The 217,165-nt window shown below is 38.7% G+C and overlaps 1 protein-coding gene across 5 annotated transcripts; it reads right to left on the bottom strand.

The window, feature by feature from the left end:
- Positions 1-2,136: 2,136 nt before the first annotated feature.
- On the bottom strand, positions 2,137-169,172 carry LOC145997448 (protein FAM13A). Of its 5 annotated transcripts, none has more exons than XM_083134507.1 (17): positions 169,053-169,172; positions 73,563-73,925; positions 67,658-67,768; positions 62,386-62,557; positions 55,576-55,785; positions 49,996-50,296; positions 18,987-19,145; positions 17,860-18,010; positions 16,384-16,632; positions 15,529-15,714; positions 14,171-14,323; positions 12,896-13,074; positions 10,616-10,755; positions 9,628-9,752; positions 7,292-7,507; positions 6,679-6,926; positions 2,137-5,578 (listed from the first exon to the last, which is right to left on the bottom strand). In XM_083134507.1, exons 3-17 carry the CDS (start codon positions 67,712-67,714, stop codon positions 5,344-5,346), a joined length of 2,781 nt encoding a protein of 926 aa, XP_082990633.1. In that variant the 5' UTR covers positions 67,715-67,768; positions 73,563-73,925; positions 169,053-169,172; the 3' UTR covers positions 2,137-5,343. The 5 variants fall into 5 exon arrangements, with proteins under 5 accessions (XP_082990633.1, XP_082990637.1, XP_082990635.1 ...); XM_083134511.1 differs by having other exon boundaries at positions 18,987-19,142; XM_083134509.1 differs by lacking the exon at positions 169,053-169,172 and adding an exon at positions 140,699-140,830.
- Between the last annotated feature and the right edge of the window lie 47,993 nt (positions 169,173-217,165).

The raw sequence follows: 217,165 nt of genomic DNA, 5'->3' as shown, positions 1-217,165 counted from the left end.
TGATTTTCCTCTGTGTCAATTTGAGTCTTGATGTAGTTCTCTTAAGGTGAGAGAATATGTGCTCTATTGAAATGTAGTGTTAAAAAACATAAAAGTAGAACCACCAGACAATGCATAATGAACAGTTAACATTGTTTGCTAATAAAGAAACTTTATATAAGACGTAAGCGAGTTACTAAAGATATATCCGCGAAACTTACTGGGAAATGTTCTATTAATTTCGGTGGCATCTGGCACCACCGAGTTCCCAAGTGGATTGAGGCAGAGGCCACCGAAATTAATAGAATATTTACAAGTAAGTTTCGCGGATATATCTTTAGTAATTCTCTTATGTCTTATATTATCAACCACGTTGTTGATTCCCCTCAACATGAAAGAAACATTGTTACCGAAATTCAATAAAGTGAAATTAGCATACTTGCCCAAGCTTATGGTCATATGAAGCAATAAACATTGAATAGATGTCTAAATGAACAGTCATTTTCTATTAACCTTGCAACAGACTTGCCCCCACCCCCAAAACACACACAAACACTCAACGGCTAAATTCAATTCAGCATTCAATTTGGGTTCAAATTGGATATTCAGAATGCAAATCTCGGATATTTCATTATGCACACTCTCATGTGCGGCACACACACACACACTTACCTGCTCAATTGCTGCCCAGCCGGTTTCCATGGTGGAGTGGTTAGCACAGCCTGTTGCGAATCCTAGCCTCAGCATAGGTGTCCTTTGCAAGTGTCCCTTCATCACTTTCATCATCATCACCGATGTAGGTATTTGAGTAATCTTGTTTGCATTCGTCAAATTGATTTAAAGGCTTTGGTTGCATAATAATTCGTTGGTTGGTTGGTTGATTTGGTGTTCCGAGTCCACTTTATGCGCAGTAAGGCTAATCGGGACTTGACCTACAGTTTAAAGAGGGATCCGAACCACTTATACCTCCACCAGGTATCGAACCCAGGACCCCTTGATTACAAGGAGACAACGCTACCATTGCACCATCGGGAGGCCTCCTATACTTTGTGGTTAGCCAAAGTGGCAGAAAAGCAAAATAAAATAAACCATTTGAATTGATGCTGAAAGTGAACTCTTTTATTTCAAGATATACTCGCCCTGGGTTAATTTTCAGATACCAGGGCATAAGCGCATACCTCCATAGCAGGGCATAAGCGCATACCTTCAAAAGTAGTTTCACTACTTTTTGATCCATCTGTATACATAAAATAATAATCCTTCTATGTAAACATAATTTGTATATTGTTTAGGAAAACAAAAATTCTTTGTCCTTCAACATATACCGATTTGTCACAGACCACAAAATTAGATCAGCTTGGACTGTAAAAGATTAGTTAATTTATCTTAACACTACTACTTTTTTTGGGAATCTAATGCTTTGGGAAGTGGGTTCATCCACTATGGCTTTTAATGATCAGAGAAATATTCTTAATTCCATCTTGGAAATATCCTTTTCTCATTCATGGATGTGATGTGTCAAGTATGTAGGAAATATGTAAGATACAGGAGGTGTTCAAATAAGAACGTGCTTTTACGTAGAACAACTTTATCATCATTGCAATGAAAGCACATTAACATATGTTTTCTAATGTAGTTCCAGTCAACAGTAATTCTCTTTTGCAAACATTCCAGAAGCTTATGAATATCACTTTTGAGAAAGACTCCTGGTTTTCTATGTATTCATTCATCTGTGCACAGGTGTAATGAGTTAGTAAAGAGTCATTACACACACACACATTCTTGGCAGTCAAGCATGAATTTTTTTCATTAAAGCTAAACTGAACACTTTCCTGAAACAAATATTCATCTCTGAATCTTGCTTTATGGTGGAAATATTTCCGAAGGAACATAATTTATATTTTACTATTATAACCAAGACAGTAGCCTTCCTTCCAATTTCCTGTCCTGATTCCAAAATCATGGAAAATGTCATGTCCCAATTATAATATAAGGGAAAATTTCCTGTCATGATTGATAAATAGGGGAAAATGCAACAACATACATCGCTCGAACAACTGTTACCACCCACCGTTCCTCATGTACTATGGTAAAAAAAAAAAACTTTCAGAATTCTTTTTAAAATGAACAGGTGAAAAAAGAAATGAAAATCAATAATTATTCTTGTAAGTTTAATTTATTATTGTGCCAAAATGAAATTTTTTTGTCCCATCCTTGTACAATATGCAAATCAGTTCTGAACAAATTCTGGATATGCATGTTTCAAGAAATAAACAATGTTCTTATACATAAAATGGCATATGGGAAAAACAACATAACCTTACTTTTTACCTCTTTAAGAATCTATACATCAACATAACTCATTCAAAATAATTGCTCAATTCACGTCCTTTCTTATGATACAGGAAAACTACAACAGATTTAACAGTACCAAACAGTTAGTCACATTTAAAACAGTCTTTCAGTACCAATCTAGTACTGTGTGTTTGGTTTACATTATTCAATACCAAAAAACACTTGGTATAATAACCCCCAGCGCAACAAAACGAAAGTTTATTTTATCATAAAAATATCTCTGCGACAACTATCCTTTCCCATGCATCCATCTTTGTACTTGAAAGATAAATTTTTCGCTAAGTGCCATCACCATACTTCAAACAACCGTTTACATCTACTGATCAGGTACTAGCATTCTCTTATTACAATAAAAGGAACTGTCCCAAACCATTTATTAATTGTCCTCGCTGCACCGAAAACATGCACTCAATGCCTCGGAACGCAACAGGAAGCATACAAGTGTAAGTATTGCAATTTATGTTGAGAAGCAGCAGAAAAAAGTTGCCTAACGCAATACAGTTAACATACTCTTGAATCTATAACTTTTATGAAAAAGGACGTGTCGCAACGCTTACAGAACTAGGCTTGGCAGATTACAAAATGCCAAAAAAATCGCCACCGTAAAAGAGAATATCAAACATTTCGCTCTGCATTTTCACACAAGTGCAGCTTACATACGTTATTTCATGATCAGACTCATACATTTTTCTTTCATATTTTGCTAAACACTTCAACTATAATCCACAGTCTTTTGAAATATATTGAATAGTGAAAAATAGTACCATCTTCAACCACTATCTTTAAAATTGATGCCCAAAGAAAAGTTGCGAGAATTAATGTATTGTGCTTTTCTAACCTGCTTATACAGTGTCTCAAAAAGATCTGCTCCCAATTCTTCTCGAGGCATCTATAATCATTAGAGGCATGCGGGATTTCTAAACTTCGGTATCGGGGAACATGAAAAATTTCACGCCCGAATCCAAAAATCAAGAATAGGTTTCCAGTCGATCCCAAAAAATAGGGGAAAAAATTCCTGTCCCAACCTCAAAATTGGGAAAAGTTTCATGTCTGGATCTGAAAATTGGGGAAAATTTCCTGTACCAATCCCAAAATTAGGAAGAAAATTCCACTCCCGATCTAAAATTCGGGAGAATTTTCTGTCCTGATCCCAAAACTGGGAAAATTTTCTGTTTCACGTCCCAAATCAGGAAAAATTTCCTAATGTTCGAAATTGATTAAGAACCAGGAAATAAAATTCTCACCGTGAGCAAAGTACAAATGGTAGAAAATTTCAATAAACACCCAAAAAAAAAATCACATAATACTGCTGAATACAAGAATACCCTGAATATCAGAATAGCTTCTTGCTCATCCTGCACGCCTCTAATAACCATGATAAACAACATCCAATATCTGATCATTACAGTACGAAATAAACAACTGTGGAATTAAAAACTAAGACTACTTTAACCAGTAATAACATATCATTCTCATACTTATTTAACTTCCCTACATATCACAGATTTTATCTATCAGCAGAAACCTGAGGACAGAATAAACTATATATAATACGTATAGTATCGTTTAAAGAAATTCTCATCCGTTCATTGATAAAGTAAAAACAAATCCTCTTTTTATAGTAAAGACTAGGATAACATGCTAAGTTTTCTGATGAAAAATTTCTCTTAGAACTAAAATTGCTATTTATATCCTAAAGAAAAAATACTCTCTTATTATAATGACCAGAACAATTGTAATACATGTAATATATATATATATACTTCACTTATGTATACATTTTTCTCATTTCTTGCAACATGGACACTCATGTTAATGTTAGCATCCTGACAACAACTACACATAAATGTTTGTTAGTAAATAACTATATATACGTGAGTGGAGTAGTAGTTCTCTAATGATTTTCATAAAAAGCTATTGTGTGTTCATCAAATGATGTTCGTGAATGCTCTGTTTCTTGTTAAAATGTACTTTTTTACTTTGCATTACATATGCATGTATATTCTTCAAATAAAGTCTCAAGCACGTTACATTTCTCGACCCCTGATCTGGGGTACTTTATTTGATAAACTGCGAAACGTTTATTTGGTCAAAGTTTTGGAAATTAGTTGGCTTTTGAATCCATAGAAGGCATTAATTTTTATTCCTGCCTGATATAACAGTAGAGAAAACTGTGCGGAACAGTAAAAAAGACTATAAAAATCTAAATTTTCTCAAAACTTTAATACATTTATAGACCAAATAGCGAGAACTCCCATGATCTGGTGAAAATATAATCTGTTAAAAAAAAAAATTAAATAAAAACATACTTTGGCTTCAGTTAACTTTTGGTGAAAACATTGTACTGCAACTCAGTCTCGTGTGATTACAGAAAAAAATTCAATACCATCCACTCTGTCACGATAAACTGCAATCAGCAATTACACCAATTAACACGTTGGCTACAGACCGCTAGCTTTTTTTTTCATTACTGATTACAGAGTATCGAAATCAGCGAAACACTCTAATAAAAAAACAAACTTTGAAATCTCAAGCTTTCTCGTACCAACTGCCATAACATCATTCAACCACTAACATGTACCACGTTTCTCTATTATTTGCATAAATCTTATCACAAAATGCTTTATGCTCATACATAAAAATAAGCTGAGCATCGCTTAAGGAAAATATGAAACTTATGCAACATCCATGCCCATTTTTACCTCTACATTATCTGTAAACTCGATTCAGCATTCAATCCTAACAAAACAATTCACTTAGATGTAATACATATCTTCAAATCTCTGCCACACACGTTCGGCATACTTAACATCGTGTGTATGTACAGTGGAGCAACCCTTAGCGTTATACAAGCTGCATGCTTTCAAGCGTTGAGAACCTTGACAGGAACTCCTAACAGAAAACTCAGAAGAGAGGGAGTTCCAACTACGGCCAGAACTCATCTCTGATGGGGGAGTTTGCCTAAGCAAACCATATGATTGGAATCAGAAGAAAATATATTTCCCCAGTTCACACACCACCACAATTTCCAATTGTTCCGTGTTTGGCAAGGAGGGCTTCGAGTAACCGAAGTTTGGCCTTTGCTTGCTTGTATTGGATGTAGATGCCTTCCACTTGGACCCTGTCTTCTTTTTGGGCCTTCTTTCCCGTGGCCCTCTGGAATTCTTCCTCGAACTCTCTTAGCGATCGGCGAAGATGTTTCTTCTCTTCTCTAGTCTCCCTCTGCTGTTTAAGTAATTCAGGCCTGAAAGACAAAGAACCACGTAAATATCTTCGGAACACACCGATTAATGATGGGTTCATCTCAATCTCAAAAGCTATGACATAAAATTCTAGATTTGTGGTTTAGAAAAAGTACAAGTCTCAATTCATTATTCATGAATGGAAGTAATCTTTGATTCATGAGTGAGGCAAAGAAATTATCATTGATTCATGAGTCAGGCAAAGTAGTGATCATGGATTTATGATTCAGACAAGGAAGTAATCATTGACTTAGGAGTCAGGCAAGGAAGTAATCCTTGATTCATGAGTCAGGCAAGGAAGTAATTATTGATTCAATGGTTTTGACTGATTGATTTGATATTTTACTTCACCTTCGCACCACATTTGGCTAATTGCGAAGATGGGGATGAGTGATGATATGATGAAATTGATGAATGGACACTCACAAACACACATGCCCAGGCTGAGATTCGAACCCAGGATCCTGGCATAGTAGCACAATGTGCTAACCACTCTGCCACGGAGGCTGGCCATTGATTCAATGGGTTAGCAAGGAAGTAATCATTCATTCAATGTCTAAGCAAGGAAGTAATCATTGATACATTGCACAGGCAAGAAGTAATCATTGATTCGTGAGTCAGGCAAGGAAGTAATCACTGATTCATGATTCAAGCAATCAAGTAATCATGGATTTGTTAGGCAAGAAAGTAATACTGGATTCATTAGTCAGGCAAAGAAATACTCATTGATTCATGAGTCAGGCAAGGTACAATTCATTAACTTTTGATACTGGAAAGGAAGGAATCTTTCTTTTCAGATTTGGGCATTGAAACCTTGGAATATAAAATTGTGCTTGACAATACGGACTTAGAATACAAATTCACGATTGAGTAATTTGTTTCACTTGAGGGCATTTTATAAAGCAACCGAATGTTCTACTAACAACATTAATCCAAATAATATTTATCAACAAAAGTCAGAACTACATTCTGTAAAATTTAACTGAAAAGTTTGTATGAAAGATTCCTAGTTCTCCATGTAAAACCAAATGGGAAATGAATTTTCCTCTTGAAGAAGGGTTATTCAAAGGTAAATATAGAGCCTGGAAGAATTTGAACTCACATTGGCAAGGCATGAAGATTTTCTCCAATTTCAGCACCTTTCCTCTGTCGTTTTAAGTCCAGAAGATCCACATCACCGGATGAAGTTTTCAACAATGGCACCAGGTCAACTGATTCTTGTTCTGTCTCTGATGCTCCCGTGCTGTCCTCTGTTGCTGTTGCTTGATGCTGGGGGGAAGCCTGTGTAAAGTCCATTGCCTCGTGCTCGTGAATTGTTGCCAATTCTGTGACACTGTCCTTCAATTTGGACTGTAAGAGAAAAGTGTTGAAATGAGTGGTGAGGAAAAGTTTTCATTAATGGCTAAATACAGCTACAGCCAACAATAAATTATGGCTTCAATAGTGATTGAATCTAGGTTCATTAGAATTCCCCAATAGTTTTCAAAATTAATTAAGCTTCCCTTCAGCACAAATCGCTGCCATATCTAGAAAATCAAACCTGCATCAGCTTTATAAATTGTAATCATTTTTTTTGTGTTTGGAGTTATTTTTAAAAAAATAGATATAGGCATCTATACTTTAGTATTATGAATCATCATGATCAAATATGAAGAAACATACATCACCAATGTGTTGTTTATTGACGTATGAGAGCGAAAAAAGTCAAAACTCACCGAACCACTTCGTACCACCAAGCGCTTCAGAGCACGGTAGCGATCATACAATGGCCTCACAAGATCACGATCCTCTCTAGATGTTGGCCGTCCATGGATGCTCTCCAGCAAAAGCAGACACTTTTGAACAGAAACCTTTTCATCGAGCAACTGTTCCCGGGACAAATCTTCCAGATTTTCTGGCCGATCTGCTACAATACGCTTTTCATTCAACCTCTGCAAAGAAGAAAACCAGTTATAATACACTGTAACCTGCACAATGAAACTAATAAAGCAAATTACATTTAGAGAATAATTTCCAATTCTTGCAATAAATGCATGTACCTCACAAAGTCTCACATGTCACAGACGTGTATGAAACATTGATTACTATACTACTAATATTAAATTCCATCCTGCGAGTATTATTGAACCTCAATTGCTTTAAAATTATTTTCAATTAGAAAATCAGGAATTTCTAGCAATAAAGTGTAACCTTGAAATTTATTCAACTTTGAATACATCTGTGCATTAGTATGACAAAAATGCTTTCATTTCATCTACTTTTATTTGAAAACTAGCTACGTACTGTAGTATCTAGATTATCTCTGTAATCGTATACATAGTAGAAATAATGTTCATTTACATTTTCTGACAAAAATTAAATATTTCATTAGTCATTCCGATAATAACAAAATTACATATGAAAATATAACATTGTTATATGTAATATAAACATGACAATGTACTGAACTCTCCAACAGAACAATGACTTTATGTTCTCGCCTACAAGTACAATTCCTGGTAGGGGTACATTGATCAGAGGTCGCGTTCACAGTTTAAATGGTAGGGTCAGTCTTATTTAGCCTATCTGAGCATATAAGTGGACTTAAACCTTGACTGTGCATTTCGTAACAATGTTTGATAGTCTCAAATATATCCAAATAGAATTATGTTAGCATGGTGGGAAAAAAGGATTTCTACCAATATCCCTAACCTACAATGCATTTAGGTGATTCATTACTAGAGCCCTGAAGTTTGGCAAAATGCCTCTTTTTATCTACTGCATATATTGATAAAATTTTCCGGATATACGTTTTTTATGTTGTTTCGAATGTTTTAGAAGCCTTTTCATTTTGCCCATTTTGCCTATTTGGGACCGCACTGCCTATTTTTAATTATAATGCCTTTTTTTTGCCTTTTTCAATGAAATTTGACCATTTTTTTTTTAAAAAAAAAATGTGTATATAAATTATTTTTCTCCCAAAAGACGTTGTTGGCATTTATTTTTCTTCCGTTTATTATGTGAATAATTTTCGCCTTATGTAAGTAATATTGAACTCATGCATGTTTCAACATTGCTGGAGGAGAAAAGTGTGAGAAAAATGTATTTCATGCTCAGTTAGGATATTGCCTTTTGGTTAACATTTGCTTGTGCATGATTGACTGCTGAAGTGGACAGGTTGATTTCAAACACAAAGAAGATATTTCTAAAATCTCCCTCTTGAACCCGAAAATTTAATAAAGTTGCATCTGAGCTTAGTTTACCTCCGCAACCAGTCTTGATCAGATGTGGAACCTGGATATCTGCAGCTATATATTATGCTAACAACCTTGAAAAAATTAGTGAGGTGATAGATGCTCTTCCAGAAAATGAAGCGGCTTCAATTCGTGAAGTGAAAAAACTCCTGTGCTATTCAAGTTTATTTTTGCACATTATGGTGCATTGCCAGAGACAATTACAATTATAGCATCCATGAAAATCTACGAGGAATCTATGCAGCAGATGATGGAAGTGCCAGGAGAAAAGGGGTCAGCTGTTGCGGAAAAGTGCAAACGGGTAGTGAGTGCAAATGAGGACTTGAAAGAATTGAAAACAATTTGTGATATTCTAAAAGGTGGAAATGCTGTTACCGAAATGAGTCCAGCTACATTAGCTTGTTTTATGTATGCTCCAATAACTTCTGTCGAAGTAGAAAGATCATTTTCTATTATGAGAAACATTCTCTCTGACAGACGACTATCAATGAATGTTGAGAACTTAAAACACACCTTGTAGTTAGTTATGTGCAATCAAGACGGAAAAATTGAAATGCTCTTCCCAATGTAGATCTTAACATTTTGCCAGAAATTATAGATAAAAGTAAGCGACTTTCAAATGTGTCTTTTTCGGTTTATTTTGCCTTTTTTTCATTTTTAGTGCCTATTTTCCACATTATAAATGCCTTTTTGCCTGCCTATTTTAATGAAAATAAATGCCTGAACTTCCGGGCTCTATTCATTACTATTAGGAAAACAATTAAATTAACATTAAATACAATTCGATCAACAGCAGCATGGAGTAGAAATTAACATACCTGTTCAATATCTGTCAGTGTGTCTTCCAGGCTCACGCTAGTCTTACTGCTGTGCGTTGCAGGTGTCGGCACAATGCGGTCTTGTTGAACAGCGGCACATGGACCCTGAGGATCCTCCTTGATTTCTGAAATGTAAAGAAATACTTTGTTATGAATACAAAACTCACAACTGTGTGTCTTCTAAGAACCAAATGTATTTTTGTTATTTGATGTTGCTTTCCTGTGACCAATATTAAAAAGTTACTATCCAAATTATAAATTATTTCCTAAAAAACCTACTGCCGTTTTGTTTCAACTTCACTTATTTTATATAGTGTTTATATCACTTCAGACATAATGTACGATAAGATAGCTGATGCTATAACATATGAGAACTTACATTAACCATGGTTTGAACCTATCTGTCAGCTTAGGTACAGCTTAGGAAACAAGTGCTGAATATTTAATGCCATTTGATGATTTAAGGTGTTACATAATAGTACAATAGTTGATAACCCTTGCTACAACTGTTGTTTCGGGGAAGGTCACTTTATTCCCGTGAGTTTTGCTGAACTGCTCGCACTTGTTAGGAAACTATTAAATCTAGTTACCTTGTAGGCACATACACCTTTAAGGGGCAAGGTAATGGCATAGGTCGACTCGCTGGTGTGGAGCAGGCAGCAGGAAAACATTATGAAGCCTTTTCCACCAACATATTTTACTACTTAAGGTTGGCAACTCATTACATACAGGTAAATATACAAATTCTTTAATGGTTTGGAATTCATAGAGATCGTCATTCAGCACTTGACGGGTTTCGATACAGAGAGGTTATGGGCCACTTGGAAAAGTGACATTTTAGTGACTTACAATCTTGATTGGAAGCACTAGCATTCCAGAATGTAGGCAATATGTACCCAACTGACCACACAACTGCACAAAAAAATCATATGCAAAACACAATATACATGTGACCAACAGAAATAGAAAAACAAAAAAATAAGCTTACGTTTCAACTCCTTCCTCAGTTTGCTTAATTCGCTTGTCATCTTCTTGATTTCTCTGCATCCCATTTTGTCTGAATGCGAGGGTCGGTAGCCAAACTGTTTCTCGAAGTCCTCTTCATAGTGCTTTATCTTTCTCTTCAAGCTATTCACACAGAAAAACAATAGGTAAATCAATAGGAAGACAATAGGTAAATCATGCGTACATTATACACTCCAATCAATACCGTAACATATCTAGTAGTAGAATAAAAGGGGAAAACCACACAAAATCTGTTACTGTTGCCTACATGTTCTCAATAGTTTTGGGGCTATGAAAGTCTATTGAACTACTAATAATATCTGGTCATTAGCAAACCACACGAATATTCAAGTGAACGCTCTAGAAGTGATTCTAAGGATTTGTAATATTTCAAATTTTCGACATCAGCCGTTTTTTAAAAGATGAAAATTCGAAAAAAGCTGCCTGGTATAGGTCGGAGGTCTAGCCGAACCTTAACTCGTGAGCACAGCATGGGCCCCTTTCAGGCCCGTAGCCAGGAATTCTTTGTAGGGGGGCAAATTTTTAATATATTGTGTCGCATTGGCATATATAGCAGGGTACACACAGGTACTTGGACCTCCTTCAAAATAGATAAGTAACAGAAAAGGGATGATATCTTGAAACTGCAACAAACTAAAAAAAAATTCGAGCAACATCAAATAGTAATATTTCGATAATGACCTTTCCAGATTGCCAAACAATATAAAGTTTAACATAAATACGCTAATAGGGACTGTATCTACTTGATATTTGCAGGTCGATAATGTTAATAGACGATTAATATGCACCAACAGCTTTGGGCCTCTCTGCAGAACTGATTAAGGGAGCCCTTTATAAATCATGCTTCATAATGATTCCCTCTAGTTTCCAGTATGCAAGATTTTTACGCACAAAGGAATCTAACGAGAATCCAACTTAATAATAATGGTTACATATTATCTACACTTTGATGAATTGTGTAAAAATTTGTAATACATTTTTTTGTACTTGCGAAAACATTAAAACATGGGTCCCTTAGTCCACCACGGACTCTATTTCCTTCAAAGGGGAGACTCTTGCATCAATACAGACAATGTTTGCCTACTGGTTACGTTGACCATCTTGCAAAATATTGTGTGAATTGTATTATATTATAGTTGAAATACATGTTTTGACAGCTGACAAACAAATAGGAATCCCTTGATTGATCAATGACTTCTTGGATTACAGTGTCATCATTAATATTTCATATTAAGTTTCATAGAGAGAAATTGATTTATTAGGGCACAAATAATTTTACGGGGCGCCATGGCATTCTCCAACATTTTTTTTCTTCATATAGATTGTTTGCTTCCAGGGCAGACTCCCGCCGCCGCATAGCTATGGCGATGAACTTGGACCATAAGAATAGCAGATATTGCGAGCAAAGTGAGGAAGAAAATTTTACAAAGTATTTTTATCTGCATAAATTTTTTAATCGAGGGGAGGGCAATTGCCCCTCTGTGCCCCTTGCAAGTGCAATTGGCCATCTGGAAGACAAATGCAAGGAACACGTAAAAACTAATTCCATCATAAGTATCCAATTCTCCTGTTATTCTTAGATTCGGCTAGCCTTGTTTTCTTACTTCAATGTTTGCTTCCCCTAGAATGTATTTCCATCCAAGATCGGGGGGAAGCTGGAGGCGGCAATGTTTATGAGTGTCTCTTCATCAATTTCACGTCATCATTCATTGTTGAGATTAGCTTAGAAGTGGCGGAAAAGCAATGCTAAGTGACAAAAATCAAATATCCACTTCCTCTCTCTACCACATGGATCCCTATTACCAAACGGTAGGCTTGGGAAACAAAAATTTAAGCTGTTCCAAGTTCATAGCAACACATCCAAGAAAACATCCAAACACATTAGGCACCTGTAATACAAGACTACTCAAAATGCCACTACTGTTCTAGGTACTGAAAAGGAATTTCCCCCCTCCCCCCTCCCCAAATCCTCATACAACATTATACGGAATTCCATACACTCTAATAAATCACAAAATCAATTTAGTGTCTTTGTTATGTTGCTAGTGTAACACATGATATAATTATAAAGATTAGTGAGAATTCCAGGCAGGAATGTGTTCTGTATTTTCACAGGGGAGGCAAAGCAGGCTCTCAGGGAAGGCAGTTGCACCCCCTGCCCCCTCGCAAAGACCCATTTTATACATTCTCTCATATATGAAGATTGCGGTTATTAGCTTACATCACCATGTTTCATACATACCTATTTATCTGCTTGGTAATGTGCTTAATCCTCGACGTGTTAACGGGTTCCGTGCCGATCCTTTTCAAATGTTGAACATCGTGCTCCAAAGGTGGGCTCGGGGGAACGTTAGGATCCAAGTAAGTCCTTCTGGTGAGAATCATGGAGTTCCTTGGAGACAACATCACATGGCCTTCCTCCTGCAAGTACACGAAATAAAAGAACTAAGTTTCCAGTACTTAGTAGTCTGAGTTGTTGAAATGCACTATCAAATAATCTTGTGGAGCAAAATAAAAATCAAAAGATTCAAGTTTAACACCTCGCTTGCTGATCACTAGTAAACAAAAGTTTTTAACTGTTCTCGGAACTTAATGCTTGTGCATAGTAACGATAAAGATGTACAAGTAGTGACTAAATGTTAATACATGTACATTTCAACGTAACAATCTCACAGTTTTTGAACATTTATTATTTATCTCACGGTTTTTGAACATTTATTATTTGTATTTGAAAGCTTCTAGCTTCTGTCTAGTACTTAATTGTATAATTGTTTTCCATTATTTATTATAAATGATGTTACATTTCATTCTCCTTATAAAAGTGAGAAAAGGACGTGATGTGTGAGAGTACTAAAAAGGTTTAGCAACTACATGTACAGATACACGGGAGAACACACATTTCCTTCATCAAGACATTTATTCGTAGTTTGATTAAGTTAATAAATCAAATTAATCATGTCTGCTGAAGAGAGCATGTGTTCTCCCAAAATGCTACATCAAGTATTGTGTAACTACAAGAGGAATAATTCTACGATGCCAGCAATACAAAAATACTAGAAAAACTGTTGTAAAATAATAAATTTCCTTGTGTTTGTTCCATTTCTTCACTTAAAATACTATTTTTCTTTCTATTTGCATATTCAATTCATTTTTGCCCTTGTATCTCCCAGCAACATGCCTACAGGAAGAATATCACCCTCTTCTCATTTGCGAACTAGTAGCTCTACTGATTTCCCAATACTGCCTGCCTTAAGTAAGGGTCCAACGATTCACACACCATTATACGAAAATCTCATTCCGAAAAATTCTTACCAAAGATCTCTCTTCTCACTCCTTCCCGGTCGAAATGGGGTTTGGCAGAAGTCGTCCAAAATTTTTATTTTTCTTCCGAGGCTCATGCTGCCGGGCAAACAAAGGTGGTCCAAAAGTAATCTGGTTGAAAAACAAAATATTCGAATATGATCTGCGAAAGATACACCAGCAAAACTTTCACTGCTACGGTCGAGAGTGTACTTACGTGCACGCGATGTGTGTATCCCCAGTTGCCTTGGCTCGTGAGAGGCTCGTTGCAGTCGACTTGCTGATGGAGAGTCGTCAGATCTAGAGGAGGCATGAAGAATTTCCTCGGTGTCGAGGGGCTCGGGGATGGAGACCTGTCCTCTCTTTCGACCTACAATACGAATAATTACTGAATAAATGAAATTGGTACTGCATAACCAAAGTTGCATAAAAGTACTATAACATGTTACTTCATAAAAGTTTGTAGGGGGACCGGGGCAGCGTGATCGCCGTAAGCTTTGACCCACTGTATGGTGATGAATACATTTAAACTTAACACAGTTGATACCACAACATTTGTTTTTATATTGATATATGTTTGAAGTTTATTTCATTGTGTATTTAAGAAGTAATTTGGCCAAAAGTAAGGTAATGCAAAATGTCCCAGGTTCGGGGAAAAGTGATCCCTTTTCATAATGTTATTATCAAACACGATAATAATTATAGAATTAATTAATTTTATTAATAAAAAGTAAATGTATTAAAAGTAAGTAACTTACAAACACATTGAAGAAAACAAGTGTCATTCAGAGAATAAAATATAAAACAGGTTCATATGAAAAAAATAAAAACAAAGAAAAATCTGTTTTAACAAAATACAAGTTGGTAATTTAAAAGTGTACTTAGCCTAATTTTCAAGGCAAAAGTCACAAGTATTAAGCACTTTCATCTTCCTCCACAGCAGCACATTTTTCGTGTGTCCATTGTTTGCATCCATTGCACTTTATCCATCCTTTCCTTTTCAGGGATTGCTTTGCCCCACACCACTGTTGAATATCAGCGGCCATTCTCAGTGTCAAAGAACCCTCCGAGAACAAAAGTATTCATATATGTATAGCATTCATCTTTTGCTCTCTCACAACAAGCTTCATCCAGCAGACTCGGTCAATAACGCAATTAACAATACACAATATTGTAAACTCCTTACCTTAGTTCATACATGCCAAAAAACATTTTTTTTTTATCACCACTTGTTGTTCACAGCCCACGTTCCACTCATGGCTACAACACACTCACGATGGCCGCTTGCGGTTGACATGTCTCCCGCTTGGAAGCAGCACCGTAAAGTGCATTTTTCCCGAGGGATTACCTTGCCCCAGGGGATCGCTATGCCCCAGTCTCCCCTACATTGCTACATTCCAAAAGGCTGGCCAAAATCAGAAACATTGTTTTATTTTTGTGGAAACCGACACATTTGTATTCAAGTTACAGCGCGTTTAAATAAAACTTTCCTGAAATGCATGAAAACAACACAAAAATCCTGTTACGAAATTTGATTTCAAAGGTGGAATATGCACACACTATGATAATGCCTACCTGTGGATGTAGCTGGAGAAACGAATGTGATTTCGGGTCCACTTCTTGACTGGAGTCATCGTCTGATGTTGAGCTCCCGAAACTGCTGCTGTGAACCAACACTGAAGGATTCTCTGAATGATGATGGTGATGATGATGATGCTGGTGGTGACTTCGGCTGCTTGCCTGATCACTGTCTTCATTCTCCTTTATCGAAAGAAGAGGAATTGTAAGATTTAATCTTGTATGAAATGAAATAATATAAACTATGGTGATCAAAACACATAAGTAGACTTATTAGCGACTTTTCCAAATAATACAGCATATAATTAGTATCAATGAAGTTTTTCTTCAATGACTGAAATTCTTTAATATACTTGACATTTTGTTGTACTTTACTCACAATGAAATGAAATGTCAGCAACAAAAGGTAGAACCGACAAAATTATATCACAATGACAGACAGCATTTTTTTAAAGTAGCCAGTGGAATTAATTCTTGTTACATTACTACATTATCTGGTGTATAGAATTAAAATGAATGAATTAAAAATGTTGCCCCCTTCAGAATATCCCTTTATGTAACATTACAGACACAGCAGATTTGAGGGTCCAGCCCTTGCAGCAAATGCCCATGGATTAGACGGCTCTGTTCCATCCGAAAGCAAGCTAAAATAACTTCCTGGCAGAAGGGAATGCACGAGGAACACCAGGCACCAATAGCTGGCTTCATTGTGTAAAGTTTATTACATAACACACAAAGCAAAATAAAATAATATTGTGTGTGTGATGCACATTTCCTTCGCGGTTTTACAACACAATACACATGAAGACAAAAGCACCTGATACACAGGTGTTTACAAAAACCAATGCTAACCTTTGACGATCCACTTTCATCCTGGTCTTCATTGCGATTTGAATGGTGGGTCCTCCGTCTACGACCCTGCGACCTTCTGCCCCTTGTGGCCCCTGGGTGGGGGAAACTAGCGAACCTCTCTGAGCTCCTTCTCCTCTCGTGTTCGTCATCTACGTCTGTTAAAAAGCTCAATTCTTCTGAAGACGATCCCAGCGAACTTGGAGGTCGGCTAGGAGGATTGTGTTCGTGTAAGGGCCTGTTGTTGCAACGCTAAAAAGGAATACAAATTTGTTAGAAACTTTGCATCAAAAATTACTGGCATGTATTTGCGAACTATGATACACAAAATCATTACATGAGAACCAGACAAATGTAACTGCAAAAATGCAGTTTTCAGTTTTGTTTAAATAAACTCATCAAAAAAGATATATTTGGAATCAGATTGACATATCTCCACTTCTAATCCGTAGCAGTAAGATGGAGTCGCGTATCTCCAATTAGCTGACTCTTTTTAAGAGTCAGGCATATTCCTACGAATACATTATTTCCTCTCCTGTAAATCGTAACGAGTCACCCGCCAATTCCCCCACCCCTTCCTCCGTCCGTTATTATTCAATCCTGTACACAAAAAGGAGTTCAGGATGTATCCCGAAATATTTTAGTCACCAAAGACGACATTTTAAATTTGCCGAAAAATATTGTATCTGTTAAAGATAGAGTTCAGGAGTTTGCCGTAAGCAAGGGTCCAAGTTTTGTTCAGAACAGTTGTAAAATGGAAAGTGAAGTGACTATTTCACCCTGTGTCCTGTCAATTGTAAAAGTTAAAGATTTATTTGTGAATCAGTCAACAGCAAAAGTCGAGAAAGTTCCAAATGTCACTTTAAAAGCAGAAAGTAAACCAAATTCTCAGGTTTCCGAACCTGTTGTATCTTTCACGGATCATATTTTTTACGACTATACCTTTGCCTAGAATTTTATTATTCATTGCGTTTTAAAATTTTAAGTTATAATCCATTTTTAGGTTCGTTACGAAATATGATAAATTGGGAGCAACATCCCTCTGGTTCTCACATGATGAATTAATCTATCTGAGGATAAGTGAACTTGAAACAATCTTCAACTTTGGTCTGTACCTGGGGATAACTCTAGCCATCAGAGCATGGTGTAGTTAACATTATCTCCGAGCATGGTGTAGTTAACATTATCCCAAATATGACTAACATCAAGAATGTGTGAAGCCATACTTTGAACCACTTATGTGACTTTATAATATGGTGGAATACACAGGGAGGTTTAGTGTTTAAACAATACAGAATTCTAATGCATGAAAAAGCCTCTTAGCGTATGTCATCTGCATATATAACAAATTCTCCTTTGCCAAAAGGATGTGTCAAAACTGAAAATATCTAGGATTCAATGTAAATAGACGTCTCAGAGGAAAAGCACTTATCTACAAGATACGCTTTTATTACTTCAACACACACAGCAATTACTTACAATGCCATGGCCCAATGCTGGATCATGAATCTCCTGAAGAAAAGTGCTGTTCTTAGCCTTTGTAGTCATATCCTCGTGGCTGCTAACACGCCTCATGTTGTCTTTTGAGCTCACCATGCCTTCTTCCAAAGGGCGTTCTTCAGAATTTGACCTACAAGAGAAAGATAGTAATGCATATTGGGTATGTATGATTTTTAATAGCAGACATGTAGTTTGTATAATATAACCGACGAATAAACTAGGCTATGGGCTAGCATGGATTGTTACGTACAATGTAAATAATATATATTTTGCACAATTACTTCATTTCCATTATGTTGAAACTAAGAAATACCCGTTACAATTTTCTACTAAAGAAACATTTTTGTAAACTTAATTTTTGACAGCACAAAATTTGTTGAGTTAGTTAACACAAAATATGTCTCAACAAATTTGACTTTCCATACACTATTTAGGTACTTCAACTTCATGCAAAGTGGAAAATACATAAGCACAGACTGCAGCTAAAAATATACCATCTTAAAATTTGCTTCCATTTTTACACATAAAATGATTGCTGAAGCAAAGCAGTGTTTACAAATAATGTGGACTCTCTGACTCCAACATGGATAATTTGAATTACTCGGTAATTCAAACTTTTTGTCCCCCCTTGGAGTTCAAATTAAAAAAGAGTCCACTCTATGTGAAAAATACAAATTAAAAACATGGACAATAATCGTATAATGTAGTCCTGATTCTATGTTCTCGGATTTTACACTTTCCCATATACTGGGTGTCCCAGAAGTCTTTCCCTGATTACAAACTTTATTCATATCCGCTATATGCAATGTAGAGATGTGAAAGTGATGCCAAAATGTTGGAAAATTAACCAAGTTTATTTGTTGCCGGTTTCAGTAATGTGGCTGTAGTGTAGCAGTGTCAGTGCCAAGGAATCCGGAATTAATGCTCTTGACATCGGGTGGCATCTTTCCATACAATGTTTCTTGGACTTGACAGGATTTGGAAATGAAGATAAATTCCATTTTTTTAAATACCAACTTATTGATGGCAGATATTCTAGACGAAAGAATTCTGTACATTTGAAAGTTCCTCTGCACTGTTATTGGTGACACTGCCTGCAGACTTACCTTATGACCTTTCTCTCCTGGGACTGTGAGGTACTCTCGTGGCGTTCTTTCCTCTTTCGTTGTATCACTTCTGCTGTTGCTGGGGGCAGAGCATCGGATTGAATCTCCCCAAATAGGTGCTCGGCCACTGCTGCCTGAATGGTATGGTCAGCCACCCTACTGATAAAATTAAAACACAAGATTAATGACAAATGAACCATTTATTGATAATGAACAGCTGTTAAAATGGGCAATTATGGATCAGCATTCAAACTCTAGCCCCAGGTAACCAAAGGTTGTTGGTTGGCCAAATGAAAGAACATACTGTAATTTTGGACATGGTTCCAACGTTAGTCCAACATGTTTTTTTTACGTTGGGCCAACATGGTTTTTATGTTGGCCCAACATACTGAAAATTCAAGTATAGATAAGTTTGTGTTCTGATATACAAATATATAATTTACTGTGCGGCCAAATATAAACTATAGTACAAATTATTTGTGTAAAATAAAAAAAAAATGCACAGCACTTTCTCATTCATATGGTAAGGGATAGCAGAGAATTTAATTGCTTAAAACAAAACAAGATGTAGAATAATTGTAGGTTGCAAATAGGGATGGACAATTTGCCTACTTACTTTCTTGTAATTCTAAATTATAAATGTGACCACAAGTTCATGTAGACCAGACACCTTCTCACACTTACAAGACAGGTCTTGTATACACCGTGAACTATTCTGACAATTTCTTACTTCATCACGTGTCAATCGTGTGTCGTCATATGATGGCAGATATAAAATATAATCTACTAACAGACAATCCAACAAGATTCTAACGTTATCTTCTCAACATTTAAAAACAACATGCCTTCATTATGTGATACATCACAGTAAGTCAGCATGATTGCAGATATCAGGATGACTATTTGACATCTTGTAAACTTGCGAAAGAAATAAACTGAGTCAGATTCGTTCGGGTTATTAATAAACCATGTCTACCTCACAAATCTAGATCAGCAATCAATTTTTAAAAAAATTATCTTCCATTAAACATCTGTCATTTTGACAGTAGATTATCGATCATGCTGAAAATGTAAAACGCAAAATGGATGCATTATGCAGGACTATTCTCAAGATACATTCTAAGGAAGAACAGACACTAAATTGTGGGCCAACACCTCAAAATCTACAATGGCTAAGTTGATTCAAACGTTCCCTCCCACTGAAGTGTAACTCGCACTATATTTCTCATACATTTCAGCTTCATGACACCAACACCTAATAGCATTATGTAGCAAAATAAATCTAACCCCTTCTCCTTCCTTAATAGACCGGACTCCAAATAAACCACTATTCCAAGCTCAGTAACTTTGTTTCAATTGGCAAGAATTTGTAACAACGTAACTGGTGTCTTCCAACTGGAAAATTACTAAAAACGTTGTATACCCTCTTTGCTAACAACACACTACGATAACTGAACATATCAAACCCTTATATTTGTATTGTTAATCTGGAGGCCCTTATCTAACAATTATACTTGTTCAACCACTCGAAGATACCAAATGATGTTGTTCTTGCACTTAAAAATATCGCTTATCTTTCCTTTATCTTAAATGTTGGACATCTAAATTCTTCACCTTTCTACCCTTTTTACACACATATGTGCATTAAGAGTAAACCTACATAAAATTTACCTATACTAATATTTTATCATCCGATAAGAACCTTGCATGATTCTTTAATCTGCATTTAGACATCTGCTTTACAAAAACACCTGCATAATCACAAAATATAAGAATATGGATGAATTTTGCTCTAAATTACATACTATTTGTGGAATTAGCAGATCGCCATCCTTAACACACACAAACACACGTTGCTTTTCTCTGGCAGAAAAGGATCGATCGGGCACACTTCGTAAGTCGATTTACTATCGGCACAAGTGATAATCGTACAAAGCTAAATAATAAAAAGCATTAATAATATCATGGTATTCATCTATGCTCATAGGTTTGTACATATTTAGTAATATTTCGTTAACGTAAACTATCGTTAGCAATTATTCTCAGGCAGGACCGTAGTCAGCATTTTATTTCGGGCGGTGGCTTATCCCTGATCAGCAGCCGTCATCTAAAGACGAAAAAAGGGTAGGTAAAAACCCTGAGGATGAATTTCTCAGTGTATTACAACTAACTGTACAAGATGGAAAAAATTGCCTGCGCACGTACACCCAACAGCAAAAGAAACAGACGAATTGTCCATCGCCATTTCCATTTGGTCTGCATTACACAGTGTGATGATAATGAATTGAAATAATGACTTCAATATGCAGAGGGCAATGCCCGCTTCGACCTAACGTAGTTTCATTCCTTAAAACAACACACTGTACGTTCGCAAAGGACTGCATGTTCATTGATCACCACCACCACATTTTGTAAATAAGCTACTACTATGTGGGGTTCAGTTTTGCCTGTTTCATTTTATACATGAATAAGTCTTACTGCGCCACTGTTTTAAACCCACTTATACTCAAAATTGCAAGGCACTTTTGGTAAATCCATGTGCAGTTCAAAGTGGAAATTGTCCCAGTCGTGGAATCGAATCCGGCCTAACTCTATTATTAGGCGGTTAACTAAAATGTTAAATCACAATTCATGATTTCAAAGAATATGTTGCGTTCCGTCAAGAATTCTAGTTGTATATACAGGTATATTGCAACATAATGTGCAACGGTGCTCTTGGAGCGGTTACTTTTCCTGCCTAGACAAGGGGTTGATTACTACTAGTTGATAGTCAACTTGAATCTGGAATGATTTGATGTCTTCTTTCTCTGCCACCACTAGAATTTGTTAAACTCAGCTTCACATAAGGTGAACATTTATTTACATTCTGCCAAAATGCTCATGCGTATGAGCAAAAAAGAACAGCGAGTTCTATTAAGCGCCACACACATTTTTCTTGTTGCTAAAAAAGTACTTTAACTGCAGAGCCTGACAGCAGATAACTATGCGATGCCGCTGCTAGCGCCAAGGTCATTTCGGTTCATATCCACTAAAAGCTCCGTGTAGAATTACGATACAACCGCCTGGCTAGCGAAAAAGCGAATACGCAAGTTCAGAAAGCCTTGGTTTAATGAAAACTTTAGTTTCTTTAAACATTGCGACATAGTTCACAATTATATCTTCTTCGTGTAACAAGAAATTACCTGAATTGCTTCGCCCTTGAACGTGGTTTCCTAAATTAATTATCTTCAGCAGGACAGAACATCTGGAAAGGTCGATACGAGTTGCAGACAACTATCTTCTGTACACAAACGCGCCACGTGGGCAATTCGTCGCATTCCACAAGCATGTGGTAGGCGATGGTATGCATCGTAATCAACGAAGATTCCGAACGCTCTTCAATTCTAAACAAAACTACTTTTTTCTCTCCAGAATTTACAACAGCGTGTTCATTCAAAGCGCAATGACACAATATCTTGCTCAACCCTAGACTTCGTACCAGTTTGCCGGAATGAGGCGCCTCAATGACCTCGACTCACTGTCTTGCCGCCGATGGTTCGAGTCCCGGCCTAGTCATGTTACTTTGTAGTGTCCGTTCATAAATTTAATCTTATCATCACATCGTCGCGATTGCTTACAAGTCACAAACACACTAGTGTGCATACAGTTTACAACTTAAGAGATTGCCTTGTGGCCATGTTCGCGTTACTCTTGTAACCATCAGAAATAGCTTCTTTCACTTATAAAAGAAGAGAAGTGGGAGTGTCATTATGTGTATACTATACTACACGGGATGCCCACAGGATTTATTCCGCGGACGGATACAGTAGGCATATTTCCCGAAATAATGCCCCCCCCCCCTTCAATAAACATTCCTTCAGTTTGAAGTTACGTTTCTGCATTGCCCTTATAATATTAAACATAAATTACAATGACAAATGAAATTATAGCTCTGAGTGAAATATATACTTTTAGGTTGACATCCGTGAAACATGTCACATCTGATTCACACTTGGTTCACAAGTGTGCTGTTCAGAGGCGGCAACTTCATACAAATTTGGGACGGGGGGGGGCAAGACCGGCATAAACAATACTTTATATATGCAAATATACACAAAATGTGTCCTTCTACGTAAATTTGGAAAGGGGGGGGGCAGAAAGTGCTTTGCAAACTCATTTTAAGACAATGGCAGGGTAATAGCGATAGAACCAACTCATTTTAAGACAATGGCAGGGTAATAGCGATAGAACCAAAAGTTTAAAAACCTGTACTCCGAACCACTGGGATTCGAACCCGGAACCCCTTTATTGGCAGGGTGGCAAAAGATGCCGAGAGAATTTAAGTGGTCGACTTCCGATCTCAATTACAAAGTTCCCGGGTTCTATCCTCGCCCCGTGTAAGGGTGTTCTTTGCGAGTTTTTCTTCATCAATAGAATCACTCATCGCAAGCGCATGGTAAGTAGAGACCTCGAAGTACTTTCGCTTTACTAGTGCAAAGATTCTAATACAAATTTACTTACCGAGTCCAGCGACAGACCATTATTATTGTGTATTGATGTTGTGGGTAATGTGTAAGTCAAGTTCACAAATCACAAACTTGCACCAAGACTGCAAAACACTTAATCTCACGGCGCCGGCTTGCGTCAACGCACTGTATGTATACACACTTTCTCTGCTCGGTATAAACACTGTTGACCTTTAACGTCTGCCGTTTCCTGCACAACTGAGCTCCTCAGCGGACAGACGCGTACTATGACGAAAGCGGATCCATGCGAGCGATCACGTAAGCTCTAGCTGGCGGGAGGTGTGATATCGATCATGGAGTTAATTCTTATCATCCGAGAGGGCGGAGCTTAGCGTGGCCACAATCCAATAACGTCTTGGCTTACTCACCGCCAACCTTCGGCTCCTTTAGCAAAGTCTCATGGCAGAGACTGTAAACAGCGATGCATGCGGCCGGTGTGTATGTCTCCTTATAGCGTTGCAAAGGGTTCCAATGTAAAGAACGCGTGCATATACTCGAAACGAGAGAGAGTTCTTCATGTTTTACGACTGTTTAATAAAGAACGAAAGAAACAATGTTCGAATCTCTGTCAGGTAATGATGCATCATTCTTTGCCGCGGCAAGAGTGAGGATGGTGGGGTTAGCACTACGCTTCGTCCACCTTTACCTCCAGAGATTCCCACTGATCCGAGCCGATCTATGCATAGGCACTGTCGAAAAAATTTCCACATGTACAGTCACGGACACTTCTGGGTTGTTATAACACCATTTACTGTCAATGGAATTATTACAACCCAGAAATTAGACGCCTGCCATATTTTACAACGTTTACTTTGTTATTTTTGGTTGTTAATACGTTCCAATAATAAATGGCTAATACTGTATTTTGAATATTCTGTTAATTAAAAAATTCAAATTAAGCAAATAATACATGATTTTTTTAATTTTGAATTGCTTTATTTTACTTCGCTTTTTGTGCCACTTTTGGCTAATTTGCGAAGATGGGAATGAGGGATGATATGATGAAATTGATGAATGGACACTCAGAAACATCCATGCCCAGGCCAGGATTCGAACCCGGGACCCCTACCGTCGTAGCGCGATGTGCTAACCACTCCGCCACAGGGGCCGGCAAAATAATATATTTTTTGGATTGATTGGATGTTTTAAGTCCACTTTATGCACAGTAAGGCTAATCGGGACTGGACCTAAAGTGGGATTCGAACCACTATGTGCCTCCACCGGGAATCGAACCCGGGACCCATTGATTACAAGGCGACGACGCTACCACTGCACCATCGGGGAGGCCGCAAAATAATAGATGAAACTGGTGAAAGAGCTACGTGGCGTCGACCACCAGAGGGTACCACTGTTATTCAAGGTAAAAAATGTAATTTAAAATATGATGAAATTAAAGAAAATTAGCACTTTCAGCTTGGTTTACTAGGTACTCATTTCTAGTTTCAGCATGTAAATAGTAAATTCAAAATTTCACATCTACATTTTAAGAACGACGCTTGCAACAAATTTGATATTTGCCTTTTGCGTGAAAGATTGCTATCATGATTAGGTAAGTATTCATGATGCATACTTTTGGAGAAAAAGTAGTTCAAGAAAGTGCTTTCCTTCTTGCATAGTATTTTTTTAAACATTATATTGAAAATGTGTGCTTCAGTTTTCTATCTAGTGGACGTTTTACCACTCAAATTCACAGTAACACTGCCACTCTGCTCAAATCTAGAGAGAAAATTTCGTAGTGACACTTTTTCTTTAATCGTCTTTCGTCAATATTACCATTGATGGAAAGCGGCAGACTCATATCCTGTCTTCATTCAATTTCCGGGCTCTTTGATAAAAATAGGCCATCGAGTACATTAAATCGATTTTGGAGATTTAAAAATCGTTACCTTCTAAAATGAAGTGAAGTATCGGTTTATAGAAAGAGATGTTCGAGTTCATAACAAGTCTCGATGATGGTGAAATCACTGGCAACGCAAAAGGAAGGGATGGCTGGGTGGGTTACGCCCTCAGAAAGGCGCGTGTCCATCAGCGACCCCCCTTTTTAAAAATGACTATCAATATATAACGGCATCATTATGATCATAGGTTATGCAGTATTAACAGTCCAACTTCTGATGTTATCAAGAATTAGGGCGTTGAAACTAGAATCTCTGGTTTCGAATTGAAGTGGTCAGTCTTAAATTTCAAATCCGAGTGGTTTCCTTTTTTAATCGCAGGTTCAGTTCATTCTGATTATCTTCTTTATATATTAAACACAGTAGAATGTCAGAAATCAGAAAGAGTGATGGTACAGAAACATTCTCAGTGATGTGAAAAATGCATTTGTACAGAGTGTCCCAAAATAATGTTCATATTCTTTGAACGTTAACAGAGAAACTATTAAAGACGACTTGACTGGACTTATTGAATTTCAAGCTGCAATGTCGACGCTGAGTGTGTGTGAGCGCGTGTAGGCATTACTGTACACAAAATGAAAGAGGTGAACAATTTATCTCTCGACGCCACAAAGCGACGGACACAGGATGACAACACATTTTTGAGACTGCCTGTGCTTCCCTTCCCGTGAAAACAATATCTGCTGTTTGTCAATCTGTTGAGAGTGGCAGACGATGTATTGTAGCCAATGGATGTCATTTTGAACATCGTTAACTTTAACGCATCGTTAACTTTAACGCATGTGACACCAAAAAAAAGTTGATACATGCCGTTATTAGTGCTTCTGTTGTTAACGTTAAAAGATTGTAAATGCTATTTTGGAACACACCGTATATCAGACATGGAAGAACAACGCACAAGATGTGATTAGAGCACAAATTATACAATCCTTACTTGTCTGTAGAATATTTCATGACTGCTCAACACTAATCGTGCAGTGATCCCTCAATCAGAATGAACAAAACGTAATCTACAAGGTAAAAAACTGTAAGATAAATTCAAACTCAAGCAATCCAAATCTGGCGAAGCCGAGTTCGTTACTGTAAACACGTGTAGCTTGGCTACTTTCTTAAATAAGAGTACGTGTAGGAGTATGCACTCCAAGCCAGAAATTCTAAGAAAGTAAGAAGATTGGAATTTAAGCCGCCCCGGTGCTGATGATCGCGCGAGACATACCTCAACGCTTTCTTGCATCATGCTCTTTTGTACTACAATTCTATCTCACAAACACACAGGCTCTAGCCGATGCCAGGGCTAAATTTAACCTCTGCAAACACAGAAGCATCGTTGTTTAAGTGAAAACTACAAAATGGTTGTCTGAATCAGTGTTACCAAGGCATGATTGAGCAATACCCTGCAACTGGCCAAGTTTCCACAAGCATTTTTCTCTTATCCACTAATATTGAAGCAAACGTGTGATGACGTAAGGTCGAATAGGCCTAAATTAATATTACCAGATAAATTTATCTGATACCTTTGGGTATTCGAATACATAAAATACATTGTATAATGCACACTGCACGCAGCATTATCGTTTCAATTCACACGTTTCACTTGCAGCTGATATTTTTTAAGTATTTACAACTAATACTTTATTAATTTCTGACTTGGAGACAAGACAGAAATTCCGATTTTCACTTAAATATGTATGGATTTTCACACATGAAGTATTATTCGTTGAGGCATTTAAAGTGCACATAAAACCTTGTTTTTTTTAAACTGTTTTAACTCGAAGTTACCACCCATAATATTGGCAGTCTTTTGTCTCACGTTCTTACAACGTTGGGGAGTGGGATAATAACTGGCAACAATGGCCTGTACGAGAGTAAACTTACTCTTGATCCCTCCATGTTTACCAGGCTGGCGATGGGACAGCTAATGCGAAAAACCACGCGAGTTAAAAGTCAGCAATACTCGCCGGTATAAACGAATCGGTAGGCCATATTTATTTGAACAACGTCATCTGCGATTTGCTTTCTTTATTCTTTCGAATGGATTGACAAGAGCATAGACAAGGAGCGTTCTTTCTCAGGGCAATTTACAAGGTCACGTCAGGTTGAAAGCAGAAACACGAGTTCATGCTTAGTGCTCACAGAACAATATTGATGGATCGCTTATCGCTAAGTGTATATTAAGAAGTTATGAATACTTCTGTAATGATAACTTTTGCTTGCTGTGGGTGATTACATTTAAGTATAATTTCTTGCTTATCATTTAATAAACCATCAATCTTCGTTTTGTGAAATACATGATGTGCAGTGGCACGTCATGATTTTTGGAAGGGATAAGCCAACTTATCAAGCTTGTAGCTTGTTGATGTATGTGAGCATCCGAAGACATGACGAAGTGTCTAGTCACGCGAGTTAGGGTCCGTTCACACTGAGATCTGTGGACAGTTGACGCGTTACGCTAACATTCACTATTCTCCAAGCACTGCAAGAACGAAGTAAATGTAAACAAAACCAGTGACTTATGAAATTTATTTTGCTGCACAGCCCACGATTTTAATATAGGGGCTACGCTGAATGGTATGGCATTATATCGACCCTTCCGCGCAAGCTTCATGCATGCATAGCTGCCACTGTGGAATAACCGATAGGATTTCTCAAGGTATATAGCTCCTCACGATTCTCGATCTCGGCCATAACTGGAGTCGATGTGGTGAGCACTACGCTCCGGCACTACTACTACTAGTCACCCTCGAAAATCCTGCGTACGCCACTGAACCATAAATAAGGTATTTGCATCAGAGTTTGAAAATCTGGAGAAGCATCGATAAAATATTTGATCATATTCTATTTACTATTTCACCTTTCAATATCACTGTCGTGATTAACCTCCAGAGGCAAAAGGCGACAAAAAAACTACACTGATCAAGGTTGCCGCTAGGATCTGAATATACTGTACTCTTTCCATGGTCCGACCTCAACCATTAGGCCAATGATTACAGGAAACACGCAAATAATCCATGAACAACCAGTTCACTGGAAAAATATAGTACTAATTGATTCTTCCTGCAGCAATTCTTTATTTTTCATGCTTACCTGAATTTCAAGGTCAGTGATTTTGTATTTTTATCTTTCTCTCGTAATGAGTAGCTCAAGTGGAATGTAGTGAAAAACTTAAATCAGACTTGCTTTGCATTGGAGATGTTGAAAACACACGTGAATTTCATTTTTACAACTTTGCTGGGTTTTTTATGGTCCCTGACGTGATGGCGTCACAACAGGAAAGTTACTTTACCACATATTGCACAATATTTGGAAACAAATGCAGTGCAGTTTTATTGATCAGTAATTTAGTTTATTTTTCCAGGAATAAACTGCGGGCGTTCTTCATTTGTTTGTGGTGACGTCTGCTGATGAGGGTAAACTGTTCGAATTCCCGATGTTAATTCTTCGCAACACGCATTTGAATATTGGTAAACCTTGATGTAAACTCCGAAAAGAAAAACAGTTCCACCACAAATAAATCTAGGATACGAATGTTGTTTTTGTTAAACAAAAACTTTACGTTTAGAACAGTGAAAGGGTTTCAGAACACTGAAATTTCCGGAACGAATGTACCGCATTCTTAACGGTCTTACACATGAGCAGTATGCTGTATGATTTACAACCGGTGTCAATTAACTTATTAATGTATAAATGTATTTTGTATTTACACATGACTGCTCTGCCTGGCAACGTTGAGGATAACGAACGGAATGATTGTTTTTGTTTCATTTTGTTTCGCTTTTCGTGAAGATGGGGATGAGTGATGATATGATGAAATGATAATGAAACATTCACCCATACCCAGGACGGGATTCGAATACGGGATCACTGGCGTCGTAGCGCGTTGGTTGAAATGCCAATGACTTGGGCAAGCTTCGACCTGTTGCAAACTGTTACACTGTCATATATAGGTAACAATCTACAAAATAGCTACAAACTACAAATTCGTCTCTAAATAGAAACTATAACCACTCACCAATAATCAATAACTAGAACCTTTCCTTGTCAACGTTCATTCACTACTGTAATTCCACTAACCTACACAAGCTATTTCATACTACGCCACCGAAACGTTTCCTAATCCTAATCCATTGGTGAAGAGTGACGTGACGTCATAGCAGGGGAGCATTCCTCAGGCTTTCCCACGAACAAGTTTGGGCATGATAACGATGACAAAGCAGAAGCAGGAAGGGGGAAGGGCAGATCGGTGGAAGAACTCGCTAAGTTTTATACGCGAATGCGACCTTGCGTCATTCACGAACAGCGTGATGCAATTTTTGTTAGCAGACCGATTCTGTGAATAACGGGGCCCCGTCGATATCAGAAAACACAGTCAAGGTGTTGGTGTTGGCGCGCCCGAGGGGGAAGCTTCCAGAACAAGGTCAAATGACTTCACGAGGAAAAGCGAGGAAATGCAAGTCCGAACAACACCCTTTGCTCTTGAACTCAAATCTCCCTGTGTTGAGACCCTGAAACGCTAGTACTTCCGCAAACCAAGGTCGCAATCTAGTCTAGGATTTATGTGTACTTCCTCCTAATGCATAATTTTAGTTGGCGGAGCATTGCCCGATTGTTAATTTGTTTATTCAGTAACCGATCAAAGTGTTTCATAAAATTTAACCATAGTAGCAAGTCGTAGGAAATCAAAATTAGCACAAATTTATTTGTGACGACATGAAATATGAAACATTTCCCCCCCCCCTAATCGCTGCAGTTCCGCTTTACAGTTTATTATGATTTCCTAGAAACAATGAAAGAGGACTGGAAATGCATAAATTGCGCGAAAAAATAAAATTTGCACATTTCTCAAACGGAATATTTGTCATCCGGAGTTCATGGAAATAGGGAAAACAAAATTATTTCTGTCATTTAAAGCTAATGGAAGGAATTGGGTGTAGCATAACGACTCAGCTGGGTTAGTATGAGAAGAAATGAAAAAAAAAAAACAGTAAAGCATGGCCAAGCAACTGGAAAATTTTAAAATCTGTAAAATACAATCCTAAAATTATAAAATATGGGTCACTAAAACAGCATTTAGGGGGTCGTTAAAACAATTTCTAATCACAAACCTTGTAATTTTTTTTTACAATCTCATATCTTGGAATGAAAACGGCTGTCTTGCATATTTCAACGTGCGTTTTCACAACTATGATTGTATTTCATTATATTTACTAAAAACATCAAATATAAATTGGCAATTGTTAAAACTTGCTTCAAACGTTTAAAATACGCATTATTAGGTTTTATACACATTAGTTAAATGTTCCTATCATCTAAAAATACTCACGCTTTATAACTAATGTTCACGTAACAAATATATTTTTTAAAAGTTCATTTCAAACCTGTAACCCTGTTAGAGCATAAATAATAATTTGTCACCTTTTTTTATTTGCACGATTTTAAATATAGAATATTTTTTGTTTCAAAATGCGGATTCTGGTTACATCATAGACGAGATATTTTCGAATCGATCTTAAAAATAAGTTGGAAAAATGCAAAAAGAGTTCTCTGCCCTTAAAAAGAAAATTGCATGTTTGGAAGATTGACACAAGGGTTTGCCAACCAGTAAGAACGTAGGAGAGAAAGAATGTGTTTAGTAGATGGGGCAAACTGGCGAACGACGAATCATGGACTAAAATACTGCCAGATGCCTGTCTGTGGGTGTAAAGGCCCACGGATTGAATCGGTTCCAAAATATTCGTCAACGAGTGCACCGCTTGCTGGAATATGCACATTCACTACCGACGTATGGCGGCGCCACCGTAGCGATTTATGAGATGCTCAACGGGGGTCGTGGAATTTCGATATCTTCAGGAATGTTCTGGCAACATTGATGGGAAAAGCAAGTGATGGATTTGGTTTATGGTGAGAAGGTTGCCAATTTCTCTAGCCGTCAGAAGTCGCTGTGGGAAGCGTTTTTCATTCATACTTTCGCATATTGCACATAAGTCGTGCCATGTATTTGTCAGAAAATATATGTGGTTCTGCCACTCCACCTCAACTGGCATTTTCTTAAAAACAACTTTCGAAAAGATGCAAGTTATTTTTAAGAAAACACATTTTAGCTCAGCACTTTGTCCTATAAGGTGCAAGGAAAATAGTTCTTTCTCTTTCTCTCAATTAAACATTCTACATTATATTTTAAATCTTTATCAAAGTGGCAAATTTAGTCCTATTTTGTGTGTTATGATAATTCGTACATATTGCAGTCGTACTGCCTTTACAGCCAGTTATATTTTAATATCATTCTGGTTTAAGGTAAAATTTTACAGGTGGACCCGTCAGAATATTTAACGAACAAGACTACATGATGTCATGAAAATAGAGCGTCATATCAGAGTATCATAATTTCAACAGTTTGAGGTTAAATCTAGGTCGAACTTTGAATGACCCTGTATGTATTGAAATTGACAAAATACAACTATTATTATTATTTCATGGACTTAGTCTGGCACTAATTATGGTGCTACCGTTGAATTCTGGAACCTCCAAAACACAGGGACTGATCCCATAACTGAGAAGAAAGATACCCCAGAACTATTACTTTGTGCAAATTTGTGAACGCATCCAACCTACGTTAATAATAATAATAATAATAAGCTCAAAGTACTTCTCGGACTTCTTCAACAACTGAAACGTATCAGTGTTTGAAGTGGGGACATCCACAGCTAGCAAACATCCATCCCCAACCTAACGATTTCCACTTGAAGGGCTCTCTGCATGTATTACACATTGTCTATGCGTAGACGCGCATGACTGCCTATGCCACATCACTAGCACCGAGGCGGCATCCTCTGATTGTACTTGCATCAGAAGGTTCATTGACACCCACTGCGGAAGTCTTCTAAGGGCACAACTTTCAGACACGAGGATGTAAACAAACGCCATCAAACATATTGAAAGCGACATTCGACGCATTTCTTTGTTCCCCGAGGCTAGGAATGTAACACCTACCAATTGACGTCAGCGATGACGAGACAGAGTCCTGTTAGGATGTGTTCAGCAGTTCAAACATTATTGTGACGCAGCGAGTTCAATCTACCTTTGACGTCACAGTTCTGTTCGCACCTTTCCCTTCTTCATTCACAACACTCTTTTTACGTTAATAAACCTTTAACTTCTGGCGCACCTGGGAGTTCCCATGTTTCGTAAAAACAAGATAAGAAGCGTCCTACGGTTAAAAAAGGGAGTCAAAAGTTCCAAGTACGCACGAAAATACCCTTAGTGTAAAGTAAAAGGATGTAAAAGATTAGATAAAAGTGCACTAAATTTGTAACCAAAGTCCGCAAGTCTATAGGCTACACGCGTTGTAAGAACTGATTCACCAACTCCGTGCTTGAATAAAACTCTCACCTACCTGCCTACAAGATACTCTATACCAGTTGTTATTAACCTTTCACTTACCAGAGCATAGGCGGAAAAATGGTTAACTTGCTGCCCCCCCCCCCTTTCAAAAAACAGATTTGCAAGTTAAGAGTATATTTGTTCCTCTTGGAACGTGAGGAACAAATCAGTAATCAAATCAGGGATTTCGAAAATATAAGTTATTTAGCAAATAATGTTGGACGCTCTCATTATGGGAAGGAAACATTTTCGATTCTGCTCCCCCACCCCCTCCAAGTTAGGCCCCAAGTTCGATTCTGCCGCCCCTCCCCCCGGAAAGCTAGTCCCCAAGTTACGTTCATGTACCACATACTTCTTTTTAAATATACTTTATTATTGCGGTATCCCACAACTCAAGTTTTAAATAAATTCACCAAATATGTATTTAAGTGCCTCATCAGGGATCTTTTATCGCAACTATACAATACAAATAATTACACTGCATATAGTTATATCCGGGACTTTGGTCTTTCACGTTGTTCGTAAAAATGTCACGCTACACTTTCGCGTCTAATTATCTTGGAAATCATGCAAAATTCAAACTTTCTTTATACTTTGCACAAGTTATGAAAGAAAAACTGCATGTTTTGACTACATAACTACTAGTTTAAAATTCTTATGTAATTCTTGAATATTCCAAAGCAAATTTACTGGGAAATTCATGTAGGCCTATATAATTGGCGAATAACATTTACACACCAATATTGATCAATATTTTGAACAAATTTTAATTATTGCAATTTTCAAGCATTGGTATTGGTGGGAATCGGTAAGAGTATTGGTATTGGTTCAAAGTGTGGTATCAGCTCAGCCCTAATATATATATATATATATGGACACAAGCCCGTCATATATATACGTATGTATTACTGCAATAGTACATTCATGATAAAACATCGAACACGTACACATTGCGTTTGCTTTGTTTATTGTTTCGTGTTTGCGTCAAAGGTTCATGACTCATGCACACCGACTGTATGTGGCTTGTTGATAATCTGGAAATGTAGATTTTATGTTTCAGGGGGTTTGCATTATAACAAGCAATCTCTACCAGACCCTGCTTAATTTTTAAATCACTTTATTTAACAACCAAGATAATTTTCCTCGAACAACTGCAACATGTAGAAAACCTCACAGCATACATTCGAGTCTTCGTCGATCACCGGGGGTCCGTGGCCCACAAATATCTAATTTAAATATTGTAAAGTGGTAATTAATTTTACTTCCTTAGCAGGATTAAACATCTTGTATAATAAGTAGTAATATGCTGAGAAATTTATCTTCAGGGCTTTTCGCCTTTATGGTTTTATGTGAAATACTGGGCTTCGAGCGTATAACGCTCGTTTTGCCTGTTCTAGCGTAATTCACTCGAGCGTTCACTACGCTATCTAGCGACGTCCGTACGAACTATTTGGCGCTCGAGCGAAATCATCTCCCTGTAGCACTAATGTACGCATGCTACCGAGACCGAGAATTCGAAGAGAGAACGACACAATCTCTATAAAATCAAGATGACACGGAAACTTTCATTTAGTGTCAGAGACGCTCGATCTTATTCCAGACTTTGGCATGCCACTACACGACTTCCTTCTCATGTCTCATCAATATGTCAGTCATTTCCGAATGCTAACTTTAATTTCAACCGAATTGTATTAAAACTAATGATGTATCATAGGGCTAGGATTTTGATGATCTTAAAATTGCCAAAAAATGACCTTTAAAAGATGCATTTATGACCTAATACATGCAAGAAAATGCCCTATAAACTTAGAAAAATAACCTTAAAGTTCTGAAAGATTTGTAGAACAAATTTATAAACTCCCAAGAGAAATTCAAAATACAAATTAACGTTACAGTATCTATCACATGTTCATTGCGTATGATAGCACAAGTAAGAAAGTTCACTTTTTGTCGTCTTTTACACTTTAAGTAATGAGTTGCAGTACACAACGAAAATCATATTCAAATTTTCAAAAGTGAATGATTGTCGGTTGTCTGACAAGAGAATTGAATTGTTACACAACAGCTCGTATCAACAATACTGCACAGAATTTCTTTGTCTCTTCAAACACAGTCCTTCAGAACAGCGCTGAAGGCAATGAGACGAGAGTCGGGAACCTCTCTCCTTCAAAGGGTTACATTTGGGTGTAAAATGCCCCTTCTTTCACCAAAATGTAGAAAAATGCATAAGATGACTTTTAAAATCACGAAAAATGACAAACGGGTAAAATACCTTTACTCCAAAAAGGGAAACAAAATGCAAACAAATATCCTAACAAAGGCATCCCAATTTATTCACTTACGTGTAAAACACGTTCCTATCTACTTATGCAACGTTCTGCCTTACCAAAAAAAAAAAATATATATGCATTTGCGTGAAACGAAAGTTTGGTTGCCCAACACTATGTTTAATTTGCGTAGCATTTTCAAGCGACGCAAAATAACAGAAAAAAGGTACCTTACCACGAAATATGTCGTCAATCTGCCAATGGCTTGGCGAATGGGGGACATGAATGCATTAGAACAAGACTACAGATAGGCTGAGAAAGGAGGGGGGTTGAGAATAGCTGCCGTTTGTCAGTGCAATCATCCATATCCCGAACACAGGGCAGAGCCGACCTCCATGGCGTAGTGGTTAGCATCGTGCGATACGACAACAACAGGGGGCACCGGGTTCGAATATCGACCTGGGTGTTCCTTCTGAGTGTTCCTTCATTAATTTCATCACTGTCATCATTCATGTCTCATCTTAGCGATTAGCCTACGGTGGCAGAAAAGCCAAGTAAAATGAACCCAAATCACCAAAAATAATTGGAGCAGAAATGGAAAATTTACTGTATGTCGTCATATCCTTATGCTAATCGGAATCCTCATGTACTTCGCTACTCTATGATAACATCTATACAAGGCATGCCACTCTTCGCTGTCTACCAATGAACTGCCAGGACAGCTCAAGCTTGTTTTTCTCTTTGGATAAGATTCACCTCAAAAGAATCCCCAGTTGCTTACGTCACTCCACGTCGCTAAAAGTTTTTGTCATCCTTCTTTGTGCTCAACAGGTATTTAGCAAGCGTTTGGCCACACTTCAGTATTCATCTACCAGGTTGCATGACATCTACAAAAGCGCGTGTTACGTCATCACCTAGACTGGACATCAGTGTTGCCAACAGTTCTACTATGTTCAGAGTTGCGAAGAACACCTATATTATAGAATCGAGTCAGTCAATGAATCCATTCGATCTAATCCGAACAAGCGATCCGTTCGAGTGAGTGGAAATCGTTCGATGGAATAAACTGATAATCACTACACCATCGAGCCCGGCATTCATTTTTGTAATCGTTGAAGGATCGTATCATACAACCGTGATTTGGGGTTGAGAATATTACAGTGGTTCGAATCCCACTTTAAAACTGTACGTGCAGCAAGGACAACCAATATACTTTTCTCAGGAAGGGGGGGGGGGCAGAAATAAATATTTTCCGAAAAAAATAAGCTTCAGGTGATTGAGTTGGTGTTGTAAGTTCACTTTATGCACAGTAAGGCTAATCGGGACTGGACCTACAGTTTAAAGTTGGATCAGAACCACTATGCCTCCACCGTATATCGAACCCGGGACCCCTTGATTACGTACACGGCCACGACGCTACCATTGCGCCATCGAGGAGGCCCAGTTTGAAGTTGTATTCGTGCAACGATTTGTACCAGTTTTACAGGTAATTATCGCTCCTTTATAAAGCAAAATACTGTGACTGAAGCAAATATATGCGAAATATATAATTACACCAATTTATTTTGCAGGAGGGTGACGGCCCACCCTGCCCCTTTTGGAAGCAGTTCAAATCCTCTGTGCATAAAAACTTTATTTTTTTCCATCACATAAATTTATCCTGATAAAGGGAGGCACTTCGGTCCACGGTCTATCAAAGATGCTATTGAGACAACACCTCTCGCTACTTGACGTGTAACTTGCCACGTGGCAAATAACTTGCATCACGTGTCTTGCATGACAAAATTTATAATAAAGTGTCACAAACTCCCTACGAAAGAAGGATGGTTACATTGGCCAACATTTGAATTTCATAGTGTAAATGTTACAAAACTTACGAAACACCCTATAAATTTGTAAGTTGCGGTAGCTTTACCCCCTACTGTGAGATGGACTAACCTCTCTGCAGATGCTACTGATTGGCTACGATTCAAGACGCACGGTGCAGGCAACTCGGAACTCAATTCTCGGTTAAATGCAATTGATCTCGTCTTTTTACAGATCCTTTCACGCACGAGCAATTGTATGTGGGTTTAAAGGCTCTCTCTGTGCTTGGGAAGCGTTTGCCTCAACATTTATTACGTATTACCGACAGTGAATTGGAACATCTGTTCACTTTCCTTGCCCTTTGGCACTGGCAACACTGATGGACCGGGCCTAGCTCACTTATTTTAAGTGCACGTGAGCGCACCAAAAGCCAAGTTGGCTGCAGTTTAAGAAATTTCCTGCGACACTTCAGTGATGCCAGATCATGGCGCGGACAAATGGATGCCACAAGCAAAGGTTACTTCAAGAAAGTTGCACGTAATCTGATTCTGCTTTCTTCTTCCTTCTTTTCGTCCTCAATGTCACAGAAGAACTAATTTAGTTCCAGCTTCAATTTCTAAACAGTCCTTCATGAACAGTTGCTTTACATTTACTTCGTAAGTAGATTTAGAAACTAGAAAAATGTGAGAAATTTACAATAATTGTTAACGTTGATTAACACAGTTTGCTTTAGTTGCGTAAACATCTTGATGAAAGATTCCAAAGCTGAAGATAAAATCTGGTTTGAACATAGGTTGATTGGGACCGTACCCAAATCCTGGAACACTTCATTACTATCCTATCTGGTAGTCTGTTAGTTTTCTGTAATCTTCAAGTATTTTCTTTAACTAGTAATTTAACTGAGTTTTTGAATTTTATCTCACCTAACCTACAAAAATGTACAAGAATACAGTAATAACTGATGGAAAATGCAACTATAAGTTTCAATGGACTAGAAGGCTAAGTCTGTACTTGAAATATAATGTATTGCTAGGAAAAGGCCTGTTAAAATTTGAATTGAAAGATAAAGTAAGATAAAAAATACCGTGTATATTGTATTCCAGTGGCATCACGAGAAATCTCCTCGGTTTCTCTATTGTTTGTATCATTCTTTCTCCGATTGTCTACATTTTCCATGTTCTTTCTGGTTCTTTACTTTTCTCTCCTTCCTTCCTTTTCTCTATTTTCCTCCTTTCTTACCTTGTTTCCCTCCCTTCTGTCATTCTTTATCTACTTATTCCTCTGTTCCTCTATACCCTTTTGAACTGATCGCTTCCTTTTTCTGTTTGTTTCAACCTTCCATTTCCCTTTGTTTCTCAATCTTTATCAAATTTCATCAATTTATGCTTTCCTTCTCTTCCCCCCTTCGGTCATTGTGTATGCTAAGTCTATTCATCGCGGCTTAGAGCCACCCCACGTATCGTGTGGCTACGCCCCTGTTGCCTTATCTTAGATTTAGCTACCAACATGAAACTATTAAAGACCAAAGTGGCAATTTTTCATGCATTCCACCACAAAGCGAGGCGTAGATTTGCTGAAAGTTCAGTACGAATTCCTTCGTACCAACACAAAATCTCCCACTAAGAAATTGCGTACCGAAGAATGGCAGGATGTACGGAATTTAATTGGCAACACTTACGTAGTTGGTTGGCAACCTCGTAGTCCAGCGATCAGGAGATCCCTAGCTCGTTGCTTGGTTCCAATTTGAGTCTCTCAACCGGGTCAAACACCTTCTACGCGGGAAAAACCGACAGAATGAAGTAGCAGCATTTGAAATGGTGAAATTGTGAGCATATAACTTCCAAATTCGATCACGGAACGAACTAATGGGTTCGCTTTCCAACAGAAAAATGGCCCCTTGCTTATATTAACATTACAATAATATTATGATCTAAAAATTACCAAAATATGCCAAATTGTGCTTTTGAGCTAATATTTTCATAAACGTTCCCTAAAACATAGCCGTGAATACATCTTTATAGAAAATTCAACAACCTGAGTGAACACGGAAGAAGGAACGAAATCAATTTCCAAAATTGCTACGTGTATCAAGAAAGTTCATTAAGCTTTGAAAAGGCGAATATATGCTGAATATGACAAAAATGTTAAAAATATGCTCAATCACATACGAATAGTCACATATGCACACATATGGCCTAAAAAGCCCCTTGATTTTATCAGTTCTTTCATAACATAAATTCTTATTTGAGGAATGTATACCAAATCATGAAAAACGTATAATATTTTACATGGTAATTACTGTAAAATAAAACTATATTACAATCATTTTATCACGATTAAGGAAAATAGTTGGCTTGTAAAACATTACACGTAACAGTTATATCTCGGACTATATGTTTCGCTCCATTTTTATCTTGTCTGTATTACACAACTATTTTAAACCACAATAACGACTCGTGGATTTCTACTAATTATACTGAAATTTGGTGTTACATATTATCAATTTTGGTGATATGTTTTATGCTAGGTACATATGTTGTAGTGGTATTGTGTATATAAAAAAAGTAAAGTGCTCCCCTGTGCTATGCACCACGCCATGAAGGCGTATAGGGGGTGTGGGGTCAGGGCCCTACTGTTCTTGATCACGGCCGAAGGTGGGGGTGATGTGATCAGCACCACGCACCTGGCCGCCTTTACCTCCCGGAGTTTCCTCCAGGTACCCACTTTATACGACGCTCGGTGGGCGCTGGAGCCGCTTCAACAGGTGGAAAAATTCACGGTTCTCCTCCGCCGGGGATCGAACCCGGGTCTCTCGCATGGTAGTCAGTTCTTCCTTCTTTTATTGTAGTTATGTTTGATGAACTTAATTAATTTAATTGTTGTAAATTTACAATTGTTACACGATGATTTTTACTGGTAAAAACACTAACAAATTTCAAATACGCACATATACATTCAAAATAAAATAGTAAGAATGTAGTGTACCCTTAAAAAATATGTAACTTCGATCGTTAAAAACAAGAATTTTAAAGGGTCTTTTTATGGGTAATTTATTGTGTGAAAAAAAATGTTCGCAAACATAGTTGCACTTTGCAACACTAGTAATTCAATTTATGGTGTTAGACCAAGGAGCTTCAACGGGTACTGGTTCAACCTTGTTTAAATCTTGATTTTTATCACACAAATATTTATACAAGCATGGAACCTTGTACAGTGGGATCCATGAGTATTACTGTGCAAATTGTCCATGACTGTTTTAATTAATTTTTCTCTTACATCCTATGTGTTATTAAGCGATAGAGTTTTATGTATGCTGGTGCAGAAGTTGTGAACAGCTTGTTTTGAGTTTTCTTTTTAATTCTTGAAGCTCTTATTAGGTCAAATAAAGTGCACGAACATGGTGATGGACAATTTGCACAGTAATACCCGTGGATCCTACTCAACCTGTGTTCTACAATCTTTGGCTTACTGTAATTGAATACCTCGGTGAAAACATCACATTGATGTTAGAGGCAAACATGGTGATTTATTAATCTTACCTTATCTAAACTGTCAGAACATATTTCAGATAAATTGAAAGCTTCCGCTCTCCACAGCGCAGAACACTGCACAGCAAATCGACCAGTCAATAAACACCTCGTTTAGGAATTAATATTCAAGGTCACCAAATCAACGCGGATCGATATAGTGACACGCTTCGAAAGTTCCTACGTGAACTGAGCGTTCACTGAACGATAACAGCGGAAAGGGGATGCGTGCAGTTTCCGAACGTTCATAATCAACTATCGCGTGCAGTTTCCGAACGTTCATAATCAACTATCAAAACCACCTTCACTTCTCTCTCTGTACACCCACTGACAAAAGCAATAGTAGGCGAATTGTCCATCCCAATCATTCAGCCAGTTTTCCACAATTCGATGGTAATGCATTGAAATAAAACGACAACAAGTAAAGGAGAACATGTTTTTCGAATCAACAGAATTCCATTCTATAAAACAATACATGACGTAATAAAAAAAGAATAAAACTAGTGATGTGCCTACTATTATCCTTGCTGTTGGCTGTACGTTTAAATCAACTTTCCCTCCACACACACTAGTTATACATATATATACTAAATTCCATGGAGCAACGGCCCTCCAAAGAACAGAGTCTGCCAGAGCGATTGTGTTTTTTCATTGGGTGACGCGCGGTCAGCTCATCGAGTCCTTTCACCGCTGTTTTCTGGCTTTCGAGACCGGAGGCCGATACGTCTTTTCAGGTAGCTCCCCCAATTGTGACGTTGGGTCAACGCCAAAATTTTGGGGGCTTTAATCGGGAATTGAACCAGGGACCGTTCGCATCAAAGGCGAGAGCACTAACCATTTGGCTACGCACGAGCCCATATACATAAATACCATTCATCTTAAGGGGGACAATTTCCCCTGGGTCTTTATCTCTTCGCCAGCTGCCGAGCACTATTGCCAGCTTCGCTCTTTTGGAGCCTGATCTGGCTCTTTCGTGCACTCGTTTGGCTGTGAACTGTGGCACCCGCCCCCTGCCCCACTATGATGTCATCACTGGCTCCGGCCCACATAGACCAACTTTTGCTATGATTATATATTTTGCACGTGAAGTGATATTGTCAACTTTAGCTCTATTTAAGGTGATATTTAGCACTTTTATGCACACAAGGTTTGGCAGCACTGCCAGGATGGCCGTAAGAGGCAAGGAGTAATTCATTACGCTGATGGGACCATTATTCTATTCGTTCTCTCGGGAATATCAAACATCCAATGACGTACAATAGTACATGGACGGAAAAGGGACACGTTGAACTATGCTTAGACGTAGGAAAAGTCGAAACTCCCATTTGATTAGCAGTAACTTGAAGTTGATTTTCCATAAGGAATACATAGGATTCTGTAAATAATTATTGTTCATATTTTTCAAACATCGTGTCTAGCTTAATAATTACCTTAAAAAATATACTATCTTGTATATTGAAAGGGTTTCTTAGTAGTAGTGCCAATTCCGACGATATTGAAATAAATGCACAACTGGTGCGTAATTGTCACTCTTTCCCTTAATTTGCACAATTAGCCAAACTTGTCAGAAAAGCGAAGTAAAACAAAACAAAGTTTTATTTCATTTTATGATCAAGTCAGCTAAAGAGTAGAAATTGTCTTATCCGATATTCTCATGAATCTCGGAAACTACATCTATCTAGATTGGGGACGGTAACAGAGATGTATAATAACAGCATATTTTTTAACACTAACTTATCAAACTGGTATGGCAACATGCTTTGGTACAGCTGTCAATGATTACATTACTTTCATTAAACATTCCCGTTAAAATATCGTCTAACATAAACTATTAACTGGAGTACACAATCTATAGGAACGATCACCAAATAGCAAAAGTATTATGAACGCATGTAACGAACTAGACCAGTGACTTACCACAGATCAAGAAACTCGGGATCCCTCATTGCAACAACTTGACACTAGTTTGTCCAGTGGCCTTTTATGCCATTCCACCAGCTAATCTTCCCGCGCTGTGTACACCAGACCACTGTGTAAATGAAGAGCAAACCATTTCGTACCACGTTCCCTCTTTTTAATCGATTTACATCCACTGACCTTGTCCTTTAGAAATACATAATCATCTTCCTTCATTTCACACTCGACTTACAAGAAGGACGCCACTTCACTCGGGAAAACAAACCCACTGTATGATGTGTGGGAATGTCAACAAGTTCTCTTTGTCACTCAATCAAGCCTCTGCACGCATCTGTGTTTGACGAGCGTGGCAAAGTGCAAATACCTCATTCCGCTGCAAAATATTTTGCGAACCTATTGCGTAGTTTGCACATTTTTCGAAGTATCACGATCATGCTAAAGAATCAACTCGGAACAGTTTGCTGCCTGCGACAACTAATCGGAATTATACTTCAAGGTCATTTGCCCTACGTGTAGGACGATTATCCTAGCCACACTCAAGCAAAAGTCCATGAGAAAGGATAGTTAAGCGAGATGAATGGTACTATTTCTGCCCTTCGTAAAATGTAACTATAAGAACAAAAAACACATGGTGTACAGACAGCCACACACGTAGATACGAAACTATTGATGATGATCTCTAAACAACAGCGAAAGCAAATCACAAGAAGATTCAAGCGAATGCTCTAGAATGAATTCTAAGCATATGAAAATTTTCAGATTTTGGAATATCATAACGGTTTTTCAAACGGAGAGACAAAGTCGAAAACATCTGCCCTGGCGTCGACCAAAGGTCCAGACAAGCATTAAATAACATGCTAAACTTCAGAAAGGCTTACAGATTTAAAACAGAGACCAAAATTACAACACAAGAAAGAAAGAAAAAGGTAGGCATCATGCAACACTAGCCATTCGAATGCACAAAGTTCACATAGGGGAAACTAAACGGGAGAAAGTAAAGTTGTACACTGCTGTTCACATAAGTGACACACTTCATTGGATTGAACAGTTGAAGAATGTGCCACTTTATCTGAACAGGAGTGTACAATAAAAAATAAATCAAGTATATAACTGTTGTGAAAAATGAAATCAACATAACGCACACAAAAAAACAGCAGAACTCAATTCCATCCGTGACCACTTATGTTTGACTATTTCCTTTACAATTCAAGGGAGTTAGGTCTAAATGTCAGCTAAGAAAGCAAAGAAAATGACAGTCACCTGAAGACAAACGAAGTCTTATTCTGCGAAACGTAATGCAAGAGATTCCCATCAACACAAAGACGATACGGTCCATGCATGACGACGTCACTTCACTTCGAACCCTCCGCACAGTGGCACTGCGATCAACTGAGGATGTATTCAATTTAACAGCCGAAAGTATAATCACCCACAAGTTGAAGGCGGGAATTCAGATCAAGGGCTCTGTTTATTATGACTGTTTGTATTTCAGGAGGTCCGAATTGGCAAGTGTTACGAAAGACGCCAACCTTGCCCTCAAAGAGGTCCAAAGTGAGAACTGCAGCGAACGAATACAATGCAGTCCCAAATTTACGCTCCATTGCTCACTTGTTCCATTTACGCCAAGGTCACCTTCGCAGATTTAGATGCCAGAATTTGTACCTTTACTTAAAAGACCATTGATGGGCTGTAATAAATATGTTGAATGTACAACAAATTCAGCCATTGCGGCCAAAAAGGAAAGAATAATTTCGACATTGAGATGACAACTGTGATAATTTTAGTGTGTGTGCTGGAATAGGGCCATGAAATAAATTAATTTCCAGCTCTTCAACTGTTTTGAGTTAAGATACCAGACGAGGGACTGGTGAGTATTTTATGTACTACAATGGATTTACTCAGATTTTGTAATCAAAACTACATCCGATAAAGTTCGACAGTTGTAGAACTCATAAGCTACTGTAAAACCGAAATGGAGAATAGCATGTGAAAATTTTAAAATACAATTGAAAGGACATGATAGATATCAACTCGAGAAAGCGATAACTGGAAACAAGATACAATACGGAATTATAAGGTAGAAATGTGGAAATTTTCAAATACAATTGAAAGGACATGACAGATATCAACTGGAGAAAGCGATAATTGGAAAACAAGATACAATACGGAATTATAAGGTAGAAAAAAATAGATATATATAAAAGTACAAGTGTGAAGGTTCAGACATGTGATGGTAATTTACTGATTGATTTGCTTTGTTTTACTTCGCTTTTCTGCAACTTTTGGCTAATCGCAAAGATGAGTGATGATATGATCGTCGCTCACAAACAACGCTCATGCTAATCCAAGATTCAAACCCAGGACGCCTGGAGTCGTAGCGCGCTGTGGTGACTACTCCGCCACGGTTGTCCGCAGTATGGAGTAAAAAAAATACTATCAAGAAATTAAGGTATGATCTTCATTGATTGATTTGCTTTATTTTACTTCGCTTTTTGTGCCACTTTTGGCTAATTTGCGAATATGGGGATGAGTGATGACATGATGAAATTGATGAATGGACACTCACAAACATCCATGCCCAGACCAGGATTCGAACCCGGGACCCCTGGCGTCGTAGCGCGATGTGCTAACAACTCCGTTACGGAGGCCGGCAGGTTTGATCTTGAGAATCCCTAGGCAATGAAGATTTGGAGTTTACTATACTCTGAATGAATTCATGGCTCACCAAGAGCTATAGTACCAGAAAAAAAAGACAATCGACATGGGTAGAAAGAAAGTAGAAGTACAATCGGCCGCAAAAATAACAGTCGGCATACTGTCCACAGTTATATTCATTTTTTCTTCTTTCTGTGTGTTTCTATGAATTATAATTGTGTTGGGAGAGAGATTGTACTATATTCTTGCTCTTTGTTTCAATGCCGTTGGCCGAAAAAGCAACACAGAGAATGATATGGAAACAGAGGGAGTTGTTTGAGACCGAAAACTTGTGATATTGTTTATTTGCTAGTATAATTAATCCAAATGCTTACTACACAAACGACACGGCTCACTTTCCCCTAATATACGGTCATGATTAATGGATAAACTGTCTTTATTAACTGTTAAACCCTTTAATCCATCCATGCCAGCACGAAAATAGGGATTCCAATACGAATTCCGCATTCAAATGATACCGGTTGATCCTCAGTTCGAATTTGCCAAGCACCATAATCTCAGATCCATCCAACACATCACACCAAAAGGAACAATGTTTATAGAAGCATGATGAGCGAGTCAACGTGGCGCCAAAATCGCAGAAGGCAGGCCTGGCAAATGGCGCGTGGCGTGCATCCAAACCAGTCAACCGTTCGTGCTATTTATGGGTGGTCGTTACCAGACAAGTGGTCGACCAGAGTCACCGAAAATCACTTGCAAATCGCAGCGCTGGCTGCGCTATTAATAAATTTAGCGTGTCCACTTCGACCGTGGCTGGAATAAGCAGTCTAAATTTAGTTCGCTTCAATCGAGTGCTCTGTCATACTCCGCCCACTTCAAGCATCCGGGATACCATAAGCAGGGGAAAAAGGATATTTTTATCTCCAGAGTTCGGTGCGAATGTACTAGCAATGTCAGGGACTGTTAGTACTTAATTCTGCACACAATTTGGCAGTGTAGTATTTGAAAGAGAAGGAATTCCCCCTCTGATTGGAGGGGGCGACTACATACTGTGTATAATACTCCAAGAGTAGTTACTGGCCCTTGGAAAATTTTCACATACCATACAGTATTTTGGTCTTCTTAAGGGTTATAATGTCAAATTCGCGCCCTTTAAGCAGGAATGGTCTGGCACATACGCATATACCGATCTTTTCGGGGTAGGGGTTAACATAATACAGTATGAATCCCGAGGCTTTGGTGAAAAACATTGCTGGGCAAGCTACTGAGAGTCGCCATTTCACAGCATGAATAAACTCATAAAATTAGACGGAAGCTTTAGTGATTTACAATGATCGAATATGCCCTGGAGAATCATAGCTGTCAAAAGACACAATCCAGATTCTTCCTTATCAAGCTGGACCAGGTCCAAGTAGGTGGAGCTATAATGTTATAGAACACGCCGACCCTCTCTGACCCGTCGGTGGTGGTAACACAAGGTCCAAGGAAGAAAAAGAAATTATCATCATCAGTTCAGACTGGATTCAGTTCGACCTTCAGCTATCAGCAGCAACCCACATTCCAGATCACAAGGTCGACTCAAAAATCAGTGAAGATTGCCAGCATGTATCTTCCTGGGTGAAATTCCGAATAACGACCCGGCTTTCTAGTGGAATCATGCGTGATTCACGTTCATGACACTTAAAACGCCCATACATTTCCTTTCTTGAGGGGTGACGATGTGCATGCACTATCTTCCTTCAAGATATTACAACCTAGTTCACTGGCGTGGGTATGGTTCAGCACGTGCCTCTCCATCTAGTCATACATGTTTAATTTGATTTTCAGTGCTAGTCGAGTATTCATGGAAATGATAGATTGTTTCTGGAAATTCGATCATTGTGAATCGATTCTTGCCATCTGCGACAGTGCCTTGTACTGGGAAAAATTACTTTCAGAATGGCAGCAAATGAAAAAAAATATATATTAAAACTAAGCTTCTGGCATAACTAGGCCTAACAGTTATAACTAAAATTATTATACATCAGCCATCTGTAACGGGACTTCTCGATGCTAGCTTTATGCCTGCACATATATAAATCCTAGCCAGAGTATGAGAACTAATTCAACAAGAGAGTACTCGAAATGCCCTGCAGTAAACAACGACAATAGCAACTGAAAAAAAGAAGAGGAAGAATTTCAAGCTCTATTGCAATCAACGTGTACACTGATGTACGAATTATGTTTAAATCTGGAGATCATGTATCTTCCTGGGTGAAATTCCGAATAACGACCCGGCTTTCTAGTGGAATCATGCGTGATTCACGTTCATGACACTTAAAACGCCCATACATTTCCTTTCTTGAGGGGTGACGATGTGCATGCACTATCTTCCTTCAAGATATTACACGTAATTCTTTCATAAGTAGAGATATTATCAAGACACTCGACGATAGACCTAGACGAAATCTTATTGCCTCATATTTATTCTTTTCTAATAGTATGGCGGGTTTAACAGAACAACAAAAACATTTTACTTGTATTTTACTGGTTTAGAGCTTAGCAGTCAGAGATCATTAAATAAAACACAAATCCTGAGCTATTGTGTTACTAAATCCAGCGTATAGGTACTTAAATAGGAAGAATTTGAGATTTTCCTGAAAGCCTGCTCAAACACATCACAATAAGCACACATTGTTCGACGGGTGAGCGAGTGCGTTTCTAGAGTACAGAAGCAGACTTCGTTGCAGACGTTATGTCTGCAAATCTGAAAATTAGTCATTGCGGCAATTCTTCACATCTGTTATCACACATGGAACGCATCACCTGATATATATTCAGTACAACTGGTGCATCCAGAGGAACAGAAGTGTTGGAACATAACAGAGTGCCAAATGAATGACTAGTTCTTGTCGAGGGGGACGGGAAACTTGACGTTGTCGTCGGTTGTAAGAAATGAAAGCAGCAGCTGGCTTCCGTTCAATTGGTCACTCGAAAGGAGAGCTCAAATGTGTATTGGCTGACTTTACTGACACAATTGAGTTGAGGTACGTCAGAGAAGAAATGTTGGAAACAGGAGAAACGCTAAGTCGCCAGTGTCACTGCTACCCAACACTCAATCCAATTTTGATGCTCTGGATGCACCCGAAAATACGGCGGTTGATAAACCTCAACATTTTCTATCATTGTTAGTGTACTGCCGTTCTAGAAGCATCCTATAGTTCAACATAGTGCAAGTGCTGAGAAGTTAACTCAAACTCACGATTGGAACAGTTTACTATCAACTACATCCAGCCCCACTAAATGAGAGCTCTGGATGCAACCTATTATAATTCAGCAGAAATGGCACTACAACTTTTTATAAAAGCAAATTCAACATGATAAATCAACCGAAAGGGCCAATAGACTGCGTTAAATTTAAATTGTATCTTTATATCTAATTAGTTTCTCAGATATCTAAGTCACGGTGTGTTTTGCCACCTACGGCAGCGGTTCAAATTATTCTAGCCGACCTCCGTGGCGTAGTGGTTATCACTGCGTGCTATGGCATCGCGTCAGAATCCGCCCTGGGCATGGGTGTCCCTTGTGAGTGACCCTTCACTTAATTCATCACTCATCTTTGCGATTAGCGAAAAGTGACAGAAAAGCGAAGTAAAAGAAATCAAATCTAGCGAAAAGTGACAGAAAAGCGAAGTAAAAGAAACCAAATCAATCAAATTGTTCTATATTTTACGACTGACATGGGTCAACACGATTTATTTCCCAGCATATTCAGATGCTGTTCCGCTTTCTCGTTCAAGGAATCCTATTACTGAATCGGAAAAGAATCAAACAATTTTACCCTCCATCTTCGTGTAACTATTAACTGAGTATCTTTTGCAAACCTATAATTAACGCTTCACTGTGTTTAGTCGTCTGGTGGTTCCTTCGTAAACAAGTCCAGTTAAGTGATATTCTTGGTTAATTCTTTGTTTGGCTTCGCCATAATTTGAAGCCCATGCCAACAATCGTTTATTAACTTCCTTAGAACGTCACAGACCTCGTGGCATTGGACAAGGGCAAATCTGTAAACAAAAGAATGGCAGAAGACTAGATCCTGGTAGCGAGCCAAAATGTTGTATTTACTCTGAGGGGGAAAAGAACGGGAATGCAAGCTTCCCCAATCGAATGCCTAATCAACCAGTTGTTTGGCTTCGCCATCCAGCGTCGGGAAGCCATACTGGTAGCCGCGCGAGCTTAATCTTTTAACATGTTCCAAATCCTTAATACTGCTTATCTTCAACTTCTTGTTTATGTAATGTATGACTAGCATGAGGCATCTAGACTAGACTAAAATGAATAGCTGGGTGTTCTATTGCCTTGGGTTTTCTTCAGTTGTAGTGCAACCTAAGCTTTCGGGAAGCCGCATGGAGCATTTTCGAATGTACTTTTATCAACATGTTGCCTCGCATTTCTCTCAAATATCCTGCGAGTACAATATCCCAATGATAACAACATATAACGGAGAAAGTTTGATTTTTCCTTACTTTTAAGCCTCTACAGATATAACCATTCGAATAAAACTTAGTGTTTTTCCTGTGTTCGCCCAATTTTCTAAAGTAAACTATCTCACAATCAGTAGTTCCAAAAACTCTCACCAGATAGCATACAAAATAGTTGAAATGGCGAACAGTAGGCTCGGAGGCCATTTTGTAGCTTCTGATTGAACAATTGTGAAATGATGTGTTTTTCTGCTCTATTACTAGATATCTGTGACAGGAAAATTACACAGTGGGATGCATACAAGTATTGCTCACAAATTGTCCATTACTATATGCATTAAGTTATTTCTTGCATCCTACGTGTTTTTAAGGAATGGATGTTTGTCAGCAGCTTGTGTAAACCACAATAAACACACTGATGGACAATTTGTTTGACAATACTTATGCATCTCTACCATGTACAGTGATATCCATCAATATTTCCAAACGAGCCATTCTGCACGTGGACCTGCGTAAAGATCACAGACCTTGACGTCACTTGACTCGTACTCAATTGAGAAGTTCTGGAATATGAAACAAAATAAAAACAGTGGAACTTACCGTGGCTGGATATCTGCATCGATGTTTTCAAAGATGGCGTTGTAGTCGGCTATAAGTCTCGCCACAAGTTGATTGGTCAGAGTCTGCTGGTGGAGACCTCTGTAGCCGGAGTTGACTCGACACAGATTAGGGCCGAAAATGATGCCTAGAGAGTTGGGGCCCATGCGATTGTGGGGCTCGTGCTTTGCGACGCGATGTAGAAAACCGGCTAGATAACGGACCAGTTGGCGATTTGGTTCAGGCATTTGTGACGTCAGACGGCGCATCGTCGCCACGTACTCCCTTGGCTCATCTGCGAACTCTGAAAAGAAGGAAGGCGAAACGCTCATTAGAATTGCCCTACATACATTTCAAGCGTTTACTTGCCAAATTGAAACGCAGTACAAGACTTTATACTAGTGGGGGCTCGTCCGGGATATTTACCTAAGACGATCATATGATCATTCAGAGAAGATCCTGGTTTCTGGAGAATATTAACAGTTTTATGCAATTAATTTCACAAGATTTGAGTTAACTAAAACTGAATTATCATTGGAAGAAAATAACTGGAAAAACAGGAACTATAGAAGAGAGATTTTGTGCAAGAGAGGCTCCAACCTGCGTGTCACGAAAACTATGACAGATCTACGTATAAACCTTTAATATAGTTAATTGTAAAGGTACGATTCTTTTAAACTGCACTTTACTGGAGTCTCGAGCGGAACCAGATGAGACGCTTCGTCTAGTGAGGTTTCATATCCTAATTCTGATCTCGATAACGTCTCGAAAATCTAGTCTAGTCTCATTCTAGCCCCCATTTTTGAACAACAGTATCCTTTCGGTTTTGTCTCTACTGAAGATTTCATATTCCAGTGCCGTACGATTAGCCCGAGGTCTGGACCATCTCGCTATGCCAGGTGGTCCTAAACTACAGAGAAAGTGCGAAGTCTATATGTTTCGTACACGTCGTATGTAAGTGGTTACAGACCCACATTGCTCGTTCTTGGTGTCAAGAAAGCCACGTTGCCATTAAAACAGCAGACAGGACGCAATCTCCAGAATCATAATCATCTTAATGAAATTCACGAATTTTTTCACAATTTCTAAATGATTTTTCTTCTATATTTTAGTCCCCAAATTTCAGGCTTCTCAGCCTAGCTAGCCTAGAATATATACTCTCTCTCTCATTGGTTTGAGTTGATGTTTTAAGTCCACTTTATGCACAGTAAGGCTAATCGGGACTGGACCTACAGTTTAAAGTGGGATCCGAACCACTTGTGCCTCCACCAGGTATCGAACCCGGGACCCCTTGATTACAAGGCAATGACGCTACCACTGCGCCATGGGGGAGGCCTACTACTCTCTCTCTCATCTAGACCTATATATATAGCGTGGCTGAGTGTCTAGCATAGCGCGCCACGACCCCGAGGGTCCTGCGATCGAATCCTGGCCTCGGCACGAGTGTTCTTTGTGAGTGTCCTTTCATAAATTTCATCTTTACTCATCCTCATCTCGGCGACTAACTAAAGTGGCAGAAAAGCGAATTAAACGAATTAATACCATGAAAATCACTTTATTCAACATAAAACTTTAAAAACAACTAAAAAGACAGATTCGATTACCTAGATTACATCTGGTCACATAATAAAACAGCACAAAATACAATGCAACCATCAAAATTCACATTAATCTAGTTTCAACTGCACAATGATAAGGTATTAGCTTTCAAGATGTCACAGGTCCAGAGTCTGTTGCATGGGAAACATATGAGACATGAGAATGTAGAGATTTCTTATCGTCACGAAGCGCTGACATTGTTGTTACCGAACAAAAGATACATTTGTATGACACAAGTGTTTTCTTACGAATGTACACAATTGGACAATAAAAAGAATGCTTATCTTCACCGGCTGGCGGGGCAACGTGTCAAAGACCTTTCTGTTTGTTCTCTTGCTCTCAAATTGTTCTGGTTCGAGATTAAAAGTTATGGATACAAAGAATCGTCCGTAATTTGCACTATAAATTGATGGCTGTTTTAGTGCAAGAAAGGACTGTTTAGTTTCAGACGGAGCTGAAGTAAATAACAAGTTCGAGTAATAAAGAATAAAAAGATGTCGCAGACAAATTCTGGATCAACAGAAGACCATACAGAAGGGTAGAAACGTGTTGAAATTCACGGCTTCATGGTTTTGATAAAAGAAATGGCTGTTCCATGGGTTTCTCTAATTAAAACTCTGTTTTATGGGTTTAAATAAAATAAAAAGTTTATTCTGTATAGCTATCTCAATAATAGAGAGTTTGCTACGAGGTTAAATGAAATAAAACAATTTCGGTTCATGGGTTTAAATAAATAAATAAAAAGTTCCAAGACTTCAAGCAAAACGGAAAGTTTAGTTCTAGAAGTTTCAAAAAACCTTGTTTTTATAAATTCATATGAACCAAGTAAAAAGTGTATTCTGGTGGCATCAATAGAACTAAAATTCTGTTCAAACAAAAGATTACGTTTGCCTATGGTTGAAACAAAAGAAAACATTTGTTCAACAGAAAAGGGTTGCAACAGAAGTTGGTGAATGGTGAAATCAGAAGTTTATTCACAATTTTCAATCTGATACCGTGTAAAGGTAAATTCTCGAGAAATGTTGGTTGTGAGTGGATACATACATCACTTCGTGTGGGTACATGTGTGTTCATGTTGGTGCACATAATATCAAATAGTTTCACATATCGAAAGACAGGTCAAATTACAATTCTTGAAATTCCGCAACATATTGCAAAATGCGCAAAGCCCATTGCAAATTACTGTGCCAAAACCAATCTACTAATGTGGATGGACGTATTCCTTCATTTCATCCACGAGCCAATTGATTACGAATAAGATTGTTACGGAAAAGAAGTAATAAATCAACTCAGCCTATCACCAAGAACAAGCCACATTTTCAGTGCCGCCTCCTTCAGTTATCCAGATTACAAATATTAAATAACATTATATAAAATGTTTAAGAATGAAACATGTCTACGGACGTCTCTTCAAGTTGGAACTCCTCCAACTCAATCTCCAAAGAAAGAAAACATGTCTTCAGCCGCTGCCAAGATGTTGTTTACAGCATCAAAGCTTCGGCTCGTGGTGTGATGAGCCAGGCGTGCTTTGGTTGTATTGACCAATCAGCTTGCTCGTGAACAACAAGAGCCTTCTTTTGAAAAACTACATCAGCATGAGCTGGGATCACAACATTACTCATTATCACTCTAGTGTCCCTAAACTAAGACTATAATACAATACATTCAAGTCTCTGAACTGAATACTTTCCAAATTCATTGAAATAGAGACTAAACTCTTGAATTCTTCCGTTGAAGAATTATGGAAATACGGCTAAAATACAGGAATAGCGCATGAAGAAGCAAAATGCGCTTAAAATGCATTCTAAAAGTACAGTGGTGGTTCGCATAACGAATGCAACCCGATCAAGAACGGAGTTCGTTATGCGAACAGTTCGTTATGCGAATAGTTCCTTATGCGGGACGGTTTCCCCTATAGGAATAATTTTAATCCGTTCCTGAAACCGGTCCAAAATCGCGAAACATCGTTAAAAAGGAAGGGAATATAAATGTTAGAAATACTAGGAATTTACTAATTTATAAGTTACAGAAAATACAGTACGTACAATAGGGCAGTCTACCGTTAAGTGTGTGACATTTCACACATAAAATGTAAGGGTCTAGCATTGAGACTGGATTAAAACATTCATAATGAACTAATTTCATACAATTATGAAGTTTGTAGTGTTTAGTAACAAATGAAAAAAAAACGAGTTTGATGACATATCCTGAATGTACGAAAAGCATTAACGTAAATGTGTTATGTGTGTGACGCTTTAAAAATGTAACAAAGTTTGGCTTTGTTTCTTTGAAGCATGCAGGATACGGAGGAGACATGGACGGAAGGGGACCACAAAATTACATATTAGGCACATATATTTCATTTCAGTCACAGTAATTTATATTAATTATTGGAAGGGTATTGGAAGGAACATGATAACTTCGAACTCGAGGAGTGTTTATTGAGAGAGCAACACTATGGGGGCAAAATATGCCTCGTTTGCGCCCCCTTGGAAAAAATTACCTTGCTTGTCCCTCCCTGGAAAAATCCTGCGAACGTCCATGGATACAGATGCTAATAATTTTTGTTGGTGATATTTCAAAATTATGTGCATTCACAAACTTTTAAACCTTAATGCAATTAAAAATAATAATTTTCAGATTAATTGATTTTGTTATTTATATGGAGTAGGGTCACTTTTCTTGGAATGTCCTCCTGATAAAAATACATACACAACAGCATATGTACACATAATTCTCGTGTCCATTGTTATTTCGGCTTTCGACAATTTCGTCAGTCTTCCTTCCAGTGCATTTATAACAATCGTTTTGTTTCATGAACGGTAGTCAGGTCGCTGCTTGTGTATAAAGTACAGTACACTGTGTGTTTGCTCGTTTAAGTTAATGAAGCATGCCTGTTGAGGGGTTAATCATGTGTGACGATATTCACATGTGGTTCGTAATGCAGGAAAAGGGTTCGTTATGTGGAACATTTTCCAGCAGAAATAACGCTTTCTTGTTCCTGAATGGAAACTAGACAACTATTTCATATCGCCTAACGTTTCGAAAAAAAGTTACTTTTCACACACTATTGTGAGACATCTGATGGAAACGTTTTCAAACTATATCAAGAGTGCGTAGAACAGAACACTATCATGAAAGTGAGTGCTTGTGATAAAACTGCGGCGATAAAGTGAGATAGACACGTGTTTATGATAACACGTGGTGTTTCTACGCATTCCTTAGGACTACAATCGTTGAAGATATCAAAAAGTATTTATCTGACTTGAAATATCTGTGGCACGTTTGAGGGACTCGTTTACATTTGCGGAAGAACTGGCTGTGTAGGGATTAGCGCTACGCACGAGCGTATACAATGTTGTTGTTGTTAAGTCCACTTTATGCACAGAAAGGCTAATCAGAACTGGACCTACAGTTTAAAGTGCGATCCGAACCACTATGTGCCTCCACCGGGTATCGCGAACCCGGGACCCCTTGATTACAAGGCGACGACGTTACCACTGCGCCATCGGGGAGGCCCTATCATGTTAATGTGATAATTTCAGCCCACAATCATCTATTTAATTTTCATATCACTGTGTATTGGTAAGATGGAATAAAGTACATTTTCAATTTCACGATCCATATTTGTGGGTCCACTACCAGAGGCAAATTACGGTTATACGTGTACTACTGGGCTTCGAGCGTATACCGCTAGTTTTGCCTGTTCGAGCGTTATTTGCTCGAGCGAAAAGCTCACAATTCGGTGCGCTATCTAGCGTCGTACGTGCGAACAATTTGGCGCTCGAGCGAAATCTTCTCCCAAGAACATTCTTACAACGCTACAGTACCCTTGCTCGTTCACACGTGCAAACAAGAGCGCGCTTTCACAAATAAGGCGCGTTGCCCAAGCTTGGCCTACTGCGATGATTCGAAGACATCCTTCCTTGACTGACATACATACATAACTAGCTTAAACCAAAAATAGATATGGCAAGTACTTACTCTCGTGTGCCGCTAGCAGTTCCATTGCTAGGTGATCTGGAATAGCAGGTTCCGGCAGTTCCCGTAGGAAGAGCTTGAGCAGTGCAGCAGCCGCTGCGACGTCACCACTTCCCTCCAGGTCTGCGTCACCTACCCTGTCGAAAGAAGCTCGTAGGCGCTCAACCACCTTCTGGTTCCCGCTGAGTCGGAACAACCCTTCGCTCTGCAGACCTGCAAAGAACAACGTTCACATGTTGAAAGAAACGGCCTACGGGTTCAACTGATATAAACCCTGAAATAAAGCAGCGAACTTATAACAACCTATCCCGCTGAAACGGAACAACCCAAAATAGCCTACCTGTTCAACTGATACAAACCCTGAAAAAACCAGCGAATTTGTAGCAAGCATTCCTGCGGTTTTTGGGTACGATACAGTGGGAAGTATAGATATTACTAGGTAAATTGCCATTTATAATTCCAATTACTCGTTTCTTCCACACGTTTTTTTAAGAAATGGAGTTGTACCGTTGCTGGTGCAGGGAGTGTCAACTGGTTCGTTGGCGTTTCGTATCAATTATTAAACCTTGCGTTGGGTAAAGTGGGTTGCACAAGTATTGCTCGACAAATTGTCCATGACAATTGTTATTAATTTTTCTCTTTCATCTTTCATGTGTTTAAGGACTGGCTTTTTATGTATGCCGATGCACGTGATGTCTGCTAATCATCTAGTTATAATTTTGGCAGAACAATGCTGTGGTTCATTCAGCATGAAAGAACGTATGTGCGGGTGGATCTACATAGCATGTTAAGTCTGAGCTATTTCCGCCAGGGAGTGTGACGTCATTTGTCTGTTCAAGAAAGTTTTAAAGTGCCTCTAGGAGATGTCAGAGCAAGGCTTTTTCACATGATGGTATTTATTCGTATTTTAATAATCTTAGTACTAAAATCTTCGCAAACACTTGCAAAATAGCATGAGAGTGTTAAGAGTTTCAGCAGTGTTGTCAGTTGAACGGCTGTCACACTGATGTTTAGATTTGAGTTGAATCGCCGCGAGCAACATTTCTCAATATTTTCAGTGTTGCTGTAATAAATCATTTATTACAAGTCTCAATCTTTCTTGCTCATTATCAAGGGCCTATATGAACTAATGGGACAGACTATAGTGTTTACTGAAAATATGTTTTAAGTAAAACTGATGTGACGATCCAAACAGATCAAAGTGTAGATGGGTGAACTTTAGTTCCTCAGATATCCGCCAGAGTTCCGTGAAAACTGGCGATCGTCAGTTGTCAACAAAAACAAGGAAATGCAAAAACAAACATTGTCAACTTACAATCCTTATAACCTCAATTTATCCAACAGTTCAGAAGTGAATTGGGATCAAGTGGAGATAAACACAAACAGTACACAAAGACTACGTGATGTTTCAAGAGAGGAAAAAAGTAACGAGTGGAGTGTTGATCAAGATTTCAGCTTCGACTGGATTGGCCAACCAGGGACGACGATCAAGCACGTCCTTGAAGTGGACACTTTAGTTCTTTTCCGATTGTGTAAACTGGATATTATGGAGTGCGCAATAAATGGGAAATCACGATGTTTGCGTTCTGGTGATGTGATGATCGGAGCGCGCACACAGAGTGAGAGTTGAATCAGTCAATTGACAGATAACGATCCATTCAATGCTTCAATGAAATACGTTCGTTTGCGTCAGTAGTTTTCAACATCCTGATTTTGGCCCATTCAACCAGCTCATATTATCAAGAGATTGCATTGGTAATGAATTCCCCATGAAATGTTCAATCAGCCATGACATACGTTCTTTGATTCCAGCTTTATTCTCTGATAATTGAACAAACATGGCGGAGCACATATAGTATACAAACAGAATAGCTAATTTCATGAAAGAGTGCTGGTTCGAAATCACTCGATTTTAACCGAAAGTGGAAGGAAGATACGAGAAAATTATTGACACTAATGGAGGAAATGGAGTTTACGTCCAATTTTTAGCTTTTGATGTATAAAAAATACAAAGTGTGTATCAAAACTAATCTAACTCCCTTCTGGGCATTGCACCTGGGAAGAAAAACAAAAGCGCTAACCAATAGGCTATATAAGGAGTCCAGAGCAGTGTAGCATTTTCTTAAACAGGTCAACTATACGAAGACTGAATGTCAAGAGTAAGCCAGTAATATTTTTAGAGACTAATATTTTCGAAATGGATAGCGAAATGCAAAGTCTAGCACCGTTCCTGCATAAAGACGCAAGTAATGAATCGAAAGGTGATATTATAATAACTATTGCGAGCCTTAAGTTGGTGGTAGGTCAAACATATGAAATCGGAGAAGGGGTTCGTGTGACAGCTCTTGGAGATCTACTTATGATAAATAACTTTTCTAGGAAACGCTTTTTTATTTTGTGTTTTTGAATGGACGCTATCGTTGCTTTCACCCCAGTTATACCCTACTATAGATCACTCCACACCAGCTTCACCCTACTATAGCTCCCTTCACACCAGCATCACACTACTATAGTTCCATGCACATCAGCATCACCCTACCATAGTTTCCTCCACACAAGCCATACCCTACTCCATCCACACATGGCATACCCTACTGTAGTTTAAAATAGGGAAGGCACAAGACAAGACAGAGATAGACTTGTAATTTACTGACCGAGACTCTGCGTCTCGAATGGCTATAAAAATAACTAATGTTACGACTTCGGATATGTCATTCGGATATATCTCTGATTGTTTATAGGTAAGACAAATATCTTGCTTATAGAAATTCAAAGCCAATCCATTCGTGTCAATGGTGAAATTGTTCTGTGCATTCAGGATAAAACTGTGCTTTCGAGGGTTCGTAGCGTTGACACGAGGCGTCGAACATAAAAACTTTATTAAGAAAAAGTTGTGTGCGCTAATGATGTCTGTACTCATGAAAGTTTATACGGTGACGCGATGCTGGTTATAATATATACTTCTAAACTCGGAACTATTTATTTTGTTACTTTAAGTCGCTTCTCTGTCACGAACACACATGGACAGGATACATCGCAAGCACAAAAGATTATTCTGACAGTCTACACGCCAGAGCCTTGTCAGCCTGCAACAGTGCAGTCCAGGTCTACCAGTCTCGTGTCGGATAACACACATTCCCTCCTTAGTTTTTAATTTCTGAATTTTAATATTATCCATTTCTGAAATATTAGCCTGTTACTAAGTTACATTATAATCACGAATACGTGCTGTCGGTTAGTTAGTCTAGTCTACAACTGCGTGCAAACACGTGGAGGTGTTAATATCCCACCATTCACTGCGGTCTCGAGTAGGTGTAAGCTAATACAGCATGGAGTTGCTAAATCATTTAGAAGCCCATTGTAGAAATTAGCATCCTCCCAATGTTGTTAGCTTCCTCCAAAATGTAGCAGAGGTACACACGAAAAAGCAACTCTATAACTTCGTTTCTTAACCTTGCAGCCATTACTACAATGCAAATCTCTTTGTGTGTGTTTGAATTCAATGAAGATGGATCCAGTTCGTCCAACAGTCGTATGCTCGGGTACGCGGAATGCAGCGGCTGTTCGAGTTTGCGCTGTTGGTCACAAGACTGTTGGTTCGCAAGACTGATGGTCAAAAGTTGATATGTTTGAAGATTTACGGTAAGGTATAATCTAGTTTTGTAGTTATGTCTTTGGAATACATGAAAATGGATTCCATATTTGTTGGAAAGATCGGTACTGAGAACGTTATATTTCCCTTTGGAGGAAGGGTCAATGTTTGAAATAGACAACGCTGCATGATGAACGCTGTCGCATCATCAACCAATGCCGCATCATGTTATAGGAACTGACACTGAAAAATACACGACAACTCTGTCATTAATGCAGATAGCGAAAATTGGAAAGTTGGAAATATATGTTGTTGCTTTTTTTTTTGTTTATTTATAATGTAATGTGCTTGAATTTTCAACGTTCATGAAGTGAAAACATTATTTCTTGTGAAACAATGGAAATTCACTACAGTGTCAAAATTCAATAAAAAGTAAACAAAAGGGAATTATCATACAAAATTGGATAACAGCTCTGATAGGTGGGGTAATAGCCTCCTCGATGGCGGAGTGGTAGCGTCGTCGCCTTGTAATCAAGGTGTCCCGGGTTCGATATCCGGTGGAGGCACATGGTGGTTCAGATCCCACTTTAAACTGTAGGTCCAGTCCGGATTAGCCTTACTGTGCATAAAGTGAACTTAACAGTTGTTAACTCTGTAATTGCATATAATAAATGAAAACACTAATTTAGAAATTTTCATGAGCCTCCCATAATTCTTGGGTTTTAACTATCAACATATTCTCAATTATTTATTACTTGTAATAATGTTTAAATTGTGATTACATGGGGGTGTAAAAAGAACTCGCCAGAAGTTAATCGACCCGGTAGCTGATTTTTGCAGGCTAAAGAGGCTCTGGTGCCTGCATCCTGCATCTGGTGCATAATCCTCTGTGGGGTCGTGTTGTCCTGTTGATTTTAATAGGTAGGGAGATTTTGTCCTCGAAAAACGTTTAGTGTTAGTTCCTGTTAAGTAAGTAAACAGACATAATTATTTTATTTTCTCTTAGGACACTGATCTCAATTTCATTTTAGTTAAAGGGTTTATCACAGTAATGTTTGACGGGTAAAAATAGCCTGTGTGCTGATTTGTCCATACTATAAAAATCAATCAAGCATAAACGATCGGGATCCCCGGTCCCTAATCCCGAAATTATTCAATCTATTAGGGATTGCATTCCCTATACAACGCCCCGGGGTTGACAATATCAAGCGTTGGTAAAAGATCCACGCGTGATTTGACACATGACCTACGCTGCTAAACCACAGAGGTCGCAAGGTCGATCAGAATTCTTCAGATGATACAGAGAAACTATGTAAGGCTTCATAGAGGGCAGCACAAGGCAGGAAATGACCAAGGTCGCTAGCTGATCACCACATGCAGAGCTAACCGGCGGTAACATGTATAAAAATTAACACAGTGAGGATGGGAGAGTACAAGAGATATGGAAATTCGCAAGCAAGCCTCAGCCTTGGTGTTATCTATTGACAAGGCCGACATGTCGAGATGAGATTTGAAAAGAATAAAGTGAAGAGCAGTTTAAACATGATGTTTGGTCCGGTGGTCACGGACAAGAAGCAAATTCCTCTCTCGAATACCGAGTAGCCTCTTTCCTCCAAATAAGAATATGTTCACAGCAGATCAATAACAAGATAATCTACGTCAAAATTGTATAATACTTTAATAATAATCATGTGCTGGCGAAACACAGATACTTTTAAAAATCGAGAAGCAGAAAAATGTTTGCACCAAATAAGTCGAGTTAAAGCACATATATACAGAAAACAAATAATACATTGATAAAAACAAAACATAATGAGAGAAATAAAATCGCAGAGGACACCGTGGATTGGTCACACTGAAAGATGAACGAATAACAAAATGCTAAACGAATAATAGAACGTGAACCATTTACCAAAACCAGAGTTTGGGAAAGGTCAAAAAAGAAATAGGAAGCTGATCTGGTTTGGTTTGTTCTACTTCGCGTTTCTGCCACTTTTGACTAATAGCGAAAATTATGATGAGTGATCGTATATGATGAAGGGACAATCACAAAGAACACCCACACTCGGCCTGGAGAGCTGTGCTAACCACTCCGCCAGGGAGTGATAGAAAGAAAAGATGGGTAGATAGAGATAGGAACAGGAGATGAATTCAGAAAGAAGATAAAGAAAGAGAACGTGTGAAATAAACGGATAAGGTGAAATGTTGAAAAAAAACGAAAAATAGATGAACTGAAAGACAGAGACTAAATTAATGGAGTGGAGAGAAAAAAGGTATAGAGAGAAAGAACTGATGAAGGGAAGATAAGAGATGTAACGAAAAAAGAAAAAGTGCAAGAGAGAGGTAGATTAAATAAGAAAAGATGGAAAATAAAGATCGAGAGAAACAAAGGTAAATAGGCGAAGTGAAAGACAAAGTAAAATAAAGGAAGCAGTGGTGGAAGAGATAGAGCGAGAGAGAAAGAAATAGAGAGTGCGAAATGAGGGGAAAAAGTGAAAAAAATAAGTGGAAAAGGAAATTAAAGATAAGATTACCACCTAAGACAAGACAGAGAAAGGAACATGTCATCTCTAACAGAGCGGAATCAAGATAATCACATATCAGAGATAAAAATATTTTTTAAAAAAACAAAAGAGAGAGAGACAGAGATAAAATGAAAGAACAAGATGAAAAAAAAAGGATCATGGTCATGGAGAAAGAGAAAGTTAAAAGGAGATAGGGGAAGAAACAAAGGGGCAGGGAGAAAGGGAGCGAGACAAAAATGAAAGTAAGATGGGAAAACAAATTAAAAGGACGAGAAAGATGAAGAAAGAGAAAGTGAAATAAAGAGATGGTGGGAAATCAACGGAACAAGGAGAAAAGAGAAAGAAACAAAGTGAAAAGAATATGGTTCAAGAAATACAAAGGGACAGGGAAAAAAGAAGGCAAAACAAAGTGAAAAAGATGGGAAGAAACAAAGTGACAGGGAAAAGGTAGAGAAAGAGGCGAAGTGAAATAAAGAAATGGAAAAAAACAAATGGGCAAGGAGAAAGAATATGAGAAACAAAGTGAAAGAAAGATATGGGGAAATAAAGAGAAAGGTAGAGAATGAGAAGTGAGAAAAAGAGAGGTGGTGGTTCAGAAAGACAGATGCAGAGAAAAACAAAGCTGTCACTTTTAAAGGTGTGAAATCACAATAATCTGTAAGAGAAAATACATAGAAAATCAAGAACAGTACTCACCATGGGCCTCGATGAAAACACAGAGCCGCCGCACAACGCTTGGAACCACATCGTCCTGGCTTCGAACCCCGAGCTCCTCCAAACGGGCACCAAAAGTCTTCCCCCTGCGGCTTAAGGTTCCGGCCAGCATCCGCTTCACCTTCATGAGGGCGCTCTCCTCTGTCCCGGCGGGCTGCAAAGAACAACAGGGGAGAAGGTTCGTCAGCGCAGATAGCAGCAGAGTACGACGCACACCATTCACAACACGGGCAGGTCCCGGTAAACAGACCGTTTGGTCATTTTTAGGAGCCAAGGCCTGGCGTAAACACACACACACACACACGCACGTGAGATCAGGGGATAATAATGTCACGCGGCTACCTTATTGGTGGAGATTAAGACGCGTTGCTGGGTGTTGGGATTCTTCTCGACTATAACTGGGACGTGTACGTAACAAGAATGCAAATTTGGCAGAGGGGTTGAAGTGAATTAAGAGATAAAAACAGAGGTAAGACACCTAGAGAGAACGAGTTACATAGAAAGACAAGTAGGGAAGAATACACACACAAACACAGAGAGAGAGAGAGAGAGAGAGAGAGAGAGAGAGAGAGAGAGAGAGAGGGGGGGAGATTGAAAGAAAGGGATGAGATGGAGTAAGGACGTATTAAGACACTCAAATAGGTGAACAGAAATATCGAGTGAAAGAAATGTACAGGAAGGGTGAGGGACGAAACAAGACACGAGAGAAATGATGGAGAAAAATGAGAGGGAAGTGAGATAGGCAGTTTGGAGAGGGTGGACAGACACTGTGAGAACGAGAAAGAGGGAAGGATAGAGTGAGAATGAGAAAGATTAAATGGAGCAAGAAAAGATGAAGACGAAGAAACATTAAAAATCTAGTAAAAGAAAAGCACAGGAAGGGAGGGAACGAAGTAAGAAGCAGAGAAATGGAGAGAAAAGACAGGCAAGTGAGATAGTGTTTGGAGAGGGCAGAGAGAAAGGAGCGGTTAATGGGAAAAGAACAATGAAGGGGGGAGATGGAAACAGAAAGACGAGATGGAGTAAAAGATATATTGAAAACAATTGGAAGAAAGGTCAAGTGAATAAATATGTACAGGAAGTGTCGGACAAAACAAGAGAGACAGGCAAGTGAGATAGGTAGTTTGGAAAGGGCAGAGAGAGAAAGATTGAAAGAGAAAGAACGAGGAAGGGGAGGAGATGGCGAGAGAGAAAGACAGGGGAGATGGAGTAAGAAAATATGAACCCAAAAAGTACAGAAAGAAAGGTACAGGAAGGGAAGGGGGCGAATCAAAAGAGAAATGGTTCGAAAGACAGAGAGAAGGGAAGAGAAGACAGGAAAGTGAGATTGGTAGTTTGGGGATAGAGAGACCATACGAAGATAAGCAGACTGGAATTGGTAGAGATGTGAGGTAAGTAAGCATTGGAAGGGAGAGCGAAAAATAGTAGAAATCTATGCGAAGAGGATTGGAAAACAGAAAAAAAAACAGCTAGTGGTAGATAAAATGGTAGTGAGACAAATGCACACACACACACACACAAGAGAGTATGTTGTGTGTCTTAGGGAGAGAACAGTGAAATAGATATAGGTACGTGGGGTAGGAGAGGTGGGGAGGGACATATTCCAGTAAAAAAAAAGTGGTAGAGGAGGTAAATATAACATTAGTAGCAGGCACAGAGATATAAGATGAGAAAGGGAAGGGCCAGAAGAAACACACACAGAGAACAAGTGCGAGCAAGATAGATGGACAGGTGCGTAAGAAAGAACAGTGAGACAGAGTTCAAAACATTAAAAAGTGCAGTCAACCAGACAGACACAGAAAGTAGCGACAGAAACAGACAGGCAGCTACAGATATAGATGATATGCATACAGATAAGGGAAAAACACAACTGGGAAAAGCAACTAAAACAAACATTTGTTCTGTTGTTCTCAAACAAGTTCAGAAAATCGGTTCCATAGTACACTAAGCATAAATTTATATTTATATTTTGAGAATGCACTTTCAAGCTATAAATTTCAAATCTATAAAATAAAACACCTAGATCAAAGTAGAGATCCATTAAAAAAAATATTGATGTGAAGCAATTGTGCACGAGGTGAAACATTTCTTCCGTTTCAATTTACACCGGTGCATACCGTATCTCACACGCCATAAAACTAACTTCATAATGCCTAAAATATGGTGTGACTACCACTTAATGTATTTATATGATTAAAGCAGGCCTGGACTGGGACACAGGGCAGAATCGCGGGGCCTCCTCTGTCCTCTGGCGCCGAAAACACTAAAAACATGTTAATTTTAGAAATTTCAAATTACGGCTCTCAAAATAACAAGCTTGTATTTCTCGTTCATAGATGGCAGTAGGAGGCCAACAATTTTTATTGTTTACAAAAACCATGTAAAGATACAAACTGTTTATATTTGTAATACAATTTTATACACGGTAATTTAGTCCTAAAGAATCTTAACAAATATACAAAAGTTGGTCCATTTGATACTAATAATTTGAAGTTTAATTCCAACTTTTTCAACTCCAACGATTCATAACCACAGCTTCAAGGCTAAGAAATCCAGTGAGGCAATTAGTGGGATAATAGCAATTCAATAAACAGTGGAAGAAGGTAACAATAATTATATATCTGAAGTCTCTTTCAAAGGGACTGCTAAGTGCCTGGGCATGCGTGGTTAATAACAAAAAGGAATTCTTAAATAGAATGTTACTCAAGGTGTCCTACTACTGAAATTCGAAGATAAACCCTGGGTTACGGGTTAAAACTGTGCACCTTTTATATCTCTCACTAAAGCGCCTAGTAAAACTCATATGTATGTTTAGATTTTCTTTTACGTTTGAACTGATTAGGTTCTTGACCAATCGACTGTTTTACATTTAGGATCAAGTTCACACTAACGAAATTTGCTGTTTTAGGTTATGTAAATATGAGGAGGCAGAACAGGTGTGATTTTACATAGGCAGAACAGGACACAGGAAAGATGCACAAACGAAAGAAAAAGTATGTGTATGTAAGTACATAGTTCAATCCACGAATAAAGGCATTTAGCAAGAGTAACAGTACAATCCATACAATATTTATGAGCAGAAGAAAAAAATGTTTCGGAAAATGTAAAAACTACAATCAACAATGGTCTCTAAACAAGAGAAGGAAGACTAAATTCAACATAATCCTGAACAAACCAGAAAAATAAACGCCAAAATGAAATTTGAAACTTGGAGATCAAATTGAAGAATAAAGCCAGCAAAACAAATGAAAAGAAGGAATACAAATATTGAATGTTAACCAGCAAATTAAAAACAATTGTAGGCTATAGAATAATAAAATGTAACCAGCAAAACAAAAAATAGGGAGAGAAATATGAGTGAAATGAGAAGAGAAGAAGAAATACAATACCTAAACTCCGTAAAAAAGGAAACTACTACACTTAAAACGTACACTAACCAGCAAACAAATGAAAAACAGAGCAAACTGGGAATCACAAGAAACAAATTAAATAAATCAATATAAACAAACAACATTAACAGGAGCCTTATAAGAGAAAGACTTTAAGCAAGCCAAACAAACATAAGAACATCAATATTGCATAGATTTGAAGACTTCAAATGTTCTTACACATCACGTACAAGCATCAAATAATTGCATTTCCAGCAAAAAGTTCATGAATTTATTTTGTAGATCAAGCCGTTATATTATAGAACCAGCAATTTAAAATTTTCACAATACTTGTAAACTAAAAATTTTACAACAATCCAGAAGAAAATTGAAAAACAGAGACGAATAGAAGAATTCAAGAAAATTACGAAAAACTTAAGACTGGTATACAACAAGTGTGTCAATCAGGCTCTAGAGCCTGAGCACTTCGCCGGCTCGGTGGTCAATTTTCAATCTCGCCACCCAAGTTCCTGGATTCGAGTTCCGGCCAGGGCATGGGTGTTCTTTGTGAGTGTCCGTTCACCAATTTCATCATATCATCACTCATCCTCATCGTCAGGAGTAGCCAAAAGTGGCAGAGAAGCGACGCTAAATCTATATTGTATATATAAAAATGTATGTATGTGTGTGTGTGTGTATGTTTGTTCCGGCATAACTCTCGAACGCCTGGAGCAATTTCAACCAAACTTGGTACACGTATCACTTGAAATCTGGAAAGAAATACTGTGGGGGTAAGACACCTCTGGCACCTCTAGGGGTGGGGTGGGAAGGAGTGACGTAAAAATAGTCTAGAACCACCAATATTAAATTCCGCACAAACAGACATCAGTGACTCTATGCAATCCGCACAACCATAGAGTTTATCGGGTTGTCTAACATTCAGGCTGTGTTGCGAATGGAATCCATAGTTCTCCTGACACTCCCAATGCGGTTTAACTTCAAGTTCTCACCCATCGGCATGGGGGGTGAGAAGGGGTGAAAAATAAAATGCCACAAATGACCTAGATTAGTGTCGAATCCATAGTTTTGAAGTTGCTAAGCTAATTTGGTGACATTCACGATCACATTTAACATTTGTTACATTGTACACTATAGTTAGAATTCATTATTTTCCTGTCTAATACAAGATTGGGATAAATAAATACCCGGGCAACGTCGGGTAATCAGCGAGTAAGAAATAAAAATACTGGCTTAACTGGTTATTTTTTCACCTATTATCCACCAAGCTGGGGGGAAATCAAATCAATTGATCGATTTCTTATTGATTTATTTTACTTCGCTTTTCTGCCACTTTTGACTACTAGCGACGATGGGAATAAGTTATGATATGATGAAATTGATAGGAAGATTTCACACAGAAGCGACAAGCGTCGATTGGGAACGCGCCAATAGGCAGCAACGTTCCACACCGTAGTGGCGGCGTGACAGGCCGCACAAGCCTGCGTTCGACTGGTGAAATCCTCAAGCGACACGTGTCGCCTGTCGCTTCGGTGTGAATTCTCCCATAAGGTGACACTTGCAAATAACACCCATGCCCAGTCCTCGACGCAAACCCGGGGCCCCTGGCATCGTAGCACGTTGTGCTAACCACTCCACCACGGAGATCGGCCAGGACAATTGGAAAAGAACGAACAGGACATTGGCATCGAAGTAACATAAACAAGAAGAGTGTAGGGGAGATGGCCAATAAATTCAAGTGCAAAAAAAACAAACAAAAAAAAAAACGGGAAAGATACAACAAACAGTGAGCAAGTGTAACAAACTCACAACACGAAAAAGACTCCAAGCAACAAAAGAACACAGAAGACAGTGAAAAAGACACACACCTTGCGGTCTCGATCCTGCTCCACAGTGAATGTCCCACATAGTATGGGCCTTCTCATCTTTCGTGGCTCCTGCTCTTCCTCTGTCCGGGAGCAAGGGCCCTTGGACCCACACTGCAATGGGGACAACAATACTACATTTCTACACAAACAATGGTCTAAGGTGGACGAACAAAAATGTATAGGAAAATCGTGCTTCAACAATGAAAATAGTATTTTGCGAAATGTATCCATAATGTTATGTGAAATCCACATGTTCGACGAGGAATCGAACTCGCCTTTCTGGCATACCGTGCCAGAGACCCGGGTTCGAGTCCTGGTCGAGCCTGAATTTTTTCCTCAAGTTTCGACACAGTACATATCCTGTTTGTGTCAAATCCTAAGGTAACATACTCCCATAATGTCTGTAATGTTTCTTCGAACCAGGGGAATAACAAATGTACACAGTGTCTAATGGTTGAAAAGCCAAAAACGTATATTCAATTTCATCGAACAAAAAAGGTTTACTTCGCATAAGCATACTCGTTATTGTATTACAACTGCGAACAGTTCTTGTGACATATTCACTAGCAATTATACGTACACATTTTCACTGGGTAACAGTTCGTTATATCGGAGACACTTTTCTTCAAATTTACAGGAGAAACTACTTACGGAAATCAGTTTCTGTAGCATTGTCGGAGTTCTTCGAGGTATTTTCATTCATCTTTCATTCTATTTCAGCCGGAAATCAATTCCAGTTGCTTCAATTCAAGCGAAAACGGAACCACGCCATTTTTTAACTATGTTTGCCTAACCTAACTCTTCTGTGAATGTTCCGTGGGGCTATCCGGTAATGGCTTTTGGGGCTATTCGTGGATGGTTATACGATCCCAAATGGTTTTTGGGGGCTATGCGTGAATGGTTGGTGGGGCTCGCACCATGACGTGCGTTCCGTTAACACTTCGAGAAATGGCTTATTTTAGTGTAAAAAATGTTTCTAATCGTGTGAAAAGCTTAATGGCACCTTCAAATATGTTCTGCAATACACAATTGGTAAGTACGAACCGTACGAAACACAAAATATCCGATTTTAAAGTGTCTCCGATATAACGAACTAATACCTTTCACTGTTCTCGTAAATTAACACAAAAATGTTTATCGTGTAAAAGTTGCTGGTCTTCTTGGTTTACATTGAATTAACATTAAACAAGTACTTTGCAAATTTAACTGTAAACTTGCTAAGTCCATCGATGGGGTCCGGACACCCTGCCCCCCCTCTAAACACATCCTTGTTCGGAGCCTAATGATATAAACTCAGCAAAAACTAAATATCACATAGCATAACGGCATTCAACCCTTTGATTGTCATGATATTACCAGCAGTTCCTTATCCGGGATTCGAACACAAAACTCTTCTATTGGCAGCATGTATGATAATCACTATATCACGGAGATCACCACATAAAACTCACGGAGTTGGGTTTTAAGTCCACTTTAGGCACAGATAGGCTAATCGGGAATGGACTTAGTTTAAAGTGGGATCTGAACCACTGTGTAATGCGACTCCACCGGGTATCGAACCCGGGACCCCTTGATTACAATGCGACTACGTTACCACTACGCCATCGGGGAGGCAGGCCCCTACCTTTAGCTGTTTATGATTGTAAAACGAATAACAATTTAGCTATCAGGACTCTCAAACAACAGCGAAATTATATGAATTAAAACATTCTTGCATCAATACATCCTCTAGAATTGGTAATTTGTTGTATCCAGCACTGGCAACACTGCTTTTCGCACAGATAGTGTGAACTAGACTTAAAAACTAAACCCAGCTGTTTCAAACTTGTAAGTCTTGAGTAATCTAATATAAAACCAGCTAGAACCTGTACGGGTTATCAGAAAAGAACAATGGATCCGCACTGCTTGTATACTTAACAAGAAATTTTTAAAACATGCATCCGGTTTCAAGGTGAAGCATACAAGGAATTATCACTTGTGTGCGAAAAGCTACTTCATTTTCTTCGTGCCAGGACTTCTAAAGTCTACATATTCAATTACTTCTTAATCCTAGCTGCATTACATAAGTAAGTTGAACAGGCACAAGAATGTCGTTCCTCACAAGGGCAGTTCAGAGGTAAGTGTATGCACGAGGTATGCTCAATAAGTTGCGGACTGTGGTTGAGCATTATCTGGCTGAAGAAACACCTGTTCCGAATCGCTGCGGATTTTTGCGAGCAAAACTACCATTTAGCATCAACTGCTGTTTAGGTGACATAACCGCCACGACGGCTAATTTGTAAGATAATTTAAGATGAAAATTTGAGACATTGCAACCTTGAATTTATTTTTGGAAAAAAATTAGAGAAAGATTGAAATTGTATGTTTCTTATTTTGCGTTGCTTACGACGATGAGAATGGTTGATGATTATATTAAACCGATGAAGGAACACAAGAAGCACCCAGGCCAGTCAAAAACGTCCCCGATGGCGTTGTGGTAGCGTCGAGAGCTTGTAATCAAGAGGTCCCGCGTTCGATACGCAGTGGAAGCACATAATGGTTGGGATCCTACTTTAAACTGTAGGTCCAGTCCCGATTAGCCTTTCTGTGCCTAAAGTGGACTTATAAACAAAATCAATCAAACCAAGCCAGTCAACAGTACTTATGCAATTCGGTGTTTTACGCAGCACGTTTGCACCAGGAAAAACAATTTAACTGAATAATCGTTTCGATGTCGCTGTTTCCTATTGGTACTACGATATTGATTGGATGATGACTCATAAACAACACCCATGCTCAAGCCGGGATTCGAACGCGGGCTAACGAAAAATTAGAGAAATTAACACCAGAATTCGAGGGGAAAGAATCAAAAAGTTTTCAACTTCAGACACCTGAGATGTATCATACCCAGTGACACGAAGAGCAAGCACAGACGGGAAAGTAAGCCTTTAAGAGTGTGCTTGGTGAAACCTGTGAACAAAGAACTAAGTAACACCTGAACGCTACGAAGAAGTGAGGAAAATCCACTATACTCTGTTTCAGGAATCTGTGTAGCAAGAGAACGAAAACAAGTCCTCTGCGCAGGTCGATTCCTGAGGGCTTGGCCAATAAACGAGTGAGAGGGAACGGGATTTCACAAAAGGAGCAACGCGACTGCAGCTACCAGTCGTTTTCAGCAGCGCGCACTGCTTAGCTGTCCCTCGCTTTCTCCCCTTCTATACTTCCATGGACTACCTTGCTCCACAGTCTCCTGGAACAACGTATGGAAGCTTCAGAAATTTGGACATAGAGCGTGACAAGGTGAAAAATGAAACTCCTAGAAAAACATGGTGAAGAATAAGAATACTGGATTTGATCTCGAAGAGAAAGCGAAAGCATCTGGGACAGTGACTAGGAGAGAACTGTCTGCAAGAAGATGCGCAGAACACAATGGTTAATGGGGGGAAATGGTACAGATAGATCATATTAAATTAAGAGCTATACACAGACATGAAGCGTAAGCTCAGGATCAGAAAGCTTAAAGGTTACAGTGAAGTAAGTGCCTATTTGACAAGAGAATAATGAATATTTAATTCAATAATTAATATGTATATAAAATTAATATGAGAACAGTCTAGATATGGATTCATTAAAACACCTTTAACTTTCTACAATTTAACATTCATTTTTGACTGACAAGCCATGGAACAATACAAGATTATTTTTCATTTTCACATTGGGAATAAACTGTAGGAATACCCGTCAATATATTCTTGCCTCAACAACATAATTGCTTCTGCATATCAAAATTATATACTCCTACGTCACTAATGTTAATTTGTCACATTTAGCAAAAGCTATGGCCAGGAAAATAATATGGAAATGTCATCTAGGAATCTTTTAACGGCTTTTGATTACCACTACACTACCGAGAAGGTTTTTTTGTTAAAATACTGTCGCCAATCAAATAGAAGAAAAGAATAACTGTAACACCTGTGTTCCAACAGTTGAGACATCAATGTCAACAATGTACCAACGCTAAAAATAAATCAACTTTTGGAACATGTCTTAATAAAGGACAATGATCAGACTTGCTTTCGCAGAAGAGCTAAGTCCAATATCAGTTGACAGTGTATCCTACACAAAACTCGGGTTAAACCTAGGAATAGGTACAAAGATAAGGTTATCACAAAGTTTACAGGACAAGGTATCATAATATTGTTCCCAAGGGAAAAAAGTACATTATCAGAGTACAAATTATTAGTTATCTACATCCTTTGACAAACCAAGCCTGATGTACCTCTCCTATAAATAGATAACAAGCCAAGCTGATAATGAAAGCAAAGAGATGAACCAACACGTTAGATGGCAGTACAGAAGCACAGATGGATTACTAAATTATTATTTTTTATTTCCCCTGCTCTTCATCTCTGAATCTCAACCAGAAAGTGGCTTGTAAGGAATATCAGAAAAAGTATACGCAGTACTTTTAATACCAACAAAATACCTATAAAATCAGAGAGAAATCTGAAAAACTGCCACGGATAGATTTGAAGTCGAGACAAACAACAAGAAGTATGAGAGTTGAGATCGAAAAAAAGGTTTCAGAACAAGCGATTCCAAATTACCAGGAAAAAGATTTAAGAAGAAGTAGGTAGGTATTGGGAAAAGTCACAGGGAACAACTTCAAGGTAAGTGTATTGGGTAGTACCAAGGCAGAGTTCTGAAGTTACAAATATTGGGAAGAGACAAAATAGATATTTGAAGACATAAAATGTATCGGCAAATACCAAGAAAAAGACCATAGGACAAGCAGTCTTGGGAATTACCGGGGGAAAACTTTGAAGACAAGCTGTTGGAAAACATGAAAGAGAACTGATTTAGTAAATTGAGAAGTGCCTGGAAAGATCTGTGAAGACAAGTCGAGTATTACAGCGTGCCAGAGAAGATTGTTAACAACAAATACGTTACAGGAAACGTTGAGGTTCTTGGAACTCAATTTAGATCTATCTGAGAAGAAACTACGAAGTACTGAAAAGTAAGTGTAACTATAGTGAAGCATGGGAATTGCCACAAGCCTCAAGTAACCTGGGAAGTAACTCTACAAATAGACATTATTAAAAAAAAAAAAAAGTTATGAAGAAAAAATTGCGAAACAGGCCAAAGATTCCGAAATTATTGAAGAGATATATGCTCAAATATACTATTATACTTTTAATACTGTACAGAAATTAAAATTCTTGATAAAATGGTTTACTAGAAAAAAGTAAACGGTTCGCAATTATGTATGTGTAATTATGGCCAAATTTCGTCACTTCTTAAGAAAACTCCTCATTTAGGTAGCGCCTCCCCGATAGCTTAATGGCTAACGCTGTTGACTTGTAATCTAGGAGCTCAGGGTTCGATTCCTGGTAGAACCAAGTAGCACAACAGTTCGGTTTAGACTTTAAAATGCAGTGCCAGCACCGATTCGCCTACTTGCCCATAAAGTAGACTTGTAAGTAATTTTGCCAAAACTTTTGTTGTTGTTTTGAAATTAGGTTTTCTAGTTTTCTAACACTGGCTTTTGAGAGACTCTTAACTACAAGTAAACTCTGCTTCATCGCAATTTTGCAATTAGTAGTACATGTGTTTTGCAATGCAAACACCAGTGTCTTTAGTATAAAATATAATACACTGCTGGCAACACTTAACAAGACATGAATATATGCTCATATGTCAGAAAAAAATTAATTCCAAACACGAACTTAGCTTCGGCTGTACTGTAAATTTAATGTTAAAAACCAAACTGCAATACACATGGAAAATTTTCAATAATAACACACACAAGAACAGTGTTACCAAGCGGTAGATATTCCTGTGATCAACAACGATAATCTACAAAGGGCACACATGAACATTAACCTTAGCAACAAGCATGCAGTGTTGCCAGGACATGAATACTTACAATGAAGTCCCCAGTAACACACCACAGGTCGCCGGTGTTGCGTGGCTCCAGTAAGAACGTGTACAATGATGACAATGACGTTGATGTAGATATTATGGATAATGTATCAACAACACAGAGAACACAGACTGGGTTAATGAGAAACGTACTGTTTCTGTATCTAGGTATAGAGAACACTAGTGTACAGTATCTGCCTAGTACAAGGGATTCATGTCTCTGTCTCGGCACATATTGACACGGTCTATGGCTGCTTTAGGAAATGAGTGGATACCAGTCGTAATGTTAGCATGGGGTGGTTGAATCCACCCTTAGTCTAGTCCTGTCTAGTCGCTCTCGAAACGCTGCTTGTGGTAGGACAGAAACCTGAAACAAAAGAAAAACGAAAGTATTAAAACCATGTTTTCAATCCAATTCGCCATATTAGTGCAGTACTACACAAGGTAAACAAGCAATCAAGATTTAACTCGTGCGATTCTTTTTAAAAAATCAGTTATTTACATCACTTTTGAAGTATGTAATTTATAGAATAATGTACATGACTAATTTAAATACACTATAGTTGCTGATCAAGGCAGTTTATTAAAATTTAAAAGTACTTTACACATGAAGTTTCTACCTTATATCAGTGTCTTCCTTGGTCACAACTTTAGTGCTTTTTTTAATATGGAAACAACGCTTAATTGTGTAACCATAAGTAATTTGTAGACACCAAATTCACTTTTGGTGAAAGTACATTAATCTCATAATTAGGGCCCGGGACTTTATGACCTACAGAACTGTAAAATATGTATGTAATTATGTCATATAAATTGGAAAATATGTCATGAAAAATTACAAATATGTCAGAAAAATGCAGAAATATTTCCAGTAAAGCCAAAAATATGCACAACAGTACTCTCGAATTTCTCCCATACCCGATAGAGTAGAGTAGGGGCTGTAATGTACCTAATGTTATTTTTATACTGATTTTTGTGAAAAGCGAAAAAGGCAAAGCAATGAGAACGAAACTTCTTTACTTCCCGTGCAACAACGAGAGAGAACATTTTTCCTCAATAATGTTTGCATGGCTATCAATTGTCGGCGGGATAAAAAAAGTGGGGTATTATTGTTCTGTACTAAGAAAAGACGGCACCTTTCTTCCTCCGTAATTTCCATATCCTGCCATCGACAATATGAACTATCCGTTGTGCTAAAGCTACGAAGAAAAACAATATGAAATAACCGATTATGTGCGAGAGAATTACGAAATTATACAGAAATATGTCTTATTACAACAAAATTGAAGAAATGTGTCAAAATATGCTTTGTCAAGTTTGTCTATTTCGGCTGATTTTCATCAGATATGTAAAGATCTCACCCCAATATTAGATCCGAAGCCAAATTAAAAATATGTTATATTTAGTCCCGGGCCCTACTCATAATCATACAATGGTGTTGATTAGGCTCTTAGGAAAAGGAAAAGCATGGGAACAAAACATGCTGATGAGGTGAAGCTCATACGAGAGGAAAATGTGTAAACTGCAAGCACACTAAATTTCTGTTGCTTCAAAACTGATTAATTTTCATACGTAGAAAATAGCACATGTTTTGTGTAGGACAATAACAAAATACTAATCATATGAAACTGTAGTGTCACTATCATTAAGCTGTACATAAATATGGCAGCTGATAATATGTTGCAAATCATCATTGAAAAATCGACAACATTCAGATACAAAGACTAAAGTTACAATTATGTAATACATGCAAGATATTTTTATTTTTACTGGAAGAAAAGTTGCTGAAATTATGCAGGAAGTATTTTGACACAAAAGATCTTGATATGCAGCATAGCATTCTATCTAACAGACTATAAAAAGGAAAGGTTGACAAGAAAACACCTTCCATGTAAAAACATATACCATGCCGAAAAATATACAAGCAATTTTATGCGGTTTTTTAACAACCACAAACTGTGATTTAAATTTAGAAATCAGATTTAAGTATGATACCATCAAAAATGATTTCTTTAAATAAAAATCATGATCTTTATCCATCCTGGTACTACAAATTATTAACAAGAATGGATCAACTGATTAATGTTCAGAACTATTTTTTTTAGTTTTTTAGTCTGAAAAAGATCCTGATATTAGGATTGAAACGTTACGTGTCAAGTTTTTATTATTATAATAAACACTGCCTTTGTCAGTAGATTTAGTGTATTTTCTAAACAAGGCTTAATCGTGTTACTAATAATAATAAATACGGTCATGGTGTAGGTCGCGAGCTAGTCATATAGTATTACCCCCATAAAATGAACATAAAAACCCACTCTAGAAGAAAAAATGAACAGTATTTTATGGGGAAATCGAACAGGATGCACGAAATCTTCGAAATGTTCAAATTCGCTAAAATTCCGAGAACTTGGCAACAAAAGCCGTCTCTCTGATATTTCCTTTTGCCTGCATACTGTGATTTATCAACAATAACTCTTTGTCTAGGAAAAGATGTGGTTAGCTGTTGCAAGGAACTCACTTCTGCTGGTTGTTTAAACATTCTTCCGCTTCTTCAAACATCTCGATTCTAACTTCGTGGAAAGGTTGTTTACGTCACAGGGATGAGAAGGAATGGAGATTTTACAAGAGGAGTGGGCTGAACTACGTCCGGGTTGGAGGGAAGTAGTCTCAACTATAGCTACTTTGTATGTTCTCTTATATTGAGCATGTATATACTTCTAGGTTGATCGCGACGGTGTGGAAGACAGATGAACTGATGAGCCTCAGGCATATTTTTGGTCTAACCTTAATATTATCTTATTTTTTTGTTATGTAATGTCGCTATATCATCTCTAGTGTGTTATTCATGCCAATGAGGATGAAGATGATGAAATAAATCTGCCATGGAGGGAGTCTACCCCACTTACATCCAAGGGGATTGAAAACTGAGCTTAGTCTTCAGGGATGACGTGCCCAGAAGGAAAGCGGTGATGGACGATTACCAACAAGTTCATTGGACGATCGTAGAATCCGGGTTTCTCTGCCCGACCATAGAATCCGGGGTTTCTCTGCCCAACTATAGAATCCGGGGTTTCTCTGCCCCACCACAGAATCCGGTTTTCTCTGCCCGACCACAGAATCCGGGTTTCTCTGCCCGACCACAGAATCCGGGTTTCTCTGCCCGACCACAGGATCCGGGTTTCTCTGGCCGAACACAGGATCCGGGTTTCTCTGACAGACCACAGAATCCGGGTTTCTCTGACCGACCACAGAATCCGGGTTTCTCTGCCCGACCACAGAATCCGGGTTTCTCTGACCGACCACAGAATCCGGGTTCTCTGACCGACCACAGAATCCGGGATTCTGTGCCCCACCATAGAATCCGGGTTTCTCTGGCCGACCACAGAATCCAGGTTTCTCTGCCCGACCACAGAATCCGGGTTTCTCTGCCCGACCACAGAATCCGGGTTTCTCTGCCCGACCATAGAATCCGGGTTTCTCTGCCCGACCATCGGGCACTCTTTTCATTGATTAACATTTAAAATCTATATCCTTATTTTCTTAAAAGCTGAGAATGATTATAGGCATTCAGCACAAATAAGGGCATACACAAAAAGGCAGAATACTGTGTAACATAATTATCCGGGAGTAGCTTTGCATTAGCTTCTCTAGTTCTCGAGATACGACTGTGAACGCTCTGACAGAATAGTGCGCGCATGCTGGACATCACTTACACTTACAACAGTGTTTGTGGGTCAAGCACCTATTCACCACAAGTGCTTTGACCCCCAAATGAACCACATGGGAACTCTTTCAATGATGACGTAACACGACGGCTACAAGACATTAGCCACGCACACACACACGCGTGTTTCAACACATCTGAAGGCATATGTTTACACGTCAGAGACCTTCAAAATTACACTTCTAACGTACACGCCCGAAAAAAAATACTTTCGCATGCTTAGACTAAACCGTTTCATGTACATTGTACAGTGGGATCCATAAGTATTACCGTGCAAATTGTCCATGACTATTTTCATTAATTTTTCTCTTACATCCAGTGTGTTTTTAAGCGATGGATTTTTTATGTATGCTGTGAAGAATTTGTCAACAGCTTGTTTTGAGTTTTCTTTTAATTCTTGAAGCTGTTATTGGGTAAAATAAAGTGCACGAACATGGTGATGGACAATTTGCAAGGTAATACTACTCATGGATCCCACTTTACAGTCAACGGCAAAGATAATGGTAGGCAAATTGTGCACCACTATTTTCATTATCTTTTCTTTTTCTACATACGTGTTTTAAGGAATGAAATTATGTTGGTTCGAAGCAGGCATTGTTCTCTGCTTATTGAAGTCATTATTTCAATTCATTGACATCATATTGTGTAATTCAGACCGAATGGAAATGGTTGTGGACAATTCGCCTGTTTCTTTCGCCGTTACATATTCTACGATAGGATGTGACACTTGCGTCTGAAAGGTTAATGCGAAAGTTACCAGCGCCGCCAAGCGGACGGTTTGATGTGAGATTGATTGTTCGAATTGGCATTTTACTTCGCCTTTTTACCACTTTTGGTTAAGCGCGATGAAGAATAACCTAATTCATCATGCTCCAAAATGTCTTTCAGAAATTCCTCATGCCCTATTCCTGATAGAACAGGTTTGGTAAAGGATTTTTGGAAAATACGTAGAGTGAAATAAGATAGTGTCGAATAAAAGAATTATGAAGATAGCCCGTAAAACGGACAAACAATAAATCTGTCCGGATAATGGCACATTCGGAAATCCAGGCATTTCGGATAATCCGAATATCAGATTTCCGGAAATTCGGATATCAGAATATCCCATACCCGGATAGAAAATTATCCAATACTCGGATAAAAAATTATCCGGATTTGGGCATCCCTATTCTAGACATGGCACCTAGGGATCCCTCACCCACCCGGTGTCTTTCCCACTGGTGAAGAGTTGCAACATTTTTGGGGGAAAAATATTGCAAAACCGACCTGCGAACGGCTTTCCGAGTGCCTAGTCTTAAGCAACCTCTTGGCTCTGGCAGATCCTAACAAAAACAAGCAGGTTCTTTATTTTCTGTCTGGGGCAGAGTCTTGTGTTGCTGAAGGCCTGAATTCCACTCCCAAACTTTTTTTTTCTTCCACCTTACGCCATCCGTGTCCACGTGTCTGCTTCTTGTGTACCAACATTTGAGGACAAGGACGTATAACAGGCCATCAAGGTCACTGAATCCAGTCTCGAAACTTCCGGAGAGATTATTTCCCCAATCTGGGGAAATTTGTTACATTACTTTCTATGCAAGCAACAACAGGGTCTACGGGATGGCTTAGAGGTTGCGCCGCCGCCTTGTAATCAAAGGGTCTAGGCTTCAGTACCGAATGGAGCCACAATGCGGTTCGGATGTCACTTTATTCTCGATTAGCCTATCTGTACGGCTGCATCTGTACTTATAGCAACACACATAGCACCTTGTAAGGAAGCGATTACTTCAGGATCTAGGTGTACTACTTTTATTGACGGTGACTGTACAATAGAAAAAATCAAGAACGAAAATATTTGACGGAATTAATGAAGATGTGAAAATAAAATAATGAAATAACGAAAGGAAGCAAAAATAAAGAAAACAGCTCCAAGAATTGGGAAGCATAAAAATTAAATATAAACAAGAAAAATAAAAGAAATGGGTATAGGTGTAGTATGTCTCCACATTGGAAGAAGAAGAAGAAAGACAATAAGTGTAGTATGTCTCCACACTTGAATAGGTAGGAAGTTCTTCATTTTTGTGTTTTCTTTATTTAACTTTCAAGTAGGTTAGGTTAGGTTAGGAGTGTTCAGTGAACACTGCAAATCAGAAAACTGACTCAATCAGGACTTTTAGAAGAATGATGAAAATGTTTGCAAAGAACATGACTAAGAGGAGACTTCAAAGAAAATCAAACTTATTTTAATCCATATATACATCACTACATACCGAAACTCAAAAGTATCAATAGATAAAGCGAAAACAAAGTTTATTATCGTGTTGAGAGAAGAAGATATCTTTTAAAAATATATTTCAGTCATTCTTGCTACAACAATAACAACTAGAGTTTGACGTCAATGATCACTTAGCACCCACTTTGATTAAACCATGCACTAGGACTTTTAGAGAAAAAGACTTAACATTTCCTCCAATCTAAATCCATGTCCATTATGAACCTAACATATTTATTCAAGTGCCCTACTTATCTTTAACAAGTCTGCATAGTTTAAAGCAAGATCGTTTCAATGATACAAGATTGTTAACACTTCGAACAATAGTTATTAATCAATAGCATTTTTCATTATCGTAGTACTTTTATCTTTACCACACAGGTCAATAATACATAGTTTTTGCACTCTGTATCTTGCATTGTCAGTAAAAAGAAATATCAATGCAGGAAAAATAGGTTCTTGAACAAAAAATATTAGGAGAAGCAAGATATTTGGCAGAAACGTTGTAAAGGGTCTACCAATTTGAACGTCAGAACTTTGAAAGAGTGTTATGGCAACACTGACTGGAATGACGAGATGGAACTGTGGCATCTGTGTGCAGTAGTCTGTGGCAAGTTATCATGGAGAGATACACAATGCAACAACGCATACAAATTATTCGAATTTATTATCAAAATTCGTGATCAGTTCGACAAACATTTGGTGCTTTGAGAGGAATTTCATCATCTTTTCCGATGAAGCACATTTTTTCTTCATGGCTACGTTAACAAACAGAACTGTAGGATTTGGGCAGATGAAAATCCGCAAGTGATTCTGGACGTACCTCTTCATCCTAAGAAAGTGACTGTGTGGTGTGGGTTTTTGGGCCAATGGTGTGATCGGGCCTTATTTTTTTGAGGACCAACATGGAAATCACGTGACTGTCAATGGTGATCGATACAGGAATATGGTGATGCAGTTCTTGTGGCCTAAACTGGCAAATCTTGACATCAACAATGTGTTTTTCCAACAGGACGGTGCAACTTGCCACACAATGGAATAATTGCAGAAAAAGTTCCCCGTACGAGTTCTGTCCAGAAAGGGTGATGTGAACTGGCCACCAAGATCATGTGACCTAGCCCCCCCCCCCCTGGATTATTTTCTATGGGGTTATGTCAAATCTAAGGTCTATGAGACTAACCACGAACATCGAACGAACCATTGAGGCTATACCGCTCAATATGTGTGCAGACGTGCTGGAAAATTGGACATTCAGAATCCATTCCACCCACCGAAGCAGAGGAGAACATTTGAACGACATATTGTTGAAAATATAATGCCATTGTATGCTCTTCAATATATATATATATATATATATATATATATATATATATATATATATATAATTATATTATCACTTGTGGCTTTCAATCTATCTAATTTTAAATATCTGACGTTCAAATTGGTACACCCCATAGGCTACTTGCCTCCCTCATGAACAGTAATCGAAGCTATGCTACAACTGCCATGTTGGAAAATGGCGGCCATGTTTCTTTGTCCACATTACTTATGAGAATACATGATGTCATTGTAACGTCGTTGTCTTGTAAAAAAAGTGGTCTTGGGTTCGATACCAGGTGGACGTACATGGTGGTTCGGATCCCACTTTAAACCATAGGTCAGTTGAGATTAGACTATCTGTACATAAAGTGGACTTAAACATTGGGAATACATGCTATTAGAAAACAAACTCTGATGGATTCGAACCAAATGTATGTATTTGGTTATTTTGAGCATCTTTTCTTCTTCTCTTGGCTAATCGCAACGATGAGGATGAACGTGGATGACACATGGTCACAGAACACGAAACAGAAGTTTATACTGGTTGTGAGCCTAGGCGCCAGAACCTCGTTGGCCCGCAAGAATGCAGTTTCCAGGTGGAAGACAGGTGCTTCTGAGTTCTTCAGGTCACCCTTTTACACTCACTGATCCGTTGGCTATACCTAGAGGCATGCATATTTCGTTTTTGACGAAAACACTAAATTTGAAATAACATGCTGAAATGTTCATTTTTTATGATTCTGGAAGGTGTGAGGTGTATTTTCCTACCCTGTTTTGTCACGATATAATACGAAATGAACTGCAAGCGAAATATACTCTTAAACACGAAATTTACCGTTTATATACCGACGCGACACTTTCTGAAGTCTGAAGTATCCTATGTGTTATGCAATTCACGGAAAATTGACTAATTCTGCTGTAAATATTTGAATTTGATTGATTGATTGATTGATTTAGTTTATTTTACTTCGCGTTTATAAGGTTATTTTGTGTAATAAGTGCAGTTTTTAAATCAAATTTAGGATTATATTCACAGTTTTAAAACCAAAATGTCATTTTATATAGCACTTTTGATGTGATTATTCACCGCTTTAACACCGAAATTTTATTTTATTTACCGCTTTTGATCCCGAAATCAACAAGAGAACTTCCCAAAGAAAAGGCAGTCAACCACTGATGAAATTCTGTTTCACGCAGACTTTCTACTGTATAGAGTATTTAGGCCTATGCCCTTTAAATAATCCATAATAAACGAGGTTTTACTGTATATTGAAGTGGAAACATTCTGATTAATTGGATTTTTCTGTGTCCGAAATGGAACATGGCACTGAAGATCAGAACTTAACAAATTAATTTAATGATATTGTCCAGGGAAACTAAAAGATTCCATTAGATCCAGTTGTTGTCAACTAATTTAAACTAAATTTTATGTTTGTCAACAAGCCTAGAGGTAATCGAACTAATACTCTCTCTGATTATGCCATAATTTATTAATATTAAATTTCAAGGGTACATATTAAATAACGTATAACGTCAAAAAAATTAGTAAACTATTTGCGAGAAAAATTGTTGGGATCGGGGAATCAACTTTTAAAAAAACGAATTTACTGGCCACGGGCTCACGAACGTTGCGAACCACTGCTCTACTGAATATCTAAGTGGCTTAAAAGATAATAAATACATAGCACAAGGTGAACTGATATTAATAATAAAGAAGTAAAAACAGATAAAAGCATTGCAAAATGTAGGATGCACGAGATCAAAAACGATTCAAGTCCAAGTGTGCCAACATGTCAAAGGTGAAGTGCTTCGCCTTTGAACATTGATCTCCTTGTACTTTCCTTGATCTACATAAACAATGGAAATTATCTCCGACTACAATGTTGTACCAACACCGGGAAGTACAGCGGGGATTCACATGTTGCTAAGTCTTCGAATCAAAGATCAATTGAAATTGTACTAAATTGATTTTTTTCCTTTAACACTCTAGCCAGCCGCTTGACCTTTATCGCTTCAATATTACTAGATAAGATGTGTGCGTTAACATGCTCATTAAGAAAAGTACATATTGTTATCTGCCCGTCTGTCTTCCTGTGAATCCCCAAGCAGATACTAGTTACGGAGAACTCCACTCCATAGCTAATATTTACCTCACCTACAGCATGCAAGATATGTACCGGTTTCTCCCATTTCTTTGATATGAGGTAGGTAGGTAGGTAGGTACCAGACCATGGATTGCATCTCTGTTAATTCTGGCCGTCACGACATTTGGAGACAAGTTCTTTATCGACAATGAATTCTCAAAATATTGTGAATTTTAGATAAGTAAAAACAATGAACAACCCCTTGGTAACGTTTACTATAAAGTAGTTACATAACTGTAACGGAAATACATTTCAGCGGCGTGCCCAAGGGGGGTTGGTGAGGGTCGTTCAAGCAGGGTGGTTAAAGATCCAGGAAGTTTAAATAAATTCAATTCCGGTCCAGGAGAGAGAATCGGAAAGCGTGAATGGATTCTGGACCGTAAATAACCTTTTTGTCTGTAAAGTCAATTCGGTCCATGAACCCTTTATCCGGATCAATTGAAATGGGGTCCGGGAACAGTTTCAATTTAAATCCAGTCCAACAATACGCAACTTGGACCGAATTTAAATTGTGCGAGAAAAATTGTTCCGATCCTGTAGCGGACCCTACATTACGAAGATCAAGGCAGAATAAATATGGCAAAATAAGGACTGACCAGTAAAAAGGTGCACGTAAACCCCCTCCCCCGCCTTTCGAAGATCCTAGGCACGGTATTGAAAGAGTTGCTGTTAGTTTTTGATGAAAGCAACACTGATGTAAACAATTCATATCGTACATTAACATTCTTTGGACTCGCATACTGCGCCTTGAAGAGTATGCAACCCGGATAGCGTCCGATTGCATACGGAATCTTCCTCTGACCCAGCCGTATGCATTTCCGTTTTAAGTGCAAAAGAAATCCGCGATATGTAACAAGAAGTGCAATAAAAATAGTTGTAAACCCATCCACGAACTGTCTGCAATTTTTTTTACAAAGGTATTTGAGCACAAACAACATCCTGCCGAGTGGAAAAGTCACCTGGTCGGATAGCGAAATCGTTCAAGGTCACCCCTGCAGTGTTGCCAGTGTGTGTCGGTGAAATTATCTGTTTTCCATATTAGGTGTTGCCAACTGCGTATAGGTTAATAGCATCGTCTTGTAACCAAGGCGTCACAAGCTCGTGTCCCAGTTGGAACGTGTTTCGCAGCTCGGATCAAGTTTCGAACTTTTCTTACTTTTCGTCGCGCTCCTGCCTCTGCAAGTTAATCGGGACGATGATAACTAGCGATTATTCCCTTACGGATTTAGGTAAAATTCCCCGTGCATACAGCACCGTGCACCGTGAAGGTAGATTTAGGGGATGTGGGGGTAGAGCCCCACACATTCTCGATCTCGGCCATTTTGGAGGTGATGTGATCAGCACCACGCTCCGGCCGGCTTTATCCTCCAGGGTTGCCCCTAGGTACCCATTGATTTGAGACTGAGTTACCCACAGAGCTTCTAAATGTGCGAAAAATTCCGACCTTAGATGACCTCCACCCCGGGAATCGAACCCGAGTCTCCCGCGTGGCAATCAGACGCCTTACCGACTAGACTAGGTACTAAAAAAAAACTTACATATACGAGGCACATAGCCACCAAAATGATGATCGATTTGATTTATTTTACTTCGCTTTTCTGCCACCTTTGCCTAATCGCAAAGATGAGGATGAGTGATGATTAGATAAAATTGATGGAGACAAAAAGAACGGCGGGATTCGAACCCGAGACCGCTGGCGTCGTATCGCGCTTCGCTAACCACTCCGCCACGGCGATAGGTATCTGAATTGGCAGCAAATTTTGTAGGAAACTTTTTTTGCTGTGGGAAAAAGTATTCGAATCGCATGTTGTGATAAGAGATTTTGTAACCGTTTTAAGTTCACTTTTTGAACAGGTAGGCTAATCGGGACTGGACATACAGTTTAAAGTGTAATGAGGTTGACAATTGGGTGTACTAAGTTTAAATCAGGTTGACAATTGGGTGTACTACGTGGAAGTGAGGTTGACAATTGGGTGCACTACGTGTGAGGTTGACAATTGGGTGTACTACGTGGAAGTGAGGTTGACAATTGGGTGTACTATGTGGAAGTGAGGATGACAATTGGGTGTACTACTTGGAAGTGAAGTTGACAATTGGGTGTACTTCGTGGAAGTGAGGTTGACAATTGGGTGTACTACGTGGAAGTGAGGTTGACAATTGGGTGTACTACGTGTGAGGTTGACAATTGGGTGTACTACGTGGAAGTGAGGTTGACAATTGGGTGTACTTCGTGGAAGTGAGGTTGACAATTGGGTGTACTACGTGGAAGTGAAGTTGACAATTGGGTGTACTTCGTGGAAGTGAGGTTGACAATTGGGTGTACTACGTGGAAGTGAGGTTGACAATTGGGTGTACTACGTGGAAGTGAGGTTGACAATTGGGTGTACTTCGTGGAAGTGAGGTTGACAATTGGGTGTACTACGTGGAAGTGAGGTTGACAATTGGGTGTACTACGTGGAAGTGAGGTTGACAAATGGGTGTACTACGTGGAAGTGAGGTTGACAATTGGGTGTACTACGTGGAAGTGAGGTTGACAATTGGGAGTACTACGTGGAATTGAGGTTGTACAATTGGGTGTACTTCGTGGAAGTGAAGCTGACAATTAGATGTACTACGTGAAAGTGAAGTTGACATTTGGGTGTACTACGTGGAAGTGAGGTTGACAAATGAGTGTACTACGTGGAAGTGAGGTTGACAATTGGGTGTACTATGTGGAAGGGACCCCTTACACCACAGTACAAAACAAAAGCCCAATGGAGGATTATACAAGCCATAGGCCCAGACGCCAGTGCTTCGTTAGTCTGCAAAACGCAGTGTATACTGCGTGGAAAAGAGATTGACATTTTGGTGCCTTAGCAAAGATTCACACCTTCACGAGATTCTAGCATCATCATCTCCACAATTCTGTTGCATAGCACCAAAGACATATTCGCCACAAGAGAAAACCCAAACGTCCTCTTGATTTCGTTCAACGCCTGCCCTCACAGTTCCGAGAACGTCTCCTTTCGGATCCGTCGCCTAGCAACAGCAGAGACAGTAACCTCAAACTCACTTTTGCCATAATTAACGACCCGAGAGCACAGCCTTAATTAGCAATCAACTTATGTAACGAACTCGTTCACTGGGCAAAGCCGAGGAGAGGAACAGCATGCAGTTGCGTAGATCTTGAGTTTCCCACTACATGTATCCATGGAAGGAAAAATACAGAGTGACCACAAATTATTTCCCTGATTTCAAATTTTATTACACAATATAAACGTTAGGTGGAGACTTTTTTTTAATGGTTACGTTAGGCACAGACATGTTGAGCTTTCTAGATGCTTACCTGGGGCGGCGCCAGGAGGGGAGAGGTGCACCGCACCCCTTTTCAAAAGATATGTTCGACCGAAAACTCTTTCAATGTCATATTATGCCATGACGTCACATTGAGCGTTGAATGTTAGGTATTGAACTACGACCGCTGTTACTATGTACAGTCACGGACATTTTTGTAATAATACCATTGACTCTCAATGGAATCGTTACAACTCAGAAGTGTCCGTGACTATACAACAGGCAAGCACTGATCCTGCTCTGAAAGAGAAGCAGCATTTACTTCCTTGTACTGGCGACAATCTCTACGTGGAGGTTCATAGTGGTTCAGATCCCACTTTAAGCTGTAGGTCCACTCCCGATTAGCCTTACTGTGCATAAAGTGGACTTAAAACACCAAATCAATCAATCAATCTATAAAGATCAGTGGCAGTTTCGTCAACATTGTTGTTGACAATTGTTTTTTCAAGAGGTCTCGCTCGGAGTTCTTCAATAATTGGTTGGTTGGTTGAGTTTAAGTCCACTTTATGCACAGTAAAGCTAATCGGGACTGGACCTACATTTTAAAGTGGGATCTGAACCACTATGCAGCGTACCTATACCGGATATCGAACCGGGACCCCCTGATTACAAGGCGAGGATGATATAGATCCACCAACACATTCGAAACCCTGTCTTGTAAGCAGTGGAGCTAGTGTCGCTAGGTTAAGGTATGGGGAAGCCTCTAGTTCGCATATTTTCCGATGTTTCAGAAAGCTTGGTGCTACTGTACTTCTACGTCATCGGGAAGTCCCAATTCTTGGTATAACCCTTCAACATAATCTGCTTACTGGTGTAAGTTAATAATACCAACAGTGGCGGCGAAAAGGGGGGGCGCCCCCCACAATATTTACCACGTTTGCTCCCGCACTATGCTAAACCTTATCTACCAAAGGAAAGTAAACTGTCTTTGCCCCCGCCCGGTTTTGGAACCCAATCGCCGCCACTGAATACGGTAATGATGTTTACATTGTGTGATTATACAGGACACCTCCTTCACACATTTGAAAAACTTTGGTTACAGGTCCCACGTATATTGCACGCCCCAGGTTCCGGACCCACAAAAGGTCGGCGCCGAGTGTGGTGCACCCGCAATAATATTTACACGAATCAAATAACTAATCCATTGTTTTCATTTCATCTTCTAAACGATACACGTCTTGGTATGATACACTCGCCTTCATGAACTCCCTACTGCTGATACAAACCTTATCCTTTCTAAACAGATCCCTCCCCCCCCCCCCTCTTGTTTACCTCAGACATGATTTCACTTCCCCTCCCCCTCTCCTTGTTGCAGTCTTATTCTCCGATTTCTAAGTATCTATATTAATCTTTCCTGCCCGATCTTATCTCTCTTTCCCTTTGTTACCATGCTGGTTGTTGTATCTCCTCGTCTTCTGCCTATACTTTCTTCCTATACCCTTCTTTAACTCTCTGAATTTACGGCTATTGTCTGTATCTTTCCCTCTCTGAAGTGGTGTGTCCTCTCCCAGTCTTTTTGTCCATCACTTTTTGTCTGTCTCTTCTACTGCCTTTCACTCCGTCTACGTGTGCCTTTCTCTTCTTCTCTTCCATTTCTCTCTACCCTCTATCGCTCTCTTCGTGTCCAGATCTTCCTCTGTCTCTGTCCCTGTGCCATATATACATACGAGGCGTATTCGTAAAGTAAGTACCGTTGGCAAATATTGCCGCTGTAGCGCTGCAGTCGCGACCGTGTGAATTCTCGCTGACATCCTTCATCCGTTAGTAAGCCACAGGGAGTCGTGGGAGCAGGTCATGCTTATTCTTCATAGGTTTATGAAGGTTTCAAATGTTCAAGAAAATCAATCGGCCCGCCGACTGTGAAGTCCGGTCGACATCCACCGTCAACTGTGAGAGGTATTTTTTTCTATGTATAAAGAAGGTCGTGAGACAGTTCACGATGACCCAAGGAGCGGTTGGCCATCTGTTGTGACCGAGGATTTGGTGCGTGCGGTCGACGCGTAAATTCGTCAAAACAGACGCTTCACAATATCGTCGCTTTCCATGGAATTTCCACAAATTTCAAGAAAACAGTCCTCTACGAAATTGTGACAGATCGCCTGGAATCGAAAATTGCGGTCAGCGTTTCGACGAGGATGATGACGTCGAAGCAGGAGTGCATGGATGGCTTTCATCACAGGCGGGAACATTCTATGACGATGGGATACAAAAACCAGTGCCACGCTATGACAAATGCTTGAAAATGGTGGAAACTACGTAGGAAAGTAGTTTAAGCTCTGTAGAATGCAATTCATATAAAAAAAGGTACAAAACTACTTTACTTTATTTCTTACACCCTTTCGGTACTTACTTTCCGAATACGCCTCGTTCGTGTGTGTGTGTATATATATACGAGGGTCATCCAGAAAAAAAGGTGGTTAGGTGGAGTGTGCTACGGTCGAATGTTCCTTCTTCCGTAAACCACTTTGCCACGGCCGATGAATTCAAAGACACCGTTACTACATGGTTGAATACATTTGCGGTAAGGCGAATACGTGAAAAAGTAGAGTACGGTATGTAGTTTTTCTAGCATATTTATTTTGCACACGCGATTTGTCATTTGCGTGTTACACCAAAACGTTCATTTTTTTTTTCTGGATGATCCTCGTATATACGAGAGTATTTATGTCTGTGTGTGTGGGTATAAATATATCCCTCTCTCAAGCTGACTCTTTCTTATAGTTTCTCTCTTCCTTCGTGTCTGTGTCCAAAAGCGCCCGTCGGGAAGGGGGGAGGCTTACCCCTCTGAGGTTTCAGGTAAGGAGATTTATTTATATAGTGGTAAATCGTAGAGTGAAAATATGGAGAAGGGGTGCCATGAAGGACAGCAGAATAAGTGGTACCTGTGCATCGTTAAAATGTACAAACCGACAAGACACTACATCAACAAGTCTGACCTTGGCAACAATGCGAAGGCACTTTCAATTCAATTTTAGTTTTACGATTTAGATTAAAAAATAATAATAAAAGATATTTTTTGTTTACCTCGCATTTCTGCAACTTTTGGCTATTCGCGAAGATGACTATGGGTGATGTGATGAAGAGAAACTCACAAATAACACCCATGCCCGGGCATGGATTCGAACCAGAGACCCCTGGCGTCGTAGGGCGCTGTGCTATCCACTGAGCCACTAGTTTTTATGTTTACGATGTAATGCTGCTCCTGTGTTGCCACCTTCATAGAGTGCCATCACAAAGGGGCAAAACCGTACACAGCGAAAGCAGATGTGTAGTATTTGATGTTGTTGGAAGCTTCTGACGAAGCAATGCGGGAAGTTTTAAAAGTATGGCAACACGGGGGCGCTCCGGCACAAGCCAAGAGGAAGCGAGAGAAAACAATTCGTGCCGGAGTTCTTCTTTCTCATCTCGGCAGGGGTGCCCACAGGGGGGGGGGGGGGGGTTATGGCGTAGGTTGCGCCACCGAGATTTGGGGGGGGGGGGATTTTTCCCTTCACATAATATAAAATTCAACATTTATATCTTTTCCAAAAAATATATATAAAAAATTTACACCTTAAATGCACCATATTTAATCCATTAGATGAAGAAATGAAAGTGTTTAGGGCATTATCGAATGGGGGGGGGGGGTTATCGAACTCGTACATATTAGGCCTTAATTGACACGTGGGTCCTGAGGGGGATTCTGAATTAAACTTTGGGGGGGACAGTATCCAACTCTAGGTTTTAGATTATGGCGAGTATTTTAGTTAGAGGGGGATTGAGCATTAAATTGAAAGGGTATCCAATTCTTGTGTATTACTATCGTCTTAGACTTTTGCGGAAATTCTGGTGTGAAGACTGAGATTTAATTTTTTGAAGGAGGCAATATCTACTCTTCAATATTAACAGGAAGTCTAAAATTGGCATGAAACTTTTGGTGGTATAGGATTGAGTATGAAATTTAAAGGGGGAGATTTCTCTTGATAAATTATTAAATCTTAAATTGTCAAGGAATTTCTGTAGTGGAGAGAGAGTTCGAACATTACATTTTGGAGACTGTATTTAGCGATAAGGCATCCACACGTTTTCGACCCCGAATGTGCCAAAGGAAAAGCTGGAAAAGGAAAATACTAAATATCTCGGGATCTTAAGAAAGTATTGACACCCTATTAAATTAATATCCTTCAAAGGCTGCAAACAAATGGATGTAAAAATTTTCTTGCTCGCTTCGCTCGCTATAATTTGTTGCTACGATGTGTGTTTGGCGCTTTAATGAGATGGATATGAAGTTTTTATACTAAAGCTGCCTTAGAAGACAGCGATATTCTCGATTTATTGATTTGTTATTTTAAGTTCACTTTATGCACTCTAAGGTGAATCGGGACTGAACCTACAGTTTAAAGTGGGATCCACGTGATATTCTCGATTATGACGAACGATTTTAGGGGTGGTCTTGAGTGATGGCACCCATGTTTAGGGAGGAGGGGCAAATCAATTATAATGTTCAGTAAAGCTAAGGAAAAAGTTACTTTCGGTAGACAAGCTGTCGTAATTAAATATTTTGTGGGGATTACGGTGTGGTTTAAGGGCGCGAATGATATGAATTGGGGGGGGGACGCATGACATGATTTTTAGGGCGATGCGCCAATGGCCTTGGGGGGGGATGGGCACCCCTGCATCTCGGTTTAACTGTACAGCTTGTTACTCTTCAAGCAAAACACTTTCGGTGAAGTTTCAAGAAACTTCGCCTGCACTGCAAGCGGTGTTATTTGGCACTTACACAACACTGCCACTATCACACTTCTCCCATTCACACTGATAAGACGTTATCTGGAGTCGCCATGTCTCTGGCGAGCGATATGTTGTTCAAACAGTGGCTAAACAGGATTGCCAACTACAACGGAAATATACCAGATAAAGTTTGGTGTCATATATTTTGTGCAGGTTATCGCACAGCAACAAAACAATGCATTCCCACTCTTAACAGAACCTTGCGCTATTTGAATCGTCCCCAACTGTGAATCCTTGATAGGGTAAAGGTTGGTATTATCGTGATATAGGCAATATCGTGATAGTTTTGTATTGCCGTATCCTGGTCAACACGTGTGTTTCCGCCTGGCGCCATTTTGCTCACATACTGGCAGGACCTTTACGAAACACGTACAAACGACAGGCAGTTTCTTGATACGTCAATACAAAACTATCACGATATTACCTATATCACGATAATATCAACCTTTACTCTATATACAGGGTGTCCCTGTAAACATCGACAATTTTACGTGTGCAAGAGGACGATCAAGATATACTTAAATCGCTGTATGTTATGTTGACGTAATCCCACAGGAAATGTTTTATTTATTTATTTTACTTCGCTTTTCTGCCACTTTGGCTACTAGTGAAGATGAGGATGACTGGCAAGATGGATGAAGGGATAGTCACAAACATATATGGACGACACAACACGCGCCCCACGGAGGATTATACTGGCTGAAAGTCCAGTCGCCACAGCCTCGCCAGTCTCCAAAATGAAGTCCAGGGTAAACTCAGTGGAAGGAACGTTGGCACTTGGGTGTCATCGGAAAGGTTCACCCTTAAATCTTTCTTTGAAACGCTGTATAAAAAAAAATTACAAATGTCAATTTAACGTAACTGTTCAACATACTTTTAGAAAAACACTTAATATGTCGCAGTACACCGTTAGTAAAGCGTTACTTTTGGGTTAGTGGCGTTAGTTTCTGCTGTTGTTGTTGAGTTTGTGTTTCAAGTGCACTTTACGCACAGTAAGGGTAATCGAGACTGGACCTACAGTTTAAAGTGGGATCCCTTCATTACAGGGCGACGTTACCACCACGACATTGGGGAGGCCCGCGCGTTACTGTGCGTTACTTTTGCAGTACTAGTACTGCACTAGTACAGTACTAGTAACGCCTTACCAAAATACTATTAAATTCAGAACTGGAGGCTTTGTTTGCCAGAACAAAACATTCTGTGTTGTGTTGTTTTAAACTTGTGCATATAAAGTTACACCGGGAAAACATGCGCTACAGAAAACAACTGTGATGCTTGTATACACAACAAAATACAGTAAACCCTCGTTAATCCGGACTAATGGGGGGGAATAAGTTGACCGGTTTAACGAAAGTCCGGATTAACTTAAATAACCTATAAGAACAGTAGAAAGTGCATTATAGCAACAAAACATGTTTATTATGGTGTATTTAAAGGGCATAGGCCTACATACACTGTACAGTACAGTAAACTGTAAAGCAATACGAAAATGCAGTGCTTCTAGCCACATTTAAACCTTGCATTCTGCTTTTTCCTTTTGGCCTTTTGCCTGTCCGGATTAAGTCCGGCTTATCGGGTCCGGATTAACGAGTTGTTACTGTAATAGCAACATGATACTTGTGGAGGCAGAGTAACGAAAATTGTAACCTGTTACTTTTTCAGTAACTTACCCAAATGGTGAAAAATGAAAATACTGCAGAACCAATGGCGAAACTGTGAAGCTTGGAAATATTTTCTAATCAGGGAACGGATATATGTAGTAAAAATGTGCTGAATATGTAAATACATTTACTTATTGTCACCAATTATATGGAGTGAAAAATGGACTTAAAATCGTAAAAATTTACCTTTTCAATAATATAACACACTACACAAGCTACATAAAATACAGTACGCTTACATTGACATTAACTGTACAACAACACAATTTTCTGTTTACAAAACAATGAATAACATAATTTTGTTGCAAGTGTTCGAACGTGATTTTCCTTCTGTTTATATTGACAAACTGTGTTCAATATCGCAAGAAGTAATGGGATTGTACTTCAAATTTCTGTTATTCCCAAGAAATTCACCTAACTTTTTCGGTCACACGGAGACATGTAGTTATTGCGCGAATATGAGTCATATGTTGAGAAATGTAGTGAAATATGGAAATAATATGTAAAAATAACTAAAATATAAGCCAAAAACTAATATATGTAAAAATATGGAAAATAAAAATGAAGTTTTTCGCGTCTACATGCCACGATATGCTAAGATAACAAAATATGACTGATTTCAGCTTCATATATAAATATGTATTTACATATAAATCCATTCCCTGATAATAATAATGTGCAAGGGAATGAATTTCCTATTCGCACATGAACAGTGAATAGCATCCACCTCGCCCACGGAATAGGAGAATAGAAATAGATGAACCTGAAAGCGAACTGCGTTGTACATTTAGGCCTTTTCTTGGACATTTTTAGCAGCAAGAGAAAAGGGGGGAGAGAATTGTAAGGAACAATTAACATCTTGTTTTGAGGTCCAAGGAAGATAAATATGATAAATCCCTGCGAAATACAGAGCAGAGATCCCAACGGTATCGCCAAGCACCTGTGTGCACTTTCTTGTTGCTCCGGACGAGTCCAAGAATTCGAAAGGGGGAGGGAGTGGGCGTGGCTAGATAAACAAAGCGGCCTGCTTCTTTTCCAATGTTATCGGCGACCTTGGCCGACCTTGCATAAGCCTTAATGGGATTCTTGAAGAAAAAACAACCCTATTGTTGTCAAGCGGCGCAGTACGTTATGACATCCAAGCGTTCTGCATTCTTCTTATCGTTCCGAGTGCAGGAAATGCGTTTTACAACTGCTGGAAAGGCGGGTTGGAACAAGCCTGGAGATCTGGAACGGTCCCAAGGGAGCGACACGTAGCAAGTGGCCCGCGCGTAAACGCAGATTTGTGCGTGGACGACGCACGTGCCTCGTGCGAATATCCCAGCCAAAAGTGTGCAAGGGCAAAATCAGTGAAAAAGATTGAGCAAGCACAAAGCAACTATCAAACAACTTACCTCTCGATTTTTAAGGATGCAGAGTTCCGTTGTAGCACTGTACTTTCCTAAGCTCCGTGAACAAACTCCCGATTCGGAATGCCACTTCTCTGTACACAGCAGCGCACGCGTGAGCCCCCCGTTACCCCTTCCCCCCGCTCTCCCAGTCGACAAGAATCTAGATCAATACTCGGACACATTTATACACACACCAACAATGGCTTGATTCCTATTTCCCTCGATTCTCCGTAACTTCCAATTCCAATCAAAGATATGTGAAAGCTTATTGACTTTTCCAATGGAATAAGCTAATTCAGGCAGCTTATCGATACCTTTTCACGCGGGGCCCCGCTAAAGCCACAACACGTAGGGGGCAGGGTGCAAGGAGGGTGCATCTGGATAAGTATGTCGCAATCAAATGCTTTTGCGTTTCAATTTTCTCGGGTCGCAAAGCAAGGGCCTGGAAAGGGTATGCTATATTTAAATCCTTATTATTTTTATGTGCTGGGGCAGTAATTCATGTTATAGGGTATGTTCGACATTTGTTGTATGGGGGGAGAGGGGTTAAATAATAAATTACCTATAACTATTTCTTGTACACCACCAATATCAAGGGCTCCCGCAGCGAGGGGCCAGGGGGGGGGGGGCAAAGATTTCTGGCAGGAGTTAATGAAATTCAAATGGTGAAATTGTAGCGATATTTTGAAACAAAAAGTATGTTTTCTATGAGTTACAGGAAGTACGTTACAGCGTCAGCAACTATTATTATTATTATTTGAAGTAAGGTTACATTTAAGCTTATAGTCCATTTTACACTAAACGTCAAAAATAGCTTTTTGTCCTAGATGAATTAATATGTTAAATATACAGTTATGCAAATCTTCTATACATATAAAAATGGATGTGTGTGGGTGTGTGTATTTGTTTGTTCCGGCAGAACTCCCGAACGCCTGGAGCGATTTCAACCAAACTTGTTACGCGTATCACTTGCAACCTGGAAAGAAATACTGTAGGGGTAAGACACCACTAGGGGTGGGGTGGGAAGGGGAGACATGTAAAAATAATAGAGAAACACCGATATTAAATTCCGCACAAACAGACATCCGTGACTCGATGCAATCCGCACAACGAAAGCGTTTCTCTGGTTGTCTAATATTCAGGCTGTGTTGCGAATGGAATCCATAGTTTTCATGACACTCCCAATGAGGTTCAACTATCGGCATGGGGGGGGGGGTGAGAGGGGGTGAAAAATAAAATGCCAAAAATGACTCAGATTAGTGTCGAATCCATAGTTTTCGGAGTCGCTAAGCTAATTGGTGACATTCACGATCACATTTAAAATTAGTTACATTTACGCTATAGTTAGAATCCATTACTTTCCTGTCTAATACAAGATTGGTATAAATAAATACCCATCAACGCCTGGTACTCAGCTAGTTCTATATAAATACACAGAATATGGAAATTTCAAATGTATGTAATTTTTTAAAACATTAGTGGTAGTGGTAGTGGTGGTGGTGTTGGTGGTAATAATAATAATAATAACCACAATAATAATAATAATAGAAGTTTCTATAACTGCACCCCCGAAAAAAAATCCTGCCAGCGCCATTGACCAATATATCTCTAGCATTGGAAAGTACGACAAATTATAAAGGTAGTGTAACTAAGCACTAAGGCTATTTGCACCCGCCAATATATTCGGAACCCAATTGGATTATGTTATTTTACGTGGCTTTTCTGCCTCTTTTGTCTGATCGCGACGATGGTGATATGATGAGATGAACGAACACATAAGACATATGGACGACACAGATCTAGGCGGCAGAGCCTCGTTAGTCTCCAAATAAAGTCCAGTTAATTCTATTCTAACAGAACCAAAAATATATTTTTTAAATGGTTGGATCGGAAAATGTGAATGCACAATACATGAACCAGGTTATATTTGGTGTACCATTTAAATTAAAGAATAAACAATTTCACATTTTCAAAATACTAAAAATTAAGAGTTTTATATACGAGGTCACACAACATACACTATGACTAAAATTCGTCCCTAACTTTTAAGGCTTTTTCTTCAAAGAAGTGTGTAAAAGTTAATAAAAAAATAGAATAACTATGCATTCAGTGCGCTACTTGTATAAAATGTAAAATAATAAAAACACTCATGGTGGATAGAGCCCCAAGGACATGACGATGATGATAATAATAGAGGAGAAGGTCTAAATATGGGCGAAGGTTTAAATATGGGTTTTGGAGTTATCAGCGCTCCCGGGTGCTGCAGCCTGGCAGAGGCTATGGGAACTGGTTATCTGTCAAGGACAAAGGTTGTGGCGCCAATTCGCAAGAGAAATTGGTGGTTAGTTTCGGCCATGGACGCCGTAATAGAATTGCGACTTCCTAAAACTTATTGCAGGTATGTTTTAACTCAGCGTTTTCTGAATTCTCATCTGCTTTGTATAGGTTATGATATTAGCGGTACATAAAACAAATGTGGGCTTTTATAATGCCATGATTTGTTTGTGAAATATGTACCACAGAGAGCGAAAATAAATTGAAGAAGAAAACTAGCGTGATGGTCTAAATATGGGCTATGACATGAGGTCTAATGTTGAGATCACATTTTGCATGTTTGGATGTTTTTCTTAATTTCGTTTTTTCCCATTCCGCGTGATTTTCAAAACAACAGATTATTCATAAATATGAATTTTATCGATAAATGACTGTTTTCTTTAAATTTTAATTGCTTTTTGTGATATTGCCAGTAGTAGCCCATATTTAGACCACAATTTTGAAATACATCATTTTACCATTTCTTGAAAATTGCTTTTCTTTTTAAAGAAAATAGAGACCTTCTATACTTTAGCATGCTATTACATTTAAGTAAATATTTAATAGATATGCATTTTAAAGGCAGGTGCTTGATCAATTAATTTTTTCCTCCGAAAATGACAACATATAAAGGGGGCCCATATTTAGACCTTTTCCTCTACGTTTGAAACAAATTGGGTTATTTTTATTATCTTAAAACAGTTATTTTATAATAATCATTATTATTGTCATTATTTCTACTATTATTAATGGCTTGACCCACCTACAAAAAATTCTGGAGAAGTCAAAGCTTATGCACTTTTTAAAGTAACGTTAATTGTGTGTGTTTGCCCCCACCCTATAATGCAAGGGATAAGTGGAGTACATACAGCCGTCCCTATTACGCCAAAGAATTCAACCGCAAAGAAAGCTTGATTTTATTACACAGCGCTGAAACTCGGCCAGACAAACACATTGATCACGCAAAAACTGCTGAACTAAAAAGGAAAAAGACGAGACTGGGAACAGACACTGTGTATACGAGGCTCCAAGCAACGAAAAATCAATAGCCTGTGCATTGCGAAGAAATACAGTCACTATCCATACGGACAAAAGGAAAAATTTGCAATAATATGTAGCTGCAGGGTATGGATGAATGACTGAATTAAAATTGTGGGTGCGTCAACACTTGGGTTATTTGCACCCGTCACATTGTACGGGGCCCAGCCCCTTACCGTACCTAAAATCAATACTTGCTAATTTCACTCGTTGTGTGCAAGGAAATGTCCACCACGTAGTTCGAGTTTTTTTTGTTTTTAAGTCCACTTTATACACAGCAAGGGTAATCGGGACTGGATCTACAATTTAAAGTGGGATCCAAACCACTTGTACATCCACCGGGACAACTTGATTACAAGGCGACGACGTTACCAGAGGGGGTGGGGGGTTAGAAGGGGGGTTCAACCCCCCACGAAACTTCTGACATGTTGGATTAATGGAAGTTGAGAAACCAAAATCTGTCTTTTTTTTTTCCGAAGCATTACAAAAATACAAAGAGACGATGTTGAAACGATCGAGCTCGAATTTTCATACATTTAGAATTCTGAAATTTGAGTGAAACAGGATATATTCTCGGACTCGCAGCCCACCCTCCACCCCTCCATTTTCACTTCTGATGTCCTCTTTCCAGTGTTGTTCCTGCGTCATAAGGAATATAGACTGAAAATTCCCCTTACGATTGTCCCAAAATTCCCTTTCCAACTTTTAAATTCCCTGTCCGATAAAGTAAAAAATCCCCCTTGACAGGAGTTCAAACCTAGGATCTCCAGTTTCGTAGCACATTACGTTCGTGATTGAGGTTACAATCCATGCACCACACTTTTCAAAATTCCAAAAAAATTAAGTTTTAAGGTCAAACAACAAAAACTTTATGAGTAAAATTTCCATCTAACTTTTAAAGCTTTTTCTTGAAGGTATCTAAAATTTAATGACAAAGTATAATAATTGTGCATTTCAGTACACACTGTATGAAACGTAATAAAAAAAAAAGCTTTGTGTTGGATATTCACTCATCTGCTGGATTGAGTAAGCCCCCAAGGGGTATAAAATTGTTTTATTATAAAATTTTAATTATGATTGTATAATTATTGTTATTATTACTATTATTCACATTTCTGGCGACGCCCATGGGTACAATTATGAATGAACACGGAAAACTTTTCCTAATCACAAATGTCTGTGTTTGTATCTCCCGTCCGCCTGCTTGAATACCGTACAGACTTACAAGAACTGGTCACAATCATGGCTGCTCGAAGCCACAATACAACAGTTTGTGACGTAGGTGAAACACACCTATATTTGAACTACAATCTAATAATTACCCCGGAAAAGTAGAAAGTATTATTCGCAATATGGCGTGAATCATCCAAGCTGTTTAGAAGCCTAATTCCACGAGTGGAACTCCCCTGCCGTTATCTTGATCACCGGAAATCCAGAAGTTCCCTTTCCGGTCCAAGAATAGTACTTCCGGTTAGGGTTTTTAATGAAACGGGTATTTACAGCAATACTATACTATGTAGCGATGCACAGGGTGTCCATATAATGGAGCGGTACTGGTCCATATTATACAGGAGCGAATTAAATTGAAATACATTATTGTCAAGATCATGTGTAACCGAGTGTAAGTCATAAGAATTTTGCATTCCATTAGTTCACTGGTTAGTGACTCTTAAAGCAAATGACCAATTAGGATAATTTACATCTTACTGCTTGGTACATCCTTTTTGGTACTCTGTTGCCATACACAAGATGTAGTAGACATTGAGGCGAAAAGTGAGGGATCGATCACGACTCGAACCCGGTTTCCTGCAATTCCATGCCATTGTAACAACTGAGATACCGAGCCAGGCTGAATAAATATAATTCTTGGGAAAAACTATCACATGCGGGAAATCGCTCTAACTCGTTCATTCTCTACTTTTTAACATTCGTACTTACCTATTCTGCATTGCTAAACATTGTTTAACAAGGGATTTCGCTTTCTCTTTTAACGAAATTAGTATCTATTGTCGACATATCGAGTAAGTATTGTTCGTTCTTTTCTCGCTTCCTGAACACGCAAAATGGCGGGCAAATCTTGACTAGAGTTGTGTTTCCAACGGCAAAGCAGTGTTTCAACCTTCTTAATAGAAAAATTCCCGCATAGCCCCAAAAACCATTCACGATAGCCCCACGCACCATCACGGTAAGATTAAGTTAGGTTAGGTTGCTTTAGGTTGGGCAATATAGTGAAAAAACTGTGCGTTTGGAAACACTTGCCGGGGATTACGACATTACGTCATCAGATGCTCGCAACATCCGGTTCAAGTACAAGGATGGAAATGCAAGCAACAGCTTTCGTGCACCGGACGGGCATTATTATAGAAAAACACATGAATTAGCGGCCAAATACATTGAAAAATGCGAGAAAACACTTCTACGACCTTCCGAAATTACACAGAAACTCAATTCCGTAAGTACTTTCTCCTGTAAATTTGAAGAAATCCATTTTCCGGTTATGACATTTTTACCAATTTTTGTTATATTCGATTGAGACAAAATCTCTGCTTTGAACCAGCATCATGAGGACACCTGGGGAGCTACTTGAAAGCAGGAGTAGACCACGCGAGGCCCACAGAAAAGCCACTTTGCCCTCAAAGAGCTGTTGCGCCACAGAGTGTTAATTTTAGATGATCGAGTTGCGCATGCGCGGTACAAAAATCACACTATCATCTTGCCGCGCGGCAATCTGATCGGAGCTTTCCGAGCAGATTGAGCCGATCATTTCACCGTGCGGCAATCTGATTGGAGCTTATTGAACTGACCACACGATCATTTTAACGTGCGGCAATCTGCTGTATACTCTCTGCGTGTCAATGTGCTGCGTGTAATGCAAGAATTAAAGCTCAATATGAGTTACCAACGGAAGTATGGAACGAAACCAGTCCCGATTAGCATATCTGTGAATAAAGTGAACTTGACGTAAACTTTGAAGTGCATTTAATCCACAATTATGCCAAATGTTCATAACCCCCCTCCCCACCCCCAATACATCTGATTGACTCAGATTTCATAGCTCACATGTGAGAATAACGTGACTAACCTGTCGAGAGCCTCTTTGAGTGTCCTTGTCGATGCATACCACAACACACCTAAAAAGCATTCCTTCATTAGGCTTAACCAGTCTTTCAACTTCACTCGCAGTGTTGCCATACAGAGAGAAGAGACAAAAAAGCTTTGCGAACTCCACTTCATGTTAAGATAGGCTAATTGGTTCTGGTTTAAAGTGGATTCTAATTCATGTGCAATGATGCAATGCATCCTCCACTGGGGATGGAACCCCCGGACCCCTTGAGTACACGGCGAAAGTTAGGAAGAGGGAGAGAAAGAAAATCCCAACCTGTTTCAGTACCGAACGAATCCCACTCTATTTCAGCATCGAATCATACCCTGTTTCAGTATCAAATCCCACCCTGTTTTAGTATCGAACGAATCCCACGCTGTTTCAGTATCGAACGAATTCCACCCTATTTCAGTATCGAATCCCACCTTGTTTCAGTATCGAACGAATCCCACCATATTTCAGTATCGAATCCTACCCTGTTTTAGTATCGAACGAATCCCACGCTGTTTCAGTATCGAATCCCACGCTGTTTCAGTATCGAACGAATTCCACCCTGTTTCAGTACCGAATCCCACCTTGTTTCAGTATCGAACGAATCCCACTCTATTTCAGCATCGAATTATACCCTGTTTCAGTATCAAATCCCACCCTGTTTTAGTATCGAACGAATCCCACCTTGTTTCAGTATCGAACGAATCCCACCATATTTCAGTATCGAATCCTACCCTGTTTCAGTATCAAATCCCACCTTGTTTTAGTATCGAACGAATCCCACGCTGTTTCAGTATCGAATCCCACGCTGTTTCAGTATCGAATCCCACCCTGTTTCAGTATCGAACGAATTCCACCCTGTTTCAGTACCGAATCCCACCTTGTTTCAGTATCGAACGAATCCCACTCTATTTCAGTATCGAATCCTACCCTGTATCAGTATCAAATCCCACCTTGTTTTAGTATCGAACGAATCCCACGCTGTTTCAGTATCGAATGCCACGCTGTTTCAGTATCGAATCCCAACCTGTTTCAGTATCGAATCCCAACCTGTTTCAGTATCGAACGAATTCCACCCTGTTTCAGTATCGAACGAATCTCACCCTATTTCAGTATCGAATCCTACCCTGTTTCAGTAACAAATCCCACCTTGTTTTAGTATCGAACGAATCCCACGCTGTTTCAGTATCGAATCCCACCTTATTTCAGTATCGAATTCCACCCTGTTTCAGTACCGAATCCCACCTTGTTTCAGTATCGAACGAATCCCACTCTATTTCAGTATCGAATCCTACCCTGTATCAGTATCAAATCCCACCTTGTTTTAGTATCGAACGAATCCCACGCTGTTTCAGTATCGAATGCCACGCTGTTTCAGTATCGAATCCCAACCTGTTTCAGTATCGAATCCCAACCTGTTTCAGTATCGAACGAATCCCAACCTGTTTCAGTATCGAACGAATCCCACCCTGTTTCAGTACCGAATCCCACCTTGTTTCAGTATCGAACGAATCACACCCTACTTCAGTATCGAATTCTACCCTGTTTCAGTATCGAATCCTACCCTGTTTCAGTATCAAATTCCACCCTGTTTCAGTATCGAATCCCACGCGGTTTCAGTATCGAACCCCACGCGGTTTCAGTATCGAATCCCACGCGGTTTCAGTATCGAATCCCACGCGGTTTCAGTATCGAATCCCACCCCGTTTCAGTATCGAATTCCACCCTGTTCCAGTATCAAATTCCACCCTCTTTCAGTATCTAACGAATTCCACGCTGTTTCAGTATCGAATCCCACCCCGTTTCAGTATCCAATTCCACTCCGTTTCAGTATCGAATCCCACCCTGTTTCAGTATCGAACGAATCCCACGCTGTTTCAGTATCGAATTCCACTGTTTCCGCCTTGAATATTCAGATTCTACGCCTAAAGCAGGGCTTTAAAAAAAGCCAACACGCATGAGAACTTTGAGAGATTCCCTCATGAATGAATGCAACTGCAGGGTGCAGACTGCAGCTGCAAAAGCCCGTACTGCACTTCAAAGAGAGAGAGAGAGAGAGATCCTAGCGTTCCCTGCAGCCGACACCTGACTGCCCTGGGCTGGAAATAACATTTCCACCACAGGGCATCCCGCGTGTAGCATCGCATGCTCGCCGTTTGAGCACGAAACGCCGCCTCAGTGATGGTGTAATTCGTTTTCCTACAATTTCCCTCCCAGAAGGAAGAAATTTCCCTTTAGTTCAGAAACATTCCCTCACTTTGCCCGCATATACTGACAATGAACAAATTACAATGCAAATATAATATAGAAAAGCTGAATGAGAATATGCTAGAAACCAGTGTATTAGTAGTCAATTTTAACCATAACTTGTAGCAAGAGAAACGTTAAAAAAATGTAGTTACTTTAAATGTGAATTTCCAAGTTTGTTCCCTTTTCTGCCGAGTAACGAAATTCATCCATTCTTGCACTAACTTTTATGTTAGAAATATAAAATGTTAATCTCCTTACAATTATTATGAATTAATGTTTGCGAAACGTAAGTTGTTCAAGTATAAGAGGTTGATTGTGAATTTTCTGACATCTATACTTTCGTTAACATTAAGATGATTATTAAAAGTGAATGAAAATTAATATTAAATGTACAAGGTCGCTCATAAGTCGGTTGGTCACCCTATGCATGATCATCAGTGTATTGATTGATTGGTTCATTTTACTTCGACTTTTATCCACTCTTGAATATTCGCGAAGATGAAGATGTGATATCGATAAAGGAACATTCCCAAACAACGCCCATACCAGGCCGGGATTCGAACTTGGGACCATCAGTATAATGTACAACGAATTACAGTTTATCTAGAATAAAGTTGATAGTGGATGAAAAGAATTAGCTAATTGGTGGGCAGGGAATTTATAAAAAGTGTTTCTACAGGGTGTGCACCAAAATAACATCCAAAATTCTTGACATTCTCATGATTTTCTTGACTATTTTTTCCCTTTTTTCTTAATTTATTTACTCGCCCCTCAGGTATAGTTCGAAATTAAGAAAATAAGATATTCTTATTCAATGATAACCCCCTACCATAAGGCCGTTAAGATGAAAACTGAAGCTGTACTTTAACAAGAGATTTAGACTTGCTTTCATTGTTAGTGCTTTCGGACATCATCCTGCATGAGGAATGGCCACATTACTTCACTTAAATTATTTTTACAAAACTTCACGCATGTAAGAAAGTAATTCTTAAGAAACAAGGTAAACAAATATTAACCACAGCTCAATACAATTTTAGAAATCCAAATATTCAATTTTATCAAATTCCAGTACAGGAATATAACAATGTACATACATTCCAGGAGCGTATATTCTAGGCTAGCTATGCTATCTGCGAAGCCTCAAGTCTAGAGAATAAAATACAGGAGAAAAATCGATCAGAAATTGTAAATAATATTTTTCATATCAGAGAGATATGATGATGCCGATTCTGGAGTTGGCAACGTGATTTCTTAAGAGTTGGTAACCTGATATCTTATGAGTTGGCAACCTGATATCTTATGAGTTGGCAACCTGATTTCTTATGGGTTGGCAACCTGATTTCCTATGAGTTGGCAACCTGAATTCCTATGGGTTGGCAACCTGATTTCCTATGAGTTGGCAACCTGATTTCCTATGAGTTGGCAACCTGATATCTTATGACTTGGGAACCTGATTTCTTATGAGTTGGCAACCTGATTTCTTATGAGTTGGCAACCTGATTTCTTATGGGTTGGCAACCTGATTTCCTATGAGTTGGCAACCTGATATCTTATGACTTGGGAACCTGATTTCTTATGAGTTGGCAACCTGATTTCTTATGGGTTGGCAACCTGATTTCCTATGAGTTGGCAACCTGATATCTTATGACTTGGGAACCTGATTTCTTATGACTTGGGAACCTGATTTCTTATGAGTTGGCAACCTGATATCTTATGACTTGGCAACCTGATATCTTATGACTTGGGAACCTGAATTCTTATGAGTTGGCAACCTGATATCTTATGACTTGGCAACCTGATATCTTATAACTTGGGAACCTGATTTCTTATGAGTTGGCAACCTGAATTCTTATGAGTTGGTAAATTTATTTCTATTCATAGGACCACGTGACATAGTGAGTTAGCCCAGATGTTGGCCTCAGTATACGCCACTGATACATTCGTTACTCATTACAGTTTTAAAGTATTGATAAGTGAACGTTACAGTTACTTTTTGGTAAAGTAATTGTAACTCAGTTACAAAATACTTGCAAGGCACTACACCTACATTTCGCCAATTCGAGAGAAAATTCTCTTTTTCCCTCCATTTCACAAAAAAATCCCTCCACCGTGGGAAATTTCCCTCCCAATTACCATCTCCGCCGCCTGCCAAGAGTGAAAGGGAGGGAAACCTACTTTCCGGGGGGTCAACGACCGGCAGAGCTTGCGAGTGGGTAACTAGCGCCTCCACAAGGCTGTGTCTTCATTCCCTCCCCACGCAGCTTCGGAAATCACCTCACGCCTCGTGCGTGCAACGCAGCGCCATCCATTGACAGATTTTTCCAATCGACTCGGGAGGTCGATGCAGGGAACGCGAGAGGAGGGGAGGGGGACTTTTTATGCGACTTTGTTCGCTGCGATAAGGAAGGACGGCTCGGTTCTCTAAAAATAGAATCACGGATTCCAGCCTTGGAATCTTTGTTCCATACTCGGGAGAGATGCTGCATTCGAAGTTCTGGTTCCTGGAAACGAACTCCTACATTCGAGAACTGAACCCCTTAACCTGGTTACGATATTCAGGTCCTACAACAGGGTGTCTACCAAAATAAATTACTTTTCATCACCTATTTTTTCGTTTTTCTTAACCTTTATTTACACGACCCCTACTTAGGTAAAGTAGAAAATTAGCATGTAAGAAAATAAATATTTATTAAATGAAAACCCCTGTATTTAACAAAAGAATCAGACTTGTTTTAACTATTAATGCATCCTGCACTGTATTCGGCAGACTAGCGAGGCTATGCCGTCTGGACTCTCAGCCAGTATAATCTTATGTGAAGATCGCATAAACAATCCTGGGTAGGACTATGCTTTCTCTATCGGCAACTTCAGTAACGCGACCAAAGATTTCACCATAGTAAATAAATAAGTTCACGTTTCACCCTGAGATGGCCCATGATTCATCTATCTGCAATGGGTGAGGAAATTCTTAAAAATTGGCTTTTTAAAAAAACACTTTCGGCGTTTCGTTTGCAAACAAAAACAGTTTCTAGGTTTCGATTTTTGAAGACAAGTCATGAGTTTTGGCAGGAGTGTATATTCTAGGCTAGCTAGGCCTATCTGCGAAGCCTGAAGTCTAGATAATAAAATACAGGAGAAAAATCGATCAGAAATTGTAAATATTATTATTCATATCAGTGAGATGATAATGATGATTCTGGAGTTGGCAACCTGATTTCTTATGAGTTGGCAACCTGATTTCCTATGAGTTGGCAACCTGTTTTCTTATGAGTTGGCAACCTGTTTTCTTATGAGTTGGCAACCTGTTTTCTTATGAGTTGGCAACCTGATTTCCTATGAGTTGGCAACCTGATTTCCTATGAGTTGGCAACCTGATTTACTATGAGTTGGCAACCTGATTTCCTATGAGTTGGCAACCTGATTTCTTAGGAGTTGGTAAATTTATTTCTATTCATAGCCTAGGACCAGTGACATAGTGAGATAGGCCAGATATTTTGACTCAGTATACTCTACTAAGTTTTGGTTTCTGAAACCAGTTCTCAGGCTTTGCTTTTCAAAAACTGAACTTAGGTTTCAGTGTTAGCAAATGGTTTCCCATTTTCATTTTTCATAAAAACTGTCGAGAGGCGTTCAAGCTATTTCAACAACACTGTTCAACGATTATCTTTTTTAATCCCTTGGAAAAAGCAATCTAATCAATTCAATAACAAATCGACTTCATCTCGAATAAATTCGCTATATTGTCAATCTCGCTTCCTTTTCCGCCATTACACGAGATAACGTGGCATGTTCCATACCTACTATCTTTATAGAAATATATGAGTGCTTTACAACATAAAAATTAGAACTATCTTCAAACAAGGCAAATTCTTTAATCAATAAACAGGAAGTACTTAAACCGGAGTTGGCACACTGCGATCACAATACTCAGCACTTAACAGGGTTAACGTCACTGATTGCTTTGTTTGAACAGTCGAATACTGTTTTTTTTAGGTTAACAAGCAAAAGTTGCGTCACCCCATTGTTCGATATCTCGATTGGCAGAATAACAGAGGAGGTGAAGAAATCGATAAGTCAACCATGTCTCACTCAAGACCTGTTTACTCACCCCAAGGACTACTTTTCTAGACATGAGGCGCTAGGAGTGTAAAAACTTCCTTCACTTGTTATCAAAGCGCAGTATGGTGCCTAGGGATCCAATATTGGGAATAGCATTGTCTTATCAATTGATTCTCATCGCCACGATCTAACTAGGAAAGTTAGAAGTGCGACAAATGATAACAGATGCAAAATTCTTGACTTTTTCTTGGCGCCTCTTTTTTCCTTGACTTCTTTTTCATTTTCGTAAAATTTATTTAATTGCCCCCCTACATAGGTATAGTTGGAAATTAAGAAAAATCTTTATTCGATAAAAAAAAATCCCTACCACAAAGCCGGTTAAGATGAACACTGAAGCTGTACGTACTTTAACAAGATATTTAGACTTGCTTTAATTATTAATGCATGTAAAAATTAATGCTTCAGACATTATCCTGGATGGGTAATGAGCACATTACTTTATTTAATATATTTACAAAACTTCACGCATACAATAATGTAATCCTTAAGAAATAAAGTGAATAAATCTTAACCACATCTGAGTACAATCTTAGATTTCCAAATATTCAATTTCAGCAAACCCCAGTACAGGTATATAACAATGTAAATTAAATTCACAATAGTGTTTATGAGCACAAGCATAATTTCTTGACATTCTTGACTACTTGTTGATTTCTTGACTGGTAGACACCATGGATAACCAAAATATAAATGAGAATGGCAACACTGAGTCCATAAGGATACATGTGTGATTGGAAAGCCCGATAATATTGTTAGTAATTAATTTCGAACCCGTCCTTGCAATTAACAACATTGAAACTTTCTGCAGAGTATCATGAATTGCAAACACAATACTTACTAGGGACATGTACGTGGTTGGCAACACTGATACTAGGAAGAACGTGTGGCTATAGTTGGCAACCATGAAGCTAGCAGGGAAGCAACACTGAGCCAGTAGGGAGAAACGCGAATAGAAGGGCTAGAGCGCAGAAAAGGTTACTATTACTGTTTTTGTTAGCGGCCGGCGTCGAGAGGGGTAAATTCCAACTTGCAGATGATCCAATAATTTGCTTCAGTTGTTCTAAACCAGTGTTTCTCAACCACCAGGCCGGCCATTAAATCGAGACGAGAGTGGTTCTCCTGACGTTTACGACTTGCAGCCAGAGCTGGCAACCACCTGGAAAGATGGCCTCTCTTTCGGGATTCACCAGCGATAAGAGGAAATCCTTTCGAAGCCGCTGAGAGGGGTGTCACCGTGCCGGAAGGGTGAAACTACTTGCAGCCCGAGCTGGCAACCACACATGGGAATATGGCCTTTCGTTCAGTTTCCACTACGATAACACGAAATCCTTTCGCGACAGTGGCGGTGAGCAATCAAACGTTCTAACCAGGGGGGGGGTTGCTGCCTGCATCCAAATTTGGAAGTTGACGGTCGGATTATCGAATTAATTAAATTATATTAGCCAGAGGAAACTAAAAGATTCCCTAGGATTCAGTCGTTGTCAACTAATTTAAATCAAATTTTAAATTTTGTCAACAAGTCTAGACATAATCGAACACATGCTCTCTATTATTATGTCATAATGTACTTATTAATATTAAACTTCAATTTTGGCAACACTCAGACTTGGTATCAGCATGTTCTTATGGTTGGCAACACTGAAACTTGGTAGGAAAATTTACCTGGGGTTGGCAACACTTAGATTTCGTAGGGAAATTCCATGAAGGTTGGCAACACTTAAGACTTGGTAGGAACATGCACATTGGGTTGGAAACACTGAGTCTAACTTCAGAACGAAAATGGAAACTAATTGAAGGCAATCAGAGAGCTCCAGCCACAGACACTGCGCTTGGCAGAATTTCAAGCAAAACATCTCCCAGTTTTCTCGTCCCGCCGCGGGACACTTGTGCGAAAGCCATGTTCCGACGCGACGATCATTTCCGCTCCAGTAAACAGGTCGCTTTGAGGGTTGCATGCGACATCCGCAATATCAAGGAATGCGCGAGAGACTGCAGAAAATACCCTCCCAGATAGGCTGGGTTTCATTTGAGCAACAGGAAGTCGGCATGTCCCCAGGATCAAGTCATCGGCGCGGTGCTGTACGGGCGGTTAGGTCAGGTTTCTCTTTTTTTATCTTCACCGCCGATTCAGTTCCGTGCCAAGATTATTAGATTCACCCTTCGTCGACATTCAGCTCGTTTGTGGCCACTTTCCAGATCATCTTTTTCTGTTATCGTTCTTTTAACCTTTCCTTTGGCTTTTCCATCTGCTTCTCTCTACACCTTGGTTCACTTTGCACGCTCTTTCATACCCTACTACATATCCTTTATCCGCCCCACGCTTTCACTACTCTTTCTTTCTTAATTTCATTTCTCTAATCAATCCCACGGTTTTCCTATCCATGCCGGCTCACATCTTTCCTTCTTCATTTCATATCCTTTATCCACACCACGTTTGAACTATCCAAGACTACTACTTAAGTCTTCATTTCTTGTCCTTTATCCACTTTACGCTTTTCCTTCTTCATTTCATATCCTTTATCCACTCCACGCTTTTACTGCTCATGCCAGCTTACGTCTTACCTTCTTCATTTCACATCCTATATGAACCCTTTCTCAGTGTCCCTCATTGTCTTCATATTTTTCATTTTTGTTTTTCTGTACGTCATTCATCATCATTGTTTTTCTAAGTTCCTGTTTCCCTATTAACTTCAATGCACGAAACCTACACTACAGATAAAGCGATGCACTTTGCTCAAAGTTTTAAACACTTCTCCTTGTATCTAAACGCTGGTCATTTGATTTCAGCTAAATAATTATATCCTAGAGCTTATGCAACCGCGAGTAGCAGTATCACTATGCGGGCTGCATACTCAAGGATACGAACAAAAATTTTAAATGTACATACTTTCTTGCTTTTGCACGTTTCACATCAAGAATCTACACTACGAAGATCACCTCTTTTTTCATTAAATAGTTAATCGCAACGATGAATGATGAATTGGAGAACGAGATGAGGAACCACAAAAAAGTCCACCCAGCGAGCTTAGGGTACTGGCTCAAGCGACCTGCTTGCATTCTGAAAGTCGTAGGATAGGATCCTGAGAACGTTGCTGTTTTGTTCCTCCGCCGCTGCACGGGAATGCTGGAATGATACCTTTAACGACGACCACCGTTAATCTGATGGTGAATACAAGCGAGCCCTGAAAAATCGAGTAATAAATCATTGTACTCACGCTTTGTGATGATCCTACTAAAACGTACTGAGACACTTACCTGCAAGAAAACAAAACAAAAATTAGGAAAACTTAGCCACACAAATTCCTTATACAAAAAATTATCTTAATGTATGCTTCATATGGGAAAAAGCCAATTTACACACAGCGTTAACACCACAAAGAAAATTCCACGGCCTTTACAGCGACCCCAATAGGAAAATCTGGGAGATACCATCTGCACACAAAATATAGAATGTGACTGACTTTCCGTAAACAGCCAAATGTCAATCTCTCTCCCACGTAGTACACATTGTTGCAGACTAACAAGGCTCTGGCGTCTGCACTCACTATTGTCCTTCATCCATTTCATCTCATCAGCATTCATCCTCATCTTCAGGTTTAGCCAAAAGTGGAAGAAGAGCGAAAAAAAACAAAAAAAACAAAACAATCAAACAATGTACACCACTGGAGTTGAGATTTCCTCGTGTGTGTATGGGGGTTACAGAAATAAGCTTTTCTAGGTACAAAGCTTTGTTGGAAGACAAATGTGATGCCAGTAACATGGAATAATTTGCATAGACATTATACATTGAAAGAGGAACATAAATTGACAGTATTTGAAAATAGGATCCTTAGGAAAATATTTGGACCTAAAAGGGATGAGGAGACAGGTGAGTGGAGAAGGTTACATAATTTAGAACTACATAATTTGTATTCATGTCCAGATATTATTAGAATAATTAAATCAAGAAGACTTAGGTGGGCAGGCCATGTGGCACGAGTGGGAGAGGAAAGAGGAGTTTACAGGATTCTTGTTGGGAAACCTGATGCTAAGAGACCAGTAGGAAGGCCAAGACGAAGGTGGAGGGACAATGTTGAGATGGACGTAAGGGAAATCGGTAGTGATGGAAAAGAGTATATAGATCTTGCTCAAGATAGGGACAGATGGAAGGCCTGTGTTGCTGCAGCCATGAACCTTCGGGTTTAAGAAGGCTAGAGAGTTAGTTAGTTAGACATTGTACACTCCTGTTCAGATAACGTGGCACATGCTTCAACTGTCCAAAAATGTGCCAATCTATGTGAACAGGAGTCTACACTGCTACTCAAGCTTCATAAAGTGAACTAATAAGAGAAGTGTGGAAATATCCCAGTAGATGGCAGTGATATTTGGAATACATACTTTCAACATTCATGCTTGTAACTTGGTGTTCCCTTCTCTTAAATAAACCTTGCATCCCATACAGCAAACAACTTATTAACCTAAAATATTATTGTTGTTAGGGCATATTTGCGGAAACTTTAGGCAATCAGTGCATATTTTAGTGATTTCAAGGTCATAAAAATCTTTGAGTGATCACCTTATTGATCAACCCTCGTACATGCACAAATTCACAAGGTCATTGAAAAAGGTCACACGTGCCGCTAAGCATCTTTCCTATGAATAACCAACGCGCACGTGAAGCATCTTAATGAAATGTCACGTACATTGAAGGGGAAAGCAATATATCCATATGCATAGAGATTATATAACGTGTGTGGACAGAAAGGGCTATTGTTGTCCACAGACTACTTCAAAACAAGCAAGGTTACGCTGTACATGCATCTCAATGGCGTATCCTGGTTGCTAAACTGTAGTGATGGCTTTAGGTTCATAAAATAACAAATCAACGCTAAATTTGTATAGCTCAATGAGAAGAAACTAAAAAATGCCAGAGGATTGCAATAAAAATGGGGGTTTGCTACAATTTACTTCAGAAAAAAATATGCATGTATGCTCTCCAATTTTAGAGAAAGAATGGGTGAGAGAGAGAGAGGAAGGGAAAAGAAACGAGAGAGGGGGCAAGAGATTCTCTCTTCCCCTTTCCCCCTTTCTGATTTTCTTGGGTTTCGAACCCGGTAGATTGATTGATTTTGTTCGTTTTACTTCGGTTTTGTGCCACATTAGCTAATGGCGACAATGAGGGATGATATGATGAAATTGATGAAGAGACACTCACACAGAACACCCGGGATTGAAACCCGGGACCCCTGAATTCGAAGCGCATTGCGCTAACCACTCCGTCACGGAGGCCGGCCTGGTAGATTGAGAGTTTGAGTGTTTGTTTTAATTCCACTTTATGCACACATAGGTGAGTGGACCTACAGTTTACAGTGGGATCCGAACCACAATGTGCCTCCACTGGGTATTGAACCCAGGATACCTTGATTACAATGCGATCACGTTACCTCTACGCCATCCGGGAAGCCCCAGTAGATTGAGAAGGGCGAGAGCTAAAGTTCATACAGACGCTCAGACACTTGTATCTTGCCAACTTTGGGTTTGGACTCATATTTTCATCTGATTGTTTACATATCTTGTTGTAGTAATTGGAAAATAAACAAATTTGTGGCAACTATGAACCTGTGTAGCGTGGCTGTACGCATTCAGGGAGGGTTCGTAGCATCGAAACGAGGTGTCAAACCAGTGATGTGCGTCTACGCGTAATCAACGATAGTCTACATTCTACACGTAGACTACTTTATACACGTAGATGACGTAATCTATGTAAACAACATGGCGAGAGGTGATAACTTAGCAAAGGACGCCGTGGAATTAAAAGAAAATTATACTGCGTATCAGTTGCTGATGTGTAAGGAGAACTTTTCATACTCTTTCTCCCAAATTCGAACAATTTCTCACCTAGGAAGAAACCTAATATAGGAAATATTCTAGTGTTTTATGGGAAAAAGAACACTCTTGCCTCACGACTGCCATCTGTTGTTTCTTTTGCATACTATTTATTTTCATCCATAGTTGATGATAGAAGAGAAGATAAATTTTCTTGTAAATAGGATTCTCTTCATTTCGTTAGGAACCAATATAGTTGAAAATGTCAATTTCCTTTCATGAAACCCTTGAAAATTAATTTTAATGCACTTTAGATTGTCTACGTAGTCTATGTAAACTTCAACCCAATGTAATCTACGCGTAGATTACGTGTAGACAACGCATGTAGACGTAAACTTATAGTCTACGGCACATCACTGTGTCAAACACAAAACATTTATCGAGAAATGTACTCTATACACTGTAAAACTGTACGGTGACGCACTATGCTGTTTATTCTTTCTATACATCTCAAGACTCGATACCAACACTCCACGTCGTCTCATCACAAGTCGACGCCGTATACGCATATCTTTTTAATGTTCCAAAAATACATGATGGATGTGTTCAAAGAGACAGAAAGATATAGCCATGAGAAACTACGTAACAGAAATTGAATGCTTCTACTAATAACCTTGAAATATTATCAACGCATTCCGACAAGGTTTGATAACTAAATAATCTACGCGAAACATCAACACGACAGTAGTGTATAAAATAAGATAATGATTGCATCAGTACAGGCACTTTTAGCACCATATACTTTATATACGTTAAGTGCAGTTGCACTTTCAATAAATATAAGTCATTGATAAGGACCAGAAAGCCATCTTATTGTGGAGGCGTCGTTAAGGGTGGTATCTGGGGGCACTGGCCCCTCTGAAGATTTACTCATGCCCCATCAAAATTTACTTTAATAGTAGAACCAGGCAGCACATTATACATTAGCAGAGTTGATTTCAAATCGCTACTCATTTCATTTACTTGGAAGTTTAAATACAGTCAATAATTAAATATAAATTGAAGATGGTTTCACTTGTTAATTTTACCTGGAAGTTATGTAGTAGTTAAATAAATAAAGGTGTTGCCCACGAATACAATTATTTTTAAGTCAATATCTTTACTGGAACAAATGTTGTCATTAACAATGTCACGCAGTACAAAATCAACAGTGGCAACTGACGAGTCAGTAACAGATGATAGTGGCAACTTAAGAGTTAGCAGCAAGTGATAATGATAATAGACAAGTCTATCAGTAGGGTGCCTGGTAACAGACGAAAGTCACTAGCAAGCCATGATAACGGAAATCTGAGAAAACAGGTGGTCGTCACATTAGATAATGGAAAAATTATTTTCGCTCTTAGAATGAAAGGTTGATTTTTCTATAAATTACAAGATCTTGTGCTTCATTTCTTGAACATTTTCTTTAAAATAAAGTACATATGCACTTTTCGCTACACATAATACTTTGTCGACAATAACACGTGAATAATTTAATTTGAAAATATATTTAAAATAATGATGAGAAAATTAAAAAGAAACATTATCCCCAAAAAATTAAATGAAACTTTTATTTCATATTTATTTCAATAACTTATTAAATAAAATGAAATAAAGAGTTGTTTGAGTTACTAAAAGATGGGCAACCAAACGGGAATCGAACCCAGAACCTTCGGGACGTGAAACTAATACGCTACCACCAGGCCACTTTTTTCTTTTTTCAAAAAAAAGGAATACCCCTATTCCGCAGTATCCCCCGTCATTCACACATTCGTACACTTTCACACATGTCAATATCCACTTTATTCACATTGATTCTCATTTTTCGGACAAACACAAACATCCAAGCCCGAGCGGGATTCGAACCCGGGACCCCTAGCGTTGCAGCGCGATGAGCTAACCAGAGGTTAGTACACTCGCCTCACTTAATACTCCGGCAGTATGTTTCTTTATACATCATATTTGCAGAAGATACAATTCAGTCTACAGGTGTATCATTATACGCTGTATAAAACACAACTTATTACTAACTTCGTTGACCCTGTACCAACTCTACAACCATACAACGGAGATAGATTAGGGAAAAGTTCAATACTACTCGGCTGCAACTGATTTCTTGCGGGTGATAGATACGCCGCCGAAATATCTATCAGCTTTAGTAAACACAAGCTGGGGACAGAGAGAATCAATAGTACTTAATAAATCATTTTCAAGCGGCGTATTTCGTATGAGTCACGGCACTTATTGTTTTACTTTCGCTTTGCATACTTGTTGTATTGCACGAACAAATGAATAATCAATGAGAAGATAAAGGACGATATGAAGCATTCAAGAAGCACATGTGCAGAAAGCAATGGCACTACGGATCGAACTCTGAACCTACTGAATCACACTGCAAGGTAAGATTGTCGAAACTGATTAACTTGATTATGATACACATTTACACATGATACACATGTATCATTTCTGATAACAAAATTTCTCTTGTGTACTATAGAACGCTTTATAACGTGACAGAAATGTTCCTTCGCAACGTATTCATTTCCCTGAAATAATTATCATATTCTACGATGAATTCAGTGGAAGTTTCTTCGGATGGTATATTCACTGATCTCCACGCAGCAGGTCGCATATATTACGTTTTGCTGCTAATTTGACCTTTGCGCAAATTCTCCGAATTGAACAATCTCGCTTCTGTGGAATCCCGCCTGATTGAACAATCTCACCTACGAACGACTCCCCTACTTGCAAAATCTCACCTCTGAACGACTCCCCTACTTGCACAATCTCACCTCTGAACTACTCCCCTACTTGCACATTCTCACCTCTGAACGACTCCCCTACTTGCACAATCTCACCTCTGAACGACTCCCCTACTTGCACAATCTCACCTATGAACAATAGAAGTCCTTCGTTCTTGGCGGGTGCTCGTCAACGTTCTTGTAATCTCTGTAGCGGAGTGGTTAACAGCGTGCTACGACGACAGGGGTCCCGGGTTCTTTGCGACTGTCCTTACTTCAAATCATCACTCATCTCATCTTTGCGATAGCCAAAAGTGGCAGAAAAGCGAAGTACAAATAAAGCAAATCAATCAAGCCTCTGAAAAAAACTTCCCTATTTGCACAATCTCACTTCTGAAGAATCCTCAATTTGCACAATTTCAGCTCTCTGAATACAATCTCCTGGCTGCACCCTCACCTCTACCTACTTGCACAATCTCATCTCTCTGAACCTTTACGTCAGCGCAACCTATTCTCCTAGATTAATGCCTAATGTAATCTAATTTTCCCTCATTCAATCCTTTCCAGCTTTAAACTTAACCACATTTCCACAGCATCTAACCGAAGCCCTTTTTCCATTTCAAACATATACGAAAGAATATACTGGATATAGAATTTGTCCAAGAAAAATACTTGACAAAAGACGGAAGTGTATGTGAGTCATCCCTGCTTTGCATAAAGGCAAGAACTCGCCATGACCTGAAAAGCAAAAAAAAAAGGAAAATTTCTTTGCCACTTCCTTGCGTGGGTGCCTCGCTCCACTTCCGGTGCAGCACCTAACACTCCCGCAGCTACAACACATGCCTCCTCCTCCACGGAAAAGCAGGATAGGGGAGCGGAGAAGTGCATGGCAAGTCCTCCTACCTGGTGCAACGGCTATCAACGGTTATCGACCGTGAAACGAAGGTTGGGTGACTCACCGAAGCCTTGTCTGGTTAAACCAAGACCGCTTGCATCACTCCATTCACTGACGGTTTCCATTTTCTAGCTTCGAATACTTGTCGACGTCGAAATATGAAACCTAACGCAACCATCATGTCTTCGCGCATATTTAGGACTTTCTGAGGCATTGTAAGTCATTCTTTTGTCTCATTGGGCTTTCTTTCTACACATTTACTTGTCTTTTGTGTGTTTTCTAGCTTCGTTTAGTGACTTTTTAATTCATTTTTCTATTAGAGCATACTGACGTTCTTTCATAATCGAAGAATATACTCATACCACCGTTTCTTCGAAATTTCCATCCTCTTTTCATATTCTTACTTCCTTGTTACGTTTCTCCCAGTGATTTTGTATCTGAGAGAATAGATTGTGGAACTAGTCATAAATGCTTTTCTTTTAAAAAATTCTCCATTTGATTTGGCTTCTATTAATTTCTTCATTTCTCTGTATCTTTCCCAATTCACATATTTAGAGATTGGTTGATTCACACAAGTCTCTCTCTCATCTCTAGAACAATCTCTCTTAATTGCACACTCTCACTTCCAATCGGTATCTCCTACTTGAACATTCTCACCTTCCTGCTCAATCTATCCTAATCAGTACTTCCTACTTGATCAATGTTATCTCTCTGATCAACCTCCCCTAATTGAACGTATATTCTAGGCTAACTAAGCTATCTGCGAAGCCTGAATCGTAGAGAATAAAATACAGGAGAAAAATCGATCAGAAATTGTAAATAATATTATTCATACCAGTGAGATGATGGTGATTCTGGAATTGGTAACCTCATTTCTTATGAGTTGGGAACCAGATTTCCTATGAGTTGGCAACCTGATTTACTATGAGTTGGCAACCTGATTTCTTAGGAGTTGGCTACCTGATTTCTTATGAGTTCGCAATCTGATTTCTTAGGAGTTGGTAACTTCAATTCTTATGAGGTGGTAACCAGATTTCTATGAGTTGGCAACCTGATTTCCTATGAGTTGGCAACCTGATTTCTTAGGAATTGGCTACCTGATTTCTTATGAGTTTTGCAATCTGATTTCATAGGAGCTGACAACTTAATTTCTTATGAGGTGGTAACCAGATTTCTATGAGTTGGCAACTGATTTCTTAGGAGTTGGCAACCTGATTTCTTATGAGGTGGCAAAACTTATTTCTATTCATAGCCTACGACCACGTGACATACTGAGATAGCCCAGTTCTTGGATCAGTATACGCCACTGATCTCGACCCCCCCTGATCAATCTCACTGCGTTTTTCCAGCTACTATTCCTTCTGTAACTGTTTTCATGTGTCCCTTGTCTCAGGGTATGGGCCAACATCCATAATGTTATTTGTTACTCTGTCGAAACCATTTGACTTTCAACATTCATCCGTGGTCAAAAACCACAGATTTAACATAGTACAAGGGGGGTAAACAATTACAAAAGTGGCATTCTAGGGAGGGGGGCACTGGTTTGGTTCGCTGATTAATTTGTATGTAGTGTAAAATGTCCAAAGCTATAGAAATGGACGAGGCTTAATAATGCAGAAAGCCTTGTTAAATCTCTCTAAGTTAAAGTTCCACGACATTTCAAGCATTCTGTAATAACTGTTGCTCAAGTTCACAAGAGATCGTTACTTTTCATAACTTGTCCCACAGCGTTAGGATCAACATTTAGTTTAGAATGATATTCCAAGGAAAAAGAAGACGGGAAACTAACAACAACCGTAACGGGTGGAGGGGGGGCGGAGCTACTTTCCAGGTATCTCACCAGGAAAAACCCTTCCAATGTCATCTCTCTTCACTGCTATTTCGCTGATACTTTATCACCCACTTGCAGAGTTTTGCGTCGCATTCTTGGTTGAAGGTTATTTGAAAGACACCACAAGCAGTGATGGCTTTAGGGTTCAGAGCATAACATAACAATGTCGCAAGTTTAACCACAGTCTCTTTTTATTATAAGATGGTGATTTACCTACCCCAGAAAGAAGAATTAAATTGTTAAATATTTGTTAGCTGAAGACGGAAAGAAGATATGGTTTGATGTATCGTGAAGCAAACTGACTGAACTTTGAGATAGGAAATAATGTGGAAACTCTGAGGTGAAAAAGATTGTGAAACACAAAGCAGGAAAAGTGATTGTACAGGATGGTCTCCCCGATAGTCTGGTAACCAGAGGTGTTCACCATCCGGCGGGCAGACTTCACCCTCCGGAAGACTTGTGAGGGTGAGAGACGGCAAGGGTTTTGGTGTGTGAGGTTGGGATCGTGAAGGTGTAGGATGTTGAACTGAAATAAACACCCCTGGTGAGAACGTCATCTCCAGAGCCAGGATGTTCAGGCACTGAAAAGCATTAAAAATGGCAGGCAAAAAGGCAACGAAAAATTGAAAAAAGGCAGTGTATGTCGAAAAAAAGGCAGTCAAGTTTCAGAAAGAGGCAGTGAAAATTGAAGAAGAGGCATTAAAAATTGAAGGGAAGGACTTAAATTCTTCTTAAATCTTTAAAAATGTATTTACAAATAATAATTTGAATAACAAGGGTTATTGAAAAACAAAATCAAATAGAAGAGAAATATAATTTAAAAAAATGCCTTGTCGGAATGACAAAAGAGGCAAAAAAAAGGCAACATAAAGTTTTGTTCAGAATGTTGAGAACCTTTGCATCGGTGTACTTTTGTGTTCAATTTTTGTCTACCAGCGTCGGAAACGAATACGCATTTTGCCTAAAATCCGGGATCTAGTCATCACGTTGTACGCAAGGGGTCCCGGGCAAGATGCTTGGTGCACATATGGTTGTGGTTCGGATTCCACTTTAAACTGTAGGTCCAGTCTTGATCCTATACGTGCATAAAGTGAACTTAAAAATCTCAAACAATTGAAAACTAGATTACCAGCTAAGCAAGGTTGTCATATACATGGACGTCCGGATATTTCCCAGACATAACTTCATTTGTCACAGTTCAAGGGAGAGAAAAGTCCCCCCCACCCCAATTGACCTCCGAAAATAGAGAACCCTCTTGGGAGAGGAAGAAAGAGAAGGAAAAGAGAAAACCCCGCCCTCTTCTCTCTTTCCTCCATTTTCCTCTCTCCTCGTTTCTCCCCTATTTCTCTCGCTTTCCCCCTCTCTCTCGCTCTCTTCTTCTGTTCTTTATTTCTCTCTTTGTCGTCTCCTTTCCTCCTTTCTAAGGAGGAGAAAACGTTCTTCCATTCTTTCTTTTTCTCTCCCAGAGAAAGAGAGAGAGAGAGAGAGAGAGAGAGAGAGAGAGAGAGAGAGAGAGAGAGAGAGAAATCAAAGAGAGAGAGAGACAAATCAAAGAAAGAGAGAGCCAAATCAAAGAAAGAGAGAGAGAGCCAAATCAAAGAGAGAGAGAGAGCCAAATCAAAGAGAGAGAGAGAGAGCCAAATCAAAGAAAGAAAGAGAGAGAGCCAAATCAAAGAAAGAGAGAGAGAGAGCCAAATCAAAGAAAGGGAGAGAGAGAGCCAAATCAAAGAAAGAGAGAGAGCCAAATCAAAGAAAGAGAGATAGCCAAATCAAAGAAAGAGAGAGAAAGAGCCAAATCAAAGAGAGAAAGAGCCAAATCAAAGAGAGAGAGAGCCAAATCAAAGAGAGAGAGAGAGAGAGAGAGAGCCAAATCAAAGAGAGAGAGAGAGAGAGCCAAATCAAAGAGAGAGAGAGAGAGAGCCAAATCAAAGAAAGAGAGAGAGAGGAAGTATTCTTTTCGTTCCGAGAGCGAATGAAAGAGATTTGTTAATTTATTGAAAATAATTGAAGGAGCATAAAAACTTCGAAGTGAAGCAATGTTTTTTGAGAGGACAACACTATACTATTGCGGGGGGAATATGTGCCTATCCCCCCCCCGGAAAAAAAACATACGGACCGTCATGGCCATAGCTAAAATGGAGCAATTCAGGGAAATGTTTTATCTATCCCTGACAATATAAACATACTCTCTAATATCACTATTTAGTTATGATACAAACAGTTTCCATTACTAACAAAAAACACATAAAAAAACAAAGACTTCTATCGCTTCCTTGGCTCTTGTCTGTGTATATCTACTTCAAAGCCCTTATGGGGGCAATGCAATTGGCCTACGCCACATAAACCCTGTTGAAACACTCTTACAACATTGAGGCGGCCTTGTCGGTTTCGTAAATCGTCCACTTGTCTCATTCGTCTTCCCGCGCGACAGGAGAGGCAGATCCGTATTTCAACATCCACGGTGTCCTACGCACCATATGGATCAGAACCTGTCCAACACATCCTGCATAAGTGACGTCACAAATAATACAGGCAAATAAGGCACGGAAATGTTTGACAAAATATAAATATGCAATACACTCAGATAACTAAATGCATCATATCGATTGATGCGCCAGAATGCATCGATTGATGCACTAAAGTGTGTTTTATGGTTTCTTCAAAGAATCACATTCACATTTGATGCATTTGGGTGCATTTTTGTATGTCGTGAAAGAAACACCAAAGTGCATCATTTGATTCAAGTGAGGATTTATTTCAGTCGAGATGCACTTCAATGCATCAGTTGATGCGTTTTGATGCATTTTGATGCACCAGAATGCATCTTTTTGATGATGCAGGAAGGTGCATCAAGGAACATCAACTGATGCATTGAAGTGCATCTTGATTGAAATAAATCCTCACTTGAATCAAATGATGCACTTTGGTGTTTCTTTCACGACATACAAAAATGCACACAAATGTATCAAATGTGAATCTGATTCTTTGAAGAAGCCATAAAACACACTTTTAGTGCGTCAATCGATGCATTCTGGTGCATCAATCGATATGATGCATTTAGTCTGAATAGGCAATATTATTAAAGGAATGGTAATACGGACTGATACAGAAATATACACTATAAACTGGGCATTTGTATACGGTGTGTGTAAATATATAGCATGCACAGATATGGTAGTCAGGACTGAACGTACAACTTAAAGTGGATCCGAACCACTATGCACATCCAACGGGTATCGAACTCGGAACCTCTTGGTTACAGGACGGCGACGTTATTCCAAGAAGAACCTAAGGTTATTCCAAGAAGAACCTAAGGTTATTCCAAGAAGAACCTAAGGTTATTCCAAGAAGAACCTAAGGTTATTCCAAGAAGAACCTAAGGTTATTCCAAGAAGAACCTAGGGTTATTCAAAGAAGAAAAAAAAAAGTAAAGTGTTCCCCTGTGCTTAGCACCACGCCATGAAGGCGTATAGGGGGTGTGGGGGTAACGCCACACACTTTCTTGATCCGGTCGTGAGTGGGGGTGATGTGATCAGCACCACGCCCCTGACCGCCTTTACCCCCAGGGTTTCCCCCAGGTACCCATGTTATTCGACGCTGTGTGGGCGCCGGGGCCGCTTCCAACGTTAGAAAAGTTCCCGGATTTGAACCGGCCGGGGATCGAACCCGGGACCTTTAGCATGGTAGTCAGACGCGTTACCGACTGAGCCACCGCGGTCCAAGAAGAACCTAAGGTTATTCCAAGAAGAACCTAGGGTTATTCCAAGAAGAACCTAAGGTTATTCCAAGAAGAACCTAGGGTTATTCCAAGAAGAACCTAAGGTTACTCCAAGAAGAACCTAGGGTTACTCCAAGAAGAACCTAAGGTTATTCCAAGAAGAACCTAAGGTTACTCCAAGAAGAACCTAAGGTTACTCCAAGAAGAACCTAGAGTTACTCCAAGAAGAACCTAGGGTTACTCCAAGAAGAACCTAGGGTTACTCCAAGAAGAACCTAGAGTTACTCCAAGAAGAACCTAAGGTTACTCCAAGAAGAACCTAAGGTTACTCCAAGAAGAACGTAAGTTTACTCCAAGAAGAACCTAAGGTTACTCCAAGAAGAACGTAAGGTTATTCCAAGAAGAACCTAAGGTTACTCCAAGAAGAACCTAAGGTTACTCCAAGAAGAACCTAAGGTTATTCCAAGAAGAACCTAAGGTTATTCCAAAAAGAACCTAAGGTAAAAGCAAGTTCCCCGTGCATATGGCATCGTGCTATGAAGGCACATTTAGGGGATGTGGGGGGGGGGGGGTAAGGGCCTCGATCTCGGCCATTCTGGAGGTGTGATCAGAAACACGCTCCGGTTACCCTTACCCCACAGGGTTGCCCCCAGTTACCAATTAATGTGAGGCTGGGTGAGCCACGGAACAGCTTTATGCGGGGACAAGGCCGAAAAAATTCTGAACCTAGACCACCCACCACGGAAATAGAAACCGGGTCTCCCGCGTGGCAGTCAGACGCTCCAAGAAGAACCTACCAAATTAACCTCTGTCTACATACACGACAGATAATAATAATAAATAATGATAATGAATGGGTAATCACATTATTATAGTTATACGGTTAATAATTACTATTAATTACTTGATTGTTATTATTATTTCTAGTCTTCAATTTTAAATCGGCGGCCTGACACTCCCCAATATACAGATTTTTGCCACGTCCCTGCAGACAGGGATTGTATCGAGGACAGACGAGACTTGATACACAATTCGAAAATAAGTTTACAGTGAGAAATACCCCAAAAGAGGACTTACCAGAGTAAAGGAAAGTGTTGGAATGGCCTCCTACGACCAGATCAATGTCTGGCACGTGCTTCGCAATCTCCTTGTCTTGGGTTCGATACCTTACCGATTCGTGTACCACTTCAAACTGTGGCCCAGTCTCGTTAACTAATTGTATTTATCATCTTCCTATCGATGTTTCATCTTTGCTTAATCACTTATTATCTTGTAACTAATTAATTATCCCCTTTCGCCTGGTGCTGCCATCTATATTCTCCTTCTGCAAACACGAAAGTCTTCACATACAGCACAAGTCCTGTCAAGGCTGTCACCAGGTGTCAGAGCCTCGAGGAGAGAATAAACACATACGAACACGGACGCTATATTGGGGATTCGAACCTGGGATCTCTGGTTTGAAAATGCGTTACATTGATATTATTGTTTTGCTCATTGTCGTTGATTGGATTATTACTGTGCAATTAATTACTGATACTAAATAATACACAACTGTAGAAACGAGCGATACTTTGCAAACACCCTGTTCCTTGGTTATAATCTTTGCACACGCAGTAGCCTATCGAAGGCGAAGCAGCCTCTAAATCAGTAATGAAACCCAGGTGCAGTTGTTCTTTCGGGTGCAACGACCGTTGCAGAAAGCGGCCAATACGCACAAAGAGTTGCTTCAAGCAGAAAACCGAAGGTCGCTTCGAAAGGTGATTCATTCATTCGAGGATTCGCCAAGATTGGCGTGGAGAACGGTTCGGTTAAATATCCGATTGGCGCCTAAATAGTTTTGCTTTCCCGCCATATTGTAGCAAATGCCTATTTTGAGGCCAAAATGACCTGTTCGCTACCGATCACTTTATGTGAATGAACCGCTCACAACGAATCGTTCACGAGAATGAACCGCTCACAACAAATTCTTCATTTGCATGGACAGCTCACAACCAACTGGTGACTTGCAAGGGCCGTTCACAACGAACACTTCACGTGCATGAACCGTTCGCAACAAACGATTCATTTCGTGAACCGTTCATAAAGAGGTAATGCAACGATGTAAAAAAAAGTACTCTCAATTTCGTTCCGAATCAAATAGACCTTCAGACAACTCAATGAACGATTGTGAATTCGTTCACTAATTCCGATGTGATCGAAGAAGGACTGGTCACAGGAATCATTCATCGCCTTCACTGCTTCCGTAGTGAACGTACAGTGACTGATGTTGATAAGGTCTGGATTCGAGTCCTGGCCTGAGCATGAATGTCTCTTTCAGTGTCCATCAATATTTAGTAATAATTCATTAACATAGTCGCGATTAGATCAGAGGCTCAGTACAATGAAATATCCTTTCCCACGAATAAGTTAAGAAGATCAGCCATATTGTTCCTAAAGAACGGTTCTAAAAAAAAAAAAGTTCAATTCGAAAGAACCAGTTCAATAATCAGGTTCTGAGCCATTTGTAACAACATTAAAAAGCCTAGAAATAAAACACAGCACACTGTTGCGGCTTTGAAGAATGTTGTTCTAGAAGATAGTGGACACAGTTTTGAGCAAACATACAGAAACATACAAAAAATTTAGCATTCTTCTAAAAATTGCTCTTACCCTGCCATCAAATAGAGCCACTTGTGAGAGGACATTTTCTGCTATGAGGAGAATCCACAACTGGTTGTGTTGCACAATGGGTCAAGAGAGATTGAACAATGATCTTATACTCAGAATCAGATGTTGTTACAAAAATTTACTTAGACGATTTGATTGATGTGTACAGTTTGAAGAAAGAAAAACGTAAAATGACTTTGTGTTGAGTCAGGAGTTACTGTCAGGCATCAAAAGAACTTTTCAATTTAAGTTTTCTAAAATTTCTGAAGCTTACTATTGCACCGTAACTTTTTTAAAGTAATATGAGTATTGTATCAATAAAAAATTAATGAAATGCAAAATGCAATAATCGTACTGTTTTCCATCTTTTAAAACTGACAACCAATATACTAATTAATATTTGTTTACTTAAGCGAGGAAATTTAATATTTTCAAATCTAAAAGGCCTAAAACTCAAAGTTTTTTTTTTTTTTAATTTCCGGAGGAAGGCCTCCGGACCCCTTATAAACTAGGGGATATTCAATAACCCGCAGGTACATCATATGCTTCTCCCAGAACCCGCCCCCCCCCCAAAAAAAAAGCAAAAGCTCAAACTCCGCCCATGCAAGCCATGTAGCGCGGTCATAGGAAGCATCAATGCGTTCACTGTCTGGGTGTTTCAAGTAATCAATGTTACCTTGGCAACACTGCAAATGCACCGCTTGTGCATTCTGCACACCTGGCTCCTTGCTGGCGGTTCAGAGATTGCTATTCAGCGACTTTTGAGTGATTGCAGAAGCATTAGTTGACCTGTGATAAGAAGATTATGGTATCTTCACCACGTCATGAGAATCAACCAATTAGGGTGTTGACTCCTCTAGGTCTTCACGGCAGGAATTCATTACGTGGGGCAACAGACATTGAAGAGTTGGGAAACAAAAAGAATGGGGCAGCAGATATTGATTGATTGATTTAGTTTATTTTACTTCGCGTTTTGTGACTCTTGGCTAATTTGCGAAGATAGGGATGAAATGATGAAATTGATGAATAGACATTCACAAACAAACAAGGCCGAGCGGGATTCGAACCCGGGATCCTTGGCGTCGCAGAGCGATGTGCTAACCACTCGGCCACAGGGTCTGGCATCAGATACTAAAAATTGATAGAAAAGATGCTAAATATGGGGGAAAAGGTAATAAAGTGGTAATAAAGAGAATTGCACTGAAGGTAAAGAAACAGGGCTTTGAAGTTAAAAAACGGGCACTGAAAATCACAAAAAAAGGGCTCTAGAAGATAGAAAAAACTTTGAAAGTTAGTAAGCAGTCACTAGAAGTGAGAAAACTAGCACTAAAGTTAGTAAAAACTTTGAAAGTTAGTAAAGCACTAAAAGTAGGAAAATAAGCACTAAAAGTGGGAAAACAAGCCCTAAATGTGGAAAAACAAGTGCTAAAGTGGGAAAACAAGCTCTAAACGTGGAGAACAAGCTCTAAAAGTGGAAAAACAAGCGCTAAACTGAAAAAAAACAAGCGCTAAAGTGGGAAAACAAGCACTAAAAGTGAAAAACAAGCACTAAATGTGGAAAACAAGCTCTAAAATGGAAAAAAAAAGAGCTTTAAAGTGAGAAAATAAGCACTAAAGTGGGAAAACAAGCACTAAAAGTGGGAATACAAGCACTGAAAGTGAAAAAAACAAGAACTGAAAGTGGAAAAACAAGAACTAAAAGTGAAAACACAAGCACTAAAATGAAAAAAGCGCTAAAGTGAGAAAACAAGCACACAAAGTGGAAAAACAAGCGCTAAAGTGGAAAAACAAGCGCTAAAGTAAGAAAACAAGCATTAAAAGTGGGAAAACAAGCACTAAAAGTGAAAAACAAGCACTATATGTGGAAAACAAGCTCTAAAATGGAAAAACAAGCTTTCAAGTGAGAAAACAAGCGCTAAACTGGAAAAACAAGCGCTAAACTGAGAAAATAAGCACTAAAGTGGGGAAAAAAGCACTAAAAGTGGGAATACAAGCACAAAGTGAAAAAACAAGAACTGATAGTTGAAAAACATGCACTAAAAGTGAAAACACACAAGCGCTAAAATGAAAAAAAAGCGCTAAAGTGAGAAAACAAGCACTCAAATGAAAAACTAGCTCTAAAGGTAGAAAAACAAGCACTAAAATTGGAAAACAAGCACTAAAAGTGAGAAAACAAGCACTGAAAGTGATAAACAAGCTCAAGAATGAAAAAACAAGCACTAAAGTGAGAAAACAAGCACTAAAGTGAGAAAACAAGCACTACGAGTGAGAAAACAAGCGCTAAAGGTGGAAAAACAAGCTCTATTGGAAAAAAAACGCTAAAAGTGGAAAAACAAGCACTAGAATTGGAAAATAAGCACTAAAAGTGAGAAAACAAGAACTAAAAGTGGTAGACAAGCTCTAGAATGAAAAAACAAACAAGTACTAAAGTCAGAAAACAAGGTCTAAAAGTGAAAAAACCAACGCTAAAGTAAGAAAATAAGCACTAAAGTGAGAAAACAAGCATTAAAAGTGAAAACAAGCTCTAAAATGAAAAAAAACAAGCGTTAAAATGGAAAAAGAAACGCTAAAATGGAAAAACAAGCACTAAAGTGAGAAAACAAGCGCTAAAGTGATAAATCAAGCACTAAAAGTGGGAAAACAAGCTGTAAAATGAAAAAAAGCACTAAAATGGGGAAATGCAGTGAAAGTGAGAACACAAGCACAAGTGAGAATCAAGCACTGAAAGGGAGTGAGTAAACAAGCACTAAAAGTGAGAAAATGTGCTGAAAGTGAGAAACATGCTCTAAAAGTGAAATAACGGGCGCTAAAAGTAGGAAAACAAGCACAAAAGTTAGAAAACAAGTACTACATTGGAAACCAGGCACTAAAATTGAGAATATCAGAAAGTCAGAAAACACCGATTCGCTCACAACGCGTCACTCAATGAAGAGGTAAGGTCACTTTGAAAATACCTCACCTAACCAAACGAAAACGTAACATTATATACATAAAACCAGACGAGCTTCTAACCTAACACATCTACACTTAAAAACAATCGATGGCCTCCTTAAAATGTAAACCAGGATTATATTCCAAGAACGAAATGCTGGAAAAACACAACAATTACGGGAGTCTTAAACAACTACGTAACTAACTCTTTCTTACAGGTCTCTGCTATGTTACATGTATCAAGGAATTTGCTAAACGTTGTGCCGTGTAAGAAACTCGCTACTATTGGCTGTTGGTATAAGCCACGCCCACAGTTGCGATTTCCACATACGTTTCGTAAATATTTGTCCGGGGAGAAGATGAACTTGTGACCTTGAACTGCCGATTTAGAAGTGCACACTTACAGAATATTTTATGCCTTAAAGTGGAAATAACAGGCAATGAAGACTCGGAAATGAAGCCAAGATATCGACGTAAAGCAATCCGAAGCCAATTTCGCTTGTCGACAAATTGACCTGTGCAAGACCAAGCAACAATCAATATTAATTTACAGAAACAAACAACCTGCGACAAAATAACAATTGTTGATTGAATGACCTTGACTTTCCATTGGCAATATGACGCAAGAGCTACGTCTATAGAACGTGGGTCACATTGAAGGTCACTGCAAGAAAGTGCGAGTTGCAGATAGACTGCGAAGATAGCAACAGTAGTTTGTACCGAGCTGTGTTGCAAACTCTGTTATCTTTGAGCCAGATCTAGCCCTTTTTCCATTTGCTTAGCCTGGAGCTAATCTGTAGCCCTAACCTTGGCCGTTTGTGGTGTATAGAGCCCTTGTACAATTGAAAAGTGTTTGAAAATACTGATTTCAAAATTAAATTTAAAAAACTGACATAATTCGTATTAATTTTGTCAAAACCAATTCCACTATTTTTACAGATTTTTCGGGTATTTTCAAACAAATCTCCGGAATAAAGATTATTTCTAGCCAAAAAATATTTAATAGTTATAGGGGGAAAATCCCTGAATGAGTTATCAACAGTGATATTTCTCTAACACCTTTAATTTAAAAAAGTTCCCAAATTAAATTTTCTACCCAAGTACTCTTATAACTAATTTGAACCTAGAATGCATGCTTTACTAGCATCCTTACACACAGCTCCAATAGTTCCGGATTCTATTGCCGGCCGGGACATGAACTTTTCGAAACAAGCTCTAAGTAACCCGAATGTGTCATCGTGACAAGAAGGGAAATTATTATTTATTATTATTATTATTATTTTGTGGAGTCAAACTGTTCAACTTTATTAGAAATCTCGTTCCTTCACTGTGATTTTCGTTTCCCTTTACAAAGTGATTTGACTGTTTTGTAGTGATCTCACTTGGCAACACTGCCTATGCCAAGCTTCCAACACGCGACGCGTGATTCTGATCTCATTTACGTATCGTAAAATGTCGATGATTAAGCTGATTGATAGCCTATTTTTACTCCAAATTTCTCTTTATAGAGATTACCTTTGATAAGATGGATTAACTGTAAACAGGTCGAGATTAGCAAATCAAGCAGCAATCTTGAGTTAAAACAAGCTTCAAATTTTTAGTTCTGTTTGGGTAGGGACAAACGACACGGGTCATTCCGGTATGAAAGGTTGCATTTATTTCTGAAGATACATTTCCAAGCGATACGTGATCAAGTGATCTTTCTAATACATGTGACAAATGACGAAAGAATGTATAAGGAGATCAAGACACTTTAAAACGTAAAACTAATGCTTTATACTGTTGTTCACTGTATTTATAGTTATTAAATTTGAATGTAAACTAGGATCAATGTTGCCAAAACCTGTGAATGTATTCGTATTTGAAACGAGGGGTTAAAGTTTTAACAATGTATTTTGCAAATGGACATTTTAAATAAAATATCTTCACCATCTAACGACGAAGAATACTAAATGTACATATTTGTAATATCCAGAACCACAGCTAGGAAACTATATTATTTATTTTATATAAATGGAATAACATACGTTGATAAACCACAAAATCTACATTAAAATATAGGGAACCCTTTCATTTGAAAAATAAAGTTTACTGGTGTGCGTTATAAAATATGTTACACACAATTAAAGAACAGAGGACTTTGTTTTAGAGGTATTAACTTTCTTTGTGTTTCGAAAAGAGGTCTGTATGATTCAATTTTATTATTCCTTATTGGTCCATTGTACACAGGAGAAATTTACTGTTAGAAGTTCATTCGCAAATGAATAACAATGCTTTAATCAACAGACGTTCTCAATTTGCACTAATGTTCTTCAATAAATACACATGCACAAGGTTAAGTGGTGGAAAACGATAGCAGCGCCACGACGTTGGAACCCATCCAGTTGAAAAGAAAGGAGATGTACATCGAATGAAATGTGTGCACCTTGTATAATAACTTTTATAATTTGCACATGATCAAAACGTTAATAGTGTGATCGCCGATGAGAGCGACATAACACGGTTTCCAAAATTATCGCAAAACGAAAGAAATAAGAGTTTTCTTTGTGCAGTTGTGATAAACCCGTTTTGTTATCTGTGCCAACTTTCCTTGTGTAAGGTCAGGGTATGAATAGCTCACGTTACGTTCAGCTTCTTTTGTCTCTGAACTTACATAATGTGGGATCCTGTAAGTCTTTTTGAAGATTAAGTTTACGTAACCCTGTGTGCAAGGGCTTGCGTTGAGCGTAAAGATGTACAAAATGTCTAGCAGGAAATAGAATCACATGATAACTTGTATGAATATCATCTTGTTTGGATATTTGTTTTGAATTATCACCTTGTTTGGACATTTGTTTTAAGTCCACTTTATGTACAGATAGGCTAATCGGGACTGAACCCTCAGGGGGACCCGCGTCAGATAAAAATGTTTGTCTGTGGATTTTCGAGTTTATATTACGCTGGTGCTTCCAGTTAAGCAACTAATCAGGTATAGCCTGCATTCGTGGATTCTTTTCACATATTTAAACCTATCCAAAATTACTAAAATCATATTCTGAACAAAGTACTACATAGTATTCAAATATTTGTATCATAAATAGTTAATATGTATTGTTCGTTTACTTATAGAAGAATAAAATATGCTGTTAAAATATTATATTATTTATTTATTCAGCCGGACCCTGTGGCCGCGCTGCGACGCCAAGGGTACCGGGTTCGAATCCCGCTCGGGCTTGGTTGTTTGTGAATGTCCATTCATTAATTTCATCATTTAATCACTCAGCCCCATCTTCGCAAATTAGCCAAGAGGCACAAAACGCGAAGTAAAATAAACTAAATCAATCAATCAATCAATATTTATTTATTCTAAATTTCAGATACAACACTTGTAAGGTCATTTTACACTGAAAACTCTAATAAATCAACAAGAACAGGTCAAGATGATTTTAGGTAAAAACAAAAAAGGTGAATATAAACATGATTAAGACATAAACAAGGAAACAAACAAAAGATTTACATACTCATTCTTAGAGAAGATCGGAAAATACTTTCAGGGGCAAAAATGTCGATGTTTGTGGGTAGTTTATTATAGAACTGGGGCAGCCTGTTGAACAGAGAGCGCTGTATAAGGGAAAGCCTAGCGGTAGAGTTGTGGAACAATTCATTGTTTCGGGTCAATCGAGAGGGAACTCTGAAGTTGAATTTTGTAAGCAGAAATTCAGATCTTAATTTTCCATTGATGATTTTATAGAAAAATTTCATATCGGCCATATCGCGTCGGGTCTGCACTAACTGAATGTTCAAAGTAGTCAGGATGTCAGGTTTCTGAAGATGCCGCAGAGAAGGAATTCTATGACGAACAATGCCAGAAGCTAGGAAGATTTGTATTGGAAGGGTAACAAAGCGTGGCCCAGACTGGAGAGCAGTATTCGAGAATCGGAGAAATGAATGACTTGAAAAATAGTCTAAGAGAAGTTGGAGTATCAATTTCAGTGAATCAGTGGAGGAGGCCTAAGAGGCGCATTGCACTTTAAGTTGTAGCTGTGATGTGTTCTTTAAAGTTCAGTTTTTCATATATGATAACACCTAGATCTTTTTGGGTCGCAACTGTAGAAATATAATTGTTTTCAAGAACATAATGAGAATGTATGTTGTTCTTTTTTAAAGAGACTGTTAGGGAGGATCATTTCTTCGGGTTAAGTTGCAGATTCCACTGCTTACACCATGTGACAAGTTCGGAAAGAGCATTCTGGAGAATCACAGCATCTTGCGTGGTTGAGATTTCTTTGAAAAGTTTACAGTCGTCAGCAAACATGAGTATATTGACAGGAAGTGAGGAAAGTCTTTGAGGGAGATCGTCCATGTATAGGATGAACAAGAGAGGGCCCAAGACGCTCCCTTGTGGTACCCCAGACAGGACAGGAAGAAAATCAGAAGAGGCGCCTGAAAGGATGACACGCTTTGTCCGTGAGTGTAGATAATCCTGGATTAAGGAGAGGAATTTGCCATGTATGTTAAATCTAGTTTGTAATTTGTGAATAAGAAGAGCATGGTTTATTTTGTCAAAGGCTTTTGAAATATCCAAGTATATCACATCTAGCTGGGAATTTTTGGAAATAGCCCTAGTGGCATGTGAAAGGAGAACTGAAAGATTAGTCAAGCAAGAGCTCCCTGGAAGAAAACCGTGTTGGGCAGTACTGATATGCGGAGATGTAAATCTGAATAATTTGTCAATGATTTTTTCACAGAGGTAACAGGAGTGATATTGGTCTGTATGATGTAGCACTATTTTTGTCTCCAGACTTGTGAATGGGTACAACGTTGGCTTTGTTGAACATCTGAGGAAACACGCCTTCAGAGAAGCACCTGTTTAGCAAGAGAGAGAGAGAGAGGATGAGCCAAGAAGTCGGCAGCGTTACGGAGGAAAATTGTGGGAATTTCATCTGGTCCTAAAGAGCGGTGTATGGGTAATGAGGCAAGCAGAGATTTAACTTCTTGAGAAGTGATATTGGAGAGAGAGTGTGAACAAACAGACCGACTGCACGTCGGGGAGTGGGTTGGTTGTAGCATGCGAGGTGACGTTTTCGTGAAAGAAATTGTTGAATAAGTGCACTCTTTTATCTCCAGATTTGTACTCCGTTTTTGCTTTCTTGAATTTAAAAATCACGCGTCCCCATGAAACAATGTAAATTAAAAATTCAATGAAAAGAAAAACAGAATTATGTTATTGGATATGATTAAATAGTTACTTTATAGTTATATGCCGATTTTATAGTTAAAGTAACAGTTGGATATTGAACACATCCAGTTTGTAATTAAATATAGTAATGACCGTTGCACGAAGGGTACATCAGAATTGATATGAAACCAACCTTTTTAAACTTTTATTAACCTCGCATAATTCCTACTTCTAACCTTCATCATGTTCTGCTTACTGCTCTTAGGTAATAATTCGAAATATACAGAAAAAATTAAACGTAATAATGTTTAAATTATGATTATATAGGACACCTGTACTTCAGACTAAAGAACAAAAATCTGATAAATTTTGATTATGGACCCCGCGAATATTGTATTCGAGAATAACTCGATCCAGATTGTCGGCGCAACAAAGGAACTGTAACGATTACGTTAATTAACCAACAAAAGCAAACAGTTTCTTCAGCTCAACTTGGGGGTCTCTGCTGTCAAGTGATTACAGCACTTTTCATTCCACTTTGAGGAAGACTTGCTTCCCAATTATTTTTATTACTACGTTCAATATAAGTGTGTTTGCGGAACACAGAATGGTGAAAGTAGGGATTGTGGGGCACAAGATATAAAAAGCAGTTGCTCGTTATTCCGATCGGAGAATGAAAAAAACTAACACTGGTTTTCAAGGACCTAATCTTTTTTGTTCACATTTGCATCCATGAAACTACAACACACACAGCAGCGTAGAAATTGTGAAACCTTACCTTATACGATATTATGAATCGGGTACTACTTAAAAGTATATAAGAACGTATTATACGCAAACGAAATTGACTCAAAAAGTTGTAGGTCTAGGTTTATCCACCTCGCATACGATGTGATAATAATTCCTCCGCTTTCCGACAAAGGTCAGCCAATTTCAATACTAGGGCTCGGATTTTTAGGTGCTAAAAATCAGAAAAATATTTATTTTTTATATGCTCAAAATATGGAAAATATTTACACTTTATGTACTTAAACATGGAAAATATGCATTTTTATGTGCTAAAAATGTTGAAAATTTCTGCTTAAAACAGCTCTACTCACCAGATGAAATTAGCATGTTTTGCTGAAAAATGGTGAATTACAATACACCACAACTGTCATCTTCAAATTGTCCATTACAAAGGACTGACGATTGTCTCGAAACAGTGCCTTATACTGCGAAAATGTTCGTTCTACATCACATGAAGTCAACCTCGCATACTTAAGGCATGATATTTCACTCACACTTAAATATCCAATATTGTCTTCCTGTTCACCGTCCAATACATTCGAAATGTTACACATCATTTTAAAGCCCGAATTTTTTGCCATGACATCTTGGAGTTTTCTGCGAAGCAATTGTGCCTTTGGTCCATTAAGTTTGTTGAGCTTGCTCTCCACTTCACGAACTTCTTTAACTGCTTCTGACAAAGGAATGTCCGTTGCTTCTAGTTTCTTGATCGTATTACATAGGAAACTCAAATTTGCAGAAATATAAGCCAGGTCATTTCTTAATGTAGAGTCACTCAACATACCTTGAAGAATTTCAATTGAAGAAGCATCATCTTTATTCAGTCCATTAACAACAGATGAAAATTCTTCAAAATTTTCTGCATAGTATGCAACAGCATTAAGCCATGTTCCCCACCGCGTAACTACAGGTGTGGGTGGCAACGGTGTTTGGGGATTTTCCTTTTTGAAGATTTCAATTCTTGTTGGCGATTTCACAAACACCTTTTTTCCATTCGAAACCAATTTATCTACATTAGGATATACATTTCTGATTTCTTCACATACCCTATGCAATCCATGAACAATGCACGTAACATGAGTCATTTTAGGATAACTGACTGCAAGACCTTCTGCTGCTTTCTTCATATATGCTGCAGCATCTGTGAGCAAAAGTAAAACATTGTCGAACTTCACCCCACTTGGCCACAATATCTGCATGGCTTCATTGAACAATCTAGCAATTGTAACATGATTTGTGGCACACAGTTCTTGGCACGTTAAAAGAAAAGATTTACTTGAAATTGTTTCATCATTTTTCAATAACCCAACAACTACATTTCCCACTTTCCTACCACTTGAGTCCGTACTTTCATCTATGCTGACCCAGATTTTTTCATTCTCACAGATATCACGAATTTTCTGCATCGTTTCTTCGTAACACTTTGGGAGGTAACATTTCCTTAAAGTAGACTCATCTGGGGTGTCGATGTTTGTGTATTTGCCTAAAAAATTTCGCAGCTGAGGATGATTCACCTTATAAAGCGGTATGTCAGCAGAAACAAAAGCCATACACAAATCCGCACAATAACGAGAAAACTTGGATGGTTCTTGGGACGAACTTGGGATGGGGTCACCAATAAGGGATTGTTTGCTTTTCACACGCACAGCTGCAGCAATATGTTTACTGCCATTCACATGTTGGGTTACCTGAGATCGCTGTTCTGCTGTTATGGCTTTTCCACAGGGCTGACAAAAGAGTAGCTTTCCATCAGTGGTAAATGTGTTCTTGAATTCTGCAACATATTGCTGCAAACGATAGCTTGGTGCAGATTTCACTTTCGGCATTTTCAAACACGCACACACTTACAGAAAACTCGCACCTTTCGAACGAAACACACTAGTGCTTCTCCCACGCAATACCACGCCAAGCAAATACTGTGGAACAATCTGTCCACTACTGAACGTTGAGCTTACGTTTTACCTCACAGTATGGACAATTCGTTACATCCAGACTGGATACTGTTGCCAGGTCTTGCAGAATTTTTTTCCTCTCTAAGATGAGAAAATAAATACAGCGACTATAAAAAAAAACCTTTTGATTTTTTTCTGGGAAATCTTAAAAAGATAAGAAAATTTAAGTAGATACGAAATTTTATGTGAAATTTTTGGGACAAAACATTCATTTTATGCATTTATGAGCGAATATTAAGAAATATGTATTTACATAAAAAAAATTGGAAAACATGTTTTTTTTATGTGAAATAAAATTTGATATATAGGCTCCAGTTACTATGATCGGAATTTGTAACTCACTTTCGAGGTCATATCTACTCGCAGAAAAAATATTTATTTACCTAAAAATCCGAGCCCTATTCATTACTGTGAGTAGTCCGGTTTCCTGATCTCTAAGTTGGCATCCCAGAAGTCCAGACAAGTGTGCAAATTAACGGGGGGGGGGGGATGCCGGAGATTTCCCCCACAAAAAAATTATCCCCGGCAAAAGAATATTAACTTTATCCCTGTCAGGCATGTTTTATCCCCTCTCAAAGAAAATTGTATTGAATGGAAGAAGTGACCTCTCGGATAAAATTCTAATTTTTGGAATTTTTGAAACTGTGAAATAATTTTGTTTTGTCATTAATGGTAGAATAAGAAAGCATAAACCGGCTCGTGTATTGTACACTTATTTCTATAACGCATTTTTAGTTGGTTATTCTATTCTAAAAATAACTAACTGAATTTCATTTCAGTTATTAACAATAAAATTAACAAACTTCATGGTTTTCTTTATCTTGAAATGAACAATGCCAATTTCAAACCTATTAGACATCCCCCCTCCCCCAACGTGTATCCTATTCAGTTCAATACAGTTTCTCCATTGAATTATTTTCTTTCGCAATAATATCATATCAATTTCCGATTGCGACTTTTGACCCACCCTGTACAGATACGACCAATATATTCATGGGCAAAATAGCAACAGAATTAATTGTATGCTATTCCGTTTATTGTCTAAAATGTATTTCCAGTGTTGTATAAAGGATACACTGTTCACAACACTAGAATAAACATATTTCTATTTTAGCCTCCTCAGTGGCGTAGTGGTATCGTCGTTGCCTTGTAATCAAAAGGTCCCGGGTTCGATACCTGGTGGAGTCCCACTTTAAAACTGTAGGTCCAGTACCGATTAGCCTATCTGTGCTAAAAGTGGACTTGATACACAAACTTAACTCTTTCTATTTCTATTTTATCTGGCGAACAGTGTCTTTCCATCTAAACCAAATTTGTGCAACTCTAGATTCCACTAAACGTGAGTAACAAGCTTCAAAATCGGACACATCATTTATGCTCACCCTGTATATCGTTCCTAACATTGTAATTCGCTGACAATTGTCCTATTTGCCTGGTTACGTAAAAAGGAAAAAAAACATGCAAATACATAAAAATATGCGTCCAGTTTGGTATCAGCAAGACTTTTTTCCTCTCCCTTAAATATTTTGAGAATAAAATTAAGCACATCTCGGGGGGGAAGGAGGAGGAGGGCTCCACCTGGCTACCGGTCCGCGTAATGGTCTCCCATTGGGCATCCTTCCAGACGTGTGACAAATGGCAACACACATGCACACGCTGCATAGTACGCCAACGGTGTGGAATGTTCTTGGGAGGGTTGGCATAGGCAAGAAAGATGGGAAGGGGAGGGGTGTTCTGAAAATAGCAACGTCAGGAGACCTACATGACTCCCGTCGTTCGGGACGAATGCATAAAAATCCTGAATGCCAACGTCCGCCTTAACCTGCATCAAGTTCAAACATGGTGTTAGGTTACAACCGATCTTTTCAGGGGAGTTTTGACATTGAAAGTGGATTTAATTTAAGGAGTCTACGATTTCATAAAAACAATATTTCCTGATTTTCCAATGTTTTCCGGACCAACACCCACAAGTTTTCCACCCCAAATCATAAGGGCAATTAACGTACAGTGAACGGCAAAGAAAATGGAACATCCAGATCCTGAAATATTCGCTTCCCTGCTAGGCGTTATGTGTGTTGCCTAACTCGACGGCGATAAGTGGATTTTAATAGCAAATTTTCAATGGCAGCTTCTGCCACCGCCGAAGAGTTAGGCAACACACATAACGCCTTGCAGGGAAGCGAGTATTTCAGGATCTATGTGTCCCCATTTTTATTGCCGGTGAGTGTAGAAGAACATGTCTGGAACAGAGGGGTCACCCTCCAAAGAGCGATCCTCGCAAGGGTACAACTCACCCTCACCCTCCGAAGACTTGTGAGGGGGAGGGCGAAGGCGTGCTGTGAGGGTGGGTTGAAAGGCGAGTCGTGAGGGTGAGGGCATGTGAGGATGAGGGAGATTGAACGAAAATTACTACTTCTGGTCTCGAAGGAGGTCACTTAGATAAAAACACACACCTAGAGTCACACTTAACCAAGTTTTAGAATATTAACTCAGGGTGGCCACTCTAGGACCATGAAAAAATTCAAGTATAATTCCAGGTTTTCAAGGTGAACTTTCCAAAAATGCAAGGCGTACAACCTTACGTATTACTGCCTCTCATCATCCACACATACACATTCATTCATTCATTCATTGTTTTCTGCCTAATTCGAAGGTTTTTCACTGCAATCTCCAGCTTTCCCTATTCGTAATAGCATACCACTCACTTAATTTAATATCATCCATAAGCTGATATCTCTTTCTTCCACGGACTTTTCCTCCTTCAACCATTCCCTCCAAGGCATCCTTGAGCAGACAGTTCCTTCTTAGACAGTATCCTCACCAGTTTCTTTTCCTCTTCTTGATTATCTTCAGTATAGATCTTTTTCGCCAACTCTTTCCAGTACGGCTTCGTTTCTTACCTTGTGTCCGTCCATTTTACACGCTCCATTTTTCGCCATGTCCACATTTCAAAAGCTTCGAGTCGTTTCTCTTCATTTCTTCTCAACGTCCAGGTTTCTGCACCATATAGTGCTACGCTCCACACAAAACATTTCACTAATCTCTTCCTTAGACCTATGTCCATGGGTCCACAAAAAACATTTCTTCTTCTATTGAAAGCTTCTTTTGCTATTGCGATTCTCATTTTCACTTCTTGTTTGCAGCTCATGTCACTGCTTATAGTGCATCCGAGGTACTTGAAGCTATCCACTTGCTGGATTCTTTCTCTCTTTGCTCTCACATTAATATATACACACACAAATATAAAAACAACATAAAGGGTCTGTGAGATTCTAATGTATCCCAAATTTCTAGTTCGATTCAATTAAACTGTACATATATTTAACATATTTAATTTAAGGTGTGGAGTCTGCATTCAGACTCCAAATACATCTACGTACAAACATAAGTTCGGATGATGCGGGATATGCTAATCTACGACATTTTTAATTGTGTCAGAATTTCAAACTATAATTTAACTAATCAACTTCAAGATATCTTATCTTGCAATAATCTTCCACCTGCCAGATAAGATTGTTCTGCAAAGGACACTAACAAAGTAAACAAATTGAATTATTTTCAACGCAGGTTTGTTTTCCTTCCTCAATAAAAATAAAACCTCAACTGTGCAAAACTTGCTTCAGGGCATTCATAAATATGTACAAATTGTATGCGATTTGGATTAATAAAAGTTGCAATCTGAATAGGAACTGATAACTGAGCAGGGGGAACGAGTTTCTTTGTAATATTTGGAAATGTATTTACTAATGATTAACAAAGAATTGTTTTTTTATAGGGACCAATAACAATTACAGTGTAAATAACAAATAGTAAAATTTAATAATATATTACCCCCGATAACTACCACACACACCAACGAAAAAAAATTGCAACAAGAAAGCGGTGCATACCAATGACCACTTGTAACAGATTTCTACATAAGAATTCAAAACATGACCCCTTTTCATGGAGTATTTTAATGAAGAACTTGTACTGTTAACACCCGGCAATACTCAGTATCTCAACGTGAAGTATAGTTTGTCCACAACAAACTTAAATTTTCTTGTCTTATATCCTTTTTGTTCAGAAACCTCGAATTTTTCCAGAAAAACATTAAATTTCCCAGACATTCCCTGGCTTTTCCAGGTTCTCCAGACTGGTACATGCCCTGGAAATACTGGATGTTCCTGTTAAAAGTAGCCCAGCACAAAGACATTCGTCCGAAGGCTATATTGCACTAGTAAAATGGATTAGTCCATTGTAAGAATGGAAGATACTCAAGGTATCACAGTACACACACTTCATTTCTTTTCATGATCCTTGGCATGTAACTGTTGATCGGAGCCGGGCTACTTTTAACTGGGACACCCTGTATATACATTATGCCAGGATATCTACCCTATTTCGATACGGATGGTACTGAGATCTCTTCTCGAAATTTGAAAATTGATATACCTTGTAAATAACGAGACGAGAGAGACAAGACGCTTTGAGGCTTGCATAATCAAAGGCCTGTGTAAAATCCAGTATCATACATGAGTACATATACTGGGCGGTTCAAAATATGATTACTGACTGTAAAATTAAACTACATATCCTACAAATAATCAAACAACGTCCAAAGATCTCGCGCATGTGTGTGTGTGTGTGTGTGTGTGTGTGTATATATATATATATATATATATATATATATAAATCGATTGATCCTTGTAACACTGCATTTTAAAAATAACCAGGGTTGTTTAAAGCTCCAGGAACGCATAAATTCTAATGGGTTCCGTATCAGGACCGGAATATTTTCCTTCTCGCACAATTTAAATTCGGTCCAAGTTACATATTGTTTCGAGCTTGGACGGTATCTAAACTGATCTGAAAAAAAAAAGTTCCGGGACAGGATTGAAATATTTCCAAGATTAAAAAAACGGTTCAGACCCCATTTTAAGCTTGCTGATTTTCTCTCCCGGACCGGAATTGAATTTATTTACAATTCCTGGACACCTTTTAACCCCCCTGAAAATAACAATTTCTGACCGAAAATTCCCACTTGTCCCAGGGTTTTCTGGGATCTCCAGGTTGAAGAGAACAACTTGCGCGACGTTCTCCTAACCACCACGCTATCACAGACACTTGTCAATACGCGGTGCACAGCGGAACAAGTGCACAGCGCGACTTGTAAACAACGCCCCCTACAAATTAAGATAAGCGAACCCACACACAAAACAAATGAAAATCTGCCAAAAAAAAGACTCACCAGTTCAGTTCTGTTCATACACCAGCGAATCCACACTACTCCCCATACAACCTTATTCCATGGCGATCCGTTCAGTTCCCAAGAGTCCTATACAAGCTCTCCCGTCTTCCTGGGTCTCCTACAGGAATCTGAGCGCTCGCCAAGCATCGACCGTCGCCATGGCAACGAGATCGATTCGCCCATTAGTCGAGCTGCCCTAGTTTCCGAGTAATATAAACCCGGAGAGGTTTCATGCTAGAACGGGGGAGGAGGGGGGTTCCGGCGACGGAACGCAAGTAAATATGGATAGATGGTGCTGACTGCTAGACGGCCGAACACAATGTAAAAAAGGTCCGAGAACTGATGCAGCTGTCTTTTCCCGATGTTTTCTACGGCGGCACAGTTGGATGCGAGAGATGTGCGCGGAGTGATACATATTAAGCTCGTATTTTTATACGGTGCGGTAGCCTCCGCTGAGATAATGGCCGTTTCTAATAATGTCTTCTGGTTTGTATGATGCGAAAATAAGTCTCTAAATGCCCCGTCACGAACAGTTTTTCTCAACGTTCCTCAGTTTTCAGCAACTGAAGCACAGGGTGTGCATGGAGGAGGATTTTTAGTCGGGACAGGGGAAAAAAAGCTATATTATATCATCCCGGTATGGCGTCTGGCTGCCACTCGGGAGACCCGGGTTCGATTCCCGGGATGGATGATCTAAGGTCGGATATTTTCCGATCCACATAAAGTGACTCTGGGGCTCACCCAGCCACAAATCAATGGCTACCTGGGGGGGAGGGCTGGAGGGTCAAGGCGGCCGGAGCGTGGTGCTGATCACCTCCAAAATCCTAAATGTGCCTTCATGGCACCGTTCTGGTGCTGTATGCACGGGGAACTTTACCGTACCTGATTTCGACACCATTCGTGATTTCCCGACAGCTAGAAAATCAGGAATTCGCCTCCGCAAGTCTGAAACTGGACTGAACCACCCCTCGATCTCGGAATTGAAACTTAACAAGAGTTATTGGAGTGGAGATATCAACAGCAGAATTCCATTAACAAAGGATGCAAAACTAACTAACTAACTCCCTAGCCTTCTTAAACCCGAAGGTTCATGGCTGCAGCAACACAGGTCTTCAATCTTTCCCTATCTTGAGCAAGTTCTATATACTCTTTTCCATCCCTACCGATTTCCCTTAGGTCCATCTCAACGTTGTCCCTCCATCTTCGTCTTGGCCTTCCTACAGGTCTCTTACCATCAGGTTTCCCAACAAGAATCCTGTAAACTCCTCTTTCCTCTCCCATTCTTGCCACATGGCCTGCCCACCTAAGTCTTCTGGATTTAATTATTCTAATAATATCTGGACATGAATACAAATTATGTAGTTCTAAATTATGTAACCTTCTCCACTCACCTGTCTCCTCATCCCTTTTAGGTCCAAATATTTTCCTAAGGATCTTATTTTCAAATACTCTCAATTTATGTTCCTCTTTCAATGTAAGGAACCAAGTTTCACATCCATATAATACTACAGGCAAAATTACTGTTTTGTATATTTTAACTTTTAGTTTCTTAGATATTAAACGAGAAGACAAAAGTTTATGAAGAGAGAAGTAACATGCATTTCGTGAATTAAGCCTGCTTTTTATTTCCTCTTTAATATAATTTTAATTTCTTAATATTACTCCTAAGTATTTGAATTTGGAAACTGGTTCAAACGAGTTTTTATCAATAATTAGATTTTGATTATTACCTAACACTTGGTTTCGGCCTGTAAAAAGGATGCAAAGATTACTATTTACCGAAACGGTCGTTACCAGTTCGCCAGGTATATTGCTATATTTTACTTCGCTTTCTTCCCTCTTGCCCAATCGCGAAAATGAGGATGATTGATGATATGATGAAATAGATGAAGGGACACGCACACACAACATCCATGCCCAGACCGGGATTCGATCCCGGGACCCCTAGAGTTGTAGCGTGATGTCCTAACCAATCCTCCACCAAGATGGGTAGTTTTCTAAGCGTTTTACCACGAGAGAGAACATTTATTTATCGAATTCTGTGCTCAACATAATATCAGTGATCGGAGATCGATTGTAACATCGTTGAAACTATGCATGAATGAACACGGTACTGTTTCACAATGTGTTATCATCAAATCCTTTATTCCACGCTATGGGTTTAAAGGAAAAAAACGAAATAATTTATACATTACGAAGAAAATGGTTGAAAAAATATGTTCGAAAGGTTGTAGCATTGCGCCAAAGATTACAAAGGATGGTTTAAGAAATTTAAGGCTTATCTTCGCCAGACCATCTGGTCAAGATGTTATCAAGACATGCTCCATCTTGTTGGAAATAAAACTCCTTATCTCCAAATTGCTCTCGGATACATTGGCTTCATTGATTCATGCGACATGGCTAGTCGACAGGCCAGAAGAACATGGGCGTGAGGAAGAAGGAGTCGAGCCCCCTTTCGGAAATTGGCATATTTCATTTCAATTTACAAAAAAGTCAGAAGTCAATTGTTAATAACGGAAATGAAGTTTAGTTCCTTACTATTCGAACAGAATACCGAAGTAAAAATGCAATAAATCGTAAAAATTGAGTGTAAAATACATGTTCTACCGTTCAAACCAAAGATTATACGGTTTCTCATTTTCAAAATTTGTTTTCTGTGAGAGAACACACAACAAACACTAGCAAAATTTTGTCCTAACTTTTAAAGCTCTCTCTTGAATCAGGTGTCTAAAAGATTGATAGAAGTTAAGAAAAAGATAAAGGATTTAAGTAGATATACTGTGAACAAGTCTAGTTTGAGATAGATTGTCTTTTGTCTTTGTTGAATGTCTTTCATGAAGTTTTTACAACATGAAGTTATAAGTTAAATAAATGTTGTTTTTTCTGTTACCGTTTTGCCTAATTGGAGATCATTACAAAGATAACAACAGAATAATAACTATGCATTTCAGTACACTAACAGTATGAAATGTAAAATAATAATTAAAAAAACAGTTGTGCTGGATATTAACTCATCTGGGGATCGATTGCAAATGTCTCGCCAAGGACATACTAATAATAATAATTATAGTAAAGAAAAATTTCAGAGGATAATACAATGGCAATAAATGGTAAAAAAAAAAGTTTTTAGATTGAAAATAGGGTTAAACGATAAAATAATTGAACAGGTAGGTAACAGACTTTATTTGGGAAGCCATATTTCACAGTTTGAACACCAAAAATATATTGAAAACATTTTTTAAAAATATAACATTAAATGGAATTTTGAAAAGAAATTTTGGAAAACAAATGAGGAAATAAATTCAAATTAGGCACCATAATATAATTTCAAAAACGGTTTTTCTATGTGGTAGTGAATGTTGGGCTGACCTTCCGTCAACATGATAAAAATTGAGTAAATTGTCCACAAATAAGATTTTTGCGGTCTTTGAAGTAAAGTAGCCTTGCGAGGCAAAATTAGAAGTGAAGGAATCCGAAATAAATAAAAGGTTGAAACAATGGTGGAAGAAATTAAAAAATATCAGTAACCGTGGAATGAACATGTTCTAAGGATGCCAGATAGCCTTTGCTTCTAGAATTTTTAAATTACAGGCCAAAATGAAAAAGAAATTTAGGAAGACCCCCATTGCCGATGGAATGATCAATTTTTGTGATTGCAGAACAGGCTTTAATTACCCAAACCTCCAAGACGAAGAAAAAGATGAAAATTAGTTTAATTTTATTATTGGTTTACAATAGTTATTATTTTGCAATAATAATCATAAGCAAGGAACGGATTTATATCTAGTAGAAATGTGCTAAACTAGTTAATTTCAGTAAAATGTTGAGTTAAATATGGACTTCAAATTCTACATAAAATACAGTACGCTTACATTGACATTAATTGTAAAACAACACAAAATGTGTTTTCACTTTCTGTTTCCAAAACAATGAATAACAACATTTTGTTGTAAGTTTTCGAACGTGAATTTCCTTCTTTTGTCTCTTAACATGGACTTATATGGACTAAAACTTCATTCAGTATCACAAGTAGTAGTAGTTAATGGGAGTGTATTTCAAACTTGTCAGTTATACGCAAGAAATTCATCCAACTCTTCTGCTCACACGGGGACATGTAGTTATTGCGCGAATATGGAGTATATGTTGAGAAATATTCAGAAATATGGAAATAATATGTAAAAATAACTAAAATATGAGCCAAAACCTAATATATGTACAAATATGGAGTATAAAAGTGGAATTTTTCGAGTCCACGTGCCATGATGCGCGAAGATAATACAAAATATAACTGATTTCAGCTTCATATACGAGAAATATGTATTTACATATAAATCCGTTCTGAGATCATAAGCATTATAATAATATAATTATTGTTGTTATTTCTACTATTCAAGTTTTGTCAACTGCTAGAGCCCCCTACAAAAAAAAAATCTGTTCTCAAAGGAGGGAAGCTAACAATCCTCACGGTACTTCAAGTGGCTCCACCTAGCTTCGAGGTTCATATAAAAACCTGCATGAAACTTAGAACATTAAGTAAAGATGGCCGACCACGTCGAACGCAAATGACAGACGTTCCAGGGTTAAATACCGCGCAGACAGCAGCGGAAAATTCCACGCTGCCTTACACAGAACGCAATGCCCTAGGTTATGTGCAATCCTGGCTGGCTATGCCCACGAAACGGACCAATGACATTGCAGCTCGAAATGCGAGAGAAAAATCTAGCACATCAACACATGGTCGGAATGTTGATACGTTGACGAATATCAAATAGTTGCATAACAAGCCGCCAAGGTTGCCAGGTAGTGTCATTCTTTATGTTCAAGATTTTGACCAAATCTACCACTTTCGTGATGAATTATGAAAGCTGTACACTCCTGTTCACATAAAGTGGCACTCTTTATAGAGTTGACCAGTTGAAGTATGTGCCACTTTTTCTGAATACGAGTGTACAAAGTATTAACATTGAGTAGTGTTCATGACGTTAGATATTTTCCCATGGTATCAATATGGATCCAGACTGTTCGTTTATACTGCGTTAAGACAGGAGTAGAGAGATGTAGCCTAAAAATGTTGGTTCTAAAAATCTACTATAGATGTTATGAAATCAACAGTATGGACGTCTTGGGCTGTTCGTGTTGGCAGGGAGAACCCAAGCTGAAGAAATCTCAGCTATGTGAGAGAATGGAGTGAAAGGCCACGAACTGCAACTGATTGAGGTCATCGGAATCGTGTTCAGCTTGGGTTTTCTTTGCGGACGTGAGCGGCCCGGGATCGCGGGGTGCTGGTGTCTACATATTCATCCCTATGATGTGTCTTCGGTCTCGGATGGATTTCGGTTTGTGGCGCATTTTCTGTGGTTGGAGGCTCGATCGCTGCGCGCTGCTTCGGGCGCTTCACCAGCGTTGCTTGGTTGCATGCTGCCGTTTTCCTCACGATGGTTCGGCGCCCCCTGGCGGTGGAGCTTTGGGGCCTTCGGTGGAGGGGCGGGAGAGTCTTGTGGGCGGAGTGTGTGGTTGCTCGGGGTCCAAAGTGCGTTTACGCTGATTAACGAGGCCACTCGCAGAGATCGCAACATCACAAGGGGGCAACAAGCGTGCAGTATGATTGCAGCGTTTTGGACTACACGGACTACAGAGAGCCAGAAGCCAGCTCAAGAGAATCTCCTGCCGACTCTTATGCCACAGAAGTCGGCATATACCGTATTCTTTTACTTGTGCTGCTTGAACAATTAATATATTAGTGTGGCTGTTTACGCCCATCATACATTTTCAGTACATAATATACAGTACAAAACACCTATAGTGCTTAGCACTAAAATGTAGTAGTAGTTGTGTGTTTTATGTATTTTCTTGTGTAGAGGTTGTAAGGTGTTTGGGTGTATTGTGCAGTAGTTGTGCTGTGTAGTGTGTTTGGGTTTGTCTTGTGTAGTAGTTGTGGTGTCTAGTGTGTTTGTGTTTATCTTGTGTAGTAGTTGTGATGTGCTTGTATGTGGGTTTGTCTTGTGTAGTAGCTGTGCTGTCTAGTGTGGTTGTGTTTATCTTGTGTAGTAATTATGCTGTCTAATGTGTTTCTATTTGTCTTGTGTAGTATCGGTGGTGTGTATGTATGTGTCTTGTGTTGTAGTTGTGCTGTCTAGTATGTTTGTGTAGTAGTTGTGATGTCTAGTATGTTTGTTTTGCGTAGTTGTGCTGTCTAATTTGGTTGTGTTTGTCTTGTGTAGTAGTTGTGCTGTGTTTGTGTTTATATTGTGTTATAGTTGTGATGTATTTGGGTGTGTCTTGTGTAGTAGTTGTGCTGTCTAATGTGTTTGTGTTTGTCTTCTGTAGTAGTTCCTCCATTCATATTGGGGGTTAGGCGTAGAGCTGACAACTCTGCACTGTAAAAAGCCATGTCAAGAATCAGCAATATAAGGCCATGGATGTTCCCAAGGTAAAATATTCCGGAGGTAAAATAGTCCCCCGTTCGGATCTCCGGGTGGGGACTACTTTGGGAGGTCCCTGGACTAAGGATAAGATCTACGTTAGGAATAAGGATATTAAATTAGGCACCTGGAATGTTCTGAGCCTTTACCGGCCTGGGGCATTTCAGTGTACAGTTAATGAGATAGTCAAGTATAAATTAGATGTAGTAGCTGTCCAGGAAGTTAGGTGGCCAGGAGAAGGGAATTGTAAAACTAAAAATTATACTTTTTTCTATGGTGGTACTGAAAATCATAATTTTGGAACAGGCTTTTTCATAAATAATAGAATTATCTCGGCTCTTAAAACAGTAGAATTTATTAATGATAGGATATCATATGCAGTTTTACAGGGTAGGTGGTGTAAAATTATTTTAATAAACATACATGCACCAACGGAAGATAAAGATGATAATACTAAAGATGATTTTTATACAGAGTTAGAACAGGTCTTTGATAAATTTTCTCAGTATGATATGAAAATTCTGTTAGGTGACTGTAATGCACAGATTGGCAAAGAAGAGACATTTAAACCCACGATTGGTAAAGAAAGTCTTCATGAATTAAGTAATGATAATGGTATAAGATTGATTACTTTTGCAACCTCAAAGAATTTGATTGTGAAAAGTACCACTTTTAAACATAAAGATATCCATAAATATACCTGGTCTTCTCCAGATGGTAAAACTCATAATCAGATAGATCATATTCTCATTGATAAGAGAAGGCATACTAGTATAATTGACGTTCGTACACATAGAGGTGCTGACTGTGCCAGTGACCATTATTTAGTAATTGCTAAATTAAGAGAAAGACTCTCAGTGATAAATCATAAGCAACAAAATCTAAAAGTTCTAAAATTTGATACAGGAAAGTTTACTGATGAAAGAATTAAGAAAGATTACCAAATTAAACTGTCAAATAGATTTGATGTTTTGCAGGATTTAAATGATGATGAAAATATAAATGAAACAGACGTAAATAAGAATTGGGAGCATATACGTAATGCAATAGAATCAGCAGCTAAAGAAAGTATAGGATACCATAAACCGAGAAAAAGTAAGCCATGGTTTGATAATGAATGTCATAATCTAATAGAAATAAGAAATCAGGCTAGACTTAGGTGGTTAAATAACTCTGATGATACAAATCTAAACAATTATAATAGAATAAAGGGAGAAGTTAACCACACGTTTAGAAGTAAAAAAAGAGATTACTTGAAAAGCAAAATTAACGAAATTGAAATAAACAGCAAAAATAAAAATATCAGAGATTTATATAAAGGTGTAAATGAGTTTAGAAAGGGGTGGCAACCTAAAGTAAACTTGATAAAAGATAAAGACGGTGATTTTCTAGCTGACCCAAGCGATATTCTAAATAGATGGAAGAACTACTTTAATGACCTTTTAAATGTCCATGTAGGAGATAAATCAGAAGTAAATGAAATACACACAGCAGAACCTAACTTGACTGAAGTTAAAGATGCTATTAAAAGGCTAAAGAATAACAAAGCACCTGGCATTGATTTAATACCAGCTGAGTTAATTAAATATGGTGGAAATTCATTAATATGTCAAATTCATAAATTAATTTGTTTAATATGGAATAAAGAAGAAATCCCTCAACAGTGGAAAGAATCCATAATTGTTCCTGTGTTTAAAAAAGGTGATAAAATGAACTGCAATAATTACCGTGGAATTTCTCTACTCTCAACAACATATAAAATATTATCTAACATTCTTTTAACAAGACTAACCCCATATGCTAATGAAATTATAGGTGATTATCAATGTGGATTTAAACGCAACAGATCAACTACAGATCAAATTTTTCACATCAGACAGACACTTGAAAAAAAGTGGGAATATAATCAAAATGTCCATCATCTATTCATTGATTTCAAAAAAGCATATGATTCGGTCAAAAGAGATAAATTATATAATATATTAGTAGAGTTTGGAATACCTAAGAAGCTTGTTAGTATGATAAAAATATGCACCAGTGAAACAGAAAGTAAAATTCGTGTAGGTATTAATATGTCTGACAAATTTACAATTCATGATGGGTTAAAACAAGGAGATGCATTATCTCCATTGCTCTTTAATTTTGCCTTAGAATATGCTGTTAGGAAGGTAAACGAAACTAAAGAAGGACTAAAATTAAATGGTGTGACTCAGTTGTTAGCATATGCAGATGATGTAGACTTACTGGGGGATGATGTGAATACAATTAAGAATAATGCTAAAATATTTTTCAAAACTGCTAAAGAGATAGGTTTGGAAGTTAACAAAGAGAAAACTAAATATATGCTTACAGGCCGAAACCAAGTGTTAGGTAATAATCAAAATCTAATTATTGATAACAAATCGTTTGAAACAGTTTCCAAATTCAAATACTTAGGAGTAATATTAACAAATGAAAATTATATTAAAGAGGAAATAAAAAGTAGGCTTAATTCAGGAAATGCATGTTACTTCTCTCTTCATAAACTTTTGTCTTCTCATTTAATATCTAAGAAACTAAAAGTTAAAATATACAAAACAGTAATATTGCCTGTAGTATTATATGGGTGTGAAACTTGGTCCCTTACATTAAAAGAGGAACACAAATTGAGAGTATTTGAAAATAGGATCCTTAGGAAAATATTTGGACCTAAAAGGGATGAGGAGACAGGTGAGTGGAGAAGGTTACATAATTTAGAACTACATAATTTGTATTCATGTCCAGACATTATTAGAATAATTAAATCAAGAAGACTTAGGTGGGCAGGCCATGTGGCACGAATGGGAGAGGAAAGAGGAGTTTACAGGATTCTTGTTGGGAAACCTGATGGTAAGAGACCAGTAGGAAGGCCAAGACGAAGATGGAGGGACAACGTCGAGATGGACCTAAGGCAAATCGGTAGGGATGGAAAAGAGTATATAGATCTTGCTCAAGATAGGGACAGATGGAAGGCCTGTGTTGCTGCAGCCATGAACCTTCGGGTTTAAGAAGGCTAGAGAGTTAGTTAGTTAGTTAGTTAGTTAGTTAGTTAGTTGGACGTCGTTAGGGAAAGGTCAGGCTTTTTCACATAAAACTGAACAGTAGAAATAGTAATAATCAAATAATTATTAAAACTAACGGTGATAATTATTCCTCGTGTAGTTTACGCTGGTTACAAGCATTTAACAACGTTTCGGGAGAACGCATGCATGCTCCCTTCATCAAACATTACGTTACTGTAACTTTGATCATACTAAAAGTGTGTTTAAATGCTTTTGACAACAGTAAATTACAAAAGTAATAATTCTACAATGCAAGAAACACGTACATGTACGAAAAAATTATAAACTATTATGAATTTATCTTTTTTTTTTAAATTTTTACAATTCATGAAACGATTTATTGATTTGATTAAGTGGCAATATCTAAAAACACGAAGATCGGACCTGGTTTTTTGATTTTATACTAAACTTTTCGACGTAGCTTTTTTTCTTTCTTTGGTTATTCCGTGGGAATACTAATACCTGAGCCCGTTTCTGCGTTATTGATTACAAATATACACAAAAGCTTTGTCAAATAGAATTTGAAAATGATGTCCTATTTCAACGCGGGGTTGACTGACATAATTCGAATTCCTTCTCGCTCGCGACGCATATGATCGATAATATAACAATCGATACGTATCGATTCGATAAGTTGTATTGAACAGGTGCGCAAATAGGCTAATTGAGGCCATTTACAACGAGTCAATTTGGCATTATGGTGGTCTTCGGGGCACAACATTTCAAATACATAGTTTCTGACGAAAAGGTTACAGGACCATTGCTATATCTCTCTCTCTGTCTGCCGATGATAAATTGTGCTGCATTATCTGTTGGTTTGGCACTTCCTTTGTATTCTTCTCGTTTAGCGTCACTTTTCTTCCACTTCCGCAACTCGCGACGACGAGGAATATGAAATCGAAGGAAGACTCGAACCCGAAACTTTCGAGGGCGAGATTGTAATCGTTTCCGAGATCAGCTTACGTAACACGGCACATATGGCTACTTCCTACAGATAAAATCCTAAGTTTGACTTGAATTTTGTTATTTAACGTTGCTTTTACGCCACTTTTCGCTAATCGCAGCGATGAGGATGAGTGATGACGAAGATACACTCACAAAGAACATCCATTCCGAGGCCGGGAATCGAACACGGGACACCTGGCGATGCAGTGCGTTGTGCTAACCACTCCGCCACGGAGGTCGGCTTAACTCCTCCCAAAGGCCACGCAAGGAAAACAGCAGTTCGCATGTTATGCCATGTATTCCCCTTCTCTTGAATGCAAGAGTTTCAGAAGTGTGGTCCATCCAGCATGCTGGCCAGCGGTGCGTGACTTTGGAGACACCCGGTACGTGTGCGTCAGCAGAAGAATGATAGGCTTCTTTTTCGTAAAGATCTTTCAAACAAACACCTGGCAACACTTGCAAACAGATTCTAAATCGCCTCCTGTTGGTTTTTTTTTTTTTTTTTTTTTTGCATTGTCTGATGGAATCTGCTCCGGAAACCACGTAATATCTGGGCGTGATCTCAGTTTCAAAGGCAAGGATTTCCTTCTTCTTCCTATATATCTGCACGGTTTCGGGTTATCAACTCTGCCAAATAAAAAGGGGACACAACAAGGCCATTACTAACCAGAGTACAAACCTACACATCGGTATTTAGGCGCCATTTAGCGAGTAATACATAACATTAAGGTGCCATTTGGCGGCTAACGAATAACAATGAGGTAGCATTTGACGACTAATCCATTAGATTCAAGCACCAAAGCGGAAAAGAGCAAAAAGTCAGCTGTATACATTTCTACGAGTTTTAGTACAATACAACGCGAAATAAAATAACACAATGTTAAATTATTTCAATATTACCTTAATTTTCACATCGAAACATACGGTAACATAACGCTTAGACATGGACGTTCCGAGGGGGACCATGCCCCCCCCCCTGGAAAATTAAAAATATCATTCTAAAATCATATATTCGCAAACAATCTCATTTCAGTCACAGAAATTTATGTTAATTATTATAAGGGCACTACAGGAATATGATATATTCAAACCGAAGTTCTAAAAAATTCCATTTCTGAAGGAAAAAATTGGATAACGATGGCTAGAAACCGCATAGGATAGGCGGTGAGAGCCAATAGTGACCAACAATATTACTGAAAACTAAAATCACAATTAATGCATTCAGTTTCTTTATGGGATGAAATCCAGGAATGGCATTCTAAATATTAGCTTATTATATTAATTTTAAGTATGAATTCAAATATAACAATGCAACAGCTCGTGAACATTTATTTATAACTGGCAACTTAAATTGTAACCTTCAGTATTTGTTTGATTCTTCTTTTAATGATAATTTGTTGTAACTCACATTGCATTTCATACTTAATATGAAATGTACTCTTGAAAAGGACATGCGTGAAATTGTGTCGAAATGCAGTGTAATAAAAAAAAGATTCAGTCATTAAAAGGAAAATTTGTTTTAATTAATGCTGGTATACAAATGAGCTGTGAAAAAGCCTTTCTTTGTTACAATTCTTACGCTAACACTATATTGGAACACGCACGTACCGTACTGTTAACATATTACATGAATGTGCACGTGTTCCTGTTTATGCATTTGCTTCGCTTTATCTACGCTGTTTGGCCTTGGATTTAGAATAACAAAAACCAATGATAACTGTTCCCATTTCTTTTTAACCCCTTCGCATTATTTCCATCCTTTTTTTCTAATGTGTGCGTGCGAAGGGTCAGTCAAAAGGAAGGGATTTTATCCGAAAATGTAGTTCAAGGAGAACCAGCCGATCGTTGCGACATCTGGGAAGGCCATGACGAATTATTTTCTTCACTTTTCGAACGGTTAATGCCGTGGGATTATATGTTAATAGTCTGTGCCCTGGGGGAGTGCGAGAAAATGACATGTTAGGTTTGATAATGCTCTTGGTTCAGCGAGTGAGGGGGAAAGTGCGTGAAAAAGAATGTTCCGATATGGTTTGCCTTTCCGAGAATGGTCGAATAGACCTTCAACTGTTAACACGTGCTTTTTTTTTTGGTCTCGCTGGGCAAAGATAATAACTTCCCTGTTTCCATTCTGTTCGTGGACTTGGGGAGAAGGGTCGAACTTAGAGGTGACCACGCCGAGCTCTGCGGCAGAGTGGTTATCCGGGAGCTACGACGCCAGGGGTACCCGATTCGAATCCCGGCATGGGCATAGGTGTTACACGATGTTTCAGCTGATTTGCCCTGGTTTCAATCCTACTTACAAAAGTACTACAAACAGTTACAAACTTACACAACGTACCGTTGGAAAGAGAATGTTTTCAATATGACAACCATGCAGCTCAGCGACACAACGAAAACACGTTTCAACGTTTCCTTCGAAATGGTTGCAGTTATCCTCCAGACTACATCTTGCAGTTCATGGATAGTCCTCCGGCCAGATTTAAAACCTCCCTGTTTCAGTGATCCCCACAAGTAAAAATCGCATGGATTTAAATCTGGACCTGCGGGTAGCCAAGACATGCCACAGTTGAGCATTTCAGGATATTGATTCGAAATGACACGATGTCGGAAATGCTTGTTCAGGAATTCAATAACTTTTTCTGTGGTGTGCGGCATGGCCTCACCTTGTTGAAACCACTCTTCGTATTGGAATATATTTACCTCGCAGTTCTCGGATGGAAACGGTATTGAACATTTCCAGGACATTTTCAGACGCGACGTAATCTTCGAAAAAAAAGGGGGGAACAATGGCACCATGTCTCGAAACTGCACACTAGACAAGAATTTTAATTTCATCGGGTTGGTGCGACGACTCTTGAAACTGATGTGGGTTCTCGCTAGCCTAAAATCGAATTTTTTTGTTTATTCACTTCCCTGATGAAATCAAAATAAGCCTTGTACAGCACAAAATCATCGTATTACACAAGATCCGAGAATTCATGCAGCGCGAGAAATATTGACAAACAGGTGGCGCCAACTATTAGCAAAACTTTGAACCGTCCATGTTCCAGCGGTACCTTGTGTAAGTTTGTATCTGTTATAGTATTTTTTTTTTAATGAAGATTGAAATCAGGGCAAATCAGCTGAAACACCCTGTATTTGTGAGTGTCCATCAATTTAATCATATCATCTCTCATCTCATCGTTGGGACCTCTCCGATGGCAAAGTGGTAGCGTCGTAGCCTTGTAATCAGCGGGTCCCGGGTTCAATACCCGGTGGAGGCACATAGTGGTTCGGATTCCACTTTAAACTGTAGGTCCAGTCCCGATTAGCCTTACTGTGCAAGAAGTGGACTTAAAACACCAAATCAATCAGTCATCCTCATCGTCGCAATTAGCCAAAAGTGGCAGAAAGGCGAAGAAAAACAAACCAAATCAATCACCGAACCACTATGTGCCTCCACCGGGTATCGGACCTGGGACCCCTTACTACGACGCCACGAAAGAAACTTCCAAGACACGCACAATCGCTAATGCAGGAACATTCAGGATATCATCGCTCTAGGGTACAATAAACCTCAGATGTTTTCGACCGGCACTAAAAACTCTTGCCCCTTACACAATTCGATATCACACATATATCCACTTACGGAAACACATATGGGTGGGCATAAATACAGAGAAACTGGTTTCTCCAACACTTCATACAGAGGTGAATGCTCTCTAGGTAGGTCACGTGGCGCAATACTTGGATATAGAAAGTATACCGGCTGGGGAATTCAAGATCACAGAGGATGGTACACCGTGTTACGTCACATGTTCTCTCCCCCTCTCGGAAGATGATGTAATGTGAGCAGGTGTGTTCCCAGGTCTGTGTAAGAAAGTATCAAATCATATCTTTGGAAATGCAACAGCTAGGAATGAATAATTGTACGTATGAAATGTTGGTTTAGAAATTTCCATAAATGAGGATATGACAAACATTAGAGGGTCCAATTCAGATTGGTGCCATCAAGGAACATTGTGGGGTATGTGAAGTAGAGCCTCACACGTTCACGATTTCGGTCATTGTGCGTAAGTGATGTGATCAGCACCACCCTCCGGCCGCATTTACATCCAGCTTCCCATTTATTAGGGGCTGGGTGAACACCAGAACAACTTTATGTGGTGACAATGTTGGAAAAGTTCCCATCTGAAATTACCCACGCCGGGAATCGAACCCGGGTCTTCCGCATGGATGTCAGACACCCTAACGAGTGGACCACTGTGGTTCCTTCTTCAGATTAAAAGCAACAATAAAAAGGTGGAATGATCCATCCCCTTAGAAGCATATAATCACACAACAAATGCGCAATAATTCACAATTAGTTATACACTTTCCTTCCGCTCGCTCAAAGAAACACAAACTGTAAAAATATGCCTTTTCCTGATTTTACGTCGCTTTTCTGGCCCTTCTAGGCCAATCGTAACGATGATGGTGAATGGAACACACCAGTAATTAACGCGCTCGGTCACCCCGAGGTGACACGATTCTGACAACACCACTGATATTTGCTCTCTTTAAGCCTTACTAATTTTAGTGAACCATATGTAGAGCTGGCAACACTAGCTCTGCTTCTCGCCCCGAGAATAACGCAAACTCAACTCCAGTAGGCCCTTTGAGGGGTAAGGCTGCGAAGCGACTATTTATTACATGGTCATCGCATCGAGTCCCATCGCCGCTGTTTTCTGGCTTTCTCTGCTACTGTTTTCACATAGCCATCACTGGCCCAACTCTAAATCGCTGAACCCCGCCCCTTATAACGTTTAAGCGTTATCCACTCGGTTGGAAGGGAGCAGAAGATTATGAGACTCATATTAGTCTCATAATCTTCCGATTTCCTGAATTTTCCCTCTGAAGCGCCAGTCGTGTGTTTTCGTTTTTTCATCAAAATCCAAGAATAGGCGACTATGGTGAGAATATTTTTACAAGCACTCTGCAGAAGGAACATATTACCTTGAAAAGTGAGAGTGTGTGCCGTTCTACTTTCACATTCATTCACCAGGTCGCCGAACCGCGCTTAGGAGTGTTGTGAGTGCAAGGACCTCGCCTCCCCCTCCCTTTCCGCAAAGAAACTAACCGATATGAAAATTAGTAACGAGGTCGTTTTGTTCGTGGGTTAACTTGAATGTCGACTTGCTTGCACGGGGAACGTCATTAGAGTTTGATTCACGAGCAGTTCCAGGTGAACGGAGCGAACGGTTCACGAGTTGTTCTGAGTTTTTTAAGTCAACTTTATGCACAGCTAGGCTAATCGGGACTGGGACTACAGTTTAAAGTGCGATCCGATCTACTATGTACCTCCACCGGCTGACCTGTTCTCGATGAATGGGGTTTTATTCACGCTGTTTTCGTTAAAAAAGAGTGAGCGATTCATTGGCTAGCTTCTGCGATGGTGTAATGGTAACGCAGTCACTTTGTATTCAAGGCATCGCGGGTTTGATACCCGATGGAGACACATAGTGGTACGCGTCGTACTTTAAAATGTAGGTTCAGTCCCGATTAGCCTTTCAGTGCATAAAGTGGACTAAAAAAACATTCACGCCCTGTTCTCGGTGAGCTGGTTGAGCCATTCAAGAGTTGTTCTCAGTGAACGGGCTTATGTCGTTCGTGAAACTAGTTCAATGGATCAGATAAGATGTTCGTGAACCGATCTTGATGAATTGCTTTCAATAAACCGCTCACATCAATGAAAACAATCGTTCGTGAACTGTTCTCGATGAACGGTTCACAACATGAACTGGAATCGCCCGCGAATGGGGCATTCATGATAAACTACTCTTCACATAACTAAAGAACCCGTTCATAAACGAACTGAAAGAACTTTGTTTCCAAGGGAAAGAATTGTAGAGTAAATTCTGAAAGTTGACCAGCAAGAAGCGTTCTTTGTGTGCGTAAAAGAAATATTTTTTTTCCTAAATTTCCGGGTCATTTCCTCCCATGATAGTCTTTCATCTGATTTCCACGTCAATTTACTGTCGGCATTTACAACAATGGTTTTCTACTATCTTCTCCTTTAATGTCCGTTGGTAATTCCAGCATGGGTGCCTGTAGAAAAGAGCAAATATCTCCTCATTCAGTGGCGTGCCCAGAATTTTATGAAAGGGGGGTACATGTATCTTCTTTTAGTAGTCACCGCTAATTTTGCCATTTTCCCCTGCCTTGGACGTTTTTTTAGGAATCCTGAGCCAACCCCCCTTGGTCACACCACTGTTCCCCTTGTGTTATTCTTATTCCCTTATTTGTCTTTTAAAAATATTTTCATTCTACATTTTCAATTTCCAGTAGCATTGCTTCAGCTTTTCTTGTATCTTACTCTGTCATTTTCCTCAAGAGGACGCCATTTTGGTAACTGTGTAGAAGTTATTTTTTCAACTAAGTAACTATGGAAGAGTTATTCCTTCAACTACATAATTGCAGAAAAATAGTTTTTCGACTACGCAACTGCGACGAGATTAATCTTTAAACCAAATAACTATTTGAAACCTGCTTTTACAAATAAGTAACGGACAGCTTCTCCACCGTTAAACATTTATTTCTTTAATTAACTATGGGAATGATACTTTCTCAACTATGTAACTGTAAAAACATGCTTTTCCCTGCATGCTTTTTGAAACATTTTAAGGAAAAAAATCTACTAGGTAACACTGAAAGAGTAAATCTTTCAACTACGCAACTGGGAAATTGTCACTTTTCCAACTAAATAACTTGTGAAATGATCGCTTCTCAACCAAGTAACTGTGAAATGATCAGTTATCATCTAAAGAACCGTGAAATGGTCACTTTTCCAACTAAACAACTTTGAAATGGTAGCTTTTTCAACTAAACAACTTTGAAATGGTTACTTTTTCAACTAAACAACTTTGAAATGGTCACTTTTTCAACTAAACAACTTTGAAATGGTCACTTTTTCAACTAAACAACTTTGAAATGGTAGCTATTTCAACTAAACAACTTTGAAATGGTAGCTTTTTCAACTAAACAACTTTGAAATGGTAGCTTTTTCAACTAAACAACTTTGAAATGGCAGCTTTTTCAACTAAACAACTTTGAAATGGTCGTTTTTTTTTCAACTATACAACTTTAAAATGGTCGTTTTTTTCAACTATACAACTTTAAAATGGTCACTTTTTCAACTATACAACTTTAAAATGGTCACTTTTTCAACTATACAACTTTGAAATGGTCACTTTTTCAACTGAACAAATGTGAAATTGACACTTTTCAACTAAACAACTGAAATTGTCACTTTTTCAACTAAACAACTGTGAAAGGGTCACTTTCTAACTATTTAACTTTGAAATGGTCACTTTCTCAACTAAAAAAACTGTGAAATGGTAAATTTTCATCTAAACGATCGTGAAAGGGTCATTTTCCAACTATTTAACTTTGTAATGGTCACTTTTTATTTAAACAACTGTGAAATGGTCAATTTTTCAAAGAAGTAACAGTAAAAGGGTCACTTTTTCAACGAAGTAACTGTGAAGGGTCACATTTTTTAACGAAGTAACAGTAAAAGGGTCACTTTTTCAACGAAGTAACTGTGAAGGGTCACATTTTTTAACGAAGTAACAGTGAAAGGGTCACTTTTTCAACTAAGTGACTGAGAAAGGTTTTACTGTTCAACAAATAACGGTGGAAAGTTACTTTTTAACAAATAACCGTGAAATAAACTGTTTCGCACCTAAATTACTGCGAAAAAAAGTTAATTTTAGAAAGCAACTTAGAGAAGACCGCCTTGTTTGCGCACTGCCATGCTGTTATCGACCTGCTCTCCATTCATAACAAGCTCTCACAGCCAGCATCCTTTCATCTCACGGACTGCAGCTGACAGGGGAAATTATAAAGAGAAGGCGAATGAATAAATACAAGTGCCGCGGCTCACAGCATGCAATTAACCCTTTGCTCCCGATCTATCTCACGGGATATATTTTCCCTAGCCATAAGGCGCTTATTTCATTGTCGGAAATGAATAGCTAGAACCTGAAAGCTGGATCTGATGGCAAAGGGCTTTTGTAAAAATGTGGTGTCTTAACGAATATATTCTTTCAGTTTCCACAGAGAGGAAGAAATGGGTGGTAATCTTTGTTTTTGTGTACTGGTTGTTCTGTGTCTTGGACTTGTATTTTTGTTACCGTCGGTTTATTCGCTAATCGCGACGATGAGGTTTGGTGATGATTACTACAGGGTGTCTACCAAACTAACAAAACTAAAATTTTTAATTTTTCTTGTTTTTCTTAACCTTTATTTTAGGGATGTGACGAAGCTGAAAATTTACCGATGCCGATGTACTCACCGATAATTTTTGGAACCGATACCGATGCCGATATTTAACCGATTCCGATACATAAGATTATTAAACAGAAATGGGATGTTATGTTCAGCATGACAAAAATAAATTTGCTATGTACATTTCTATTGCATATCATATGTATATACATATATATTCTCAAGAGATGCGAATGTACATTTGCATCTACAAAATGTTATGTGAACCTTTAAGAAGAACATGGATTCTCAAGAGATTAAACATTAGTACACGAGCAGTCCTTTGAAATGCAAAATGAATTCCTGTTCTGCCAGATTCAACTTCAGAAACACGAGATTTGGAAGCACTTCAGGAAGTAACCTACTTCTTCTCTTATCGCAAATCTGTTCAGCAACACTGAACACTCAATCACTGAATACTGATGCAGCAGGTATGCCCAAGTATTTTCTCAGCACTTGCTTCAGGTTTGAATATTCATTTTTGAATTTCCAATACAACAGCAGGTCCTGGTTTAGCAATGTACTATTTTATTTCCGATCCTCTGAATGAGTTTGCAATAATTTTATTACAAAAACTCTACAATAATGACGAATCATAACCAAATTGTCAATAAATCTTACAAAACTAGAATAGAAAACTTATTAGAAGGTAAAAACTCTAGTATAATCTGTACCGGTTTAAATATCGGATTTTTGCCGATTCCGATACCGATGCCGATGTGTCAATTTCGGCCGATTTTCATACATCTGTAATCGGCTTTGGCACATCCCTACTTTATTTATTCGACCCCTACTTAGGTAAAGTTGGAAATTAGCAATTAGGAAAATAAATATTTCTTATTTAATTAAACTACCAAAAGGCCAGTTAAGACGAAAACTGAAGCTGTATTTTAACAATAGAACTAGACTTGTTCAGTGTATCAATGGGCGTAATAGTTAATGTCCCATTCCATGTAGTACACCCTGGACAGACTAACGAGTCTCTGACGTCTGAACTCATATGCTTGTGATTGTCCCTTTATCTCACCTTACCACCATTTATCCTTGTCTTCGCTTCTTTCCTTTCATTTGGTTTATTTTACTTCGCATTTCTACCACTTTTGGTTAATCGCGAAAATGAGGATGAGCATGGGCGGAGTTTGAGCCTTTGCTTTGACTGGAAGAAGCATATGATATTATAAACTAAGGCATATTCAATAACCCTCGGGTGTTGAATATCCCCTAATTTATAAGGGGTCCGGAGGCCTTTCCCCGGAAATAAAAAAAAAAAAACTGTACCTGCGTTTTAGGCCTTTTAGATTTGAAAATGTTAAATTTCCTCGCTTCAGTAAACAAATATTAATTAGTATATTGGTTGTCATTTTTAAAAGAAGCAAAACAGTACGATTATTGCATTTTGCATTTCATACAATACTCATATTACTTTTAAAAAGTTACCGAACAATAGTAACCTTCAGAAATTTTAGAAAAATTAAATTGAAAAGTTCTTTTGATGCTTTGATTTGATTTGATTTAGTTTATTTTACTTCGCGTTTTGTGCCTCTTGGCTAATTTGCGAAGATGGGGATGAGTGATGAAATGATGAAATTGATGAATGGACATTCACAAACAACCAAGCCCGACCGGAATTCGAACCCGGGACCCTTGGCGTCGCAGCGCGATGTGCTAACCACTCGGCCACAGGGTCGGGCAAGTTCTTTTGATGCCTCAGCAGTAACTGTTGACTCAACACAAAGTCATTTTATGTTTTTCTTTTTTCAAACTGTACACATCAATCAAATCGTCTAAGACCCGCTGTTGCGGCGCAATTACCGCACATGCCATCATGCCAAACGTCAAGATTTGCGGTATGGTTTCATAACAAAAAAGTAGTAACTGAACTTAATCATGTGTTACTTTTTTGTCTTTTTTAAGTTGGGAGGGCCAGGCCACCCCTGGCGCCTCCAGAACCCCGCCTATGAGGTTGAGTGATGAGATGAAATTGATGAAGGGACAGACACTCACAAACCCCCATGCCCAGGCCAGAATTCGAACCCGACGCCCCTGGAATCGTAGCACCCTGTGCTAACCACCCCGCCACAGAGGCTGGCTCTACATCTACACGATTGGCCAAAAGGGGGATGAAAAGCAAAGTAAATTAAATCGAATTTACAGCCACGAGATTGATACATGCATTCCTATCCCAGGATTCGAACCAGGGATCCCTCGCGATAACCCATACGACACAGAGGGAGGCAAATTAATGCTGCAAACCTCCCCCCACCCTTTTGCTGGCCTGCAAAACATACCCCCTTCCTCTTCACCGTCCTAATTTCTAACTTCCCACACTAAGAATCGGCTAAGGTCTGAAGCGAGTCAATGACTTGGTTTTCATGCAGTCATGTGCTTAGCGCTTACAATTGTGTCAAGGCTCGCAAACTAGGACTGGCTAGTCTCTCTCCCAGCCTCTTTTTTTAAGGAAGTCAAAGTGAATTGTGCTAGTGTTGCAAAATAAGGGAAATGTCCCTTTGGAGGGAAAATCGACTAAATTTTAAGCAAAAAGGGAAAAATGGAAATTCGATGGAAACACTACTAAAATTTCAGGAAACTTTGAAGGCATCAGGTTCCAGTTTTGTCCATATTATTATTATTATTATTTGCTGTTACGTCTAATTTCTACATCTTCGAATATTAGCCTGTACCTATTTATATTTCTCTTTTGCATATTGCACGTCGCAACGATGGGGTTCATGGAAGATGTAATGAACACATTTGTGCATTCATGCCTGACCAGTGTTGCAACCTGGGTCACCTAGCCCGGAAGCGATGGGGCTGACATGTGATGAAATTGAATATTTTACATTCATACGAACATGGACCAATCGAAATAGCACTACTACTTAATACTATTATGTATTCAGGTGAAGGGAAAAATTGGTCCAAAATGGGAAATTGTGCACCTTAGAAAGGGAAATTTTGCCTTCAGATTTGTGGCAACCCTGGAATAATCATCAATTCCCTTTTTCTTCATTCTTTTCTTGTCTTGCCTCTGTGTTCGCCCTTTCTCCAAAGCATTATTCTATCTTCACGCTCGTTCTCAAAGCGTTGAAGGTGCACGTACGGTACCACGCTTGTTAAAAACAGACTTTGTGTCCTTGGCCAACATACCAAGGAAAGATGGCATCTTGGTTTAATGGGGGGGCGTTTCTTCCTCTCAGTCGATTAATCCGGAGTTTCCGGGTTCAAGTCCCGCCGGTGGGACATCAGACGGCATCGAAATACATATTATGGGATGGAGCCGCCATGATTGCGAACCCACTAATAAACAAACATGATCTAAAATAAGACAGAGGGAGATTTAAACGCAATGGTCGATTGTGCAACAGAAGATATCGATTGTCAGTTAACCCTAGCTTACCCGAGGGGGGGAGGGGAGGGGCTGCCAGCCCCTTTTGTATATCGGATTTTCTACTGTGAACATTTTCATTTAGTTTCCTTAAGGCGAGGAGATACAGTTACGCACCATGTGTGCATTTATTTGAATATCGTCGGAACGGACAATGCTACTGAAGAAAAACGTGGGTGTACAAGAGAGTATGAATTTCTCCACACGTGGCAGGTCGAAGCGTTTTTCAAAATTGATTATTAAGCTAGATACGAACTGCAAAAAATATGACGAATAAGAATTTTCGGAATCCCATGTATTCCTTATGGGGAATCATTGTTATTGATTTGGTGTTTTAAGTCCACTTTATGCACAGTAAGGCTAATCGGGACTGGACCTACAGTTTAATGTGGGATCCGAACCACTGTGCCATGTGCCTCCACCGGGTATCGAAACCAGGACCCCTTGATTACAAGGCGACGACACTACCACTGCGCCATCGGGGAGGCCTTATGGGGAATCAACTTCAACATCAAGTTACGGCTAATCAAATGGGAGTTTCGACTTTTCTGCTTGGCAATCACTTCTTCAAACTGCCCTCTTCCCGTTGATATCATTTTCTATTCCATCGGAAGTTTGATATTCCCAAGATAACAAATCAAAAAATACTCCCATATGCCCAATGCATTTCTCCTTGCCTCCTGGCAGTGTTGCCAAACCTGGTGCGCATAAAAGAGCTAAATTTAACCAAGGAGCTAGATTTACGAAGTAATAGAGTATTGTTAGTTGTCAAAGATGTGGGGCGCTGCTATTACCGTTAACTCTAAATTGATGACAATTTATTCTTAGTTTTCACCATCTAGATCCGGCGGCATCACCTATCTCATGGTCGTACGAAATCGAAAATAAAGGATTCTCTGATAACAATATTATGCCAATTTCACGTCAACACGGGGCTATAAAGAAAAGTAGCTGGGGGTGTAAGAGGGGGTGGTGCGACGCAGCCAGTGTAACAATATCACGTCACGTGCAAAATGTATAATCATGGCAAAAGTTGGTCTATGTGGGCCGGAACCAGTGATGGTATCATAGTGGTGCACGGGGACGGGCGCCCCAGCTCAAAGGCAAACGAGTGCACGAAAGAGCCAGATCTGGCTCCAAGAGAGCTAAGTTGGCAACACTGAATCGGAGGGAAAACCCAGGCGGAGACTGTCTCGCATGCCATTACAATAAATAAAACAATAACAATGAAAAAATAGAAATAATAAGGCTGGTCTCTGCGGTGGAGTGGTGTTAGCAAACGACGACAGAGGTCCCGGGTTCGAATCCCGGCCTGGGCATGGATGTTTGTCAGTGTCCATTCATCAATTTCATCATGTCGTCACTCATCCCCATCTTCGCAAATTAGCCAAAAGCGGCACGTAAATAAATTAATCATAATAAAAATAAAGCACATCACTCTCTAGGGTGTTCTCAATATTTCTGCATTACCTTTGTATGTAAAATCATAAAAGTTGCGCATGGAGGAGAAAAATGCAATGTGTGGGCCTATCAGCTCCACCCCCCACCCCCCCCCCCCCCCCAACATTGGGATGTGCGTTCCGACATAACACTCATGTTTGTAAGAGTATACAACTGATTGGTAACGATTGTAATTTTTGTAATTGTTGCAATTATTATACAAACCGAAAAAGCATTGATGCAACATTAATAGATTACTATGAGATTTAGTGAATGACAAAATATGCATGCGACACTCATGCAATAATTAGTTCTTATTTTTAATCAATGATTGTAATTTTTGTAATTATTATATTATAACTACGCCTGGAAGCGGCTCCGGCGCCCACCCAGCGTCGAATAACATGGGTACCTGGGGGAAACCCTGGGGGGTAAAGGCGGTCAGGGGCGTGATGCTGATCACATCAACCCCACTCATGACCGGATCAAGAAAGTGTGGGGCGTTACCCCCACACCCCCTATACACCTTCATGGCGTGGTGCTAAGCACAGGGGAATACTTTACCTTTACCTATATAAACAACAAAGGAAGCAGGGATGCAAAAACAAAATGGTTTCTTGAATTTTGGTGATAAGAAAATGCGTGGGCCTCTCCCCCCGAACCCTCCTCAGGTAAGTTTTCTCTTATGACAAGGGTAAGAGGGTTAGGTTAATTCTCTGATAATTGATAAGACTCTTTTTCAACATACCAACAGCTATCAAAGTGGATGTAGGACAAGAAGGCTATGTCTAGCGAGACTACACCGTGCGGACCTTGACGAAACAAAAGAAAACTACCGTGCGTGCAGTAACTATCAAGTAACGAAAATTATCACCTATTACTCTGTACGTTAAAGAGTTCAAGTGGGACTAAGAAAGAGATTTTGGGGTAGAAAGTTTAACTACTTCCTTCGTATTTTCAAAATAGCAACATAATCATTCGGGTTTGAAGCAAGATTAAAGAGAAACTGGTTTTAAAAAAATTCCTATTTATCAACAAAATAAAGCTACTTATTACATAAAAGACGTGTATCGTTTTGAACATATTTTGCCCATTTCTACTTCACAATGTTGGCAACACTGATACGTATTTTTCATCCTTGTTTTCGAGTCATTGAGAATGAACTCGCAGAAACAAGTGAACTATCATCTGTCAGAACAATTGCATCTGTTTACTGCGAATAAACACCACCCGTCTGTAACGCACAAATACATGAAGTCAATAATACATTGATCTATCTGCCACCTATGGCATTAAGCATATCAATCGTAATGAATGCTGGGGAGAAGGGGTGGGGAGTTATAATTTCATAAATATGTATTCAATCATTGTCTACACGTGTACAAGTCTATCTTTGAAGCTTGGAGCAGATTTAACTAGTATCAAAGATCAGCGAGTAATGTTACGTACTGTTACATACGTTAAAACAGCATGATTCTTAAATCTCTTAGAATAGGTCATGAACTTTAATCCACATGCTTCGAAGTAGAGAAAGAGAAAGAGAGAGAGAGAGATGACTTCTGTCTCTCTCTCTCTCTTCTCCGGGCGCCCGCCCCTCGGTACCCCCATTTCTCTCTCGCCTCTCTCTTTTTCGTTCTATCTTCCTTCCCATCCTCACTAAAAAAATATTCTTTCCTTCTCGTCCTCTCTCTCTCTTATTCGTTCTATCTTCCTCCCTCCGTGTCTCTCTCTCTCTGTGTAAAAACCCTCTTCCTCTCTCTCTCTCCCCACTTTGTTCTATATTCCTCCCTCTGTGTGTGCCTGTTAAAAAATTCTTTCTCTCCCTGTCACACTCTCTCTTTCGTTCCATCTTCATCTCTCTCTATCTTTGCTTTAATTATCTTTCTTTCTCTCCCTATCTCTCTCTCTCTCTTCCTCCCTCTCTCACAAAAGATAAAAAGAGATAAAATTGAAAGCGAAAGAAAGCAACGTATCTATCTCTCCCACATCCCATTCCATTCCATTTCCTCATAAGACTGGCTAACATCTTTGTTAAATTAGGTTCGGGATATTTACCCATTTTTATACCCTTGCAGTAAAGCATAAGCTTTAACGCTTTAAATTCGTTTTATGTTGTTTCAGGCCTAGTAATGCATTTTTATAGTGCCTGTAAATGCTTACTTTGAGATTTAATACCTACTTTTCACACCAGTTTTTGTTATTCCCAATACCAGGTTTCCAAATGCCGTAGTATTTTGGTAATTTTCATTTTCAGATAAACGGTAAGTTGAAAGCAAACACAATAAAACTTCAGCCCCTATCTTTGTCTGCTTCACAAACATGTGCACATAGAGTGGCGCCAACTTTGAACAAAAAATTGGGTGACAAACTCATATTTGTTGTACAAATTTATGCAACACACATGTCATACGTCTTTATCCTCCACTAGTTTCGTAATAACAATATGCCCTCGGATCGTGTAAATAATATAACACTGACAAGTATCAAATTGGAGAAAAACAAATTATTGTGAACAGTAATTACGGAAAAATTCTTCTGCCCACAACATTAAATGTACTGACTTAGATTAACTATCCCGAATAGAAAGGTTGTTAACAAAACACTTGGGTTAAGTCAGGGAATAAACAGCGAACAATGAAAAATACCAATACTACTACTACTACTACTACTAATAATAATAATAATAATAATAATAATGATGATTAGTTTAAGTACAAATTTGTGAAGATGAAGATGAGTGATGATATGATGAAATTGATGAATGGACACTCACAAACATCCATGCCAGGCCGGGATTCGAACCCGGGATGTGCTAACCACTACGCCACGGGGGTCGGCCAAGGTGTTGTTGATAATTATGTGTTTAAATTCCCAGGTTATAAACAAATGAAATTTTGGCTTCAAAATTGGTTTTCCTGAATCGACTTAATTTCAAGAATTTTGAAGGAAAAATATGTAATTTCCAGATTGCAATAGGATACAGATGCCATTCCTTCCCTTCAAAAATAATCTAGCTATATTAAACAATATTTTTAATTTAATGGATTACAGTTATGGAGTGTTGTTTTCAAAATGCATCTGCAGGATGATACTTGGAAAGGATATTCCCCCTCTGGTTGTTAATTTGTGTTACTTGTGTCTGTGTATTTGCACATGTGTAAGTAAGTGATAAAAATCGAATAAGAGTTAAGAAATAATAAAATAATTACATCTGCTAAAACAAAATTTTACACAGGATCTATGTGTTGGGTAATGTGATACAATTCAGTGGTGCCAACTTATATGGTCCTGTGGGACTCCAACCAATAATTTGCCAATAGCTAATGTAGTGGTACAGTGGGATCCATGAGTGTTACCATGCACATTGTCCATGACTATTTTCATTAATTTTTCTCTAACATCCTATGTGTTTTTATGTATGCTGGTGCAGAAGTTGTCTGCAGCTTGTTTTGAGTTTTATTGTAATTCTTGAATCTCTTATTATTGGGACAAACAAACTGCACAAACATGGTGATGGACAATTTGCACGGTAATACTCATAGATCCCACTGTACACTGCTTATTGAAATCACCAATTCATGTAAGCGAGTGTAGGTACTTATGACATTATTCTTGTGTAAAAATCAGTGTGGAGGCGAAAATTCTCATAAAGCATCCCCCGGTTAGGGTAATTTTGCATAGGTAAGCCCCCTCTCCTCCCCCAACGTACTGCATGTAGATCCATAAAACCAAACAAGTATTCCACACGTAACCCCCCCCCCCCAGCTAGGAATTTCCACTTCGAGCATAAAGTTTTACAACAAATATTATATATTAAGTTCCACCTCGTTTTATTGCTACGCTGAAACACTAATGTTATTACAGTATTACAAAATACGTGGCAAGTTGCTGACAAAGATGACTTTCTAATTAAGTGAGTCAATATTATTTTATGGAAAAAAGTACGGTATACAAGTTGATTACTGAACGATATTTTTTGTACCTAGGTTCCTTAGGTTAATGGCAACTATGAGGTTAAAATGGATGAAGGAACAGACACAATTGAACATTCCTGTCCTGGCATGAAATGTGAATGACCTTACAAAGTACTATTTACATCACGAGATGTCGTTGCTGCAGGTTATAAACTACACATATCGGTAATATCAATGCTGGGCTGGGTTGGGTTATTTATGTAGCAGTTCTGCCAGGAATGCCCGACTCACAATACAGCCATTTTTTTCAGCGTAGCGATTACAGCTTGATATTTACAATAATCAATACTACACTGTCTCTTTTAGCTAACAATGCAACGTATTTATGTCAATCTAATCCCAATGTAACGATGTTACAGCAGCTGTTACGCTTATCTACCACCACGATATACTGTATATCAAATTCACTAGTATATCATTACCTCTATTTACTGTATTAGCAAATTGAGGTCGCCCGTAACGTAAGCTGTGTACTTGTACAGAGACATTGTCAATGCAGTTTGAAAGTGTAAAACGTATATACGTATTCCGTTATGCGAACCCATCGTCGTCAAGAATAAACAAGTTTCATTAAAAAAATGTTAATTATTTATCGGTACGGTGCTGGCCAGTACGTGAATGACGTCGAGAACATTCCACGGTCGACTTAGGCGGTTCTTCCACCCAGATTTGCACGCGTGAACTGCACGACTGCACCATGCGGCGGTGATCCATTTAGCACCCTTTTTTCGCGGACTCTGTCACTAGAAACCTACTGGACAACAATCCAAATAACACACGGACACATCATGGGGAGTATACGGAAAAGAATTATTGACTTACCTTTCACTTGCAACGGTATGAAAAACCAATTTCAAAGCCTCTGTCAATCACACTATCCACTTGTCTTCAAAGAAAGCTGAGCGCGAAGCATACCTGCGACCTTCCAACATGGCCGCTTCATGCAGGAATGAATCAACGTTGCCAACGCACCTTAGCAGAAAGTTACTAGAATCAACAATTTGTTCGGTTACTATCTCACATCGGTGAGTTGTTCCAAATGGCAAAACTAAAGGGACAGGGTGGGCCAATACCCTCCAGAAAAGCTAATGTTCACTTGTTTGAGAAAAAAAATATTGTGACTGATGAAGTATATAATTACATCATGACAATTTACGTTATTACATATTACCTTACGATTTTCTTGAGGAATTTACAGAGATCATTTTATTCGCTTCGTCTTCACATTACTTTCTGAGAGTGAATATCTCTGAAAATGACGTAACCTTGCTCCAAACGCGCACGTGTTTATGTTGTATTTTTTCTTTTGTACATAAATGATTTACCATTTAATATACAGAATACAAAGATTTTGTTGTACGCAGACGATACTAGAGCAATAATAAAGGGAAATGATATGAACAAGTTAGAAGCCAACATTGAAAAAACAATGGAAGAAATGAAATCTTGGTTTGACAGTAATAAATTACTATTGAATGAACAGAAAACAAATTACGTGCTATTTTACACTAAACAAAACAATAAAATTAAAGAGGTAGTAAAGAATAGCCATCTTCCAGTAATATTAGTTAGAGAAACAACATTTTTAGGAGTTACTTATAAATGAAAATCGAAATTGGTCAAACCACGTAAAAATACTTGTTAAAAAACTAAATTCCAAAATATTTGCACTGAGGTTATTAAAACAAACACTTCAAACAAATTCACTAATTCAGGTATATTATGCAATGTATCATTCACTAATAAATTATGCAATAGAATTTTGGGGGAACTCACCGGCAAGTTTAGAAGCATTTAGAAAACAAAAGCAAGCCATTATTATTATAGCAGAGCAGGTATAAAGCCTAGGGAATCGTGCAAAACGTTGTTTAAGAAATTTAAAATATTAACCCTCCCTTCTCTGTACATATATGAAATGTCATTATATGCGAGAAAAAATATTGCGCTGCGAAGTTCAATAGAACACACATAACACCCGAAATAAACAGCTCTTAAAGCCTTACTTCACCAGGCTAACATTAGTTCAAGAGGGACCCGAACAGATGGCAATTAAAATATTCAACCATTTACCAAATGATATAAAAGCAGAAAGTATGACAAGCTTCAAAAATAAATTAAAGAAACTATTAGTTAATATGCAATATTATAGCGTTAGTGAATATCTAGATTGTAAATTATAGAAATTTTGTAATTATATATTTTTTATATGAACTGTACTGAACCCTCCAAATACCAATGTATATGGTTTACATGGAGTAATAAAATTGAAAATTGAAAAATTAAAATGTCAAGAAAAACGCCACTGTGAAATTGATTGCAACAATTATCGTTACTACCTGTCCTATGCCCATTGGCTCTTTTCTTCTTTGTTTAAAGTCGAATTCCTGAAGTACTGAAATATGTTGCCCGCCGGGAATTGAAACCGGGATAGCTTAAGAGGGAGGTGGAGTTTGGCGAAGGTCGCCGTGGAAAGCGCTTAAATTTAACATGGGCTTTTTTTGCATTTTGTTGAATATAACGTTTTAGGGCAAAAATTTGCCGGAAAACACGCAGTGGATGTGAACTTACTTTATGAAACTTTGAGTACATGACACATTTATGCAATTTCAGTTCGTTAAATGTGCACAAATTCCATTATTTTTTTTCAATTTCCCATAAGGAAATACGTAAATAAGCACAGAATGGTTATAGGATTTGTGGGTAGCACCAACGAAAATGGCCATTATGATGCATACTAACGTAATGCTCAATCCTTTTATGACTGAGCTAGGGAGGGCTTTTCTTTCAAAAGTCACTTGCACGGCCCAAAATGATTGTTTAAAAATGTCATGTATTATCGACGGCGAAAAATACGGCCGCTTCAGCCGAATTTCATTCATCATAGTTCGCCACTTGGCCACTAGATGTCTCTGTTCGAAAATTGCCCCAGGCTGACCGGGAGGGCTATTTCGCGCGGGTGTTTGAATCCTCTGCACAGCTGGGTTCCGTCCTCTCCTCAGAAGGTCCCGTAGCTGTCACAGCTTGATTTATTGCCTCTTTCCCAGGCAAGAAACCAAGAAAGCAGGAAGGACATGAGTTTGTGTATGTTTGAGTGTAGAGAAGCAGAGCATATTTACCGTAAATTGGAACCAGTGACACAGTAAATTTATCTCGATCCCTACCGCGAAGGAAGTATTCAGGGGGGTCCAGGAGTCCCAACCTTCCCCCGAAAGACTTACCAAGTACAAAAATTAAATAATGAGATCATAAAATAACTTCAATTAAGTAATGAAAATAAGGTTGTTGTCTAATCGCAATTTGTTTATTTCCGCAAAAATATTGGAAAGCAATACGACTTTGAATGACAGTACCAAAGAAGATTTATGCAAGAATTATTACTACTTATAATAACATGCAAAATATTACCAGGAATTTTACTTTCGTCAACTGGATCTAACATCATTTTTTCATACTCAACAAATATTATATTCTTTATCTATTTGGCATTAATTTCCTTGCCAGGGCAGTTTCTATTTATTTACAAATTTTACCGACCTTAACTACACGTAAGCTAGATAATGAATACGTGATGTTATACTGTATCACTGTTGTTATATCGCCTTCTTATCTATTAATGTAATAAAAATACGTATATTAATTAATTTAACATAATTATACTTATTTTAATTTAACATTATTAATATTATTATTTTGAGACATTACGTTAGGACGCCCCTCCGAAATATATATCTCGATACCTGCCTGGTGTTCGATTTGAATAAAATGTAGAAAAGGCGGGGAGGGTGGTAGCGCTTCCTCTTTTTACATTTCGATAGTTTTACCTCACATGTAGTACTTTGTGAGTCAACGGTGCAGATAGGAAATTCGTGTACACACACACACATAATTGATGATTCGCAAAGGAACTTCGTTAAATTCCCATGCTTGTTCCGCTCACAAATCATATCCTCTCCAAATTACAATAGCCTACTATCGTTGTTGCTTACATATATGTGTGTGTGTGTGTGTGTGTGTGTGGTTCCTAGAACTTCACTATTTCCAAACATAAACTTGATGTGACTCTTACAAAACATTTGTTTTTGGAGTGGAAGGATCATGAAAAGGTCTACTGTTTCTTTGCAAATCTTCAATTAATCTAAAATTTAGTATAAAAACATAATTTTGGCTGACTTGCTAACAAATTATTAATTTGAATTCTCCATAACAATAACAAAAGTGACATAAAATGTAGAACGACAAGACTAGTGTTGCCCACGGGACGAGACGGGACAGGCTTTTAAAAATTCGAGACGAGATGAGATTGATCATGTGTCCCGAGACAAACGAATATTTTCGAGACGAGACAGGCCAAAGTCTCGTCTCTTGGGCAACACTAGACAAGACTCTTGGCTTGGTTGAGAATTACATTAGAGATGTACAGGTTAGGAAAGGGGAGGGAGAATTCCGTCTTCTTCCTCTTCAGCGCGAACCATGCCTCCTACATTCTACATGTCCATTCAAAATGTCTTCTTAGTTTCAGATATTTTTGCCTCCCCTATAGCGTAATGGTAAAGATGACCCTCGTAATGTCAAAAAAGGTCCCGAGTTTGGTACCTGGTGGACGCCCAATAGTTCAATCCCACTATAAATGTAGATTAGCCTATCTATACATAAAGAAGACTTACAGAAACTCAAACTCAAGATACTCAAACGACCGGCATAGGGTTGACGGCGCTTGGTGCAGTGAGAGAGCTCCCCTTTGCCAAATCAAAATTAGGAAACAAAAACTCATCTTCAGGGGTTCCCTCACTTTTTCGCCCTTAGATGGCAGCTGCTGATAAGGGATGAGCATTCCCCCCCCAAAAAAAATCTGCCTACGGGCCTGCTGTCCTGCATCATGACCGTCCGGTCTAAGGCATCATGCTTTGGGCTCTCCAGCTACGGGACGCGCACAGGTTCGAGTCTCCTGGAAGAAGCGTAACGACTTTTCTCCTGATATTTCGGCCAGTCAAACTCGCGGCCCGCGGGCCGCATGTAGGCCCCAGCATCCGTTAATGCGGCCCGCCTTGGCCACACTTAACACTTCATGCTTGAAATGATCTATACGTTTGTAGTTATCCCGTTTTCTCTTTTCTCGTGATACAAGACCAGACTCATCCAAACTTCAACACATTGACCAATTTTCCCTACACAGGTATACATTCCATTATAGAGTAGGTGTTGTTTCAACTAAGCAAGCTGATGGACATGTTACTTCTGAAGTACGAAAATATCTTGCCAGCTGGGGGAGGGCAGCGTGCATACTTTCTGTCGCCTATGAGTTTTTTCTTGATTTTCAAGTATTTACCTGGAAGAAAAGTCAGTTTCAGAGAACCATATGGCTTCCCAAACTTCGTGGGAGTAAGAAAAGGACTATAGACGAGGAATGTAGATTTTTCAAAGTGAAATGCTTACTTTTGTTGTGAAGTGAATAGTGAAAACCGTAGAAAATTTGTACCCTGATAAAGTTTATTCATCCAGAAGTATTTCTATATCACGAAATAAATTTGCCAACCTCTGTGGCAGAGTGGTTAGCACAGCCCGTTGCGACACCAGAGGTTGCGGGTTCGAATCCTGGCCTGAGCATGGGTGTTCTTTGTATGTGTCTCTTCATCAATTTCATCATACCATTACTCATCCTCATCGTCGCCAGTAGCCAAACGTGGTAGAAAAGCAACGCTAATAAAAAAAATGTAAAAAAAATCAGAAATACAGTTGAGGAGAGGATTGATGACTTAGTCAACGAACAATTGAAAGCAAAAATTGTTCGTGTTGTTGCCTTTTCGCTCACAATATGTGAAATTACGAACGTCTGCGAGCTAGCTCGGTTAGCTCCCTTCATTCGTGGATGCGATTCTTATCTCGATATGACAGTAAAACTACTTGAATGATTCCTCCCCGTGACACAAGGGCTGATATTTTGAAGGAAGTGGAGGCCATTTTGCAAAGTTACAGTCTTCCGTTATATTAAAACTTTTTTAATAAAGTTATAATTTGTCCTTCTCAACTTCTCAGGAATACCAGGTATGGCAGGAATATTTGTCCACAGTAAAAATACTACGTGATGAATTTGGAAACAGGTTTCAAGACTTCAGAGGGTGCGAAGGGCAATATTCTTGTTCTGCTCTGCTCCCTTTTCTTTTGATGATGTGTGTGCAAGTCCTGCGTTCGAATGGAACTTATTGAATTGCAGTGCAACTCGTATTGAAAAATAAATGTCGCGAGGTCGGTTATCCTTGATTTTTCTCATATCTCCCATAGCAGTATCCTCGAATAAGCTATTTTGCTGTAAAAATTTTATTAATTTTGGTTGCACTTGCCTTGGTGAAAAGTTGTTTTCCATAATGAAGATTAATGAAACAGCCTTGCCGAATGATCAAGAATGACTGACAAAATATTTGTTGTCTGCATTAAGAGTTTCATGCTCACAAAAAAACTTATTGCAGACTTTCGAGAAGCTTGTTAAAAAAAAACTGTCAAATCTGTGCGAAACGGAACTATAATTGCACACAAACAGTTTCTTGCAAAAAATTTTGCACAATTGTAACCAATTTATACTCGAAAGTAACATGTAAAATACTATAACCATGAGAAAATATGGGAGGAGGTCTATATATAATTTATATATCGATGCTGCAATAATAATCACTGGAATCCCGGCACCGTTGGGTCGAACCACTTACTTCTGGACTTCAAGGTGTTGGGGTTCTAGATGTGTGACCCGGAAAGTTTTGACATTATCGTTATGCGGCCCTACCCACGAATTGAGTTTGACATGGCTGGTCTATAGGACCTGTTGAGGAGATTGGGGAAACCTTCAATAACGATTGGGGGGTTCGTCGTGCTGACCACACGTCACCCTGTAACTGGATGGTGTGCGAGTGAGGCCGGCCCTTCTGAGTGAGTGAGTAGGCCCTTGCCTTCACGGGCTGTTGCGCCACGGGTTTACTTACGTATATTGGCGTAAGGTGTGGGCTCACAGCGGCTCGACCTCTCCTCGAAATTCTGTCAATTTATTTTGACCAATTCACTGGGGATTTTTTAAGAGTGCTTTGTAACACGTATAGTGCTCATCTCGAAGATCATACTATCGTTACTTGGACTGAAATTTCAGTTTGAAACCAATCAATCGAATCCAGGCCTGGGCATGGGGGGTGTTCTTTCATCAATTTCATATCATCACTCATTCCCTCCCATCTTCGCGAATAGTAAGAAATGGCAGAAAGGCGAAGTAAAATAGACCAAACAGATCAACCTCGGCCCATTATATCTGCTGTGAACTCAACGATGAGAACTGCACAAAGGGACTTGAAGATGAAAAGAAAGGAAACTGTGGCCGAGCGCGCTCAGCAGTTGACCGATGGTCTGACCATGGAAGGTTCCACGTTCCAGCCGTGGCATCAGCCTGGACATAGAGTGTTAGAGTGTAAAAGAGAGAGAGAGAGAGAGAGAGAGAGAGAGAGAGAGAGAGAGAGAGAGAGAGAGAGAGAGAGAGTTAGTGAGTGAGTGAGTGAGTGAGTGAGTGCGTGCGTGCGTGTCTTCATTCATTCTCCTCGTCGCTAATTGTCAAATGTGGCAGAAGCAGAAAATAAAATACAAATACAGACGTGTCAAACGTGTAATTTTCAACTACGAAAATGTATAATTAGAAACATATGCAGAGGATAAACACTGTATGAAATTAACAATATATTATTCACGCAAGATGGTATATTTCCTCTGCTTTACATACATGTAAAATTTAATACACTAAAGCATGCAAGAAATATCCATTTCTCATTCTAGCAGAGGAACTTAGTGCTAGCTGTCAATGACAGAGCTATTGCTTGTTATTTATTCAGTTTATTTTCTCTTTAGGAAAAAAGTTCCTGTACCTTCATAAGCATGGGAGTCCGGAAGGGAGGGCAAGAGGGGCCATGTCCCCCCTACGGGAGAATGAATGTCCACATAATAATTATATATATTTCTTTCACAGATAATTTAATTTCCATCACAGTAATTTATGTTACTCATTATAATTGTGTTTAAGGAGCGTGATAATTTCAGACTGAAATAATGTTTTTTTGAGCGGGCATCACTATCATGGGGAAAATCTGCCTTCTTTGACCCCCGCGCCCTGGAAAAGATCCTGCGGACGTCCATGTTCATAAGATAGTTTACTGTGGTGTAAAAAGGATTTTAAACTCGTCGCGATTAGCCAAAAGTGACGGGAAAGCGACGCTAAATAACAAAAATCAACTCAAATCAGTAAAGAAGATTTATGTCGAGTTAACAGCTATTGAAAAATACTGTAAAATATATTCACTCATGATAGTAATGGAGAGGTGCGTATTATCAATTGAAAGAAATGGGGAGGTGGGGATTATAAGTTGCCAGGGCACGGATGTTCTTTGCGAGTATCCCTTCATCAATTCCATGTAATCACCATTTTATGTCGTGATTAGCCAAAAGTGACAGAAAGCGACGAAAAATAATCAACCAATCAATCAACGTATCTACACTCTCGGTGGTGTTACATTTCAATTGTTCGGATTCCAGTAAACATTCCATCTTGACGTCATCCGTAAGACTGCCATTGTGACCGTAATACTTGTAGTTATTTCGGAGCAAGATGACCAGATATGATACGTGACTTATCCTGAGGGGTGCGAAAGCCAAAGCTAAAAACTAAACACAGTCCATAATTACCATAGCATCAGGTCTTACAAGATATATACATACAGGTGAGTCACTATTCTGTGACATCATCAGTAATAGGTCTTAATATTAACTAACACAAAAATCACGCAGCAAATTAAAGGTATTACGAATAACATTAAAAATATTTCTAGAATTTAAAAGAGCAATAAACATTTGTGCAACGAGAAAGGAAATTAACAACAATACATATTAGTTCGAGGGGAAACACCTGTCATAATGATACAAAATGATAACATGTAGAAAGTTTCAAATACGTTTGAGCTGTTTTTAAGATGGGTAATACATAAACTGTAAGTTCAATGTTTACCTATTCGTTACCTTACATCATTGCTACTACTGTAGTTGTACATTTTGTTCCATTGGTTTGTCTTTCGCCTCTTCTGATTATCCCTAGGTCATTCCACATATCCGAGACTTTTTCCTTTAAATTCGAAATAGTCTCGCTCCCGTCCATCTCGAATTATTATCAGCACTGTTCGTAGTAGTTAAAATAATAACTGTTACTATTTTTTGTGCTTATTACTATTAGATACAAATTTTGTATCAACACGAAACCCCCTACAAAAAAAAAATGGCGACTAGTATGCCTCTGCCTTGTTATCACTGCCACTGGTATGCTATACATTTACACAGCGTACTTTCAATTAGTTATTCTTACTTGATTCGTCGTTACTTTCAACTGATAATCTCTACCTCCTTCTTTACTATCAATTTATAATCTCAACCGCACAAAGAGAAATTCTACATAATTATAGCAGCCACTGTAATCAACAAAATTTATTCAATCCAAATCTCATTTGTGAAGGTCCTGACTGTTTGCCGTTGCCACTTCCCTTGCAGTGAATATTTTGCCAGTGGAGAAATCTTGAAAGAAGCGGGAACCAGAATGAAATGAAACAGGTGGTGCCCTTTCGCAGCGGTCACAAAGGAGAGGGGTTGGTGAAGGCAGGGGGTAGTAGTTTAGGACACAAGCGAGAAGAATTGCTAGTTCCCTGATATGTCGCTAGGTGTCTCTGTATCGCGCCGGGGCAGGAAAACTCTTTTCATGCCAACCTCCAGGCCACTCTTAAGCATTAGATGCCAAGATCCAATGACGCCATAGGCGCTGACTTAGCACTCTCTGCCCCTCCCCAAACTTCATCAAGAAGTAAGTATGTATATTATACGCAAAAAAATATTGACAATCTTCCAACCCCAATATTTATATGAAGTTGCCGCCTCTGAATAACACAGAAGCTTATCAGTTTATTTTAAGTACACTTTTTGCTCTAAAATGTATAGTTTGAGTTTGTGTTTTAAGTACACTTTATGCACAGTAAGGCTAATCGGGACTGGACCTACAGTTTAAAATGGGATCCTAACCACTATGAGCCTCCACCGGGTATCTGAAATGTACAGGACTAGGCCTATAGTTTAAAGTTGAATTCGAACCACTATGCAAAATTCTCCCACCATTGCCGTGTCAAAGAGGGGCTGGTGGGGGTCATGTCCTGCAACAAATGACTGACAGCTAGGGAAAGATGATATAACGCCTTACCGGCCATACATCTTTTTCGAAAATACTGGGTACACCACGGAGTGTAAAACTCAGATTCCCTTGATCACAAGGTGACAACGTTATTCACCAGCAATATTATTATTGGTTGATTGATGATTTGATGTTTTAAGTCCATTTTATGCACAGTAAGGCTAATCAGGACTGGACCTACAGTTTAAAGTGGGATCCGAACCACTATGTGGCTCCAACGGGTATCGAACCCGGGACTCCTTGATTGCAAGTCGACAATGCTACCACTGCGCCATCGGGGAAGCCAGCAACATTACCATTATTATTATTATCGTCATCATCATTTATTTATTTACTGGATAGAACACAACAGGATAAATCCCAGTTACAGTGTTCAGACAGTACAAGATTATCATACAATGTGAATAACTCCTTAATAATTCTTATTGATAGTTGACAAATATATATACACACATGTATATAACATAATACATGATAATCATATCAATATAGATTTGGATACTGGTTATGCATTGATTATGTCAGCTACATATGTTATTGCTCTTTTGCATTCCGCGAAGGTCATTCTAAATACATCAATATTTGGATCAGTTGCACATAGTTTGTTGTAGAGGCCACACATACTCCGAATAGGCGATTGTTGCATTACATTGGTTTTGAGGGTTTTGCAGTGAAACAAGCCAGCCTTTGGTCGTGTTTTGACGATGGGAACTCTGAGTTGTATTTGTTCTTGTATTTGTGGCAATTGGATTTTGTTGTTGATGGTTTCGTACAGGAGGCAAAGCAACCGTGAGTTTCTTATGGCATTGAGGGCATCACCGTTTGTTTTTCAACTCCACTTCATGCACAGATAGGCTATAGACCTACAGTTTAAATTGGAATCCGAACCACTGTACAAGGTGCATCCAATGTGTATCGAACCCGGTACCCCTTGGTTACAAGGCGCCGACGTTACTCAGCCCCAGCATGATGTTCTCAGTTTAGCGAATTGATGACCTGGTCAGTGGCGACTCAAGGGGAAGGCCAGGGGGTGCACCCCTCCTGTTCCCAATTTCTAGAAAATATTTTGAATGTCAATATATAAAAGTACCGATTTACTATGTACAATTTTCTGTATAAACTTTTGAATTTCGGAGAATTTATCTGTACCCCATGTCACCCCCCCTTTGGCCCACCACCTAAAATATATTTTGTTTCTATTGCGAAGAATGCAAATATCTTCCGATTTGTGACATTTGTGACGGGACACTAGATTTAGACATATTTTACTATAGTTGGCAACGATGCAGAACAAGAAATCCACAAAGAACATAACGTTGCCAGCTACTCATTAAATAATAGAGCGAGAACACTATTCAGTAACTACACGTCTACAGTAGACCAGTAAGAATACATAAATCTACGAAAATATATGGAAAATAATTATTTCTACACCAGCTGGAAATTTTAGCCCATAATGTGAAAGTTCTTTGATGATCTGGCAACCTTGTCGTTCCAGTATGTACACTGGAGCACGTCGGTGTTTTTTTTTTTTTTTTAACTCGCAGCAGATCTAAAGTTAGGTTGCCATGGTTGTGTTGGCACGCCCTTCTGTTTGTGCCTTGCGCTTATGAATATTCAATTCTTTCCTCTTCACTTCCCCATTGTGATCCTTACATGTTCCTTTGTGTCATCTTCTTATGTAAGAGGTGTTGTCCAATATCTGCGTTGATATCTATGCATGGGGTATTTAGGCAGAAACCCGACAAGGTGTAGAGAAAACCTGTTTTTTGGACGTCACATTCTCATAATGCCGAATGAGAAACGTGTCTGAACATGTTTCAGATTAAAGCAGCAACATGACAATCTCAATTTGCTTTTCTGCTACTTTTGAATAATCGCGACGAAGAGGATGAGTGATGAAGGAAAACTCGCAGAAGAACACCTTTACCCGGGCCGGGATTCGAACCCTTGCGTCGTAGCGCGCTGTGCTAACCGGCTGTTCTTTTTGTGAGTGTCCGTTTATCAATTTCATCGTTTCATCATTCATATTCATCTTCGCGAATAGCCAAGAGTTGCCGAAAAGGGAAGTAAAATGAACCAACCAAATCGATGTATTTGTATGCGTATGTATTTTTGTTATTTAGCATCGCTTTTCTGCCTCTTTTGGCTATCGCGACGATGAGGATGATTAGATGAAATTGATGAATGGGCACTCGCGATGAACACTCACGTCCAATCGGGGATTCGAACCGGGAACTTCGGTGGCGTGACCTAACGTTGACCACTCAGCGCGTTTCAGCAACCGAACAGGCGTAAATCGGTGATATGAAAGGAAGAAATAGCTCAACAAGCTTAAATAATTTTGTTTTTGTTCTTTTGTTTAGGAAGTACAAAATATAAAATCCGCCTTCATCGTACATAATAATTAGGACTCGGATAGTTATGCATTAAAAAAACGTAAAATATGCACTAAAAAGTGTAAAACATGCACTTTAAAACCCCGTTTAATATATAAATGCTGTATATTACAAACTATGAAAGATTACATGCCAGGCCTGAATATGATTATTCTGAATGCTCATTCGCTACACAGATTTTTTTTCAATTAATACGGTTCTGTGTTAAACGAAACACAACACATCACAGATCAAGATCATTATTGCATTTTGATAACATGATGTCTCAAATTTTCGAACTTGAAACTCCTTCTGCTTTCAGCTAGAATAGTCTTATATCCAGAAAACACACGTTCTACTTCAAGATACAAGTGGACTGTATTTTAGGGCAACAAAGTCGGACACATCAAGTTCCAGATCATCCACACATTGTCCATTTGTATGCAGAATTTTGAAAACCTTCACCATTGTTGCATACCCACTGTTCTTTTTCAATACTGCATCCAATTTCTGTAGATACACAGAATCTTCAACCTGGGCGAGGGCCTCTTTAACGACTTCTATAATTTTGATGCTTGTTTCAAGTTGTTGAAAGAAGAAAGACAGAGAAAAGATAAAGAAAAGAGAAGAGAAGCGAGGAGAAGAAAAATAAATACAGCATAGCCTATGCTCGGTGTTGGTTGTGGGTACAAAAATATGCACATCAACTTATTTTCATACAAATATGCACCTGCATATGAAATATGCATTTTTAGTTAAAAATCATTAAATATGCATTTGCATATGCAATATGCAAAATGCATAATTATCCGAGCCCTGATAATAATACATGGTAATCTGCCTTCGATGTACAGTACATCGTACATGCAAAATGCGTGTTATATCTTCTCGTATAATATCAAAGAAACCAAAAGTTAAAATAGTAGTACTAGTATTAATAGTGTAGTATTATATGGCTGTGAAACTTGGTCCCTTACATTGAAGGAGGAACATAAATTGAGAGTATTTGAAAATAAGATCCTTAGGAAAATCTTTGGACCTAAAAGGGATGAGGAGACAGGTGAGTGGAGAAGGTTACATAATTTAGAACTGCATAATTTGTATTCATGTCCAGATATTATTAGAATAATTAAGTCAAGAAGACTTAGGTGGGCAGGCCATGTGGCACGAATGGGAGAGGAAAGAAGAGTTTACAAGATTCTTCTTGGGAAACCTGATGGTAAGAGACCTGTAGGAAGGCCAAGACGAGGATGGAGGGATAATGTTGAGATGGACCTAAAGGAAATCGGTAAGGATGGGAAAAAATGGATTGATCTTGCCCAGGATAGGGACAGATGAAAGGCTTGTGTTGATGCAGCACTAAACCTTCGGGTTTAAGAAGACTAGAGAGTTAGTTAATGAAGAAGTGAACTGTACTGAACCCTCCAAATACTAATCAATGAATATGGTTTACATGGAGTAATAAATTCAAATTCAAATTTGAAAATGTTCATTATCTCACAACTTCGCAGGGGGCTTCCCCTGTGTACGCCAGTGAAATCAATGGGAAGGGTCTCAAAGCATCCTAAACCCGTTAGAACACAACGAAATTGATAAACCTGTTATTGCGTCTTTTTCCTGCTCCTCCCTTCTTGCTCACGGGGATTTCCTGAGTGCTTGTGGGGTAGGTCAGTCACGCGTTCCCTGGAAACTATCGTGGGGTTGGTCACGTAACAAGCAACCCTCGCATCAACCCCTTTTTTCAGCGAGGGGGAGCTTCATATGACGTAGTTTCCCCTCGATACCTTTTCCACCCTTTCTCAGGTCGCTAACGGCGCATGCGTGTTGCTTGTGGATGGGGGAAGGGTTCACTTCCGCATCTAACAAAAAGATGCAGTGTTTCCAACTAACTATTTTTATTCCTAGATGAAAGTTCGGACTAGTCTACCGGGGGTGTTCGGTAAAAATGGCAAACGGAAAAAATGGCAAAAATGAGAATGGCGAAAGTAATAATGCAAAAGCAAATTATAAATAATTGATATCAATAATTCACATGCAAATTGTAAAGGGTATTCATTACATTCTTAAGAATGCAATACCTGATACATGCGAAATTAGTTTATGACAATATATACAGTATATTACCTAATAAGATTACCAAACCTAATCAAATGTTCGTGGTACAGTTCGAAATAAACCTTACATAATTTCATGAACGTAACGAAGTATCAGAATACGATCATTACAGACTTAGTCATCTTCCTTTTTAGAATGCGCATGGCTGCATGTACACACAATGGCAAAAGTAATAGGCACGTATTCTGAAACTTTGGCCTGGTTTACAGCAACAATTCTTATTTATTGTATATATCCAGTGGCGGCGTTGGGGTTCCAAAAGTAGGAAATTATAAATAATTGGTATAAGCAAATCATATGTAAATTGGAAAGAAGAAAAACATTTATGCAGTATTTAACAAAGATAGTATTATTCACCTTAAGTTTCGTCACCTTAGAATTCTGTATTTAACTAACAATATTTACAGTGACGTGCGGTGACGTCGACACTTGGGGTAGCAATGAGTGGCGTGCCCAACCGGTCATAATCCCCCCCCCCCTTTTAGGGCCCAGGATTCGTAAAAGAAGAACGTCAAATACAGGAAAAATTGCAAAGTTAGGAATGACTACAAAAAATTGTACACATAATTCCCACCCACTTTCGAAAATCAAAAACGCTTTGATTTGACTACTGAGCCAGAGATGCCGGGTTTGAATCTCGGCTTGGCAATGGGTGATCTTTGTGTGTCCCTTGCCCTTCATCAATTTTATCATATCGTCTTCGCGATTAGCCAAATATGGCGGAAAGCGAAGTAAAATAAACCAAATCAAACAATCAATCAATGAATGATTTGATTTGATTCGCTTTTTTATACATTTGGTTAATCGCGAAGATGATACGACAAAATTAATGAAGGGACAAACACAAAGAACACCCATGTCCAGGTAGGGGTTCGAACCAGGAACTCCTGGTGTTGTAGCACGCTGTGGTAACCACTCCCCCACGGTTGGTTGATTTGACGTTTTAAGTCCACTTTATACACAGAAAGGCTAATCGGGACTAGACGTATAGTTTAATGTGGGATCCGAACCACTATATGCCTCCATCGGGTACAGATCCGGGACCACTTCCACTCCCCCACGGAGGTCGGCCGACAACAAACATGTGAGGAAGGCGCTAACCATTCGGATACGTGGGTATCGGTAAAGCAAACTGCATTTTTACTGAGTAGTAATTTTCAATTGAATTTTTGAAATACCATCTTTATATATGATTAACGTTTTTTCAAAAATTTTGCATTGCTTGATTTCCATAATTTCCCCATCTCACGATCTCGTTACTGAAGGATCCGGGCTCGAGCCCTGGCCTTTGCATGAGTGTTTCTTTACAACCACTCTTCACCCGTTTAATTTAATCAACGTTCATCGTCATGGCAGAAATTAGGTAAAGCGGTGGAAGAGAGAAGAAAATACAAACAATTTCCTCCCAGTGCATCTGCAGTGCACTGTGAAATCAGGAGCCTAGAATTCTCAATTTCCAAGCTCTTAGCTACTTATTCCGATTAAATCTATACAGCTAGAAAACGCGATGGGTAACAAAACACAACTTTAAACAAACCATTTTTCTATTTTCTTCAATGATATTCATTTGGCTTTTTGAGTTCTGGGATACATTTTTCATTTCTAATTTTTTCATTATTCACTGCAGGCAGAGTACAACACATAAGAACAAGAATGCACGCTCGTCACGAATCCCGGCCTGAATTGTTCTTTGCGAGGTCCCTTCATCAATTTCATTATATCATCACTCTTCCTCATTTTCGCGATAACCAAATGTGGCAGAAAAGCGAAGTAAAATAAACCAAACCAACAACAAGAATTAGAACGCGCGTTCACTTGCCCAAATAAATACATCCGTATTTATGATTGTTTAGCTTATCCACTTTTTATTGCAGGCCAAGAGATTAGTATATTTAAATAAAACACTACTAAAACGAGAGCAAGAGAGAGCGTGAGCAAATATTTGTTATTTAATCATTATATATTCCATATTTTTTTAAAAAAGCTTAAAATTTTTGTCTGCACATAAGACGTTCCAATTGCATAAATAATAAAAGTACATCCCATATTATACATACATATTGTACAACGTGTAAAAAGTAGTGTAAATACAGAGGACAGAAGTACTGCAGAAATATTTCCCCTTAGTTCTTTAGAGGATTTACAAAGGAAGCGAAGGGAATCCAATCCCCTATCTGTCCTATAGGAGATAGACTGGAGGACCTGAAAGCATGGGCTTTCAACCATTGGAGCGGGGCGAGGGGGCAAGGGAGGTAGAGGCAGAAATCTTCCCTTTCCCTTCGAAAACCCGTTTCTACCTGGAACTGTGAGGAGGAGGAAGAGCGAGCTAGGCCGCTGAACGCACCGAGAGACGAGAAGCGCGTGAAAAAAGTGTTGCATATGAACTGTGGCTTCAACAAAATAATAAATATTGTGATTTGAAAATAATTACAGATTTGATATTGATTGATCTATCTCTGCTAGACTAGCTACTCCTCAGTGCACGTCACTGAATATTTATCACCTTTCATTTCGTCACTTTACATGCATTGCAACTTTAGGTTATGTGATACTCCTCGTAACAAATCCTCCAATGTTCTTTTGTTAGCTCTGTCATCAATGCATAACAGTCTGTGCTGCATGTCAATATACAGTATATTCTCCTGGTTTTCTTCTTTGGCAGTTGTCCTCTCTCCGCCTGCAGAATCTTGCTGGATGCACCTGATTAATTTCCACACTGTAGGATGCTTGTAGCCCACCAAATGGAAAACCTTGTTGTCCCATCCCTCACAGATGTTATTTGTACGAGGGATGTTTGTTAGCGTTGCCTCGTGAGTGTTACAAGTATGCGGAGGGAAGCATGGAGGGACGCTTCTGAACCTCAACGAGTTGTCAACATGTGTTCCAACTCTTCTGAAAGTTTCCGATACATAAGTGTCGAACACAAGCCAACAAGAGACGTGGTGGCTAACATGAAATTGTTTCATCTACGTACAAATATACATATTAACACATATAAAATGACTAGAGGTAAAGGAAATGACAAAGGCTTGACTATAGAATACAGTATTTCAGATTTGGCTTGAAATGTTAGCAATTATACGACAGACATGCCTGGGGGAAGCTTATTCCGAGACAGATATAGACGAACGTAAAACATATATAGTGCGTGACCAGAGCCAAGAGCAGTGATCATAGTAAGCCATGGCCCTTTCAAAAAAATTATGATTAATTTAGACTGTTTTGGACTATGTTTAAGCGTAACGTTATGTATTTGCTTGTACGCGCATGTGTATAAGAACAAGAATGTGTGTGTGTGTGTGTGTAAGAACGAGAAGATGTGTGTAATATAAACTGTAAGTATTTTTGTTTATGTGTGTGAAAGGGTGTGCGTGTGTTTATGAACGCTATATTTTTTGTTGTAACTAACTAACTAACTCTCTAGCCTTCTTAAACCCGAAGGTTCATGGCTGCAGCAACACAGGCCTTCCATCTTTCCCTATCTTGAGCAAGTTCTATATACTCTTTTCCATCCCTACCGATTTCCTTTAGGTCCATCTCAACGTTGTCCCTCCTTCGTCTTGGCCTTCCTATAGGTCTCTTACCATCAGGTTTCCCAACAAGAATCCTATAAACTCCTCTTTCCTCTCCCATTCGTGCCACATGGCCTGCCCACCTAAGTCTTCTTGATTTAATCATTCCAACAACATCCGGACATGAATACAAATTATGTAGTTCTAAATTATGTAACCTTCTCCACTCACCTGTCTCCTCATCCCTTTTAGGTCCAAAGATTTTCCTAAGGATATTATTTTCAAATACTCTCAATTTGTGTTCCTCTTTCAATGTAAGGGACCAAGTTTCACACCCATATAATACTACAGGCAAAATTACTGTTTTGTATATTTTAACTTTTAGTTTCTTAGATATTAAACGAGAAGACAAAAGTTTATGAAGAGAGAAGTAACATGCATTTCCTGAATTAAGCCTACTTTTTATTTCCTCTTTAATATAATTTTCATTTGTTAATATTACTCCTAAGTATTTGAATTTGGAAACTGGTTCAAACGAGTTGTTATCAATAATTAGATTTTGATTATTACCTAATACTTGGTTTCGGCCTGTAAGCATATATTTAGTTTTCTCTTTGTTAACTTCCAAACCTAACACGCTAACAACTGTAATACCCACACGAATTTTACTTTCTGTTTCACTGGTGCATACTTTTATCATACTAACAAGCTTCTTAGGTATTCCAAACTCGACTAATATATTATATAATTTATCTCTTTTGACCGCATCGTATGCTTTTTGAAATCAATGAATAGCTGATGGACATTTTGATTATATTCTCACTTTTTTTCAAGTGTCTGTCTGATGTGAAAAATTTGATCTGTAGTTGATCTGTTACGTTTAAATCCACATTTATAATCACCTATAATTTCATTAGCATATGGGGTTAGTCTTGTTAAAATAATGTTAGATAATATTTTATATGTTGTTGAGAGTAGAGAAATTCCACGGTAATTATTGCAGTTCATTTTATCACCTTTTTTAAACACAGGAACAATTATGGATTCTTTCTACTGTTGAGGGATTTCTTTTTTATTCCATATTAAACAAATTAGATTTATGAATTTGACATATTAAAGAATTTCCACCATATTTAATTAACTCATCTGATATTAAATCGATGCCAGGTGCTTTGTTATTCTTTAGCCTTTTAATAGCATCTTTAACTTCAGTCAAGTTAGGTTCTGGAACTAAAGGTTCTGCTGTGTGTACTTCATTTACTTCTGATTTATCTCCTACATGAACATTTAAAAGGTCATCAAAGTAGTTCTTCCATCTATTTAGAATGTCGCTTGGGTCAGCTAGAAAATCACCGTCTTTATCTTTTATCAAGTTTACTTTAGGTTGCCACCCCTTTCTAAATTCATTTACACCTTTATATAAATCTCTGATATTTTTATTTTTGCTGTTTGTTTCAATTTCGTTAATTTTGCTTTTCAAGTAATCTCTTTTTTTTACTTCTAAACGTGCGGTTAACTTCTCGCTTTATTCTATTATAATTGTTTAGATTTGTATTATCAGAGTTATTTAACCACCTAAGTCTAGCCTGATTTCTTATTTCTATTAGATTATGACATTCATTATCAAATCAAGGCTTACTTTTTCTCGGTTTATGGTATCCTATACTTTCTTTAGCTGCTGATTCTATTGCATTACGTATGTGTTCCCAATTCTTATTTACGTCTGTTTCATTTATATTTTCATCATCATTTAAATCCTGCAAAATATCAAATCTATTTGATAGTTTAATTTGGTAATCTTTCTTAATTCCTTCATCAGTAAACTTTCCTGTATCAAATTTTATAACTTTTAGATTTTGTTGCTTATGATTTATCACTGAGAGTCTTTCTCTTAATTTAGCAATTACTAAATAATGGTCACTGGCACAGTCAGCACCTCTATGTGTACGAACGTCAATTATACTAGTATGCCTTCTCTTATCAATGAGAATATGATCTATCTGATTAAGAGTTTTACCATCTGGAGAGGACCAGGTATATTTATGGATATCTTTATGTTTAAAAGTTGTACTTTTCACAATTAAATTCTTTGAGGTTGCAAAAGTAATCAATCTTATACCATTATCATTACTGAATTCATGAAGACTTTCTTTACCAATCGTGGGTTTAAATGTCTCCTCTTTGCCAATCTGTGCATTACAGTCACCTAACAGAATTTTCATATCATACTGAGAAAATTTATCAAAGACCTGTTCTAACTCTGCATAAAAATCATCTTTAGTATTATCATCTTTATCTTCCTTTGGACCATGTATGTTTATTAAAATAATTTTACACCAGCTACCCTGTAAAACTACATATGATATCTTATCATTAATAAATTCTACTGTTTTAAGAGACGAGATAATTCTATTATTTATGAAAAAGCCTGTTCCAAAATTATGATTTTCAGTACCACCATAGAAAAAGGTATAATGTTTAGTTTTACAATTCCCTTCTCCTGGCCACCTAACTCCTGGACAGCTACTACATCTAATTTATACTTCACTATCTCATTAACTGTACACTGAAATGTCCCAGGCCGGTAAAGGCTCAGAACATTCCAGGTGCCTAATTTAATATCCTTATTCCTAATGTAGATCTTATCCTTAGTCCTGGGACCTCCCAAAGTAGTCCCCACCCGGAGATCCGAATGGGGGACTATTTTACCTCCGGAATATTTTACCTTGGGAACATCCATGGTCTTATACTGCTGTTTCTTGACATGTCTTTTTACAGTGCAGAGTTGTCAGCTCTACGCCTAACCCCCAATATGAATGGAGGACCGCACCTGTCGTTGGTCAGCGGATCCCTCGGATCTAGCTGGGAGGATCACATTGTAGTCCACCAACCGTACCCCACTTCTGCTGATTGTGGGACGCTCATAGAGCCATGACAGGACAGCTCTGTAAATCCCAAGAGAGCAAAATGTTGACCATTTCACTCTGTTGGTTGACTAACTGCAGTGAACAAGTCACTGGGCGATGAGGTCGTCACATCCCTGTATTCTTTTTAATTCTTTCTTTCTTTAATACTTTATTTGTTAACAGATATAAGCAAATGGTTAAGTGTAAGAAAAGGCATTAATTAAAGCCTCTACGTCGCCATGTGCAAAAGGTGATAAATAAAATAAATAAATTAAACCAGACTTGCCCTCCTGCTGGCCCACCATGTCAAAGTGTGACACAAATAAATGAAAATGTCCAGCTGACTGAGCTGCGAGCTGGTTGACGTTACGACTCGCACCCAAGCTGCAAACCCGTTTCACTCTTCTGCTAGCAAACTTAATGATGAATCCTCGTACACAACACAGAACCGACGCCAAAATAGGACAGGATCAGAGCAGAAGAAAAGAAAATAGGGCAAATTTCATCACTTGAAATCAACCAACAAGAAATTTTGTTTTCAATTTGTTTTGAATTACAAGATATTATAAAAATGGCACGTTCGCTGGTTTACACCGTTAATTCTTAAAGAGCGTTGGTTTTCCTTGTAGAGTAAGAGCGGCAACTACATATGTTTGCTCTGATATCTCGATAAGGAGTAAGAAAACAGAAGACTGTCACTTCGGGAATTTATAACAAGAACAGTTCGAGACTTGAGTCACGTTTCCGAAATGCAGGAAAACAACGAGGAAACTGAACAAGGAAAAATTGAAAAAAGGAAAACTAGGGGGAAATGTTGATTCCGTTCCCAGTACACCTTACATGCTAGAATTGCTACTGGCATAATTTGTTCCCTTGGCTGACATTACGAATGAAAACTGGATTTAAATCCAGTGAGATTCCAATCCTAAATTCAATGTCCGAACCCCACATCCTGGATTCGATGTCCGAATAAGATATCGTTAAATCGGTGTCCGAATCCCATATCCTGGATTTGCAAATCCTCGATTCGAAGGCCGAACTTTCCTTCTTTCGTTTTGTATTGTAATTTTTCCCACTCTCTTTTTTCCTTTTCTTATATTTCCTCCTCTTCTGTGCCTTGATACGTTTCTTTATTCACATTGCGCATTGGTTCGGATTCCATCTCAAACTGTAGGTCCAGTCCCGTCCCGATTAGCCTATATGTGCATAAAGTGGACATAAAACCAATTCATACCAAACGATTCTTTAGTTTCTTCCACAAACTTTGATATCGGAATTCTTTGAATTACAAGCAACCTGTATCAAACTTTGGAGAAAAATCACTAGAGTAACATATCAAAAAGAAACCACAACACACCAACACGAGGTCCCGAAAAATCCCGGCAAACTCCTTGAAATTTTAAAAACATTTATCGAGTCTGTAACACACTATTTTACAGCAAAAAATTATTATCAAACGCCCACATTCATAACAATAGGGTCGACCGTATGAGTCCTATGCCTTGAATCGAAGAGATAGTTAACTACGTCACAAATCGTGCTAATTTTAATGTATGTATTGATTCCAACTCTATCTCTGCTTGAGTTTTTATTAATGAAATATTATATTGTTCCTTATTTTGTCGTGAATTAGAAGGGAAAAACAAAATCACATTCTAAACTTACTAGTGAAAGAAAATTCAGCCATTCAACTTTTTTTCTTGTTTCTGTAGTTGTAGTTGTAGAAATGTAGTTATTTTGTGGGAAAGGAGAATTTTTGTTGCGAAATTGAGTCAAAATGGAAACTACAATTTCCTACAAACATATAAGGACAGACTATGTACGTACACCTACGTCTCAAATTCACGTAAAGCATCAGCTTCTCTTTACAGAACGTCCTCCAGGGCGCAGCACTGATCCAGTGAACTTCAATACGTGAAAGGTAGCTGTGTCCTTACTTCTGGAAACCTGAAAAGGAGAGAAATTGTTCGGCAAATTAAAACTCAATATCTATTAGTATTTAATGTGATGAGATACTTATTCATCACTTGGACACATGCGTGAAATAACCAATAGTCTTAGTCGATGTGAGATGGTTGAAAGTCACAATATCATCTTTCTTGTTGAACAACATAACATCTTTTTCGATAACTTGCCAACATTGAAAAGTATTCACTTGTTTTTTTTTCTCATGTTTAAAATTAACTTATACAGTGTAATTGACAGTAAAGTGAGCACAATAATGCATAATTTTAACTCACAATATTTTCGCGAAATAGAACAAAAAAATAATAATAACCGCAAAGGGTATTATACACAATGAGTATGGTGAGGAAAGTAAACAGTAACAAATTAAACAGAATATCTTTGGGACAGGCATGCGTGGCAAGAACAAAAAGTAAAAAGTAAATTAAGGTTTTATGTGGATTCACCTTAACATTAAATTGAATAGCTAGAATGAGTGCATATACAGAGAGAATGAACTAAATATGTGAAACAATAGCTCGTGAATTGTAGAGCTTAATCTTATTAATTTTTAATTATTAATTAGTAGATAAGTAGAGTTAGTATTTTTCAGGATGCACAAATATCAGAGACCGCTTTCATGGCACTCTTCACCTCATGCAGGTTTTCAAGCTACAATTTCAGCATTAGAATTATGAACTTTATCCAAATATCTCGGCGGGGGAAGTTCTCCCCCTACCCACCCTCTACGGGCGCCCTTGCATATAGCCCAACCACGTTCACATTGTGGTTCGAAGTGAAAAATCCCAACTCGGCGTATCCCGAAAAATTACTAGAGTGCTTGGTCATATTCAGAATATGGAGCTGCTACCACTGCATCCCGGGAATCGATGAGGGTGCATAGGAGGGAGTGAACGTAACATTTTCTGTAATGCTGAGTTGGGGGAGGTGTGTTGCAGTGGAGGGGGAAGGGGAAGGGGAGATTGTTGACAGAAGAGAGGGTTTTCCGGTTAGGACCGGTTTTGCACATTGAAGCCGCTTTTGTACCTGGGACAAAAGCAACAAGGAAGTCATTCATTCGAATTTTACGCTTCAACAGCTGCCAATGTATAATGTCCAAGTTCTTTTATGTGCTTCTCCTTTATATGACTCATTCTGGAGCAGAATAAACCAGGATGTATATTTTTAGGCTGTGTACTTGTTTTTTTATAATCCTTCCAATGGACCATATTAGTGTGACTTCACAGAAGAAATGCGCGGCGCTCTGATAGTTTTTTACGATTGAAGTAGTTGGGAGGGGATAATTTTCCTACATATTTTTGCAGGAAGGTACAGGGAACTTTGTGCCCCCTTTTCTTTTAAAAAAAATATATAAAATAATAAAAACGCGAAATATGAATGAAAACTGAAGATTTTCTCGATATTACAAAGTCTTTATCTAGATCAATGAGGATCTCGAGGGGGATGGGCGATCATCCCCCCCCCCCTTCCCGAACACGTCCCTGCCTAGAAAGAGTTGGCAAAAATTAAGTTTTTGTTTGATGAAAAGTAGGTATATATATAAAATATATATGTTTTTCAAAATGATTACATCACGTAGCTATTTAGGAAACTAACAGGTTCCAAAGATAAAATAATAGGAACGAAATAAAAAAATGCTATTGTATTATGATAGAGATTATTGTCACTAGCAAATCGTTAACAATGTATTACCCGTAAACCAGAGGAAATGACAATGATCTGATCTGATTAGTATATCGTAAACGTAGTCCCCAGTCGACCACGGTGGCGAAGTGGTTAGCACAATGCCAGGAGTCCCGGCCTGCGTATGGACGTTCGTTGCGAATGTCCTTTTATGAATTTCATGGTCGCTATTGGCCAAAAGTGGAAGAGAAGCGACACTAAGTAACAAAAATCAAATTACTATGTTTTTCGACGTGTCTATCTTTCCTCTCTTTCCTTTTCTTTCTTTGTTTCTCTTATATACTTATTTCTACCTCTGTTGTGTTTCTTTTTCTTCCTCCATTTTTTCTTATTTCTCTTTTTCCTTCATCTCCTGTGTTGCTGTTCGTTCCCTTGTTGCCATTCGCGAACACAGAAATCAACTTAAAAGTTTTAATTACATTATAGCTCATAATAATACATTATTACATGACGGTGATAATGACATATCCTTCTTCTTATCAAAGATTTTCATCATCACAATTTGAAATTGTTAGTCACACCTATATCTTTACGCCTTTCTCTTGATTGTTTTCATTTTCTACATTTCTTTCATCTCTCCTTTGTTTATTTTGTTTTCATTTTCTACATTTCCTTCTTCCTGTTTCTCTGTCTTGTTCTTTCTTTCTTTGCTGTACTATAAATACCCATGACATTTTTCCTGTCTATTTAAGTTGGAAGGAATGTGGTGCTTTTTAAGTCTAATTGTCAATAACAGCACCTAGTTGAAAATAACAGCTACCTCTGCAAGAAACCCCTGATATGCGCATTTACATTTGTCCTTGACTTTTGACGCCACGGAAAAATACAGCTTTCGATACGGCGTAAACAAAATTGTTATAGCATTTTTTTCGTAACGTGCGGGTATCATAAAAAGAGTCGTACACCTGAGCTGTGACTGGCTTGAAACCACAGATTATGATAGGCTCCGACCAATGTTGCCAATGCGTGTTCCTTGATAATCCCCAATGAACAGCGAAGAAATCCCTACTGAAATCAATTCTTGTAGTTTGGTAGATCAGAATCATAGCGAGGATTGGGGGATGTTGCTCCGGGCAAAGAAATGGAGGAAACTGTAAGAATATACATAAATAAAAGTATTGACTATATGGTTTTGCAAAGATCTAAAAATCTTACTGTGTACAACATGTTCGAGATGATGTGATACACAAGTTATCTAATAATGTATTATAGCGCCGCGATATGTGTCTCGGGAAGTATGCATACTACATGCTTCCAAGACATTTAGATATGCGACACTAGCGACACTGCTTCCAGGACAGAGGTACTATATGGCGGTGAATGATTAATATTACGCACAGGCATGTGCAAGGGCCTTTTGATGAAATGACTATGAAGTATTATAGATGCTTTACGATACATTATAAGAAGTTAAACGTAAAATGTCTCGGTTGTAAAATAATATTTTGATGTTAAATTACATGCATTTCATGCTGATATCATCACCTGAGTCGGTGAATTTACTGTTCAGGGGATTGTTGTTGACTTTGTTTATATTATATTACTTCGGTTTTCTGTCACTTTTGGCTAACCGCAAAGATGAGCATGAGTGGTAATATTGTATGTTACGCCCTCCCTTGCCCGGGAAAACAAATGCTACCACTACCTAGATAGAGGCGGCAAAATCTCCCTCGGACAAGCGAAATAGCGTTACGGTCCAGGTTAAGTTCGTGTGTAGGAACCGGTGACCGACAGTGCATAGTGATAAGCCATATCGAATAAAAACAAAGACATATGAACTTTCAAATAACCACCTCTTTACCTGTAGCCGGGAAGCGGCTAGCTGCATACCTGAAAATCACGGGTAGCGACACGCGTACGAAATGATATAGCCCAAAATTAACATGAAAATAAAAAGTATATTCTATTCATAATCAACAAAAATCAATTTACTACAGCTCCCCCTCATTCACTCTCACTTTCATTCACACATTCAGTTCTCATGGGGTCATCGACACAAAGAATGATACATGACATGTACAGGTTTTATGACGATAAGCCCTAATTATTGCATTCTCAATTAATTTTACCTTACTTTTTGTCTAATCAGGTCATTTGTGATTTTGCTCCAGTGCTACTCAAATCCTAGCCAGCCCTTACTTAAGTTCACCTTTTGTTTTTAAAAAAGAAACTAGTCGGCGCGGTGACAATACATTACTTGACCAGTATAAACAAAGGCGTCTCAACGGCAATTACATTCACGTGGGCGGACGTTTTCCTTTACAGGACCTCACGTGGTTCCAAACATAACAAGTAACCTCCGTTGAGTGGCGCAAACATATACTCTCTAGCAGGCGGGACTTAAACACTTCGCCGCGACGGACAATTCATATTACCAGGCAAATACTTTAACAAATAATCACATATGCGACCTGACATAGCTAGCAGCGACACAGCGCCGACACATAAAAATGAACAAACCTCAAGTAGAATATGCAATTAAGCGGGCGGCGCTTTACTCTAATAGTACGCACTTTAAACAAATACAAAGGAGCACAAACAACAATGAATTTAAGATCATAAAAAAATATCACAAGCAATAAGAAAAATTGACCTGAGACGAATAGATTACGAATGACAAGCGCGACGGGAGTTTGGTATGAAGTTCGAGTTGAGTGGGCGTTTTCAAAATGTAGACGAATTTCAAGGGCGTTCTCTAAATCAATCGGGCCGTCACGTGTTAAGGTTCACACAGATGAATACTTTACCATCTCTCAGCTTCCGGGGTGCATCCTGGCGTCTTTGTGGGCGATTGAAAACACATGGTATCCACGCGAAAGGTTTCCTTGGTCGCTACGATGAAGATGCGAAAAGGGTTCAAACACCTAGTTCCCCGGCTCCTCTTCCTCTCGGGATCGGTGGATCTCCGTGGTATGGCGCGGTTCGGACGTCGCATCTGAGCGGTCGTTGTAGGCGTCGTCGGCGTCGTCGGGGCGTCAACATCTCTCTCTACGTCTCTCTGTTGCGGCGGGTAGGCATCGTCGGCGTGGCTCATCTTTCTCACTCTCTCTCTGTGGCGGGTAGGCATCGTCGGCGTGGCTCATCTTTCTCTCTCTCTCTCTCCGTGGCGGGTAGGCATCGTCGGCGTGGCTCATCTGACATCGGGCGAATCGACGTAACGCCCTCATCTCTCTTCTTACTCTAGCCCGCCATAGTTTCCGGTGTTCCTCGTTTCTCAAAAATTATAAATGGCGTAAGGTAATCACGGAAACACGGTTTCGCTTCAACTTCCCCCAGCGGTTGAGGTAGGCGCACTCGTGTAGACTTACTGCCTATCACACACACTGGTGTTCGCACAACACAACAAAGTCCACTGTACACGAAAGGTAGCACGAAGGTGCTCTCGGTCCAAGAATCGCGGCAAAACTGTATATGGAGAGGTAGCACGGAGCTGCTCTCGCTACAAGGATCGCGGTAAGACTGTGTATCGAAAAACCATGTCCTTCGTTTTATTTGGATTTTGAAAAAGGACGCTAGGCGCACGTTGGAGTGACGCTTCCGGAGAGGTTATTCCACCACGCTCTATTGTCTCCAAACTAGGACGGACCGTGTCCGAAGTTTACTTGTGCGGATTAAGCTTCCGCCTGGCTGTCGCCCATAGCTCAATTGCAATCGCTGTCCACAAACTGATCAATTAGAACCGATTTGATCTGGCGTCCGTAATTGTCGCTTGATCGTGACGAAACTCCACACATCCGTCCTTGCACACATGCCGCTGCGCTGGTATAAGTTTCACATGAATCTGACCGTTGGAAACCGAGATATTTAAATGTTTGTCATTACGGTCGAATTTCCTAAGCTTTAGACGCATAGCGTGACCCTTCAGGTGCTCACCCTTAACACACGCGAACGTCTCGTTCCCCCCGTCGGCTTGGCAAAAATCAAATATGTAATCTTACAAATTAAAACACTCAACACTTTGAATCAACACGTCTTTTTACCGCTACATACATGAATAATAATGATAATAATAATAATGACGGTAAATCTGACTGTCACCATATGATGAAATAGATGAAGGGACACACTCATGAAGAACACCCATGTTCAGGTTGGGATTCGAACCAGGGACCCGTGGCGTTGTAGCGCACTTCGTTTATACAAAAAAAAGAGTTTGTCGTAGAAGAACGCCCTATACTTGATGTAATATTTGTTGTGGATTTCTTACGGGACTATGTAATGTAGTACACGTAGGGAGACGCAAAATTCTATTCTCGCTCTGTCGTACAGGGTGATCCACAAGTCCCGGACTATAGGGAAATTATCATTTTTCTTCCCGTGCATTATCACAGCTGCTTGCTGTGATAGATTAGCAGTCAAACCATGCAATAGTTATGTCAAGAATAATATTAACGCAAATAATGGCTTGATGCTCTATACAAATTTATACAATTTGGGTTATTATATATTCATTCGTTGTGGCATCTGTTATACGTCTTTTGAACTAAAATTCCTTTTTATCAGTCCGCATGATGTATTTTTTTTATACTACCTAAGCGCTGTATAAAAAAGCAATAATCAAAAGGCTCGACTTTGCAAATGGCTTAGCTGTTGCGCATCTCGCACCACATTTCCCCACTCCATTCTCCGCAGCGACGTTGGTTCGCAGTGTTGCAAACTGGAGGGAGCGGAATGGTCTGAGGATTTTCAACGAAATTTGTATTCGCTCTTTCCTGGACTGTTTTCTACCTGTCGGAGTACAGAAATTCAGCTCACCTTTCGCCAACGACACTTTTCCTTCTTTTAAAACTTGGCCTCGCCGATAGCGCAGTGGTAGCGTCGTCGCCTTGTAATCAAGGGATCCCGGGTTCGATTCCCGGTGGAGGCACATAGATCCCACTATAACTGTAGGTCAGGTCTCGATTAGCCTTACTGTGCATAAAGTGGACTTAAAACAACAAATCAATCCAATCCTTTTAAAACTTGAGAAACCATCCATTTAGATACTCCCCTGGCGGCGCTTGTGGACTCGACAACATTATAATTAATTTTATGTAATTCCTTCTGATTTCGCAAATATGTTGCAACATTGTAAACAATTTGTCTGGCCTGTCCTCTAAGGGGCTTTCCAGAGCAAATTGTGGATTTCGTTGGGCCCGGCATGATTTTATTTTTGCATTTCAAAAACATGCAGCCAAGAGTAAAGAGCAAGAACATTTCAATGCTTTAAAAAAGAACGCAGGCAAGCGTGTTATCCGATTGCCTTCTCGTAGTGAAGTTTGTACGATAAACAAAAGAACTCCCACCCCACTCGGCTTTAAAAAAAACCAGGCCACTGCTCGATGTCGCATTCAGAAAACGAAGTCATTCGCCCAGAACTTTTTCTTCGTTATAAACCTTAACGCGCGTGCGTAATACTACAGTTTACGATCCGCGCACAGCACGCATTTTCAAAGACCGGATTAAATCAAATGAACCACTGATAAACTGATATGAGCCGGCACCGTTAATCTACACAATAAAAATCGTTTGTCATATTTGTTTTAGCTTAATTTTGCTGAGTTGGCACCACTCGTACTCTCAAGGCCAGACCAGTACGTAGAAGAGTGTTGGGGAGGATGACGTAATAGGAAGTGCTCCGCAGCGATCTGCGCATATCGGGACTTAACTTGTCAGGCAATACCAGCTATATACTTTCCGATCCTCAATAATGTCACCTCATTAATAATATGAGTTAATTTTAAATAATATGAAATTCATTATAAGTTTTTGCATCTTGAAAGCTTGATCATTGAAATATTGCTTTAATTATATCAATAACATACGTAAAAGTTTAGGAAGTAATTAATGACATAAATTCACATTCTGATCTACTAACATTATTGACCTTTAGCCTCAAGTTTTGCAACGAGATGTGGGACTCTTAATTATGCCATCTATTGGTACGGAGTGATAACGCTGTCGCATTGGAAACTTGAGTTCGATCTTAGGTAGAGGTAAATACGTTTCACAGTGGATCGGATACCACTTAAAACCGTAATCCAATCCAGATTAGCCGATCTAGCATAAAGTAGACCTTATGAAAGTTTGACAGTAACTTAGCGATTCAGACCACTAATCGTTGTTCTTTTTTTTTTATTACGGAGATGTCTATGAATAATAATAGTTTTTGCTACGTAACCGTAATTTACAATCATTGATATGTAGAGCCCAGATTTGTAAGCGAGATGTATATTCTTTTCCAGACTTCTAATGGTAAGAAGAAAGGTTATACTTCGTATTACATACCTTGATGAGCTATTTAACTAAGGTTGAAAGTGCTTATAAATGCTTATTTCTGCAGGAAACCGTTATGCTTGCTTATTTTATGATTTTGGTTTAAAATATCATATTTTACTCAAATCTATTATATTTCAATCCTATTTCAATCACACTACGGCATCGGGATGACGAGATCAATGCTTCTAAATAGCCGGACGGGAGAAACGGCATCCAAGAACAGATACAGTACATCCAAAATCATTTTTCCAAATTGCCTCGTATTATAACACAGTTGAAAGCTCGAAATAATCCATTGCAACATTCGCTTTCTCACATTGATGAAATTGCAGTAACGTTGTCTTCAGAAACTCACGGTGTTGGTAAAATTGTGTCCGACAAGTTCAGTCAGGAATTACTGAAAAATCTCGGTTACGAAACACTGTGCCAAATTTATAAAAATATTTCTGGTGAAGAAACAGACATTGAAGAGGAATTCACCGAAGAAGAACTGTGGTGTTTTTCACATGCGCCTGTGATGTCATGCTACGTGGAAAGAGCATTTTCACTGTACAAATCATTCTTCACTGACAGACGCAGGAGCTTCACACAAGAAAATCTCAGAATGACCTTCCTTACATACTGTAACAACTTTGAATAAGTTAACAGATCTAATAAACAAATATTTTTTCAGATTTTCCTGTATTTGTTTATGCTTATTTTGGTGCTAATTTTTTTTCATTTTTTGTGCTTAATAACTTGCTTATTTTACTGTTTGATTGTGCTTATAAATCCGGACTCTATTGATATGCAATACCACGAACTATAGAAATCCACCAGATTTAGAGACTTGTTGGTGCGGTTGGCAACCCTGCTGCGGAACTACGACGCAATTTCGTCCCTATTTTCCAGACAGCCATATGAGCCGACCGGTCGTCATCCGAGTACCTCGTTCCACAATTATGGACGCATTAAAACCCAGAAATAAACATGTAACGTGTGACTGTCATCTTTTTATAACATTCACAATTAAGTTACATTAATGATAAAAATCTTTGATAAGAAGAAAGACATTTCATTATCACTGTTACTGTTCTAATTATGTATTATGGGATATAGTGTAATATACATCAATTCGTAAGTAGATTTCAGTATTTTTCTTTCTTAAAACAAATAATATATTTGTTTTAGTTGCTAATACAAAACTAACAGCAACAATTATGGCGACCTTCAGCCAGGATTCGTGAATATATAGTGTGGAAGTTATCTTCTGATTACTTTAAATAATGGATCGTAAACAACATTCTTACAACTTAAGAACGGGAGTTTTCTTAAGATCCGATGTCGTCGATAGTTTCAGGGAAAATGAAACTATTGAAGAAAATGCTGACCCAATGAAGAATATTATTTGTTGCAGTAACATTGAAGCAGATTCTCGTCTTGTGAAGTGCAATAGCTGCAATAAATGGGAACATTTGAAGTGCAGAGGTTTGACTGTAATGCACTGGGTAATATTTAGTTCTTCTAATGAAAGCTATTTTTGTAAATCTTGTAAACCAGATTTTGATCCTTTTTTGTTAAAGTCTTATACAAGTACAGTGAATCCAAACTTGGACAAGATTATTGCTGCATTTCAAGTTACGGTTACCCAAAGTTTGCAGCAAAATAATGAAAATCTTCAAGAAAAGTTGCAACAGAACATTCGCTGTGAATTACAACAAAATAATGAAATGTTGCAAAAGGAGTTGCAAAAGGATATGCAACAAAATAATGAAATGTTGCAAAAGGAGTTGCAAAAGGAGTTGCAAAAGGATATGCAACAAAATAATGAAATGTTGCAAAAGGAGTTGCAAAAGGAGTTGCAAAAGGACATGCAACAAAATAATGAAATGTTGCAAAAGGAGTTGCAAAAGGAGTTGCAAAAGGATATGCAACAAAATAACGAAATGTTGCAAAAGGAGTTGCAAAAGGAGTTGCAAAAGGATATGCAACAAAATAATGAAATGTTGCAAAAGGAGTTGCAAAAGGAGTTGCAAAAGGACATGCAACAAAATAATGAAATGTTACAAAGGGAATTGCAACAAAATAATGAAAATCTGGAAGAGAAGTTTCAAGCCATTCGAAATGAATTACAGCAGCATAATGTTAGGTTTAACGGCCGGCTTGATCATATTGAACATTCGTTACAAGATGTTGCCCAAACTTGTCAAAATGTTAGCAGTGAGTTGAGGTGTAAATTGGATGAAGGTATTAGTACAATGCATGTCGAAGTTTCAGATATTCAAGAACAAATGAAGAGTCATGACGGAAAGTTGGCAAGGTTGGAAGTCTGCAATGAGGAAATTATGGAGAAATTTACTCAACATGAGGTTAGGTTTGAAACATTAAATGCGGAATTAGATAGAATGAAGGTAGTTCAGACTGCTACATGTAGCTCTGAAACCTTGGTAAATGACCTTAGAGATAGGGTTATTTCTTTGGAGCAAGGCAATGCCATCAGCAACAGTGTTGCTAACGAAACTTTGAATGGAAGACGAGAACTGAGCGCAGAGGATGGAAATAGTAAACAAACTGAGCATGTGGCTTGTCAAACAAATAACGCAAATTCAAATCGAAGATCACGAAATGTTAAATTTCGGGATAGTGCTCGAAGTGACAAACGTGGTGTTGGTTCTTCCGGTTATGATTCATCTGATATTGATGTACCTGTAATTACTAAACGTAAATCAGGTCAGAACGCTTCTTTGGGAACTAATTTTAACTACAGGCTTTCCAATACATCTTATTTGTGGGATCCTCCATCACGTGACGAATCACCTGCTCATTTCACTACACATCCGTTGGCCAATAGGGACTTCGCACTTTCGGAGAATACAAATAGAGTGCATTACAATGAACCTTGTTCTACTAACCATTATGGTTATGGAAGTCCTCTGAATGCCAGTTTTCATAATGAAACTCAGTGTTGTACAACGAAAGCTTATTCAAATAATCCAATTTCACAAATGTGTTTTCAGCATACACCTTCATGTGAGAAGCCATTATATACTGTGGCTGGTAATACAAATGCTACAACTTCAATGAGTCCGATGTTTTGTAATCAAAATTACATTCCCAGAAATGACATTTTGAATGATCCAACTAACATTGCTTCTAAGAATTCTCAGTCTCCAAATTTTGAATCAAACCAGTTTTGTAAACCTGCGCGTGCAGAATGTAATACAAATATTTCTGCAAGAAACCAATTTGGAGAATGCCCGGGTAAAGTTATTCGTGTAAATGAGCTAAGCCAGTTACCACGTTTTGGAGGTGACGTCTCGAAACAATCAGCTAGGGAGTTTATAGACCAGCTGACAACAATGTTAAATTTGATTGGTGTATCTTCTCAATATCGGCTGCAAGTTATTCACAAATGTTTCTACAATACTGCAGCGTATTGGTTCAATAGTGAAAGACGGAATTTCTCATCATATGATGATTTTGTGTGCAAGTTTCTTGAACAATTTGCTTCGAATGATTTGTTAGAAAGCCAACTGGCAGTTTTGCGTTCTCGTAAATACAACACATCTTCTGGTTTATCATTAGAAGCGTACGCATTGAAGGTATATTCATCTTATTGCAACCTTGTAGAAAAGCCTAAACAAGCTGAGATAATAAGAGTAATTCTGAAGCAATTGCCAGAAACAGTTTCTAAGAATGTGGGTTGCCACGAAATTTCCAACCTTAAACAATTAACACAAAAACTCAGGGCAATAGACTTATATTCTAGTGATAAAACCAAATCTTTGTCACTACCTGGTGATTATATAAGTGGGGAGTACAACTCGAATAGGTTCGAAAAATCTAGGCATTTTGTAAGGCAAGTGTCTATGGAAAATAAGTCATGCAGCGATTCATCTACCCAAACAGTAGCTTCAGAGAGACTTATGGGCCAACCAGCTGCTAGGAATCCCAGAAACAACTATAGGCAATCTGGAGCTAATCAAGAGAGCTATAGGCGACAAGGTAACGATCGAAGTTTGTACTTTCATAATAATAATCGAAGAACAAACACTCAAAGGAACGCTAGTAATAGCAATAATACAGATGCACCTAGATACAACAGGAATAGAAGATTTCAAAGTCCGACCAATACAGAATTGCGAGGTGACTCCATTAACACTAACTCAGAGATTTCAGCAAGGAACAATGGACATTTCCGAAATGGAATGAATTGCAATGACATTAGTTTAAATCAAGAATGTTCCTCAGTAACTAATGCTACTAGTGGGAGCCCTCCGAGAACATTAAACAACTAAGGCGGGGAAATGCGCTCCAATTCGCCCTGCCAAAGGATGACCACATGGAGCTTACTTGTAATTATGATCCTTACCTTTTGCATGTTAAGTCTTGTCTCGGTGACTTTAATAGAGTTAAATATTTAGACGTTGATAAAGAAGATGTTTTACCTGTTGCATTTTTGCTGGAATGGTTTGATTCAGAGCCTGAGTGGACTGTTACAGATAAAGGAACTCCTACACCTTTACTTGAAGCACCAGAAATACAGGGAAGAATTTGTGACCTGTTTCTTAATTGTTTAATTGACACTGGTAGTCAATGTAATTTGTTGGATTACAAGGTTTGGATCACTCTAAGTTCTTTATTACCAAGTATAAAGCTGGAACCAATAGAAGGAATTCAGTTGGCTTGTTTCGCTGGTGAGCAACGTATAAAAGTTGTGGGTTTTAAATATGTCATTATGCAGTTGGGAGATGAATTTTTCCACGTGGGTTTATATGTAGTTAAACAATTACATGCCGATTTGATCTTGGGAGCACCATTTTTGTGGCAGTATAAGGCTATAATTAATTATCGTATGTCTACTGTTGAACTAATTCATTCAAGTGGTAAGGAAGTATCAGCTCCTTTTGTTCCGAGTTCCACAAATAATACTTGCTCGCTAAATTCCGTAATTGAATCTTGTAAAACTTTGACATTTGAATCTTCTCATGTTAATGATTCTGCTTATCTAGCTTCTGAAGAAGATATCCTTAAGAAAGTTTATGGCAATGAATATTGTGAAGCTGGAGTTGCTGATAAGTTATTTAATTTATTACTGAAGTATCAAGATGTGTTTTCGGACAAACCAAAGGCAGCCAAGGTGGAATCTTATGACATACAGCTAGATACGAATGAACCTATAGTGGCATCTACGTACCCTATTCCATTCGCTAGGCGAGATGATATGGAGAAAGAATTAAAGAAATGGAAAACGTGGGGAGTAATTCATGAAAGTACTTCTCCATACCGGAACCCTCTCCACATAGTTCCAAAGGCAGGTGGATTGTGGCGTCCTGTTGTTGATTTTAGGAAGCTGAATGAACATGTAATTTCACCCATGACACAGGTTGAACCTATATCTGAACTTTTGCCTAGGTTGAGAGGCGCAAAATTCTTTTCGACGATTGACCTAACTTGTGGATATTTTCAAATACTACTGACACCTAGATCTTATAAGTTCACATCTTTCTCATATCGTGGTATTTTAATGGAATTTCATTTTTTGCCTTTTGGTATTAAGAGTGCTGTTAGTGTTTTTGTCGACAGAATGCATAAAGTGTTTGGCAATGATACTAGTTCATTTCTTATAGTGTATGTGGATGACATTCTTATATTTTCGTCATCACTGCAAAGTCATTTAAAACATTTGGACTACGTGTTGAAAACTTTGAAAGAAGTAAATATGTCCATCAAATTATCGAAGTGCACATTTTGTAAAACTGAAGTGAAGTTTCTTGGTCACATAGTATCAGGTGAAACCATCGCTGTAGATCCAGAAAGAAATCTAGCAATAACTGAATATCCTACTCCAACAAATAGAAAAGCGTTAAGAAAATTTTTAGGAATGGTAAATTGGAGAAGAAAATTTGTGGATAAGTTTGCAATGATTGCTGCTCCTTTATACGATTTACTTAGAACGAATAAGAAATGGGAATGGAATGAAGCACATCTCCAGGCATTTATACGTCTGAAGGAATTGGCTTTGTCTCCGGAGATGTTAGCTCAACCTAACTTGAACAACACTTTCCATGTAAATACTGATGGCAGTAAAATTGGAATCGGTGGAGTCTTATGGCAATATTCTGACGATGGTGAAACTTTGATTATCCAGTATGCGAGCAGAGTTTTGCGAGGTTCAGAATTAACATATTCTGTGCATGAAATAGAATGTCTTGCCATTCTTTTTTCCGTGGAAAAATTTTCAATATATCTATTGGGCAGACCATTTGTAATACACTGTGACCATCAATCACTTTCTTGGTTACATTCAGCAAGATCGTTAAATCCAAGGCTTAATAGATGGGCTTTGAAATTGCAAAATTATGATTATACAATTCAGCATGTTAGTGGTTCTGCAAATACAGCCGCGGACGCGTTAAGTAGATATCCAATTAAGTCACAAAACAATTTGTTTCCTTCCACTTTACATGTAAACTGCACAGATATTGATTTACTTGAAGAAGAATACTTTTTGTATTGGATGAAAGTACAACAAAACGATGAATTATGTCAACGAATAATTTCTATGTTAGGCAAGGGTCATGACCATTTCGAAATTAAGGGAATATTTAAACTACATAAAAATATATTGTTTTATAGATCTACCAACTCGAATCATTGGAGAGTTTTTGTACCTGAAGCAGCTGTCAAGAAAGTTTTGTATGAACAACATGATTTGGTTGGCCATTTTGGGTTTTCTAAGCTTTATAAGAAGTGTTCTAAATTCTATTTCTGGCCTAAGATGAGAGGAAGTGTCAAGTCATATTTAAGTGATTGTGTGGAATGTGCAAGGACGAAACAAAAAACACAACATATTACCAAAGAGGAGCTTCACGTGATTTCTTACAAATTACATCAGTTCTTATCTTTAGACTTGATTGGTCCATTGCCATTATCTCAAGGATATCAACATATTCTGACTATTGTAGAATAAACCAGCAAATATGTTATGGCTTATCCTCTCAGGAAGGCTACAACTCGAGAAATTATCAACAGAATTAACTTAGGTTATTTCCATCATTATCCTATGTGTACAGTTATGTTAACGGATAATGGATCACAATTTAAATCCAATGAATGGGAAAAATTTTTGAAATCAATTGGTGTAAAGCATATTCTCACTTCACCATATTCACCTCATGCGAATCCAATTGAGAGATATAATAAAGAGATCATTCGTTTGCTTAGACTCTTTTGTAAAACCAACCACAGATCTTGGTCCAAAGTTTTAACAAATGTTATAAAATTACTAAATTACTCATATAACGAGGTTGTTGGTTTCACTCCGGCTGAAATTTTTCTACACGAGGAAGTTCAAGATAAAATAACTTCTGTTATTGACTGGCCAGAAGAGATGAACGAATTGTCTTGGAAAGCTAAATATATTCAGTTAATTGAAACAACTAAACGTTCAAAATCTAGAAAGAAGATTCATTCAAACGCAGAAACCCCTACAATTGTTCAAGGTGATTTGGTTATGGTTAGGAATCATGCAAGAAGTTCTGCCTTGAACAAAACTATCCATAAATTTTATGACTTATATGTGGGGCCATTTTTGGTGGAGGAAGTGAAGAACAATTTCGTGAACTTGGTGTCTTTAGATGGACAACAGATAAAGTGTAGACACAATTTACAAAATATCAAACCCTTTCACTGTTCATTGGAGAAGAAACACGAGTTGTTGTTGAATGTTAACAAATAGGTGCGCAAGGGTAACAACGTAGTTTTGAATTGATTGTCATTCTTTGAAAGATTTGTTATAGTATTAAATGTTGTTTTGAATGTTGAATATTTTAAAGTTATGTAACTGTTCAATGTGTATATTTAAAATCTTGTATCTTGTTAAGCCATCAAAGTATGATGTCTATATTTCTTCACCCCAGGAGGGGAGATTATTGTGACTGTCATCTTTTTATAACATTCACAATTAAGTTACATTAATGATAAAAATCTTTGATAAGAAGAAAGACATTTCATTATCACTGTTACTGTTCTAATTATGTATTATGGGATATAGTGTAATATACATCAATTCGTAAGTAGATTTCAGTATTTTTCTTTCTTAAAACAAATAATATATTTGTTTTAGTTGCTAATACAAAACTAACAGCAACAAACGTTCCGATGTGTCCGAATATTGGACTGCACGTCCCTACGTTGTGAATATTTCCATTTGAAAGTCCCCATTTTTTTTTTTAAATAAAAGAGCACATTTTCGATTTTAGGAGCAGTTTTGTTCGTACGTACCTTCCCCCCCCCCCACCACCACATTTTAAGTTTGTGGTGTTGCCATGAATCATTCTGCTATTTAACGAATGACTATTTAACATATATATTTTATTTAATCTGCGACGTAGCATAAAAAAAACATCGTACTTTCAAAGTACAGGGTTATTCAAAAAGAAAGAGCAGATTTCAAATGTTAATTTCTCACGAACTATAAAAGATAGAAACACGTGCCATACATCAATGGATAGAGGAAGGTTCAACGTTTTATAATCCTGCCTATTAGTTCCATTCAATACCTGCAACGGCAGTTTTTTTCTTTACAGGTAAAATGGCGACGCCACGGAAGAAGTAGAGTACCGTTTTGATGTTTGCGGGGCAACACATGGTGCTCATGTTAAGTGCATACATTTGACACGTCCTTTCCCATTGCACAAATATTTATTGTTAATATTTATTGTTATTAATTATCTTTTCTTGTGCAAATGTTTATTGTTCTTTAATATTAATTTCTGTAATTTACCTATCACTGATAATGTCAGGATAGTGACTAACCTGCATATACTTATCTTGTAATGGTCGTTACCATGGCAATTACGAGTGTCTTTTGTCTTGATTTGGAAGTTCGGGCTCGGTTTTTGAAATAGTGATCAAGTTGAATTGTAAGAAGTTTAATTTGTTTGAGTGACATGGATTATATGTTAGAAATATAAGTATTTAGTTTGCAAAGAAGTAAAATAGACTTCCTTTTTCTTAGTGCAAACTTAACTTTGATTTTTATTTGGTTTGAACAACGAAGAGAGATATTACCCCATACCCTGAGAGGCATCACGTGTATGATTTCGAGTCTTTCATGTGAACTTATTATTTGTTCTTTTAGTTAAATCATGTTCTTTTGACTAAAGAACGTGTCACATTAAAACTTTCAACAATAAAACTTTGAACCTTCCTCTATCTATTGATATATGGTACGTGTTTCTATCTTTTATAGTTCGTGAGAAATAAACATTTGAAATCTGCTCTTTCATTTTGAATAACCCTGTATTGTTGCGATTCGAAGTTTGTTTATGTGTACACAGTTGCATCGTCAAACCATCATATTTTAGAAATAGCTTTTCCTTGTCAGGATTCGAACCTGGAGCCTTCGATATTCGTACCATAAGGGTCACCATGAAGGACAGGATTTGTATACTCTATCCCAGGCACATATCCAGGAATTCCTTTCGGGGAGGTGGCTGAACACCATTTTTAAAGGGGTATAGATAGAACCTCACAATTGCATGTTTAAGGCCAGTGGTGGCAATTGGGTTCCAAAATGGGGGGTGCAAGGAAAGTTTCCTTTCTCTTAGGCCATAGTGTGATAGTGTGGAGGCAAAAAAATGGGGAGCAACTATCCTCTAAATCATCGCTACTGTGAAATCGGAACATTTTCTACCACTTAACTCCTCTGTTTTCATGCATCGACATTGTGTGCCTGAACCATCTTAGTATGTGTGTTTGTCCATTTCTTCTCATCAGGCATCAAACCATCTGTGTACCAGAAGTGTTTTTTTACGAAACTGTTACACATGCACGGGATACACAATCCATTCGACAATGCGAGATTCAAACTGTGTGCTGGGAACTGGACACAGACAGTTCTCGAATATTTACTTCTCTCTGATTCGAGCCTGAACACCACTAATGTGTCTTGTCCTCCTATGTTTGTAGTTCTTACAAAGCCGAAACCCACCAAATTGTTCATATTCAGGTCTAAGCACTCGCAAGTGTTCAAAATTGTCTGTTGAGTGTGTGTCGAACCCAGTAGGTTTAAACTAAAGTATTTTTTTATGCCATGAAATTCCCGGGCTGCATACACGAAATTTGGTCCTGGCACAACTAAATAATTACTCAAAACTTTGATTTTCAGTTGATCGGTGCAGCTTATTTCTTATTTAATAAACCGCTCCAATACCCCGTACTGCTGAAATATTCACTTTAGAGAGAGACCTTCGATCTCTTCGGCACTCGACCCGAACTACTCGTAGCACTACACAGATGCTCCGGAAGTTCCGCTGTCGTCAATGTCTTCAGCTTCGGACCCGAACTGGAACTAGTAGTAGACTTCGTTACTTTACGGTATTTAGTCCTTTTCATTTTCGAATCACTAGAATTTATAAAGCAACCAATGGACACTGACTGATCACTAATCGACTGTATGGAATTGCCACACTTACCTCTGAAGTCTCCACCTATTCTGTTGTACAGATCAACCGGGAAATTGAAGCCGCATATTAATATCCTCATTATATTCTAGAACGTTCCGCAGATAAAACAATTCGGTAATATTGCCAGTAGTTCGACTCCTTCTCTTATTCAAGAACGTTCCCTCTCACGCTTCCCAGAGATTAAAAAATTACAATGAATCCGAATCGCCCTACGTATTGCGCTACCTTTGTTGTGCAGCTTCCAAATGCTGGCAAGTCCCTACATAGTGTTCAAATTCGCTACGACAACACCGAAAGCGTAAGAAAAGTTTACGTTAAATATTATCAACAACAGAGTTATAGAACATTCTCCGTCTTGCCTTGATAATTATTCCTCTCCTTAAATTATCGTCACATTATTCAAGAAGTCAAAAACCTAATTTTATGAGTGTAAACTGAAAAATTTCCTGGGGGAGCTGAGGCGGGTGGGCGCCTCGAGCCACCTAGTCCCTACCTTGGATACGCGGTATTAAACAATAACAGGCTTATAGAACATTCTCCGTCTTGCCTCGATAATTATTTATCTCCTTAAATTAACGTCACGTTATTTTATTTAACACCACAAGAAACAAAAAGCTCATTTTATCTAGTGTAAACCGAAAACTTTCGGGGGGCTCGAACCCCCTAAGCCCCCCTTGGATACGTGCCTGTCCCGGAATCTCTGGAGCAAGGCCGCGCATAGCTGCACAGAAGGGGCGGAAATCGAGTGGGCAGAGCGAAGCAGTACACGCTGCTGCGAAAGCTGGTCACGGCAGTCGCTCCCCTCCACGCAATCCCGTTCCCTCTCTTGTGTTCATTGTTGGAGCCGTCTTGCTCAAGGGATACCCAGGACAGAGTATAGGTGAGCCGCTTCCTTAATGAAAATTGCCATTTTTCACAATTGTAAGTCCATATTTAATTCCATATTTTCCTTAAACAACTAAATATATATTTACATGTCCGTTTCCTGGTTGTCATGATAGAACATTCGCAAAACGGGTGCTGTAAAAAGGGGGCGAGCTGTCACGTCCTACGCCATACGGGGATGGATACCAACAGCCGTACATGACTTGACTGAGCATAACAAATTCTATGCATGTGCTGGCCAGGCATTACAATGGAAGAATGGCTACGCTCAATGCAATGATATTTCCAGTATTGAGGTCTTGACAATACAAAGGTCATTCACATCCTTATAGCCATGTGTTCATTGTAGCTGCTTGCCAAGTGCCCGAGTTGTTGCTTTTTCATTATTCTAGCACGATACGGACACATCCAAATCTCTCTTCTACGTGTGTCAAACACGCAAAGTATGTCTCTCACATTTTGCACAATTCTCAAACACCGTTTTCGTGAAGCCCCGCCCTTCGTCTTCTGACGCAAGGGAGGATTGATTTTCTTGTAAGCTTTAGTTTGGGCTCTTGGCATAAATATACTGTAATTTTTCGGAGCTTGGCCTAAAAGGTATAATTTATGCTAAGTAGAGAGCTGCAGGAAGAGAATTTAGAAGAATCGAGAGCCAGGGGAGGAACCAATAGATTCTACTTATTACACAAACAAACAAAAATAAATCATATTTTTAGCACACTGTTATAATTAAATATATTTAAATGTGAACCTATAAAAAGCTACGAAAATAACATCGACGATTTTTCAAATTTGTAAAAATTTCAATTTTGTTCTTGCACAAATGCATGTATTCTTTGTGTACAAGTCTGCAGTCTGCACTATTGGGTAGTTTTAATTTTATAGTCATTAATGCAAGGCAACCAAACGTCCGATCGACCGATTTAGTCAGGACAGTGCGTTACTTTTAACGTGCTGCGAAAATGTCTCTTTATTATTTTTTTGTTAACTCACATATATACTTGTTCTGTATTGTAATAATAATTGCTAATACGCAACATTTAATTTATAAATATATTATTTTCTAAACATAGAATTATCATGGCTTTTCAATTGCCCTGGTATAAGAAAATTAGAGGAAATTTGAAATCATTGTTAATTTGTGGAACACAGAACTATTTGAACTATCTTGCAATCTCTCTTTCTCTCTCTCTCTCTCTCTCTCTCTCTCTCATATATATATATAGTATATACGTATATATATAATGAGAGAGAGATAGATTGTGTGTAGCCTATATATATATATATATTCTTTATTTATTGCAATTATAATGCAACTATACTTGAGACGAAGACGAGGATTTCGCTTTGTCGATGAATTGACTCAACTAAAAACCCATAAACTCAATGCGTGGCTAGCGGCAAGCCTATGATCACATAGACCTAGCTTGCGCCCCGAACTACCACAGCAAGAGATATGCAATAATAACTGAGCCAATATTTTCTTTTTAGCCTTTTAGTCCAAATTAATCATTAGGCTAGCTTTATTTCTTAACGAATAATGGTTGCAGTATTGTGCATAGCATCAATGCATGGCCATCGGCATGCCTATGATCGCATAGGCCTAGCTTGTGCCCCGAACTACCATACCAAGATGTATGCACAACACCGAGGAGTTCTTTTTAAGTTTAAAATCTTCGACGATCCGTGGCGAAAGTGTGACATTTCTTACGCGATATCCTCGCTTTTGTACTATTTTCGAGAAACACAGATTCAAGTACAGATGAATCACTCATTTTATCTACAAGAGGATACTGACTACAAAACTGACATCTATACATGTTTAGAAATACAAATTCACATAGTGCACTCTCGCAACATGAAGATACATTAAACTACTCATAATAGAGCATAAAATACAATAAACATTAAACAAAAGATATACATTACAAGCAAGGTGCAATATTACATATAATAACACGGAAATTACGCCTTCTTTGCTCAAAATAAATATATTAGTGACATATTTTAAAGTTGTGACGTCACATAAAAATATGGATCATATCAGTCCCTCCCTAAAAAAATCCTGGGTACGGGCCTGGCTCGAGCGAATAACGCTCGGCATGCTAAACGAGCGGTATACGCTCGAAGCCAGTAGTGCACGCCTAACAGTAATTTGTCTATGGTGGTGAGCACTCAAATATGGATCATAAAGTAAAGGAGGTAGCGAAATTGAAACTTAAGTAGACATACTCATTATCTCGATGTTAAAATGTAGTTTAGTATATCTTACCAATACAGTGATACATGAAAATTAAAGTGATGATTGTGGGCTGAAACTGCCAGGACGGATATTTTACCTACGATAATTGTCACATTAAAATGATATTCCAATATAAACAATCGAGCGTGAGAGACTCGAATGAGTACGGGCGAGCGGAAGTGCTACCATCACCATGACGTACATTAATGCTGACAGACCAAACATGCCTAACCTAACAACGGAAACTAAGCGAGACCTGCGTATTATATATTTTCTAAAATTTTATTTATTTATTTATTTATTTATTGCGTCTTGTTTATCATGGCGAAGTTAAGGCTTTGTAGCCTTTTCTACCACTTAACCATGTTTACATCGAAATTTGATCATATGAAAATTATAAAACAACATTTAAACCATTACATAGAAAGATAAATATTAAAATAAAGAAAGATAAATATAAAATTACAAAAAAAAGGATAAGAAAAAAAATACATATGGGAATAAAATCCTAACCTATACTCACGAGCATACAACAAAACACACACACACACACAATCACATATTCATGATAGTAGTCAGGGATTTGAAATATTAACGTGAATAAGGGTTTTCAGTCTTTTTCTGCGTTTAACTGTATTCAATTTATCACTAAAATATAATGTGCTAACTATTTGTGCCCAATAAAAAAATTGTTTTAATTGTGCCTTAAAGACATATGCTGAAGATGAGTTCCGGATTGCGTATTTACAAACCCTATAGTGCTGCAGCACCAGAGGTATATAAAACTTTGTTATTGGCTGTGTGTACCGGAAGTGTTTATGTTCCGTGTCCATTGTTCCTTGCTTCTTCATTTACAGCAAAAGTATGGAAAAATAAGCCTTGTGATTATATAGTAATAAAGTTTGTAATCAGATTGTCGAAATTATGTTAAGAAATATACGTTTATATAATAAAATATAATGTTTAAAATGCTATACGTAGGATATACATAATTTTCTCAATAGTCATTGGTAGTTACAATGTTTGCACTGATGTGACTTTAAATAGAAAAATCATTCACTTCAAGAAGAGTTCTGATTTCTGTCTTCTAAAACATTAATTTAAATAATTTTGCTAAAAAAATGAACCTTGGTATAAATGGGTTTCTTATCTAGTTGGGATGGATATCTGAAATCTACACTGTTAATTTGAACCCTGCCATCTAGCGTTAATTTGAAGGAACGCTGCATCAACTTCCGGAATGGCAGCCAATCAGTAGCGAAATATCGCTGGAGGTTCTGCAGTACTATAGGCTTTGTAAATACGCTTCCGGATTTCGAGGGGCGGTGAGTTCCAAAGACGAGAAGTAGAAACGGTGAAGGATTTTGAATAAAAATTTGAGTTATGAAGGGGGATGAGTAGTTGAGTTCTCCCTCGCGATCTGGTGTCGAGGCTGTGTGATTCGGAAAGCATTGAGAATCTGCTCGAGAGATACGCTGGTTCCTTTGAACTGATTGCCCTATAGAGAAGGGTGAGGTTGTGTACCTATCACCGATCAATTAATTTGAGCCAATGTCCGCCATCTTCAAATTCGTTGACCGAATTTTCCCAAAATGCAATAGCAGACCAGTCGTTTGTGAAGTCTATGCTTTCATATTACCTCACATCAGTACAGTGACATTGCAGTGTAGGGTGAGAGAGGGTGACCCTTTCTCAAGACACCCAAATATCACATTCTCGTCAACGTAGTACACCCTGCACTGCATTGTTGCAGATAAATAGGCTTCGGCGTCTGGACTATACAGTAAAACCTCGTTAATGCGGACCCGGATAAGCCGGACTTCGCTTAATCCGGACAGGCAAAAAAAAAAACGTAATGCAAGGTTTTAAATGTGGCTAGAAGGCCTATGCCCTTTAAATACACCATAATAAGCGTGTTTTGTTGCTATAAAAGGAGTTTCAATGCACTTTCTACTGTTCTTTTAGGTTATATCAGTTAATCCGGACTTTCGTTAAACCGGTCACCTTATTTATCCCCACAATTAGTCCGGATTAACGAGGTTTTACTGTATATCGTGTTGGCGATGTATCTTCATGATATTTGGCAATATATATCGTGGAGACGATATATCGCCGATATCATGATACGGAAAAAATATCGTAATGCATCGTCTGTGACGATATTTTCTTGACGATATATGGCGCTATCAAATTTCCGATATCGTCCAGCCTTAGTCTGGATTCACGGCCAGTATGGTCCTCTGTTGGGGACTTGCGTGTTGTCCATGCCCGTTTATGATTGTCCTTCATCAGTGGCGGCGATTGGGTTCCAAAACCGGGGGGCAATGTGCCAAAACTGGGGGGCAAAGACAGTATATTTCCCTTTGTAGATAATATTTAGCATAGTGCGGGGGCAAAAGCGGCGAAAAGTGGAGGGGGCAACTGCCACCCCCTAGCCCCCCTAATTGCCGCCACTGTTCTTCATCCATATCATCTCATCATCTTTCATCGATACCCGGTGGAGGCACATAGTGCTTCGGATTCCACCTTAAACTGTAGGTCCAGTCCCAATTACCAACAACAACAAACTCATCATCTTTCATCTTTGCGATTAGCCAAAAATGGCAGCATGAATGAGTTAATGAGGTAAATAACCCCTTATCTAATATTCTTACCCAGGAGGGGTAAGAATTGTAGATATAGGTGGTAAAAGCCCCTTCGAAAAGTTAAAAGGTGGCAGAAGAGCGAAGTAGGCCTAACGGGATTTTATCCTGAATTCTATATACGACCACATGTAACACGGATCACAATTGCTAATGGATCAACTTCTATAAATAATCATTTCGATATTCGCTTGATATGTCTAGAGAAGTCAGGTAATAACGTAGGTTGTGTGGTAACGTCCTGAACAAGATCGAGGGAATTTTTGGAGTAAATAAAGGGAATTTTTTACGACAGACTATAAACTACAAGCAGCAGCATCCACCAAGTGCTGCTACCGTTCTTATCTACAGTTTTCGAATGTATGAAAATTTTCCCTATATTCCCTCCAAAATTTCCCGCACCAAAGAAAAATTCCCTCCCATCACTGCATGAATGCGTAGTAAAAGAACGACGCAGTATAGGCCCCCCCCTCTCCCTTTATGCATTATAAACTACGCCGATAGGGCAGACAGGCGCCGGTTGATGCTGGTCAGGGTAGTTCCCGATCCTCTCCTCCTATTGTAACGTCTGGCATTTGCGTGTGGTATTGATTGGCACTCTGGATTTGCCACCCCTGATGTAGAGGGGAGGGCATTGAGTGCGATCAGTAACATACTTTTTATGACTTTGACTGCTCTATCCTTGTTACCCAGAAGGATATTGAATTTCTATATCTCCTGTGTTTTGAATGTCAACCTCTGTTCCACGCAGTACACCCTGGATTGCATTTTGCAGACTAGCGAGGCCCTGGCGTCTCAACCTACGGTCAGTATAATCCTCTGCGGGGCTTGTGTTGCGTCCTGCCCATGTGTGTTTTTGATTGGCATTTCACAAATTTCACAAGTGAATGCCCAACTACAGTTTTCAATATTGATTGATTGATTTGGTTGGTTTTACTTCGCTTTTCTGCTACTTTTGATTAAGCGTGAAGATGAGGATGAGTGATGATATGATGAAATTGATGAAGAGACACTCACAAGGAACACCCACTCCCAGGACGGGATTCGAACCCGGGACTATTACATAATTAAGAAGAACATATCCAAGATAAATTAACAAGAAATATGAGTGCTCTAGTATACACTAGGAATCAAAATAAATTAACAAGAAATATGAGTACTCTAATATACACTAGAGTGCGTGCAAATCTCCTGCATATGGCGATAGACAATAGCAACGCACTGCAGCGGTGCCATGTCTCGCACGGAAAAGAGACAGCGTGTTTGAGCTAAACGCCTTGTCACGGAGAGCACGGAACTAAATAGGCAACGCCGCACGTCTGTGATTCGCTGGTGTTGCTCAGCCGTTCAAGGCCATGTGCACTCTAGGGTGTCCCATACAGTGGCCGAGAGGTCTAAGGTTCGGGTCGCGAGCAGGTTTGAGCAGTGGCGTCTCGTGGCCTCAAATTTGGCCGGGGCTTATTTTTTAAAGAATTTAAAATATAATGACAATTCACATGAATTACAAAAAATAGGTATTTTTTTCTTCTAGACTACAAAACTGGACTTACTTTCTTGAAAGAATTTAAAATGTAATGACAAATTAGGCCTACATGAATTACAAAAAAACGGGTATTTATCTTCCTCTAAACTACAAAACTGGACTTATTTTT

This window comes from Lepisma saccharinum, chromosome 13 (genome assembly GCF_977018435.1).
Source record: "Lepisma saccharinum chromosome 13, izLepSacc3.1, whole genome shotgun sequence".
In the NCBI taxonomy this organism is placed as follows: Eukaryota; Metazoa; Arthropoda; class Insecta; order Zygentoma; family Lepismatidae; genus Lepisma; species Lepisma saccharinum.
The sequence above is the reverse complement of the archived record's forward strand: the minus strand, read 5'-3'. Positions and strand labels throughout refer to the sequence as shown.

Coding starts and splice junctions, on each gene's coding strand:
- LOC145997448 (XM_083134507.1), bottom strand. CDS start 67,714: ATGAGAAGGCCCATACTATGTGGGACATTCACTGTGGAGCAGGATCGA. Junction 62,558..67,657: donor AGCAGGATCGAGACCGCAAG/GTGTGTGTCTTT, acceptor TGTTCTTTGCAG/CCCGCCGGGACAGAGGAGAG. Junction 50,297..55,575: donor ACTGCTAGCGGCACACGAGA/GTAAGTACTTGC, acceptor CCTTCTTTTCAG/AGTTCGCAGATGAGCCAAGG.